The sequence below is a fragment of the Corvus kubaryi genome, unplaced genomic scaffold (assembly GCF_017639235.1).
Source record: "Corvus kubaryi isolate FWS band 111438036 unplaced genomic scaffold, C.kubaryi_AGA036_p1.0 37394, whole genome shotgun sequence".
In the NCBI taxonomy this organism is placed as follows: domain Eukaryota; kingdom Metazoa; phylum Chordata; class Aves; order Passeriformes; family Corvidae; genus Corvus; species Corvus kubaryi.
In genome coordinates this window covers 4,556,709-4,843,695 of record NW_024581133.1, presented here as the reverse complement: position 1 = coordinate 4,843,695, position 286,987 = coordinate 4,556,709, and the positions used below count along the sequence as shown (strand labels likewise).

Genomic DNA, 286,987 nt, shown 5'->3' with positions numbered 1-286,987 from the left:
CTGGGCTCCATGTGGTAGAATAAAATCTCCTGCATTACTCAACTGCAAGGAAGAATTTGTGAACTTAATATCCCAAAAGACCCTTCTGGAGCATTCTTCAGCCCTAACTGCATTTCTCATTTTCCTGATTTGCACCATTGCAGCAGACACTTGGCTGTTGGCACTGTGCAGTATTTTCAAACGATTATGTGTAAATTGCTGCAAATTATAGCAAGAAATTAGCTGTAACTCCCATGGCATATTTTTATCCTTGTGTTTATTACGATTTTCTAATCCTCCAAAAAGCATGCTGAGATGGCATTTCTGTGCTCCTAGGAGAAGGCTGTGAGCAGAAATAGCAAACTAATCTGTCTCCCCAGGTATTTATACCACATTCATCGCTGTGCTGTCTGAGCATGTAACACTGTCCCCTTGATCTTTTTAAGTGAAATGATGTCCTGCTAAATAAGTGTGAAGGAAGCTGATGCTACCGTGACTAGTTATCCAAACCTGCTGCCATTCTCTAACCAAAGCAGAATAAAAAGTGATTTGCTTTTGAGCTCATCTTTTAATGACGGATCTTTACAGTGCTCTGTGCTTTGAATTGCATTTGTCCATCTTCATTGCCATGGCTGTGTACAGAGCCTGGGGTCATCAAAGGAATTAAGCCTGTAAGCATCTTAGCAGTGATACTGATCCCAGGGCCTGCTCAGGCCCTAAAATGCTCTGTCTTTAAGAAAGCTGAATTCTTTTAGACCCTTCCAAATAACCTCAACTTTTGCCAGCTGTTACAGGCAATAAAGCAACACCGAAATGCCCCAGCCAGGAGTGGGGGTTGTTCTGTGCTGGGAGTTTACCTGCCCAAGCCAGGAGGAGTGTCCTGCCCCAGCTCACTGAGCGTGGGGAGAGGCACTGAGCCAACACAAACCCCACTGGTCTCACGTAACAGCAGGAGTGGGACTATGATGATCTTTCATTAGGCAACAGTGAGGCTGATTGCCTTTAATCTGGGAGGCATTTTAATGGCCATCGGTAGCAAGAGCAAGCAAACTCCATACCAGCAGCTCAGTGCATGTAATTCTGAGTTTTCACAATAAAACCCCAGAATACCCACTCATCCTCAGCAGACTTTACCTTTGTATCAATCTGGGACTAGATTCTTGGCATGCCAGGGAATTATGCATCATAATGACTTAATCAAGGGCTTTCACAGTGTATTCTGGAGCTGAGAAACCTTTTTAAACCCAAATGCAGATGGAAGCTTGGACCCAGCAGCGAGTGCTTTGCTCATGAAGTCAGAGGAGCTCTGCACAGACTGACCCCCCGTGCCTCTGCAAAGCTCTATTGATTTTGGTAACTTCATCTGTGCAGGGATGTGAATCTATTTACAGGGAGCTAAATGAAGCCTAAAGTTATCGATTTTCAAGAGCAAAGAACTTTAGTTAAAAATCTCTTATGTTTTCTTAATTATTCCTGATTTTGAAAACATGGCATCACAGCAGAGTAATGATATTAAAAAGCAACAGTAAATAAATCAGCCAGTTGCACGTGATTTAATGCAGTAAGGGCAGAGAGAATGGGACTGACTGGATTAGACAAGGTTTTTATTTGCTCTTTGTGCTGGATAACTGTTAATCACTCAATGAGAAACGCATTTCCAATGGCCAGTGCTCAAGCAACATAAATAATAGCAACATCCTTGTTTCTCCTTTGCCCTCAATCTCCTTTTGGAGGCTTGACAATAAACAGCCATTCCCAATCTATTCCGTAACTCAGAATCCAGACCCAAAAAGCCCCCATGAAATGTAATTAGTTTACTTTACTTGTCTCTCCTTTATATTCCTGAGCTAATAAATGGCCACTGCAGTTCCAGAGGGAGTCAATTTTCTGGCTGCCTACAGGGGGTTGAGAGTTGTTGTCTCACTTGAGCACAACTCAGTTCTTTGAGGGATGTATCGGCAAGGGCCCGTGTTTGCTACAAAAGGTGGCAAGACACGAAATCTGGAATCATTATATCCAGGGTAAAACTTGGTGTTCCTATGGTGTGGCAGACCTCTTAACCTGCTGAGTTTTGGTTCCTTCGTCTATTGGATGGGCTTCTCCAAAAGATTTGCTGACTCTGGCAATGCAATTTAACTTTCTAGTTATGCCTGCATGTCCTTGAGAAAACCACTGGTCTCTCTATGACCCAGTTCCCCACTTCTAAAACAGAGGAAATTTGAGAGTTACATTCAGGTCTGTGCCTGTTGCCTGTATTTAGCAGCCTTCCCAAGGAGGTCTGTTGGGACAGGGGGGTTCTGTATGTGGTGCCTCAGCTGGGCTGGACCGAGCTCAGGCTATTGATGATGTTAACTGTGCAGCCACAAGCTCAGTGGAGCTGAAGCAGGTAAGAGCTGACTCACAGGTGCATCACTCCAGTCATTTGCCATCTGTGTGTGAGTCAGAGCCCTAATATTTGTTTTCCATCCTTTGTTGGAAGTCACTGGAGCTGTTTATTTATGCAGCAGTTGGCACGCTGGGACCTTAATCCCAGCCAGGCCTAGGTGCTGGTTTAATACATAGCCTAATGTAGCATGTTGTGGAGTGAGAGGCTGGCTTTGGCATTTATGTGTATGTGTGTGTATATGTCTTGAATCCCATTTTTCTCCCACATGACATTGTAGATAGCAGCTAGATCTGCCTTAGAGATGCCAAAGATGTAGAACTCATAATTCTTTGGACGCGTTTTGGTTAAGTCACCTAAGATTGAGTGCTAGTGAGGCAACCTGAAAGGCAGTTTTATCAAGTTCATCTTTTCAAATCACTTTTATTTCACAATATGGCTTGCTAGCTGTAAAATTATTCCATTAAACTTACCACACTCTGAAGCAATTTTTTTTTCTTGTGCATTGATCTTTGATCCAAGGTACTTGCTCCTGAAAACATTCTTCCTTTTTAACCACTTAGATAGAAGTTAATTTTGCATAAATTGGAAATTGGTGTAGAACAGCATTTCTTTTGTATTCTGTCCTTTGTTATTTGCTAATCACTTTTTCTGGATAGTCACTTTGTGAGTGGATTTCTATTCAGTCATGGTCAGATTCTTTATAGTGTGCTAAACTAATTTGTTGTCTAGCTCTCCAAAATGGTTTAGAATTATAGATTTCATAAAAGGGTAAAAAATCTCATTTTAAAATAAAGAAATGGTTTTGCTAGTATGTAATATTTGGCAAATTGGAAACAATTGTAATAACAATAAACTACATTTATTGTTAATTAACTTGTAATCTAATGGAAACTAATCTCCCCTGGAAGGTAAAAACAGAATACACTTGCATGATGTAGTCAGGTTTTCTGCTTATGGTGTCCAGCTGGATACCCAACAAAGAAAATGTCTGGGGGTTTATTGCAGCAATTCCTTGCCAAACAATGCTCTCTCCATTAGCCATGGCTTCATGTGAAATCAGGAGGCGTTTTAGATGCATTGTGGACCTCTAGCTATTGTTTCTCTTTGAGACATTGTTTTCATCCTAAAACATCCGTGCTGTCCTGTCCTCTTTCTTCCTTTCTGCGGATTTACAGCCCTGTCCTGCAGCCTCACGTGCACGTGTGAAGGTTTCCTGCATGGAGGGAGGTAGAATGCAGCTGCAGGATCCAACCTGGACAGCTTCTAGCTCAATTCTAAAGAGTTCTGAACACTTCTGAGGAAGAGGGGCTGGGTAACAAAGTGTGGCCCAGAAGCTCACAGTCCTGGATAGGGTTCAGCAAACATGCTCCCTAATTCCTGGTGATGTTAGCAAGACAAGAATGCCGAGACAAACATTTACAACCCCAGTAATACACTGAAAATTGTGTTCTGATGTGCAAATTGACTCGGTAAAAATGCTACTTCCAAGCTGCAGGAAGCTGCTCTCACTGAGTCCTGACCAAATGTAAGCAGTTTACAAGCAAAAGTACAATATTTATTTCTTAGCTGCCAGCCATATAAAGGGGCAATGCTCTGGGTTGGTTGCCCTGTAGCCCATGTAGTCGTTTCCCCAGGTAGGTGTTGTAGTCTTGACTTGGTAATGCTTTGCTTCTGCTTTGTATTTGCAACAGGGTGGTTGCAACTGGATGTGAAAAAGGTCAGAATAGGTTCCTTCCTTCTGATAAATGTACACCTGCTGGAATTGGAGCATGCAGCCTGCCCTCTTTGATAACACAAAGCAGAGATTTTCAGTTATTGCCTTCTGTGTGTAGCTCATGAATGAGCTAAGACAGGCTCTGCTAGCTAGATGAACCCTCACAGTTTTATAATTTCATTCCTTTTAATGGTTTTGCAGAAATGTAACACTCCAGAGCGTTCGATTCACGCATGCCTCGCAACAACTGCTGTGGTTCCTTCTCCCAGAGCATTCCCCCTTGGCTCTTGCACTGGCCCTGGAGCTACCTGAGTGTTGGTGCAGTAGGGTTGTAAACCTCCTTTCTACCCTGAGGCACCTGTTTGATGTTCAGCCAAAGTTTGTTCTGTACCACTGGTAAGTTTTACAGAGGGTTCAATGGTTGAACAACTGAAATGGTAGATAAGAATTTCACCATCAAAGCTAAATACCTTCACTGGGGGTGTCTTTGTGACTGTGTTTCTATATGTCCCTGTACTTATTTGAGTTAGGGTATGGTGACAAAACCTTCTGTCATCATTAACACTATGTGAACATTAACACTACTGATTTCTCCAGCCTCCATCTCCCCCTTTATTAAAGTTTGGTTATTTTGATACCTTCTGACATAAATAGATGAAGAAGAATGCTGAGTCAGCCACAGCCTTTTTACTATGAATAAGTGACTGCATCAGTTTTGACTCCTAAGGAATTTGTAGAAATTTATTTCTAGAGACCAGTTGAGCTATCATCCTCCAGAAAAGTAAATTATAGCAATTGGTTTCAATAATTACAGTGCTTTTAATTTGGCACATTGTCCTTTTGTCATCACAGGGTTTCTTCTTGCGTGAGGAGCCTGAAGAAAGGGAATATTGACATTTGAGTGATTAAAATCTGGGAAAGTTTACCTTCAGTATGTCTGTAGCATCTCTGCATAGACAAAACAATATACTGAAGTTAAAAAGATTATTAAGGCAATACTGTGCAGGGAAATTTTAGTGCCAAGAGTTTAGCCATGTATGTCTGACCATATTAATGGGAATCCTACTGCTAAATCCCTGTGCACCCTGGTACATAACTTACCTAATGATTTCAGTTAAGCACAAAAAACAAGCACCATCTGAAACTGTTTGACTTACAGTGCTTGATGCACGGGAGCCAGAGAGAAAGCAGCACTGGCAGTGTGAGTATCTCAGTTCCCAGTACTGGGACTGAGGGGAGAAGATGAGCTTTAGGATAAGCATATTCTGGGACATCAGTGCACACTGCAATGGATTCATGGTACAGGCTTTGGATTCAGCTTTTATCCTGCTGTGGGGGATGGACCTTTCTTACCCTCGGTCTCAAGAGTCCAGTTGGGCAACACCTGTTTGATTTAAGCTCCTGGCTTCAAAAATGGCACTCAACTGTAAACTCCAGGAAATGTTTAATGTGCAAAGAATTTGCCGTTAGATCCAATTTGGACATACACCACTACTTTTACGGTGAATTTTTCCTGTATCTTCCCTGTATGTGGGATTTCATGTTTGGTGTATGCTGGTTTGGTGTTTCCCATCTGCCTTTGGCAATAGTTTTTCAAGGGAAGGTCTGATTAGTTGTCCTCCCTTGTGGTACAGTTCCTCTCATGTAATGATAGGTTATACAGGCAGCATGATATGGATGGTCTGTTAGGAATTATCTGCTATTTCAGGTAATAACTAAGTCCTCGCATAACTACATATAGCAACACAGTGAATTTTTAAAAGTGACATAATGGAAGAATTTCTCACCTTCCCTATTTTCAGCCCTGATCTTCTAATCCTTCAAGTATACGTGGCAGAGCCAGCCACAAAACAGAAGTTAGAGCAGACTGTGGGAATGCACTAATGATGCCACATCTCTCTAAGTCCAGTAAAATGCTTCATATCCTCCTACTACCCTTGGAAATGATTTGCTGTCTGTTAAATAAAGTGGTATTATCTGCATTACAAATCAGACATCAGCAAAGCACCTACACGTCCCTGGCTGAAGGCTGCCTGTCATCCACCTTCCCACACGTATCATGTGTTTGGGCTGTAGTGAGTAAAGCTGTGTGTGCTCAGGTCCTGAGCCAAAGGGAACTGGGCTTCACAAGTCACTGGACTGCTTAGGAAATATTTTAGAGAAATTCATGCACTGCTAGAAATGAACCTTCCAAGTCACAGCCTTGTCCCTGAGCTCAGTTGGAAATATTGTGCCGAGCATGGTCACAGGGAATCTAATGCTTGTGGAAGTGCCATCATCACTCACAAGTGATGAAACGACCACAAAATACTTTGGAGCATATTTTTACAAGCAGCAGCATATCAGCTCTTATGTCCTCATCAAATTCCAAATCAAGCAATTACCTTGCAATTCCAAATGGCAATATTATTGTTTGCTTCATTACCTGCTGCGCTTGCTAATGCTGTTTGTGCAGGATGGTCACTATTTCTCCAGCTTAGCAGCAGTCACGTTTTAGCAATGAGCAAAAAGACCCATTATCAGCCTTGCACAGCACCTTGGATCTCTTCAGGATGAATAGTGCAATATAAATGTAGAGGATTATTTAAAAACCCATTGCAAACACTTCTAGCATATTAGCCATAATAATAGTCTGACTGTTTTATTTGGCAATAATCCTATTCCTTCATCAAGATACAGTACCTGGTGCATGTACTCGCAGACCAACCGACTGGCTCATAAAATAGCAGGGTGGCAAAATTATCAGGAAAAACAGTGATGTGTTTTTATATTGCTGTAAGTTATGGGTGTGTAATAAAAGGGGAACATGAAGTTCTTGAGCCAGTAAGCGTAGAGGTGAGGGGTTTACAGCAGCTGTAAGTCCTGAAGTGTGCATTTAATACTGCACAGTTTTTAGCTGTTCAGCCTGATTTTTGTGTACTGGACTAATAACAATAAAGGTGAAGCAGATAATGTAAGAGCTGGAAGCTGTAGCAAGGCAATGTTTTCTTTGAGAAAAGAGCAAAGGGAGATGTGAAACACTTCAAATAAAAAATAAAAATGTACAGGCCTCCGTAAGAGCACAAATGAGGCATTGGCCTAAATTCACTACACATGTGGTTTATTGAAATCTGAGGAGCAATCCAGAGAAAAGTTCACTTTGATATTTAAGCAACATAGCCATAATAATACAATTACAACTGATGTAGTTTCTATGACACTTAATTTCTAATCTAGTGCTTATTAACAAATCTGCAGCCACTCTACAAAGGGGGAATGAGTCATGGCAGGGTGCCAGCATTGACAAAAGCAGATATATCATATTCATTGACACCTCTGAATTTTATATATATATATAAGTGTTGATAATACTCATCACTATTCACCAAACAATCCCTGAACAAATGATGCCTGGGGATCTGTGCAACTGGCTGCTTGTTAAAACTTTATTTTTCAGCCAAACATTGGTTTAACATGAGAAAAACCTCCCTGGAAGGGTTTCCTGAGTTGTGCTCTTGTGCTGACTGGTAAAAAGTTTGGGTGTTTGTGTGCTGTGTGCACTCAAGGCTGGCAGAAGCTCTACAAAGGAGACTTGTACTGGGCTCCAAACTCAGCTCAGTCCTGGAGCAGAGCATTTTAGGCTTAAGTACAATGATTTTTAGAAGCATCTCCATAAATATATTGTGATCTTTAGCCTTTCTGTTGCTGATTCAGTGAAGCATGGAAGAGAGGCGAGGTGATCCTTCATCACCTTGCCAGCTACTCAGCTGAGTGGGTGGGCTTGCCAACTGAGCAAACCTCAGCTCACAGATCTTCCTTAGCTCCTGATTGTTTGTTCCTAAAGAGAAGCCTGGAGAGGAGCAGATCCTGGTATCTACATATGGCTCAACTAATTAAGAGATGCTTTAGGCATAGAGCTAATCAAGCCTTAGAGCAGCTCTGTGCTGCAGATGCTTCTTTTCTGTAACTACAATGGGGCTCCGTCATTCACCTCCTGTGAACGATGGGGTTTCTCCCATCACAACTATTGTCACCAGGGAAGAAAGTGTTACTCAACACAAGTAAATGTGACAGCAGCTGGGTCTATAGTTAAGTCTAATCTGCTCTGAAGTGAGAACTGACATAGGCCTAACCCTGCTGGATGAGTCAGTGGCAGAATCAGGGCAAGAAGAAGAATCCCTTATTACCAGCTCTGCGATATAAACACACGCCTTCCCTCTGCCTTCCCAACCCTTCATTAGAACAGCGGTAGCAGTTAGATTTAGTTTATTTTTTTTCTCAAGATGAACTTTCACCTATTTTTTGAGTTGGGCAGGAATCCTTCTTCTCCTTGCCTTGCTCTTCCTCATCTTTCTCTCTTCCTATAAAGCGCTAGACTGTCAGGCTCCTCACGTTTGCCAACATGGAACAAAAATTGCTAAGAAATACAAATGCTTCATGTTTGCTTGGATGCCCCATACCTGTCACTTGGGTACAGCTCTTGTAGCTGCATTTCATTCTTTGTGGGGCACTGCAGCCCCACATGAACATTTAAAAGCTGTGAGTCAGGCCTCCAAGAAAAGTCATGCATGACTTAAAATCACAAGGTTGATCAAAAACAATAAAATGCATATTTTCAATTTGCCTTTGGGTTTTCTAAGGTTTATGAGGCACACCCATTTCATGTCTTCAAGCCCTTCTTTGCAATCATTAAGGCTAGAAATTCATTTGTCATGAGCTACACATAATTCTTGTTTTCAGAAAAACAGGAAATATTATGAGACCTAATGGCCAGAATTGGAAGCACTGGTGCTGACACTGAATGTACTTACTGAAACTAAATGTGTGATTTTTTTCCTTTCCATCTAGAATGAGGGTTTTGCTTTTCACTTCAGCACACTGTCTCAGTGTTCAGATATGTCAAACTACTTGAGAAAGTGTAGATTGCTTTTGCTGAGGCTTTTTAAAAATTGTATCAATGGGTTGGTTTGGATGAAAGTGACAATGGGGTGGACTGACCCCCGATTCTGCACTTTCAGCCTATGGCTGACTGCGCCACTGCTTTGGTTTGGGTTTGGCGTATTGATTTCACCTCTTCACCTTCACACAGCTCTATACCCTTGGACTGAATACCGTTCTGAATTTACAACGAGAGAAAGAAGGGGGAAAAAAAGGAGAGAGGACCAATTTTCTTTTTGTCATTGTAAATTTTGGACATTACAGCAAGATCCTCACACCCCATCATCCAGACCTTCAGATTAAACACCTCGCTGGCAGCCGCGTCCCTCAGGTAAATAGGATTCTGCAAAATGACAATGCAGCTTGTCTGGGCAGGGGACAGGCCACATCCCAAAGTCAATAATGAGCTCCCTCAGGGGCTCATGGCCATCACAAACATCACCACCTTCTGCTTCCTGTGCGAGGTGCAATTCCTAGAGCTTGTGTTCTTGGACGCAAAGAGAGCACTAACAATACCTGCCAAGACATGCAGGCCTTCCCTTGAAAAAAAAGATGAGAAAACAAAATACATATGATAGATGTTAGTCATGTTGCTTATTGCACTGTTGGCACACTCTCCACCCGGGGCTCCTATACTCACATCCAGGATCTGGGGATGAGTCACACGTACTGCATATGCACTTATGGGCACTCTGAGAACATACACAGAACATAATGGCAATTTCATGATGTCCCAACTTGCTTTTGCTTCCCTTTGTGCAACAAGATGTCTGCAAATCCTAGACAGAGCCCTTTTTCTCTGAGATGAGGTTGCTGAATGGAAAAACATAGCATGCCCACAGGGAGCTGCATGTGTGGAACACCAGGTTTTTTGCTAGAAAAATAGACTAATGTTGCATGCTACTGCTGGCCATGTGGCCCTGCTGATGATTTTCTGAAATCTCCAGATTCTGGAATCATGGTAGCACTCAAGAATCTCTATTAAACAAAAAGTTTTCAGCCTCCACGTTTGTAAAATAAAGCTGGTTTCATGTGATTTCCCAGCATATCAAAAAGTGAAGTCAAAAAAGAACACACTGAACCTGTATTTTGAAGACTGAAAGTCTGCAAACCAATCACATGGCTTTGGGAGACCTGAAATTATTTCTGAACAGCTTGTGTCGACAACTTTCTAATTTTCCTATAATAACTGTGTCTGTGCTTGCGTGGTTTGGCTTCCTACACCTTCTCTAATAAAGCTATCAATGTTATTTTGTGTATGTTAAACTTGTTTTATTTTTTCTTCTGGTTCCTCAGTCACTAACAGGACAGATACTGTTATATGCGGGGCAATTATTCAGGCATTACAGGATGAAAATGTGGATGGTATTTCCTTGGGAAATAAAGATTTCAGACAGTCTTTTCCACATAAGGAAAAGGAATGAACGCTTCAACACTGCCTGTTCTGGTTCCCTGCTTCCAGCAATAGAAATGTTGGGTTGCTTTTTTCCTTGCTTGAAAACAGAAAGATTGTTAAAAACAAGGATTCAAAATGGAAGGACAAAAAAGGCACAGAGCTAACATACCATGTTGAAGGGAGAAAGTTTGTTAGCCTTCAGTGGTAGTGTCTCACTTCCATGAGGTTGTTTTACCACAGGCAAAACACAACAACACAGCAATGAATAAAATATTAAATGCTGCTGAGATTTTTAGAAGGACATTTTTATAGTTCTACCAGGTGCAGTGGCATTCTTTTAATTACCTGGGCATGACAAGGAATGCTGCAAAGCTGAAGTGTTAATTCTCTGCTATACGTAAGGCAATAAAGGTAACAGACAGGGATGGGAACAGAGTTGCAGGTAGAAGATTGTGGTCTGTGCACAGAAATGGTCAATGCTGTTTGTTCTGATCTGCCCATAGTTATTACACTGCTAACAGGTGGAAATCATTTTGAAGGGTGTAAAACCCAGTCATAAAAAATATCACTTGATTTATCCATCAGATGAATTTCAAGTACGGGTGTCTTCCCAAATGTCACTCTACAGTGTTTCCTATTGTGTCTTACTCAATTTAATATATGTAACACTGTAAGGAGCAACATGCCCTGTCACCTGCTAACACTCACCCTTGTCTTCTTCTAGGCATTTACTCAGACATTTCTCAAGACCTTACCAGGAGCTCATTCTTCCGTGGAAGAATCGGTCCTGACTCTACTGAAATATTTTCTACAAGTGTTGTCAAAGAGAAATCAAACAACATTTTTTGGCAAGTAATCAAGTTGTCCACTGAGCATTGTGAGTGTAAATACTTGCACCTATGCTAGACCTGCTCCCTGGATGCTGGTAGAGAAATGTTTCCTCAGCAAGAGACTGAGCCTGAGAGTGCCTGAGCATCTGCCATGTCCTCAGCTCCTGATGTCTTCAAGGACAATGGAATTCATCCCATTTTTATCTGCCTTTTTCAGGTCCTCTCCCTTCTTTAGGACCTGATATAATCCTACATAATGAGCACTCTTTGACACTCAGCAACTCACAACATGAGGGATTATAAAGTAGGGAAGTATTATCTAACATCACGGCAGAGAGAAAATATGCACTTTATGCAAGATCATACAGAAGATCTGTTGCAGCACTCAGAAGAACATCCCAGAGAAGTAACTTTTTGTTAGATATGGACTAATACATATGTCTTTAATATCTATTATTTCCCCTGGTTTACTTATTGCTCTGCTTTCTCTGATTTACTCAAGACTTAATATTGATTTTGAACTACCTTGGGATATTTTGTTAGTAGAAAGCTTTCTGGTTTATGGTTTGTGTTTCTCCTAATTCCTCTCTTCTGGTAGTATGGGCTCTGGCAGCCCAGCTCCAGCACCGTTAGCAGTAGTTTTGTATATGGTCAGTGCTTCTCACGGTATTTTCTGCAGACACTATTGTAGCATAAAATAGCACAAAGGGTTGTGTGTCTGTACCACAGTTCATAATCCAGCATTTTAGCACCAATGCATCTCCATCACTGCGTTAAGCTGTGAGCTGGGCCAGCTGAATTATAAACTAGGCCACCATCCCCTTCTCCAATCCCTACCAGATAGGTGAAAACACCTCACGGAGAGGAAAGATGCAGGCAGAGGGTGGTGAGGAACCAAATCCTTCTGTGGCCAGGCCCACCAGTGCTCCTCTGGAGAGCTGTGACCCGGGGGTGTGATCACTGCTGTGTAGCTACACACTGGACAAGGTCTTTATGAGCTGGCTTGATTACCAGTAGCATCTAGGTTGTTAAAGCCAGAGTTTGGCATGGGCTAGTGACTCAATAAATATTATTCTGCTTTGTTTTGCAGCCCACGTGGCTCAGCGACGGCTGCTGGTAGCAGTGCCTGAGCTTTGCTTTAAGGTGGGTTGAGCACACCTGTGTTACATAACAGCCACATCAATGCCTGCCATGCAGACATAACTTAATGTTGACATTTTCAACTGTATAATTAGGTATGCCAGCAAATTAACAGCAGCAGTATACTAAGCACTATTCTTTGCGAGAGCTACTGAGCTTGGTGTGGGGTGTGTAAATATTTTGCCTCAGTTAAGGAAAAGAAATTAGGGAAAATAAATATTCCCAAGCACATTCTAGAGAATGCTACATAAAAGAACAAAGACAGTATAAAGCAGATTTTACAAGGCACTATTTATGAAGACCTTACATTACTTAACAAACCCCAGTGTTTTCATGGCAGAACTGCACAGAAACCCACTATATCTTCCCATGCATGACACTGTGCTAGGAGGTGTGACTCTCAGAAATACCAGAGTTTTGCTAAGCAAAAAGGTAAAAACCAAAAAACTGCAGCACTCTACTGTGGTATGCTGCTCTTTCTGCAGGACTTGTTCTTTATTGTGGCAACTCTGATAATTAGCAATTTCACACAGGAGGGAAGATTTTGCAAGCCTGTAAGATGTCCCCTTTTGTTTAGAAGAGCAGAAATAGAAAAGTAAGGAGGAAGCAGAGAGAAGCAAGCTGGGAGAGAGGTGTGATTTATTGCTTTTCAACTGTAGACCTGTCAATGATCCAAATCCTCAGTCTTGTTCTGTGTGTACTTTTGCTCAGAAGTCCACTGGGCATTTCCTGTGTGTAACTCAGGTAAGTTGCTAGTATAGCTTTTTAATATGTCCTGGGCAGTGCACAAGACATTAAAAGACAGTATAGGGAATCAGGCATCAGAGTTTCTTCATATTAAATTAAATTAAACAGTATATCAGCTGGACCGGATCTGCTTTTATAAAATGTATCAGGAATAGGGTAGGAATGAGGATGGACAGGCCTCTGCTCTGATTTCTCTGTCACTGTGGTCCTCACATAGGCTACAGCTGTGCAGGAGCTGCCCAAATGTGATACTACCCAAGGGATTTCCATCTGTTACAGGAGAACAGGAACACGATACCTCTCCCTCTCTGGACCTTGCTTCTCCCTATGTGGAGTGCAGGGAGCATGGTCTGTAATCTGTGTTCACAAGCAATTCCCTGGGAAACTGCCAGCACAGAGGTGAGAGATGGATAGACTCTGTCCCTTCTGATGTGATACAATGAGCAAAGTACACTGCAGAAAAGCAGGAAGGCTGTGCCAAATTTCTGGCTAGGAGGACTTGGGGATTTCTGTGATTGCTTTAGGATCCTTGAATGAAAGGTACTACCCAAAGGCAGCCCCAGCTATCAATCTTCCAAAAGGCTCCTTTTCTGAGGGAGAATACCAGGACAGCAGTCATTCCATCTCAGCTTGATGGCCCATGCCAAAGTTTACGAGAGAGCTCAAAGCTGATCATGACACAATACTTGGATATTGTGGGACAAAAATATGTGCTGTAGGTATATTAAAAGTCTCAGCTTCAAATTTCCTAAAGAAAGCAAACAAAATTTCATACACATTTTGAGGATCTGTGAAGCTATAGAAATGTCCTGTTTTATAACTTTCTCCAGTAGAACATTTTATTTCTTTTAAATCCATCAAAATCTAATGACATTTTGACAGACAATAATAATTATTTCATTTAAAGAAACATTGATCAGATCTGCTTTGCTGTAAAACTTTTTATCAGCTGCAAATTTCTAGCCGTTCAAGTATCCAAGAGTGCTTTAGAAAAAGACTTCAGGCACTAGAATTTTACAATAAGTGAGTAACTGCTTGGAGAGTTTTGCAAAACAAATGGTTTGCTTCTAAGCAATCAAAGAGATGTTTTAGCTTCCCTAATGAGGTTCCCTCAAGGAGCTGGAGAATACTGACACCAGATACTCCCTCTGTTGCAGCAGATTTCCCTGGCATTGACAAATAGCCTATCTGAGCTAGCAAGGTCAGATGGACAGGAACAGAACAAACAAGAGTGCCAAACCTGTAGAAGTCTGGTGCTCCTGGCATTCCTAAGCAGGTGGGGAGAGGGATGAACAAATATTTTTGTCATTTGGAACGTTTGTATCTGGATCCTTGACAGGCACTTCGGGCATATTGTTTGCTTTCTAGAGACCAGGATGTGTCCAGGCACTGAGTTTATTCACACAGAGCAACCCTCTAAATCCAAGAATCCAGTGACACAATATGAGCTAAGAGCTCTCCTACATGCAGTGGAGACAACAAAAAGTTGCAAAAGAAAAATTGGCTCAGAGTACCTTCAGGGATGCACTAAATTCTGCTGGATTTAAAGGTGTCTGAGGCAGTGCTGCTATTAAAGGATCACCAAGCACTTCTGCCCTCACAATGGGATCTTTGCTCCCCTTAAATTTCAAGGACTAGAGCAGAAACAGGTAGGGCCAGCTTTCTTGAGTACATGGAGACTTTCCAGTGGCCAAAGGCATCCTGTTAGAGCATCTCTGGTGTCGTCACAATTAAGCACTTGGTCGCCAGAGCAGTTGGTAGCCTCTGGGCTTTCTGTACAGTGACCTATTTGTGGAAGGGTTTATGCATATGATATATGGCTACTTTAATGTTACAGGATTTTGGAGTCCAGGTTTTAGTTTTAAATAGTAATTAATAGTAATTAATACTAAAAGCCTGTAGCATATAGAAAGCATAGGCAGAAGCCGATGTGTTCAGAGGGCTGTGTTATGGGCAGGAGACTGGGGAGCGCAGAGAGGCTCCCAGTGAGGCTGGAGTTGCCGTGCTGATGACTAGACACGCACAGCTCGAGCCACTCCTGCCCTGAAAGACTTTACTATCTACCCAGACAAAGCAGATGCGGGAGAAGGAAAAGCACAGAGGTACAGAATAACTTCTTTGGCTAAAGTTACTCATCAGCCGACAATGGCACACTGTTCTCCTGAATACCAGGCCGCGCTCAATGAAATATTTAATATGGATATTAAAAGCTTAAGTAGGGAGTCATTAGGGCTTTAAAAGGCCCCAGCCCAGATTTCTAAACAAGGCTATCTAGAAGGAAGCTCCCAGATTTGTAACCACGTGGCAACACAATCTGCCTCATTTTGAAAGATGCTGAGCTGCCCAGTGGCTCCGACTCGAACCAGAGCAGCGCTGCCCTGGGGAATCCCTCTCCCCTTCGCTGCCCCCTGCTCGGGAAAGACAGCGAGCAGCCAGTTTGGTCTCAGCTTGTGCAGCTCCAAGGGCACCCCCAAGCTGCTGGCCCTGAAGCGGTGCCATCCATCCCTCTGGGCAGGGCAGCACTGACCTGGCTCCACTGCCCGCTTTCGGTGGGCATTGTCCGACGTGCTCCGCCTGGCATCTCACTTGCCTGTTTTCACAGGTTTCATCCATTAATTCTCAAACTCTGCCTGTGTTTTTACCTGTCATTCTTGGTGGTACCCGTCATTCTCAGTGGTACCTGTCATTCTCAGTTTTCCCCAGATGATCTCTTCTCCCATCCTCTGAGAGGCAGAAAAACATTTCGTTATTTTTAGGGGTGGACTCATGTCTCTGATTGGGAAACCAGCATACAGAAAATAAAAGCAGTGTATTAAAGTTTTGTACAATACGAGGCTTTTTTATTCCAACCATTTTCACAACAGACTTGATGAGCAAGGCTCCAGAATGCCATACATAAATGCCAAGAAATCAGATTTTCATTTCTGCTTTTTTTTTGATGAGAAATAGTCCCTGGGTTGTTTTGGAAAATGAATGCTGAAAGCTGGAAATCCTGATGGTAATTGATGTTTTTTCATTTCCATATGTGCATCTTTCTTGCAAACTATGTAGCATCAGCACAGTAAATATCCTTTATGTAATTTAAAAGTAAAATGCATCACAGAGCATGCTAATAGAGCCTGATGGTAATACCATATAAACAGAAGCATGAGGGAGTCTGAAAAAATCCTGGGCCAATTTCTGCTCTTGGCTAAAATCCTACAACCCCCTTGAAGTCAGTGGCATTCTGGGCTTGCAAATATAAGCAGAATTTGGACTCTAATTCTGCAAATCTCTTTCCATTGCAATGGAAAGCTGGCATTGCTGCTCATGAAGGCCACTGCCAAATAACTGCTGGGCCCAATTTCCAGTAGGCCTGGGCAGCTGAAACTCCAGCTCATCCTGTTAGGATAAGGCGTAGAACAGAGGTCAGAGTACCTGTAGATAAAAAAAAAAAAACCAAAACAGTGAGACTCAGAATCAAATAAAATTTAAGATGCATTTGTTCAAGAGAACCTTGTACTTTTTTCTTCTGTATGTTTATAGGCTGTCTCTCAGGAAGCAGGGGCTGATTCTGCTCACGATAAAGTCTATGGTAAAAATCTCATCAGTGTCAGGAGCTGCACACTGGGCCCCAAACAACAAGATTAGAACTGAAATGATGTTAGCACTAAACATCAGATCCAAAGCCCACTGAGGTGAAGAAGAGACTTCCCATTTACCAGCTCTGGAGATGAATTTACCTCAAAATGAATACATTACTAAGATTCCTCTAGTGATTTCCAAAGCTTTAGCAAAAGAAATAACAAGCCACTATAGCAGAAGCAAACATAAAAGGAGCCAAAGGAAAAGGTCCTCTGTGTTAGCAGATGGATTAAATGGATTTGGGAGAAGGGAGTAAACATCAGAAGAAACATCTTTCAGAAAAATTATGCCCATATTTTCCACAGAGGTATATGAATAGATAGTCCTTAAAACCATGAAAATAAGTTGTGCTGGGGAATGAAGGTAATGGGAGCATTAATATATGAAAGCAGATCTGAGTAATGCAGGTCAAGGAGAATAAACACTATTCCAGTTCTGACGTTATAGAAGAGGAAGTAATGTTCACTGATTACCACTCACCATTTTGCCATACATCATCAAATCACTGGCACAGCTGGGAAACCTTTCACTATTTCTTCAATATTATGCTTTCCATTCACAGTGCAACAATATGTACATTTAATTTTTAAATGCATCCTTTATTCTACCCCAAGAATAAGCCGGGACATCTTGTTTGGGAATTTTCTTCCTCAGAGGCCAGTGGCTTTTTTTAATACAAATGGCATGAAACTTTGTGTTCTCTATTTTCCTAGAGGTTGTTTGCCTCTTCTGAACTGTGGCAGCTTCTGACTGTACCGAACATAGTGACTCTGAATGCTCCAAGAAACCCACTTACTCCAGCATTATTGTAACTGAGTTTTCTCATTTTGGTCACATGAGAACTGATGAGCATCATCCGCAACTTAAGTAAGATCACATTTGAACATTCTGCTGCTCCCCCTTGACATCCGATGCCACAACTTAACATTTGTTGCACCATGTGTTGCTGGTCAGTAACTCCTGGCAGGAGGTGTCCGCCTTGTTCTCTGTTTGCATTTCCCTTGTATTTACGCTGCTGTTCTGCCAGCTGTTGTGCTGGTCGCTCACAACTGCAGAACAATCAATTGGCCTTTTCCTAAACACTGAGGATGTTGTGCCCTGCTATTCTGCATTTATATTTCCAATGATGAGATGAAACTTGACACAAAGAAAGCAGTCTGAGAACAAGCAGAGGGAATTTGAGGTTTAAAAAAATCAAATTAACAAAAGGTGATCATGGAGAGGCTGGGAGGAATGTGATCATCACTCCTCACAGCTCCGTATGATTACTGCCAAGACCATGAAAGTGCTCCAAATAATGTTGTGGTGAATGCTGTGATACCCACATGCAATGCAGGTCATCTTCTGCTCATGCAGCCTGGCATTTGGAAAACCTATTGCATCAGCAAAGACAGCCAAGACTGAATAATCTCTACCAAAATAGCTGTAAAACTATGCTAGCACCTCCATGCTGGTTGCACCAGCATTTTCTAGTGTTGATCCAAGCTCAGATATTCAAAACAAACAAACAAACAAACAAACTAGGTGTTTTCTTCCCATTAAGTGTTTTTTCCAGGTTTGTGGATCTACCTACTCAGCTCTCAATGTGGATGATAGCAAACTCCTGGCAAGTCTCTGCTTGGACTTTATCTTTGCTGAAATCTTTATGTGTCTGCTTGCAAGACCCCAAATTTTAAATCTCTTCACAGTACCCCTAGGAAATCAATGATCCTGATGGGTCCATTCCAGCTCAGTATATTCTGTGATTGTATGAAATGGAAACTTGTTTTACCCAGCCTCAGCTTCTCAGGCTTCACAACTGCACACTTTTCCTTCCTTCCTCTAAAACTCTCTGCAAACTCCACTCACCTCCTGGCAGTTCCTCCAGTCTTGGCCTGCTCCTCTCCCCTATCCACAGACAAAATTCTGCTTTTATTTGGTTTCTTTCATCTCCCTGGAATCCTGTACTCCCTTCCTATCTGCTCCAAGCCATCAAGTCACTCATCATCCTTAAAGCTCACCTTTAAAACCTCCCTGCATGGTATGGGCTACAACTGGCTGTGACGAGTGGGGAGAGTGTATATATATATATAAAAAAAAAAGTATATGTATACATATATATCGGGTGTGAGGTGGAAATGCTGTGCATGTGAAGAAGCTGTAGTGGATTGCCTCAGAGCCCCACACAAAGCGAAGAAAACAGAAACAAGCAGGTGACATTACAGATAACAAGAGACTCTAAGCCCATCGCTGCCTTCCCACAGGGCACAGAAGGCGAGGGGGCTGTGAGGCACTGACCTCACACAGCGCCCTGAGCCCCCCAGGCGACCCCGCTCGGAGACACCCTCTCCTTCACGGTCAGCATTTACAGCAAAATGAATTTATTTGTGGGGCAGGAGGGCGGACACCACCGTCCCCAGCAGCTGCCGCCCGCTCGCCCTCCCGCCGCCGCGTTCGCCTCACGTCACCCCTGCGGGTGGGGGGGCGCATGGGGCGGGCCGCTGTCCCTTTAAATAGCATTCGGTGGTTCACGTCGCCGCCGTCGCCGTGTAATAATTACTCGCGGGCCGTAGCGCCGCCTCCCGCTCCCTGCGGCCTCCCTTCCCGGGCTCCGCCAATCAGCGCCCGCCCGCGTCACTCTGAGGGCAACGAAACACGGAGAAAGGGGTAAAAAAAGTTTGGTGAGGAGCGAGCGGGGCCGGCGGGCGCGGCGGGCCTGGCGCAGGTGAGGGAGCGCGGTGGGGCCGGGGCGGCCGGGCCGGGGCTGCGGCAGCGACTCCGCACCGCGGCGGGGCGGGGGGACGGCGGTCGCCCGCCCACCGGCCCCCGGGAGCGGTGGAGGGGCTGTGGGGAAGGTCCCCCCTTCGTACCCCTGACCCCCGCACCCTGCGGGCGAGGGGCTGCGGGGCGACGCGGGCGCGGGGCCCGCGGCTCTTTCTCTGCCTTTTTTGGTGGTTCCGTCTTTCTCTCCCCACCCCCGGCGGGCGGCTGCGTGCGCAGGAGCCATCCCGGGGCAGAGGTGTTTGTACTCGTGTCCTTGGGTGGAAGGGAGAGGCAGAGCCGGCCCGCCGCCAGCGCTGCGCCGGCCGGCCCCGCGTCCTCCGCGCGGACCGCGGGGGTTTTGGGAGCGGCTGGACCCGGCGGCGGTGCCCTGTGGGCCCGAGGGTTCCCCCGCTGCGGGCCGGGCCCCGCTGCCCCCCGGGTGAGCCCAGTGCGGCGGGTTTGGCTGGTGTGGGGACAGGGGTGCTCGGGAATCAGCATGCAGTCTGTGTTGTGCCATTCTTCTGGTTAAACCAAGGGTTAACGCTAACGCCGTTTGTCGTACTTTCGCGTTTTGCTTTCTGAAAGTTATTGTTGTTGTTTTGGTGTTGGCCCAGGAACCCTGTGAGATTTAACCGATCTTACCTCCTAGGCTTTGCCAAAAGCCTGGAGTGATAGATAAGGGGTGTGAACATCCACTCGTGTTTCCACAGGATGTTAGGATTGGGTAACCTTAGAAAATAAAAAGGGCAGTTATCTTAGTGCTAATAACAACAGCAGCAACAACGAAATACAGAAGCTTCCACCATATGTGCTGATGTAATGTGGAGGCATTCAGCAAAGCCGTGGTAGTTACTTCACCCCCTGCATGGATTGACTTCAAGTGCACCGTTGTGTTCTGAAGTCCATTCCCGGAGTGTTTGTCCAGGCTTGTCCTATAATAGGTGTCATTGCATAAGAGCTACAGGGAGCAAAGAGCGTGCCGAGTTTCTTTCACTCTTCTAAGGTTCTGTGCTCACATCTTAACTGTGCCAAACTCTACCCTGAAAAGAGAAGGGTACAGCTTGGTAAGCTGCCCTGTGAACTTCAAGGGGAAAAAAAAAAGAAGAAATTATTCTCTTCTTCCTCCTACTTACAAGCAAATGGTTTTGTTTGTCTTGTGTCAAGTAATTTTTTGTACAGAGTGCTAATCCTCTTCTGAGCTGTGGATGATGGTAAGTCAACAATTGAGGAAGTAAATATGTCAATTCCTTCCTTTGTCTCTTTCTCGTCTGTCCTCTAACTTTTACAGCTTTACTCTTTGAATTTTATCTGATTTGTTTTTGTAGTGCTGAGGTACCTACGCCTGTTCTTTATTATCACCTAACTTAGAACAAGGGGACTGGCTCTTTTCTGATCTGTCTTGTGTTTGTTCAGGTCAAAATAAATGTATATTGGGAAGACTTTTATTCCTTATGATACTGAATAACAAAGTCTCTGACATGTTAGTGGCGTAATTGGGTTTATTACTTTGCAGATAGGGGAGAAGATACTCTTCACTACTGGAGAAACTGTCTCCTGTATGTATTTCATAGAATACTTCTTAAAATGCTTGTCTTAAAAACCTGTGAATCATGTTAAATTTATTTTAATCTGTTACTGTTTTACTTCTTGACTAATCATGAATTTATGGCAAAAATTAACAACATTGTATATGACATAGTATACTTACAGGAGTGTGATTGAAGAATGTAATATTTCAACTTCTTGATACTTCGTGGTCTCAGATGGCACATTCAAAACCTTACACAGATAGCTTGAAAGAGATAGTGGCAAGTTATCAAGAGGGAGAGTAGCATTAACACAAACTACTGAAAAGTTGCTATGGTTACAGATAAAGGTAATCCCTGTTTCTGTGAAAGTGTGTCGTTTTGTAACAGCTATATTAATCAGTGTGATTTCTGAGAGAATTGGAAGTGTACAAACTTCTGGCTCCATTTTCTTGGCAGTTAATTGCTATGCAGCCTTTTTTTTTAATACTGAATGAGCTATGACTTGCATTCAAGATATGTGATTTGACCTACAAAGATTATTATAGATTACAAATAAATGCACTTGGACTATACTACAGTTTCCTTTGAATTCAGTGTACTTATTTTTGCTCCACCCAAGAGATACCTGATATCAAGGAAGTGTCTTTTAAAATGTCTAGATCCTTTTTCAAGGACTTTGGCTGAAGCAAGTGATGTGGCCCTTTGTCACCAGAGACCTTGGTTGTGCAGCTGTACAAGATGCAATTCCATGTTCTGATTTAAAAAAAAACAACCAAAAAACACCCAACCAAATCACACACCCCCAGAAAACCCCAACCACCCCAAAGCAAACCAATGTGGCAGCTGCTGAGAGACTGAGACCTCTTAGGGATGTCCAGCCTTATGGGGCAGGGACAGATGCTTCTGTTAAGGGTTTATTCCCTATATAGAAAGAGTTGGGATTCAACATTCTGGAACTTTAATAATATATCAGACCAGCTAAGCTTTGGGTGGTTTGAAGATAACTGCTAAAACATCCAGGGAAATGTGTGTGTCTGGTGTATCTGTGCTGCTGTCCAGACAGCGCAGCAGACCTCTCTGTATTTACCATGTGCACCTCTTTGTTATTTCCAGATCTGATTATTGCAGTGCAGTAGTACATCTGGGATTGAAAACAGCAAGAGGAATCTCAGAAGTTCGAGACTACTGAAAACTCATCAGTCTGGTATGTTCTCTTCAAACTCCTGGAATAGCAAGTTGAATTCTTTGTGTGTAGGGGCCTCCTTAGTTACAGCTAAGGATAAATTTCCTGCTAGGTTTCTAGGATCTTGGCTTTTCATCAGCAATTTCGTTCTTGGGAAGTAATGTGCTACTAAGAGCTATGAACTGTGCATTGTTGGGTTTGTGTAGAAGATTGTTTTAGGTAGTGTTTGAAACAGGACAATGAACCCATGCTCTGGGGACCTTCAGTCAACATACACTCTGAACTTGTTTTCATCTTGCTTATCCAGCCTGGAAATTCCAGGTACTCTTGCACACTTTCAAAACTATAGTCAGGCTGGAAAGGAGCTATTGCTAGCAGACTTTGCAGAGACTGCACACCGATGTATTGAAGAATGCATAATATGAAAAGGAATGTTTGTTTCTTCACATAGGGAATTTTTTTTCCACTGCCTTTATGTAGTCATGGCCCTCATTAAGTTAATGGTTCTTTTAGGTTTGATAAAAAATTTAATAATGTTGTCTCAGAGTCATTTCTCAGATGCCGAAGTTCTGAAATTCCTATGCTATGTGCTTTTAAAATTGATACATTTTCAAAAGTACACAGCAAGTTTGAGAACTACTGTTTATAAACAGGATTACAGCATCTGAGGGTGCCGGGAAGCTAAACACTGCTTTGAAAGCTGTCTCTAGTAATAAGAAAAGCTAAAATTCAGAACTATAATAATAATAAATAAACAATTCAGCACATGCTGTAGTGCAGACATAATTGACAACCAGATGGTGAAGTCCTTTTCTCCAGTGCCTGTTCAGTGTGTGTATGCAGCAGATCAGTTTCTTTGCTACTTATTAACATGTACAGAATCCAGGAGGTATAATGGATTCAGGACTGAAAACCACGTGCAAAATAGTGAAGAAAGCTCTTGTGGTTCACACTGATCTGTTGGGATCTGGACGTTGAGTAACCATCTCTTCATCTAATCCCTGAACAGCCATCACATGTAGCTTTTGATCACTGCTATTCTTGTCTCTGTTGAACGGGCGACTTAAAGATGAAAGGCTCTGTTCCTTGATCTCTTGAGCTGTGAAGTCTTCCAAACTTGCTGTCTTCTGCATGTGTAAGATTACAGGACAAATGGCCTTTTAGCTGTCCCATGATTACCGTAGTCAAATGAGAGTTAGGTGCTCTCTTACTGTCCAAATGAAAAGTTGGGTGGCAGCAAAGTGATTTTTTTTTTTTTTTTTTTTAGCACTGCTGTGAAAGCTTCTCTGCTTAGGGGTCTTGTAGCTGCAATCTTCTATTTTCATTTTTTCTGCATTGCTACAGATATTGAAGAGTAGCAAAGGCTTAACTTGAGCCTGAACCTTAAAATGTGCCTGTGCCATTTTTCCAGTGTATGTGTGTTTAGAGGGAAAATAGATGGCTTTTTGCAGAAACTGAGGCTAAAAATAAGGCTTTCTAATGTCTACTTTCATTACATTTCCTTCAGCATGGGATAATGAATAGCAATTTTTTAATGCATGGATTCCCAACATTTAGATACAGATGTGTTTTACCCATGATTTCTAGTTCAGTGACCTAGTGTCAACCATGAATCCACTTCACAATGATGTGGGGATCTTCACTTTTATGAGGATAACGAAGTACTCCTGGGGCTTTCTTAATACAACAGTTTTGTTGTGTGTGTTTGTTTTGGTTTTAAATGAGGTAAGCAAATCTGGGAGGCCTGTGCTGAGCAGAGGAGAGTTTGCTTTGCCATCTCCCTTCTGCTCTGGGTAAGCCATACTCTTGCTTATCAGAGGCCGGCCAAACTTCTGCCAGCTCAGACACTCAAGGCAGGTGGAAGGGGCTGATGAGCACCAGAGCTGGGTTTCAGGAGTTGGCCAGACTGCAGGGCTTGTGGGGGAAGAGGTGGGGAGGAAAAGGGATGAAACTTGTAGTGATAAGAGCTGCTAGTTGCCTGTGTGACAGAAGCATGATCTAAAGTGTGGGATGTTTGATGATAAAAATTATTTTTCATTGCTGTTACAAGGAGGTGGGACTGCTGTGGCAGCAAAGAGCTGGAGACTTTTGGAGTAGTATGTTTGGTTTGGGTTTTTTTCCTCTCTTTTTTAAAGTACCCTAACAACAATGCTGACTTCAGGGTTGTCGTGTCTTCTAGCGCTTGGCAGTTTGGTTGATATGATTTGTGACTTGTGCTGCTGTTTTTATGGGCCTAAAGTTAATGTGCTCTAAATTGAAGCGTTCCAAGATTGGTTACTGAGATACTTGAGGGACACTTTACTGGTCTGTTTTGTTTGTGTGAACTGTGTTCTTGGTTTTGATTGCTTAGATAAAGGTTGGTCAAAAAAAGTGTCATGCGAGTATGAGTTATCCTCGGGGGACCCCAAATCAGCTTCCAGCAGTGCTGGCTCTCTCAGGGCACTGAATTCAGATGCAAGGATTAAGGTTCTTTCAGCTTATATAGGTATTTTGGGGGAAGTTATGTGAACATTGTTAATTCTGTTCTTGTAGTGTTTCATACATATCCATTTACAACCGATTGCTGCTTTTCAGTCCTACTTGGGTTTGTGGCACGATAGGTTGCTCTAAAATAGGTAACACAAAATGTGCTCCTTCATCATTTTAGCAGAAGTAAATGTCCTTCCTGAAGGTGTTTTTTATGCTCTTTTTGGTGTATCACAGCTCAAGGGAGTACTTAGCTGTAAATATTTTCCGGCATTGCATGGTATTTGCAGTAAAACAGTGTGCTGGACTGCCTTGGACTTTATTAATCTGTATTAGGGAAGTTAAAATATCCCCATTTTGTGGTGTTGGTGGTGGGTGAAGTAAGGGAAGGCAGGCAGCTCCAGCATTGGGAGAGGAAAGGTGGCAAGAACCAGAAACAAGATTTTCCTCTCTGCCTTCGCACGCAACAAAAACAACCCAAATGTGCTTGTGCTGGCAAGTGCTTTATCTTCCTCTAGCTTAATATTTTTAGTGATTTTACACTAAACACATGAAAATATTTTATGTAAGGCAACCATGCTACCCAGATAAGTCTTGTGTAACTATGATGATACTTGTGGGTGCAGGAGGGAGCACTGACTGTGTTCTGGATCTTCCCTGTGTTGCTTGATAGGAATGGGGCAAGGTTCGTCTTGAACCAGGTGTCATATCTACACTTGTGAAATACGTATTAAGCCTTGTTTTGTTTTTACTCATCCTGTCACTGGATAGATGGGTAGGGAACCACATCTATGTTTGCACAAAGGAAAAAGAAGCACTTTTAATCTAAAGGGACAGGATTTTGTGTAGTGCTGAGAGGAAGCTGTGCCGTGAGAAACGCTGTTGTCATAACGTGACCAGGATCTTGCAAATTTGTTCAGTCAAGTGAAGCCTGAATAAGCACAAAAAGTTTCTAGCAGAAACCGTGGTACCTTGTGGGATGGAGACAGTCACTTCCTGCGGAGTTCCTGCTGACTCATGCTTTAAATGGGTGGAAGTCTTTGGAACCGGCGACCCGATGTATTTTTAGCCGGGGTTACTAATTTGTATAGTGTGCTCGGCCTCCCAGGGTAACTCCAGTCACCCTTAAAGCGCGGATGGGCTCCAAACCCACAGCTAATTTTATCCCGTAAGTGGAGCAAGCGGCAGTTGTGTAATTGCCGCGGGAGAAGCGTTCCCAGCCTGCTCGGGTGTTATCCTCTCTTCCACCCCCGACCGGGAGCGAGGTGCCGGGAGCGGTGGGCGCCCCGCGGGGACCGGGGTCCGTCCCGGGCATCAGTCCCGGGGTGCGCCCGCCCGCGGCTCGGGTTTGTCACGGCGGGAGCGGGGCACGGTCCCTTTAAGAGCGCGCGCCCGGGGTGCCCGAGCCCGCCCAGCCTAACCTGCTAGCAAGGAAAAGTTCTTTACGTGACGGACAGGCCGCTCCGCCAATCAGCGAGCGCGGCCCGGCCGGCGGGGCCGGCCTCCGCCGCCTCGGCCAATAGGAGCGGGAGGGCGGGCCCCGTGCCCAGGGTAGGTTGCGCCGAAGTGCAGCTCCAAGTGAAGTTAATCTGGGGTGAAGCGAACAGAAAATTGTGGAGATCGTGTTGGTAGGAATTTTGCCGTTCTAATCGCGTCGTGTGGCGTCGTTCCGCCCTCCGGGGCAGTGGAGTTCATGTGCGTGGGGCTTTCCTTCGTCGTTTCGCTCTCTAATGATGGCAGGATATTAACATTTATGCAGGGAAGCAGAACAAAAGGGCTCTTTAGACAGGAAATAAGGTGCTGAGAGGCTCAAACTTGACCGAGTTTCTTTTGTCATCTCTCGGCTTTCACCGGGTGTTCTGATGTGGAAGAATCGAGCGGTTCCACATTGTCTTATGGAGAAATGTTAATTCTGAAATAGCGAGGATAATGCTGCTGTTTTGGAGTTACACAATGTTACAGGAAGAGAGCTCGATTTTAACTCTAACTTCCCTGATTCTGATGAGATTGGAGGTAACTAATTATGACAGCTGCTGTGGGATTATTCAGTGATAGCATTTGCTCCAAGTCATTTGTCTTAAATTGTCCTTTGTTGTATCACTGAAGGCTGCTGTGCTGTTGTCTGTGTGTTTGTTCTTGATGAGAAGAATGTCTCGCAGGTCTTTAGCATTTAGAACAAAGATATGTAAAAACTATGTAAAACATGGCAATTTTTCTCAATTTTAATCAGTTTCGTAGGGTGTCTGGGTCTGTCAGAGCTCTGATTACAAACACGGGCAGGAAAAATTAAGTATTACTGCTCTCTGTTGCAGCTATTACCCTTCCAGCCAAGGGAAATAAAAGGGGGGGGGGATTTTTTTTTGCTTTGGAATTGGTCTGAGTCTCTTTGGAAACCTGTATTGCCTAATGATAGCAGGTGTTTTATTTGAGGAAAGATTATTTTCAGTTTCTGTACCAGTTATATCATATATAGTATTTTTAGTGACACTTTGTGCATCTGAAAGGGTTTCAGGAACAGGAAAAGTATGAATTGCCATGGGTGGCATGGGATAGGGTGAGAGGGAGGAGAGCAGGAAGTGGTGAGGCAGGAAACAGAGGGGTTCTAATGAGAATGAAGACTTTCTTTTAATTTTCACCCTTTCTATATTAGATGAGGCCACATATAGAACAAGGCTTTCAGATTGGGAAATCTATTTTCTTACTTCCCTAAATATTTCCTGTTTTTTATAAAATCACTTGGGTTGATACACAGCTGCTCCTGGGAATTGGAAAGAAATACTCATGTCCCTGATACTTGTTGAGTCTAAGAAGCTGGATGGGTTTTGTATGATTAGTCATGGTGATAGAAGAATGGATGTGAAAAATTGAGCAACAGTCTTTCAAATGACCGTGGAAAGCAATGGCTTAGACCTTTACCAAATGTAAACAAGTGTTATTTTGAAAGTATAGCTCACTCTTTCAGTTTTACATTGAGCCACGCTGTTTTCTCCCAAAATGCTGGGTATAGATTGCATTCATATATCTGTCTATCTATCTATTGACACACTGGTGTCTTGCCATGGGCCAGTGGCTTATAGGTCTGAATTACTAATTGTTCTTGTTGTCTTTATCTGCTCATGGCATGTTTTAGATGTCCTGCATTGTACTTAAATCCTGGAAATACTTTTTTATAATGGGCAGTGACTGTATATGGTCTTTTAGCTGACAGTTGAGATAGGTTTCCTGTACTGGGTTTAAGACCAGGATATGTAAGTGTTTAAATACCTGGATATTAATTTCTTAACTTCCATGTGTTGCTAGGCCTAAGACTAAGTGACTAGATCAGGTGTATGAGGTGAGGGCAAGAAGAATAGTAGAGTTAGCTGGAATTCCTCTAAACTTGGGAGTATGTGTATTAGAGTTGCTGAAACTAAAGGCAGCCAACTGAAGTATTTGTGTGCTATTAAATATTACATTTAGCCAAAAGCTGGTTTTGCTTTGAACAAGATAAAAGCTGAATACATGAGGCAACTTGGTTCGTACAGCTTGATCACTGAGCAGCCGTGTTTCTTGGGCCCCCTCTGCCCCCCAACTTAGTTAGGAAAGATGTATTATCTGGGACCAATTTTCCTGATTTATTCAACACAGGAGTGAAATGCTCAACTCTCTTGCCACATGTATACAGTTCTAATGCAGGCTGTTTGTAGAAAGCAAATCTGCCCTAAAGGATAAACATACCACTTTGCTGGCACAGCTGTACAACTTCTGTATTCAGGCTACAGCAAATGTTTCTTGCCTGCATTCAAAGCCGTTGCTGGCAGGACCCGTGTTGTCCTTGCATGACGATTGGTTGTTCCAGCATTTCTTGTTCATAAAACCTTCTCCTGCACATGCTCCATCTGCAGATCTTAAACACTGTGAATGTGTTGTTTGCTGTGGGATTTATGTGTCTGCTTCTTGTGCCAGAATGGAATATACATCTCTGATGCGAATAAGAGATTCTTCAAATCCACAGTAACCGTGTGTACAAAATGCAGGACCAAATTTTATCTCCCCTCTTTGAGACAAAGGACATCTGTGCCCTACAGTCTGCTGGTGGCACTGCCCAGTGTTGTGAGGTGGGCGGCCAAGCATGAGCTGGGATGGTGACCCTGCACTCTGGTTCTGTTTAGGCTACTTGTGCCTGCCATGGGCTGATCTCTGTAAAATACCGCTGCGCCTTAGTTAGGGCAGAAGTTCACCCTGAAAACAGGGCCTGGGGCTTTGGATCCCCCCCCCCCCCCGCTGCTTGTTGGGCCCTCCCTGCCACACGCAGGGCCTCCTGCCTGCTCCCTGCAGAGTGGGTTCTGTGAGCACTGCAGGCAAAGTCAACTAGGCTGGCTCAAACTGTTCTGAACTGGTGGCTGGAGCCAACCCAACTGGCTCTTTTCCTCTTCTCTTTCCCCCCCTGTTTCCCAAGTGGTTTAGTGATCATTTCTGCTAATTGCCCTGTGCCCAAGGCAGAAGGGAGGCGGGAGAAGAATAATGTCATCCTAGAACATGTCAGTGATACCCAAAAACGAACACCTGCCCATGGTTTTAGCTGTGAGGTTTGGCCTCTAACTGGTTTTCTTGCAGTTTCTAGGAAAGGGGTGAGCTGAGGAGGTGTGATCAGCACTAGGGTGCTGTTGCAGGGCAGATTGGTGCTGAGGACCAGCCCTCTCCTGCAGATACAAGGGCTCCTCAGGAGATAGTTGTGTATCCTCCTGTGGTGTGGAGCTCGCTCTGGGTGGGGTGGATCATCTGCCCAGTGGTGTTTACACTGTAATAAGGTTTTGTGAAAATAAGCAGTTAATTACACATGACCTACAAAGGAATAAAAATAGTTGGGATCTGTTCTTGGTTTAAAATCCATTTAACAGAGGCATGAAACATGTTTGGGATTTTTAAACCTGCTTTGTTTTTTTTTTTTTACCTTTAGAAGTATCAGGAACATTGTCTTCCCTGTTCTTGTTGGATCTCTCAGATGTGTCATAAGCTTCAGCCCTTAATTGGAGGGGTGGGGTGATATATTTTTAACAGATCCCTCCTTCCAAGTGTGTTTATAGGGCTTTTGAGCTAAACAGAGATTAGCTAAAACAAAGCTTTGACAGTGCAAAAACTGTTTCTTCTCAATCATGTTGGGTTTTTTTGCTCTTTCTCCAGTTTTTGAAAGAAACTGAGGCTTTTTTTCATTTGAAAAGTAACTTTTTTGGCTATTAAATTATGCATTAAGAGAGAAACTGAGTTAAATCCTAACCTGATCCATCTTCTGCTCCATTTAGATCAACTTAAGACAGTATTTTGAGTATTACTTAGACAAATGAACACACTCGTTTGAGTATTTCCTAAAAAAAGCTGATTTTTAAGCAGCAGTTTTATAAACTCACAGTTCTTCCTTTAACTTAATGCTTCAGCAATCTTGCAGGAGCTCAGACTGTGCTGAAGACCACCCTGGCTCAGCTGTTCTGCCCTGCCAGGATGTATTTGTGTCACAGGAGTCTAACCTTCAGGATATGGTATTTGTCAGTCTGAAATGTAATAATCCTGTATCTGGAGAACTAAACTATAAACAGTGTGGCTGGCTTGGCAGGCCCTGGCAGCCACCCCAGCAGTTTAACTAGCCCAGGGTTTAAGACAGCAGTGCACCAGTGTGTCCTGTAATTCATGATGCTAATGCATCTTTACCTATCTGAAGGATTAGGGAGACAAATATAAACTTAATAATCAAATTGGAATGGGAGCTTGAGAGGTATTTGTGAGATGGAAGTGAGGTGTTTGGGCTCGTTGAAACATTTTGCATTGGATGGGGTTTTTTATTAAGGCCTGAAGTTTTCACCATCAGGCTGAAAAAAGATAGGAGGCTGGACAACTTTCGTGTGTGTGCCGTGGAATGTAATTACACTGATGAAAGCAGAATATTGCATGAGGAAGGCAGGTATTTTCTATGTAAAGTTTTAAGTGATGTTTGGGGCAAGAGAACCACTGATTCTTCAGGCAAAAATGGAGCATTTTGTACCTAAATTGGACACATTAATGCATTTTATGCAGAAGACTATCTCTAATTTAGATTGTCAGAAGAAAACATTCAATGAGTTGTTGATCATGCTGGTTTCAAGGATGAGGTGGCAGGGGAGATATGGGACTGCAAAGAAGGACAAGATTGTTTCTCTACTATCCCTTGTATGAATTTAACATGTTACTCTAAAATCATTTATAATAAGGCCGTAATGCAATGTTGTCATGTATCAGAATGTTTTCTGTGCAACAGGATGACCTTGGGTTGGGATCTGCATCATTATCAAGGTGGGGCAAAAGCAGTGATTGTGACTGTTAAACTGAAAGTTTTGGAGGTTGCTCTCCTTGCCCAGTTCCTTCAGAATCAGGTAAGATGCTTATGGGGTAGCTTTAGTTGCTGATACAGGAGAGTTTTCTAAGTGAATTTCACCAGACTTCTCGTGTTGGGATTATGCTATCCAAATACTATACTAGTATGATATGCTGTTGGATATTGGTGTCAAGTCCTTAAGTAAAGTGATTTTGTAGGTATTAATTAGAATTAGTTAACAAACAAATGTTGTTCTCCAGGTGAAAAGTGACAAGAAAAGTATTTATTTTAGTGTTCTACAGTACCAAAGCACTTGATTACTAACTTGCAAAGAAAGGGGAAAAAATTGTGACAGCGTGGAAGGACTTACCTGAAATGCTTTTCAGGGAAGAGACTTTAGAATTGCTCAGTAGAATTGTTTTGAGTATCAGCATATTTTCATGGGGTTTGTTTAAAGTATCCTGGGAGAGGAGGAATGCAGCGTTAGTAACAATAGGTCAAGGTAAGTGTATTATTATTAGTTACATAACAAACAAATTGTCAGCTGTGTGTGACAAACCATGCAAGGGCTAAGGCTAGTCCCGAGATAAAGGAGTGTTTGATTTGTTGGAGAATGGTCTGGCAGCTGGGCATGACTTTGCTGCCTTCTTAATAAGTCCACTCAAATTTGGTGCTTTGAGTGCATTTAAAAGTGATTTAAAACTTCTGTGCATAGCAATGGATTAATTTGCTTTAATTTTTTTCTTCAGTATAACAACAAAAAAAATCTAATTTCACACTCTGGTCACTTGGTTGATTTTGTTGCCTTTCTGCATTTGCTTTTTTCTTACTTGGTATCTGTAAAGTTCTGGCTGTTGCCTTGTCTCTTCCTGCAGGAATTAGCTTGTTATTCTGCAAAGTCATAATGTGACTGTGACCCATGGTCTTAAGTTTATACCTAGTCATTCTGTATATAAATAAATCCCTGATTAGTTGCTACCTACTTATCCTTCTGTCTTCATCCTCAGATCCCACACTACACAATCAGAATGGTTGGAACATCAGTCTGCTCTGAATAATACCTGTGTCCTTCCTGCAGCTCTGACACTTTAATTTCTCAGACTGTCAAGGCCTGAAATGAAGAATTTATTGAAATGTTTCTGTGTGGCCTGAAAGCTCAGCCTGGTGACCTTACACAGGGTGGCATATGCAGTGTAAAATGTGCATTGCAGTGTTACTGGGTTTTCTTGAGCAGCATCAGGTTAGTTTTAAAATGGGACAGTTGGTTTTTAAAACCCAGGGTTATGGGTTAAAATTAGTGATTTTTTTTTTTTTTTTTTTTTTTAAATGTAAGGGATACAAATATTCTTCAACAGTTGTGTGTGGAGTTTTGCCTTCACAAAAGCAGTCTGAGACAGAAGGGATTTCTGGGAGACAGTGTAAGGGCACTGGGCTTTTTTCCAAGCCATAGTGAGGACGCTGTACTTGTGGAATCAGCGTAACTTAAGCTGCTGTGCTTGTGCCTGCATCCTTAGGCCAAGCTAAAGGGCCTTGTTCTTGTTGATGGCCCTCTTGTTTCTGACCTGGTACCATAATAAAAAGGAAAATACTTTGTTCTTTTTTCCGTTGTTTCCTGATAGAAGCCCTTTAGGCCATAGTTTGTGAATGGAAGGGAATGAGCATCATGATAGAAAGCCACACATTGTTGACAGTTGAAGCTCAATATCCTGTGAGCAGGGTTTTTTCCCCCTCCTTTTTATCCCTTCTGAAGTGTGGTACTGGCTTTAATATGGCAAGCAAAATAATTGGAGATCTGGCCTGCATTTTTCTGTTTGTGTACTTTTCCTTTATGTCATGAACTTTTCTTTCTCTAGAAAGTGCTGTTACTTTGTCATGTGTCAATCTGTTCTCTGGCAGAATACAATCGCTATGGCAAGGGAATAAAAATAGAAATTTGATCTACTTCAGGAGTTATTGTTCAAAATGCTTCTAAAAATGTAAATTTCTGTTTATGTGGCTTGAGGAAAAAGGGGAAATCCCATGGCCCTACTTAACAGCTTGGTCTTTTTGGTTACAAGTCTCTCTTGTAAAGCCATTTATGGCTTTATTTTTCCATGTAGAATTGTAGACAAAAACTCTGTACAAAGGTAGCATAGTAATAAGTGGGGAGACAGTGGCATCCAGCCATGCTATTTTTAGGTGATTGTGTTCTTAACTTGCTGATCTAACTGTTCTGGACAGTGTGTGGGGGAGACATTGTACTACAAATGTGTGCTCGCATAGGGGAATCTTGTTTGGAAACAGAATGAATAACAGACTTGGTTATCAGGAGGGCAGTTCACAGAGTTGTAACTGGAGTATTTGTAGGTAAAAAGGATGCCCTAGTGATTAAAGCACAATGTTTGCAATGCAGACTCTTACTTGAAAGCTGTCAGCTCTGGCTTTCTCCTCAGATGAGAAACTGAAATATGTACAGTCTGTTCTGTATGGGCTTAGGGAAGAAGTGTAAAAAACTATTTTTTGTTCCATGATGGCAGTGGGGGAAGAAATGCCAGTTGTCCTCAATCAAGTTACTTCCAGTATTTTTTTAAGCTTTTCTTAAGCAGTGACCTCTCCATCTGAGTAGGTGGTGTACTTTTGGAAACCTTCAGAAGGGAGAGTGTCTCATTGCAAATTTCTGATAATTTCCTCGCCCCTTATCTATTAACTTAGTGCTTGGATAGTTAAGGCAACTCTTACTAATTCTCACTTGGACCTCCTGGTGATGTGTGCATTTTTCCTTGGCTTAAGCTCTAAGTGAGGCTATGCCTTAAATTTCAGTTCTGTTACTGACCTGGTAGGTTCACCTTCCTCCTGCAGTGTGCTGTTACCTTTGACTCTTCTGGCACAGAGCTGCACCATAAACCAGATATGAGAGCCAGTCCAAGCTTTTGAAGAATGAAGTCTTCGGGGGGTAGATCAGTTCTGTCCCAGCAATGCTGTGACCAAGGTATCTAAAGCCCAAATTACCTGTATCACGAAACCATTGCATTAGTTGCATGTAAATAGATACTGAATGGACATGTATAGGTTGAAGTTGGATGTTTACACGCTCCATTGTTTCAGGCAGTGTAAAGGGATAGCTGAGAGGAAGCTAAGGAAAGATGCAAAACTTCAGAGTGGGACCAGTTGGTCTGTTCATATCTTCAGTGAAACTTGACAGTATAGTAAAGTGATGGATAAATAGCAGTTGTCCCAACATGGCAGCTGCTGATCACCTGTGTAATATTTTCCTATGCTTTGTGCAGGGTGGTGAGTTTTAGAATGTAGACATCTACATACTACATGTAATTTGTTTGGGATCATGTAAGCTGGCTTCCCCAGTGATTGAAATAATAATTAAGGGATAAAAAAAGCAGCAAAAAAACCCCCTAGAATAGCATTGGGGTTAAAACAAAGTAATACCTTTGAGTCCCTTGACTAAATTTAAGTGTATTGCAAGAGATGAGGAATGCAGCTTTGCCAAAGGGAACGTTGTACTTAACCTCTTCTGCTCAAAACTTGTCCTTACATACCCTCTTTCTTTGGTCAGGCTCTAGCTTTAGGTTGAGTTCCCCATCAAACCACAGTAAGGGTATTGTATAATTTTGCACACTTAAATTAGACATAGTGCTTAATTCTAAATAGAACTACACATCATGCATGATAATCACAGTGTTTTTGGAAGTTAAGCTGAATTGAAGATGCCCTAGCCAGAAGTGATGATAGTTTTATTTATTAACGCATAGGAGCCCCGATATTAGGGAAGGAGCTCCCTTAGCATTAGGCCCACATAGAACTGTGGCATTATAAGCTAATTAAAATTCTACATAGTGCTGTTTATAAAAACAAATTATAATATGTTTTGTGCTTACTGTCAGTTCTCAGCAACAGGTGTTTTGTTAACAAGAAGCTGTCTATTTTGGGAACTCGTGTTAAAGCGGCTTTTATCTCTTCTGGGTTTGATATGCTTAAAATAAGTGAAACTTATGCTGTATTGAGAGAAGATTACTTATTCACTGAAGCTCAAAAGAAGCGATTACTGAATCTGTATCTATTCTTTTAATAATTATGAGAGTAATCTTGTAAGTGTTTGAATCCTTCTTACAGATTATTTCTCATCAGTGTGTAAAGTCAAACCTGTTTTAAAATACAGCACCAAAGATAGTTTATAGAGTTGCTCTCCTGCATCCCTTTTGGCTTGGTATTTTAAAGGAATTTAGAGAATTCTAGAATATCCTGATTCTGATTTTATACAGCCTCTGATTTCTGAAATGGCCAGCTTCAACATCCGATGCCAGAGAAAGCAGAATGCAGCCCTGTCTGGTCTGTTTCAGAGGAGCTTTCTTACCTTTTTTAGAGCGTTTTGAAAGAAGGCATTTCTGTAATCTGACAGATTTCAAGTAAACCTTACATTTATGGAGTTGTGTAGAAATAGGAAGGGCAACTCAAGGATTCCTGCAGGACCTGAATGCCAAAATACAGGTATGAGATGGGACAAACTCCAGAGGAAAGAAAAGGGCTCCTCAAGCAATATCTGTGACTTGTGCGGCTTGACACCAGTTCAGCCACACATGATGGAAACCACGTGAGCTGACATAGCCAGCTGCTGATGAGCAATTACTGACATGGTTTGATTTTTTATTCCTCTTGAGCAGAGATGCCAGAGCAAGCATTCCCTAAAAGGGTGCTCTTTTAAAAGTAGCTGCACATTCTGTCACAAGTGTAACTTCATGCAAGGTTTCTGTGGCAGTCTTGTCTCAGAGACAGCCATCTTCCAAAAATGGCCTGCTCAGCCTGTCTGCCTTAAATCTTGGGTGATCTGGGGAGGCTAAACTGCATAAGTACATCTTCATATTTGTGGGGGAGAACACTCTTCTCTGGCTTGTGTATGGACATGGAGTGCTTTGGGTAGGACAGTGTCACAAGTGGGGTGGCTGGCCAGTGTCCTCTCTGTGTTTCTCAGATAGGCCTCTTGAACTTCTCTCACCATGCCTCTCCCAGGGATACCAGATCAAAACCAGCCTCCCGAAACACATGAGATACCCTTTTCTTGTGTTCACTTTTCTTTGTCTATAACTCATTAGACATTGTCTTTACTTTGTACAGAACAACTATAGTTATGTGTTGTTCTCAGTGCTTTTAATGTTTAACTAGTTATCTTTATTGAAGGTCCCTGTAGTGGCTTGCTGTAAACAAGCGTGTCCAGCTCCAAGGGTTATTTGCTGGTTTTTATTCTTGAAGCCAAGAAGTGACTTTCGTGGTGTGGATGGGTTTTGTTTTGTTGTTTTCACTTGCCTTCAGGTTGACTTCTCCAAAAAGGCAGCTTTGTCAGCTTAGATTTTCTGATAGTCATCACTGAAGAGACAGAAACTTAGAACATTCTGGTGCTGCTCTTTCTGAAAGCATTTCTGTGCTGCTCTGGACTGGAGTTTGCTGAATGAACTGGATTGCCTACAAATGTATTATGCTATTGGGAAATAAGAGGTATTTAAGTTTTCTAAGTCAGAGGAAAAAATTATGTTTCTTTGAATCTCAGGAAGTTTGGATACTGTCATATGTAGGGGTCTAATTCTAGTGGTGCTGCAGTGTTAGCCTAGAACTAGGAAGTCCCAATGTCCAGGCTTAAATGTATAAACAGCTACAACTTTTGCCATCTTGACTTGTATTTTGCTGGTTTAGACTCAAATTGAAATGCATGATAAATAGGTGTGTTGAAGGCTTTATACAGTCTTTTACACAGGCTGCACTTAATCTTTTAGGTGTCTCAGCAGTTAGCAGATGCTCCAGCATAAAGCAGTGGTCATTCTTGTAAAAAAACCCATCATCAGACTAGTGGCTCTATGTGGCAGCTTTCTGGAATTCCAACACTTCCATGAAAATCCTGTTACCTGTACTCTGCCTCTTTGAAATCCAAAATAAATAAAATACTATTCCTCTTGTTAGGTAATAAAATGTAACATTGCTTGTTAATTATTGGGATTTTTTTTGAATTAATTTTCAGTAAAACAGTGAACTTTGTGGAATTGGCCCTTTGTTTGGTGTGTTGAGTATACTAGAAAGTTTGGAAATTCAATATGAAAAATGTTTATACTTCTTGGTTTTGTTTGTAGACTTTAAGTGGTCTCTGCAAGCAATTAGATGCATTTGCATGAGGTGAATGAGAGTCTGTAGTACCACCTCTTTTACAGAAGTTAATCTTTGGCTCTAGTAATCAGTGCTTTGCAAAGGTTAAGTGTGGTCACAAGTAGTAATTACAGTTTCAAAGTAACATCTATTAATAGTGTATGTAGACAAGCATGGAAAGCTGAGTCCTTATTATCAGTGATCTCCTTGATACCAGTGTAGAATCTGTGCATCTTTGTTCTTGCTTAGTAAGAGTGAAGAGGTTGTAGTGAAATGTTCTCTTGTTCCTCGTGTAACCTTGCGTACAAGAGCAGTCAGCTGTACTTAGCAGCATACACACTTTAACACTGGAGGCTTTGTCTGTGCCAGGTGTTCCTGGGTTTATGATATTCTGGCTCAGATTAGTTACAAAAGTTGCTAATATTCCTTCCCTTCCTAAGACCTGAACTTTTGTCTTTTTTCTGTCCATCTGCCACTTCTGAGTTGGCACTTTCTCTCATCTGTGTGTCTCTTCCACTAGTCTGATTGTTTCATAGTCTGACAACTAAAATCTGAGATACAGCTTTCTTAAGAGTCCAAATTTTATTTATATTTTGATTTTTGTATGGAAGGATTTAAACTTACTAACTACTAAAAATTTGAAGTGAAGAATAGACTTCCGTAACTCTTTCCATCTTTTTGCAAAGTTTCTGCTAGGAGTGTCTAGTATAAGTACTTGATTTTGGCCTAAAATAAGTCTGTGCAAGAAACAAAAATAAAAAGCTGTTCAACAGGAATAGACAGGAATGTAGTAGATATTGAATGACTTGTCAAGTGAGTTAGGAGAACATCTTATGTGAATCTTTGGTCACTAGTGTTGAGTATTTTGTTTTTGTTATGAAGTCATTGTATAAATTCTACTTCAAATTACAATTTAAAACTTTGTTGTGAGCAGCAAGAAAACCGGAGGCTCGGTGGAATGAGTGGAAAGGTTTAAAATGTATGGATTCTTTTGGTGCTGAGGAAGTTGGAACTCCCATGTTTTGAAAAATGCAGCAGCTGTGTGTTCTGCTGCTACAGGAACAAAGAGGTCGCTGCCCTTACAGATCTGCTTGCCTAGCTGGTCCTTAACCATATTCACTTTTTTTAACTCAAAGCATTCTGATGAAACTGGGTCAGAGTGTAGCTACACATGTAGCTGTGCTGGCAAATGTGAACCAGCTGCAGTGCTTTAGCCAGGGTGAGCTGTAAGATGAAATGACATGTCTGACTGCAACCAGCAAGCTGAGCTGAGCTGTAATGGCTGAGGCCCCCATTCAAATCTGCCAGTTCTTCTTGGCTCCATAGCAAGTTGCTGGGACATGATAATGCCTTAAAGCAGCTACAAATGACTGCTCAGTGAATGTAAATTGGAGCTTTCTGGGACACAGCAATGGAGTAAAAGAAAACAGGACTGTTCTGTAACTTGCTATTAATTTGTGAGTCTAGTGCTTTATACCCTGAGTAGTGTCCTGCTTCCAGCAGGACATCTGAGCAGCAAATTCCACTGTGAAGCGGTATCCTCGATCACAGCCAGTGCTTTGGGAGCTTCTGCAGCAAGATGGAGCAGAACTCTGCTCTTGAGCCTTTATTCACCCTTTGTTTTGATAAGACTGTAGGGAAATGCATTTCCTATTTATTGCTTTTTGTACCAGCATGCCTTTTCATATGGTGGTACAGGTGGTATTGGGTATCTGTGCCAGTATGCGCTCTAAAGTGAAGTGTATTTTTGTGTGCCCAACTTTGTGTCTTGCTTTATTTGTGCCTGGAATGAAGCTTTGTATGTTTAAGCAGCACACATTACCACTTCTGCAGTTTCTTCCTCGCTTCATTAGCGCAAAGAGAAAATGACCATTAGTATTGGTGCTACTTCACTCAGTGCTGAACTGCTTCCTTATAAAGGTGATTATGACAGAGGAGGGAATATTTTAATCACTTGTTAAAATTGTATTTATCATTTGAGGTGAGTGTCAGGTAAAACTTTCAGTGTGCTGATTTTGACAGTGAAGAGTAGCTCACACTCAGTGCTCTGCTTTCTCTTTGAGCAGCGGTTTCAAAGCTGGCATCAGAATGGTTCAAACAGCGTCTGCTGTGGTGCTGAGGCACAGTGCTGTTTGGGTGGTCTCAGCATTAGCTTTCGGGAGGGATCCTTCCCATACCAGTCACAGATTTTAGAATTGTTTGCAGAACTCAAGACTGTACTGCAGGATGTAAGGATCTGTTCGTTTTCCTTGCCACAACTTGAAGTATGATGATAACTGGTATGCAGGAGACCTTTTTCTTTGGGGAAGACAGATGAAGAGAGAGCTGGCTTCTGTGCTGGATTTTTTTTTTTCTTGTCGAGAATGGGGGGGTGAAAGAGATTATTGCTAAACCTTGTGTGTTTAATCCTGCTAAATGCTGCTCTCTGTGATCTTACTGATTAACATTTGAAGCCTATAAAGTTAGGGTATTGGTTATTTGAAACTAGTGGCATGTACACATTTTAAGTAAAAGGAAATGAAGAAAGCTGGGTGGGGAGGAAGACAGTGCCCGCTCTGTGGGGAAGGGATGTCCACAAGTATTTTGTTACTTGCTTTACAGAGTACTGGAAGACGTGTCTCTTTCTCCAGAGAACTTGATGTCCAAAAGATTTGCACTGCTCTTGTGTTTCTACAGCTTCACCTCTGTACATTTTGTAGGAATGTCCTTTGCATATTTTTTTCCTTGGTACAGAGAGGAATACTCTGAGGATGTGCTATGGTGAGGGAGGAAAGGTAGGACCTGTAGCAGCAGTAAGAGGGCACGATTAGATGCATGAAGTTAGATATTGCAGGAGTAACAGGAACACGTAGATTTTAAGCACCTTATTTGTAGGAAAAGGAGGACTTAGCTTGCAGAGCTGTGTGCTGCCATGCTTCTGGTGGCAATAAATATATTTTAGAAAACAGTTAGAGGTAATTTCAGCTGAAATTTAGCAATTTTTAGCTAATACAAAAAGAAGCTGTTTATTCCATAATCTTCAACGAAGTGGATGTTTTGGGGTTGCACTGAGAGGAGTTGTTTAAGGCTCTTGCACTTCCCTCAAGTCTGTTCCTTCTCATTAGTGCTCGTACAACTGGTTATACAACTATACTGTAAAGCAAAGCAGGGAATGTGCTTAAAATACTGTAAAGAGCTCTGTTGTTTAGGGGTTTTTTCTTTAAGGTAAATCAAATCTGCATTCAGAATAACCTTCAGAATTCATAGCGTTACCCTGTGAATGCTGTGCAAGCACAGCTCTGGGGGAACAGGCAGAGCCCAGAGGCATAGCCAGGAGCTTGACAAGGTCCACGTTTTTTTTTGTGACACCTCAAACTGAGAGGGACATACATGTAGTCATGCTGATCCCAAGACCTTGTTGTCACTTCATCTATGAAGCTGCTTCAAGTGTCATACTGAAGCCAAGCTTAGGAGACCATTTTTGAAATGTGCATAGTGTATGCACTTGGGATTTTTGAAATGTGCATAGTGTATGCACTTGGGATTTTTGAAATGTGCATAGTGTATGCACTTGGGATTTATTTTACAGTAGGCTTGATGCTCAGCAAGGGCTTGCTGCCCCTAAAAAGTTGTCCTATTTTTAGCCATGTCACTTCCTGTGCAGTGTATGTCATTTCTCTGGAGCTGATCTTCTATCAGATCAGCAAGCTCTCCAGTGCACTAGAACAAATATTTGTGTTGTTTCCATCAGGTGGCTGAGCTGATGTGGCTGGAGGCAGGAGCAGGAGGGCAGCAGTGGCTGGAGCTGTGGGAGCAGGCTCGCCCCTCTCACAGCACTGTTCCAGCAGTGACTGCCCGCCTTTAATGCTTTATTGGATGTTTGGGCTCGGTGATACTGCGGGTCTTCCTGGGTGAAGAATTACAGACAGTTTTGAAACAAAAATCATCTGAAGCTGAGCCAAGAACTGGGCTGATGGGAGGTCCTTCCCTCCCCCAAAAACATGTGTTCCATGATCTCTCTCTGTTGATGTTTGCTGCGATGGGGCAGAGTCCGGCTGCTCTGCTCGCGCTGTTTGCCCGCTGCCCCGGCGGGAGGAGGAGCAGTCCCTGCGGCAGTGCTGTCACCCGGCCCTGGCCCTCCTGCGGGAGTGCATGTGTGCAGGAGAGCTATGGCTCAAGTGCAGTGGCACTGGCAGGAACTGCCAGTACTTGGGTCTCTTTCGTTCTGTTTTCAATGCCTGTTTTTGGCTAGTGGTTCTCTTAGTTTTTCAAGCCTGCTCTTCTGCTGAAACAGGCATTTCCACGCTTGTCTTTAGCTAGACCCTGTCTCCTGCCCAAACAGCACACCCGTGACAAATGAGCTCAGAAACCAACCTGTGTTGAAACTAATTGGCACAAGGTAAAGTGGTTGATTTTTTTTTTTTAAAGTTTGATCACTTCCTTGTTTCATTTTGGTGCATGTGAGCACTGAAAGGGAGGGCTAAGGATGGGAGAGCTTATTATACTGGTTTGGCATTTTGTGGCTTTAGGGTTCAAATAGATGAGTTCAGCCATTCCAGCAGCTTACAGGTGGCTAAAACATGTGTTGTCCCTCCTGGTCACATGTCCTCCCTCACATCAGTTCCAGAGGCTCTCCTTTGTGTTGGACTTTCTACTTGGGTTTTTGCATGTGAACTGATTGAGCTCACTGAACTGTCAGAAAACTTTGTGTTGGTGATGGTCCTTTTTTCCTGGTGGGTTTTTTTGGTAGCTCACAGCACTAATAGTGTGGGTGAGGGGGATTATAGCCAACTGCCCTCTTCGAACTTGTTGTCTGGGTGCACGTTCTCATTTGACTTCATAACATTGCATCAGTTTGATCCTATCTCTTATTCACTGTATTTCTCAAATATTAGAAACCAATGAAAGATCTTCCACTTCCTGTGGCCCTTATTAAAACTCTTCAGAAGAATCCCTGGCACTTCCCCTTGGAGATTGAAGTGTTCTGGAGCCTCATGCCAGTGGCTTGTGCTTTGACTGGTGACAGGATCCACTGGTTAATGAGCTTGGGAACTGGCTTAGCTGGAACTGAGGCCAGCTTTTCTTGTTTTTCGTCTGGGCATCTTTGGGCACCTTTCACAGTTTATTTATTGAATTGGACCCAAACGTCTTTTTTTACATCCATGTTAGAGATTGTTATTCTGTGTTTGCATTAGCACCTGGTCCCTTCAGCAACGTTCTGTAGGGGAATATTAGCAGTGGCTGGTGCTGTTAACCGAGTTCCTGTGTGCTGCTTGAAGCTAATATTGAACAGAAGGGCAATCATGGTGCCTTCTGAAAGTTAGCATAGGGTTCTTTAATATGCTGCTGCCTAAAATTAAAAGGATTAATACTTGTATTTTGACATTGAATCTCTATTAGCTCTTGAAATACTCAGTCAAAAGTGTTTTTCATGAGTCTTTCAATCTTAAACATTCTATCCCAAGAGTGACATGCATAAGGTTTCAGCTTTAAATTGGTTCTGGTTACCAAAGCACAGAAAACTTGTGTTCATTTGCTCTCCCCTGAAATGGCTTCTCTGAATGTTGGGCCCAACATAAGAATTAAATTCCACATGCACTACTTGCAGTTTCATTCTGAAAGACTGTCTGGAGAAAGGCAGGAATGAAAGTGTTCTTTCAACTACAAGTACAGTACTTCAGCAAAAATCAAATTTAGCTGTCATGTGAGGTCAATGGGGGCTTTGTATGTCAAAAGCAAGTGCTTCTCTGTCGGGATGGGGGAGTGCAGTCAACAGCTGAAATAAGCTTAATTGCAGGTTGAAGCTGAAAAAGATGCTATCAGATTTTGGTTGTCTTCCTGCCTGTACATCTTCCTTGTCTTAAATCTTGAATACTTCCTCATCCACAGAGTACCTTATTGCTGTGAGCAGAAGACGTGACTTGTTTCTGTGTTGCTGTTGGCTTTGCAACCCAGAGGTTTGCTCTTGATATCAATTTCATATGTTTTGGGGAAATAAAAACAAAATGGGGTGGATGTGGGTGTGAGAGGAGATGAGATTTCTCTGGAAACAAAATAATGGGAAAGTTGTTTGTGTTTGGCTTCAAATACCTCTTATGTAAAAGGAAGTCTTTTTTACTGTGGTACTTCTTACTGTGGTTTAATGTAGTTTTATAACGTGGCACTTGGTGAAGTATTCAACTATCTTGAAAGCCTTTTCCCTCTGGTTTTTTTTCTGTTTGAAATGTATACTGATGTTACTTGCAAGATTTTTTTTTTTTTTTTTTTTTTTTTTTCCTTTTCAGTAATACTGGTTATCTTTGGCTTGACTTGCAAGAATTAAAATTACCTATGCTTCAGCTTACTTTTTAATCAGGAAATGGTAGACCTAAGTTGATCTTGAGTTAAATAATTGATACCTTGATATACCTAGTTTCTTAACGAGAAGCTGTTTTTTCTTTCAAAATTGGTAAAAAAAGGGCAGTTGTATATTTATGGATGTGGGAAAAATGGAAACTGATTTTATCTCGTGCAGTGGCGTGACAGAAATGATTTGCAAGTTAGACCACTTGATAATAGTTAGGAACCTCAGAACACTGATGGAAATGGTAATTTGTTGTAATCTTCTTGTAATATCTTGCAAATATCTGTAAACTTACTTTAATACAAGCCACGGGAAAAAAATAAATTATGCAGTTTTAATGAAAACCAAATTTAAGGATGTTAAATAATGAGGCGACTCATGTATCTTCTACTTCTCATTTTTGTTATATTTTCACACATAATTTATAAATAAATGGTTATCTGTACCTGGTCTAATATTTTTGACTGAAAGGGTGATTTTCTCAGTGTGTGAAAAATCATAATACAGGGTTTGTGGTGAGCAGTTATGTTGTCTTTCACTAATGACACAGTGACATGTGAATTCATGTGACTGTTGTTAATTATAATTACTATGCAGCAAGTAAGTCTGTATTACTATGCTTGTCTTTTATTTTACAGTTCTCATGCACAGTGTCAGGTGTTCAGGTTTCAGCATAAGTGTCCCTCTCCCCTCTTCCCCTTACCTGACTGCTAGAAGCAGTAATAGTTCCAATATTTGCTAAAATTACTTTTCTTTGCGGGGTGTATATCAAAAATAAGTTGGTGGGGCTGAGGGTGGGTAATGCAAAGCCTACATATGACTGTACTTGCGTTATTGGGCAGACTTTTTAGACTTTTTGGGAAAGGGCACCAAGTTACCCACAAGGCATTTTTTCTGGAAGGTCTTTTTGCTGAGCTATAGGAAATTCCAGATTTTCAAATGTCAGCTGTAAAAGAAGGGTTTTCTCAGGCCTCTAAATACTGGGTTGTCTGTATCAATTTCAGGTTTATAGAAGAAGGGAAAATGGCTCAAGAAACTAACCGTAGCCAAGTGCCTATGCTTTGTTCCACTGGCTGCGGATTTTACGGGAATCCTCGCACAAATGGCATGTGTTCAGTGTGCTACAAAGAGCACCTTCAAAGGCAGAACAGTAATGGTAGAATTAGCCCTCCTGGTAAGTAACACCGTCTGTACACGTGTGTGAACAGCTCAACCTGACACACAGCAGGCAGCAGCTTCATGGCCATGTCCAAATACTGATTGTTGGAGCATTAGTGCAAACCTTTTCATTCCAGCATCTTACCGTGCAGAATGAGCTTGGATGGAATGCTCATAATGTAACTGTGCTGCCACTAATCTGCTCAGAAGTAGACTCTCACTAATACCTTTTGTATTCGAGTGTTTCTGATTTGAAGATGGAAAAATGCAGAAAAACACTATGCCAACATATTTTTCCTGGAATTACTGAGTGTAGAGATAGGATTGATCTTGGGGAATGTTTGTGAAAAGCATTTAAAAGTACAGGTATTTTGTTTCTGCAGCCTCATGCTGAAGGATTAACCTGTAAACACTTGATAGTTTCTCCTTAACTTCATATACTTTCTGTTCTTTTTGGCCCAGTGCCCTGTGTACTGTCGCCTTTCCTACAACCTGACCTTTTAAACTGAAGCAATAGCTTCTATTGAAATCTGAGGATCTGGGTTCTACACCTTCAAAATGCATCTGGAGTTGGCATTAGGATGTTATACTGGTGTTCTCACAGATCCATCTTGGTTTTTTAAACAAAACACCAACTTCTCATGTCAGAATACTGCAGTTTATGCTGAGAAAGCTGCTTGCAGATGCTTTAATTAGCAAAAATAATAACTATTTTAAAACTCCAGCTTCAAAATTTTCTGCAGTGTAAGTTCTGGGGGCCTGGGGCTGGAATGAGATCAAAATATGGCCAAACATAATGGTGGTTTTTTTTTTTTTAATTACATTTCATTATGGTGTAGGCAGAGATCCAATTACTTTCTTGACTGGTGTCGCAGGGGTTGAAGAGTGATTTCGGTGTGTAACTGTTGTAGTCCCAGGAAGTAGCATAACACATTTTCCATGGGTGTGTGTCTTGCAGCAGCCTCTGTCAGTAGTATCACCGAGTCCTTACCGGTCCAGTGCACAGAGGGCAGTGCCCAGGAAACTCAGTCCACTTTAGATTCTACATCGACTCCATCTATGCAGCCAAGGTAAGACACTTCGGTGTGCTCTGTGTCTTTACAGAAAAATCTGTGTCAAAATGATTAAATGAAGTGTACTGATCCTGCATAATTAAATGCTGGAACCAGGATTAGGAAAAGGTGTAAGATTTCAGTGCTGACTTTAAAGCATGGGATGTCAGGGCTTCATCTGGCATTCAAATGGAAATTTGTCTTTAGAATTTAGCCTCAAATAGAAGTTGCCAGCTTCTGTTCTACAGAGATTTATCTGGCTGCTCTTCTGATTCCACAACTTGTAGTTGTACATTTACCAAAGGAGAACTCTTTTCATCTTAGAAATTTGAGGATTTTGTAAAATGGCAGAGAGCTGTTTACTAGAGCTCTCATAAATAAATGTATGATAATGTGTTAACAAGCCAGTTGCTTCACAAAGAGTGGAGAGTACTAGAACAGCGGAAAGATACAAGTCTTGGTACAAGTTGTGCTACTGAACTGATCTCTTATTAAGCAAGTAATTTCCATCAGGATTATTCAAGGATACATAATGTCCTCTTGTAAATCACTCAGACTTACTAAGTGTTCTCCATTTGTAAAAGCTAAATATTTGTTTATATTTAGTGCTTCATTTCAGTTTAGAATGACACAACCAACAGCAACTTAAGTGCTTTGGAAATTTTTTGAGTGAAAAGTGTTAGTGTGTTACATACCATGGAAGCTAACTTGTAGTAATACTCATTTCAACTTTTCTTTAGAAAAATGAATGTAGCAAAACACAGGCTGAGGGCGATTTCATCAGTTACTGCTGACTGATTCTGCTCAGACTGTTTTCTGCTCTCTATCTTTTTATGGGAGGTGTTATCTCATGCTTGGATCCTGCATATGAACTGAGAGCTAGGTGCCATGCTTGATGCTATATTTAGTCTTTCCATTCTGAGGTTTCTAGTTGGGCTAGAAAATACATATCTTACCCTGAAACAACTCTTCTGGTATGTGTAAAAAAAAAAGTTCATCCAGGTCAATGCACAGATGTGAACCAATTACAGTGCCTTGCCTTTGTTCTCTTACAACTTCAATAAAGTCATGAAAGAGCAGAAGTACCTCACTGATCACTGGCTTGATTACTGGCTGCAAGAGAAGTGAGTCCTCTTGGACTTGCACTTCAGAAAAATCAGTGTCACTTGCTTGGGGTTTTTTTCCAAAATAAAAAAGCAGGAATTCAACTTCAGTCTCTGGAAATACCTCAGAATTACGATGCTCTAAGGACAGATCTATTAAATTGACAGTGTCCTTTTGCAGGTGGCCAGACAGGCAGCTCGAGACCTGCATGCAGTTCTTGACAATTAAAATTGTGACTCCAGTGCTCTGGTTGTGCCATGGAGTGCTGGTTCATGGGCTGCTGGGCTTTGCCTTCAGAGTGAATTCCCTTAGTGAAAAGGAAGAAAAAAAATAATGCAAATGAGATAGTGCTACCTCTTGCTTGGGGCTTGAGCTCTGTCTTGTTCCATAGGAGAGCTGCTGGATGAGCAGCTTGTCTGGGAGTGACTGCTAGTGTTGAATTGCTCTCTCTCAGCTGCTCGGGGTGTTCATTGGTGAGTGTTCAGCCATGCTGTGATTTAGCAGTATGGCCAAAGGATTGGGAAGTTTTGCCTGCACCACTTTACACTGTGAAAATCCAAGGGGTTCTGTGTGCAGCTGCTGCAGCTTTTTATTACTGGAAACATTGACATGCTGCAATTTTCTTGTTCATATCACCAGAACACTGAAAGTAGCTCCTCTACAATTATCTTGCTGACTTATGTTATAAAGATCCTTGCATATTGAATGTTGCATTGTTGCTTCTGTGTGGAATGATGGTATGCCAAACCACCCAAAATGTTCTTCCTTTTTTGTAGTAGAACTGTCTTATTGCATTCAATATGAATTTAAAAAAATGTTTACCTTTTGTGTCAGTTCAGATTGTGGCAGTTCTAAGTGGCTACAGAAACAGCTTCAGAGTGAAAAGTTCTGGGATACTTCATCAGGAGGTGCCCTAATGTATCTCTTACAGGAAAAGAACGTGGAAATGCATCATAAAAATTGTAACTTTCTTCTTTTGCCCCCCAGCCCTGTGTCAAGTCAGTCACTTTTAACAGAATCCGTAGCATCATCCCAACCGGATAGTACGGCCGTGGACAAAACAGTACCTGAGACAGAAGAGTTGCAAGGTTGGTGCCTAGTTTTCAGAGGCAGAATTTATGAATAATGTTTTTTAAACTTTGACTGTTCTTAATACACTCCCGTTTGAGATGGCTGATTCTCAAACCCAAATATTGTGTGAAGTCAGAAGGCAAAATAAGGATAAAGTTTCTTTTCTTGAATGGCAAGTCAAGCTGAAACCTTATGTTTATGTTTAATTGGTGATTGGTCAGTGTCTGCCATAAACAAGTGTGTTAGTTGGTGTTGGAAATGCACATTGTAAATGGACATCCTGTTGTATGCCATGGCTATTACATGTAAGTAGAGTTTTGAGTATCTGTTACTTCTCAGAGTAACCATTTACAGCACATACCAGAAGCTTATGAGCATATTTGTGATAGAGGGTGTTTGACACAGCCATTGCAAGACAGGGTGAGTATTTTTTATGAACAGGAAATACCTATAAAAGAACCTTTTACTTAGGAACTGTAGTGGTGTAATATTTTGAACTACTGAAATTCACTTTATCAAGTATAAAATTAACAAACCACAGGTTATGTTTACTTGAAGGAAAATGGCTGAGTAGGTTATTTTAACTATATTGGCCTAAAATTCTTCTTGCTGGTACAAATAAAGTTTCTTTTTCCCTTTTTCTTTCTAAATGCAGACTTTAAGAGCTTAAGACTAAAAAAAAAAATTAGTAATATTTCTTAGGAAATGCAGAAATGCCAGATAGTGTACAAAATGTGCTCAGACTGGTAACCTGTAGACATTATGAAAGGTATTTAAAGGTAAGACAGTAAATATTCTGCCTTCTACTGAGACAGTTTAGGCTTTAGTGGGGAGGATTATTTTTTTGTGGACTAGTCTAAACACAGAAGTTTAGGTTTTTCACAGATACAACATGTAATTCCACTTAAACATTCTAAATATTAGTTCTTCTACTGTACCTCTGGTATCAAAGTTACACTTCTCAGATACTTTTCTAAACCTGACCCATCCCTTTTTGTAGGGTGGAATATAAGAGTCATTATTCAGCTACTGTGCCAAGTAAGGCCATCTCCTTAGTCACATAAACTTGTGAGAAGATTTTAATTCTATTTTTTTTACCATTTTTACTAACCTTTGAGGTGTTAATTATTAGAAACATGTTTACTCTTGAAAATATATGTTCTAGAGATACGCTCTAATGCCTGTTAGGAAGTTTGTGTTCTGGAGCTGAGAGCTCTTGTCTCAGTTTTGACAGTGCCTCTACGGGCTTTTCGCTGGGAGGCAGAGGGAATACTTTACTTTATTGACCCTTACACTGTGAAGTGACTTGGGCCTGTGAGAAGACTTTTTCCAGCAGGTTTTCAGAGGCATGTCTTTCTCCTTAACCATTTGGGTAAATCTGTGCTCCTTCTGATTCTCTACCTCTCAAGCTCATTCTCCTTATGAGAAGAAAAAAGGTTTCTCAACCAGAAGCTTTGAATTTAGGGACGTATCTGCATTTTACAGTATGTTTTTCAAGGATCAACCTATATCAGGTGTTTAGATTACTCAGCTGTGTCCTCTGTCCTTTTCTTTGTACCCTCGTTTCTAAACTAAGAACATCACCAGCATATAGTTGCAGTTCTAAATTACCATCCCTATTTATAACTCTCTGGCAGGGTCAGCCTTATTTCCTTAAGAGTTCCTTCTGTGTTGCCCTGTAACTGAAAATCATAGGAAATGTAGTGTTTCCAGTTTTAAAGCATTTTGATTTGAAAATATAAGTTTGGAAGGAAAGCAGCTTAGAATGGATGCTGAGAGAATTTAATTGAATTGCTCTAACAGTTGTGCATCCTAAAGTTTCTCCTTTTTTTGGAATTTGAATTTTAGGTTGCTGACAAGAATGTAATACAAACATGTGAATCCAAGTGGTTTTTTTTAGTACTGCCTAAGTTTCTAACATTTAGAAAAAGATAGTCCTAGCAATGTGCTAGTTGATCCCAGAGTGAAGTGTGTCTCATAGTATTTCTGATGATGTAGGGGAACAAAAGGAGAAGTAATGTCAGTATTTATTTAGATAAAATCTTGCCTTGTTGGGAATGTCTGTTCTGAGGAGAATTGTTCTATGCTGCTGGTGTAACTTAATGTATTGTGTTCAGCTGAGGTCTCCTTAACTTGCCATGTAACAGAAATTACCAGGCTGCAACAGCATTGAACGAAAGACTGGGTGAACAATTAATCTTTCTTAGATTACTGTTATTACTTTTCTAAAGCAGACAGATAAATGGGACTTGAGCTGTGTGCAACAGTCCTTGCTGTTTGCAGTCAAGCTAAAACTACAAAGGGATAAAGTTCCCAAAGAGCAGTTCAGAGTTGTCTTTGTTGGACTTACGCATTGCAGAAGATATAGAGGAAAACTCTAGAATATGTTATTAAGTCTAGACTTCAGAGCTAGTGTTTGTATGATGGTGCTTGTGGAACACTGCAAAAAGCCCAGATGCCCTAAGATAGGGACTAATAGAATTTTTTTTAACTTTAGTGTTCTTAAATACCATGAACATACCATTAAAGATGACGTAAAATGAAACTCATGGTTGGGATATTTGTGATTATCATAGAGGATTTTGGTTCAAATTTCTGGCTTCTATTCAAAAGCAAATTGAGACCTAAAATTTATGGTTACTACAGTAGATACAGAGTGACTTGTGGTGCAGTAGAAGAATCTTCCCACTCGGTTCTACACTGAGCAGCAGCGCTTAAGTATTTTTAAACTTTTTTTAATGTGAGAGCCATACGCACAAAGAAAATGTAAGTAAGGGTGTTTGAGAGCCTTGTTATGCAGGGAAGAGTGCCAGTTTTTCCTAAATTTAGCTAATAGTTACAGAGGCTCTCAGTGAAACTTACATTGAGGTAACTGGATTTTGCTACAACAGGAAATGCAGACTGGAGAATGTTAGCTCATGGCATGACGATGTCTTAATGAATTAAGACTGCAATGTCTGTTTTGTATAAAACTGCAGAAGTTCATTTGAGTAAGTCTTACCCCTTCTGGTATTTGTCTCACCTCTTTTAGTCCTTGCTGATTATGGTTCTTATCTTGGAATCCTTCTGATGCTATCCCCAGTCAGAAATGTGCCCTGTAACAGCCATTTAAAGCCATTGAACCTCCTTTTTTTTTTTTTTTTTTTTTTTTTGCAAACTATGAATTTTTATACATTTCAGGACAAAGAGAAGCTCTGCTTGTAACATAGGTGGTGACTTAGAAGGACTTAATAGACTGTGTATAATAGTATCTTTGCTAGATTAACCTGTGGAATATACTGTCCCCTCGGGCAAAGTCTTTGCTGGTTATCAGGTATCTTGCTATCCATTGATGTTGCTTAGTACAATGTTTTGATACATAGCAAAAGTGGTGAGTGCCCTTTCCTTTAAAAAAAAAAAAAGATCAGAATAGCAGCGCATGAAAAACCCCACTGGATTTGTCATGCAGAAGAGCTGTCAACTGGCGTAGAACTAGCACAGAACTGCATCTGACAGTCTCTGACAAACAAAAGTCCAGCTGCACAGAGATGCCTGCAGCTTTTTCCCTGACAAATGTCTGAGCTTGCTGTTGTATTCCCTTCCTTACAGCACTGGTTCTAGCTCTGCTTCCATCCACACTCCTCCCAGCTGGAGCTTGCTTTTGTTCTTTGCTGCAGATACTCCCAGCTTCTGTGTATCTTACTCCCTGGAGACTTGTCCTGCTGTGGTGTAGCTATGTCTGGTAGGCAGAGGTTGGCTCTTTGCCCTTCTTGAAATGAAGTTGGGGTTTTTTTGTTTCTATTTCTGTTTTGTAATGTAAGGAATGTGGAAATACTTGAGGAAACCAGCCAACTTCTATTTTTACCTGAGTCAGGCAAATACTACCATTACTTGTTTGTACTCTCCCACACAACCTGTAACCTGTTTCTTTTAGATGTGAGAGAACACTGAAGTAGGTTGAAAGTTGCCTTAGGAGAAATGTCTTTAAAATTAGGTCTTTACCTGCTTCCTTCTGGGCTCCAGGACAATGTAGTTCCAACCTGTAAGTCTAGGTCTCTTGAGCTGATGTTTCTCACCCCAGGTAGTGACTGTGTTCTGTGTAGGCTTTTTCCAGGTGTGCAAGAGCAACAGTGTCACAATAGCTGAGATTGTTCTGAAATACTGTGTTTTGTGTGGCCTCCGTGTTGCAGCCTTCAGCAAAAATAATGTTGATTCAGGATCTGAAAGAGGGTGTTTGGCTCAGCTGATGCTGTTACACAGAGTGCTTCTTACAAGCTGATTTTGGGAACTTGGCGAGTAACACTGTGGGGAAGCACTTGGCTGCTGGATTTTCTTCCCGAATCTGACAGTGCTGAATCTTACTGTTAAACCTAATGTTTATTACTCTGGTTTTTTTATGGTATTTTGAAGCATTTGGTGAGTTCTTTCCTTAAATTACATTGAAGGTGTAGAAGGAGAGAGTTCAGTCACTGCAGAGACACCAGTACACTTCAGACATGGAAGCTGCAGCAAAATGGCCAAATGTACAACATGGGCTTTAGATTGTTGTAGGACTTAAAAGGGAAGAGACAGACTTTTTTTTTCTCCACTGTTCTTACTAACTTTTTTAATGTCAGCTTCAGTGTCAGAGAATGCAGAGCCCGCACCTGAAGAACAGGACAAGTCGCTTGACAAACCAAAACAGAAAAAGAATCGTTGTTTCATGTGCAGGAAGAAGGTTGGACTTACTGGTAAGAAATACTGATTTCAGTTTCCTTATGCTTGTTTAGGCTTTGGACCTTTGAAATGTTATCTTAAAGGGAAAATGGGGCATGGTCATTTGATGTTGATTTGAAGTAATAGTCAAAGGTGCTTTCAGCTGAATCTTACTAGATTAGTCATTCGTGTATCATTTTGTTTTTCAGCCTCCTGTCTTAAAGTGAAGTTCATAATTCCAAATACTTCCTTTTGGAAGTCTGCTTAGCTGAGGAATTGGTTGATAGTTTGCTGCCATTCACTAGCCACCTTTGCAGTGGTCCAATGAAAGGGCCTGAGTTCTTCAGGGCTCATAAACACTAGCAAAAGAGCAGGAGTTTTCTAGGAATGTTCTGTGCTAGAGTGTCATGCAAAAAGAGGGATGGTCAAGTCAAATCTTGCTGTAATCACTTAAAAATGTATTTGTGATTCTTATGCTTTCTGCAGCAGAGGCTCTTTGGCTGATTGATTGACACTGGTGACTGAGATTTACTGCTAGTGAGTGAACACATTCAGGATTTAAAGCAAACCAATGTAAATAAGAATGTTGAAATATCTGAGCTGCTGTTTCTGTCCACAGGGTTCGAATGTCGGTGTGGGAACGTTTACTGTGGAATGCACCGTTACTCAGATGTACACAGTTGCTCTTACAATTACAAAGCTGATGCTGCTGAGAAAATCAGAAAAGAGAATCCTGTAGTTGTTGGGGAAAAGATCCAGAAGATCTGAACTGCTGCTTCTGCTGGAATACAAAAATCTTCTGACCATCTGCAGATTAAATTGACTTGAGCTTTTTTCCTTAGTCATCAGGAACGTAGAGCAGTGTATCTTGCCTAGACCTTTTAATCATGCATGTCATCAGATGAATAGATTTTTTTGGTTTTGGTTTTTTTTTTTTTTGTTTTGAAAATGACTCTGAACATTATTTTCATTGCAGTTTTCTGTGGCTGAAGACTTAAGTAAACTTTACAAGTATTATCCTTTAAGATCATTTTAATTTTAGTTGAGTGCAGAGGGCTTTTATAACAAACGTGGAGAAAATATTGGAGGGCTGTGCTTTTCCAGGATAAAACATGCATGCATTAACTTTGCAGTTTATTTTCTTGTTGTATATAGCTTTTCTCTGCAGCACAATTTCCTTTTTTTTTTTTTTTTTTTTATAATGCCTTGTATGGCACAACTAGTTATCAGTAACTGAATGTATTTTAATCATTATGGCTGCTTCTGGTTTTTTTTCCCATTAACGAGAGGTTATACATGTTCGCATATTAGCTTGTTTGCACCCTCTACCTATTTATGTATGAATCATTTGTAATGAGAGTGTGTGCTGAGATTGTGTGGGTTTTTTTGTTGTTTTTTTTTTTTTTAATAGGGTTTGTTTTTGTGTGTGTGGGGGGAAGGCTGTATGCACTTCATTGACTGCAGTTTTCATTGGGATTACATCCATCAGTTTGTCTGTACACAAATATGAAGAATGATCTGAAATACCTGTGCTGTATTTATGTTTATCCACGTCTTAACTTTGATTAAATAAAACTTAAAAAAATCCGAGCCCCTGTGGCTGTCACTGGAATATGTAAGTTGGATTTCTCTTGCTTTATTTTAATGGGGACCTTCCCTTGGTGGTTCCTTTACTTAAAGTGTATTTATTCACAGTGACCATGTGTATCCCAATGCCAGCTAAATTCTGGTGTTTTTTTAAAGCCTCTTCACCTGTAACTACCAGAGACACTGCAGTTTCCACACCTTGTCTGTTGATTCTGCCCAGGGAGCTCTCCGTGCTTCCTGTGCAGGAGTTTGGGGCATTTGTGACATTGTGACAATGTACTTCAGTTGGGCCAGACCTAAAGGTAAAACAGATGTGGCCGTGAGTAGGCTGTGAAGCCATGTGTGTGATTCTAGGAAATGGTGCTGTGGGTTCGGGATCTACTGTCTGACAGACAGCAGTGTTGGAGGAATTGTTCTTGTCTTGTGAGGGTGCTCAGTAAGTTTCTTTCTTCAAGGCTGCCTGGCCTGAGATCGAAGTCTGTGCCTCAACCCTGGTCATCTCCATCACTCAAAGGTGGTTTATGTAGTGCCATGGAAACTTCAGCCAGTGCTGCTTGTCACCAGATCTAACTGTACACTAATAAAGTAGCACCAGCTCCTCTCCAGGTGGTCCTGATGTGCAGTTGAAGTCTCACTGGGTGACTTGCTGCTGCATTTGTGAAACAAACGTGATTGCACAGCTTTATTTGAAACATTAAATTTTTAATCAAAGCTGGCTCCATTCTTTAAAATTTGGAATGCTCTTTAAAAGCTACGGCTGGCAATTAGTAGATAAAGCACTACATTTAGGATATAAACTGTGCAGCAGAAGGAGCTTTCTGTGGTAGTTACAGAAAGTAATCTGCAAGACTCAATAATAAATGAAGTAGCTTGTGCTTGAAAAAATGGCCTAACCACAATCTACGAAGCACATGGAGTTTATAGTAAAGGAAGGAAGGAATAAATAACTCTTAACTGCCTTATCATGGCTCAGAGATCCTGTATTTCCTCAGAGTATTTGCTAAACTTCCTCTTGCCCAGCTCAGAGTGTGGAAGAGCAGCAGCGTCACCTTCGGTGAGTGTTTGTTTCCTCTTTGCTGCTACTTCCATATTCTCTAGTCCTTCTCACTTTGATTCTTCCCTCTTTCTGGTTTCTCTTTTCCTAAACATGTCCTTTTCTCTTTCCTCTTTGCCCTCCTGACCAATGTGCCTTTCACCTGATGGTGATGTTTCTGGGCCAGGCGGAGTGGAGACACTATAGATTTCCCAAGGAGGGTGGGGAAAACCTGTTATGTTTGTCTTTTCTGGTATCTGAAAAAAGAAAAGGTACAGGAAAAGTATTCACATACTCCGTTTACCACCACGAGTTATAAAGCAACTGCTCCTCTGGCTCTTGATGACACAGTGGGATCCTCACCTGGCAGTGCCCACAGTGCGGCAGAACCGCACTGCTTCCACACCTGTCCTTCTCCAAGCAGTCTCATAAACCTTCTTTGGCCTGGCGTGTGCAGGGGCTCAGAGTTAATATTGAAGGAGTTTATGGTCCTGTTGTCTAAGCTTACATTTAGACTGGATATCCACCTTTCCGTGACACCTGAGAATTACGTGTCATGTTTATTTGCTTTGGCAGTGGCTCTGCGTTTATCCTGGTGGTTGATCTGCACTTCAATCTGTATTTTGTGTCATCAGTTTGAGGTTAGCAGATTAACCTTTTAATTAACACTAGCACATTCACAGCACTACAAAACGCTTGAGTAAATCTGTCTCCTCACGTTGGACACTGTATTGGAACAGACTTTCAATGTGGTTTTGTTTCAGTTTTGGAATAAGCAGGTTCTATAACCCAGATCCTATAATCTGGCCACAAAACATCTTCACTGTGTTTAAAGCATTTCCAACAGTCGGGGGAAATTTTACAGGAAATCCTCCACAAGTTCATGCTAGGGGCATTGTGTTGTTTAAATAAGACCCCTTTTTAAACAGCACCTTGTGAGCTTGTGTCTCAGCAAGTGAGCAGCTGTCACAGATGATGCTGTTAGGTTATCTTGCACTGAATCCCTGGCTGTACAATTTGCTGCATTTTTTTCTAAGGCCTCTTCTGCCAAAAAAAAAAAAGGTTGAGCAGCAAACCAATTCTTTTGCTTGGCATTCACAAGTATCTTCCTCTTTTTATTGGAGAGAGGTGGTCTTTGCTATTTAGTTCTAATTTCAAGGATGTTTCCTCATTGGTTTCTACTTTGGAAAATGAGTGAATTTTCTCCTGCAGGTAGGAGAAAGCTGGGACTGGGAGCAGAAGTACCAGCCTCCCTGCTCTTTATGGGTGGCTGCACATGTGTCTTTGGTTTTAACATGGAGAAAATGGAAGGACTCAGTGCGGTGCAGCAGCATTGCAAAACTGAAAACCACACACAGTGCAGTTTCACGTGTGAATTGTGCAACTTCAAGGGCCCCTGAGCTCGTGGTGGGAGAATCAGTGTGATGGAATCATTTCACCAGGGCGCTGGCATGTAAGTGACCCCTCTGAAGGTGAATGAGGGCAGTTGCCTCTGTCTTAGAGCTGTTGGATCCTTCACCCGCAGCGAGGTTCCCCTGTCATGGGAAGGCCTGGGTTTCATGTGAGGGTTTGTAAAATCATGGAAGTGTTAAGGTTGGAAAAGGCCTCCAAGAACATCAAGCCCTAACCCAGTGCTGCCAAGTCCACCCCTAAATTAAGTGCCACGTCTACCCATCTTCTAAATACCTCCAGGAGAGGTAACTGTGAGCAGGAAGACCCCATTTCACCAGGGTCACTGCCTGGCTGGGAACAATTAACAGCTGCTGACTCAGGCAAATCTCTGGCACTGATTAACCACTGCCAGGGGCCAGGCAGAGGGGTGGGATGGTGACAGAGCAGCGATTGGTTTGTGTCTGAGGACAGAGGGGTGGGATTTGATGCTCCTCTGCTCTGGGTTATGCCACCTGGAGAGGATCTTCTTCCTCAGAGGCACTTAGCACCTGGGAGGTGGGAGCTGTGTGTAAGCACGGACTGCTTGGGGTTCAGCATGTCTTTCATCCAGGTAGACAAGGACTCAGATTTTCCTCTCCAAAATCTCCCCTATGGGGTTTTCTCCACGAAGGAGGAGGTGAGTAACAGCAAACTTTGTTCTTGAGGTGGTGTAATTGTTAGGGCTATGAGGGAGCAGAATCTGCCAGCAATGTGGGATAAAGGAAGACTTCCCAGCCTGACACACAGGCTTCCTGACTTGATGGCAAAACTGTGGCTGCCACACTGTCTGTTTCCTTAGGGTGGTTATTTTGATGTCAGCTTCTTTGAAACTGCATAAGAGAAATCAGAAGTGTTGCTACTGCTGAGAAGTACTTTGGTTAATAAGTACAGTATTTGTTGTTGTGTGTTTTTGACCATTTTTGTGACATCATTAGATCTGTGTTTGACCCTTTCACTCCCTACGTGGAGGCATGGTGCATTTCACACTCAATTTTTTTGGTTTTTAACTCAGTCCATTTTCTTTGTGACTGTAATCACACCATGACCCTAAAGAAGCCCCATTAACTACTGCTCTTGGGGAGTTTGTTGGTGGCTGCAAAAGCATTAAAGCAGGACACCAAATGCGTGTTTTACCTGTTTTTGCAGCTGACCTGTTGTTTTATTGCTGCCTATGTTTATGCAATGCTGCATTAAACGTGTACAAATGTGTCCTGTTTAAAGCTGGGCCCAAAGCCTGCAGGTTGAGCCAGCTCCAGGCCTTCTATTTTATGAGCACATAAGAAAACGTGGCTCAACCTTTCTGCCAAGGAGGTAGCTCCCAATTCCCAATTTTCATGAGAACTGAGCCCAGCTGGGCTGAACCTCACACCTCCGAGTGCCTGATGGGATGGAGCTCCAGAGGTGTGTCCTGGAGAAAGGGGAACAAGCCAAGAGCTGCTTCTCAGAAGGAAAAAGTGGAGAATTTATTTGTCATTGCTTATGGAAACTTCATGATTATCTCCTGGTTTCTACTGCTTATCTGTGTAGATTTAAAAAAAAATTTAAACCACAAGATTGTGTTTTCTGATGTGGTATTTTCCAAAGATAAAGCTGAGATGGTGTTTAATCTATTCCTAGATGTGCGTGCTGTTATCTGGCAAGTTTGGATTATTTTTCTGCCTTCCTCAGTTACTGTTCTCTGAAAAAAAATCTTCACTCATACTCTATGAAATGACAGGCAAGACTTAGAGAAATTATTTAGGAGAACAATGTTCTGATAGTAGCTGAATGTTTTAATGATTTCAGGCTCAAACAATTGGTGTCATTCCTGACGATCCCAGTTACAGATTAACCTGATGTAACCTTTAGGTTTTTTTCTGCAGGAATGTTTGCTGAATAAATACTTACTACCACTTTTGGAATCTTGTTTGGAAATTAAAGGTTAAAAAATAGGTTTAATAGCATGGATCTTTGAAAATGGTTACCTTGGTGAGCTGCTTTTCAGAGTGGCTGCAATAGTTTGTCTCTATTTGTGTCCTAGAGACAAATAAATGGGGGCTGTGGTGTGTTCTTGCCCTGTGCAGCTGCCGTGGGTCTGTCGGTGCTGCTGCCCCGCCGTCGCCGCCGGCTCCGCACGCGCCCGGGACATGAACAGGAGCTTTGTGTCCTGGGCTGCATCTGTCAGGGGCTGCAGCCACATTCCCCTGTGTGTGTGGGATGCTGATCCTGCAGCCAGGATCCAGTGGGGATCCAGCCTGGGCTTGGCATGCGAGTCCTGGGCTCCTGGCATGGTGTGAGGATGGGTGATGTAGGGCAGCCTCGTCCGATGTGGCACAGGAATCCTGTGCCCGAGCATGATGTGCTGCCTTCCTGGTGTCACCAGAGGAGTCCAGAGCATCCTCAGTCTTTTGTAGAGGAGCTGAGGGTGCAGAAATGCCTGTTTCTCCAATGGCATGCCCAGAGGGATGGGATCCATCCTGCCCGTAGCCCCTCCCTGCTTGCAGAAGGAGCAGGAGCATTTTCCTACTTCACAGCTTGTTCCAGACTTATGAGCTTGCTCTGCAATGCTTGTCACAAATACTTCTAGGGGAAAGAGGGCAGGGAAAGAAACCTCTGCTTGTTGTGCTGTCCTTTCCCCAAAAGGTGGGGATGAGCTCTTTTCCACCCCTCAAGGTCTGCCAGTGCTGCTTTGCCCATGGGTCTGAGCATTTTTCAGCAGCCAGACTCAGACTGGCTCTTGGTGGTCTATTGCTGTGGTACCAGACCTTTGTCCTGGATGGGTTAAACCCTCTGTGGTCACTGTCTTCCTCTATGCCCTCTTTGGGGCATTTTTGGGTACAAGCATAAACTTTTCTTCTCTTCCCCCCCCATGTCTCGATGCTTTGCAGCCTCGGCACAGGCTTGGGGTAGCAATTGGAGACCAGATTTTGGATCTCAGCGTCATTAAACATCTTTTCAATGGACCAGCTCTTGCCAAACACCAGCACGTCTTTGACCAGGTATTTATCAGAGCCTGTTCTAATTTCCACACGCATTTTAGAAATATTCCATAAGGGGCTTTAGCAACTTGTGGTGAGATAATGAACATGAACTGGAGATATGTTGTCAGGCGGGTTCTGGTAGAGCAAAAAACCATCACAGGTGTCATAGCAAGGAGAGCAGGGGTGTTAGGAGTCCAAAGGTCATTTCCCAGGAAAGTGTCATCAGCCTTTGGCAATGCAGGGGTCTGACATGAAGCCCTAAATGTTAATTCACTCCTCTTTGTGCCTTCAACACTCCACGGATGGGATATTAATGACAGGGAGGTTATGTTAAGGATAAAGGCAAATACAAATGACCTCTGGCTGCAGCTGGTTGAGATACCAAAGCCACCAGGGCCTGCAGTGGTGTGTTAGGATGGGGTGATGCAAACATCTGGCAGGTCCTGCTGCAGAGGGCTTGTGGTGTGTGGATGGGGGTGCAGGCAGCTGCATAACCCTGGCCAGGGGCTTCCAACACCAGGGTGAAAGTGTGGGACATCTTCCTGCATGTGAAGAATAAGCAAAATGTGGTCTTTTCTCTCCCCCCACCTCTGTGTGGCTGTCAGCCCACCCTGAACGCCTTCATGGGGCTGGGCCGGCCGGCGTGGAGTGAAGCCAGGGCTTTCCTGCAGAGGCTGCTGTCAGCTGGAGAGCCCACCCTGAGGGACAACGTGGAGCTGAGGAGAAGGTGAGGGAACAGAGAGTGGCTGCAGGCACAGTGAGATGTCACCTGAGTGACAGGGCACCAAAACCAACTGACGTGGCCACCTGCCTCCTACACGGGAATTAACTGGTGTTTGTGCACATTGAGTGCTTCCTTCTCTTAATTACGTAAAGATTAATCTCTGATTAATCCTGTGACTGCCCGCAGATCCAGGGTGTCACCCTCCAGCTGGAAACAGCGAGCTCTGCCCTGGGGTGTGTCCGGACCTGCTGCCTCTGTGGAGGCTGAGTGGGGCTGCCCAGGCGTGGGCTGGGCTGGTCCTCTGACCACGGCCCCTTCACCATGGCCTTCCATGGAGACACAGCTTCAAGGGTCCCCACCTCTCCCACCTCCCCCTGTGCCTCCCTCCCTGCCTGTCACACCTGGAGCAGCCATGGGGAGACCCCCCCCAGTTTGTCCTCAGCAACCACTCGACTTTGCTAAAACTGAGTATGTGGTCACGAGTCAGCTTCAGATTTGGGGCAGTGCAGTGGTGTAGGGGCAGGAGAGGAGGACTGTGCTCTGTGCTGTGCTGGTGGAAAGCGTGTGTGTCCATTAATCCCACACCTCTCGTTTGTCCAGAGTGATGCTTTTAACACCCCAAGTGCCTGCCCTGGCAGTGAGCAGGAGCTGTTCCTCCCTGTCCTGCCAGGGAGATTGGGAGGATTTAGGCTCCCCTGTGCAGGAGAGGGGTTGAACTGCTGCTTGCCACATGGATCTTCCCTGAGCGGGGCCAGCAGTTCACATCAGACACCCCAAGAGCCACATGCCATGAACTCATCCTTCCCATGCAGCAGAGGTGGTGGTGTCCTGGGCATGGGCACTGAGGGGTTCTCTGCACCCCTTGGGAATCCAGCCAGCCCCAGGGATGCCCCCTCCTCACACGCCCTTACAGCTGCTCCTTTTGGTGTAACCATCCCAGTAACAGCAGCCTGGGCAGTCACCAGCTTTTCTGCAAGGTCTTTTTGCTGCAAGGCTTTGCAAACTAAGTTAAGGAAGGAGCTGGGAGAGCGAGCCAGCCTCTTCCACACTTCTTACGGGTGGGAGCTGCAAGTTTTCCGAGATCTGAAGGCATCACTTTTCATTTCAGAGCATTTGTACCTCAAGCTTCTGCGACGATGCACCTGCCCGCCCACATCGGTGAGTCCCTTGCAGCCAGGGGCTCCTCAGCACTGCCCTTTGCTCCCACATGGAGCAGCTGCTTTATTTCCAGCCTGCTCAGACAGATCATAGCTGTGACAGGGAATGTGGTTTGCAGCAGTCAGAAGTAGATTATTGTACATAATGAAAGGTAGGTGCTGTCCGTGGCACAAGAATAAAAGCCTGGGGAAGCTCAATAGCAGCCAGAACACTCCTGGATGCAATTTCCTCTAAATCAGGGCTGTCTGGTGGTACATAACTCCTGTCATCAGGTTGGCATCACTGAAGGCCTTTGTGACTAGAGCCAGGCAAGAAACACTTGTTCAGTTTCCAAAAATTTCCCCTTTTGCCATCAGAAAATAATTCAGGGATTGCAAAGTTTCCAAGGCAGATACTCCAGCACAGCCTTATAAACAAGCATGAGTTTCCACTCCCAGACCATTACTCTGCATCCCAGATCTTGCCTCCACTCCCATGAGGCCATGGACTGCTTTGGGATTAATATATTCATATAGATACATAAGCATTTTCTGTTTTCAACAGGAGTTTGTTTTTGGACCCAAACCAACTTGATCAAAGTCACTTGAGGGCAGAACCTTCACAGGGGCAGGGATGTGAACTCGCCCATTTTCCATCCAAACTCTGTTCTGATCTGGCTTTTGCCTTCCACGGGGGACAGCCCTGCTTTGGGACAAAGTCTAGCCTGTCCCAGAGGAACCATGAGGAGTTCCCATAGGTGTGATACCTTCCTGAAAATAGTTCCAGGTTGAACATGTCAGAAAATTGCTGGCTCCCGGCTCCCACGAGTGCTGGGAACGGAGCCCTGCCGTCGTGTGACGGAGCTGTATCACACAGACACAATGCATTCAGGATTCCACAGCACTCAGGAGCAGCTCTGTCCTGTGTGTGGTTCCTGCTTCTCCTGAGTGGCTGGATCCTCCTCTGCGAGGCTGGGAATCCAGGGGATACCTTTCTGCTGGATCCTCCTGGCGCTGCTGGATAACTCACTGAGCTCACCAACGAGCAAAATGCAAACGCACCTTCCCAGTTTGAGCTTTCCCCCTCCTTGCCTGGGTTTTCCCGTGGATGCGGAGGGTGGGAGCTGTTTGCAGGGATGGCAGCAGAGGGCAGCAGATGCCCTGAGTATCTGCCGAGTCCCTGCGCCGGGTACCGCCGGCAAGAGGAAAAGCAGCGGGAATTGCCTTGTCTCTGGAAAGGGGGCTGCTGCTTTATGTCCTGCGTTTTCCCTCCTCTTCTCTACCGGAGACTTAAGGAAAAAAAAGACATTTTTTGCCTGCATAATTTATAGGTGAGCTGTTAATCACCCCTTTATGCTATTAATGACATCCCCCGAGCGCTCTCACTGTCTCCTCTCCTGCTCTTTTCTTTGCCAGGAGTGTATGATGTGCTTTAGCCCCCGCAGATGAGGGACTTTCCTGCCACTGATCCCTATTTTATGGCTTTTTTCCTCCTGCAGGAGATTACACTGACTTCTATTCTTCACGCCAGCATGCCACAAACGTTGGGATCATGTTCAGGGGGAAGGAGAACGCTCTGATGCCAAACTGGTGGGTGGCTTGGATTATTCTCTAGTGCAGAGATATTTTGCAGGCTTATCTGTACATATATGTGATGTTTTAAAGGTCTGAGTATTTTTTCAGGATCACACTGGTTTCAGTTCACAGCAGCTGAGAATCAGTGTTGTCCAGAGTTCAATACCAGAACCCAACCCCACATGTCCCCAGCCTCAGCTGAATCTGCACTGCCCTTCATTACCCCCCACAGCAGTTACTGTGCAGCCCCCCAGTTCAAAGACAAATACACCTAAAAAAAAAAGGTTTTGCTGAGTGACAAGAAAGCAGAGTTTAAGATCCAAGGAATTAATCGGAGAAGTGGCACAGAAGTGCATTAAGACTGCAACACAGCTCTGGATTACATTTCACTTCCATCCTTGTATCAGTGAGGTGCTTAGGTCTGTGCCCATCTATACAGAGCTCCCTCTCCTTGTACCTCACACTCCCTTGGTGCTTCCAGCCCAAAAAGCTGCTCTGGCACACAGCTAACCCAGGCACTGTGGTGCTCTTTCTCAAGGCTGCACCTACCTGTGGGTTATCACGGCCGGGCATCGTCTGTTGTGGTGTCTGGGACGCCCATCCGGAGACCTGTGGGGCAAACGAAACCTGACAATGGTGAGTCTGTGGGAGGATTTTAATGTGGATTGTTACTTACTTTGGTTTTTAATTTTACTCCGCATCATAAATTAGTGAAGTGGAAGGGTCTGGGATTCCTTGCCTAAAGCCCAGCCTGGGGTCAGGGCAAGAGAAAGCCCTGGTTTAAGCCCATTTTCTGTTCCATGCCAAGCAGCACCACTGCTGTTTCTGCTGGACATCTATTTTCCTACCTGTGCCCCTGATGTAAAATATTCTTTCTTCTACCCCCAGATAAACCTCCAGTGTTTGGTGCTTGTAAACGTCTGGATATCGAGTTAGAAATGGTGAGTGGGTCTTTTTTTTTTTCTCCTTATGACTTGAAAAACATTAAAATAGAAACGGGGAAGAAAGGGTGGGTTTAGCTTCTTCTAAACAGAATGTCCCATAGGGTCCATTCCTGTGTTCCTCTCTGAGCTGTCAGTGCTACAGGCAGTGAAGACTTCTGTGGTGCAAACCTTCCCTTTGGATGAGGAGCGGGGTGCCTTAGCTCATTGGGAGGTTTGCTCATGCAGCTCTCAGGCTGGAAAAAGCTCACCTGGCCAAAGCTGAGCACCCGTGGTGCAGTCAGGCAGCAGAATTCTTTCCATCAGCCACCACAGCCTGTTTCCTGGCTAGCAGTTACCTCTGCACTGCAGCCAGGATCTTTCAGTGGACAGCTGGGGGTTTGGAAGTACAGGCTGTCTGCACCTTGAGCTAGAGCAGAGGAAGCCCTGAGTTCTTGGGAGTGGGATTCAAATCCTCATTCTCCTGCCTGGAAAGCTGAAACCTGTGCTGTGGGTGTTGTAAAAAAACATGTTGGGAAGGCACATCATGCCGTGGCTTAGTGTGATCCAGAAGGGGGAGTTTCATAGGATTGTTCATTAAGATTTATATCATTTTAATGGCTTATATAATTTTTTAATGATTTATTCCCAATCTTTCCCCTTTAAAAAAAAAGAAGTGGAAGAAGTGTATTATTGATGAAAATGGTTATAAAAATGAAGTGAAAGTCTTTAATGCTCTGTGCTTTGCCAATCAGTGCTATAAGGGGGGGATGAAGTCCCATAAAGTGGGGTTCCTGTGGTGCTGCCATAGCTCTGCTTCATAGCTCTGCTTCCCAGCCTGAGTTCTACTGCTGCCTGCTGTGAAAGAAAAAGGAAAAACTTCCACATTGTAGACAGAAAGAGACAGCTGAGATTCCTTGTGGAATCCTCTGCATGTGCAGTTTGTAGATTCTTAACGGAGCCGGTGCAGGCACCCAGTTCATGGCCTGCTTTACTTGGTTGGGCACATTTCTCCACCTGCCTGTTCTTCCCCACTGTCTCACCAGGCTCCAGCCACATTCAGTATCCCCTTGGATGACTTTAAACTCCTTCCCGGTCACTGCCTGCAGCAATCAGTCCCTTCAGTGGGCAAACCTGTCCTGAATCCAGACTGTAATTAGGAGGGAACATTTCTCCTCCTGCATTTTGACAACATCGTGTCCTTGTTTAATGTCTGTCTCTTAGCAACACAGAGCTCTTAAGTAATTCAAGCCTGCCAGCTTCATGGAGGGGAAGAAAAGGGGAGTAGGCCATGGGTTTTGTCCAAATGTGTGTGGGAAATGGTGCAAAACCCATCCTGCCCAGCCTCTGTTGCTGCTGTCTGTAACTCTCTGAGCAGTAAAGATTTTTAAGTTCAAAAACATAATCAACATGTTGCTTTTTGATTTCAGGCATTCTTTGTAGGCCCTGGAAACAAGTATGGGGAGCCCATTCCCATCAGCAGAGCCCAGGAGCACATCTTTGGGATGGTCCTGATGAACGACTGGAGCGGTAACCGGTGCTGTGGGGATCTGCCTGGAGAGGGGGTTACAGCACCATGGGAAGCCCTGGAGAGGGATAAATTCCATATTTTAGTAGTAGAACGCTGATCCCTGAAACCACTGGGTACAATTGAAAGGGATGAAAATAAAGTGTTGCCTGTATTTTTCAGTGCCTGTATCAATCTGGCTTCGATCAATTAGCAGAACCAGGAATTTCTGCCTAATGAAGATTTATTTACTTATGGAAGAGCTAATATCAGTCTAGTTTCTTCTGGGCAGGGATGGAGGAGTCCTAAGAATGGTGATACCAAGGATGGTGATTGGTTTCAGTGTCAGGAAAAGGATTTGGCAATCACAAATCCCTCAGTCTCTGCAAGGACTTAACTTGTTGAAATTCTCCCTATGAGTGGCAAAGACAAGTATCTGGGTATAAAAGCATTAATTAAACTGGAGGTAAAAATACTGGTTAAATAGGGCCTGGTTTGTTTTACTTATTGCTGGTTTGCCTTCCTAATCTATCTGATGTAAGAAAATTGGGTTGAAGCTTCGAAATGGATGGATTTAAATTAGGATTTGGGCACAACAGCTGGAAAAGGGCGGGGATAACATTTTCAATTCATGTTACTGCTTCATGGGTCTGATGGATGTGCAATTCCTAGGATATATTTACCTGCATTGCTTTGGATGTTCTCTTCCCAGCCCGTGACATCCAGAAGTGGGAATATGTTCCTCTGGGTCCTTTCCTGAGCAAGAGCCTTGGCACAACCATCTCTCCGTGGGTTGTCACCATGGAAGCTCTCATGCCATTTGTGTTGCCAAACCCTGTCCAGGTCAGCAAGGGAAAGGGCTGAAATAAAGGAAAAGCAGTGCTGGGAAAATGTCAGCAGAGCTGGAAGATCCTATCAGTAGAAATCACTGAGCTGTATCCATGCCAAGGATTGTCTCCATGGAATTTACAGTTGTGATTCTGCTTCTGAGCAGATGAAGGCCTCTGAGTTCAAATGCTCATTGGTGTCACTGGCCCTGGCACATGGTGTGCTGTCATCCTGCTTGAGCAGGACAGAAAAATCATCTCTAAAACACCTGGAAAATAAACTAATCAGAGCTTCTTCTGGGTCTCTAGTAGCACTTAGCAGCCAGCAAGTGGTGGAGGGAGGGTGGAGTCAAGCCAGAACACTTTGTTCAAGCATATCCAGTTGTCTACATTATGTAGGTGGTTAAAACTGGAAAAGATAACAGAGTCTTGCAGAGACCTCACCATCTTTTCTGTGTAGGCACAGAGCAAAGGTGTGCTGGCACTCCCTTTGTGCTGGATTAACATCCATGCTGAAATGATGGACATGGCTTTTGCAAACCTTGTGCAGAAAAAGGAATTGGATTATATGGGTATCATATCTGTTCAGGAAGAACTTTAAAAGTGTGTGCATGAGACCAAACACAGTGATAATCTGAGCAGTAGGAAGGGTGAAGTGAATGGGTTGTGCAGCACAGGCTGGGTACACAAATACTCACTGGAATGGCTTGTGGATTTTTTTCCTTTCTTTTTGTTCAGACTATGATGTGTTTTATATGCTCTTAGGATCCTAAGCCGCTGCCCTACCTTCAGGATAAAGAGCCCTACACTTTCGACATCAAGCTCTTTGTTGCTATTAAAGGTAGGGCAAAGCTGAGTGGGTTGCAAAGCTGAAATTGCCAATTAAATATTGTGGCACCACCACACCTTTCAGGCGCTTTGCTCTGGGCTCTGCACTCCTTCTTTTCCCTCTTTGCCCAGATTGCCTCTGTCACAGAAAGAGGCAGAGCTCCTCCTGCTCCCTGCTGTGCCCAGCAGGGAATGCCCCCCAGGTGGTCAGCTCCCCTTGAGGAGGGTCCCTGAGGGGTCTCCTCGCATCAGCAGGGGTCATCAGGGTGTGGAATAAGCAGGTTTGTGTGGGATCCAGATGTTAACCCAGCTCAGCCCCCACCTTATGGCCCTGCTGACCACTAGGTCCAGGTGGTTTTCCTATAGGAGAGCAGAGAGTAGGAAATGGGCAGCTTGATGCTACTGCAGTGCAATCCCCACACTTGTTCCCTATGAAATCCTGGTCTTCATAGCAATAAAAAATGTTATTACTGGTTTCTCACTAGGGATTACAATGATAAAAGAAGTTTCCATCCATCTGTAAAATAAAAAGACTCCAACATCATTCATCCAACACAAACAAATTGCTTCTTTCTTTCTTATTCTTTATTTTCTGCAGGAGAAGGAATGAGCACACCAACTACTGTATGCAGATCCAATTTCAAGGTAAGACTCCAGTATCTTTTGTTTATTTGCAATCTTGCTGATGCCATCAGCTCCAGCCCTAGGCAATTTCAAACACTGCTCTTTGCATTAGAGTCATAGAACAGAATCACTGAACCACTAAGGTTGGAAAAGATCTCCAAGATCATCGAGTCCGAATGTTAACCCAGCACCGCCAAGCCCACGACTAAACCATGTCCCTCACATCCCCACAGCTTTTGAACACTTCCAGGGATGGTGAATCCACCACTTCCATGGGTAGCCTGTTCCAGTGCAGCTGAAGATCAGATCTGAGTCTGCATAGGAGACAGAGGGGGAAAAAATTGGAAGATGGTGATAGTTCCCCCCTGTGAGATGGAAACACCTGAATGCTCGATGGGGGGGCACCTCTTCCTGCTGCTGGGTTTGGGGTGCTCAGAGCATCCTTAGCTCTGTGCCCATTTGGTGGGGAGCTGTGAGGACAGAGTTCTACAGGAAGAGGGAAATGCCTCTTGCAGTACAGCTCTGCAGCCACAGCTCTAATTTAGATGCCACTCACTGCTGCCAGCCTGGGTCTGCCCCATCCCCTCTGTGGGCAGCGTGGTGGCTCTGCCTCCACCCCCTGATTGAAGCCAGGAGATTTATGTGCCAGCTGCAGCAATTCTCAATCAATTTCATATTCACATTTGGCTCTTTGCATGGTAATTACCTTAATCAGTAAATCAGTAGTCAGCAAATCAGTAATAAGTAGATTTTCCTATAAGGCTGTTAAAATACTGGGTGTAATCAGGGAGCCTGGGTCAGCAGTACTGGCCTTAGAGAGGAAGAAGAGGGAAAATGACATCCAGCTGAAATAAGAAAAATTTAAAGGGATTTTTAAATTGCATGTTAAAATGTGGGTTTTATGAATGCCATAGGCCAGGCCACATGACTCCATTCTGCACAGCCTAATGGCCCACCCGAGAGGTTCATCCTTTGTTGCCTCCTTGCTTTAGCCTCCTCTTCCTCCTTCCTCCAGCACATGTACTGGACCATGAAACAGCAGCTGGCTCATCATTCCATCAATGGCTGCAACCTCAGACCTGGAGACCTCCTGGCCTCTGGCACCATCAGTGGACCTGTAAGTGTTGAAACAATGACAGCCACTGGTCAGCAACTTGAAACCAACTGAGCACGGCTTGGGTCTAAGCCCTGCCTGACCTGAGCACCACGAAACCATTTGCAGTTCTTTCCCTGGCACGCTGGGCTGCTGCTTTGGTAGCCCCAAAATCACCCTGAGAAGTGGTTTGGTTTGGGTAGGGTTTTTGTTTGGCTGGTTTTTCATGTGGTTGAGTTTTGGGGTTTTGATCTCTCCTACTTCTTTCCCTAAGAACTATTTTCCAACAAATGCAGATTAACTTCTGTGTGGAAGCATCCTCCCAATCTATTTACCCTCTGTGAAGTGCAGCTTTTTATTTCTGAAAAGAATGTGAAAGGTGCCTGGGTGCAACTTTTAGTTTCTGCAATGAAGTTGGAGCCAGCTTCACAAGCTGTTACTCCCCTTGAGCTGCCATATGGACAGTGGCTGCAATATATGGCCAGCTCTCACTTTCTGGAACACCAAATACAAATCCTGTACACGCCGTTGCAAAGACAGCCTCAGGTAAGCTGTTTGCAAGCTGGGCTGCCTGTACTTCTCTTTTGAGCATTTCTGAGGTGCTTTTTGAATCTTCAAATTATTGTACTGCAGAATGACATTAAAGACTCACAAACACTCACCAGCTTTTTGTTCTTTTGAAGAACAAAATGTAATTAAAAATCTTAAACGTGACAACATAAAAGCACTGGATTTGTAGAAGTTTCCTCCACTTGCTTCCATTCTTGCTGTGGCAGACCCAAACTGCTTTAACAGGTTGAACACTGTGTTAAGTACACCAGGTAACAGCTGTAAGCACCACTGCTAATAGCCAACCAGCAATTAAAATGCAAAGTCAGGAAAAGGACCCAATGTATCAATGAATTAAATCAACAGCAAAACTCTGTTCTGTAGAGGTAACATACTTGTTTGTCTGCTCCCAGCAGCAAGAAGCTGAACAGCAGGAAAGATACTAAAAAATTGTTTATTTGTTTATGAACTCTTGCTGCAGGAGCCAGAGAGCTTTGGCTCCATGCTGGAGCTGTCCTGGAATGGAACAAAAGAAATCCCCCTTGGCAGTGGACAGTCTCGTAAATTCCTGCAGGATGGAGACGAAGTAATTCTGACAGGTAATGGCTGGATAACTGCTCTTACACTGCAGCAAGGACACATTTCCATAGGTTGATCCCAGCAGGACAGGCACCTGGTGTGGAGCTGGGCTACTCTATACATACCTGCTATGCAAGCACAGTTGTTTCCATCCTACCTGTCAGGAGGCTCAAGAAGGTGGATGGAAATTTCCCTGCCATAAATGCTTTCTAGATGAGATTATTTGCTTTGCTAAGTCCTTAATGCTCTTGTTATGCCACTGTGTGAGCACCAAGGAGATGATGGAGGTAGGTTTGCCTTTATGGGCAAAAATACCCTGGGACTAGGAGCAGTTGATGTATTGCTTCCACCCCAGTCCAAGTTCGCATGTGGAGCAGAGCTTGGCAAATGCTGAAAAAAGTTATTTTTCAAATAATATTTCATTTGTAACCTAGGCATATTCAATGGAGTGTGTTGCAAATGAAGTATGTGGGAAACAGCATGAAGCCTGCTGGAACAGCTGCCCAGCTCCCCTCTGAAAAGGGCTCTGCTTGAGAGCTGTTTCATGCTGAGACACGTTTTAGCTTTCATCTTGATAATCTAAGGATTTTATGAATTAAAATCTACCACAGTGTTTTGTGATCTAAATCCCACTCCTGCTTCTTCTTAACCCAAAGCCTAGTGCAAAACAAATCTATTTTTTCCTTTCCTCTCATCTTTGTGGCAGCAAATATTTGGCAAGAACAGCCATGAGAAACTTTTGGTTCAAGCCTGCAATGTCTTTGCTATGTCATCTACTGAGATTTTAGGGAATGTCCTGTGGGATGTTGTGCGTCACCAGCTGAGGCCCAGCCAGTGCCACACCTGGCTCTGAGCAGCTCCATCCTGCTGATGTGATCAGAGATACCTGCACAGGAACAAATGGCTCAAGCGATGGGAAAACACTTCACAGGCGTGGCTGAGGGCAGAGAAAATGCGAGTGACGAACACCCGGGCAGCTGCCTCACGGTGTGATGCTCATATGTGCCTGTGTACCTGCTCAATCCAGCCAGGACTCTCAGGATTTTTGACAAAACAGTTTCAAATTATGATCTCTTTTTTTTTTTTCTGAAAAAAATTTAACAAAAGCCAAGAATTTTCTGTGGCAAAAAAAAAAAGGAAGTAATGTATGTATTCCAGTCCCTTGACAGTGACTCCTTAGTGGTTTTGGTGGTGCTGCAGCCAGAGGCCCCGTGGCTCCTGCCTGGCAGCCCATCCAATAGCCCTGAAAATCGTGTTCCTGTGAGGTGCTGCTAGTTTGACAGAGGAAGATGCTGATACAACTGGAGATTGAGAGGTACTGGAGAGAGCCATAAGTGATGAACCCGAGGATTCCCAAATGCCTCTGACATCCTTCAGCCTCCCAGCAGCCCAGTGACTGCTCATGCTGCAACGTGGAGACATCTGACAGTGCTCTCTACAGGCTCCCCATATACCCAGGGACACTCCCCCGGCAATTCAAAGTGCCACACTGCCCTCCAGAGTCGCCAATCTCCCTCCAGTAACTACGCCAGGAGCCCTAAATTAGGGTACAGTGATGAAGATCCCTGTGGAGTTGCGCCCTGATATCCCTATTGGCAAGGAGCACCTCACAATTTGGGGGCTGCTGGCATGGGGAGCCAGCTCAAGAAAAAATGGGACCAGTGCCTGAGCCATATTGTTCTTCACACGCAGGACAAGCTATGTTAATTAATTAAATACTTTGAATCCTGAATGTCTTTAACCTTTAAAGATGGCATGGTGGCATTGCTGCAGAGCTGGGTGAAGGCAGTGAGACAGTCCCATGTTCATTGATCTGCTGGGCTGTTTTACACCAGCACAGTTTGTGGCTGTGCACGCCAGGGCATTGCAAGGAGCCCGGTGCTGCTGGGGCACTTTGGGAGCTGCTCCTATTTAGTGATGTACAGCAGGCCCAGTGCCTTAAGGCACCCTTGGGGCAGGGCTGGTGCTATTCCATCCTCTCCCAAGGCGCTGCCATAAGCTCCTGCCAAGTGCTCAACACATCATTTCTAGTTTCCTGTTTCAGCTTTGTATTCTTACGCCCCGTGTGGGACCTATTTCAGAGACCTAATGCATAAAATGAGAGAAATATATTTCTCCCAAGGAGTGTCTCAGGGAAGGGAGCATTTCAGGGGAAGAGCTGCTCCTGGTGTTGGCAGTTGCCTGCAAAGCCCTCTCAGTAACTCCTTGGCACACACAGAGCTCAGGCCAGGGCTGCTGGCAGCACAGGGCTCGCTTTGTTCAGTGTGCTGCTCCTTGGTGCTGCTCTAAATTGTGCCTGACAGCAGGGATAACCAAACTGGACTGAAATAATCAGCTGCTGCTCAAAGGAAAGCTGGCAGTGAAGCCTAATGAGTCAAATGGAAGCTGAGCTGAGCCTTACAGTGCCTTACTTATGGATGAGGATTACCTGGCAGACACCAGGACGGTGTCTGTGGCACCACTGTCCTTGGAAAACTTCATTTCAGCCTGGCTGTGAGAGCTGCACTGTGGGTTAGAGCTGGCAGGGTCTCTCTTTGTGCTGCAGTAACTTTGGCTGCCCTGCAGCCCGAGCCCACCCTTTCTCTTCCTCAGAGAAGGTTTCCACTGATCTGTGCTAAGGGTGGGAATTAGGGTCTGTTCTCTTGAGCTACTTCTTAGCTTCTTGAAGGCAGCTGCTTTTTATCACATGCAGGTGATTTTTCATCAGGAAAATCCATCTCTAGCTATGAAACCAGTCCTTAAAATGCAGCATTTGCCACTTGTCCTTCCTTTGATCAGCTGCTGTAGCAGAAGGCTACAGTAGGTCTCCTCAGCTGTTTCTTCCCAGAATAGACTTCCCGGACAGGCCAGAAGGCCCTGGCTGTGTCCCTCCCCTGCTCTGCCTGCAGCTTTGCTGGTGGCTGCTGTTTGTGGAGCAGCTTGGCTGGCCCATGGCAGCACGAGGAGCTGCAGCATCCCTGTCCCAGCGTCATCTCCTCCATCACACAGGAGCAGGGAGAGATGGAGTTGTCCTGTAGTCAGAGATGCTGTCACAGCCCCGTGAGCTCTGCAGCAGCAGCCAGCAGACCTTCCACACCCTCTTATATAACAGAGGATTAATGAGAACTTGGAGTCAGATGCAGAATTTCTCATGGAACTAAACCACTTGACTTTAGCAAGCAAAACAGCTTCTGCAAGGGTAGGTCCTGCTGTCTGAGGGGTTTAATGACTGCCTCTCTGGCTGTCAGCATCCGGATATCCCAAGAGCAGCCCTGATGCTGCAGAAAGAGAATCCAGATTTACTTGATTAATTGCAGGGCTGGGCCAGGCAGTGAATCAGTTTGCCAGGTAAGATTGATGGTGCTGCAGGTTAGGTTTGAAAACAGAAATATTGCAGGCACATCTTGTTTGTTCTCTGATCAGTTCACTGAACTTGCATACTGCTGTGTCTAACAGCTTGTGCTTCTTTTTTTCTCATATTCCTGGGCTACTTGAACTCTTCCAGGTGTTCTCTTTTTTTTACCCCTCATTGCATTTCTTAAATGTTTTCACTTGGTTTTGGTCTCTTTATGCCTTTATTCACTTTTATTCCTGGTAAAATCCTTACAGAACAAGCTGTGTGTTGTTTTCTGTCCCTAGGTTACTGCCAGGGCAACGGCTTCCGCGTGGGATTTGGCCAGTGCTCGGGAAAAATCCTTCCAGCCCTGTCGAATCCATGAGGACTGGAATAATCTAACATCCAAGGAGGAACCCTCCTCCCAGCTCTACCAGTCATTGTGCTTTATTCAGGTTTATTATTTTTATATGAGTGATTGGAATCTTACTATTTTTAATTATCAATAAATATCTGAAAGGTGAATGTGGCTCTCTGGTGTGATAAGAAAAGGATTTTTCAACGCTAGCTTAAAATTCTCAGAATATGAATAAGATGATTGAAATGGAAAGTGAGATTCTTAACTCTTCTACCATATTAATGTTTTTTTCATAATTATAAAAAGAGGCTTTCAAGTAAGCTTAAATATTCAGAGTACTAGGCTGATGATAAGAGCTGAGATTCCATGCTGACTTCCTTTTTCCACAGTGTTAATATGCTGGAGGTGAAATCCTGAAGGCGAGTTGCATATGGATATTAAAACTTGTAGACCTTCCTGAGTAAGAACTACATTACTGTGCCCTAAAATAATTTGCAACAAAGCAATTTGGGAATGTGATAATCGACACAACTGAAGGCAACAGGCAGGAGGTCCCTGCTCCTCCTGCCCTTACATAACCAGAAGCAACTCTCCTGCCCCAAAAGAGATTTATTCCAGTCCAAAGATGGGAGCCTGTGTTGGGGCACCCCTCAAAAGGTCGTGGAGATCCCTCCTGCCTCCTGCCCTGGTTTAGAGAAGGGAATTCCCTATTTCTCTCTCACCCTGTGCACCAGCATCCCAGGGGTCAGGGTGGGGGGTGGAATTTCATCACTGGAGTGATCCCCAGGCACTCACTGGTGGCAGTCACACCTTGCCACCCAACAGGGGCTGTGGATAGAGGACACCAAGGAGGCCAACCCCCTTCCTCCACCCCTAAAAGGCATCTCGTGCCACGGCATCCCCTTGCAGCAGCCAGTAAACAAAGCCACATGCCACTTTCCTCAAGTGTAAAGGGCATCTGCTGTCTCCTGCTGGCCTACAAATCAATTTAACTCCATGGCCAAGTGCCAAATCACATCAATTAGAGGATATTACTGACTGAAGGAGCTCGGGAGACCGGATAATGAACTCTGGTATAGTGCAAGGGGAACTTGTTAAATATTTGCTTGGTCCTCAAAGTGAAGAACCTGATGAGGCTGCTGGCTCCACGTGGTGACAGCAGGATGAGCCCAGGCTGCTGCTTTTCCAGGCTGGCCCATCGCTGCTCCCAAGGCCTACCAGGTAGTTTTGCTGATGTGGGTCATGAGGGTGTGTGATCTCATCCTGAGGAGCACCTGGGGCTGACCAGGAATCTGAACCTTATGGCCATGCAGAAGAGGAAAATGAATTTGAAATGAAAATTAAAGTGCCAGTGCAGATAAATCACTGCTGATGGGGCATGTGCACTGAAATGGGCTCTCTTCTAGTGTGCAACAATAATGGTTCTTTAAAGAATGATACTGGGAGGTTCATCCCCAAATCAAGGATGACCTGGCCAGGAAAACATTGGCTCATTGTTGTTTATCAAGGAAAAGCTATTTTGCCTTCAGGCTCTTGGAGCTGAACTAATAGGCAGATATTTATTTAATGTACTCTGACTGGGTCATCAATTTATAGATGCTTTGTGCTCTCTTTTGACCTCAAAGGACAATTGTGAGTTGACACCTTCCCTCTTGGATTTAGAAATAACCCATCCTGTTCCTCTGAGCACAGCCCAGCTTTGCTGCTGGCAGCAGCAGGACACACAAAGCGTTTATCCAGGAGAGAAATTTGTCTGCAGAAGCAACATCCACGGTGCAGCTTGGCATATCTGATGTTCTGGAAATGAAATGTCTGAGGGGAGGGGTGCACCTATACAGAGAGCCAGGAGCTGATGTCAGGGCAGTATGTCATCAGCCATCAGCTGTGACCTTGCTGTAAGACACTTCACAGCCAAGAAGGACCGTGGTGTCAAGGCTTTCTGGGTGCAGGAATCCTTAGGGGAACTGTAAATCCATAGTGCTCTTCCAGAACTTTGGGCAAGGTAAAGGCGAGTCCTGTACACAGTCAATGAGTTCCCCTCCCAAAGAGCCAACTGGATGCTGCAATTCCTGCCAGCAAGTGGAAACTGGGCTCGTTGCCTGGTCAGGCAGAAGGTCAGTGGTGCTGAGACCCCAAACCTGGCCAGGATGGAGGCACCCAGCCACAGACCCTTCCAAACTGGCTCCTGCCCCAGAGCCAACCTGCCATGCCGCAGCCCTGAGGGAGGAGGGTGGCTTTGCAGTGGCCACTCTGCACATCCCTGGGCCAAGCACCCCTGCACTATGCTGGGGATGGGTGGGAGGTGGAAGGGCCCCAAGGTGGCTGAGCTGAGCTTCTCTAGCCCAGGGACATCTGGAGAAGTCCCAGATTCCCAGAAGGTGGGTAATTTCTGGAAAGGACCTCAGACACAGCATGTTTCAGAGGTGAGCTGGCCAAAGTCCAAAACCTCTCTCAGGACAGAGCTCAGAGTCATCTACCGCCTGCTGCATGGATGGGGGCCAAAATGCCAGGAGACGATAAAAAACGAGACAAACTTTCCTGTGTGCCCACAGAAGGCCACTTTCTTTTCACCCTCAAAGAAGGCAGCTGGCTTCTGTTTGGGTGGGCACTGTGGAGAAGGGGGGCCCATGGCCACGCTGCCCTCGCCCAACGCAGCGAGCCCGGGGCCACCAGCACTGCTGCTTCTCCTCCCTGCCGGGGTGCCCTGTGTCAAGGGGAGAGTGAAGGGCACATCTGTGCTGCAATGCCCAGTGCTGCCCACAAAATAGCTTTGGCCTGGGACCAGCAGCACCCACTGCCTGGGTGGGAAGCAGCCTCTGACCCAGAGTTTGGGAAACACACAGGTGTTCTGGGCACCTCCCGCTTGCTCCGCCTCCCCTGGGGCAGCTGGGACCACTTTGCACCCTTGTCCTTTAAACTGAAGGTCATGGAGCTTTCTTCTGGTTTTGGGGGAAGCTGAATAGGGGTGAAAAGAGTAGGCTCTTGGAACAAGAGGGTGCTCTTGGGTCAACAGGCTGACTGGCTGCTTGGAAAAAGTTTATTTTTGAGGTGCCAGTTTCAATTGGGTTGATTCCCTCTACAAGAGCTTCTCGTGCACTTTGGGAAGCTTTTGTTGCAGTTAGAGTTGAGCATGGCTGTCTCTGCTTCTAGAGGTTATTAATTTTCATTTGATTTAGATCTGTTTTTCTTAGTTTGCTTACAAGCTGGCTTCCAACAAGAGTGGAAAAAACCCACAAACAAACCCAAAGCGCCTTTTCCATCAGCCTGTCATAGCACCAGGTTTGTGGGTTTGTAACCCATGTGTAGAACAAGAAAATCCTTCCTGGATCTTCAGAAGCCTGGAGGAAAAAAATAAAACCTTTCTGCTGTGTCAGCCACCTGCGAGGCCTCATTCATGCAATGCTGTGTGGGGAGACAGACCCTGCATTCCTGATCAGAGGGAATGGAAATGTGTGTCTAAGTGGAAACCACAGCTCTTGTGCAGGCCTGGAGCATCCTTCTCCCGCCTGGTGTTTCCCTCTCAGCAGAGCTCAGCAGTTCCCAGCAGCAATCCGTGCTGGAGCACAGAGATCCCGGGGGTGAGTAGTGCTGGGGTGTTGGGTGAGAGGTCTTGGAGCTGCTTCTGGGTTGTGCTGCTTTATCACAGGGTGGGCATAGAGGCGATAAATCATCCTGCCTGAGAACATGCCACCTGATTTTCTTATTTTGCCGGCAGCAAAACTGAGGGCAGTTTGGTACTTTGAGATGCATTTTTTTACAGATCAAAGCGTCATCTGGTTGGTGCGTAGCGAAAAAGCTGGGTGTAATTTATAACGGAGCTGTTGGTATAATTAAGTGTCAGAAAAAAAAAAAAAGCATGGAATAAACCCCTAAAATGTATTTCAGAATTTAAAGGAACCACTGGCTTTTTGCTGTGAAATGCAGGCACTCTTCACCTGAAGTCATTTTCTGCAGAGATTCTGAGTAGAAATGGATGCTGTATCTTGGAAAAAAAAATTCTTTTTGATGTGTTTGGGTCAGCAATATTCATAATTCTTCCATTACCCAGGCAGAAACGAGTCAAACACTCTCTCAGTAGCTGTTCAGGGTCAAGGTAGTGGCTTTGTGAAGAGGGACAGAGCTGGTAGGTGATATTCACATGGCTTTTGGTGTTAAGCAGTGAGGCAGGAGACCATTTCTCAGGTTTGATTGCTGCTTCTGTTCAGAATGCCTACACAGGTGCTGCTTAGTGAGAAAGGAGGAGATCATTTCTGGGATTTTAAAATTGATTGAGGGCTTTGGAAGTACGTGAGGGACATGCTGAGGTACTGGCACCATGCTGCTCCATACAAATCTGCTGTGAGCTGCTTCTCCTTCTCATCTTCCCTCATTCCTGAGAACTTCCTCACCTCAACTCTTTCTCTGTTTGGTTTTCCATGAAGTTTTAATGACAGACCTGTGCTTTCTGATTTTTACTCTGCTTTCTTGATATTGTTTGCTCCATGAGCAGCTGAAACAGAGAAGTTGTTAACACCGTTAATGAACATCCAAGGGAAATGCTGCAGGAGCAGAAGTCCCTGGTGGCAGCTGGGCATCCCTTGGGTCAGCCTGGAGGATCAACACCTTGGTCCATGAATACTGAGGGACTGGCTGGAAGCTGCAAGCACAGGGAGGGTTTCCTGTCCTCTCTGTGTGCTGGATCCAGGACAGGTGTGCTCAGGGCTCAGCACTTCCAGCTGGCACCGCCACTGCCCTGCAGAGCATTGGATGCCCTGGAGCTGTCGTGTCCTGGGACCCTGTTTGGGGGGGCTCTGGGATCTGCTGCAGGGGCTGAAGTGTGCCCAGCTCTGCTGCCTGCTCACCCCTGCCAGGTAGTCCCTTTGATCTGCAGAGGCAAGACGGCTGCTGCTGGAGAAATCCAATTCATCTTAAATATAAATAAGTTTTGAAAAACTTTGCATTCCTTATGGCTTTGGCACACTTAATGCAATTTTAATACATTTTTGGTTTCTGATTTCCTTGTGTGGGCTTCCTGGCCAGGTTCCAGTATGAAACATGGAACTTTGTAACTAAGAACTGTCATTCAATAATTCTTAACACCGTAGTGGATTGAATTATATACGATGACCTGAGAATACCAGGAATTTCAAATTGTTTGTTGCTTTAAAAATGTGTGTGTGAGCAGAGTTCTCCTGGTTAGCAAGGTATTGACCATTTTTAATGAAAATGGTTTTAAAAAAAACAGAAGGTGCAAAGGAGATGGCTGAAGTCTGAGCACAGCATTTCCCCATCTGAGTCATGTGTTGGCATCTGGGCTGAAGCTGCCTGCTGAGACTGTAATGACCCAGCAAGCTGGGGACCCTTTGGCCAGAACAGGCTGCAGCAGCATCGCTCATGTGAGTCCCTGGCTTGCCATCAGTCCCTGTCTCTTTCAGAAAAAACGTTTCCAGGGTGTCTGCTCAAATTCAGCTGCTGCTGGCCTCAGTTCAGGTCTGCTCTTACCTTAGCCAGAGTAGCTGTACTGAAAACAGAGTGAAGACTCCAGCCTCTGCTTCTGACTAGGAGAGAGGTCATGATTTATCAGTGGGGTTTAGTCTTTGTGGCAAACTGGGTTCTAGGCACAAAGATCCTTCTGCCAGAGGACTTGCTGCAGGGACAAGCAGATCTATAAAGCACCCAGCTTTCAGGCAACAGAGCCTTTTTTCAAGATGAAAGAATTAGCAATTCATCTCTTCATGTTTTCTAAGAGGAGGAGTTCCCTGGGTGCTTTTTACCCTGCATATCCCACACTCTGTGGCTTCTTCAAAGAGACCCCCACGGAGGCTCCATGCTCTTCATTTTCAGTTGCTAGCAGGAGGGATTCTGGTCTCAGTGGCCCTGTTTCTTTTGGTATGCAATTTGTTACTGATAATGAATTGCTGAAATACAGATGCTGCAGTCCCCCACTGAGCTGAAGCTCAGCTGAGTGCTCTTCCTGACCAAGGGAGTAACCTGAAATAGCCCCTTTGGAAAAGCTGATTTTCTGCAGAGCCACAGGAACACCTGGGGCTCCATCAGCTCTTTCCTGAGATCCCAGGAATCCGTAGTGGTGCAGCTACACAGGGAGTTTTCTCTGCTCTCACTCTCCAAGGAGAGCTGTCACGAATGTACACCCTTCTTGTAAGTCGTGTTGTGTTGTGTTTTTGCAGATGTCCTGGCAACTGGAAGAAAACCACAACAGAGACAGCAAGGAGCTTTTCCATGTTGAAGCTGTTTATTATGTTAGATAAATACACTTGCAACAAGTTTGAGTTCTATCCTCTGAGCGCAGTTGCTGGTAGTATGGCACAATGATTAAAAAAGAACCAAAACTAGCAGAGGCACTTGTTGCATGCAGCTGAAATTACTACCGAGCCTGGTGATGCAGCTCCTGCTGAAAGAGACATTCCCTGGCTGTGAGCACGGATTTGCCGGCGGGGTCGGCACCAGCCGGAGCTGCAGCGATGCACCTTGGGTGGGAGAGCCCTGGCTCCCAGGGGAAGGAGCATAAAATGTCTGGCTTAGGCATGATGCTCAGTATTGCTTTTGGTTAAAGAGTAGTGAGGTTGTGTGATTGTAACCAGTGGGAAAAGGCAGAAATTAGAAGGAATCATAGAATATGCTGAGTTGGAAGGGACCCATCAGGATCAAGGAGTTCAACTCCTGGCTCGGCACAGGACACCCCAAGAATGCCACCATGTGCCTGAGAGTGTTGTCCAAAAGCTCCTTGAACTCAGACAGGCTTGAGTCCTGTCAATGGTCACAAGAGTGAAGAGATCAATAGATTGACATTATCCCTAAAAAACCAATCTCGTTGACTTTCATGAGGTCATGTAAGTGAATATTCAAAGTTTTATGAAGACCTTTCTTGTCAACAGAAGGATGGACTTGACAGGCTATGCCAGGAGGACAAGTGCCTTTTTATTAGAAAACAAAGCTACCCAGAGGGGCCTTCTCATCAGGATTTTCAGGAAAATCCATAAAATGGTTTGTTCATTCAATGGCCAAAGAGAGAAAAAGTGGCAAACATTCTTGCAAAGCAAATTTATCAATTTGCTTCCTTAGCATTTGTAACCCTTCATTCTCACACAGGCTCTGCTCCTGCAAGGACTGTGTGTTGCTGTCCCTGCCCTGCCAGGGACATGGCACGGGACTGACCCTGGTCTCTGTAGTCAGGCAGCCTGCTCAGAGGCTTAAACTTAAGCACCTGAATAAGTCCTTAGCTGAACTGGGGCTTATCAGTGACATGTGACAGTGCCAAAGAGTCCTGCATGCAGATAAACGCCAAGTGAAGTATTGGCACTGGGAGGTGTGAGGACAAGCTCTGTCCTTGCTCTGCATCAGCTGTGAACGCAGCCAGGTGACCTGAAAACTGAAAGTGTCTCTAGCCTGGACATTATTTTGTTATTTTGCTGAATTTGTAAGTAGCCCCACAAGTGGGATACGAGATTTAACGACAAAAACCAGGTTCCAAACTTTAGCCCAGGGAACAGAAGTGTCATTCTTTGAGCTAGGACACCCATTCCTGTGGTACAGGTAGCCTCAGCCACGAATACAAGAACAGTGGGTTTGCTCCAAGGATGATGAATATTTAACATTCAAGCCTGAAAAAGTGTGCTGTTACTGGTGATTACCTGGCTAGCAGAAGCTGAGGCTAAATAACAGCCTGAGGAGCACTCTGCAGTGGGTAATGGAAGCAGTGGAGGATATCAGGGTGAAAGCTACTCTTCGAAGTTCCTGCCTCATGAATGGGATCTCCTACAACAGAGATCAGCAAAAATTGTGTAGTTCAAAAGACCCATGCAAAAGTTTCCATATGCCTCATAGCCTGCTATTTTGGGATCTCTGTATTCGCAATGTTGAGCACCTTGCATCCTCAGAAATCAGTGAGCTGTGTAAAAAAGCCAGGTGCCGTTTGGCTTGGCTCAAAATGCTGCAATGAGAGAGTAAACGGGGGTCTGGACAAGTCCTCTGCCTGGGGAGAACTTCCCCTGCAGTATAACGAGCTCCAGAACTTCCCTCTTGGTTTCAGCAGGAAGGGTTGTAAGTAAGAACCTCATTTCTGTGTCCCTATCTAAGGCTCTCCAGGTGCTTTCTGGTATTATTAGATAGACAAAAGGAGGTGTGACAAGATCATGTTGTTGCACCCATTTCTCTGATGAGTAGACTGAGGCACGTAAAGAATTGACTTGTGAGATTATCAAACAAATGTGTCGGAGCTAGAACAGTGCTTCACAAAGTCTGTGTCCCAATTCCTTGTCACAGCCTTTGCTTCCACCTTTCTCACCCACTGTGCGTTGTCTTATGGCAAGAACCTGGGGGTCAGGTAGGATGGTGAGGAGGAGAAATGCAGAAATGCCCTTCTTGAAGTTTTGTGCTTTCAAGTCTTGTCGGTTCATGGTGCTTGCTGTCGTTGCAGTACCTGCTCTGAATTGCTTCCTTTCAGTCCCGTAAGCTGAACATGTAGCCATGAAGAAAAGGCAGCCATGAGCAAACCTTAGAATTTGAGGAGTAGAGGACTTTGGAATCCTGCAGTCCCCATTCTTCAAAAGTAAATAATAAATTTCCAGAGCTCCCATGTTCTCTTATGCCTTCTTGCATAATGGCTGTCTTAATGAATTGAGAGAAGGAAATGTACCTTACAAGTCTGTGGGGAAAAAAATCTTCCTTTGAAGGAGCTGAATTTCTCTGAGGTAGAATGCTTATTATTGTGTGTTACTGTAAATGTTATGCTGAGGAGTCTGAGTGACAAAGCTGGGACAAAAGTCTCTCTGCTTACTGTCCTTGTCATTCTAGTCCTGTCTCATCCCACTGAAGTACACCTGAAGCAAAAGATGGGTGAAATTGCATGTGGAATCACTCTTTGAAAATCACAGCAGGTTCTACGTAGTTGACACCAGCAGTGTCCAGGCTCTGCTCCAGGGACTTTTGGTGCCTACCAAACTCATAGCCAGTGGCCTGACTAATCCAAGGGTCCATGGCAGAGGATATGCAGGGGTTTCGCATGAGTAGGGTAGAGCAAGGTGGTGCTATGGGGTCAACAGCAGTCCAGGACCCCCTTAGTCTGAGTGCTCCTGTGTCCTGGTCACTGGAAATATGGCTGCAGTGGCCAGGGAGTGCATGCGCAGAACCAAGTGAGCCAAGAATAAATCTGCTCGTGTAATTCTACTTAACCAGAGGTACTTCAGCACTACTTAGTGATGCTCTGGTATATAAAATCTGGGCCTTTCCTAAAGTGCAACTATAATGACTGAGAAAGCAATTGATATCTGAGGGAATCTGTTTCCAGGAAAGGCAGAATACCCTTGTTGCTTTTTCATGGTATTGATGGTTACCCTGGGTTTGTGGGTGACATTGAGGGTGGGACAAACTGTGCTAGATCAAGAGTTATGTTAGGAAAAGTCTGGAGAATCTTGTGCTACTTGAGTTACAATGACAACTGTAAAATAAGAGTTGCTGCATAGTAGTAAACTCTGCTGCCACGATGGCTTGCTGATATCTTGACCTGTTGAGCAAAAATAATTTACCCTATGTGCTCTTGGAGATAGTGCCTTTGCCCTGCATATCTAGAAATGGCTGTTCATGTGCCAGCCTTCCCTGTGGGTAAAGGCCTCCAGGACCTCAGCATTCTATGGCTCTGTCTGGGGAATCCCTGTCAGTCGTCGAGATGCTGCTCCTCCCACGTGGATGTCGGGATGGCGCTGTAAGGGTCCATGATGACTTTTGCACAGCGAATGATCATCACAATCAGGAAGAGGCAGAGGAAGACAAAACATGCTAATGTCAGTCCCTTGTCCACGTCAACGTACACGGGCTCTGGGGTTGGTCCCTCCATTGCTTAGGCCGCTCTTCATCTGGGTTTGCATTTACTCCTAACATCATCAACCACCTGCAAAACAAACACGGTGTCAGGCACAGGTGATTGCAGCTCCTGCACATGGGGAAAATCAAGGGTTGTACTGGACACAGATACTTGTTGTAGCCCTGATAAATTCTTGCAGGGGAATAAACCCAATGAAAATGTTGTAGCTCAGGTAACTGAGAGCTGTGAGAAGAAGAATCCTCATCTCTGCTTTAATTTAGCCCACAAATGCTTCTAGCTAAAATATTAGACACTAAAAAGAGATGTTAACAAGGAAAAGAGAAGCAGTGGTGAATGAGCACTATCCACTTGAATTATCATCTCTTAAAAGAGGCACAGACACTGTTCTTGTCTCAGCATTTCCTAATCAGAAAAATATTTCCATTCCTCTGCTAGTGTGAAAGATCAGACACATGGCAGAGCAGACTGTTTCTATCCCAATTTTCCTCTCTGTCCAAACATTCTCTGTCTTTCACTGGTGCAAAGCAAAGTGGAAATTATGCATACTTATTTTCCATAATCTTTTAATCTCCGGTACTCAAGGTTCTCCAGGCAGTAGATTTTTTTAGGAGCAATATCATTTTTAAGTGGATGTTTTATCATCCAGAGAGGTACAGGTGATTATGTGATCAGAACAAGGATTATCTTATTCATTGCAGATGTCTGCACAGCTGAAGGTCTCCTCTGGCCTTCCTGAATCCATAACCAAAATGGCTTCAGCAGTGATTGAATCCCTCTGCAAGTTTGATTCTGGAGAGTTCATCAGCTGATAACACAAACTGCTTTGCACAGTTGTGCTGAAGGAGAGGAACTGACCTTACACAGAATTGAGTCACTGCCCAGGGATGGGGGTGCTTCTCCTGACATGTTTGGCCAAGGTGGAGGGAGAAGTGTTGAAGATCACAGTGCTGAAAATCAGGAATACAGAATGCCTCTTTACAGCAAGCAAAACAACGGAGTCGTTCACATTAAATGCAATAATCCATCTGAGAGCCAGTCCCTGCTTTTACTGGAGAGGAGAGATGGGAATAAGGAGCTGTTGAGCCATAGGGAGGATTGGGTGAAACTGGGGTATCAAACAGCTCAGCTGCTCTCTATTTCTACATCAATACAGAGAGGAACTCCCAGGTTTTGTTACACAGACAAGTTTTCCTGGTTATGTTTCCAGTGAGCTGATGCTGCTGGCAGGGCTGTTGCAGTGGTGGTTCACATCCGGCTGGAGCATCGTGGTCCTGCAGCATTGTGCTGTGCCAGCTGCCAGTGATGTCCCAGAGACTCCTGAACTCCTGTGCCCTGTGAATCTTCCTCAGGGTGAACCAAAGACCTTTTATTTTAAAAGTGCACAGTTTCTTCCCTGTCTCATAATTTTTTCCTTTTCAAGTGGCTTTCTAGCCTCACAACCTCCTAGATCCCACAAGGCAAGTACAAATCAGCTGGGCTCTTGAGTTTATTTTAAGCACAAGGATGTCAGTTGTTTTTTTTTTTAATTTCCTGAAAGCATAGAAATTACTGCGACAGCCGGTCCTGCAGCAGGGGAATGAAAGAGGCTGATGACACAGAGCGAATGAAACCAAGCAGACATCTCATGATCTCATGTATTTACCAGTCACATCTTTAGGAGCTCATGAAGAAATCTCTGAGGAGTGAGGTCAGGCTTGTAATGCTCACCTTGCCTGGCCAGAGGTCTAATATTCCCAAGAGACTGCTACCCCTCTATTTCACCAGCCAAGAGATCTTACATTGCAGTTTATAACTTCATTTGATGAAAAAAGGGTTTGTCAGCAAAGCTGAGTATTAAGTATGAATACTTTATGAATACGAAAGAAAAAAGTGTTATCAAAACTGCTAATGTATCCCAATCTTTTCCTGCAGTGCTCTTGTGAATGTCCTACAAGGATGGGTGTGATTTTTAATTTTTTTTTTTTGCCTTCCTGATGTTCTGGCTGTTGTATCATGTGGGGTTATTTTACCCTAAGTTACCTCCTGCAGAATATCAGAACTACCTGGTAATTTCCATCAGTACTGATCTTGGAGGGAAAACTGCATTTCCACTCAAATGTACTTTCTTTGGAAAGATGAATCATTTACTCAGAAAATGATCAGAAGTTTCAAGTAGAGATCTGTCCCTTGGGGATTTTTCTCTTCAAAATGGCATCACCCAATTTCATGGGAGTTTGGTTTAAGTGCTGCATCCCTCTGCTTCCTTCTGCCCCCAGCACTGTGCCTGGAGGGTGCTTCTCTCCTGCTGGAAGGGAAAAGCACATTATGGAAAGGATAGGCCAGGCAGAAGGTTTTACCCAGAGAAAAAGGCTGAAAGGCTGCGGCATCTGAGCTGTAGTTTGCACAGTAATTTACGGTGACAGCTTGAACCTGATGGTTCCATGTTTATATTGATCTGTTTTGACAAAAAGTAGGCATTTTCAGGGGGACTAGAAATATTTTTTTCCAAAAAGCTGTGTTTTTGATGTTGTATAAACCACATGTTTTCCCTCCTTCTGGTCTCCCCACGAACTTGTTAATGTTTTGATGCTTGGCACTATTCTGCATTAAGTCACTGCTGATGGCCAATGTGTTTCTAGGGGCTGGCCAGAAGGATCTGCCTTTCCAGGAGGCTGTCCTCACTCTCAGCTTGGCTGCTGACCCACATCCCTCAGCGCACCAGCACTGTCAGAGTGGAAACCTCTGCAGCTCTGGCCTGTCAAAGTGCTCACGGGACGGTTGGGTGCCAGGAGGCATTTGGTGGTGTTCCATGCTGTTAGTCACTGCAACTGCATTCCAGCAGGCTTGGCAGTGCAGGGAGTCCTCAGTGCTGAACAGAGCTGGGTGCTGGAATGGGGTTGTGCCTGAGGCAGCTGTCTCCAGATTAATTTATTGTGCCTGGAACGCATCGCTGTTCTAGATCAGGCATCTGGGGACCGGCAAGGGACAGTCCCCAAATGCAAAAGGAGTTATTTACATGTGTTCACCAGGGCTGTTTCCTCTTGGGAAAGTCCAGCTCCCAGGTATTACCATGGACATGCTGTGTCCTGCTCTCTGCCAGGTGCTTGTGGCTCTCCATCTCTGTAACAGCTGCACAACTTGTCCTGCTTAACTTCTATTTCCTTGGCCAGCACCTCCACTCCCCTTTCTCACTTCCTTGGTGCCCAGCAGTACAGCCAGCCTTGGAGTGGGCTGTGGAAGTGTCTCACAGGTTGAGGCAGATTGGGTCCATACTGGATGCTCTACCTGCATGTCCTGCCCTGTATCCCAGCCCCAGGGGATGTGCTGTGCAGGTGAGCAGAAGGGTTTTGCAGTCGGTTTTTCTCAGTCTGGCTTGTGAAATCCATCAGTGCTGTTGAAGTTAGCTCTCTCTCCAGCTCCAGACTGGTTGGCTGAATGTTTGCTGTTGTTTACCAGCAGGGTTGATGTTGACAGCATTGTATGTGTGGGGAAAAAAAAAAAAGATCTGTAGAAACAATTATAAAGTTTCACACTTGAATGATCAAGTTTTCGCTGAATAGCTGAATTGTAGAAAATTACTTTTTTTCCTAGCTTGACAGCAATGGGCCGTAGAATTGTATTTTTAAAAGTTTTTTCAGATTTGTTGAAAACGTGATTTGGTCTAAACAAAGCCAAAAGATGAAGAAGGACAATCCCTGGTTCAAACTAGGCAGTTTAGCAGTCCTGAGTGTATGTCTTGCTGCACACCCCGAGGTGTTTCAGTGCTGTCTCTCCCCCTCTAACTCCTCTGAGAGTAGGTGGGTGCCGCAGGCAGGCTCACCCAGGGGTGGAGCTGTGCTGGCTGAGTAGCACCAAAAGTGGCTCTGTGCACTTGGCTCCTTGAGGGTTGCAGAAGGCCAGGACCAGGCAGCAGCTGTGTCTCTTCAGAAGGGTTGGAATCCTTGAGTTTTGATGCCCTGCTCCCCTGACTTGTTTTTGTGCCTCTGTTCTGGCAGTCAGGAGACCCTGGAGCTGGGTCAGGTGCATGGCCCAAGGACCAAGAACCCTGGTACCTCACTGAAGACTCCATCCTGAGCATTTGCTCTTGGCTGGCTGTTTTGTGTCCCAGTGCCCTTTTCAGGAGGGATTGCCACAGAAAAGAGACTGTATTCAGTGTTTATGACCTTATGCATGACATTGGCACCCTCATTAGTGTACCAGCTCTGTTAACAGGCTCTCTGTAACACTTGTGCTCACCAGTGTGTCTGCATTTTGCAATCAGCCCCACCTGATTCCAGCTCCAAGATACTTTAGAAGATATGTTTTTTTTTTTTTTTTTCCTGACCTGACAATCTTGGCACTGTCACTTTAAATATAAACTAATAAGGTACCACATACATTGCAGAGAGCTGGTTCCCGTGCTGGTTAATCATGTTTCAACTCAGCTCAAAGGATTTATTTCAAAACATTCTCTGTTTCTGGTTTCTTGGTTGGTTTTTTTTCCCCTTCTATACTCATTTCCCAAAACAACAGCTGTACAGGGAAGGAAGGGAAATGATGAGATTTCACGTATGCAAACAGATCCATACCTTCCAGACCTGGGTAGGAAGCCTGTCACATCCCAGCATAGCAGCATTGTGGAGATAAAATCCTCCCTGCAGTCATATTTTAAAAGTTTTGTCAGTCAGTGGGGCTTTAACGGCGTCTGGGCTCCGCTCAGGCTCACCTCTACCCAGACCTGGAAGCAGTTCTCACCGAGGTGCTCTGAAAAAAAATAATAATTGACAATTGCTCCTCACGCAGGATGTGGGCGTGACGGACTCGTTAAGCAGTTGGGAACCGCTCCAGCGACAGCCTGAGGCAATCGGATCCGCTCATGCACAAGATGGATTCATTTGTCAGGCATTCCCTAGAAGAACATTTATGATAGGAAGAGCAATGTTCAAGCCTGAAGTCATATCAATATTTCTTCTTAAACGAGCAAAAAGTCCTGTTTTTAAAACATAGTGAAAGATCAGCCAGGTTTGAATTGATCCTGCTCAGGAGTCTGCATATTTAGTTGGGGCCTGGATTATTTGTTTAAACAAAACTACTTGATTTGTCTGAACTGACACACCAGCACCGAAAAACTAATAATTATTTGCACTTTTTTTTCAGTCTGGTTTGGGATAATATTCTATTTTTCATGCACACAAAATAATTTCAACCAGAAAAACTTTTAAAACTTGATGGATGACAAACCTGGTTTTTTACACATTGCTGTGGAAAGGAGTTCTAAGGTGTAGGATGGGAAGGCTGAGAAGAACAAGGCAAACGATGAGCCCCAATCCCTCGTGAGGGAACTCAGCAGGACAGGCTGCTGCTCAGGCAAGGGGCTAGAGGTGACTGGTCAGGCAGGAAGGTGAAATGCTGCTCCAGATAGGTATTATGTGTGTTTGTCAAACAAAGTCACCTTCAATTTGAAGTTCAAATCTATAAAGGAATAGCCTGGACACTTGATCATACTCTAATATTCTTAACAATCTAGTTTTGATTAAAAACTCACTGCCTCTGAGCACAGGAGTGAAATGCTGTAGATAGATACAGACAGATGAGCTTCCTGCTACACCCTGAGAGCAATAATAGGACCTTTAGCTTAGTCTAAAAATTAATTGTCCTTTTATACTTACAATTCTTTCAGCAGAAAATCGATACTTCATTTCAGTAACTCTGCCTTCCTATAAGCATGATTTCTCCTGCGTTCCTGAAGGCAGGTTTAATCTTTGTTTTTAACTCACTGTTTGGCATTTTGTTTTGGTTGTTGGACTATTTTATTTCTTGCTTTACATAATGACTTTAAATCTTTATGCTCAGCTTAGCTTATGCAAACTCCTCTATTCGATCTAGCCCTCGGTTACAGTCAAGAGACAAATAGTCTTCCCTCCACACACTTGCTTTTAGCCAGTTGTAAATCACTGGATGCCAGCATTCCATCAGAAGACTAAAGACATCATTTGCAAGTGCCCAAAAGTTGAAAACAAATAAACACATAAATCAATCTGGGGAAGGTTTTAAAAATTGCTGTTGCACAAATGTTTCCTTCCTACACAGCCCATGGCAAGAATAACATTGATCTTCATTGAGAAAAAAGATGCAGCACACACTTAAAATAACTGTGGGCTGCTTATAATTTGAGAGCATCCTGAATCAAATAACCATTTCTCCCTCACTTCAAGGAGCACGTGGAATTATTCATTAACAAAAGATTAAAAAATAGAAGGTTGTGGTTGGGAGCAAGTCTCTGTTCAGAACTATTGAGTGAACTGCTGGACAAGTGGATCTGGAGTAAAAAGTGCTTCCAGCTCCCCAGAGCTCAGCTTGTGTGGAAAATCCTTGATTAAACTTTGCCGAGGTGAGAACATCTGGGAATCTTTCTCAGAGGCTGGAAGTGGTGGTTCAGAGGCAAAAAAGAGGGGTAGGATCAGTGATGGACTTTATGGGTTGCTGGCTGGACACGAGGGTGGGAAGTGATAGGACTCAAGTAACACAAACAAGGGCGAGTTATCCAGGATGGGGTTGTCTTTGTATCAGCTGCTTTACAATCCAAAGGGGAGCAGGAGGAGGAAGGAAATCCAGGGCTCTCTCAGACCCCAGCTCAGGGATTTTGCTACCCCTCCCTGGCACTGTCCTGGGCTGGCCAGGCTCATCCCTGGGGAAGGGAGCTCTGTGTCTCCTGTGAAGGCTGCAGGGACATTCCTTTGGTTCCCTGCTTGTGTTTCTGCTGCGATGTGAGAGCTGCAGGGATTTTGCAAAGTGGTCCAACCCATCCTCCTTGCAGTACTGGCTTCCACCCTGGGGCTGTTGGGGACACTGATTCATCCTTTAGCAGATAATGCCTGGAAAATGCAGAGCAATACCTGTGATACGAAAAGTTTAGATGAGAAGGAACATCTGTCTGCAGCAGGACCATCCTTCACTCAACGTGTATTTTGATAAGGGGGCTGAAGCTGCTTTCCTTATCACTGCTGAGATGCAGTGTGTGCATCCCCTTTCATCAAGGCAAGTGGCAAATGCAAAGGAGCCTTAGAGAAACAAATGGATTTAGGCTTTAAAGCCAAGGCTTGTAAGGTCTGAATAGATATGATATAAACTCATTTTAATGGAGTATCTGCTTTTTAAACTCTCTGCTATTTAAATCCTCTGAAAGGAGACAAACATGCCTGTTGGTCCTGGCAGTTATTTTATAAATTAAGCAGTGACTGTTATCCAGGAGAATTATAAGCAAAGCTATGGAGAAATTTTTCACTGCAGCAAAGCTGACAAGGAGGAAAAAAGACCCATATTTTTCTGTACTGCTCTGAATTTGTTTATTGTTAGTTTTACAAAAACAAAAGACTCACTTCAAGGTAGAACAGCAACCCCTTGTGACATAAATATTAACTTGTGGTGGTGATGTCCAGTATTCTCTAACTTGCAGGATACCTCTGAGAGACATCTTTTGCCCTTTCTTCTTGAAAAGCTACATACAGATCAGATTGAGGCTGTATCAATGTTTTTCCAATTGAGGAAAAGTATTGTGGATGAATTCTCACCAAAATAGCTGAGTTATAGCTGTAGAACTGACACAAATATAGGCAGAAAGAAATCATATAGCCCTGCTTCATCTCTGAATCACTTATTTCAAATGAAAAGTTAAATTCTTGCTAATGAAGGTAACTCCTAGTCAAGAAAGTTTTAAATTAATAAGTCAGTGGCAAAACATCCAAAATAGTTACTGGTTGCTTTGCCATTGTAATAACTGCAGGTACACATTAATCCATACTGATAACTAATTCATACACTTTTTAAAATACAGTCTTTTCTGAGGTACTTCAGAAATTTGTGAGGAGAGGGCTTTGATCAATTAAACATAAGCAAAAATAAAGCTCAAAGTCCAGAGCGTGTTTTGGCTCAAAACAAGACAAACTGACCCAGGCTCCACACAGAGCTCCCATCAGAGGCACTGCTCCTCTCTGTTCCTTTTCTGAACTGCTTTGGTCTGCAGGGGATGGTGAAGGATGGATGTTTGTAGCTTGTGCTCATGCACAAAACCTGCTGTGCTATTGCTCTGATTCTTCGTGGTGATGTACCCAGGGCTGTGATGCCAGCTGAACCACACCCGATCTTAAACTGGAGAAAAAAAAAAAGGCTGGCAAAGGAGTCTTAAAGACTGAACGAATAAGCCTGAGATGTAGCAGAAATAAGGACTTGACTGCAAAGCAGGACATGAGGTTAAACACTGTCAGCATCTGTTTCTAGGTCACTGGGCAAAAATGGACCCCCAGGAGGAGCAGCCCCAGAGCCCAGAGTTGTTATTGGGTAAGGATGAGAAACCCTTAGAAAACAATGGCAAAACCAGCCCTGCTTAAACAGATTTCTCTCTGCTCACTGGTACGAGGAATAGGAGGAAAGAATAACTGAAGGTCTGAAATGAAAAGTTAGGGGCCCCAGGTGATCCAAATGAGTTTGGGTTAGGGCCGTTTCAGGGTGCAGAGCCTTGTGCTACGTGGGACACCCACAGCAGCTTGCTGCTTCTCTCTCTCCAGCTGGAAAGCCAGAATTGTTGCAGCATGTTATCTAATTTCAGCTATAATTTGCCAACAGGAGAAGCAGAAACATCGTTACTAGTTTTTCCCTGTTTTCTTTTCTCAAGAGAACAGTTTTTCCCTTGCTACTATAAGAACTGGGAGAATGAAAGTTGGCCTGTTTTCAGAGGCACTGAGTGCCTCCAGCACCATCTGGAACCAGTGTGAGCAGCCAAACAGCTCAACAGCACAGAAAACCTTCCTGTTTTCAGACCCCCCTTTCTGTACAGCTCTGCACGTGAACACTGCACAAAGATTCTTTCTGATGAGGATCCAGTTGGCACCCACATAAACTATATTTTCCACTGTCTCCCAGCAGGGATGGATTGCATCTTCCTTCAGAGAGAGGCCAGATGATTTTTATTACAAATGAACCAAAACCTTGAGTCAGGACATGCATTACATTTTCCATGACAGCCCTGGCTGGAGTGAAGGATCCTGATAAGAATTTAAGGATAATTGAGCTCTAGTCTATAGCTCTGTAGGTAGGTAACAAATATAGCAGCCTCCAAATTTGGCATGTCACCAGGTGAGGCTGGGTGAAAGGATAAATGGCCCATTGCTGAGATGAGTGAGGATCAGTCAGGACCCTGAGTCTGAGCCCCAGCTGCTCATGCTCTCTGCCTCTTGTCCTTCCCTAGGACATGTGGGCAACATCTATTGCAGTAAATCAAATGTGCCCAAGGCTGGTTTTTGGCATCAAGGCTGGCTGGTAAAGAGCTGCTTGTGCAAATGGGGACCAGCTTTTTAGCTGTGGTGTTACGGTAAGGGGTAATGGTTTTAAACTAAAACAGGGTCTTTTTAGATTAGATATAAGGAAGAAAATCTTTACAATGAGGGTGGTAAAACACTGGTACAAGTTACCCAGAGAGGGTAATGGATGCCCCATCTCTGGAAATATTCAAGGTAAGGTTGAACAGGGCTCTGAGCAACTTGATCTGATTAAAGATGTCCCAACTCATTGCAGGGTGCTTGGAACTTGATGACCTATAAAAGTCCCTTCCAAACCAAACCATTCTGTGATTCTATGAAATCCTGTTAAATTAGGCCTCTGTGGCAGGTTGTTATAATGTGATTATACAGAGGGATGACAAATTAAACCTGTAAACTTAAAGTATCTTTTAGCTATAGAACGTATTTATGAGAAGTGCCAGATGGATGGGTGTAAAATGCAGTTTATGTTTAATCAAAGACAGAGAACAGATAAAAATGATCTCTGAGAATGGTGAAAAAATGGGCCTCTTTATGACTGGGCTTTGGCAGCAGGAGGTGGGCAGAGCACCAATTTAGTGATCACCAGCACAGCCTGACACTGAAGACTGTCCAAGTAGTGAAAAGCTACCCAATGATTATTACCCTGGTTGTCATTTCTGGGGCATGTTCCCTGGATCACCTTTAGGTGAATCCTCAGGCACCCATGCCCTGGGGGTGCTCCAGGCCAGGCTCCAATGCAGCATCCCTGCAGCAGCTCTGATCCATGCTGGTGATGGCTTTGGCCAGAGCTTTGTTTGTGCTTGGGGTTTTGGGGGTGACTGATGCCGTTTCATTCTCTCCTTCCCTCTCATCCCAATCTGTATTGATGATATTCCCAAGTATAACCCACAGCCTGAGTGCTACCTGTGTTTCTACACAGATTTTTTTTCTGATTGTGTACTCATGTACACACTCTAAGTATACGTGCAGCTTTTTCACCACATCAAGAAAGGTCCTTTCCTCAGCTGGAAGCTCGTTGACTTTTCTGTAAAACTTGTAGTCAGAAACACTCTTTAATTAAGACTGTACTGAAAGGAGCTTTGATTCCAGACGTGTGTTACAGCCTGATGTTGTTTTCTCTGTCACTGCAGCAGATTACTGTAAGTGTAGTCCTTGATTAAAAAGATTGTGGGCAATTACATTCCATCTCCACAGCTTCAGCTAGATCAGTAGCTTGTCAGTGGGTCACTGGGAATCAGACTGCCAGAACCTTTGTACAGGTTCAATTTATAAAAGACTGGTTTTGGCACAGCACCCAACAGTCCCAGACAGCCAATACCTTATTAATGCACCATTAGCCACAAGGAACATTTTTAAGTGAACCTAATGTACAGGGAGCCACGAGGGCTTGCCTGGACTGACTCAGCAGTTTGGAAGGTCTTTTCTCCCTTGAAGGGATCACACTGACTTCTGAATGTGCTCAGATGTCTCAAACCTAAGTGCTCTTTTCCCCCTTGTAGGTGCCTTTATTATTTTGGTTTTTATGGACTGGGATCACTGTGGTTTGAGGAATAGATACCTGCCATAGGGGAGTTTTCTTCAGGATAACTAAAATGGTCAAAGGGGCGATCAGTTACTTTATAAGTGTCTGAAGAAGATGGGAAAAAAGTGGCTGAGGAATCATGTTTGAACCACACAAAAATCATAGACCAGGTGAGTGGGAAAATTGTTTCCTCACAATTAAAAAAAAACAAAACCTACCAGTTTTTAAAAACAGGTAAACAGTGGGGGGCATTCAATGAACTAATAGACAACCAGCTTGTAATTGAAAACAGGACTTCTTTATTCAGCAGGTAGTAACTTCCCAAACTTGCTACCATAGGGGTCTGTGGAGAGTGCCAGCAGGCTTTTTGAGCTGGAGGAATTACAGAAAACAGGTCCAGAAACAGACCCTGAAACCATGAACCAGAGGTCTTCCCTATGACTTCCTAATAGAGCAATTGTGGGTGTTGGAGGATGGGCTGCAAAACGTGGCCAGGCTAACACAGGGTCCCCAATGAGCATCTCCCCTCAGACCACTGGGCTGCCCCAGCAACAGGTTTTCATGTTCTTATTTCTTGGATTGATAATGCTTTTGGGCTGCCTCTGAAAAGTCCCCCTAAGAAATGAGAAGATATTTAAGATCTGATCCAATTTCAGCTTCAACCTCTATTTGTATCTGTAAATAATATAGATCTAATACTTTTAAAACCAGGCACTGATTTTTGCTTCTAGTTTAACTCTGTCTCTTTATATTTACTGAATATATTTATATTCAGTGCAATAAGGAGATTCCTCAAAAGCTTTTCATGCATGAAAAGAAACTAAACTCAAACAGCTCAATCCTATGAATAATAAGGTGAGATGTGTCCCAGTGGGTCTCTGCCTGTCCATGGCTGCTATTTCTTTATTGTCACAGGCTCATTTTATGCCCACACTCTTGGAAGTTTAATTAATTGCAAATTCAGGTGATGGAGAGGTGCTTTGCAGCACAGTAGACTTTGGGCCAGAAGCAAATATACATCTAACATGTAGGAATTCCATCCCCATGTCTGTGTGGGCTGAGAGAGAGACAATTACCCTTGAGCACCATCTCGCCAGGCACGCAGCTCGGTACAGAGCATCCAGCCAGTGATCTTTAAAACTGTGCAGGGAGCACGACATGATGACACCATTAGGATTAACTGTATTTTCCTACCTCATTTGGTGTACTTCTGTGTGAAGATTTATGTTGGGACAGGAACTAACAGGACTGCAGTCATGACTCAATACAGAACTAGCTTTTTCTAAGGCAAATTTTTATATATGTGCAAATGCAGAGCTGGAACTGATTTTTTTTTTAGCTGTGTTCTTTCTTTCCCCTTGGACTGTTTTCCCTGCAAGGTCTTCTAGATGATCCTACTGCTGAGCCTCATGGTACAGGATGACTCCAGATCTCCCACAGGTTCAGTGTGCTGCAGCTGAGACTGGAGCATCTGGAAGGACAGGACACAGCTCAAAAGCAGCCCTTACTTTTCAGTTGCTCAGCTGCAGTTCTGCCTGGTGCTGTTCCATCAGGGCTGTGCTCAGAAGATGTTAGTGCTCACGTTCCAGCAACAGTCAGACTTCTTAAAACAGGGGTTTGATTGAGGAGGGGGGGAGCGAAGTGGCAGAAGGAGATTTATAACTCCATCATGCTTCAGCATCGGCCTTCTCTTAGAAGGCAAACAAGGGTAACTGGTTTTGCCCAGTTCTGCAGTGTTTCTGATTCACAGAAATAACAGAACCTCAGGATCTTCTCCCATGTCACTGCAGGTTAGCACAAAGAATTACCTGGATGCAGTGGCTGGGAAAAAATGGTTCCCTCTATTCTGAAGAACCCTGACACTCTCTTTAGGGTGGAAGCCTCTGTGTAGGTACAGGCTGGCACACAGAGGTGTGTGAGATGCTCGGGGTTTGTGGAGGGGCAGCGAACACAGTCCCAGGGATTATCTATGGCAGGACAAGGCAAGGAGCCAGGTTTGGTTTCAAGTTGTCTGTTTAGAGCAGGATTGTTCAAGTTGCCTGTAACAAGAAAGCACAGACCTCAATTCTAGCTGAGTCTAGGAGTTAACACTTCCAAAGGAAGGCAAATAAAATCCTATGACTTTTTCAGTTTTTCTGAATTACTGAAACTAATTATTAACTGAGAATAATATGTTAAGCAAAGATACAAGGGAACTCTTCTAACAGCAGAAATCTCCAACACTGCCCCACAGTCTGTAAGTCTGGGCTCTGCCTCCTCTTGGTCTGCTCTGCAAACTGAACTTTGCAAATGGAGATTTCCTCCAGCATCGCTGTCCGTGTACATCACTGTCCCACCTGCCCCCACAGCTCTGAGGTGGGCCAGCAATGGAAAGCAGCCCGAGATTGCTATAAAATTGAGTTCTTGTAAGAATGCCAAGACTCAAGTAGGAAAGTCATGTACAGGCTGGTGGCTAAAGCAGATGGAGAGCAGGAAGGAGGTGGAGAGCCTGCTCACACACAGCCTGATGCATGTGGTGTTAACAAGGTCAGCAACCCTGGAGTGATACGTGGAGTAAATAATGGGGCCCGTGTGGCAGAGCTGCCTCAGGCACATTTCCTGGGCTGAAGGAACACTGCAACTGCAAACCATTTGAAAGCAGTGAGATATACAGCACTCAGCTAGAAAAAAGCTCTTTATGGGCATGCTAAAATATGGCCTGTGCATGGCTGGGTACCTCTCTTTGAATGACTTTCCCCTAGCAGAGAAAAATGTCTGGCTTCTATCTACATGACTGCGAGCACCCTTGAACTAAATTAGTTTTGTAAATGCTGGACTGGCAGTGGGAGGGTTGATTTCTAGAGAAATTATTTTAATAATAAAATGCCTCATAAAAACTGCATTGACTTCAACCAGGCAGATTGTGGGCAGCTAGAAAGTTCTGACTGCTTCACTTTAACCCAGTACTTTGGGGCTAACCAACACACTAATGTCATCCTGGTTGTGGTAAATGTCTCTCATGAGCACAAAAATCAAGGGCAGCATTTACTTGGACATCTGGTGGGTCAGGGCTGAGGAGGGTGTGATACTCAGTGGGTAAACTTTGTGCTTCCAAGACACCTCTGTGAAATCAGTGGGATGTATGGGCTGGCAGCCTACACTTGGCATTTCCCACATTTTGCACTGGTATGACAAACACAAACTTCAGATCTCTTCCCCCTCAACCTTTTTTATTCCGTGCCCTGACTCACTACTGACTATGCAGTGAGAAAGACAGTGGGGTTTGTGCAGTGCTGGGTCTGTATGTCTGAAGGTACCATCTCAACATCTTCCAAGCCTTCCAGAAAATCAGGTCTGAGAGTTAAACAGCCTTGGGAAACCCTGCTGAATTTTGTCTCTGAGGAAAGCCTTACTGCCAGAAAGGGTGCTCTGATGGGAACACTGCATTCCCAAGACAAATTGCCCTTGGAATCACTTCCCCTTCTCTGCCAGCTAATAAAACCCTAATTTTCTCAAAGGGAACTTCAAGCAGAGTTTTGACTTTGAAAAATAAGTGCCAGCAATTATCTGCCATTTGATAGAGCCAGTTCTATTGATATGCAATATTTAATAGGAAGTGTTTAAATATTATAGTAGCAGCATAAAAACCTACACTTGACCACAAAGAATGATGTCCAAATGATTCCTTTGGCATCTACTGAAGGTATAGTTTAAAGTAAGTCTTCCAGAAGTCTGATAGGTTGTCTTGTCACAACTTCTCCTATGAAGTAGTTTCCTGAATGCTTCCCTGGGGTGGGTTTGTTTGATTTTTCTTTTTTTTTTCCCTTGGTGACCTGCTGCAGTGCACACCAATTAAAGCATTTGGCAGGTTTCTTATAAATATAACCTTGAAACTGTGGAGCAGACTACTGGTGAAATGTGGCCAGCCTATGCTTATCTGTCCATCAAATGACACTGTAAATGCCAGGGTTAGGAAGGAAAGCAGATCTGCTTTTAAGAAATTGGGGGTATCCTCACTACACACCAGCCTGGTACAGGGCCCTGTCAGCTTCTGCTGCAGGGACTCCTCTCCACCCCCTTCTATTTCAGGTTTCTGACAAAGCTAATTATGGCAGCAAGTGACTTGCATCAATGACATTCAGGGAACACAAGCATTTGTGGGCTTGGGAGCTCTTGAGCATTGCCCTGTCTGCAAATTTTTCTTCTTCCAGTGAAAGTGTAATGGTTTGCTATTTATTTATGTTTAGAAAAACTCCTTCACTAGACATTCACCTTTTCTACTTTACCACCAGTCTTGGATAATTAACAGCCTCAGAGACCGGCTCTGTTATAGGCAGGGACTCTAAAAACTATCTTCCCTTCTGTTATTTTTTTTTTTAAGCTTGAGAAGCAACATCACTTTTCTGACCCTAAAAACATAGCCTGGGAACTGGATCTAGGTTCTTTTCCACCTCACAAATCACCACCCAGGGAATGATTCCTCACTGGAACTTGGAACAGCCTAATAGTTCAGGAGCCAGGAGACATCCTAGCTCCCCCACACACCCTGACCTTACATATGGTGTTGCTGCATTGCTACTGGATATAAAAAGCCTACAGGATCTGCTTCAGTCAGGAAGCAGCTGGGACTGTGAATGCAGATGAGAAGCAGACTTAATTCACTCAAGGAAAACGAGGCCAGTAGAAAACGAACATTATTTTCCTGTCTATAATTGCATTTTAAGTGCATAATAAGTAGACGATGGTAAGCATGTGCTAAAGGGTCCAACTGTTCTTAATTGATTAAAATAGCTTCTGAAGGCGGTTCTGTTGTGGATCTAACACAACGTGATGTTATACCATAGCACCAGGATGAGCTTGTGGTCAACTACGTGTCTCTTCTCTGGGTCAGAGAGTTTTCCACAGTTCAGAGCGTATCACTTGGTACTGACAGTCACCTGCCTCTGTCCCACTGACCTCAGCAGAGGGGCAACTGCAATATATCAGCACCAAAAGCCTGCTGTCTCCCATGCAAGCTGGAAGAGTCTTTTCCAGTGGTTAATGTAAAGTTCAGCTTCTAGAAAGCAGAGATTGGTGGCCAGACGTGCCAAGCTGGGGGCATTGTGCCCAGCTGCTCTCTTCTTTATTTCTTTCCCTCTATCCCAATGGCAAGCCTCTGATACAAAACTGGGTGGGGTTTCACCTGAGTTTGAAAGTGTTAATATTAACTTCCCCCTCAATAACCCAGAGCAAGTCTGGGAGTGAGCACAGGATCAGCCACCCTGGCAAACTGCAGGGAGGGGAGAGTGATGAATGGTTTGGGATGGACAGGTGGAAAAAAACCAAAACATTTATCCCAGGTCAGCAGGGTGAGGGGGGACCACGCCTGGCTCTGTCCTGGTAAATATTGCATTGAGTTAAAGAAGCATGGTGAGACAGGAATTGAGTTTCTGCTCTGTGGGAACTTCAGACCTGGGACTGCATCTTCGCTGAGTCTTATATTTCATATCTCAGAGATGGTGGAAAAAAGGTGAGTATTTTCCCTGTAAGATAAGGTAGGAAAATCAAGAGTCTCTTCTCTCTGTGCAAGGAAGATACTAGGAAAAGGAGTTTTCTGTAGGGTCCTAGAATGAAAACATTATCCTACCAAGGCTTTTGCTCTCCAGCCAGAGAATGTGGAGTGCACTTCTGAAGTGTCTTGAAGCTGGCTGCAGTACAGGTTGCCCAATATTAATTAAAAAAGAAATAACAACAGCATAATCATTATGGCCAGCCCAGTGTTTTATCCCACCTACTTTAAATAGACTAAATAAATCACCGACTTAATAAATAATTTTCCATGAAGTAGCATGGCAACTGCTCCAGCTCACTGGCAGGCACGCAGACACCAGAGTCCTGGCAGAACTTGAACACCCACATTTGAAAGGCAGCATCTCTGGGCCTTGTCTTCTAATTGCAGAGCCTTAAATCACACGACCCATCTTGCTCCAGGCTCCATGTCTCATCTGTGTCGTATGTTAACCTGTTGTCAAAATAAATTTGATTTGCAAATAGACAAGAGCTGGGCTGATGCTTTAATTTTAGATCACTTATCTGAATGCAATTTTCACACAAGGATTGAAGCACATGCCTGGCTTTAAATAGGTACTAAGGGCAGTCCTGAGAATAAAGCAGTGAGGACAAGATACATAACTGCATTTAGGTTCCTAACTTCTTGTAAACTTGTTTAACACTTCACAGATTGACAGAATGTTCTGAGGTGGAAGGGACCCATGAGGATTATTGAGTCCAGCTCTTGAGTAAATGGTCCATATGGGGATGGAACCCACAAGCTTGGTGCTGGCAGCACCCTGCTCAAACCAACTAAGACTTGAATGAGAACAGGGGTTTCTAGGAAGGATTCAAGAACCAATTTACTCCTATGCCTTTGACTTTTAACCTAAGTCCAGCTAATACTGTCAGGTTTAAAGTATGTGCTTGGTTTGCTGGATGGCACCAGGAATTGCCGGTACATTGCAGTCTCTGTACTGGACATGGCACTTCTCCACCTTTGTCATTGAATGTTGAGGCAGAAAATTGAAGCATTGCTAATTAAAGTAGGAAGGAACTTCTCAACTTTAAAAATTAATGCATTTAACTGAAATCCTCCCTGGAATTCAGTTGGTTTCCTCATATCTCAAGAGACAGTAACCGTCTCTTTCCTGTAGGTTAAGGGGTATGAATTAATTTCAATCCATGTGATAAGTGATACGAGATTAAGCTGGAAAAAACAAATCATGAATCTGTGCTGACCATGCATGTTATTTAAAAAAAGGCTCAAAATAACTTGCTTAGTAAATGGATACAAAGTCTTTGACATCATAGGTGCTTCAGATTAACATCCACACAGCTGCTAAAGTGGAAGTTTGTCATCCCAAGTATTAAAGGGAAGGAAGGTCAGAGAAATTAATTAAGCAAATATATAGCAAGCCTGACCTAGCAGTCATTAGAAACTCAAATCAATGGGAATTTATCTTGCAGGACAAAACCACTACTGCTTACAGAAACATTAAAGAACCATGGGCTTGGACCAAGTAGATAGAAATCTATTGTGGAAGGCTTTTCTTCCTAGCACGGGACGTTTTCAAGAGCATTTAACTGCGCTTTTCCATTTTGGAACTGAATGGTGAATCCTGTCCCACACTGACTGAGACCACAGCCTCACACAACCCCTTCAGCAGCATTTGCCCTCAACAACAGCAAATTTGTCAATGCCTGACTTTATTAGTATGAAAGCAAGAGTTCTTGTAGCAAAAAGAGAACTCCCTGTGATAAGTCTTTGGCCAGGGTGGTAACAAGCTCCATTTGAAGTTTCAGACTGCAGCGATGTTCGCAAATGACAAAACCAGCCCTGGCTCCTGGGATGTGCTGAAGTTCATGAATGGCAGTTCTGTCACTGTCAGAACTCGGAAGACAGCACAGGCCAGACCTCTGGGAAACATCCTCTGGATACCTGGAGTTCCCTATTCTTATTTGGGAGACGTAGTAAATAACACCAATACCAACGGACTTACATATTCATTTTTAGCCTTATTTCCCATCTTGGTAGAGGTTCCTGCCAGTTTCAGTCATGCAGAATCATGTCTCCAGTGTCTCTGAACCCTTTTCAAGAGTGGCAGCAGTCATCTGCAGGCTGCTGAAAGAGCTGAATATCTCATTTATATTGCTCATTGTATCACAGGCTGCTCTAAGGTCTCTGAATGATTTCTCTCTTTGTATTTCACAGGACACAACATTGGTAACTGCTGTTAGATGTTTCAAGTGCTAATCTTTTAAGAAGAAAAACTATTTAGCTTTCAGATTCATTTGCTTATGCCCTACATGTTGCCAGACTCTAACTGTAGATAAAGTTCACCAAATGCTGGACTTGGTGACAATAATATATTCTGGAAGTGTTTCACTGGAAGCTCTGAGCAGTGACTGGGAATAAAACTTCTCCCTGGTTGATGTGGTTCAGCTGTAGATAAATAAGCACTATGTGCTTTGGTACATTCCCTGTGCATTCTGCTTCGGTGCTTCACTTCCCCTTATTTTGATTATTTTTTTTTTCTGGCATAAACTTAACATAAGACAGAGCTGTGCAAACTTGATAACCTTAAGGAATTATTTGGGACTCAGTGATCTAGGCATAATTCTCTCCTCATTTATCCCCATAAACAATGAAGTCCATAAATCACCTTCCATCTGCTTTGGCATGCAGTGGCACTCAGGCAATGCTATGCAGAGCTCTCCATCATGCAAATATAGGCTGGGACCCTGTGGCCAGTGAAGTCAGCAATGTGAAGGCTTGCTTCCTAACAGCAAGCAAAGAAAACCACCAGACTGAATCTTGATTCCTCGATCCTTTCCTGTTTTCTTTTTCTGGGCATATAAAAGAAAAAAAAATCAAACCAAATCACACAACAAAATGCATGCACACAGCACAGCACCTATCTATTGATCTGCCTTTACCTTAAAAACATCCTTTTCCTCATTTGCCACCCTCTGAGCTTGGTGAATTTTATGAATCCTGTTTTAAAATATGGGACAACTGAGTTGTGTATAATGCCAGCTTTTTTTTTTTGAGGGGGGATGGGTGGGTGGGGTGTGATTTTTAAGAGAAAATCTTCTTTTTAAGGGTTTGACTCCAGATACCTAAAGTGATTCTCCACTCTGTCTGAAAATGTTCACTCAGAAACTTTAAACTACAAACTGTAATATTCGGTTGTTAAGGCAGCAAATTATGTGAGCAGGGTGTTGTACTGCTGTGATTTGAACACCTTGGAAATGCTGAGGCATATTAAAATATTTTGAAGGCATTTAATGAATAATAAATGTATTTGTTATTGCTATGCCACTCAAGCAGAGAAAACAACTTCAGCTTGCATGAAAATACATCGACAACTGCTCTGCAGCAAACAGAACTTGATTATATACAAATCTTTCCTGTGGCTGGGGTAGAAGTATTTTCTTGAATGCCTTTACTCATCATCCCTTCCTTTTTGCAAAGGAGTACTGTGGTTTTCCCTCTTTGCATGCTTCGCACTTCCTCGCCTTTTTTAGTTCCAGCAACTGGAAACTATTTCTTCCCTCTCCTTCTTTGTAACCTGGTGAAAAAGTGCTTTTATTCCTTCACAAATTCCTTTTCTAAACAGCAGCCAGCAAGGACTTTACGGGGCAGTGATTTTCACAGCACCCTTTCAGCGTCCCCAGAGTTGTTCTGCTGTACAAGCAAATGCAGCGTATTTTTGAGAAGGACTGAAAGTAAATTACTCCAGATTTTCTGCTCTGTAGTCCCACCAGTGTTTTAAGCACAGCTTCTCAGAAAGTTACCGAGATCTAAAAATAGATATGAAAGAAAGAGGAATATAGAATCACCTTTGCTATTTTGATGTGGTTATTATTCATTCAAACACATTCTCACCCGCTAAATGTATTTTTACAAGACCTTTAGTAGTTATTCAACACCCTGCATGTCAATTTGCTTATGGGTTCAATGAGCAACATGTTAATGCCAGTTCATATTAGCAAGAACTGTGCAGGAAAAGAAAGTGCTAATACAATGAAAAGAAACTATAAGAACAGAAATCAGAAAAATTTGCTGAGCAAATCTGTTTAGAAATAGAATTCATGCTTTGTATTCCGTTCTTCAAAAAAGGGGGAGGAAACTCCTTAAGATAACCTTACAAAGAGATCAAGTCGGGGAAAAAAGCGCAGTAGTTAGCCCATGTTATGTGATAAAAGTCAAAAAATTGTAGAAACTTGATTGTTCCTCTCCTTTTTACTCTGACATAAATTGCAGTTAGAGCACTTACTGATTTTTATTTCATGGTAACACAAATACAGGAAAGAATATAGTAAGTACTGGACCAGATCCCACTTTCCTCATCTCTACATGCTTAGTGTTCTAATTTCATTCCTTATTTTAAAATTCTCTTTGATTTGGCTTTCAAGGTGAGGAATATTCTTGACAGCGGCAGTGACATGGCACAGCAGAAGGACTGGCACAGCCATCTGAAGCTTTTTTGGAGCTGCTCCTGCTTTCTCTTCTCTCTTACAGTAGCATTTTGCAAAAATCCATTCTTTTAGAGAGTGATGCTCTAATAATGGAGGAAAAACAGAAGTTTAGATTAGATTGTTGTTTGCTGCTATGAAGTAAGGTGGGAGATTAAATAATAGATCATGTACAGAAAAGGTTGGAAATTAGGCTAATCGCTCAAAAATTCTGAAGGAACAGCTCTTCTTATTTTCCCCTGCTGGTTACTACTCTGTTTTATGGTTTAAACTGCTTTAAAAAAATGCTGACTTTCTCTATGCCATTGAACTTCCAAATATTTCAGAGAAGTGCTATTGGGCAGCTGTGTAATAAAATTACTGTCTGCTTGCAATCATATATTCTGCTGCTGACCAAAGATCATCTTCTCTCAGGTCACTCACAGAATTTAATAGAGCTGGGGGAGAAATTTTTCTTTTCCTGATCAAACTTATCACATTTTCCACTCAATGGGTGAGACACTGTTGGATTGCGTGAGGAAGAGGGGGAAAAGCAAGGAAAATGTCCTAGCTAGGGAGCTGGGGTTCTAGTTTGAGGATTTAGTATTATTCCTTCCCCAAGCCCCTTCCTCCCTGAAGAACAGAGCACCTTGGTGGTATGGCTCTCGCTCCAAGGGAGGCAATCCTGGTTTTCTTGCAGCAAGCAGGTTTGAAGTACAGTATCAGCTGTGTTGGTTACAGACCACGATCTTTTCCCAGAGAAACAGCGATGGCAATGTTCTTTGAGAGGTTCCCTGACCTCTTCTGCCTCTTCTCCACTTCTAAGAAGGGATGGCCTGGAATTACCTGCTGTGTGATTTTGGAGTTAGGCTTTTGTAACACCACACACCTTGCACTTGGAGAAGATGCTTTCAGCCAATGCTGAGCCATTTTGAGGAGCTCTATGTGCCCCCAGAAAAGGTCACTTGGGCCATCTCAAATCTTGCCGCTTCACTCCCCTGGGCGTGCTCAGACTCTCACTGACCTCCAGACATGCAGTTCCCATGCTTGCCACTGATTGATATCCATTTATTATCTCCCTAGAACAGATCTAACCATGGTACAAACTATTTTGTACATCATGAACTTTGTGTGAGCAGATGTAACTTGCAAATGGAGGAAGAAAGGTGTTGCAGGACACATTTTTTTTTATTTTAAAAACTGAATAGAAAGTAGGTGAGGCAGCACAGATTCCTGTTGTTCACTCTTTTTCTCTCTTTGTGGGGTGACTTGTTCCATTGCCTTCTGTTGTGTTTACTAATGTGTAGCTTAAATTGTCAGTTAAGCTACCTCTCAATTTAGCCTAAGGTTTTAATGTAGGAACATAAGGAGATTACAGGAACAAATTGTCAGGAGAAAAGAAAGCTAAAGACAACGGTTCTGATCCCTATACAAATAAGGAAGCAAGACTTTCTTTACACAGAGTATCCCGTTCTTACCAATTCCAACAGATAAAATTCTGCTAGACTGCCAGTGTTATTTCCTTCTCTGCTATTAATTTTAAAAATTCTGCAGGCATGAATGTTTTGCAGATACTTGCTTTAAGATACAAATAATTGTCCAAATGCAAATAGGAAAATACAATATTTTTTTTTCCTGGAAGATGGAAAATCACTTGGAAAATTCTTCTGCACTGTGTCCAAAATATCAGCAAAGCATTTGTGCACTTCAGTGTCCCAAGGCAATGTTCTGAGAATGATGCCAACCATCATTGATTTCCATTTCGGAATGATTCCTTTACAAAAGTGTTTCGGTTTGAACAACCAAAAGCAGCCATAAATTATTTCCTTTCTCAACATTCCCATGCTCATTCTCTGACAACTATTCACATAAAAGCTTTGTCCTTGGTGGGTGGGTAGTAGGGAATGCAGAAAATCACGGGTTAGTACAAAAAGGGTGGGGTGTTTATTTGGCATGTGTGTGTTTTCTGACAGTCTCTAACACTCCCCTTCCCACACAGGCTGTCACTTCAGCATCACTTCAGCCCTCCACCTGAGAAGGGTGGGCTTCAAGACCACGACAAGTTCATCTGGCTCAGACTTAGACCTGGGATTACCCCTTTGTGACATTAAAATGTCAATAATGTATGCACCAACCTTGCCAAATCTCTCTCTGTCCTCTGCTTGGAAAGCGTTGACTCCACAAAATCTCCTTTTAGATGCCAAATTCATTTCTTTCAATTCCTGTGCTGGAGTCAGCTTCCAAGCAGACTCCACAGCAGTTTGCTACAGCTCCTGCTTCCAGTTGGCCAAGCTTCGAAGTGCACTAGAAAGGCTCATATGTTCCTGGAGATGAAAAGTTTCTCTTTACTTCATTCACCTGAAAAAATGGCTTTCAAAGCTGTGCTAGAGCTATTTCCAGCAAAGTTCATGTCGATGTGTTTCAGTTATTACTGTGGCATAGCACATAACGTGGCCATAACTGCAGATGGGCTAGGGAACTTTAATAAAAAGTATTACTTCCAGTGTGCTAGGGTTATTACTATGTTTCCAAGACAGCAAGAAACCAAGGTCATGTATCTTTAGAAGTTACCTCTTGTCAGCCAAAACAGAGTAATAGACTGCCTATGAGCTCTAGACCATCTCAGGAAACCAAATAAGTTTAAATCATGAAATCAGAGTTTATAAAAAACCTCTGCCTAAGTTGGTTGCTCCTGTGGTTCCCTTACACAGCCAGTCTGTCCCTTTCAGTGTTAAACTATAACTCCTGTGAATTTTAACTCAGAGTTCAATGTGGTCCTCTGCTGCCAAACTGCCCAGTGAAGTCACTGGAGCACACAGAAATGGTTTTGAGGGCAGCAGGTTTACATCCACTCTTTAATTTCAAATATATGGGGCCAAGTTGCTCTGACAGCAATGGTAACTGCAGTGCAGATAAAGGGTGAGACTGATCCTTTGTATTTGCAACGTGCAGGCTGATAAGTTTCACCTACCACACATGCAGCACGTCCAGGCATTTGAAACCCAGGCAGGTATCACAGAAGAGTTTGTTCCATGCTCATTACAGGCATACTTCAGTGTTAAACAGAACAAAAAGAAAAGCAGTCAGCTGAGGTGTTTTCTTATGGATGGCAACTGATTAAATATCACCTGAAAACATAACATTGCTTTTAAAGCAGGATCCCAGGGGTGGGGGAAGCAGAAGGCTCTTCTGTGGAGTCAGACAGCGCGTTTAGCTCGATCTCTGCTGTGTTTAATCCATGCCTCCCTTGCCCATGGGCAGGGCTAAGGAGCAGTACTCATAAGGTGCTATTCCTTCAGGTCTACAGGCTCAAGGAAGGAAACTAGGAGTGTTTAAAAGAAAGAGGAGTAGAAGAGCTCTGAGCTTCCTTTGTTCATGAGAAACTCAGTATATTGTCTTCATAACGTAGACAAATGCTACACAAATTTTGTGGTGTTTGTGGACTCCAGTTGCTCTCAAGTCCTTCTTAGCAGCCCTTTTTAGTGGGCAGCTGGTGGATACCCCAAAGATGAACCCCGAGGTTTGCATCTGTGTGTATGTACTCGTACACAATTATAAATTAAATGCCCTCTCTGTATTTTACCACTATTCAGCCTCTTGCTTTCATGGACAGTGATGTTTCCTGCACAGATTGTGCTTCCTAACAGCTAGATAGTGTCCTTTTAAGTCAATCACAGTGTCACGGGGTAGTTTTGGAGACAAGTACTGATGTCAGCCATTCCCTGACAAGTTGCTGTACAAGTCTGTCCAGTGAGCTTGGAATGAAGCAGCACATGAACATACCCCTTCCTTGGCTGCTTGCTGAAACGTTCAGCTGCTTTGTCAAGACAGACAGGTGTATCCAGCTGGGACCCACTGCTTTTGCTCTTAGCTTAGAGGCAGAAAATGCCCCAGCACTAAATATTGCTTCAGGAAACTTACTGTGGAATATATGCTGCTTGCATTTTCTTGCCAGATCTTGATTTGATGGGGTTTTTTGGGGTTTTGCTTCTTTCAGAGAATCTACTTCGTTTGTATGCACTTATTATTTCTCACCAAAATCTCAGTTTTACAAGGATTATATGAAGGAAATGCTTTAAATCTATATAAAAAAGTCTGTTGCTGGTTTTCTCTACATTTTGAGATCTAAGGATGTCCAAAAGGCTTTTTAAATCAAATCCCAAGCTATGAAGTATTATACAAAACACCCTCCCTAGGTGCAGTATTTCTGCATAAGAAAAGTTACTCCATCTACTTTAATTCTATCTGTAACCAAATTTTATTTGTGCCTGTATTATGCTTTCATTCCTCTCCTAAAATATTATTTCCTTTGTTCCACACATAATTTAAATCAAGACAATATTAGAAAACAAGAGGATGGCACAAAACTTAATTGTCTATAACAGTCCAGCTATGAATGTTTAATGTGTGTGGGACTTAGGCAAATAAAGGCCCTGATGGGAGCTGGGTGTTTGCCCAGGAGGGGCTGCTCACCATGGCCAGGGTTTGCAAGGTCACAATCTCCTGCACTTCTTTTTTTCTGCATCATAAACATCACCAAAAATGCTCCCAATATACCTTCCACAGAAGTCTCTTGGGCTCTGATGCAAAGTCAGTGGGAGTCTCCTCACTGCCTTCCATGGATATGGGATGAAGACCCAAAGCAGAAGGCAGCTGGGGAAAAACTCCTTCACAGATGCAATTCTGAGTTTGTTCTGGTTTTTTGTTTGTTTTTTGCTTGCTATTAGCAACCTGTTCCCATTCTCCAGGCAATTCTTAAAAGAGCTCATTACTAAGATGTGGCAGAAGGAAAATGATATGAAGAGAAAGCAGGTGTTTCCAAACTGGAGAATCTGCTTCTTTCCAGAAAATACCCACAGTGAACATGGAGATGAGAACTGTCAATGCTGTAATGGTGTGACAGAGCCTGAATGGGGCAGGATATAATGCGAGTCATCTTCAGTGTGCTGACCAAATATAGCACATGAAAAGAGTAAGGAGAGAGATTTCTGAATACTTCTGCAGCTGAACAAGAATTGGATCAGCTTTACTTGGGTATTTCCTTTCTGGCTGCCTTTTGCTTGAGACTTGCAAAACTGCAGTGATGATACAGTGAACTCACAGGCAGAATATAATCCAGAAAACACCATTTTCTGGTGGTTTGCTGATGCAGATGGCAGAAAATCTCTCAGTTTTTCTTCCTGGGAAACTTTTCTGCTGGCTGTAAGACACAAAGATGGTCATGTAAGGTTGTAAAAAAAAACCAAACCAAAAGCAAGCAATGTTTTGTAAAATTGTGATTCTAAATATAGGGATTATCTAAATTTTAACCTTGTGTGATTTTCATATGCGGTGATGCTTTTGAAGCTCTGCTAAGGTTACTGTGCAAGGATATAAAATACTGTATTCAAAAATGCTCTCATGTGCTTGAAGATGAAAGCTTTGAAGCATAAATCCTAAAGAATATTTCAAAATGGAAGACAAGATGAATGCAATGTTTATTTTTTCAGAGTTCAGTAATTTTTGTTTGGTTACTTTGAGTTTCTTGACTTTGAGTAATTATGACTTATCATTATTTGGACTTCTAATAATGGGAGACACCTTCCTGACAAGATCTTACAAAAATTGGCTCCCTCTGTGTTGAAAGCTGAGGTTTCCTCTTGTTTTCATTCCCACTATTTTTCATAGTCCCTGATGTGGCTTTTGGCTCATGGGTCTCACCAGGCTTTTTAAAAATCACTTCTCTGGGAGTGTTCTAGGAGAGGCTGGATGGAGCTCTGAGCATCCTGGTTTAGTGAAGGTTCCTTGCCCATGGCAGGGAGTTGGAATGAGATGAGCTTTAGGGCCCCTTCCAACCAAATCCATTCTGTGATTCTATAATTGATCTCCTCCCAGCTGAATTATGCTCAGACTGAGGGCTGAATTCTAAACTAAACTGATGAAAATCCAAAACAATTCTGCAGCATATGGTGTGATGTGGTTATTTGGTAAGAAGGCATAGATATATTGGTGATGCTGACAGAGGGAGTGGGAGCTTGAATTTGAATATGGAGACAAAATTTGATGGGTGACATTGGCTGCCTTGGACTGGTTTATAAGACAAACTAAATGCGTGAAGCAGCAAATTCTCCAGTAGTCATGAAATCAATCAGATGGGGCAGAGAGAAAAATGGAAGGCTTTTCCACCAGGTAGTTTAGATTTGCTTGGGCACGTGATACTTCACAGCCATCAGTGCTGATTGAAAGTCTAAAGCAAAGCCTTGAAGGAAAACCTGTGATTTATGATAAAAAGAAATAAATCATTCCCTGTTTCTAGCAGAAGAAATGTGAGCATCTGTGTTTTCAGCAACCTTCTGTCTCATTTCCTCATCTTCCCCTCTGAACAAAGTCCTGGCTGACACTGGGGGATACAATGTTCTTCCTTCTAGGAATCCCTCTGGCTGACTACTATGAATTCTGAGTACCCATGGATAGGATCCCCAGAGGCTTAATCTCCCCAGGGCTGGATGAAATAGATTTGAAACTCAAATGCTAAAACAATGCTGAGAAGAGGTGTGTGCCTCTGCAGCCATTGTGCAAGAAAACCCTTGTTTAGTTCCCGTATTTCCTTTCTATTTGTGTCCAAAAGGAATGAAAAGATCATTAAAGGTTCCACGAACTCATGAAGATTCAAAGCTGAGCACACAGCATTTGGAGTTTCTTCCAGATGTTTCACTGAAAATCAGATACTGATTTGCAGTTTGTTGCTCTTGACTATCTGTTAGAATACATACTTCCACAGCCTTCGTTTAAAGCTCAATGTCTTGAATCATCTTCCAAAAAGCCAGATGCCAGAATTCTTGCCTAAAGCTTTAAGGAATGGATGCAGAAGGTGATGGGATCCTGGACCAGCTCTTCTGCACCTTCTGAAAGTCGACCTGCCTTAGCAGGTGCACTTTGAAGATACTTTGCCAAACACAGTGTGTGATCTTTCTACTTCTTTGTGGGTTTTGTGTGCATATCTACACCTTTTGAGTAACACTTGGGAAAGGCAGGCACATCATTTTTGCTCCTGTTTTAAATGACAGCTCAGGCAGCAGGCTTTAGGAAATACTCAATCTTAGTCCTTTAATCCTCCTTGAATGCTACTGCACTGCTGCTTTACTCACAGTAAGTTCTGGGGTTTGTGTGGGTGCAGAAAGTGAGGAGAGTCACTGTGGCAAATGAAGTATCCTGAATTGCAGCTATTACACAGTATTAAGTAATTGCCCTTGGTAAGAAGTGATAGTAGAAAATAATAGCATATTCATTTTGTTGTTGAAAATGGACTGTCTAAGCATGTATCCCAATTAAATTCAATCGATGCTCACAACAGATAAGTACAATGAAGATTCTATGAGATTTTCTTTCATACCTACGAATAAAATAATTACTATGCAGCATATCTAAGTAGTTGATGCCACCAGAAAGTCTACCCTTGAAAAACAAGAAAGGAAGAAAATGTCCTTTCTTTTGTAGTTAGAAAAAAAGTATTGACTATGCATGTGGCACATTTTGGATGTCACTAGCTGTAAGATATATTTCTCTATAAACATGACAGTTCTACTAAGCATGGTACAAAAATGCCCTGCTCTTGTAGGAACACAGCTAAACTTATCTCTTTGAGAATGTGCTGAATGTTGTGTCTTTTAATGTGACATCATCTGCGCCGTTGGTTCCTGGTGCAACTACGACACACACTTTCACTGGGCTTTGAAATTATGCAGCATGTTTATCCACCCACTGTATATTCTTTTATACAGTTTTGGACTGGAAGTTTTGTCTCTGGTACTTGAATGACAGTCGTATTTCTTACTGGCAGGGAACGCTGTCCGTGCTTCTACACGTCAAAAGCTGGTGGAAATACAGTGATGCAAATTAAAGTAGTTCAGGTGACTACAGATGTTGAGCAGCTACTCTTCATTAATTAAATTGACTTGCAGCTCATTACTGGCGATGTAGGACAAAATTAGTAAACTTCCCTTTGCGTGTTTCTCTCTCAGGTTGCAATGCAATAAAGTGAACTTGACTTCTGAGGCAAGGCTCCTGCCAGGGTTACTTACAGACAAGATGAGGTGAAAATGTTTCTTTACTAATATGCTTATTCTAGACTGAGAAATTAGATTTTATACCTAATGTTCTCCATTTTACCTTTGACATGAACAATAATACCTGGCAAATAATTCTGAGGTTCCAGTTCAGGAAACACATTTTGATTAGAGACTCAGAATTGCATGAAAGCATAACACCAGACATAATCTTTCTTTTTGTCTTGTGATTCTCATTATGAATCCAGTGACTTTCCAACATCTAAACCTTTATTTGCATTTCTTTCCCTCCCCCATTTTGTTCCTCAGAGAAAATAATTTGAAAACAGCAGCTTGTTAAATTACCAGAGTTAGTTTACCTGAAAATATCTGATGATAATGTCATCAAAATTGTGCATTGTGAGCACCTTCTAGTTACAGCTAAAACGCCTGCTCTCTCCTCATGACAGATATACCAACACTGGCTTTATAATGCTCAGTCAGAGATATATCTTATCATAAATCCTCATATGTTCCAAGTTTGCTACTGGCTTTGCTGGAAATCTAGATGGAGAAAACAGGGAGAGATGAGACACACACGGATTGTGAGCCTGTGACTGGAAAAATTGCACTGATCTTAGGTTCAGGTCCTTAAATGAGAGCAACTGTAGCACCTATCAAGTGCTCATAAACAGAAGGGGAGAAGTTGGGATTGGAGAGAAAGGGATGGGGGGAGCAGATCAGATTCAGATGTGATCCACCCTCATTGTAGATTTGTCCATCTTCAAAGTTGTACGGCTAATGAAGAATAATTATCACTTATTAATGTTGCATTATCTTGGAAATTGCAGCTCAAGAGCACCATATGTCACAAGGCTTCTCTTAGATGAAAAAGAGAAAATCCTCTTGACTGCAGTGTAAGAGGAAACAGCTCTTTTCAGCATCTGAGCATTAATCTCAAGGAGAAAACTCTCCAAGACACGCATGTTGCACAGGAATTAAAAGGTGCCATAACTTCTATGGTATTTCTTGGTGTTATCAGCTGTGCCTGGGACTAAACATTACACAGATCTTCAGCAGCATCTCTGCAAAAAACTCTTTCAGAAAAAACTGAACTTCATTTGTCTAATTTTTGAGAATTATCCCTTCAAATATAGTGACGGCTACAAATTTTGCTCAAACCTAAAATGACAGATAAAGCAGAGGAATTTTTCTTTCTTCAGTATGTGAAGACTTCCAATATGTTTCCCAGTATTTTACAATAACTAAATAAAACCCCCAACTTTTAAACAAAAATTGAGTGGGAGAACCAAGGAATTCTTTCGTTAGTGCTCCTTTACAAGAGACCAATGGCTATTTATTATTGACATTTGACCGAGCAGCAAAACCAGAATCCCTAACTTTTGGCAGTCGCATGTACTGCTGTCTTTAAAAAAATCACCATACATTGCCTTAAAGAGTAAAACATGCCTGAAGCCCAAAATGGCAGTGCCAGAGCCTAAAGCTGGAGCTCGTAAGTCACTGAGGAAGCTGTACCAAAAAACCAGAGGAATGAAGCTTGGTAGTAGTTCGTAAGTAAGAGAACAAAAATTTGCTTTAAATGCTGCACAGATCTTTCCAAAGGCCTGCAATTACTGCCCAAATGCTAATTTTGCAAACACTTTCAAACTATGTAAAAATCCCTCTTCATACAAAGCAAACTTTAACTCATGCTTTCCCTCTCCTACTCAGTACAAACAGAAAGCTGCTACTGCAGAGTACAGAAACAGAGCATCTGAATCTGAAGAAAGCCACAGCTATCCTATGATAAAGTGCTGCTTACAAACATTTATCTACCAAAAAAGCATCTGCAGTTTCAGACCACAGTGAGGAATTTACCACAAACTAGAAATCAGCCATATCTGCTGAAGTGAAATAAAAGTATCACCCACCATCAGGGCGCTCATTCACATAGTTTCCATCTACAATTCATCATTACCCAAAGGCACAGCCCCTGTAAAGCCAGCATCAGAGTACCTAGTACTAGTACAGAAAATAGTTTGCACCCAGGCACAGGAAACATGCTGCATGATTAAGGAGAACACAAATGCCCGCTGACATTAAGTTATTAAGCCCCATCTCTGTTCAAACACTGTCAAACATGACTACAGAAAACCCCCCCAAAGCGAGCAGTCCTAGTTCAGCACAGGACACACAGCAAGCACACCCCTGCAACACCCACACAGCCACACAAAGCAAACCACACAGTCCCTGGCACTGCAAATCCACTCCATCCCCTCACTTCCTTTAGAAAGAGCAACAAAAATCATGCAGCCCTGACACTGCTCCCGGACTGGAGGTTGTGTCTCTCCCAGCAGAAGCGGCAAAAGGCTTCAGCTCCTAATTAGCCCGGGGAAGCGGTGCCTGCTGCAATATCCCAGCACTTACTGCATTGCTTTTCAGCGGAGCGAAAGGGGCTGCTCCTCCCGGGCACACATGGCTCGCTCAGCCGGAGGGTTCTCTATTCAGCACAATTCAGCTCCAAAGTCTCTGCATGTGGAGGGGAATTGCCTGTGCTCGGTACTGGGGGTTTCTGGCTGCAGTGGCTGCTCACCCTACCCATTGCCTCTGGTGTATGCTAAGTAAGCAATCCCCTGGGTCTTCATAAGGAAAGGATGAAGAGTCACAGCTTTCGAGAGCAGATAAGGTGTTCTGCCGAGAGCCTCTGTGCTTCCATGGCATTTTAAAGGCAAAGGGGCTGGGGATGCTTCATCTTGCTTCACAGTTCTGTGTCGTGCAAGTTGTTGTATTCTGCAAATTACAGTGGAATTCTCAGCCAAAGGCTAATTTATACGTTTCAGAGAGACCTCAAGTTAAGAATACAAATTCAAGCCAATGCATTTTGAAATGTTGAGGAACGCGCTCTGGCAATTGAACTAAATTTTCTGTTTTTCAGAAGTACAAGTGAATGGGAGGGGTTTCCTAGCTCTGAAACGTACTGTACCAGCCCTGCTGGATACAGTCAAAAAGTAGTAGCCTAAAACTTCATGGATTAACATCTCACATTTAACAGGCTCCAAGCACTGCTCTAGTCTTGGAGGAGGGACTGTCACCCTTGTCCTTTGTCTGCAGTGCCTGTCATTTACGGGGGCTCCTGCAGCAGATGGGGCAGAATTGACGAGCAGTAATAATGAAAAGGCAGAATGACCAAGAGCCACAGTGCCACTCAGTTCCTGTTAGGGGCCCTAATTTTTCCACTGTACTGAGATGTTTGACTCTGTGCCTTTGGGAAGCTGTGGGGAATTGCCATAAGCAGCTGGGGTATGGGAGGGTGGATTTGTGAAGCCGAACCACCGCCCTCCCCAACCCTGACCTTCAAAGGGACTCTCAGGAGAAAAGCCCCATTCTGGGGCTGTGCTTACCTGTTACTTGTTACCTCCTGCAATTGCTAATTGTGCCTAACCATGTGTGGCAAATCCGTGAAAACAAATACATTGCAGTGCTGTGGGCAAAAATGGGGATATTTTTTCCACATAGGCACCCCCAGTAGATAACACAGGCATCCTTAATAAACATTTCTTAAGACCAGGTACTGTGTAAAGTGTTGATTCACTCATCCCCCAGGGCTCTTGGGCAGGGGAGATTTTGTCTGCCACTGATGGGGGCATTAAGATATCATGAGAAGAGCAGCAGGTTTTGGTTGGTGAGGGAAGGTTTTGACCCCCTTAGCAAAGGTTTTTGAGCATCCCCAGGGGCTGATTATCCTTTCAGATAGCACAGGGAAATCCCAGCCACCAAAACAGTGTGGCTAATAAATTTTTCAGGATTATTAATTGGATTCTTTAGAAAAAGGGCAGTCAAGGACAGGCATCTAGAAAGAGCCCATTTCCTCTTTGAAATGTGTTTTATTAGCTGGACTTCAGTTTCTTCTGGAATTTCTATATAAACGCAGCTTTCTGTGATACCTGTCAGCATCATTGGTCCTGTACCTATTGTTTTCTGTGCTATAATTTCTGCCTGTGAAAATGCCAAAAATACTCCGTCTTCCTGGCTGACAGATGTTGCTGGAAAGGTGCTGCTTTGCACTTTCACAAAAATAACACCTCGGAGGAGATGGGAAACCAGCACATATCAGTGTCAGCACCAGTGGGTTCCTATGAAATGAGAAGACATTTCTACAGTAGCAAAACTGACCTTTTTTTCTCACTCTTGTGCTCACAACTGTGTTTAGCACCTCAAGGTAACAAATTTGTTGAGTCATAGAAAGCAAAAACCAACAAAGCTGCCTTGAATTTTAAGTTTGTTTTGTATAGTAATTATGCGTTATGCGTGAGTCTTTACTTTTAAAATGCAGACAAGGCACGGTCCTTGTCCCAAGGAGCATCCAGTCAGGCCAGACAAAATGATGCAGACTTGTAACAACCAGGATTTCCAGGTGACAGCCTTGTTGCAAGCAAAGCAGGAAAACCTGGATAGGTCTGGGAGCTGCAGTATTGGTAGCAGAAACAATGAACTCACCCTGAAGGTTCTCAGCTTTTACAGGACCCTGCAGAAAGGCACTCCAATTTTCCTCTTTGTGCCTCACCCTTTTGGAATGTATTGATCCTTAGAGTAAGTCCATTTACTTTCCTTGGTTGGAGATAAGATGTAATGGATTTATTTAAAGTATGAGTTGGACAAAAATAATCAAGTCGGGACCGTAATTAGGTATGGACCTTTTCAACATTCCAGGAAACAGCAGCCCTGGCCACGGGCAGATAAGTAATTATTCTAACAAGCATAATAATCTCATGTTCTGGAGCTGTGGTTAGGGAAGGATTATAGATTTCAGTGGATCATTTTCCTTTGGTTTTCTGGGCTCCTTGCCTCAGTTCAATAACACAGGAACTCTGCTATGCTAACACATCACTTCACTTTCTGCTGGTAACAGTATTTTAAACCCTGAAAACAAAGAACTAGGCGACTGATTTACTGGGGAGAGGCACAAAGGATGACAGCATGGACTCAAAGCCTCTAGGAGACATGGAAAGCCTAAAAGCACAGTTGTTCCTTAACCAAAAACCCCACAAAACAAAAAGAAACCCAAAACTGTCTTTGCAGTCACTTCAATAAAAAAACAAATATGTTGTAAAATAACTCTCCCACTTGAGGACAGACCAATAAATAGCCTGGAAGTGTGGGGCTGTCAGGTTGTTGTTGTGTAGGGAGGTACCAGTGACTAAGAAGCAGTTTTGCACAAGATGATTTAACTGAGGAGATTTTCCACGCCAGCTGGAGAGTGTATTGTATTTGCAAACTGCAATAAAGGAGAATTGAATTTTAACCTTCCTGCTAGAGAAATATAAAGGGTTTATAATTGACTCTGGATGTGTACTATTGAAGAGAGCCATATAGTGCAGAGTGCTTCTCTGTGAGAAAAGTAAACCAGTTCAGGTACGAATTTACACTTGTTGTAAATTTATTTATTTATTTGTCATAAATATATAAATATTTATATAGTAACAGCATAGCTGTGTCAACAACAGGCTCCAACGCTTAAAAAAATTTGGGAGCAGCCTGAATTAGTGTTACAGGTTAATTGTGGCTGCCTTCAGTAGCCCATGGAACATCCTGGCATAACTTGTGGTAGTTACTGTGCAGCAGGGTGAAGAGCTTGGCCTGCACAGTGGGAAGCTGAGCTGCAGGCCAATGTCTGCAGGAAGAGCACCTTGTCACTCCTCTTTCAGCTGGGCAAGACAAAAATGGGGAGAAAGACACTGAGCAAAGGTTGCTCAAGTCACTTGAGGCTTCGGAGGACTCAGAGAGCACAGCTTCAGGTTACAAAAAGCCAAGGGTGTTCTGTGCCCCCTTCCAAAGTTAGGCAAAAGATCATCCTTTTTCCTTAGATATTTAAATAAACTGTGTCATTCAAATTTGAATTATTCTGTTGCTTCGTCATCTTTCAGCTGGCTCCATGATCAGCTGCTCACTGCAACCTATAGAAATCAAGGACTGGGAAAAGGACTTCCTTACTACACATCATCTCATGATGGTAATTGGAGGAAAATCTGCCTGATATTGTGTCCTAGAAGAAAAGTAGTTATAAAAAATAGACATTTGCACATTAGGAGTTAGGACAATCTTAGTCTCTTTTATGTGTAAGATCAGACGTGCATCCACACTGAATTAAGTTGTCACAGTTAAATTGTGTTTAATGTGTGAGAGGGACACTGTTCCCTACCTTTAGTGCTGATGATATGTATGTTGTTATTCCAGAATAATTTAACCTAAGATGAATGACAAACACCCTAATTTTCAACATAAGCATTTAGCTACAAATTAATCATTTAGGAATCTACTTATTTCAGATGAATTTTCCTGAATACGTCTACATAGTCAGACCCTGTAAAAGTGGATGCATGGGAATTATGTTTGTCTTCTCTAGCAGGACATTCCCAAATCTTTCTTAAACTGATTTCATTGTATTCTTTTTGAGATATTACAGTTCTTGAAGATGAGGAGAAAAAGGAACTGAGTATTTAGCCAGCAAAGCATCTCATTTGAATTAGAGACGTGCTTTCTAATTTAATGGGACACTTAACTGTGGGGATCAATATCTTAATTAGCTTATATTTTTCTCTTAAATTAACAGATTCCACACTCTTCTATAATCTGTTTCAGCTTTTCTTCTTTAGCTTCTCTGGATGCTCTTACTCCTACTGTACAAATAAAATGCATTATTTAATTAACAACTTTTCATCCATAATGTTTTCCAGATAAACCCATGAGTTCAACTTTCCTTACCCTTTCTACACAGTTGTTCTCTCTCAGGTCAAGAATGAGGAGAAATTCTCCTGTCACATGGGAAAATCCAGTCCTCAGTAAAACTGAAAGTGGGATCATGGAATTTGAACTTCATCTAATAGAATATTTAAGATCAATTTACATAAATTGTAGTCTCTGTGCCCAAAAATGCATTAGAACCTTCACAGTTGACGGGAAGCCCAGCCCTAAAAAGTCCTTCAGTTTGGTGAAGGTATGTGCTCTGAGAGGAAGTGCTCTGGAGCCGTGGGAAGCTGTGGTTTTGAATTTCAGGATGAGAGGAAAAAGAGCAGAATGTTACCAAGGAAAGCAGATGATGTGAACAGAGAGGTATGCAGAGAGCCCTGATTGTCCATGAGATCAGAGAGTGTCTTTTCTCCAAACACATTTTGCACTTGGATCTTGCCACTGGAGTTTTTGGGGAACTGACCCTGAAGGCTCATGTGTTCATTTTGGAGGTGGTTTCGACTTGAAATGAGACAGTCACAGGCTGAAGAGTAGGTTACGTGGTGCAGGTTTGATTTTGCCAGCTTGGGGAGGAGAACTTGAGGTGGTTGTGGCAAGAGACTGGAGCTACTGAAAGCCCTGAACAGCAGCTGAGGAGAGGGCTGGGGATGTGGGAGAGAGTGGCTTAGCTGCCCCTTCAATACGCTGAAATAAAAAAGAAAGCGAGACCTGGAGTCTGTGAACAAACCCCAGCTATCCCAGCCTGTGCCAGGACAGAGGCTGGGAATTCACAGCCCTGATACAGGCCATGGGATGAAGCTGGGACAGGCCACTGGTCTCTTACTGTTCTTCTGTGATAGTTATTCATTGTACAGCAGTGAGAGAAAATGAAGTTCCTTTCCCATTTGAACAATATTAATTCCACCTATCAAACTTCCTTTGGTATTGAAAATTCAAAGGAATAAAACAAATTATTTTATGTATCCAGTTCCCAAAAGTCTCCAAGAGAATAAAAATTGAATGGGATCTTCTGAGAAATATTTTTTTCTCTTTCTCCTGTGCCTTTGGGGAACTGTATGATCTGATGACCTCCTTATCTGTGCATCTTTATTCTTATTCTCCTCAGAGATGAAGTCAAACACTCAAAAGGCTGGGTCAAAAGAATTGCAGTAGCAGAGAAAGCAATCTGGCTGAAAATGAAAGCATTAGCAAAATGGGTCTTTTATGCAGCCATCTTCTGCAAAGAGAGAGGCAAGTGCAGTGCCTGTGCTGTCCCGTTAATGTTCTTCTGACTTAATTTAGTCAGGAGCTGGGATGAGAGAGGAGTTTGGGTCTGAGGGTCCATGATGCTCTCTCAAGCTGTCTGACATGGCTGATGGTGGTCTCGTGCCAGTAATGCTTTGAAGAATCTACTAAGAAATATTTAGAAGCAACACCTGTGAGTTACATTCACAGCCCAGCGTTGATCCAGGGCAGAACGGGACTGCTCCTGTCTTTACAGTCTGGGTGTGGTGGGGCTGTGGGCGCTGAGCAGAGAGTTAATGAGCCCTCATGAAAGCTGAGAGCTCCTGCTGCTTTGCAGAACCTGTGCTCAGTCTCTCAGTGGAACAGTCAAAATGAGTGTGGGTCCTACTCTGGGAGGTTGGTGACCTGGGACTTGATGTTACAGTGATGGGAAGGACTCATCTGTCATCTCAGATGGTGTCTGTTGGCAGACACTGACTACTAGAATTTGTTTCAACACATGAATTTTAGCTTATTAGCTAATGTCTGAATACATCAAGCAGTTAATAGTTGGGTGTGAATCTGTTTTTAATGCTTTGTATTAAGCAACAACTTAAAACTTGTGAATTAAGATGTCAAGGGAACAAAACTAAATCAAAATATAATTACAGCAAGTTAGACCTTCTTAAGAGATGGGAAGAATCTCAAACCAAAAATGGGTTATTAAAGGATGGATCATAAGAATGTGGGTAATAGGGTCATACATTATGCCAGGCTCCCTTCAAGTGTTTGCCATTGTCCATGGCATGTATTCCTTGGAACAGCATGCAGGTAAAAAATGAATCATATCTGGAATGTGTAAGTCATAGATGAGGAATAACAGCTACGAATGATCTCATCCAGCTGGGCATAATTTTCAGATTATGTTGTTGTTACTCAGCATCACAAGACATTTATGACCAGGAGAACCAAAATGAAAATATGGACTTGGAACACAAAACGGTTCATCATGCCAAGTGAAAGTTGTTTGGTTTTTGATTTTTTTTCTCGAGAGCAAATCATGCATTCCTGCCATGGATGCTTTGGGGGTTCTGTGCAGGAAGCAGGCATCTTGATACAGGTCGGAGAACTGCAGGGAAAATATCTTCAAACAGAAACCTTCCAGTATGCCCTATTGCCAAAGGGAATATGTAAAAACCTAGGATCCGAATGGAGAAAACCCCAAACTGACTGGTCGTTTTGGAATGCCCTTCAGTGGAGCTGATGCTCCTCTGGAAGTGGAATGAAGCCAGGAACTGGCCTTGAGTTAGTGAGCTGAGAGGTGATGGGCTTTGGGTGGGACATGTCTGTGTTTTGCTGTCATGGTCCTGTTTCTTCTGCAGAGCATTTTTTGGTTCTATAAAAGGCATCACTTAATGCTCCCAGCTTTGTTGATTAGACAAAATAATTTTCCAGGCTCATCCTCTGTGATTTCCAAGGGGTGCAGTAAAACAGTATGCCAAGCCCAATTTAGATAAGAACTATTATCGCTGAGGTTTTCCTGCTGATGTGCTTGGTAAGATACTTAAATTGCACCTGTGGGCTTATTATCCAGCCACACCACAAACCTCACTGTGGGCCTGAGACGAAGCTGCAGGAATAGGATTTTCATTTCACTCTTGTACCCATTATGCATTAGTCTGTTCCATAAGTCAGTGCTCGATTTGGCACAAATGATCAGCTCTGATTAGAGCTGCAGACATAGAAGGAAGAGCAAAGTTACCTCTGCATCTTGATTTACCTACTACCTGTGTCTCCTTATAAAACAGGACAGCCTTAAAAATGACCAGGCAGTGTAGGGAAAAGCTGCATCAAGACAATGAGGAGTTTTCTGAGAAATGCAGCTCATTCATTAGGACTTCATTCATTGCACTGTCATAGCAAAAGATGCACAAAAAACTTTCAGTTACTAGTTCAAATAAAATCAGCTCAGCTTGGGGACAAAATAAATCAACCTCAGGCCTCAGGCATATGACGAGCAACGATTCCAGTTGAGACCTCCATTTCTTTCTGATCAGACTGTCAAACATTATTAAAAAATCATGAACACAATTTTTTTTCTGTAAACAAAGAACGCTTCATTATAATATCTGCCAGCTGATCTTCTATGCCAGCATATATCAGCCATGAAAATTAAATGCCTTTCCTTGAAAAATAAAACAGAAAATAAAATTAACTGAATGTAGGGGGGGTTTTCATACTTAGAAGGTCCTGGTTATATTGCCTGTATATTTATTCTGCTGCAAACATCTTTTTTAATCAAAATAAATCTCTATCTCTCAGCTGTTTTAGAAAAAAGCTCTACTCCAGTAAAACTGAGCTCAATTATAACAGTTCATTACAGCAAACAAAAAACTCAGTTCCCCAGAGAAAAATAACATTAAGAATGACGAGTTGTTTGCTGTTTTATGACCAAGTGTCTGTGAATGGCTCAGTACTGAACAAATTTCTTTTATTTTTTGCTCATATTGGAATTATCTGTCCTTTTCTAAAACAGCTTTTAGATCTCTGCCAAAAGACCTCAGCCTTGTTATTGTAATACAATGTCTTTTAGGCTTTTGAGCTTTTAGTTTTTTTAGTGACCTGAAATCTTTTTGAAAATATAAGTGATGTTTGTGATTTATTTAGTGCTGCTAAATATTTCAGTATAGTGAAAATACAGAGTCCAGAAAATCTGAGTCCTTTCTCAGTTGAGTTTGCACCAGAGTAGCCATCCTAGTGTGAGTGATGGAAATATTAATGGGAATCCCTTCACAGACTTTCTCATTCACTATTCAGCTAAAAAGGGAATCAGATCTTGTTCTGACCTTTCCTGAGGAGCCTTTCCCATTGATAATACCAACTTTTATTTCTTTCTGCTACTCATCCCACACTGATGGACTTTTTTCATCATCTGCCAGGGAAAAGAGAATGAATTCTTCTCAATGAGTCCCTTTGTCTAGGATAATCTGGAGACGTAGGATAGACTTAAGGGCATTCCAAAATCTGTTTCCACATCCTATCCCAAACGTTTCTCAAATGAAAGCCTTCAAAGGCTGGAAGAGGACTTTCCCCTGCCATAGCATCAGTGCACAGAAATGGTCCTGAAACTCCCTAAGTGCTGCAGTTCTCATCCATCTCTTTTGTATCAAGATAGAACAGTTCATCAAATGCTTGAGGCTTCCAACTGTACCAGTGCCAGGGGTTCAGCTGCTGGACCTCATGGGGGCTAGGGGATGAGCAAGCCCTGGCAGCTGGCTGTGTGAAGAGCTAAATTTCACTCCTTCTCCAACAGGAGAGTCAGGCTTCATCCCTCCGAATGCCACTGTGCTCACATGTTCCCACCGTGTCTCACACTCACCCACTCCCTCCTCAGTGGATTAACACTGACATTCCTCTTGGAAACAATGCATCCTCCAGAAGCTCATGACTGTGATGTGTGGCTGTTTACAAATACCAGCATGCTGAATGCTTTTCCTGCATTGCAAAGGAACATTTCCTAATTCTGCAATGGGATACTACATTTTATCTAGCAGTTGGATGTTTTGTCTGGGTGGATTTTGCAGTGGCTCCAAAAGTTTCTCACAGAGTACCACAAAACTCCTGCTGTTGCAATTCCAGCTCAGTGCTAAAATTGGAGAAAAGTGTTACCCTTGCCCCAAGTATGAAGAGAGCCCCAGGCATTAGTAGAAGTTGACTGCAGATGGATCCAGGCTACTTAAGGAAGACTTTCTCTCAGTGCCACCCTGTTAGCAGAGACTGGGGACACAGGCATATTCAAGGCTTCAAAAGACACAGGAGATTTTAATACTGTGTGGCCTGGACCTGGACAGGATGGAATCAATGACGATTGGTGCAGCTCTATCTCCTCTTTCATTCCCATTGCAGCTTTCTGTGGCATCATGTCAGAGGTGTTCACCATATGAGCTGGCTCTGGGTACACGACAGCTGATAAATATGACACACACACTGGTTGAAGCTAAATCTTTCCAGAAAACTGGAAATACATTTGGAAGTTATTTTTCTTCTTCCAGGCATTGATGCTCATTTCCTGAGGTTTTAAGTGCATGCCATCTTAATTGTAACTAGCAGAAGTGGGGAATTAGGCAAACAAGTAGGATGCAGTGTTTTCTGTTTTCAGTGCATCGCTCTACCCACAAACAGTATATTTTAGGAAGCCTTGAAAAATATTTTCTGTTTTCTCCTAGGAGTTCCCACCACTTTTTAAAAGGAATACAAACAAATTAAGAAACCTCAGGCTATATTGCAAAAACATTCTTCATATAAAATGGTTTATAAAAAGAAGGGGTATGAAAATATGAGTTGGAGGGGAGGAGAAAAGAAAGGTAAGGAAACAGAAGTTTTGGAAAACTAGAAAATATTAAAGAAAGGAACAATTTTAGCAAGTGAATGTACAAAGCATGACAGATCTGGTTGCTAGGAATTTTTTGGAAGGAAGATACTTGCTCATAAAATACCTCAGGTAGCAACTCACCTACCCCCTCACCTCCCTATTTATGTGAATAGCTGAGAAAAGCTACAAAGGAAAGCAAATTCAGGAGTTGGAGACTGCAGCACAGGAGCCTTTTCCACCGCTGACCTAAGCTATAAATCTGGGAATTGTTAGTATAACGTTCTAGATAGCTAATCCTAACTCCTATGGTTTGGAGAACCAGGGGAATTAATTGTACTGCTTTCATGAAGAGTTTATGTGCTTCAGCCTGTGCATGTGAAGATTATTTATAGAGTTAAGTCCAAGAAAGCTGTTTAGTCTGGGAGAAGATGGAAACCAACAAAGCAGTGATCGAGACATGATACCTGGGATAAACAACTTCAAGGGAGTTAAAACAGCAATAATTCAATAATCAGTTGGGAAAATGCTGTTTTCCAGGCCCCAGGCAGTTACACAGCTGGCTTGCCAAGTCTGAGAGCCTGGAGATCAAAAAGAAAATGAATCTTAAAAGGACTGTGTTGGAACAAGAAAGGGAGGAGTGAGCTGTGAGCAGCTGCCTGGGCATGAGAGGAAGGGTCTGAAAAAGGAAGGGGATGCAGCTGAGCCCAAAGATGGAAGTAACTGAACAGACTGGGCAAATGTGGGCTGAAACCTCACTCCTGCAGAGAACTTATCTCAGCAGCAGGTGGAAGTAAGTCCTAGTGCACCTGGGCACACAGTAACCAGAAACACCTGATTACCACAGGAACTTGCACTGATAACCAGGGGTTTGGTGGAGTTTGGTTTTCAGTGGAGGAAGGCAAACTAAAACTGGACTTTGGAGCTGGAATTCCCTTGTAGTTTGGAATTCACCCTTCTTGTGCTAATATTTCTCTGAATTAGCAAGACTGTTCTTTCTACACAGTGGAGAAACTTCTTGTCAGCTCTACTGAAAAGGATCTGTAGAGTGTTAATATCTTTGTTCATCAAGTAATGCTCATCAACCACCACGTGTTGGCTGAGCTGGTGTTTCTGTCCATTATTGGAAAAAAAAGTCTTCAAGATATGCTTAAATTAAAGTAAGTAAAATAATGTATTTCGTTGAAACTGTCTAGGAAGTGAGTGCCTTTAAGTTGAACATCTCTGGATAACACATTTTGTTTGCCCATGATTGTGACATACTTTGTTTTCCCCTCCCTTTCTCCTCTTTCTCCTTCTTTCCTTCCTCTAACACTGCTCCTATGCCACAGGACAGCCACACTCAGCCCTTTGGTAACTTGTGATCATCCACATGCAGCACTTCCCTGCAGTCAATGCCACATCTCCAAATTCATCTCCTGGCAGTTATATTCAGAAACAGTAAGGTTTTCTACTGAAAACAAAACCTTGCTGAGACAATAGCGTGTAAGTGCAAGCACTGTCTGTGTGGGATGAGAGTTTATGTTTGGAATGACTCTTTTATCTTTGAAGCCTTGAAAACCTTAATAAATATTTTGGAAGCTGTTTCCCCGACTGGGGTTTGTTTGGGAATTTTTTTGAAATCTCGTCGTGCCTGCCTCCCACCCCATCCCATCCCACAGATTTGTGTTGTCTGTCTGCTATGGCTTGCCAGCCAAGCTTCAGGCTCCATGGATTGTCATTATCTTCATGTTTCAGTGAGCTGGCCACTACATGCTACAAAGATATTTGCTATAAAATAGTAATAACAGCTCATCCAAGTGGTATTCACTTAAGTATTGAGTTATTGCTTTTGAATTTGGCATTTCTTATTCAGATCTTCAGGAAAATATTACGTTTTCTGAGAGGAAATTCCTCTGCAGTAAACATCCATAGCCCACAGCAGAACGGGACTACTAGATGGTGACTTCCACGTTGTGCTGTTGGAAAATAAAACTGTAAATATACTCCTAAACTGTGTCAAATGATCAGCATTTTATATTGAATATTTGCTGACCATTGGAATAAATATTGGTTTTTTATGGGTGCTTAAGGTTCTGCTAGTGGACCCTACCAATAACCCAGTTTGCTGTGCAGTTGCTTACAGGCCCTTATGGTGTAGCCGAGTCCATTCCCTCTCTCCTCAGGGAAATGGATGTTGTGTCAGAGCCAGTTTGTGCCAGTGTGGTCTCCATGTCCAGGTCCACCCAGGGATTAATGTTAGCGTGGAATACTGAGCAGTGCAGGGGCTTGGGTTTTTCCACCTCTGTAGAGAAGTAGCCTAAAGCTTCCACTGATGATAAAACCACGCAGCTCATGCAGCAGGGGATTATAAAGTCTATCAGAAATCGTGTGCCACTGAGTTTTCTGAGCGATGCATTATCCTTGCTCATCTGCCTCCCCAAAATTAACATCCACCTGAGCAACTCTCTGCATCTTGGCTAAGGGCCAAGCATGTTCTCAACCCAAGGCAGGGAAAAGGAAGGCTCAGACTGCTCCCAAGAAACTGCCATCCCAGTGGAGGCATTGACAGCCTCCTGAAACCCAGGGGAAGGCCAGGTCTTAAATCATCACAGATTTACAGCTTTGATTTGTTACTCAACAGGATCCTCGCTGGAAGAAACATGGGCTAGGAAAAAGTGAGCCTTGAAGTGTGACTGAAAAAAAGAGATGGTTGTGGCTCTGCAGAGTACCCAGAGAGAGCCTTCTCTGGCACCTGCCCAGGGCATCCAGTGAGGGGGGTAGGGCTGGGGAGTCACCTGTGACTTTGGTACCTCAATACTCAAATGCCCTGAAGCAGCTGTGAGGCTCAGGCACCTTTGCCCACGAAGACAGACATTTGTGCAGGGGCTGCAAACATGGGATTCTCCTCTGCAGCACCAGAGGATGTCAGTTCAGGGGTGTGGGAACTGGGAGCAGCACATCTGGTTTCAGGGCAGTTCGTTGTGTTCTCTCAACAGTGATTTTCAGGATTTCTGCTGCAATTTTGTTTTGTCTCCAGCTCTTGACCCTTTCCCATGAATTCTCTTGTTTTTTTTCTACTCTTCTTCTGCATAACAGGAATTGTGTTTTGTTTTAAAATGTAATTAATTGTTCAAACTCACCACTTTCTTCCTTGGGGAAAAAAGGGATTACAAATAAATAATGAAACACTCTTAATCATCAAAAATGCTCAGCATCTCTCACTGATGTCACTTGGAGTCTTCTCATTGACACTGGTGTCATTTATAGCTGGACAATGGACAGGAAGTTATGCACAATGGTTAAATATACATTTTTTTTAAATCTGTGCCTTGTTGAGAAGTGACATAGAACATGGGAGGCAGAGATAAAGGTTAAATAATTATCTGAATAGATAAAATAATGGTAATATGCTTAAATAGGTAAGAGGAGTTATCAGGAACTTCAAAACAGCTTGCTGAAGATATTTAAGACTAATAATCCACTCAAAAATTTAATTTCAGATTTTGACAGGAAGAACAATATATTGTCCAGGAGACAGCACATGATCAGGAGGGTCTACTTTTATGTTCCTTTACCTCACTAAACACAGCACCTTAATATGTATGAAACAAAAATTTCTTCATTTTGATCTCTACTTTTACTGCAGGACAGAAGGAAGGCTGTCCTATGGAAGGCTGCTCCAATGAAATTCTAAAATATCTTTTCACACAGTTATCTAATACTACTCACACTTACTGAATATCAAGGTAAAAGCGTATTTGTTCTGTCTCCTGACAGTCATTCTCAAAGAAGGTACTCACAGAAAGCAACTGCTTTCATCCACTTACCCTATTTTGACAATCTGGCTCCCTGTTTTATCCCCAGATTGTTCTAACATGATCCACAGGATAGAAACATGGTGTCTCTGTATCTGTCCTTGCCTTTTCTTCTCCCAGCACATATTTCAGTAATCTTGTGTGATAAGTAAATAAATCCAACAACATATATTACTAGTTCTTGCTGTTTTGGGTCTGCTATCCAACATTACTTCATAACCCACTGAGCTTATTAGGGGATTTTTAGAAGGCATTTCTGGAAATGCTGGTCAGATGTAATTCCACTGGACTGTAAAAAATGTTTTTTGACTTTGTGCAGTTCTGTGTCAAAGCCAAATTCATGTCTGGGGAGACATTATTTCCTTCTTTTCCCAGATAAAACAGTGATACAGCAATGCCACTGTCTCTGCATTCCTCATATTTAGGGATCACTGGTTCAGCAAGCTCTTACAACTAACAGGCTGCTATTTGTCTCCAAGAAGCATATGAGAGGTGACATAACCAATGCCAGACTTTACTTTTGTGGATCCAAAACTCCTTTTTCATTACAAATATGAATTAGTGATCAGTCAGAAATCCTTGCACTGGGACTGTATTTACCTTTGCATCTTAGTTCTTTTATTTGCCTTGTCTTCATCCTTTGTACCAAGGGTACAAAAATTGATGTAATATTATCTTTGGGTAATTTGGTTTTCTCAGAACTCCTGGAGGTCCAAAGGAATTGATCCTGAAGATCTACTTGTTCCCATCACTGAGGGACTTGGAGTCTGTCCAGTGCTTCTATGAACTCCATTTCCATCCTGCTGCTTCCATCCACAGGTGAGTGTGGGAGAGCCACACCCCAGCCTGTCACGGTACAGTTTGGCATTTCATCCTTACATTTTCTTTTTAATGAAAGCATTTCACGGCATGGGATTCTGCAAGAACTTGTGCTAACCTGCTTTAAAACTGGTCTGTGAATTCTTCTTAGTTAGCCCTTTAAAATGACAAATCTAAGCAATTTTCTGGGACCTGATTCTTCTACTTAAGCATTTACACCTTGTGTTCAGAGTAATACCTCGATTCCAGTGCTCAGCTGATGGACTAATAAACAGTCCACCCTGCACAATGAAAGCAGTATCTGGGCATTCATTTACATCTGTATGACACTTGTGTAATTTAAATAACCTCCCATGACCCTTGTGTGAATGCTAGTGTTCATGTAATTACCAACAAAAATTATCTTGCCCATAACTGGGTGAACTGTGTATAAATCCTTGATGTCAGGGATAGGATTCTGAAATGTAAGTTATATATAGAAGGAATATAACATGCAGAAGAAATTACTCTTGCCAGAAAAAAAAGATTGATTCACTGAGTTCTATTTAGCTTTTAATTTATAACAAACTTGCCTAATCTCAGTTTCTTTAGCTTCTGTTAAAATATTAATAGCATCATATCAAATACATCCCCTGTGACATTAAAGGGAACAGAAAGCTGAGGCACGCATTAATTGCATTCCAAAATGTGGCATAGACCCAAATAAACCTAATTTAAAGAACCTGAGAACAATGACATTTATGCTTTAATTAGAGCAAATGAAAGCTGTGCTGCCCACTTTTACACAAACAATTTTTCTTGTGGGACTCAGCCTTTCTGGCAAGGAGCACGTTTCCCTGCAGTGTGCCACGTGCCAGGCTTCTTCCAGAGGCAAAACTTGCTTCCTGGAGATGGACAGTGCCAAACCAAAACACAGCAACAATAAGCATTATGAGAACCAAGCAGACAGTCCAGGCAGCCTTGAAGCAAGGCTTTTGCAAAACCACGTTGGACTATCCCAGGAAAACGAAGTAATTTGTTTCTCTTTAAGGAGAACCCATTAAAATGGCCAGATATGTACCAAACCCAACAATAACAGTTTGAGATGATAAATGTTATTTTAATGATCCATATCACTCTGGTATTCTAATCACAGCACACACGTTCAAAATGGAAAACATCCAAATCTGCAAAGAAACATTTGACATGAGATTAAAAAAAACATCCAAAATCAGATAGATTAATAGATCTAATTCACTTCAGAGGTATTCACAAACTGTTATAAAAACCAGATTGGTCATAAGACTCTAAGTTGTTACCATATGCATCTCACAGGTTCTGTGTTATGTTCCTTATGCTGGCAAACTGACTAATGAGTTCAAGACTGCTCCCCAGACAAGAACATGACAATTTGTGTGCTGTGCATTAGAGCACCTCATGCTCTGCAGCGGGATGAAACATAAATTTTGCGGAAGAATTTAGACGTTCTTTCACAATCTGGTCTGGTAAAAAGGAAATTGTGCAGCAGTTTAATACATGTATTTAAAACTGAGAATCTCACCGAATGCAGATGAATGATGTAATGTGTATACTGCGCTTGTATGTACTTCCATTTTCCTTTTTAAATATTTTACAGCTATAGCCACCATCTCAGCATTTCATTATCGTGCAGGTTTTCATATTGGTAATTTCTGTAGACCCTTTGGCTGTTGTCTCAGGTATGTCTGTTGTTTTTCTGCAATAGACAGAGTTTGGAGGCACCTGGGACCATTGGACAAGCAGAGCAGCCAGGTAAACCTGTTGAAAGTAACAGCAATTTAATTGTTTACTCTGAAACCTAATGGCACTAATTAAAAATGTCAATATTGTCAACAATTCAATAACACCACCAATTCCAAATCTAGGCATTTGGAAAGATAGCCAAAATATTATTTTCAAAAAGCTGATCATAAAATAAATTTGCAGTTCCTTAGGGTATTATAGCATCTCTAGGACTTTCCTTGGTATGTGTTTAAAACCCCTAACTTTTAGGTGAGGGGCTGGTGTGGCAGCAATGCATTCAAGTCCAGAAAGCTGTCATGACTTGCTTCATTTAACAGGACAGAAGTATTCGATGCTGACTTTTGAAATTAATGATTTTGAGATGACTGAAATAAAATTTGTAAGTAAAAAAGGCTTCCACCTTTTTGCAAAAACCTTTTTTTGGGTAGGGAAAAAAAAAAAAAAAGGCACCATGTTCCAAAGGAACACTTTGATCAAACTGCAGATTCTGGAAAAAGCTGTTGCACTGAAGAAATGTCATCAACCTCTATCTTGGGGCTCATTCCGGCAATTTAATGAATACAAAAGCTAACACTTGTAATCAAGAAGGACTGGTGATACATTTTTTAAAGGGAAATTAATTTTGGAAAACACTAGAACTCTAACACTGTAGGATGTCTGTGGCATCATGCCAAGTACTTGATATTAGCTGTTAATTGGCACTCAAATTCTCATTCTTTATGTGGGCATGTATGCCTGAAAAGTGATGAACCCAGGGAAGCTCTATGCAGGACTGGATGCTAAAGGAGCCCCTTAAAACCATTCCTACAAATGGTCGCACCTCACTAGCAAGAGGCAGATGTCTAACACCCAAATCCTGGTAGAACAGAAGCTCAGAGTTCATTAATCTTAGGCTGTAACAGCCCCAAGCATTAGCAGAAAGCCCAGGTGGGTAGAGAACATGTTCCTGTGCTCCTCTGGATGAAAATGATGATGAGCTATGCAATGGATGTCAGGCGATTTGGGAGTGAAGCTCCAGCCCCAAGTGATCCCGTGGTGAGGGAAAGACAGGAATTTTCTGAGTGTTATTTCTGCTGCCTGGCAGTGAAGACAGGAATAAATGAGCAGTTACTGATGAGTTCTCCTCTATTTAAATCCTGTGACATGACCCACAGCACCACACTTAAGAATTTAAAAACACTGAATCATGCCATTTAATTGTGGGTACTTGAACCTTCATTTGTCGGCGGCAGAGTTTTGTTTCTGAAAACACAATACAGAAAAGCAGAAAGATGAAAGTTAATTTGTAGATAAAAATGTGGGGTACATATAGTGTGAGTGCCAGAAAAATCATTGGTATTTTAAGAAATTCTTTTTCTTCCCTATTACCTCCATGCTGTTGTAGCACAGAGTCAGCTTTGCATGTGCAGCTTTGTGCTCCAAGTGATGCTTAGATGATTAGTAATAAAACATGACCTTGAATTCCATCACCCACAGACTGGTAATCACACAGCTTATTTCTATTTTGCTATTGCTTTGGGCAGGAGAAAATAGAAGGATTTGCCTTCCTTGTGAATACCTTAACAGCAGGGCTAATCTGATTCCATATGGTAGTAATAGAAGTTCATTTCTTTTTGTTAAAGTATTTGAAAAATGTCTGAAAACAGCACTTGATATTAGTCATGGTCATATGAAAACGTCGTGTCAATATTTTTTCCATGGAAAATACTGCAAGAAAAGATGCATTTTGCAGATTCTGGTCTTCAGGACACATTCCTACTATTCAATCACCTGTGCTCAGGGGTAAGGCAGCGAGAGGTACAACAAATACCCCAAACACATACCGAAGATTGTGTTCATTGGGAATGAGACACAGAGTATTCCATCCTATTTTTAATTACTACCTTTCATTTCAGGAGGAGAATCCCAAAGACCTGATTTGCTGAGGCCTCTTGAAGATTGCAAATTCAGTAAGGTGGCTGAGGGTAAACAGGGGGTTGCGGAACTTAGCCAATCCACATTTTGGCACTGGAAAATGTCTAAACCGTGTACATGTTTCTCATTCCCAGACCTTGGCCATTCCAGAGGTGACTCTACCCACGTGCCTCTGGAACATTCAGCAGCTCTCAGGCAGTCAGATAATGACTGGGAAGTCTTACTGTTCTCCCTGGAAATAATCTGTTTCAGGCAACAGGAGCAGCAGAAGGAAACATTACCCTGATGCTGAGAATGATTAAAGGCAAATTTAGACAAGGACCAGCTGTGTCCAGCACCGTTCCAGGAAGCACTGGGGGAAGTCCCTTCCTGTGATCCCATATTATTGCTTATACCCTGACTAATCCCATTTCACACCGCTCCCACCTGCACTTGCTCAGTGCTCTGCTCTGCCTCCATCGTGCACCCTGCCCATGTAATTGTAACATGGGGGGAAACGTGGGGCCCTGTCCAGACAGAGCTGCAGAACCTTAACATCCTAATTCCCTCCCGGGGCTTGGGAATTAGCATAATCTCTGTGGTCCTCTGTGGCTCTGATGCAGCAAGGGCATTTCTGGAAAATCCTGTTCTCTGATTTTGCCTTCCATCACCGCTCAATATTCTAATTGATAGATGGTAACTTTGAGGTGAAGCACAACGTGCTTAGAATGGGAAATCCCTGACAAAACCTGTAAACATCACATTACAAAAGGGTAGCTCAGGCTCTGAGGAATCAGTCCATAACCCACCATTCTTCTGGTCTTTTTGGCTTTGTCTTTCTGCCTCACACCAATGGGCAGAATAAAATACATCATGAAAGAGGCAGTATGTAAAAAAACTGTGCCCTGCTTACCCTCTACCAACAAAGCTTTAAAGCTATGTCCTTTCCAACTTAGCTGTGAGCATGCAGCCCTGGAGTGAAATCCATGTGTAATCAGGGAAAAATGTTCCTCTGGAGTGGCAGTAAGTGGCTCTTCCAAAAGTGTGAATTGTCCCACGAGCCAAACAGGAGAAGCCCAACATAACATCCCATTCCATTTTGCAATATGGTGACAACTGTGAAACAGCTAACTACTTTTTATTCTTGTTTTCTTAGACCAGGATGAGTGGGAAAGGAAGACACTGATTTTCCAGCTTCCAAATACCCCAAAATTCATTTACCTAATACTGTCTGGAAGCCTTATCCTCAAAACTCTGTGGATGTGAATACTCTGATGTTGTGAATTCAGATGAGATGAACACAGTAAAAATGCATTTCAACCTCTGGATGCCCAGGACATTTAGTGAGAAATTTCCTCACTATTTTGTCCAGTTCAAAGCACACACCTCAGGCATTGCTATTTGCTTGTCTTTTCTTTACAAGCATTCATCTCAGTTGCCTTGCAGTGCTATCTGCACTGTACCATTACTTCCTACCTCAAAAGATGCAGCTACCAAACAGGAATCTGTGTGCCAACTCTATCACTGCACTGCTTAAAATCCTGACAGCCTCCTGTTTGAGGGGAATCAGTACAGGATCCGGCTCGGATAGATAGAAATTAATCAATGTGACATTTTACAATAAATTCAGAGCACTGGGCTAATGCTCAGAGTGGGTTTATTTTGCAAATGAAACCTCCTACTGCATGAATTCTTGTAGTTGCAGTTTGCTGGAAGCTGCAAGAGTACAGCAGAGGGAAGTATAGCTCAGTATTTGCCTTGTCTCTGCCTTCTTTCCTCAATTGTTGCAGAGTTAGTGGACATTGACAGAAACAAAATGCTCAGCCAGGTGGATCTTTGGTCTGATTAGCTGTTACATGTTGGCAACTGTTTTTAATATAAGTACACACTAACACAATCTTATTTTTATATGTTAGCAGATATGGTAAAAGAATTGTGTCATATTCAAGGTGGTCTGGAAGAAGAGATAAGAAAGAAGAATTATCTACGGCTATATATCCAGCTATTCAAGATGGTTGTTCCTTCTTTTTAATGCAAATGCCAGAACCATACAGCATATGGCAAGGGATGCTCCATCACTTCTAAAGCATGCTTTAGCTAATGTAGAAATGACTTATGCTGCATTCCATCATTCAGGGATTAGATTTTTGAACATAATTAAGCATGCACTGCCTGGTCTTTGAGACACAGTTACATGCGTTCAGCTTGTTTTCAGAAATAAAATCAAGTAGCAAGCTACCAAAAATATTTCGTGCAAGCTCTTTGAATAGAAGGGTCTGCTGAAAATTTGCATAATATCTTACTTGTGAAGTGTAAAAACTGTCATAAATCATAATTCAATTTATAAGACAATTAAATGCATGTGTTTCTCTTCTATGGTTCTTGGAAATCATTATCTTGCATAGCTGGAGAAAGTAGGCTAAAGAAAGCAGAGAAGAATTAGAAGAATTAGCATTAGAACAGAGGGCAAATATCAGACAGTCACTTCCTTCACATATTTGTTTTTTCTAGCTGTCCTGAGCTCAACTGAAATAGCACAGCATGCTCCACATTCCTCAGAATTTCTTATTTTGCTTTCTATGTCTCATGGGACTCAGATGGTTTTGCTGCAATTAACTGTGAGAGGTTTTCTGCTATTTTAGTCTCTTTGCAGTTTATGATACTCAGTAAATCTCTCTGATCAGGTAAAGAAAACCCTGTAAAGACGATAGAATATAGTTTATAAAACTTACCAAAACACTCTTCATAAATTCTCATTTCAAACAAGGCAAAGGCATCCCTTAAGTTAGCAGCAGTATTTTTCTAATGTACCATGTTCTTAAAGTATGCTTTTTAAACTGCATTGCCATAAATGTAAACGTGTCCTGGTCCTACCACTGGCTTTATTGTATGTCACAACTTATCAATGTTTTGTTGGTTACAAACAGGTCAAGTCTAGAAATATTGTAAAACTAGAAATCACAAACCAAGGAATGAAACACTTTTTTCAAGATGTGTAGTGTGGACGCTGCATTACTTGAGTCTTTATATTTTACTACACTCATAGACTGTGCAGTAGAGCAGATGGGGCAGCAGGAAGCTGGGAAAATGGCAGTTTGGTGCCACACTGAGCAGTGGGAGAAAAAGGCCCTTTTCCCTGCAAAAGACCAGCTCTGGTTTTACTGCTCATTTTTACTAAACTGGCTGATCTTTTACTCCAGCTAGTACTATAGCACTAGTGAGTAGGGTGATGTCACACAGCGGAAAAATTGTTGAAGAAAAAGCCTTCACCTTATTGCAGCTACGACTGAGGTGCATGTTTGTTTCTGCAGAATTTAGTTTCTTATTTCTGAAGGTCAAAAGAGATAAAGATATTCAGGACTCTCCACTGATGTGGAACTCCATTTCTGTCTCTCCAATCCAACAGGTCTCACTCACGTCGTGCTTTAAATCATTATATCCGAATTAAAATATACCAGCCACACATCCCTTCAGAAGAAAAAGCTTTTACTTCAAAGTGAGATATATGGCATTTGGGAGAAAAAAGCTTGACTTGCATAGTTCTGATCTCAGTTGCTGATTCAGTGCTGTTTCTGGGATGTATCTTTTTGCTCATGTCTTGGGTTTATGTAAGTAGACCGGTATTGTTTATAATATTTTAGTTTTTTACCCATTTGCTTTAGAGAATGGTTTCAGGGATATAATTAGGTATGCACTGTGGAAAGTGTATTCCCAGATGCTTCGTGGTCAGTTCTGCCTGAGGTAACCACCAACAGCCTCTATCAGCTTAATGATGTCTACTGTTGGCAGTGGTTCTGCCAGAGAGTGAGGTTAATGGCAGGAAATAAAATAAAATCTGCTTAGTAAACACTGTAAAGAAAACAGGTTAGGTGTTAATGTGCTTGCACCAGCTATTCCTCTCTGAGGCTTTATTTTCAAGTTTCGTTGTTTAAATTTTGGCTGTTCACATGGGGTTAAATTTATACAAAATTTGAAGAAGCTTGAAATGATAGAGCTGAATTTAAGAGATAAAAGATGTCTGTCAGGTGTTGGGCTCCTAGTCCATGCTTCCACTAGCATAGGAACACTTGTCTGATCTCAGTTACATTTCCTAGGTAAGAGACACCTGCCACACACATTTCACCTTTAGAAGGGTTTCCTCTAATACTCAATGTCATTTTCCCTCAAGGAAAGCCACTGCAGAATTTAACAGCAATAGCTGTAGAGAACATCATAGAAATTACATTTCTATACCTGCAGGACTGAAGAGAGATTAATATAACTTGCACATTCCTATCGAGGTGTTTTATTGCATTTTATAGGAAGAATACAATTTTCTCTTAAATTATATGGGATAGTTTAAAGAACAAGGTTGTAATTTCCTTAACAAATGCTTTTAAGACCTTCCTATGATAGTTCATGTTTTAAATTTCATCATTTTTTCTATAGCTTATTTAGGCAAGTGTGGTCACCCATATGTGACGAAACAAATTAAAAAGGGCACATAATGTTCCAGTTTCAAGTACTTGGATGGATGGGGTTGCTTAATATACATATATCATGCTCTTCCAAACTATCAAAGACCTTTGGATGAATTGGGTACAATATATTAACTCAATTACAATGGAAACACAGATCAAAGAATGTAGCTGGGAGGTCTTATTAAAGTATGAGACTTCATTAAAATGTCACTGGTTTTGATTACACTGGATTAAAGTGTCTGAAATTTCACTTAACTTCTTCATGTTCCCAGAAAAGAAAATTCTACTGGGTAACTGTAAGTTCAAGGTTTCAGATCTTGTTTTTCAGTGTTGTTATTAAAGTGGACTTTTCATAAATTGGTAAAAAACACTAAAGATTTTTTTGAATCCATTTTTGACACTGAATATATAATCTCATTTGCTTCAATTTATTTCCTTTTTTTTTTTTAATGATTTTTGTTTCTGGCTTTTACTCATTCACATCCATCTTGGAAAGACTTCAGTTTTTCAAAGGAAATAATAATTTAAAACCCCCTACTTTTCCTCTATTTAAAAGAAATAAAAACGTTTAGAAATTACTAGTTTAAAGCATGGGATGAACACATAGAAAGGTACAAAGTCCAGTTTTTTGCAACTGGAAGAGCAGTGATGAGCTTTCCAGGGAAAGGCATTAATGGGGAGCAGTTTCAGTGTGCTGATCTATTTCTGCCTCTCCAGCCAAGAAACAGAATACACATGTGTGCTGAGCACTGCTATCAGTGGTAATAGCCCTCTAAATTGGAAGCAATCATTGAAAAGACACCTAACAGACATTCTCTAGTACATAATAACAAGATTGAGATAAAAATCACTTCTCTTAATTCGTTTACTTTCCCGTTGCTACACATGATGTCAACACTTGTTTGTAATTTTATTAAAAAGGTGACGTGCCCGCCTGTTGTGACGCAGGAACAGTGAAACGTTTGCATATTGCTATCTTGCATATCCATCATATTTTGTGCTTGGTATTGATACAGCCCTCTTTAATCTCTCTGCAAGTACCAGGGTAGAGTCTAGCGCTGTCCCTGCTTTTGTTGTGAGGAGCCCCATTCCACAGGAATTAGGCTTTCAAGGTACGTAGCTCAGCAAGAACTTAACAAAACATGAATTCATTCAGTAACTAAATTGATTTCCTGCTTTACTGTGTACGTGTTTCTTAAATTACAGTGCAAGTAAAACACGGAGCGTGCACTTTCTCCATAGCTAGAAAACAATTTTAAGAGCAGCGATGGTTTCTCTCTCCAGTTGCCAGTGTTATGGATCTCCCCACAGATCTGGAAAGGCTCAGGACAAGATAGCAAGGAAGTAGTGTATTTCAGATAAACAGAGAATAATTCCATTAATTTATGGATTGTTTCAGGGGTTCTGAAAGAATCTGCTAATACTGGCTTTTAAGATAGAGAAGATGGGGAGGAGAGAAAATCAATTCATTTCTCAATCTATTTAAGCGAACAAAGAATTGCGTGTGAAACCGAACAGAGCGAGTCAACGAAGCTGACACCAAACAAAAAAAGGAAAGCAGCTTTATTTTGCATAATTGTGTCTGAATCACAGAAGGTTTGACAGAACCTGTTCTATTCTAAGCCCCAAGGTCTTATTTAGGCAGAACACAGTATGAAATACATTGTAATGTGCTTTTTCTGGGCTAATCTAACATCTCACGGGATACCACACAAGGGGACAGCACAGGCACTTGAGTGGTTTTGTTGGTTTATATTCAGTCTTTGCAGGACTCATTCCATCCGTTGAAAGCTATGATAGTGCACCGTCGTATCTCTCAGGGTTTTTGGGGTGGCTTCCTTATCTCTAAAATAGGAACGAAATAAGAAATATTAGTGCTTTTCTGGTAAGGGAGAGATAAAGTTTAACCTCTGAACACTTGTAAAGGTCTTCGGAGGACACTTCAGAAGTGCCTAATGCTATAAATTCTGGTTTTAGAAGGTATTTCTACTATCATTATAGTATCAGGAGCTTGATCTTTTACCCTTTATGCATATATCTCACCTACATAATGGAAGCTCATGGAAAAGCTTTCATGACCAGCATTACCTGGGCAATCTGAACACCAGACTTTGCAGAAACTTAAAGGAATTGAGCTATGACTCTGCAGCAGGGTCAGTCCAAATGTTGCCTTCCTCATAAAATGTGAGGGTCTAGAAAAACTGTGACCAAGATTCCCTCAAATTACGATGTTTTATCTGAACAGAAACAAGTTGCATTTACAAAACTGCTGATATTAACAGTCTAATATTAGCAGGGTAAATGCCTTGAGATAAGAATTAAGATTGCCTGCTGAGCATCCAAAACTCGACAGCATCAGCAGGCACTAAAGCAGTAAGATGCTTAGAAAAACAGCTCCACATCTGATAGGGAAAAGCACAATAAATCAAAGATAAAGTAAACTTTCTAGATAACCAGGGGCGTTTAGTGCCGTTCTGATTAACTCCTCTACAGGAAATGAGTAAACACAGCCTCCATGCTTTCCCCGTCTTTCTGCCAATTTACATCTTAATGGATAAACTGGTTCAGGTTACTCATTTGGCAAAGCAAGGGATTGATTTGCAACTTTTCATTTTGACTGCTCCCATCAACTTCTGCAGGGCTGTTCAGGGCAACTGAGCACAGCCATGGGCAGGCATTTAAAGATTAACAGGACTTTGCAGCATTCCAGGGGGATGACAAAGCCATCAAAATTCATTATTTTTTTTCCAGTATTTCACACACATTACACGTGACTTGCTGCAGTTATCACACCAGTGGCTTTTCAGAAATCTTACAGTTTAATTCTTGGAGTTTTTTTCCCCTCGAAGACCTGAGTTATGAGATTATGAGAAAAATCTCCCATTTCATTGAAAGCGTATTTTTTGTCCTTGTGTTTGTGATCCAAAGCCTTGAAATGTGAGCTGAGTTACAAAGGATCAACTGTTTGATTGTAATTGATAGTGTGAGCCAAACTAAGGTTTTCAGAGGAATATGATACCATTCATATACTCCACCTGGAAGGGCACAGAATGTCTGAATTCCTGGATACTTCTGTACACTTGGTAAGTGTGAACTCATGGGGCTCCATCCCCCCCTTCCACCTCCCAAAATACATTATCACCTCAGGGGAGAAGGGATGTCATTGTCTGGGAACACCACGGATGGCGGTAACATTGTTCTACAGCTCCCTTCGGCATCCCCTCAGCTCTGGGTGGTGGTGACCTGCCCCACAATCTCCCCCCTCGGTTTAGGGGGCAGCTGGCAGCACCCCAACCTTTCCCCTCAATTTAGGGGCTGAGTGACAGCATCCCAACCTTTCCCCTCAGTGCCGGAGGTCACCGACAGCACCCCAATCCTCTCCCTCAACCTAAGGGTGATACACAGCATCCCAACCTTCCCCCTCAGTGCCGGAGGTCACGGACAACACCCCAATCTTCTCCCTCAATCTAAGGTCCCCCTCAGTGCCGGAGGTCACGGACAGCACCCCAATCTTCTCCCTCAATCTAAGGGTGATACACAGCATCCCAACCTTCCCCCTCAGTGCCGGAGGTCACGGACAGCACCCATTCCCCCGCTGCTTTCGGGAGCATCGGGCCGCACCCACCCAGGGCGCCGCGCCCCCACCGCCCGCGGGCCGCGCCGGCTGCCCCTGCCTCAGGGAAGTTCGCGCCCCGGGGCCGCGGGTTCGAGCCCCGACGGGGGCGGCCGCTCCGGGGCCGTGTCGGGAGCCGCTCCCGCCGGTTCTTGCGGGGGGTCCCGGGCGGGCAGCGGCGGCCGCGGGCCCAGCGCACATGTGCGGCCGCCCGGCACATGCTCACTGAGCGCGGCGCATGAGCAGAGGCGGCGCGGGGCCATCGGACATCTTGGGCACGGAGCGGGCAGCGCCGCCGGTCCCGGGGCGGGAGCAGCCGCCGCCCCCGCGCCGCCCGGCCCGCCCGCCCTGGCGCCAGCTGCCTGCCCCCTCCCGCGCCTCCCCCGGGCTGCTCTGAGCATCCCTCCGCCCCTCTTGCATTTGTCTTAATCCTTCTCAGAGACAAGATGGCAACGCCGGCGGCGGTAAACCCTCCCGGTGAGTAGCTGCCGTCTCGCCCCAAGTGGCCCCGCCGCACAACACGCCCCCGCCGCCGCTCCCCCCGCCCGGCCCGGCCCGGCGCAGTCCCCGCAGCGGTCCCGCCGCTCCTCCCGCCGCCCCCGCGGGGCCACGGGCCGGGCAGAGCCGGGCCAGCATAGCCGGGAGCCCGTGGGGCTTCCTCGGGACACGCCGCCCTTGTCGCCCCGGCTGCCGGCGCTGGGTGCAGCCCTGCAGAAATGAAGAGTTGTGCATAAGCATTCGCGGGCATAGGGCAGGAGAGCAGCGGGGACGGGCAGTGCGGAGCCGTGCCTGCCCTGGGCATGAGTAGGAACATTGGCTTTCCCTGCCTCTGCGTTTGTCAGCGTTATTGTCGGCTCGTGAAGCCAGGACAGGGTGTTGAAACTGACCAAGGGCACCTCGGCATGTGCCCTGTGTTTGTTTGCTTTCCAAAGGATGCAGTAAATATTTGCTGTTAGTACTAGAGTACTTGACAAAAGAAACTTACAAACATTTTCCCATTGAAATTTTCTTGAGGGAATGCGTTCACCGACGTTGTGTTACGTGTCTGTGAGATGCAGCATCTGTTTTCATTAGTGCGTGATGGAATAAAGTGAGTTTGGATGAAAGGACAGAGTGATATTTTGGAGAGGTATTGGGTCAACTTGTTGTGGATCAACAAGTATCTGACACTAAAAATAAGTGGAACAACAGATCTTACACTGGGCTCGATGCTAAGGAAGTATATTGCTATTAAAGGTCAATTCCAGTTTTACTTGTTTTAATATGTGCTTGCATTGTGTCATTTTTTTATTGTGGAGTCAGATTGAGTTCTGACAATTAAAGGCTTATTTGAGTAAATGCCAATTAATGTTTAAAGCTTGTTCATTAGATTAAATCCTGCTGTAGTTGGTAGTGTAGTTGTCATGCTGAAAGTAAATATTATGATATAAACAATGAATTTGGTTCAGTAGGCGCCAATACAGTGAGCAGAAACTGATATTTGTCAGTCAGATTAAGTTTTAATATCAGAATTCTACATATTAAATGAAAATAAATATTTAATGGAAGGTTATTAAATTAATACTATTTAGCTTTCAGGGTGCCATGTTGTGCACCGTAGCAGAGAGTTTCACTGTGTGCACTCACAGCTACAATCAGTTTTGCAGACAGAGGAGGATACAAACAACATTTTTGACTTGGGTTTGGTTTGCCGTTCTCCCATCTGCTCTCCAAGTTACACACTGAAGGAACGGCCCTGTCCGCTTAGACATCAGTGCTGAAACTGCTGAGTTACAGCAGAGCCCAGTGCCCCTTTTGCACCAACCTTTTCCACTTTCTGTACCCACCTGCCTGCAGCTGAAGCCACAAAAAGATGTGGTTGCAGGAGGTACGGCATGCACGGACTGCTCCTGCCTCTGAGTAGGACTTCACCACTGTTCTCCTGTGACTGCTTCGTGAATTGAGGGAGTGTAATGGGGTCACTGAGGAAACATAAAAAAAGGGAAAGAAGAGCCAAGCGTGTTGTCTGTGTGCATCTCTGTGCATGTGACACGGTGAAAGTTGACTTGCAGTGTGGTCCTCAAACTCTCTGAAGCACAGATTGCCGGTCCGTGGGAAGGATGAGGAGACGTGTTGGTTTCCTGAAGTGAACCAAGATCACCTTCTGCAAGGCTGAGGTTACAGAGCATCATTCTGCTCCCTGTCTGGGCGGTTGGAGCGGCTCTGAGCTGAATGACAAACTCGCTGCCTGTTAATGATCCTCCCACGTTTTCCATGCGTGAGCGTTGTTGTCAGACACCAGGGGCGAAGTCGAAGTGGGGAGCTGTGAGGAAAGGGGACCCTCGATCTGTAGCATAATGCTGCCTCTGCTCTACCACGGACAGCAGAAGATAGAGCTGTGTGAAATACCTTGACTTGTACTGTGGCTTTTTAAAATCATAATTTGTTGCTGTTCTTATTTTTTTTTTTTTAAGTAGCTGCAAAGCAATGCAGAGAAACCAGTCAAAATCTGTAGTGCAATGATTTTAATCCTGTTGTTTTCTCTTGGGGACAGATCCTCAGCTGGAGTAACATGAAAGTAGCCCTATTAGTAGTGGTGAAGCTGTGCCACCTTGCACCAGTTGACTTTCTGATCTGCAATGTTAGGGGAGCACAATAGAGAGATTAACTTATTAAGCATCTTTAATGATGATTAGAAATTACAATATGATTAAATTTTTATTAAGCAATTGTCTGGGGTTCTAATAACAGTTGGTAATTTAGGCAGGACATTAACTTCCATCTACCACAATACAAATACATGTGGTTTTATTCATATTCTAGATAGTGGAATGGGGATTAGCAGAGAGAGAGAAAAGCTGGGTGTTCTCTAACCATGTGAAGGTCTTTCAGTGTGGGATCTCCTGCTACAGAACCATGCACTGCTCCATGGCAGCATCTTCTCTCTTGTGTTAGATGCAGATTTATCTGTTTTCCCGCTGATCTCTTTTTAACGGAGAGTTTGGGTTAGGGAAGTTCATAGAAGTGGGGGCAGTTTGCATCCGTACCCGTCTGAAGCTCACAGGAACTGCGGTGTCAGGGACCAAATCTGTGGTGTGGGTAAGGCCACCTCTGTGGGTTTCCTGCGCTGTGTTAGATCTACGCTGATGGTTCTTTTTGGTGAAGGTGTTTGTGCATAGCTGCAGCTGGACATCACCCTGACACAGTGAGGGGCTGTGTGGGCTAAGCTGCTTCCTCTTCCTGCATGCTCAGCCTTGGGAGCGGGTCTGGTTAGGAGCACTTTGTTGGCTTCTCGTACTCTGGATGACGAACTGGAGCGCGAAACACAATACAGGTGTGTGGGAAGCTCATCTGCATTGGCACAAAGCATCACAGTTAATTTATTTCCTCCTGCAATAAGATTGGCATATTAAATGGGATTTAAGAACAAAAAAAGTGTGGAGGTGTAGCAAGCATTTCGTAAATTACTGCTTGCAGCAGAGTAACTTAGTGCCACGTCTGTTTTAAATGTATTATTTTTGGAATGCAAACTTTGTCCGTAACTGTTGCTACTCTGGGTTCAGTTTTTACTTAACCTGAGTGTGATCCATGGAGTGGTGATTCTTGTATTAGCCAAGGTGGGATGAAAACATAAAGCTCTTAATGAGTTTAGGAATTTTTTTTTCCTGAGACATTACCTGGTTTTGGGTGAGGAGTTCCAGTCTGACCCAACTTTCTGTTGTGGTCAGGTGATGCGAAATGAACTGTTGGCATCCTTTCAGTTCTTCCCAGTGAGATACCCCTAGATGGAAAGTAGTACACACAGCTGTATTGCCAAAATGGCATGAACTCATAAGTCAAGTATCATGAGATTTTGGAGTTTATCTGGAGTTCCTTTAGAGACAAGATCCCATCGGATGCATTTTTGGCTATGTTTTAAGATTTTATGAATCCTTAGGGTTGTATTTTTATATTTAATTGAAAAAAAAAAGAAAAGGTAACTGACTTGTTCATGTAATCTCTGAAGCTCCTTTTAGAGATTTCTGTTTAAGCAGAGAGCCCAAAATACAAAGGTATGGGGAGCAACATGTCCTCAAAAGGGCATCTGCTAGAAATGTGTAGAGAGAGGTGGTGTGACACGAGAGAAAGGAGTTGTTGGGGCTTAGGACGTTACTACTGCAACCACAGCAGCTCATGAGGGATACTTTCAGCCTGTGGCTAATCCAAGATAAAAAAAGCCTGGTGTTTTAACTTGAAGAAAGGTTATGAAATAAGTTCTCTTTACTTTCACTTTGTAATGAGTTAACAGCAAATTTTCCATCCTATTTGTGAAGACTTGCAACTCAGCCCTGCATCTGGGCTCTTGGTTTAGGCAAGTGCAGTGGGTTCTGGGAGGTGGTTTTGGTTTTTATGTGTTTGTTTGGCTTGGGAGTTAAGTGGAGATAAATCATTCTCCTACTTGAACTAGATATTCTGAGAACCAAATAATTTGTTACCCATTCTTACATTTGGGCTGAAGTTACTAAGGTATTAAGTGCTGTGGAAGAATTTTTTTGATGCTGCTCAGTCCATATTCCCGAAAGGAATTGGCTTTCTGACAATCTGGCCATTCTTTTCTTTAGATTTAATGAAGCTTTGAAATTGGTGATTTTAAAAAAAGAATCTACTTCAATGTTTCAGATTTCAGAATTGTTCAACTCAAAGCCCAAAAGTTGTGTTTTATTGCTGCTGCTCTGCCCTTCATTACAATACAGGCTATCCAGTAAACTAAAAAATCAATTTAACAGCATCCTGGGGAGTAAATGGAGTGTTGTAGTGATGGAGGTTATAATGAGCTCTGATGTTTCTGGTATGCAAAAAAGTAGTCATCATTCTAAGATAAAGTTAAAAAAAAAAAAAGGTTTGAAAATTAGAACACTCATTAGCTAATGGGAGGTGTACATTGCAGATCTTTTTCTTCTTGTGTTTTCATAGCTCTTGTACTGCAGAATTGGTCCTTAATTCAGTCAAACTGTGGTATGAGATGCCAATGCCTCTTGAATTGTTCTGTGATTATGTTTTGTCCTTCAGGACTGTGTACTGAGCAGTAATTGGCATTGAAAAAGTGTCATTTTTGTATTTCTAATATATAGGTATAGGGCATACAAAAGATTTTGTCTCTTCTATCACAAAATAGTTGTTTAAAATTTGCATATGTAGCTTGTGGTTAGTTCCAAGTATTTTTTTTCAATAGAATGATGTTTCCCCATGCCTCTAATAAAAACGCAAAACAAAAGAGATATTGCTGATTTCTGTAATACCATATGGTGTTGCTGATATTTCTTAGCAGTAAGGAAAATTGCAATAGAGATTAGGTAGAAAAGAAAAAAAATAGCCTTTTCAAAATAGTCAAGGCAAAATAACCCTGTTGATGTAGTGATTATTGTTATTAAGAGGACAGAAATGGGGCTGTCATTATGAAGATGTATTCACAGATTATGCTTAAATGGTTGTGAAGATCAGATATGTGTGTCGTTCAGAGTAATTTTGGGGGGCTTACTGCTTCATAACTGACAAGCAGGAATGGAAAATATGTTAATTCAGTGCTACCTGCAGAAATTACAATGTTATTAAAATTTGCAGTAGAAAAGAGAAAGAGGGGTCTTGAGTTTAAGAGATGGGAATTTAGATCGCGGCTCTTGTAGATCTCTGGCAGATTTTCCAGTCTATCTATAGCAAAGTGTCTTTGGCTGGCCAGCAGTACTTAGAGATGGATGAATCAGCTCAGGATGAGCTGTTCTGTCTCGCCAGCTCTGGGGAGAGCAGAGATGCTGCCCTGGGTGCAGATAGCAGATAGCAACCCAAGCTACTTCTCTGACTCTAGGGGTGTGCTCAATAAAGGTTGTGTGAGAAAGAAATCTGCGGAGTCAGAGGTGCTCCTTCACCATTCTGTAACTTATTTCATGCAAAACATCACATTTTCTGGACGGCACGGGCTAAAAATGTGACATTCCAGAAATCGTGGGTGGATGCTTGCTCTACAAACCATTGGTACAGTTTACTTCTTGCTAACAGTGTTTTCTTTGTTCAGCTCTAAAGCATTTCCTGTCACCCCATCTGCATCAATCATTCTGTCAAGTGAGGAAAGGAAAAATTCTATGAGGCTGCATTTGTACATTTTATTTACCTTCTGATTATAACCCAAGTGAGATAGATGCACATTGTTATTAAAGAAAAAACTTTAAAAAAAAATCATTCATCGTCTTCCATTGTTTCAAATAAAAATCCCCATGAAAATTAATAGATTGAGTAAACCCCCATGGACCATGCACTTTTTGTCTGTTCCAGGAAGACTACTTTGTCACAAAACGTTACAGGATTTTGGCAAGATCTGCCCTTTAATGTGCAGAAATTACATGGTTTGAAAATGCAGGATGAAATGGGGAATGACAATTTTTTAGCAAGGGCTGATTCAGAGTTTATTTTGGATAGTCAGAATTTCAAATGGATCTCAGTTTTATTGTTTACATGGATTAGTGGCCATAGTCATGCGATGTGTAATGAATTAGAAGCTGTTTTCAAGATAGATGTAATTTCCTTTTTTTTGTACCCAAAGCACGCTGGTTTTCCTTGAGCAAAGCCATCTGCACAGGGAGAAAGAGAAATCCTTTGTTTTGGATACTCTACATACTGATGAATGTTTCTAAACTTTCTGCTTCCTCTCTCTTTTTTGTCAGCGTTTGTTTCCATTGTGCCTATCTTTAGTATTTCTATCCCATGGTTTCAATCCTGCTTTTCACACCTAGGTGCCTCTACCTTTCTCACAACTCCTGTAACCACTGTTTTTTCTCTGTGGAGCTGTGCTGAGCTTTGTGTTGACTTCTCAGTTAGCGTTGTTGAAATGTAAATGAATCCTGGCATTGTGCTGGTGCTACTCCCAAGTCTTTCAACAGCTTATAAATTCAGATTCCTTTCTGTAGGGAGCATCTGAAGTCCCCGTTAGAGGAAAGTGGTACTTTCTCTGTTAGGAGTAGCAACTGTGCTGCCTTCCCTGCAGCCCAGCAGGTACTGTAAGGTGTAATCAGCTGGGTCAATTTAGGAGCCTCTGTTAGCTTGCATCTGCCCTGGATGTGTATGTGTTGCTGTTTTGTTCAAGTACAGCTCATAGTATTCATTTCAAATGCCTGGATCTGGGCTGCTGCAGGTTTTTCTCATCTGAATGTCAACTGCATGTGACAAGCAGAATAATATAAAATAATTGTAATTTTTTCTCTAATCAAGCAAAAGGGGTGTTGAATTGTTTAATTACTGGCTTTGCCAGCATGCAGATGGAAAGGCTTTTCAGGTAAGTTGCTCATACAAAATGCCTAAAATGGATAGTAATTAACAACTGGCTCTTCATTGGTATGTTAATTATGCTGCCATTTGTCCTGGTGCCTGTCGTTCTTTAAATGTTCAGTTACACTGAACTGAAGCGTTCACTTCCTGGCAAATGCAGAATGTATCAGAACAGTTTGACTCTCAGATATATGCAAATATTTTATGGGAAGAGGCATGCCAGTAAATCACTGAGCTGCAAAGAACAAAAACACTGCATATTTGTATTCCTCAGAGGTAAAAGCAAAACCTGTTTCTGAGGAACCTGCAGGCCTGATTTTGAAAAATGGTCTTTAATACTTTCCCAGTACTAATCCAGAACACAATTCTATCCAAGTAGGTAATTTTAGGAACTTGTTACTGCTGGCTCTTTCTATTAGTGAAGGTAGCTGGACATCTGGGTGCTGTTAAATGCCCTTGAAATGCATATATTTTAAAATTGTATTGCCTGTAATATCTGTAATATTGGATGGAAAATTCATACTGAGCTGGAAATGCTTTTAAAACTTGGGATAGAACCGGTTATTTTGAATGCAAGAAGAGTTAAAAGTAACTTCTTATGAATAGATCACAGCAGTAGTCTCAGATCTTATTCAGTTTACTGTCTAATTCTTTTGAGAACATTGTCTCCTGTTTCCTGGACTGTGCTTTGCAGAGTGCATCCCCAATCTCCACATAACTACTGCAGTAAGTAAAAACAGGCTGCACCTGGTGTGCCTGCAAGTCACTCAGTAACATCCTGAAGAAGGACAGGCTGCTAAAGTTATGTGGCAAGTTTGCTGTGACCAGCGTGTGAGAATGAAGCTGGTATTTCAATTTGCTGAGCTTGTGCCACATGGAGGGTGGTTAATCAGCCCAACACACAGTGACCCCTCAACACGTAGCAGAAGTCAGCTCCTGAAATGAGGTGCTGATTGTTAACAGTAGCTGTGGGAAGTGGATTATAGCTGTAAAATTAGCTATTAAAATGCACTAGCTGCTGTGTGTCACTGCCCTCTGCATCATGTTTCATCCTTTCGTGGACAAAAACTTGTATTGCTGTTCGTACTGCAGGGCCATGGATGAGCTGGGTTTCCGTTGTGTTGTGTCCAGTGAAGTTACTAGCCAAGTTCCTAGCTCAATTTTGAGCCCAGCTTTAAATACTGAAAGTAGTGATAGCTAGAAAAGCTGAGTTTGAAATGCTGAGTTCTTGTGTTCCCAGTCACTGAGAGGTGGCTCATTTAGCATCAGTCTGTGGAGGTTGCCCTTTGAGAAGGTTTGGGAAAAATGTGATTGGTCTGTTGTCTACTCCTGTGAGTCATGTTCATGTCATAGTATATGGGGACACCAATGTTTTCCTTGGTTTTAAATTTTTCTTTTTTTGAAAGCATCTATAAGAGATACCCTGGGAATGTTTTGCTCTTTCTCTAATAAGTAGTGGTTTGACCAGTAGAAAGTAAGGCTGCACAATAAAAACTTTTCTTTATTTTAATGAGAGTTTCAGTGTAAGAATATAATGGCAAATTATTGAAGCTATGTAAAGATTTCAGTGTTTCAGAGATAAGAGCTCCTCTGCTAATTTTTGTTATGTTTTCATCTAAAATAGGCAATATTTCTGGTTTATGGAAAAAAGAGAAAGAAAGTAACTTTATTTTGCTGTGCAATCAGGTTTGTTGGAGCAGTCATTGCAGTATGTTTTTGCTTACCAGTGAAGGTTTGAAATATGCATTTTTATTGTTGAAATTAAAGTAAATGAGCCATCACTAAGAAAAGCACAGGAGGGTTTCCAGACTCTCTTATGAGGACTGGAAAATAAGAGTACTTTCTAACTGCATCACCAGCAAAGGGGACAGTGGACTGCTGGAATTAAGAATGTCTTAAATGAACATAACAAGCTTCCCCAAATGCCGCGTGTGGAGGCGTGCAGAATCCAAATTTCCCAGTTTTCCAAACCAAGTCCTTAAAAATGTGTAATGCCTCTGTATATTCCCTGACATCTATGGGTTAGGGTCGGTCCAAGTGAAACTATTTCTCTGGAACTGGATGCTCACTAAGAACAAAATGTTCTAGATCAGACTACATGGAACCCCTATCAAAAATAGCCCATTACAGACTTAAACATTACATATGTTTAAGTATAACATTTTTAATGTTATATGTTATTTTAATGTTAATAATATTACTTAAACATTACAAATGTTTAAGTATAACATTTCCATTGTGGATACTTACAGAATAAGACAGCAGTGGGGAATTTTCTTCCTTCTTTGTTGTTGATGATCACTGTGAGGTACTTGGGTGTATATGTGTCTTTGGGCTCCTTACAGTTTATGCATACTTGAGGCTTGGTTCTTGAATGATCACAGATGTTGGGTTGTTTTTCTTCTAAATAAAACCCGAGTGTTCCTGGACTTTCTGTACTCTCTGATCTCTTCCTGATACACTCAGTGAACATGTGCCTTTCTGAGATGTATTAGTCTTTTGCTTAAATATATCTTGATACTCTTTCACTCTTCAGACAAGCTAATATTATATGTTTCCAAACCATTTCCTGACTCAATACTTAATCATACTTTGTTTTAGTGGTGTCCTCCTTCTGCTTCAGAACTCTTTGGTTCTGAGCTGTAAATGGGACTGAGGCTTATAATGGTCTTTAATGTTTTAATGAAAGCTACCAGTCTCAATATCTTTGCTCTCCAAAGTGTTCTCTTTTGTCACTTGTGTTTCTCCCTCCAGGTTCCATGCATGTTTTAAAAAAAGGAGGCACGTAAATAATGTAAATAATGTTTGAGGTTAGGCAGCTATAGGATGGCACTGTAAAATGAAATCCTAGTGCTGGTGTACAATAGCTGAATTAAAAGGTGTGTGGTTTTACTTGTTGGCATTGTGGTTGAGTAGTATCAGCTGGAGATGTGTGAGTGGGTGGAAAGAACAGTAACGTGAAGTTCATGCTGAATTATGTTTTGCTGGAGGAAAGCTATTCATTAGTCTCATAGCTGGCACATGCCTCTTTATTCCTTCTCTAAAGTAGTATCTGACGACTTTGATGAAAAGGTTGATATGACATTAAGGAATTGGTTCTGCCTCATCTACTGATGTGCAAAAGCCTTTCTGCCCTTGGCAGAACTGAGACACAGGCAGCATGCCAATCCTCACTTTGCTCTAGGAAGGGCATGCATGTGGTAAATGGTTCAGGGTTGGAGGAGCCTTGGCTCCATCTCTGAGTGTTACGTGTGGAGGTTAATGATGTTGTATCCGAGTTTGGCTCCGGAGTTCGTTGTGTCTCCACCTACGCCCCTCTCTTGGTTTTTCAAGATGGTCCTAAGGACAAAATACTCTTTCGTCATTGCTGAATTTAAAATGAACGTGGTAATTATGAATAAGAATTTCAGAGACCAGTAAATTGTCGCTGTGCAGGAAAATTCCTGGCTGTTGCATGCTGGCTGCATATTTCTCGTGTATCCCTGGCTGTCTCATGTCTGAGAATTGACCAGGGCAGGAAGGCAGCCTCGTGGTACAGGCATTGGACAGGGTTCACGTTTACTACAGGCTTTCTACTGAATCTCTGACAAATAACATTCACATGCCATAATTAAGTCGTCTGAATTTTGTTTTTATTTATCTTAGCACCAGTTTGCAAATCCTGTTTATAAGCCTGCTTAATTTGAGATACTTTTCTCATACGTGTCTTTTGTAAAAATGGCATATTTGTAAGAGAGTGTAAAATGCCTATGCTGGAACAAGAAGAGAATGTGTTTCATTGTGATGTACTAATTGATAATATTTTATTAATAGACTTTTATTGCAACCATGTTGATGTTGGATTAGCAAAAAATTTTTCTCCCTTTGGGAAGAAACAGAGACAAAAGGAAAATATACAGCTCCTTTCTCTCTGGAAACAGCAGTTATTATTTATTCTGAGCACATGAATAACCATTAATTTCTTTTTTCTTTACAGAGTAGGTAGGATACTTGGATAATGTGCTTTTTAAGTGTCTTGGCAGAATATACACGATAGATAGTTATTTCAGTGCTGAACTAGCAACAATCCACCTGGCTTTAAAGTATTAGTATGGGTTTTACAACTTATGTCTTGCTGTCTTACGGTTGCTTTTGGTGCTTAAATTTGCCTTTAAAAATGTGTTAGTTCATTCTCATCCAGTTACAGTTTCTATTAAGATTGAGAACAAAATGTACATTGCTTCATGCAGCAAAGAGATGATCAGACTATATGAAAAACACAGTTACACTAAGTGAAAATTATGAGGTACTTTTCAAGTGTTCATTGTGCATTTGCAAGTTAAATTTAAAAAGCAGGAAAATGTATCATATGTGGGTATTTGATTAGTGGGTTATCTCAAACTGCTCTTTAAATCAAATCAATGAGCTGTCCCTGGAAGTAAATACATTCTCAGCAACCAAATCGTGATTCTTTCTAATGTTGAAGTATAATGATAAAATATTTGTAATGATTTCTTGGTAAATGCATGTGGCTGCCACTGGTTGTTTGCTTTGTTGCGTAGAGTCCCTGTAGTAGCTGGAACCTGATTGCCAAGTTTGGAATTCAGACTAATCTTGTGTGTCCTGTGTACTTGCCTGTGCTGCTCTTCAGTCAGCAAATAGCAAAGCTAAAACCTTAGTTTGGTCAATATTTACAGACAAACAATCAGCTTGTTTTTTGACAAACATCCAGTTTGTTTACAGTGAGGTTTTTTTCAGTATCATTCTTCACTTCTGCCTTTGATATATCCACAGAACTGTCTGTATGCTTTTGGGAACAAGTGGCTTGTAATGGCTGTCAAATCATGTTTAATATGAATATGGGGACATAGAAGAATAATGCTTTGTTGTTGTTGTATGCTTTTTTGTTGTCGTTGTTTGATAGTTCACTGGTAGAACATCCAGCAAATCTTGTATTCTGTAATTCTGAAAAAGCAAGTAAGAGCATCGCCATTACAGCTGATCATGTCAGAAAATCTAGCACAGCCTACCTGGAAACAGCATTTTCTCTCTTTAAAAACTGGTAATTTTTAAAAGCAAAGCATGAGATTCAGTTTTATGAGATATGTTCAGGAAGTAGCTCTGGGAAGAAGTTAAGCAGAAAAAAAAGTGTTCCAAAAATTCGTGACAAATTCTTGGGAGTGTAGTAAACCTAAAGTAACACTAAGGAATATTCTTCAGTAGAGCTTAGTAGTATTCTGTATTTTCTACATGCCCATGAAGGTTTCCCTTATGCCATAACATTGGGGTGTGCCATTTGGAACATTTGTGGGAACAAAAAATTCTAGAAAGTAACAACAACAGCAGCAAATAACAGTTACCTTTGAGCGCCCAAAAGCTTGTGAACTTCTAGTATTTATTTTTTAATTTGCAGACATGAAAGATATAATCTTTGAAATGACCTAAAAGGCAGAATGTTCTAAAAATATTTAGTGAAGTGAAGGGGCAGTGAAAAGTAGAAAAATCACTGAGACCTTTATTTGAAATGTTGGGGCTTTTTTGCTTGCAGAAAAAATCCAGGGTTTGAGAAACTCATCTGCAAAGAAGAGGGTAACTGCTGATGTGGGTTGGTATATCAGATTAGTTAAGACATGGGAAGATGTTCTGAATGTTGTCCTTGTTGGGAGGTTAAACTGAACACATCCACATTGGTGACAGGTGGGAAGACTGGTGCACTCTTTTCAGGTGGCTTTTCAAGGTGCAGTTCAATTTGAATCTGGAATTTTCTTATCCACAGCCCTCTTCCATGGTCTGAAGGCTGGACTACAGTATTTCATCCACCAGGTGTGGAGTTTGGAGCAGGAATGGCTGGGTTGCACGAGCAGTCTGTTCACTTCTACAGTCCATTTCAGTCATATTTTTTGATCCTTCTTGCTACTATGGGAAAGTGAGGTTGGCTGTTTTCTTCAATCTTCAGAGGAGAAAAAACAAAAGAAGTTTCAATCAGAAAATCTCCTTAGACTTATTGGAATTTCAGACAGGCATAAAATGAACTGAATATTTACAATGCTCAGGCTCAACCTGGGTCTTTGAAATGGAGTTAAGTGTGGTTTTTTCCCCCTGCAGTTTTTAGGCAGAGAATGTTGTATTAGAAATCATGAGAAAAGGAAAAAGTATTAAACCACTTTTTAGAATGTATTTTTGATGAATGCTGATATTATTTTTAAGGTGTTTCACATTAAAATTCTTATTCTTAGTAATGAATTGGGGTGTGAAAACACCTGAAAGGCCAATTAATTATCATAACAGCAAATAAGCATCATTTGCTTGTTGATCAAGCAGAACTGAAGTCATTAGTGCTATCAGTAGAATGCTGTTTAATGAAAACAATAGCATTCTGATTACCCAACAGTGCCCAAGGACACTGTAAATTTACTGATAATTAAGTATTTGGTAATGCAAGTTGCTGTTCTGAATGAAATTTAGAATTAACATACCCTTCTGAGGCACACTTAAAAATCTTTGTAATAAATAATAAAGGCATTTGAAGGACACAAGTCAGTAATTTTCAATGAATAATTTGAATCAGAGTGGTCCACGTTTTACATCTTTGTACTTGGACTGTGTTGTTCCCGAGCTTTCTGCAGCTGATGGGGAGTAAATGTCTTGGGCTGTGTGGGAACACCACAAAGACCTCAGGTCTGTGACCCCAGCGTGGTCAGTGGCTTGCAGGGCAGCTCGTGGGCCACTGCCAGAGCAGTGCTGGGTTTGGTGTGATGGAGTTTGACAGTGGCCACTTCCTTGGAAAAAGGATGTACAAATCCTTCATGGTCTTCCTTGCCAGCCCCTTGGTGACTTGGCTCAATAAAGTGACTGTAGAGAAGATTCCTCCTGGTGATTGCCCTGGGCTCTGTTGTAGTGGGCAGGTCAGGGGCAGGATAACACTTCTGCTTTGGTCTGGCTCCGTGGATTTTCAAATTTCTGCATTTGGGATAAACTACTTGTATAACTACTTGCACCTGTGAACCTAGACAGTGCTTTGTCAATGAAAGTGTGGTATAAGAATGTTTTTATGAAACGATTATATGAGGGGACCAAGAATTTATTAATTCGCGTGAATATTTCTGCTCATTATTTAAGAAGTATCTTGTCAAATTTCTTCGGATGTGAACCAGAAGTTATAGTCATAAATACTGCCTCGCATGCTCATGAAATCTGATAGTTGATTTCTCCTGTAATTAACAGAAAATATGGACAAGCGATGTTGGCAATGACTTTCTGTGCATTTCTGGGTAGAGGAAAAAATGAAATAATTGAGAGAAGACATTGGGTTTGTGAGAAAGCTAGGCTTCCCCTGATCTGCATTTAGTTAAAATCCATTTTGGTGAATGTTCTAGACAGATTTATTACCAATTAGCTTTATTTGTTTGCCTTTATACAGCTATTGACTATGTTTTATGTAGTTGATAGGAGTTTAGAGTGCTGTCATCTTGTTATGGTGTAAACTCTGGAGTATTGATCTCAGTGGAATTTTTTTCTTATGTATACCATTGCAAGTATTTTAATAGCAGCTTCAAAATAATTTCCACAAATTGGCAGTTGAACTTGTACATGAACGAAATAGATTTGTGATCAAGCACTGAAACTGCTTGAAATCTCAACCAGCTTCTATTGCTGGAAAATAAGTGCTAGATAGGTAGTAAGAAGCCAGACTACTTGCTAGAAGATTGCAGAAATGTTATTTTAAAAGAAATAGTTTGAAGATGGATGAACAAAAATGAAACCTCAAATGGTGATACAGTGCAGATAAACTATTGAGCAGTTACTGTCACTGTTATTTCTTTATCGTAAAACAGTTACATAGGAATTTCTAAAAGGAAATTTGCTTGCAAATATATTTTGATGATTATAGAAGAGGGAAAGGAAACAAGATGAATTTAGGAAAGAACAAGTAGCAGTGATGGTATAAAACTATAATTGGTGATCTAGAGCAAGGGCATACAATGGAAAATGCTTGATTTCATTGTTAATGAAATAAAGTAAGAGCGGTAATTGGCTAATTTCCTTTCTTTCTTACCTTTATAGAAGAAACACCCTTAAGAAATGCCATGTCTGCTGCTCCTGATGTAAAAACATGCTGTCTTGTCCTGAAAGTAAAATTTTTTGAGCCCAGCATATCTTTTTTAGCACTGACCAAAAGCAAGTGCTTGAAGGAGTATAAAAATCAGAATAAGCATGTGTGGTGCTTCCCCTGGCTACTGTCCCACCCTCCAGCCATGTGTGACTCAGAGGTTTCCTGAGCCAGGCATGATGTTTGATTTATAGAGCTCAGTGAATTTCTTTTCCACAGTTTTGGATGGGCTCTGCATAGAACCCATATAGTTTTTTGGCATCCACAGTTGCCCATTGCAGGGAGTTTGAGGCATCCAGAGATAGTTGTGATTGGTCTGGAAAGCTTGGCAAAAGCACTAAAGGTGTGGGAAGGTAAGAAAGATGAGAAGGGGGAAGTGGTGGGATAGTGTGACAGTGGCTGAAGCAGTTTGACATTGCCTTTGAGGAGTGGACTGGCTTGGGGTGACTCCCAAGAGGGGACAAGCAATGCAGTGGGAGGAGGAATCCAGGCTTAACTCTTCTGGTTTTTATATATATATATGTCTATATAGTCATGAGGGTGGCCAGCAAGAGACTTGATGGTCTGCAAGGCAGGAAATGCGAAGTGTTTGGATGAGAGGGCTTTTCTTTCTGTGTAGACAGAAGTCCTGATCTCAATAAATCTTAAGAATGTAGAGGCAGATATGACAAAACTCATCCATAACTGATGGCAAAGCTGATCGTATGGCCATGAGGGTTATTTTTTTTTAACTTGCAGTTGCCATCTGGGTAACTCTCAGTTTGTTCTCTTTGCTTATTTACTGAGAAACAAATTTTACCAGGCCCTTTTAACAATTAGTAGTAATCCTGTGGAGAGGGCCATGTGCAGGCGTTTTCCCTAATTCAGGATTATTGTGCCTGGCTTTAGTGTAGCTTTAGCTGGTCTTGGAGCTTTCACTTTACCTCCTAATGTTTTACTGGATGAAATACAGCAAGTGTTGTGTTTTAAAAAGGGAAAAAATTGTCCTGTACATAAATTTCTAATTGAATGCCTACCAAAACAAGCTAAATGGAGCAGACTTGTTAAATGAAGAATTAATGGACTGAGCATGATCTGTGTCTGAGAAACTTAAAAGAAAGTCATTGGAGTTTATTATTTTTTCCTGGTGCTTGTTTGCCCAGGCTGGGCGTGTGCTTGCACAGTTTTTGTGAGTTCATCAATGGGTCAGCTGTGGGCAGTTGTACGTAACAGAACAGCCATATATGCTATTTGCTGGGTCTGATGCTAAGTAAAAAGTATGGAAAATAACATTGAATGTTACCTTCTGTTTCTTGCACATAACTTGTAATTATGCAGTTACTTTTGGCAAATATGAAATGTCAGAGAAGGAGGGAGAATCACCATTCTTTTCAAATGGAAATGATGCACAGTTTGGGGAGCCTTGTTTTTTTGGTGATTTGCTTAGTGCTTTTGCCACATGTCAGTAATGTCAGCCAAAATGATGTCAATAAAACCAGGGCAAATTAATGCAGAGACAATTATGTGTGGAATTACATTGTATGAGTGCATTATCATGTATATAATGGCCAAAGACCAGGTAGGGTCACATTCAGACACCTTAAATGGTCCTGCTGCTGTTGTCTGCTGTTTTACTGTGACCCTTCACGTAAGCTAAGCACCCGTCTCTCTTCTTTTAATAATGTTTACATCAATCCTGAAACAGCCTTTCAAAGTCAGATTTTCATCCTCTCTGTAAACTGGCCTTTTACAGTAGCTGCCCTACTTCCCTGCCCGATTTGCATGTGCACTTTCCCACTTGTGACTATTTATACCTGAGACATTTGCCAAGTGTTGGAGGCTCAGGTTGTGTTTTCAGCGTGAGTCTACCCCAGGTCCTTGGATTTGCTTCTGGCTCACTCCTTCATGCACTTCCAGACTTCGCATGTGAGAAGTACTTTTCTTCTAATGTGTCAATCCATCATAATCATGGTGGAGACCTGGGTACTCTTCTGCTTGAGCTAAAGCCCCCACATCTGCAGTGGGAAAGATTATCAAATTTTAGGGGTAGGCTTAGGTTCAGGTCAGTTTTCACATTCATTCTTCAGTGCAGATACAAGCCTTGTTTTAATTCTGAGAGGGTTTGTTGTTTTCCAAGACTAGAGACATGCTTTCAGAACAGGAGCTGTTAAGGCTTCTTTTTTAACCTTTGCTCTCTGTTTTGAATTTCAGCAACCTCTTTTGAGGGAAATGGTCATAGTTTGGCAGGACTTGTCAGCTGTTGGATGTATTGGCTTATTGAAGAGTACAAGAAATAGTTCACCTCAGTCAGAGGCTGAATAGGTCAAGAAGAGATAATAAGGAATTAGGAATAAGAAGTGGAAAAATAGCCAGGGAAAAATGCAGAGGCATAGTTTCCATGCCATTTGTCAGGAAGATGGGAGGAATGAAGAAGCAGCTACCCTTTCCCTTCTTCCCAGCCTAACTTTAAGTAGCAAAGTGCATTTTTTGTCTGTGCTCCAGGTTTAATTTTTAGTCTATAACATTCTGTGCAGTCGGTGCAGAGATGTGACTCCAGGTCTTCTTCTGGATTGTGCTGAAGAGCATTCTGAGTTTATTCAGTTGTATATGAGCTGTGTTGGTCATTTTGGCAGTGAATATCCACATCCTTCCCTTACTCCATGATGTCTCTGGAAATTTTTGTACCTTGACCACAGGGTAGGTATGGATAAATGGAATTACCGATATGACTGGAATGAATAAGGTGATTAACATGAAAATTGGAAATAAACATAAGAAGTACTGTCAAAAAACCATTCAAAATCATGTAGTAATGTATGAAATAATTTTTCGTTTTACAAATCATAAGACTGATGTTTCCACAGTGGGGTTTTTGGGTACTGTGATTTCTGCACGGCATGTCTAATTTTGGATGCTTCAGAGGATTGGATCCTGGTTTTCAGCACTGACTTCTCATCCTGCAGTGATTGGTCTCACCTTGTCCCTCAAGCTGAGCACTTGCAGCAAGAATTCCCCTAAAGTAGACCAAAACTCTCTTTTGTCACAGTTTACTTCCAATTCAGTGTCTGCATCCCACCTTCTTTTGCACATCCAGGTGGTGGTGTTGAACTGTGGGGCACGCAGAAAGGTCTGGATTGCGGTGAGATCCCAGGGCATCCCACATGCATGGCCTGTGTGAACACAACATTCAAGTGTGGAGGCACCATAGAGGATTTCACTTCTTTGACTTCGAAACCTGCTCTTCAGTTTCCTGATGGGGCATGTGATAGATAGCACTGACTCTGGCATCTCCTCCAGAGTCACAGCAGAGAAGGCAGGGAGCAAGGTAACTGGATTTGGCCTCTGGAACACCAGTTAGGCCACTCTCTTAAATGCTTGGTCTCCATCCCTGCTGAACAGACCGTGCCCCCTCAACTGAGCAGCTCAATCACATCATCTCCACCCCCCCTTCAAGTGTGCTTAACATTCACCTGTGATGCAGACAGAGGGTAAAGCTCTGATTCTCATTTTAAAAAAGAGAACGTTTCTCTAGTAACTGCTCACCATATGCCCTAATTTATCTTCAGGATTACGGGTGGAGACACCCCAAAGCACAGGGCATTGTGGTGGAGGGGAAAGTTTTTAGTTAATTAGGATTTTTATATTATTCCTGTCTTAGTAGCTCTTTCCAGAACCTAAATGGTTAAAGTAGAAAATGTTAGTAATTTTGCTGCAAATAAATTGATCAGTATGCAAGACGGTTGTCACCGGCTGAATCATGGTCCACAGTTAAGGTAAACAGATCTGTGATGACATTTTCTGAGCAGAATACCAATGCTGCTACATTTCTTCCCAGAGGTTTCTGACTCTTCTTATATGCGGATAAAATTTCTCTCCAAGAAGGTTTTGTTTGCAGGAAAGAAATAGCATCTTTGTAAGAGTCTTCCTTAAAGGTGGGATTTCTTATATTTTGTGGTTTCTTTGTAATCGTAATTCTGTCGAGAGCATGGAAAGGAATGTTTTTGCTTTTCTGCATATCCTGTCTGTACAGTAGATGTTTTTGATGTGGAGTCTATTTAAAGTGTCTGGCAAAGGAATGCAAGTAAAACAGTATTAACAGAGTTACCAGGAACAATGAAAATGTGGGGTTTTTATATTGAGAGTGAGCTCTGTTTTATCATCTCCGTAGTTAACACGTAAAAGCAATGACTAAATATACAGCTAGATTTTTAGCATTAGTGTTTCTGTGAAATATTTTTGACTACATGATGGCTTTGTATTTTTGTTGGCATATCTAAAGTAAGAGCTATGATATATTCTTAAATGTCTCTGCACTAGGCAGAAAATCCCCCTTGCAACTGACTGCAATCAAAACCATTTAACTGAGATGCATCTAACTCCCGTATGACTTCAGGGTGATGAAAAATACAGTTTCTAAAGAAGCTTTTGAAATCTGCTTTCTTAGAATATTTAAAAGAACATTTTGAAATCACTGTGTACGATGCTGTTGATGGGATTGGGCATGTTCATAATTCTGTGTTTAGCCTTAGATTCACATTTACTTGGAAGTGATTGACATCTCAATCGTTCTATGGATTAGTAGCTGGAAATCTGTCACATTTGTATTGATAAAAGTAGAATTTCCTCTCGTTTAGTCAAATGCTGGTATCTGACTTTAATCCTGTTTATTACAGTAGATGCTGAAGGATAAAAGAGCCCTGTGGAGAGCATGCTCAGTGGTACCTGACATGGAATAGCAAACCTGGAATTGATCCTTACAGTTAATGTCAGGGATTCAAAGTCTCTGGGAGTTGGCAAAAACATTTCTCCGGTAGACTTTGGGTTTTTAACCTGACCCTGTCTGTGTCTGCTGTATTTAGGTGAGGGGAATATAGCTCGAGTGGCTGAAAATAGTGTAGTTAACAGGACTTTTTGTCAGAAAGTCTTGTCATGCACAGCATCTGGTTGTATTTCAAAGCTTCCCAGCAGGATGCATGGATGTGGTTTGTGGAGAAGAGCAGAGCAGGGGCCACCATCTCCAGAGCTGTGTGATGCTCCCTGTGAGGATACCTGGCCCAAGAGCTGCCCTTCTCTGGGGGGTACCTCAGCAAGTCCCAAATTTGTGTCAGAAACAAGATAGAGCTGCATTTCAGGCAGCGGATCTGGGGTGGGGCTTGGGATTTAAAGTTTGGGCTTAAGAGCTGTGGTTTAATAATTCCCTGCCATAAAAGAGAAGTCCAGGTTCATCCTGGCATGCTGCACTTTTTAGTAATTCTGCCATGATCTGGGTTCTCATGCAGTTTCATGGTATCCTTGTGCAGCATTTAGCTTGCTCTTTGTGCTTTGCTTTGTGAAGCAGCTATATCTTTTGCAGATCTATGTAACAGCTTGAGATGAACGTCGATTTTTGGGGCATAAATCCCTCTATTTTATCCCAGTATTGTCAATGTACGTTTGCAGATTGTCTTTTATTTCAGAAACATCAGTGAATATTTTGGGGTTGACCTACATGTGGCACTGAAGTAAAGTGTAATGCCCAAACTTGGAACGTTCAGCAATGAAATTAAGTCTGGGCAGAAATGGAGGGACTAATTCTGCTTTTACATTGAGCACTAACATGGTTCTGGGTTAGTGTAGCTCCTCAGGGATCCCCAAGATGAACATAAATGTTAGTGGCAGGATCTGGCCTGCTTGCAGACATGACAGTGATAAGACAGGAGCTGTTAAGTGTTGTCCAGCTGGACGAATGTTCACTAAAGATTGTAAGTCTTGTGCTGGGTTTTGTTCTAATAACATTTCTGTGTTCTTTGGCAGATCTCTAGGAACTTTGTAACCTCCAGATGAAATACTGCATGCATTTTTTTCAGCAAAAAAAAAAAGAATTTCTATTTGACACTGAGGAGCACCTTTTAAAGATTTTAAAGAAATTTGTTCAGAACGTTGCCTTGATGGTTACAGATGATTTTCATGAATGTTCAGCCTGACCTTGTTTTATTTCCTGAGAATTATACCCTTATGTTGGTGTTTTAATTTTGGGTAAAGTAAGCAACACTAGTTTTATTTTCATTGGCAGAAGGGAAGTCCTCTCTTTGAACATTCAATCTCAGAAAGGGCACAGCTTGTTTCGCAACACTTGTTGCTGCTAAAACACTTCTGTGAACATCAGTGTTACCATGTATCTTGGATGTGGGTTTAGTTCTACATTTTTCATGCCTGAAAACATGATCTTTATGATTGTTGACCCAGCATGTCTTTTTTCTTTTTTTTTTTTTTTAAATATATCTGTAACCAATTTGACGCTGCAGGTCTGTGCTTCCATATGATTTTATGCTCCAACGGAGTAACTGGGACTGCCCTAAATTTATGTAACTATACAGAATTGTGGGCTGCTCTCAAGTCTTTTCATGTTATTTTTTTTCTTTTGGTCTGTATCTGATGTATGCTGCTTTTTGTTTTGTTTATGCTAATAGGCTCCCTAGAATGCCTCTCTAGCACAGTATTTCTATCTGAGACTCCAGTTTATGAGTGTTGTTTTTCTTCTTTCTCTTGTTTTCTTTCCAGAGCACACACAGACAGGTAACTTCACAGATGCTTAGTCAGAGAAGCAGCTGATTGTTCCATCAGATTTTGCTTTTGGCTTCTCACCAGGCATATTTTATAGATGTAAAAATATCATCAAGATCTGCTTCTTTTTTGGATATTCTCATGAATGAGTAGAGAGGAACATAATTTGGGAAGCAGTTCAGTTCCATTCCTTTGTCTTTCCAGATGTTCTTGCGGCCTTCAGCTCGTGTGAGTCTTTACAGCCACAATCTATTGCTTACATTTCTGCACAGCCATACAACTTGGATAGGGCTCCTGACACCCAGCTGGCTGCAGCTGAGCACTGAGGTCACTTTGTCATCTCTGAAGTCCTCCTGTAGTGCTCTGGTGTCACTGTTGGCCCACCAGGATAGTGTGTGAGGAGCTCTGCTGCTGCCCTGGCTGGGGTGGGTCAGCTTCAGGGTGTTCGTGCTCCATGGTGCTGTTGCCCTTGGAGTTGTTTCCTTTGCTGTGTGGCCTCAAAGAGACCAAGGCCTCTTGGTTTCTCCATCTGCAGATCTCGTATTTCTGTAGTGTGAGGAGAGAGAGCCTGGAAAGCTGATTGCTTTTCTCAGCAGTGTTTGTCCACCCTTGAGCACCTCACGAGAGCTGCAATAGCTCACAGAATGGTGGTGTCCCTGGCATGGGAAGCTCTGAAATGGAAGGGTAAACTGGGTGTCTTACACACTGATCTGAGTGCAGGTCTGTCACAACTTCACCACACTGCTGCATAATGGAAAGTCTTGTGATTGGAAGGGCCTGAACCTTTCCTCCCTCTTAGATGAGCTTTCATGTGGATGAGTGTCGGTGCATCCCCTGATTAAATTTTGTTTTCTTCTTGTGCTCATAGCTTGGAAATGGAAATTTTTGAAGACCGCCTTTTAGAGCAGTCAGCACAATGAGCTTGATTTCATTCTCCCAGGACTGTGAAGACGTATCTGAAGGCTGATTTGTCTAAGAAGTCCCTTTCTGTATTGCACTGTTTTGGATGTGCCATTCTATAGAATCCAGATATCTACACAGTAATTCTTCAGCTTATACCCTGTTAGACAGATGATTTGTTTGTTGTAAAATGCCTCTGGTTTGGCCATTCCTTTAACCCTTTTTTTTTCCCCCTTCTAAAAAATACACAGTTCTGTTTGTCCTTCCTGCTTGAATCTTGCCTAGCTGCCCTTGCTTCTTATATCTGCATACAAGGAAGGCTGAATGTAAGTGCAGAAAAACAACTCCTTCTGCCTGTCCACAACCACCTAAATTGGACAATGATCAAAGCTATCTGTCTGGGTCTCCCTGACTTGTCAGTGGTGAGAGCAAGGGCCCTACAGAAAGAGGTTTGCTCAATCTGTTTTGGATGTACCTCTAAGCATGGAATGCATAAAGGAGGGCAAGGGGGCTTTGTTTCCTTTTTTTGGTAAAGTTACCTTAAATAATTAGCTTTGGCTCTTGGACTTGTAAGAGTAGATGAATCCATCCCTTGGCCTTCATCATCTTTGGTTTAGATTGAGGAAAATGAGGTTACAAGAGTTTCTCGTCACAGTATCAAATATGGTGTTGTTCTTACTCTTAAAATACAGTTTTGTATTACAGTAACTACTTTAAAAAATCTGATCTCCTTGATGATCTATACTGAAGTGTGTTTCTGAGTGACAGGGACACTTTGCAGATAGATTTATTATGGTTTTTACCATCTGCTTTAATAAATGAGTGAGCAGAGCATTTCAAAATGACCTTCGGTTCTACCCATGAGAGATGAGTTTGAATGTTCTGAGTGAATTATGGGCATTAGACAGCTAAGGGTACTTATTCTGGAAATAGTGATTTACCAGTTGTTTGCATGCTGATGCTTTTATTTGTCTGGAGATATGCTAATGTGCATTAATGCTGTGTTTCCACACACAGCTGCAGCTTTAGCCACTGTGGAACTTTCTGTGGTGTGGGGGCATAGGCAGAGGTCTCATTTTTTGGCCTTGCAGACTTGTGCTCTGCTGCTTTTTAGTTGAAAAAGAGTTAATAAAACTAAATGTGCTAGAAGAAATTCATGAAATCAGTGAACAGATAAAATGTTATTATTTGAAATACATAATGTTGCATAATGGATGTATGTAAAGTGTGGCAGAAATGGAAGTGCTCTCCAGACATAGTGAAAGAGCATGGATTCCTGTTTCCATAATTGAAGTTATTTCATACTTATCTGTTGGGGAAAAAATAGCAAGATTTTTAAAACAGATTTGCTTTCCATTAGTAATTATATTTAGCTGTAGCTCCAGACACCTTGCCAATATTTTTTTAAAAAGAAGTTGGAAGGAAGATGCATTTTCTTTCAAGATAATTAAGTGTTTTGACTGTAGATTTTGCCTCCGGAGTGAATAAAGTATATGTGCATTAGAAAAAAGTTTTAATTGCTCATATAGTTTGTGAGAGTTACACAGAGGAAAAATATTCTTAGTTCCATGTTTAATAATGGGATAGAAGAAAAGGGTATAAATATGTTATATTCCACTTTTCTTTTTTGAAGTGTAATGAACTGTTATTAACAGACTTCAGAAGTACTTGCCATTAGCAGTCTGAAAACTGTTTCATAAGGTGAGCTTTTGCAGTCCTCACATCAGAGTTTTGAGGTTTGAGGATCTCATTAACCTGTGTCTATACCTCGAGCCCTGGCAAAGGGATGAATATCAGCCTGGATTTTGGGCTCAGTTCTGTTCTGCAAGACACCACACAGAAATGCAGGAAGCCTTTGAGCTCTTCTAAGTTCAGTCTGGCCCTCTGAATGCCTCCAGAATATAAATAGTAAAAACCAGTATCACCTGATCATTCATCTCTGCTCTCAACTCTTGGCCTCTCTGGCAAACTGAGTTCTTGAACTTTTCTTTTTCTTGGTGCCCTGGTACCATGATCCGCAGCTTCATTTGCCTTGGGAATTCAGCTCTGCGTTTCTGTATAGGGCACTTTAACTTGTGGAAAGTTGTTTGCCTTCATCTGACAAGCCCCTTTGAGACCTAAAATGAGAACCATTAGGTCAGTGGAATTACAGAGGTACCTACCTGCAATTCTCTCTGTCTCCCAGGCACTGTAATGGCTGTTGACCCAACTCGGCTTCTTGTAAAGGATCTGTGAATCTGCGGGGCTTTACTTTTCCTTAGAAATAAAAAGGAAAGCTTTCTCTGTTTGTTTTGGGAAGGGCCTGTCTCTAATGTTATCAGCAGAGGTTTCTCCTTGAAGGTAGTGGATTAAAGGATTTCTCCCACCTCTTCCCCTGCCTCTGCCCTACAGAAATGGCATCAGATATTCCTGGCTCGGTGGCCTTGCCAGTGGCTCCAATGGCGAGTGGACAAGTGAGGATGGCAGGATCCATGCCCTCCAGGGGAGGAAAGCGTCGCTCTGGGTAAGCTGTCTCTCTCTTTCTTTTTTTTTTTTTTTTTTCTTTTTCTTCTTTTCAGGTCCAAAACTGGAAATTACTTGTGTTGTAAAACTCCAAATGTACCTGTATATATGTGTATGTTTATTATGTAATGTTTTATTTATGTAAACTGCATTATGATATTAGTCACTGATGTATTGTTTTTCTCTTCAATGCATCTGTTCTTTCTGCAAGATGAAACTTGCTGATCAGTGTATGGCTTGTTGTTTTGCTTGTTTCAGAAGACTTTCAGGTTTGGCAAAGCATCCAGAAAGGAGTTTGGATCCTGTCGCTGTTGTAGATACAATGAATGCACATTGCCTACATCTGTTTAACCTCACACTGATTTATCATGTGAATAAGGTAGCAAGACTGCACATGCAGACTTGATCAACTTCCTCTGAGGGTTACACTTGGAATCTCTTAAAGATAGGCCTGTTAGTTAAAGATGTTTTCTTAATAGTTCCAGGTACAGAAATAACATGGGCGCTCACTCTTCAGAGCTTGTGGACTACGATATTCTAGGTCTCACTGGAAGTGCGGCACGATGTTCTTCTGGGAGAAGGGCCTGAATCAAAATCAGCCCTTACACAAGCCTGAGGGCTCTGCTAAAGAAGAAAATTTGTTTTACCTAGCTTCAGAGGTTGATGTGGTGTAGGGGTCGTTTCCCACACCAGATTGCTCTGTGGCAACTTGTAGTAGTTCTCTGTGTTAGAAGAACAGTGTAGCAAGAGCTTGGGAAGAGCAGAAAACTACTCTCTAGTGTTGACAACCACCCTGTTTTTATCAAAGGTTGATCACAAATAATAATGGTTTTTGGGTGATGCTTTCTCAGAGATACCTGATCTGAGAGTGTCTTCGAAAGAGATTGATTAGTCTTATATTTAGCCCTAAATAAAACAGTGGTAGGGCTTAACAGGATCGACAGTGTGAGTAAAACCTTCACTGGCGAACACCTAAGGAGGATATTATTCCTTGCAAGAGCTGCTCTGGGAGTTGTTCAGCAAGGTACGTTGCCAGTTCTCGGTGTCTGCTCCAGTGTCAGTGCTGGAGTCTCAATGTCGGAGTGAATTAACAAGGGAGAAGGCTGACCTTGGAACGTGGAGCTAAGTTGGTGTGACTGAACACTCCGGGTGGTTGTGTGAGGGGTGTTCCTTTGGACAGAACAGTTTGAATATCTCCCCCCACTAAGTGCCCTTCTTATGCTGAGCTAACTGTATGAAATTGGTTTGAGAAACTCCTAAAATCTGTCTTTGACAGGCATCACATTTTTATTTTCAAGCTGCTCAGTGGGAAAACCTTTTTAAACTTGAGCTCAAAAGAAAAGACAAAGCATTAACATCTTTTCATTGCTACCTAACACAGATAAGGTTTTGTACTTGAGTTGCAGGATATTTGATCTCTTTTTTGATCATAAACCATGTCAGCTCTGAATATCAGTTCGCAATTTACTGTTGCCAAGGGTTGATGCTGCTGACTGTGAAATATTCTGATTATATTAAATACTGACTTGATATTAATTGAAATGCTTTAACTGTTGCATTTAAAATATTGTCATCTATTTGTGAGAAGGTGAGGGGAGGGTGGGAGGAACATAAAATCAAATTATTTTAAATGTACTTAAGATGTAAATTCAGTGAGTAAATTAGTACAGATTCCATTTTATACCCAGACCATGGTATTTCATCTGTGCAGCATAGCTCTGAACTAATAGCCCTTCTCCAAGCCTGAGCTGAGAGTGCTTCTTTTTTTTTTTTTATGTTCAGTGTGTGTGTATTCAGACCTTGAGGGAAAGAATGCCTGCTGTGTCTAATTCCTCTGAGCTTCTCTTTGAACAAAGTTGCAGCTAACACTCGATCCTTTCATTGCTGGTGATACATCTTCGTACACCTCAATCCTTGGGCATTTTAGAAGTGAATGTTTTGTGTCAAACATAAAGGAGCGGAGCTTGCGTACACAGCCAGCTTTCCCAGTTTTGGTTATCTCTGAAAATTGTTTCTTTTCTCATAATTGCTGAGGCAAGCTGGCAGAATAATTGCTGTGTGGACTTGAATGTAGATCAGTTTAAACTCATTGGCTATCCAGAAGGTGTTTCTGCCGTGTCGGCACTTGGCTTCATTGACAGCTTGGAAAAATATTTTTCCTTTCTATAAATTATACCAACTACTTCAAAGAAAAAAGTGACAGCATAAGATAATGCACTGCAGTGGTCAATGACTAGCTTAGATTAATGCACTCTCACTTCTTTATTTAATGTGTTTTTAATTTAGGCTTTGCTGTATTAGAGGATAAGGGGCTCTTTCACCTTCCTGGGCTGTCTGTACTTGGGCAGGGAGGGTTGGGGGTTTTTTGATGAGTTGGTTTCAGTTGCATTGGTTTTGTTTTGGTTCACTGTGTAGTCTTGCCTTTTCTCTGAACCAGAGAAAAGATGTGGGGAAAAGAGACCTCATCCCATCATTCTACCCCCCAATATTGTGCTGAATAAAAGGCTGTAATACGGATCCCCATCTGCTTCTCAGCTGCATTTGCTCCTGACCATTCCTGCCTGCCCCCTTCCTACACTGTGTAATCACGGCAAGCATCTTTTGACATTTCTTGGGAATTTTACATACTAATTTTGTTGCAGTGTTGAAATCCTCTTGCATGTCAATCTTTTTAACCTTTGCAGGTCCGTCTTGTTGGAGGAGTTCTGGTTTTGGTTTGTTGAGGTTTTTTATGGAAATGTGTGTAATTGAGAATAATTAAATTTTAAAAAATACTTTTATCGCTGTATTTATGGTAGCCCCACATCTTCTAAGGAAAATATATTTTAATAAGTACCTCATGCATCAGGCCTTTTTGCGATTGATGTGAACAGTATGAAAGAGGAAAACAAGATTTATGCTGTCTCTTCAAAACAAAAGAGCATAGTGCAGCTCTTTTTTAAAGCCTCTTTTTAATGGGAATTTTAAATGAAGATAAAAGATAGTCTTTCTGAATCTTCTGAAATGATGTCATTTGTCTTCTTGGAGGCTGCTTCTACTGTTTTGCTAATGTGCAGTATATTCTATCTAAACAGAAGATCTTATCTGTCAGGGTATGAGGAGGTTGATGGAATATTATTTTTATGTGTTCTGCTGTGTTCTGCTAAAGGTTACAACTGATTCACTGTCTTTGCCTCGCTGTAAAGCAGACACGGTGGATCAGACAGGACATTGGAATCAATGACTTTATACCTGAGGGGTTTTTTTTAAATGTTTCAAAGGGTTTTCTCATTTTGCACAGTGAAATTAGGAAATGTGTTTATTAACAAAGATGGGACAGAGATGCATTTGCTGTTGCATTTTTAAAAAGTATTGATATTTTTAATGGAATTTATGTTCAATTTTCATGTGGAATAAAAGGGGTTTGGGTAGTTTGACACAGCAAAGCTGTTATTTAAAGACTTAGTCTGGTGCAGACTGATGTTATACCGTATGCATTCAGGTTCTGCTCTGATGAGCCCACAGTTAATGTGGGAGGTGTTACCTGTGGATATTAACCCATCAAGGATCTCCTAAAGTGAGAAGCTGATATCCAACCATCTAAATAGATAGGTGTGTTAGTCCCCCTTACTCCTTCAGAGGTGGGGATACAGTGCAGGCAGCAGGATCAAGCCTTAAACGGTTACCATCTTCTCTAATTCTCTGCATTGTATTGCAGTAATAATGAACTAGATGAAATGCAGTACAGCTAATACTTGATTTTGGGGAAAATCCATCCCTTAGCACTCAGCTGGAGTATTTGGCTGGAAGCAAAGTAAATCATAGAACCATATCCACCAAGGCATGAGATCTCAGTGTACTGGAGAAGGAAAGGAGTTACAAAATTAATCTGTCCCAGATTAAACCAGTGTCTCATAAAATCCCTGAAGAAAAGGCTTTCCCCCACAGGTGTATAATTTTTTCTGCAGCCCTTTCCCCCCAGTTTGAAACTGGGTTTCTCTCAGTTGTGTTTCAGTTGCCAGTGAAACCAAGTAAGGATGTGATGCTTTTGTGAGTGCCCTCCACTTGTAAACCAACGGCTCTCCTGTAACACTGACTTTCACATTTTCAGTGCAGGTAGAAACTTTGCAGTTAAAATAACTGGGAGGTTTGTTCTGGAATGTCACCTGCAGGCACATTATTACATGTGAGGAGGAAGCAGGTAGGTGAGAGGAGACCCTGGGCTGGACCATGGTGTGTAAATGTTAAATTCCTGGGAGTGCTGCATGTGCTGCAGGTCAGGGGGGATCCAGGCTGCTGGTGCCAGCACTGAAGGCTGCATTTGGGGTGCCAGCAGCAGCAGGGTCCTGTCTTAGCTGCAGCCCTGTGGCAGAGGTGGGGGCACTGGCCACTGGGGGCCAGTGGTGTTCTGCACAAGGCAGCTGAGGGGTCACGGACCTTGGAACCGGATTTGGTGGTAATGAGGTGAGCAAAGACGTAATTGGTAGTGAAAATGGTGATTGCATCAAAGTTAAGCAAGTTAAATACACAGCTTTTCTTAGAGCTCTTTTGGGAAAATGGTCTTCTCTTTGCTTCCTCCAGAAATGAATAATCACTGTTGCCATCTGGAAAATATTATTGTAACTTTTCTAGTGCCATGTCCAGTTCCTGTGCTGACTTGCTGCCCTCATCCCAATTGTACAGAGGCTGCTGTGACTCAGACACATCCTTTATGGGCCAGTCTGTCTTGGTTGTCAGAATTTAGGAAGGAAGGCCATGCCTGACTGGCACTCGTACTTCTCTGTGCTGTTGTAGTTTCAGAGAGTGTTTTGGCATCTTTGTTCCTGTGCTCTGGACATACAAATCTCAATTTGTAATTGGCAGGACTTCTTTTAATACTGAGATAAATGTTATTGTCACTTTGAAGGGGTTTTGCCTTTAACAGGACTTACACCTGTTAATATGAACAGTGCTGGAGACATGGAATCTGCAGTTGTAGGAAGTTTTATTACACTGAAAGGTTAGAAAGCTTAGAGTGTTGAAAAAATCTGAGAAAGTGTTTGCAAAACAAAACTATGATTTCCTGTCTACACAAATTAAAAGTGATTGATCAAGGTCTGTATATCATACTAATGTATTTTTTTATTAAAATAAATACACTAACACAATAACTGTATATGATAGTTTTATATCAGCCTGATTGTCTACTTAAATGGCAGAGTTACAGCCTTGTAATTTGGGATATGTATATTTATCCACCTCTTTTTAGAGGTATAAAAATGTCTAAAATGCTTTGTAAATTATCCTGTCGTATAACTTTGTAGTGATAATATCTATGAGAATGAGACAATAACACTGCCTAATATAGGAATCTAATTTAGATGTCTAAATTAAGAAGATAATCTTCCTAGTCTGTCTGTGTAAGGCGTGAAGAAAGAGGTTCCTGCTTTTTGTGGCTCCCTGGAGGAGCCAAACTGGCAGGCTGGGATTTGGCCCAAGGAAGGACTCCTCTCTTCCACTGCCTAGAGAAGGTCTGGGACATAAATCAGCTAATGAGCTGCTCCTTGGACTGGAGAGTGTGAGCAAGACTGGATTCCTCAGTCGTTAACACCTCTAGTCAAAGCACAAATCCAGCAATATTGAGAACAGCTGGCTTGAATGTTCATGCCACCATTGCCAAGGACTTGATTGCTGATTTGGAAATCTTGCTTTTACAGAATGGACTTTGATGATGAAGATGGGGAGGGGCCCAGCAAATTTTCAAGGTGAGCATGTACAAAGAGTTGGCCAAATCACTGACTTCTTTCAGTGGGGAAAGACAGCTGTCTCATTACTGATGTTTTAAAAGCAATATAAATACGAGTGAAGAACTTGCCAACATCTTGACCCAAATACTAGTTACTCTTTTTATCAGCTTCCTCTGAAAATTAGGCATTCTGGCAGAAATGTGCCTGATGTAGTTATTGGCTTATAAAGCTGACAGTGTGTGTGTGTCACAGTTTCACTCTGCAGCTATATCAAATGAGAAAATTTGTGATTTTTAGCTTATTATTTCAACTGCTGTAGATGAACTTGGTTATTTGACGTTGCTGAAGTTGTCTTTCGGCCACTGAAAATGAAATTTCATTTTAAGTTTTTTCAGATGTTAATTGCTTGTTAAGACAATTTGACAGATCCTAGAGGTGGATTGTTTTTTTAAAGTTAATGAGCTTTACATTATGTACCGTTAAGTGTAACCGAATAGTAAAAATTGACAAAAAAATGTTAATTCACACGGAATATTCAAAGCTAGAAATAAACAGTAAAGCCTCATTGCCATTTTTTCACTTTTCCTTTTTTTTTTTTCTGGTCACACTGTTTGCATTTTTTCATTAGAAACCAAGCAGCTGCAGTGAGGGGTGTAGGTACTTTGAAGCCTGTGGGTAACTGCTGATTATCCAAGTTGTAATTGCAGCTCTGTAGCAGCAGCCCTGTTGAAACACAGCTGTCACTGTAGGGTTTATTAACAAGGTTATCCCAGTCAGTCCGAAGGAGAAGTGTGCTGAAGATACACTGTGACACCATATCATAATTTACTGGACAATACCAACAGTACTCCTGTTTGGTTGATGTCATTTACAGAAAGGCTATTCCAGTCCCTGGTGTTAAAACTGGTGATTTGAGGGCTTAGTCCTAGTATTTGCTAGAAGACACATGTTATGGGAACAAGATTTGTGAGGAATGGGACCTGATTTGTGCCTGCACAAGCAGCAGGGTTTCTGGGCACATGGGGACACGTGTATTGGTCCTTCCCCATTCTGGTTTTGGCCTTTCAAACTTTGGTGGTGTGTTGAGCCAATAATTCCATTGCTTTTAATGGAGAGGTATGCTGTGCTGTGCTTAGATACAGCTGATTTTAGGTGTCAGATCAAAATCTGGTATTTACGTTGTAAATGTTGTATAGACCCGAGATTGTTCTGTTTTTCGAGAGTACAGAAAACCCATGCAGAGACACCCAGAGCTATGTTCAGACATCCTCTTCGAGTTATTCCCTTCTCCACATTGCTCCCATGACTTATTCCTAGCTTGTTTCGGTCAAAATTATTTGATTAATAATAATAATTCGGTCAAATTTATCAAAGAACTGCTGTTTAAATATTGAAGCTAACCCAGCTGGCTTTGACTGGAGTGCCTGAAGGAGCATGTGTGCAGAGCTCAGCTGGGAGACTGGAAGGGAAAAACCAGTAGTTGCAGGCAATAACATCTTCAGCCCAGTCAAGCAGAGATGGATGAGGAGAGAAGCTCCAGGCTCATGGGAGTGCAGGAGCAGTGGTGTTAGCTCAGTACTCCACAGGAGGTAACACACTCTGCTTCCCAGGGCTTCCAGCTCAGCTCAGGTATCCCTGCATGGCACCTCATCCTCACACGGAGCCTGTGCATGTGCTTCCCCTGTAATGTGCCCATTCCTTATTGAATTGGTCTTTTTGCTGAAAATTACTCGGATTCAGCCTGTTCTCTGGGCAGAGTTAAGGGGAGTAAAGTGGTGTTGTCACTTGAATGTTTTGAGGGTGCTGGTGTTAAAACACAACTTAAAGAAACACGGCTCAAGACTCGTTCAAGCTTTGTCTTCAGTGTTTGAGTGAGGAACTTGCATAGGTGGATTACTTGAGATTAGTTTTAATTTGTTTCAGACAGAAATAAAGAAAAAGTTCACTATTGATTTGTTAGAAGAGGAAAAACATGCTTGTTTAGGCTGTACTACTTTTTTAGCTAATACCTGGGACCTTCATAGGCTGTCTGTTGCAATCAATTACATCATTTTGGAAAGGTGTGAGTCTAATACAACATCTCATTTAACTGTTCTTGAGCACTTACACTCTTCACTTCTAGAAAAGCCATTACCTTATTTTTGTGTTTTCCAAAACGTACATTTTGTGTTTTGGAACTAGCAGTTTGATTTCAAACAAATGAGTCGTCCTCAAAATCTAACTTCAAATGATTAGTGTGTTTTTTAGGAAAGAGAAAGAGGAGCAGCATGTAATTTTTTACTGAAATGTCACATTGCTGCCTGTCTTTGGGACAATGCTTCAGAAACAGTGAAGCTTTAGTCCCACAGGACAAAAATGCCATTGGTTTGGATTTCTTCCATGAAGGTGCTGCTCAAACACCACACATACCTGGCTGGGCATCCAGCTTCTGTTGAGTTGTGTAGGAATGAGGTACCTGTTTACTTCTAGGGAATTAAGCCAGTTTAAATTTCACTTCTATTTACCCAGCATTTTCACCTGCCTGCCTGCCTTTTGCCAGCCTCCACAGCAGTCAGTACAGTGTCTGTACCTACAGAACTTTTTCCTGAAGGCTCCCTTACATAAGGCATCACCCTTCAGCCGTGTCTCTGCCCTCCTGTGTTATCTGTAGACCATCAGTGCCCTCTGCTGAATGGAGGGAGCTGTGGTTGCAAGCTGGAACAGATACAGCCTGTTCACTTCCAGCACAGCAATGAATATTTCATGGGCTGCTGTGGATTAAAGCTCACTGGTGTTTTCTGTACTGGTGCTGCTTGTTAAGTTTCCCAAGAAATCAGTGTATGTCAAAGTGTTTGCTTAAATCCACTGAAATGCGTCTTCTATTTTTTTAAATATACAAATGAAGCTTCTGAATTGGCATGGCTTGGAAGTATCATCAGACTCTGTGTTTTCTTTGCTGTATCATTCTCATTCCCTCGTTTTTCTTGCTGCTCTTTGTAACTGTTTGCAGTTGTGAATTTTTTTGCTTTCTGCTGTGTGTTGGCTATCATGCAATGCATAACCCTTGTTGATTGATGTACTATCTTTTGTTTCTAGGTATGATGGTGATCAAATCACTGGTGATAAGGAAAAGTTTGCAAGGTAGGCGTGTCCTATAGAGCTCTGCTGCTGAGAGAAAAGAGGGGGATGTTCGTGTCCAAAAAATCTCAGTACGTGTGCCTTAGCTTAGAGAGATGGTTATTTTGCTGTAGGTGGGATGATCAAAGTGTTGCTAACACAGAAGGGACAGGTAGGAAAAAGGGAAGTCAAACATAGTTTGCCCCCATTTTTCTTTTATATGATGCTGTTCATACTAATCTTTTGGCTGTTCCAAAACTGCTTGAAATCAGAATTACAAACCCTGAGTGGTTTTGGATCAGCTCACCAGTATCCCAAAATTTTATGTCCCTCTGTAATTTCCATATAAATTAATTTCCGTATATAAAAAAAAAAATTTAGAAATGACAGAGTTAGGACATTGTTCTGTTCAAGTTTATGAATGCCAGGATTCCTAGGACACACACTTTGGAAGAGGAGCACAGCCCCTCTTTTTCTTTTAAGGATTTAAATTTGAACTAGTTTCAGGAAACTTTTGGGGTGTTGTCTGCTTGAACATTTTCACAGCCAGTAGATTAACATGCTATTACTTCCTAGCTTTTAAAATCATAAATGAAATGGACTGTTGGGCTACTCTTTTTCTCTCAGGAAGTTTTACAGTCTGTTTACTCTCTATAGTGGTTGTTTTCAACGTCCAGAAGTACAAAAATACTTGAGTGGTAGACAATGTAATATGTACTTATAAGTGTAAAATGTATGTTGAATATGTCTGTTCTTTGTCTCTCTCTCTTTTTTTCTTAATCACCGCTTCTGTGAGAATGCTGAACTTAGAGCAAGCTTTCATCATGTAAAAACACTTTTTTCTTCCCCATGTCCATCTTTATCTGCGTGTCCCAGCTGACTTGTGCACACGTGTGCTCTGTGTACACGTGCACTGTCACACCAGCTGCTCTGTGTGGTGTGTGTATGATCCAACGCCCACAGGCCCTGTTCCCTCCTACATCTGTGCAGACCCCCACACAAGGGCTGTTCCTCAGCCAGGTGAAATGAAAGGTTCACTATTACAGAGCCATAGACAGTGACCTCAGGCAAGGCTTGGCTGTAATTTACTGAGCAGCCATGGGCTGTCACAGCTGGATGTTCTGCTTGCCACACAGTAATAACAACTCTGCATGTAGCCCTAACAAGTGGTATTTCTGCAGACAGTGCCTCATGCATGTAACACCTGTATGTGCAGGGGCAGGATACCCAAAGCAGGGCAAGCCATGCATTCCTTCGTTTCAGGAAGCAGCATACAATTCTTTCCTGCGTTTTAAGAAAAGGCTTCATTCCTAAAAGTGTCCCAAAAGTGTGCCAAGCCCTGCTTCTGCTTTCATGGTCAGTCTTCATAGCAGTCAGCTCCAAAGAATGTTGCAGTTTCTTTTAATGTTGTGTTATCACATCAGTCAATGCTGGTGGACTCTCCAAGTGATCACCTCTCACATCTTGTTGGATCAGCCAGCGATCCCACAAGACAATGCCATGCACAGCTCATTGAAATCAGTGGAAGATGCTGCTTTGACAACTGAAGCATCATCTACCTGTCGTGTACTTGTATTTAGCTGCCACCTGACAGGTACAGTATGAGAAGAATAAGTGCTGGGCACTGAAGCATTCTAGGTCCATTTGGGCCATTTCAAATGTATATATTGGTGTGATTCCTTAATGCCAGTCAAGCAATGGTGATGTCCAGAATGGGAAAACTGAACTCTGAGATCTTTGTTTCTGAAAGGTTTTGGTGGGTGTCCATTTTGGGATTTCTCAAATTTGACTCACCACCTCAGCTATATGATTCCTCTAAAGGATGACAACATTGCAGCCCAGCCCAACTTGGGGCAGCATCAAGTACTGTCATTGTTGCTTCCCTGCTGTGCTAAATTGTCCCTGAACATAAATTCCAGTCTATGTCTGATGAGCCAGATGTTTACTTGCTGTCTTTTGTACTCATTTTATTTACTTATTGGGATTTTTTTTTTTTTTTGGTATGTACTGTTATCCCATATATGGTCCCAGTGCTGCATCCTGATCCTGCAGGCATGTAGTGACTCCCTGCAGGGATATGGGATGTTCCAAACAGCATTGTTGGGGATCTGTGTTGTCGTTGAGTGGGGGTTTTTTTCATAAGTCAGTGCTGATGCTTCCTGCTGACCTGATCCAGTTGTTAGTGAGAGGTTTCCTCTAAAGCACACCTTTCATAAGCAGCTGAGAGACGCATCACAGCAAATTTGGGAGTTTGACTGGAGTTGGCAGATGTCAGTTCCTCACACATTTCTACTTCATTTTTGTCCTTAAACCAAAGGAGATTAAACTGGTTAAGAGATTAGGGCCACGAGCCAATAAGTAGGAATACGGGTTCTTTTCACAACTATGGGCAAATCATATTTATCTGTCTGTGGCCTGGATTTTCTGTCTGTAAACTGAGAGATAACAGTTGTTGGCTTTGTAAAGCACTTTGCTCTCCTGGGGTGCAAGCAGCGAAACAAATGCGAATCATTATGATTCGCATATACCTCCAATTCAGATATTTACACCACTCATGTCTCTTTTCTGTTGCTTTGGTGTTTCTTTAAATGCTCAGGGAGAATCACAGTGAGATCGAGAGGCGCAGGAGGAATAAGATGACCCAGTACATCACCGAACTGTCGGACATGGTGCCCACGTGCAGCGCCCTGGCTCGTAAGCCTGACAAGCTGACCATTCTTCGGATGGCTGTTTCCCACATGAAATCCATGAGGGGCACTGGAAACAAATCTACTGATGGAGCTTACAAGCCTTCCTTTCTTACAGAGCAGGTAGAATTTACAAAAATGTTGGTTTTCTCTGTTTTTTTGGTCTTAAAAGATGTGAGGAAATGCTGAGAGGAGTAGAGCCTTGATCCATCCTGTAGCGTAGCAGCTGGTACCAGTTACATATCCAAGGTGTGAATACAGAGAGTTTTTTGTGACTGTTTGAACTTGATCTTTGTGACTGTGACAGATCTTTCTTTTAGGAGAATCAAATTGGCATTCTTATCGTGGTCTGTCCACCTGAAGAACAAGTCACTCGCTGCCTCGCAGAAAGGAATTTTCACCTCCAGATCTGGGTTCTTCCCATCCTAACAAAGATTCTCTAAAATAAGTAAAAATGAGTCTGGAAAGACCTGCCTCTCCCTCTGGGGATTAGAGGAAGGTTAAAAACTTTGTTTAGTCTTAATGCTGGCGTTCCCAGCAGCTGAACTGGGCAGAGATGAATCCCATCTGTGCTGGCTGTGCTTGGTTGCATTTTTGATGGAAGAAGGAAGATGCACCCAGTGCTTGAAGGAAACCTGTGTTTACTGAGTGCATTGAAAATTCTTACCACCTCCATTGTTTTTGGAGTCCTATGGGTCTAATGTTCATTTTTGTGGTCTGAAGTGATTTAAGCACTTACACATGGAAGTTATGGCTGGAGGCAATACTTCTTTCTCTTAGATAAACAGCAGCTGCTGCTGACCTCTCTGTGCTCACTGCTGCTTATTCCAGCTCTCCTGAGGTGTGTTTCTGGAGGGACTGTGCCATTCTGCTGGTGGCACACCCTAGTCACTTCTCATTGCAATTTCTTTGGGGTTTTTTTTTAAATTTTTAAATTATTTTTTAAAATTTTTTAAATTCTTGCAGAATTACAGAGTTTTTTCCCCTCTTTTTTAATAATTTGTGCAAAACTGTTTCTATTATCCTCAGTATGGTGTGGCCAGCTGTGCTATGAAGTTTTTGGTTTAGTCAGTGGTTCAGGATCAGTGTGCTTTCTCTATAGCACAGCAGCAGAAGTTGACAATCTGTTGTTTATTGAGATGAGTTATCCATTTCTTAGTAGCTTGCCAGGTTTTTATCCTCACTTTATCAGCTAATACCTACCACTTGCACACTCACCCTGCTGAGCTTTCTCGCCTGGAATGGGACTGGGGTTGTCCAGAGCTCTGTGTTTGAGTTCCAGGTGCAGTATCTTAAGAAGCTCTGGTGGTCACTGGAGCCACCAAAGGCTGTTCACACTTGTTTTCCAGGAGTGGTAGTTGCCATCCTTTGCTGTGAGAGGTTTTCAAGCTCTGTTAAGGAAAGGTAGAACTTCTGGGTGATGCTGAGGCTTTGTACTCACAGGCTGGAAAAAGAAAGCAAAAAGCGATGGAATCTTCTTGTGTAGTGGCTCAGGCCCCCTAATGGAAGAAGAGCCTGGGGATTCTTTCCTTGTTCCCATTAGGTTTTCTGCCTTTTATCCAGTGACTGTTTGATTTACAAACAGAGCTCATCTTGAGCAGGGCCAGGGGGAACCAAACTAGAAAGTCTTACTGGTTTCTTTCCAATTAAATTACTCAGTACCTTTAATTAAGGGATGAGTTTGCCATGAGTTAGAGCTGTTCATTTCCTCTGTACTCTGAAATTTCTTTTTAGTTTTTAATGTTAGATGCCTATCACAGTATATGCAGTGAGTATTAGTTGTTTATTTTCCTAAAGTGCATGGAGATCACCAGATGAAAGGCAGTGAGGGAAAACAAAATGTTGTTTGTTATTGAGATGGGCAATTTATGCCTTGCTGCGAGTTTGGTTGTATTGTTACATCAGTGAAAATTTCTGTCTGGGTTTTGATCAGCTACTAAGATCACAAGAAAACAATATTCTGTAACAGTGACAAATGTTATATTTAATTCCCTTTCCTAGCTGGCATTCTAATCAAATCCTTTCTTTGGAAGGAACTGAAACATCTTATCCTGGAGGCTGCAGATGGGTTCCTGTTTGTAGTTGCAGCTGAGACGGGAAGAGTGATCTACGTATCAGATTCTGTGACTCCTGTGCTAAACCAGCCTCAGTCTGAGTGGTTTGGCAGCACTTTGTATGAACAGGTTCATCCAGACGATGTGGAAAAGCTGCGAGAGCAACTGTGTACATCTGAAAACTCTATGACAGGTCAGATATGTCTGATGTATGGTTCTATGTGTTCAACATCCCTGGAGAGCTTTTCCTGACATTTGGAGTGCCTGGTTTAAAAATCTGCTTAAAGTGAAACTCAGCAAGATTAAACTGTGTTTTCTTGCAGGCAATGCAGTAACATAAATCTTTTGAGTGACTGCATTTTGCTTCCTATTCATCTGACTTCAGTCAAGCCATCTTCATGTTAGCTCTACATTCAAACTCTGGTTTGGAATCTGGATTGTTCTCAGGCTTGGTTTGGAAATCTAAATTGTTTTCATTTCATCCTCAATGAACTTGTGACTTCTTTACAAGTATGTGTTTCTTTAGGGCAGCGTTTAATTTGAAGTCAAAAATCATACTTTAGACTTTTCTGTTTTCATACAAGTTCCTTGTGGTTTGCTAATCAGAGTCTTGAGGGGAAAAAATCCAGTGTTTGGCAACTGAAAATATACTGGATTTTAATCATGAGGCTCCTGTGCAGTAGTGTAAGTTACTTGTAAGTTAATTACCTATCATGTTGCACGTAAAACTAAACCATATTCATATCTCCTCTGCAACTCTGGCTTTTACAGTTCTACATGCTCAAAGCTGCCAATAGGAAACTACCTTGTCTTTAATAGGATATGTGTGTGCTAGAGCTGAGAATTAGCTAAATCCTGTTGTAACTCAACTTTGAAAGGAGGAAACCTAACTTCTCTTTTTATTCTTCATGTATTATGCTTATAGCTGAAGGAAAAAATGTAGGGGATAATATTAAAAAGCCCTGATCCTTACAAAAGTCACATAATTTCTTTTTGCTTTAGTAGTTAAGATTTCTGACCTGGTTTGCTGGAAGTTTTGTTGTGTTTCATAACTCAGAGGACAGTGATCCCGTTTTGAGTGAACCTGCACACTGTTTACAGCTTCCATGTCAAAACAGTGCCAAATTCATGATTTCCTGTGGTTTGAATGTGATGTGGTTTTGGCAGAGCTCTCATGTATTCAAATTGGAAGCTCAAAGCAAAATTCTGTGGTGAAAATCCAGATGGATAGAAACCAAGTTAACAGGGGAACCTGTGCAGGGCAGAACAGCTGAGTTTCATACCACGAGACTTGCTAAAGAGCACAACCTCTGTTTTTATTGTGTAGCCTGGAATACATTTTAACGTACGTACTGTCTTGTCCAAGAAGTGATTACTCCAGAGCCTCAGTGAGCAGTCATGTTTTGACTTCCAGAAGTGCTCAGTTATGGGACTTAACCTGCTCAAACTAGAGCTGGACTAGACAAATGCAGAGCACTTCTGAAAACCCAGCTCTGTATTTTTTCCAGCCTTAGCTATGGGCTTTTCTTCTGCACTGAGTTGATCCATAGCCAGTGGAAAGAGAAGTTCAGTAGTATTTATAGAGCGAAATCTTTTCCCTGCCTGAGTGTTTTGGAGTTGTCAGATTGACACAGAAGGCCTGTAAATCTGGTGTACATGGAGAGCTGAACATTTTCCCAGTGTGAGCAAAGTAGGGTCGCCTGCTCAGCTTTTTGAGTCGTTTTGTTTTAAAGGTGTGGCTGGTGAAGTGCAGTAATTTCGTATACAAGTAGTTCTGTCAGTCTGTGGAGCATACAGATGACCAGAAAGCTCTAGATTTATTATTTTAAACTTGTATTTCCTTGGCTCCATAAGGTACCATTAAATAAGAGAAGCAGTCTTCTATAGGGACTGTCAGTCCAGCCTCAATTTGTTCATAAGCAGCATGCAGCAGGACTTCAGCACCATCACTCCACTCTTGCTCCCCTGAGATACCTTTCTAGGAGAGAGCTGATTCTAGAGTCAATTCAGCCAGTTACACTTCCCTTGCTGTAACACAGGCCACACTGAGAGTAGCAGCTTTGTAACAGGTCCTGAGTGAAATACTGCAGTGACCTGGAATAATGTGTGCCTTAGTGACATTTTAGAAGATGTCAAGGAGGCAGATTCATATCCTCTGATTCGGTGTTTATTAAACCAAGTTTTCATTGGCTTTCCAAAGGCATGTTTCATGCAGAACAAAGAGCAATGTAGAGCTTGAAAGTGATGGAAACCACAAGCCAGTCATCTGCATGTGAAATGGTTTTTGCTCAAAGTGAAGTTCCCTTCAGGCATCAGGAACATCCTCATCTTTTAGTGACCTCTGGCTGTTGAGCACAGGATCTGCCTAGGTTTTCAAGTGAAAGTGTAACACTATGTTATGATTTTTAATTTTACTCTCTTCCTCAATTTCTCAGGGTCCATTTTCTCAATGCCATAACCTCCCCCTTCAGCCCTTGAGCTGGGGAAGCAGTGACAGAAAGGAGAAACTTCACTTGCCTTGCGGCAGATCCGAGCAGTGTCCCTTGGTTGTATTTGTCTTGTTGTGAGGGCTGATCATTAGTGCAGTGATGCTGGGATTTTCCCAGCACCTCTTAGCAGTCCTGCTACACAGAGATGCTGCTCCAGACCCTGAGAACTTGGGAGGCTGCCACTGCCAAAGGGGAGCGACAGGGAACAAGCCAGTGGAGGAAGCAGGCTCCTGCTCACATTTCTGCCCCCAGGAATAAGACTGGGACTGGGGCTGTGCTCACATGAGCATTTCTTTGGCAGTCACACAGCTTATGCAATCCTCACCTCATTTCACCCTCTCCTCCTTTGGCATTTATGTGGTACTACATATGAGTCACATCAAGGGTCTGATCCAGCTGAAAGCTAAACTAAGCTAAAACCTCTTGGTTTTGGTAGAGACAACTCTTTGGCCCACCTTATTCTGGGGTTTCTTGAAGTCTTCTGAGTCCTAACACCAAGGAGAAGCAGGAAGTGGATAGTTAGGAGGAGACAGGACTTCAGGAGTTGTAAAATGTGTGTCAGATTGAAGTGCCTGTTAATCATGGCCTCAACCATGTGGTGTGTTTGGGGAGTTCATTGCTTGCTCTTCTTTGAAGTCTTAGGATATGGGGAAGGATGGATAGTTGCTATTTCATTGTGTGTCCTTGGGGATTTTATTCCCTGGAAATGGAACAATTGTCTGCTTGTTTATGGTGCATTAATTGCTAACACATTGTAGCAACAGGAAAGCTCAACTGTGAAATGTATGAAAGATTTGAAATGATCTAGAAAAGAGCAGCTGAGCCGTGATGATGGCAACAAATAGCACTCCCAAGAAGTCTTTATGTGCGTCATGTGCATGATTAATCGGAACGGGGCAGTTATTCAGAGTGATAATTCATTTTCCTTTTCTTTCTTTTCACTTTTTCTTTGTTCTTGAAAATCTGCAGATGTCAAAATAAATCACTTCAAATACGGATGAAGATCAGATCCCACAGGAGGATCTGTTAACAGAGACCTCTTTGCACTTAGGGTGCACCAGTGGAACTTGGTGGATGTTGGGTTCAGGTGCAGGCTCAGTCCTAGTACAAGTGAGAGCCTCAACATTTGCAGACAGCAAATCTCTAATGGTGCAGGGAACAGACAGAACTTAGATTTAAGTGCAGAGAAAAAACACTTTTGAAGAATTCCCCTGCTACATTAACTTCCAAAAAAACCACTGAGCAAGTATTGTAGACTGTCCATCTATTAAAATACAGTGTTCCAGAGCACTTTGCAAGACTGATTTCTACAAATCTAATTCTCCATAAGTAGTTCATGAAAAAGAAGAGTGATGAATACAGACACCTCTGTATGGTTGCCTGGAAGTATCCCAAATGATTCCATGATGTGTCTTGAGATGTGTCAGGGCTGTAAGATCCCTGTTCCTGCACCCAGCATCTCCAGTGGTGCAAGTGGGAAACACCCAGGTTTGTCACCTTCAATTCTGGGCTGCAGGCAGCATGGCACATAGAAATCCAGCTATAACATCTCCCTTCAGCCTCACCCTCTCTGCTTAGACGAGGCAGGCAGCAGGATATGTAATCCCACCCATGACAAAGGCTCCTCAGGACAGCCAGGTTCCCCAGGAGTCCTTGCAAACCATTTCAGCTGGACATTTAAGGGGTGCTGAAAGTGCAGAGCAGCGGCTGCAAGAAAGTGATGGGAACCAGAACCTCTACAGCTTTCATTTTCAAGTGATTCAAAAATGACTAAGTCACTTCACTTGCTAACTGAAAGAGATTAGTTGAGGTTACTTCTGGGCAGAACTTGTATGCCAAGTTTAGTCTTGGCGTGATCTTTTATTGCCATATTTTATAAGTGCGACAAAGTAGAACTTCGTGATGGAAATGGTGACTGACCACAGCAAACGTTGAGCTGATAGGTATCCCTTGAGAGGAAAAGAGCATTGTGTGACAGTTTTCTGTGGTTCATGTGTAGTATGGAAGCATCATTCCATGTTACACAAGCAGAGATTTGGACTGGGGAGCCTGTCTCACAGAACCTTCTAATAACACGTTGTCTTGCAGTGATGATTTCAGCTTAGGCAGTTTTCTGTCCAGCTGCAAACCCTTGTTACCAAGCAGCCACAAAATCCAGATGTTGTAGATACTCAAATTGTGAAAACGAGAAAATTAGTGTTCAGCTCGAAAGAGGGAAGTGCCAGAGACCAGAGGCTCACCAGTGGAGAAGCAGAGTAAAGCATTCCACAGCACTGAACAGATGATAAATAACCATGTGAAAGTGAAGATTAGGGATGACTTTTCTCCTCAACACGTTCTCTTCCTGAAGATCAGCACAGGATTTTTTGGTCTGTGAGCTGTCTTTCACTGCCATGTCTGTTTCCCAGCTCTGATTTCTGCGTGATCTTTCTTAGAAGAAAGGGGGTGGTTCTCATATTGACAACCAGCCAAGGGAATGCAAATGTGTTTTGAACTCTGACTTTCCATGAATTATTTAGAACTCCAACTGATACAGAGAAGAGCTGGATGAGACTCCTATTTGGCTTCCCATATAAAATTCTCCAAAGAAATTCAAAGACTGAATTGAGGCATGACAAGAAATACAGCCCTGGCAAATACAGTTCTGTCCTGCCTTAAATGTCATCATCAGTAACAGTAAAACTTATGTCTAATGGAGAAGTAAAACATTATCAAAACAATGTATGGGTTGAGTTCTGCACTATACTGGCAAATCACCATATTAGTTTCTCCACATCCACTTACAAATTGTATCAGCCTATTTATTAAAAAAAACAAAAAAGGGCAAGAAAGTCTATTGTAGGTATTTTTGCCAGAAGTTCTATACCAAAAATATATTGTCAGAAGGTCCGTCTTTCCTCTGTCTTTTGTAGACTTGTCAAAGATTGATACTTTTCTACTCAGAGCTCTTAACACTCCTTGAAAAAAAATGAAAAGAAATAAAAAATCCCTTTTTTCGGGGAAGTGTGTTCTTGCTGAGACAATTGACTAAACAAGAAGCTGTCGTAGAGTTCCTTTGGGACTTTGTTCTGTAGCCTTTGGTTCTGAAGAGCACATTTATCAGAGGTTTATGCATCAGAAAGGTACTCTGCGTGTGGAGGGCTGTTTCAACTGACAGCGCTTGATTTCTTTATTTTTTTTTCATTTCTGTCTGTGAGCTCTTTTAAGTACATGAATCCTAAAGAACCATCTGTCTCTGAAACGTGCCCAGCCCAGCAGATCAGGAAGTCAGAGAACAGAGAATTAAAACCAGATCCCAGTATTTTTGATTTTAACATCTTAGTACAGAATGACTGACTAGTAAGACTGTTGCCTCAGGGCAGGTAGGGAATGAGTTGTATAATGTTTTGTTTATAGGGAGTTAATAGCTACTCATGCTTTTTATCCCGGGAAAAAACAGAGGTTCCTCATCAGCCGTTTTCACTGAATGTCCAGGAAGCACCACAACCTGTAGAGTGAAGACAAGCAAGGCACCCAGTAAACAACACACAGCAAAGCTGGTGGGATGGGAAGGAGAGAAAGTTTCCATAGACATGATATGTCCTGAATTCTTTTATGTCTCTGCAGAACTGTCCAAGACTTGACTCAGTATTTTATGGGATTTTCCACCCACGCACACATACCCACACAGCCCCCACTTTATTCCTTGGAGGGGTGGAGGCTGGAGGCAGCTGTGTCAGGATTATTGTACCTGCAAAGGAAGGTAACAGAGAGATTTTTGAAAATAGGTGCTTCAAGACTGTGGTTGCCCTGAATAAGAAGGGACAATTCTTGAAACATACTGCCATGTATAGAATATATATGTGTGATTGATGTGAACAGAATATATCAGGTTCCAGTCTGTTTTTACTGTAGAAAAAGCCCATTTTGGCAAGGCATCTTTTTGTCTTTTTAAGTGTGAAATCTGGAAAGAGACTTGCCTTGTTGTTGACAACTACCAAATCATCATGTGATACCTGTTTTTCAGTTAAAGTTATGTGGTCCCACTGGCATTGCAGAGAGTGAAGAGGATGTTTCAGATGTGAGACTTTCCGTCCACACCAGCCCATTGCTGTGCCGTTGTTCCAGAGAAAAAGACCTGCCCACATTTTTGTGGACTGTTTGTTTTCATAGCAGGAGGGTCACAGTGCCAGCCAGAGATGGCCTTAGAACTTGGGCAGTGCCAAGCATAGGAATTTGTGGATTTTCAACTTCAGTCTGTTCAGCCTGCAGGTTTTTTACTGGAGGAAATGAATGTCCTGCTTCTTCCATCCCCATTCTGTTTGCAAGTAAATGAATGAGTGCAGGAAATGAAGAGCCTGTGACTGTAGGGCATCCTTGGGTGCCATTCCTGCCCTTTGACACACTAGACGGTAACACAGAAATAGGAAAACACATGGTCTGTCCTCAAAAAATATGTACTTCCAAGTGATCATATTTTAAATGTATGGTACATTTAATCTCTCAAACATTCCAAGAGAATTTTGTTTTCCTTTGGTCTCTAGGACTGTTTCTGGGGGGAAAAAAATCCCAAATGCTCGGAGAAGCCAACTATGTATAAAAGAGTTCAAAAGCAACTCCTACACAAACACAGTGGTCCAGTGGTCTCCCTGCTGCTCACACATTCCATTTGGGTGGATAGTACTGGAAGGAAAATCAGTGATAATAAATGGCATTTTTTAAAAATTACTTTGGTAATTATAATGGTGGTTTAAAGAGGTCAGTACATGCTTTTTCCAAAACAGGGAAAGAACTTTAGCCTAGTACTCCTGAGACAAACTTACTACACCTGATTAGCATTAGGGAATGCTTCTAGGGTGAATTTTCAGGTGTTTGGACATGCACGTGTAAGTGGGTTTTGTGGTTACCATTTCTTTTCCGTCTTCACCTTGAGTTTCCCACTCAGAAACTGCTGCATTCTTGGGTCTGTTATCACAGATGTTGGACTGGATCACTTTCTCTTGCTGGATTTCAAGGGTGGTAGGTACTTCTTTAATGGTCAGTATTTGTTCAACCTGCTCTGTTTTGTTAAACATGATGAGATATATGGAGTTAGTGGGGTTTTTTCCCCCCTTTCAAAAATACTGGTGTTTTCAAATACCCAAACAACTTCTTTGGTTAACACATTGGCAATAAAACAGTCCAAGTGTGCCTCTTGGAGGGTTTTGGCACTGGCAAACTTGCAACCCTCTCAGGTGCTTCTGTGCTTTGATGGCAACAAATGCTGGGAGAGCTCAGCCTTAACATCTGCCTTGTGGAACAGGAGCTTTGAATGTTGTGTTGTCTCAGTGAAGTCAATACAAGGCACTAAAATATTTTATTATTTGTGATGAGTTGTAGTAGCAGCCTAGGGAGGCGTGGGGAGGAGGGGTGCCTTGTGTGTGGTAGTATTCCACCCATAATTGATTTATCCTGTGCTGCTGTCATCTCTCCATCCTTAGCTGAGGCTCAGCTCTGTGGCAGCAAAGGCAGCACTTCTAGGTCTTTGATCCTTCCCTGGCCTTCCACAGCTCCCACTTGTTCCTCTCTGATACCCTGCATGGAGCCATGGAGGGAAAAGCCTCCTGTGTGGCAGCTCACAACCAGGGTGGGAACGTGGCCCATGGGCAGTGTTCTTCAGTTTGAGCTGTTTTATTGCAGTCCCTGGGATGTGAACTTACATCATCAAACATTCTTCTTTCTAGTTTTGCAATATGGAGACTTTTGCCTGGAATTTTTAAGTGTCTTGAGTCTTTGAAAAGAGAATTAAATGATGTATATATACGTACATATAATACTATACTATAATGATATATTTTGCCCCTCACACCTTATTTTAATTGAACTAAAGAAGTAGTCTGTAAAAACAACCAGACAGCATCCTTGAGCCTTTTTCTCCTCCCTCTCTTTCCCTTCTCATGTGTTTAAATTTAATTCTGTCCACAGCAAAATATCTTACAAGGTCATCTTGTGGTCATTATTTATTTCCTCTAATGAGCTATTCCATGGTGTGTCACTAGAGCCAGATTTCAGAACCAGACAATACTAGTATTTACTAATAAAGCATAAATCCCAGTTACTTGAGTTTGATAATGAAGTACAAATAATATAGAATGCCAGGAGCTGAGGCTTTTTTGGCAAAAGGGCTTTTCAGTAAAGCTTCTTGCTGAGCATCCAAGTGAAACAAATAGGTTAATTTAGGAGCTACTTACAACCTTTATCTATTGATTTATTATGCAGCTGTGAATGGTAGAAAAATAAATTATGTATTCCAGTGTTATTTTGGATAGCTGTTCTGTCCTGGGAGTGTCTGCTGATGGTGCTTTGGAGTTTCTGGGGTTTCCATCCCTTTTTCTAGTTAGAGAAAGTCCAACTGTCTTTTGAGGGGCTGTTTGTACCTTGGATCACTGGCAGGCCTTACTATGATGGTTTTCTCCAGCTCAGTCTTTCCTTCAGGTGGATCTGATATTTGTGACAGAAGGGCTACCCCAGATGCCCAAATCATGGAACCATGAACTTGGTCATAGGTGCTTGTTTAGGTGCCAAAAACACCTGCAGAGATCACAGATAGATGCTGTGTATTTATGTCTAGGGAGAGCTTACACATCTGTATGGGCTTCTATAAGCTATTTTATTTAGTATTCTGAAAGTGTCCCATGCTTTAAGTAACCATTCTTGGGAGTTCAACATACATTTAGTTAAAGTGTTTTGTGGGTTGATTTTTGAGGGGTTTTTTTTTGTGTTATAAATTAACATTCAACATATGCTTTGAATTATTTGCTCCAGTTTCAAGTCCAGCTTTTCCAGGTCCATCAGCAGAGAGACTTGCATGTGATCTGTAACACTATCCCTTCAGATAGTCCCTTAAAATTAACTGAATAGCAAGGCTCAAAAGCCCACATAGTTTCCTTTTTAATTTAATTAAAATGATGCATATTTGCCCAACACTGTGGAGAATGACATGATGCAGACTGGTTAGTCAAACATGAAGGCAGGCACAGCAGGGACCTTTTGGCCTCGTGAGCTTTTATAATAACAAGTTGTATTAAGCAAACAACTGTGTAACATGAGGGGTTTCTTATTGAAAAACAAGAGGGGGTGAGAAAGCTTTTCAATTTCCCCCTTGTGGGTCAGTGTCTCCAGCTGGTAAGTAGGAAGCAGACAGATATTTAAAAATAGGTGCATTTCAATTGCATTACTTCTTTTTTATTTTTTTAACTTTGCTGTTGATTGGATCAACTCTTCATTCTATTGTGGGAATGTCATAACTTGACTCTAATGCTTATACAACGCCTTTTGCAATTAGATGATGTAAACCTTAACATATTTAGAGAGGTTCAAGTAATCCCCCCGAGAAGCTAAGCTAGTGAGGAGAGTGAGCTTTGATGGTTTATATTTATAATCATGGAATAGTTTTGCTTGGAAAGGACCTTAAAGATCATCTCCACATTCCACTCTCCCCCCCTACCATGGGCAGGGACACCTTCCACTGGACCAGGTTTCTCAGAGCTCCATCCAACCTGGCCTTGAATGCTTCCACGGAAGGGGCATCCACAGCTTCTCTGAACAGCCTGTGCCAGGGCCTCACCACCCTCAGAGTAAGAATTTCTTCCTCATGTCTAATCTAAACCTGCCCTTCCTCAGCTGAAGGCCATTCGTCCTTGTCCTTTCGCTGAATGCCCTCGTAAAAAATCTCTCTCCGTCTGTCCTGGAGGCTCCCTTTGGGTACTGGAAGGGGCTCTAAGGTCACCCTAGAGCCTTCTCTTCTCCAGGCTGAACAATCCAGCTCTCCCAGCCTGTCTGCACTGCAAAGGTGTTCCTGCCCTCTGAGCATCTTTGTGACCTTTGGGCTAATTCATTTCAGGTTTTATGCTGATACATCCAGAGGTTACCACTGCATATAAAGATAAATAAGACACTCAGCCTGTAGTGTTCTCTTGGAAGCATAAATTTAAGCTGATTATGCCCTGTTAAGCATATAGGTGTCATGGGATTTATATGGACTTACTGAGAATCAGTGTGTATTATATTACTGAGTATTTTTATCTACAGCATGTTGAGAACTCATATTAGTCATGTGAGCTTGGACCCTGTTCCTAGCTGCACCTCTGCTGCTGACTGACTGCAGGCAGGAGAAACCATTCCTTTGGGTTCCGTGTCCTCATGTTCAAAATAACAGTAAAGGTGTAGAAGTCCTCTGGAAGTTGCTGTGATGTCTGCTGGCAGCACATGTGCTCCAAGCCAGTTGTCTATTTTGTATGTCAACACATTTATTTCTCAGTGTATTAACAGTGCTTTGCAATGTAGTGGTGTGTGAAGTGGGGTAGGGTTATGGGGCTGCTTCCTGCTGCAGGACAAAACAAGGATGTGAGGGCAGGGAAGCCCCAGCCTGGAAGAGCTGAAGCGGTCTCATAACATTTGGGTGGAAGGCAGTGCCAGCTTTGGAGCAAGAGCAACTGCATTTTATCCCTGCCACCCCACAAGTGTCTTGGTTGGTATGTGTGCAGTATAATCACAGCTGGGAAGTCCTGTGTGGTCCCTGATGTTGTTCCAGGCTGTGTTGAGGCTGGCTGATTTTACAGTTCTACTGTATTCTCAATGGATATTAGTATGCCAATGTCCCCTTGGCTTTGTTCTTGTGGAGGATTTGCCAGGCACAAAATCCTGAATGGCAGAGGAGAGAGGTGTAAATGTGCTGCTGTACAGCAGGTTGGTAGGGTGCAGTCCCATGTGGGCAGATCCCATCCTCTCTGTAGAGTCAGGCCAGCTGGGAAGCAAGAGTGGGCAGTGTGCATGGGGAGACCTTATTTCCACCTGCAGTGGTTCTTTCTCCTTGAAACCTCTGAAAGGATCATGATTTTAATATCATGGAAGATTTAGATTGCATCAACAATCTCCACATGATAGGAACGTGTCCATTTTTGTCTTTGTCCCCCCCACCTTGCCCTCTGCCTGGTCCTCAGTTTCCCACAAGCCAGGGATGGAGGTGGTGATTCTGGTCCATAAAGGCTGTGGTACCAGTAAGGGATGACCTGTGCTACCAGGCACCTGCCAGGCAGAACCAGGGGCTCCTGCACCACAGGGGAGACAGTCTGGAGAACAGACCATTTACTCATTGAGGAATGTGAAAGAGGAATGTTACAGTAAACAGCAGGACAGTGAGTATTGCTTTGGGAGCTGCGCTGTAACCTTGATGTGAGCAAGAGAGGCAGGCTGTAAAAATCAGCACTGGTTCTGGGTGCACTGGGTAACTGATGCCAGTCTTGTGGTTCTGCCCTAACTTTGTAATTTTAAGTTAGGATGGTCTTAAGTTCACTTGTGTTTTGAGTATTGATGCTATTCCTATTGCTCATGTGTTTGCTTTCCTCTCGCTGAGGGGGCAGAGAGATGCACTTTTTGTCAGTACAGTTTTATTAGGATTGCACTGTTTGGTGTGTACTCTGATATGGGTATGTGCATGGTAGGTACATCTTTGCTTTTATGAGCCTTGCCTTTATGTAAATAATAAAACCCCAGAATGCTAAGAAGAAGACTGTCCGTGCTCATTTTCAGATTGTTCTATTTGTATATTGCAAACGTCTTCTGGTTTATGTAAATATGAGTTCCTGGAAGGAGAGCCTTCCAGTACTGTGTTTGCATGGCAGTTGTGATTCCTAATGTGTTCTGTAATTTTTTTTTTTTATATTGGAATCCACAGGGTGGATGTATATTTATTACACTTAATAGAGCATAAAGCTCTTGCTGAGCTGCACTAAACACGAGGTAAAATTGTATCCCTTACATTAGTAAGGCGTACATTGTAAAGTTTTTTTTCTTTTGTTTTACTTGTTGAATTAATGCAGAATAATTGCTCTGGCATAAGCTTATCAAGAGTAATTTAACATAAATTGATCAAATTTAGGCCCTTTAATCTTACTGGAGACATTTTGTTTATGCATTTGTAATGCATCTGTTGTTTTGAAGAGGAACTCTGTCAGCTGAGCACCTCAGCTGTAGTCAGTGCATATGTGTAAACTGATAAATGGCAGTTTCAAGAAGAGTTTCACCTTGTCTTGTTGAACTTGACTGTTTATCCCAAGCAGTGACCTGTATCTTGATTCTCTACAAACTGTAGAACAGTCAAAGATTTTTAAGCTGATCTTTTCTGCTAATTTCTAAAGATTTAATGTACTAATACAGAGCATCGCCACAGAAGTCCTTTGTTCCCTGACCCTTTAGTTTGAGGGTGAGCTCACACTTGGAGCTGTGTTCAGCAGCAACAGTACCTTGACCATCACTTTGTTTTTATTTTTAATTATTTCCTCTTGTTTTCCTCCATCCTTGTCTTGCTTTTTCCGGTTTCATAGTAAGATAAAGATGGTTTTAGTTTTCATAAGGATTTTTGGGTGCAGTATTCCTGTGTTCTGTTTGTCTTCCTTGAGCAGCCTGTGGAGTATTTTTGATGAGCACGAAGTCATCTTTTGTTACCTTGTCCAAACCAAACTTAGTTTATCCTTTATTTTATTTTGCCTGGAAAGAAATACGTGAACAATCGGTGGCTGAGAATAATTATGAAATATCTGACTTTTTAAGACAAGATGTTATCATCTGAAAGGTGAAACTTGCTGGGTTGGTGAAGGTGTTGAGGTCGAGGTGAGAGTCCATATATTAATTCAGACTGTTTCCCTATGAGGCCCATGATTCTGTGCAAGACAAAAGTCCATCTACTGATGAGCTAGAAGGAAATGGAAAATTGTATCATGTACTTTGCCAACAGTATATTTGTGCACATGAGGCCAAAACAAATTTCTTTTGAGATCTGTGAGCTGGGTGTTTCCATGCTGCAAACTGGATGTGAGCACTGTATGGTTGTTTCAGACCCAACCATTCCAACTTGCACTGAAATTTTTGCAGAAGAATGCCCTTATGCAACCACCCTTCTTTATAGCTGCAGACTGCAGCATTCTTAGGAGCTGGAAATCCAGCAGAGAAATCCATTTGTGGTAGAATTAGGTGTTGAAGTTTATGGAGTTTTGAATCCACAAAAAAAAAAAAAAAAAAAGAAACTGAAAAAAGTGAAAAGAGCAGACTGTGTTTGATTACCAAGCTATAAACCTTAGCATGCAGTGCAGAAACGTGGAGGAACAAATCTTCCAACAGGCTGGTACTATTGTGTGAAGGTGGATCTGAGCCAAACGCCCAGATTTGAAACCCCATGAACTTCAGTAGGCCCAGGCCAATCCTTGGCTTAGCTTCATCTCAAAACATTGCAAGCACAGAAAACAAGTTTGAACATTCTCAGTAGCAACTGGAGATCCAAAAGGGGAAGGTTTGTGCATAATCCAGTCAGTGTTTGCACACGCAAGGGGCACATCAGTGCCAACATGAACATTTGCTCCCTTGATCATCATGAGAATGTTTTTAGAGCATCTTTGCAAACACCCTGCAGGGAATGTTTCTGGCATATGTGCTCAGTACTTGAATCTGTTACCAACTTATCTTTTTACTGGTAAGAGCTTTATGTGGCTTCTCTGATTCTGCCCAAATAATGAACTTGCCCATTGTCCTCACCTCCATGTCTCTGTGTGCCAGCCCTTGCCTGTCACAGCAGCTGACATCAGGTTCCTGGATCACACAGTGGTTTTCCTGCTCAGAGAACAACTGGTTTATTACAGGTTGAATCAATACTGCCTTCTGGATGGGGACTGTAGTGGGGAGATTTCAGCAGATTATCAGTTCTACCCGGACCAGCCAGAGAGATTTATGTGCCCATTCTAATCAGCATTGTGCTCATTTGTTTGCTTTCTCCTTTCAGCAGAGCAAACTCTGGTTTCCTCTGAGCTGTGCAGCTGCTGTAAAGGGCAATAAGACAGCAGTGTCAGTCACAGCAGTGCTGCTGCACACAGGGTTGTGTCTGGAGCTGGTGAGGGGAAAAGTTTAACACGAAAATGAGCTACATGCAATTAGCAGTTTATGGGGAAGCTCATAAGGGATCCAGCTGGTGGTGGCACTGGGCTGTAAAACGGCTCTTCTGAAGAAACTAGAAGGAGAAATTAAAAAAAGACACACATGCACTGTTCAGTTAACAGAAGTTGTCAGAGCATCCTATTAATATTTCTTATTAATAAGAATATAATTGCCAAGTTTGACATCAGATGTGCTTTGTGTTTGTCCATGGAGAAACCTAAATGAACATTTATCGCCAAGGATGCTGGAACAAACAGAGATAGGAATATTTTATGGTTCTGTGACAGAGCTATCATTGGGACATTCCACCTCCTTGAACTGAGCTGCCTCTGTGACTCTGAGATGCAATTTATGTCAGTTTCCTTGATTTAGTCTATTAATCTATAATTAATTATAATTCTATATGTCTATAGGTAGCTATGATTAATCTTACAATCTTATAACTCTTCCTCTTTTTAATATAATGTGATCATAAGATTCTAATAACAAATGAGGCACAAACTGCTTGTTCTGTATAAAAATCTGTAGCACATTGTTAGAGCTCTACAAGGTTGACACATGGACTAATAGTTACTGGACTATTGAAACAAGCTGCTGAGAGAGCTTTGTCATAATATCAGGACAGCAAGCATTTCTCTGACTCACATACCCCCTGCAGTGATTTTGTAAGTCAGGGCAAAATTTAGAACTCTATTTGTTATCTGGTACATATTTCAAAGACATTGCCAAACAAAAAGCTAAATTTAAAAACTCTGACACTTGTTGTTGGGGGTTCCAGACATGCCAAAGGAACATGTGTCAGCAGTTTTAGACTTAGTGGCCACGTAATTGTGAAATATCCTTCTTTTTTTTTTTAATAGATGCTCTTGGATGATAAAAACAGAAATTCCTATTAGCTGTTTGAGTTACATTTACTGTCACTGTTTTTTGATTAATATTAGTGTCTCTTCAAGAATTTATATTGGAATGAAAAAAGAATGTGCACAGAAAACAACTTTTCTTTTGTTTGTGTGTGTGACAAAGCTATTGTGCCCTGGGAGAAAATTGCTTTTAATGGTTTGATTTCACTGGCCTGTTCACATGGACAGCTGTTGGGTCCTGCACATATATTCTGTCTTTATGTGCTTTATCATATATTGCCATGGTTTGAGAACAAGTTTGCCTCCTGCCCGATGGTATTTTATTTCTCTCAATTGTCTGATTAGTTGAAGGGATGGGGAAGTAGACTGTGACTTTGGCTATAGAGACAGAGAGAGACTGTCCAGTGCAGGGAAGGGAAGAGCGTTAGAACTTCAGATCCATCCTACGCTGTGGGGTCAGCACAGCTGAGCTGGGAAGTCTGGTGTGATTTCTTCCCAGCTCACACCTGAATCATAGTCCAGGATTAATATATAGACCAGTGCTTTAAACTGAAGCACCCCTAGGAATTGTTCCCCAGTCATGCTGACTTCTTAACCATCTGAGATGCACCTTGGACATGACACCAAGTGAGGTCTGACCTTCTGTTGGCAGGGGTGGCTTTCCTCCGGAAGGAGTTTTCTGGAGTATACCTTAAAACTAAAATGCTGCTGCCTAATTCCTTATGTAAAATGTTAATCTTTAAACTATTATGTAATGATTTCATTCCCATTCATGGATGGAAGTAAATATTTAGAGGTAGAGTAATTCTGAACTTAGTGTTTGGCAGTAGGTTTATTTCAGAACTGAATTTTTGGACAGAGACTTTTAGGTCGGTCTGGTGAGGGAGACTTTGAATGTATTCTGCATGTTGTCTTCAATTCAGTACAGACAGAATAGGCACCTTATATTGCTGGAAACCTGGCTACTTTTACCACAGTGAAGACTCAGGCTTGTATAGTTTCAGTTACTGAAAGATACCCACCTTAAACATGTGGGTTTGCTCATGGCCGTGTGTTGTCAGCACTGGTGGCCGGCTTTTAATTGCCTGGCAGCTGTTCCCACTGCATTTCTCTTGCCCACTGTCACTTTTGTGGCTGCATCCAGCCCTTGAGCATTGTGGATCTGGGCCAGTGATTCATTTCTAGTCTGTGCTGGGTTTTGTAGTCGTCTCTTAGCATTTGAGCTGTAGATGTGAAAGTCCATTTTCTTAGTTCTTTGGTGATAAGCAGAAGGATTCTGGGTGATACCCAGTGTCCTGAAGTCCCTGATCTGAACCTGTCTGTAGTAATCAGTCTTCTGTTTTAAATGAAAAAATTAATCTGTTGCTCCCTTGCTACCTTTGCATTCCCTCTGTCTTGTCCTCTCTTGAGCTGACTGGGTGGCTGTTGTCCCTTTTCCAAGCTGTGCCTGTGGTGTGTGCTTCTGAGGGTTGTAGGGAGCAGGGTCTGGCCCTGGACCTTGCACAGGCTTGTGTTGCTGTGTGGTGAATCAGATCATCTCACTGATCTGTCTGAAAATTAGAAATGCTGTTGACATGTCAGTTCTTTATCAGCTTTGAAAGGCCCCCACCATAAGTGCTGTTGCAACAAATCCTGTATCTCATCATCAAGGAGAAAAGGTTGGTCTTTTGTGCATCTCACCATCCTGACAGCTCCCACTGTGAGGTGGTGCTGTGGTGAGAGTGTTCTAGATAGGCACAAGTACAGGGAAAGAGGAGCAGCTGTCAGGGGATTGATAAATATTGCTTTATCCACAGTTCTGGTAAAGAGTGGAGCAAGCGGATCAAGTCAAAAGCTGTGCCTGCTGTCATTGCCTTGTTTGCCTCCAGGCATTTGACTCTGCCCTGGAAGTTGGTCTTGGGCCAGCCAAGGAAGGAGCCATCACTCTTGTGACTCAGAGTCAGCCTTGCTGAAATCCTTAGTTAAACCAGCACATAACTGATCCTCCCCTGTGAGACCCAGGATCAAGATTTTTTTTGTTGGTATTTTTTCCCCTAACTGGGCTAATGGCATTCAGCTTGTGAACTTTTGTTATCTTAGTTTCTAGTAAATGGAATTAAATTTATGTACTCAACACCAGTTGCTCTCCCTGGCATTTCTAGGACGAATCCTGGACTTGAAGACTGGGACAGTAAAGAAAGAGGGTCAGCAGTCCTCAATGAGAATGTGCATGGGATCCAGGCGCTCTTTCATTTGCAGGATGAGGTATGCATTGACCCTGTATTCCCATAATGGTTCCAGTCCTCAGCTTAGACTTCAGACATTTTGTTGCACTAATTTGACCTTGATTACAAGCTAAAGCTGGAATGACATGCTCCCATGATGTATTTCTAGAATACTACTTCAGCAACTGGAGTGAAACTGAACCTGGTCTTCCTTCACAGTTAAAGGCGAAACAGCACCTCATTTCTGTTGTAGTTAGTATTGTCAGTGTGGGGTGTGGGCTCCTTTTTCCAGGGAACTTCATGACAGCTTCACCCCTGGACTGTTAACCATTGTCCTTTCTAGTAAAGTTACTCAAATTGACAATTTGGAAACAAAGCTTTTGCAAGGGTAACGAATGCCCAGCTCTGTGTATTTGTTCAGCAAACCAAGAATATTAGAAGAATCTTGAAGATAAACAGGAATTCAGTTGCAAACCTGCCAGCTATGTAGGAATTAACCTAAGCCTGGTATGAATTAACCAGATGTCAGCTGGCTGATGCTAGATAAATGAGTAATTGTTAGAGGGTTTTTAATTTGCAGTTTTCCAACTTCTCCTGCATTGTTTGGGCTTTTAAGAGATCTGTCTGCCCAGTGCTTTTTTGGGGGGGCTCATGAGCACTTCTTTTGTTTTAGTGCTAGCAGGCTAAAACCCCTGTTTCTATTGCAATAAATTTTTGTCAGTGGTTAGGAGGGGAAAGTACACAGCTGTACATCAACTACAGACTGATGAAAGTACATCATCTGTAGGCTATGTCCAGTATAAATGGTGAAAACAGCAAATGCAAAATTCATGACAGAATGAAACACACAAAGCAAAATACTTGACATATTAAAGTACAGATACCTGTACTCTGGTTATGTGGTGGATTTTTTCCAGTCCTGTGAGGATGCTGAATGTTTGGCTCCTGGGTGCCTTTCTGAGGTGTTTATATGCTTTATATCTGTAAGATCAGACTTCAGAGCTATAGAACCTTTTCCCCCTCTTAACTGGGATGGAAGAAATACAGCCCAGCAGAGCAGCACTGAGAACACTGCTTTTTCTTCCTCCAAGCTGCACATCATATTAAGAGGACTTGTTTGTGCAAAGAAAACCAGGCTTAGTGTCCTGTTTGCAGTTGTTCCCCAGCTTTCAAAACAATTCAGATTGCAGTTATTTCCTAGCACCCTGATTCTATAAACTCCAGTACATGAGAGTGATTTTACACGTGCCAGTAACCCCACTGTTTTTGTATTTCTAAATCTTATTTTAGTTGTTCATTTCTTCTCCTTGGCAGTGACTGCTAAGCAAAAAAAAATTCAAGGAATAAAAAGAAAACCTTCTGGGAGGAATGAGCCTCAGATAATGTGAACTTTCCTTGTGGTTGCTTCTTTCATTGTTATTATTTTTCCATTAAAAATGAACTGCTTTTACCCTTCAAACTATTTACTCAGCTTCAGATGGATTGTTGAAATTATACAGTTAGGCATACTTACAAATATCACAAAATACACATGAACAAGTCTTCAGCAAAGTTACTTGACAGTGTAAATAGTTTGATCTTGCAAACATTATCCTAATGTCTACAGACATTGTAGCTGGTGGATGGCAGTGGAATTTTTCTGTTCAGGGAAGCTGTAGGAAGACTGAGATTGATCTGTGTGGATATTTGGGATACCTGACATACTTTTCTCTAGTTTTCACACTCATTTTATGGCATTTTGAAGTGTGTCTATTCTTTAGCCACATGTGGGATATCAATTTCAAATAGTCTTTAGGCTGGGGAAGTTTGGAAGGGAATCTTTTCCTAGTCTCTTTTATTTCTCTCAAAGAAAATATTTGTAGCACACCTAAAAAGCTCAGCCTATGGAAGCAGCACGTTCTAAAAAAACATGAACATGCAACTTTTTGCCAGAAATAAGTATCCATAATTGCCTACTTACATATGGTAATAAAGATCTCAAAATTTTCATTGTGTGTATTTATATTAATTTTTTAGCTTTTTAAAGTATTAATTTACTTTTAGGTGTGGAAATGCTCCTCTGGATCATTTACCTCTGAACAGAATAACCACCATGAGAAAAAGATACAGGTACTATTACTTGATTTACCACAAAGCAGCTGTAGTTGCCCTCGGCCCTCTCACTTGCCACTGGGTTAATGCCCACTCCAGGAGTGTTACCTGGTCCTGCACCCACTGGATCTTTTTGCAAACAAAATGTCTTTGCAAGTGTCACTCCAATTCTTTGTCTTACACCAGCTCCATCTCTGAATCAATCTTCAATATCTTTCTCAGAGAAATATTACAAGAAAACAGGTACAGCTTGAATAGCAGCATAACAGAGCTGGCAGTGTACAGGATCCTAGGCTGACGCTTGGGTGGTTCCAACATAACTTGCAAATACTGGTAAATCACTAGTACTCATAGTTTGAAAGCATAAAGCTATTCTTCATATCAATCAACGTGGATGTTTTTGTGTTTCTTGTTCATTCAGGAATGGCCTGGGCCCGGTGAAAGAAGGTGAAGCACAGTATGCTGTTGTCCATTGCACTGGCTATATCAAGGCTTGGCCACCAGCAGGTTTGTATCCCTCGTGGAAGGCGGTGTGCACCAAACTGTCCTTAGGACAGCTGAAAACCTGGCTCAGGTTTGCATGCTGCAAGAAAAACAGGGAGAACTGTAGTGTGGTAACCAATTAAAGCTTACCTTGAGAAGCTTTTGGTAAGAAAAAATCAACTGAGGTTACTCAGTGCCCTTTTTCCACGTGGCACCCTTCTCAATTTCACTGTCACAGAGCAGCTGTAGGAATTGCCAGAAATGCAGGATTCCAGAAACTGGGGCCAAAAGTTTTCAACTTATGTTGATAAACCAACATAGAAATGGTCTGATTTTAAAAAGGTGGATGCAAAGCATGTGTACCTCTAGAAAACACCAGTTAATGCTTTTGTACTTAAGTGCTGAGTTGCAAGCACCTCTCTATGAAAACATGTCATTTCAGTTTAGGCACATGGATGTTCACAGTGATGGTGTTATTCGAGAACGTTCAGTATTTGTGATAAATTCTGGTTTGAGGCTGTTTTTCTGGGAATCAAGTCTTGGCATATTGCTTTGATCTACAGAGAAAAACATTTACCTGCTGGAACTCGGTGTTACATGTGGGAATATTTACCTTTGAAAAATTCCAGGAGGAGACAGTGGAGCTCATCCAGACCTCGTTATGAGCGGGGTTCCTTGACCTTGGCGTTGGCAGGAGTTGAAGAGGTTGTTTGCAATGCGACAGCGCCTGCTGGCGTGAATCTAACCAGGAGCTGTCCTGCCCTTTTGTGGTTGTACACCACGGCCATAAATCACATTGATCCAGGGATTATGAGTTCTGAGAGGTGGTTTGTACCAAATGGGTGCAACCAGCATGCAGATGTGAACTTCTTGTTGGTTTTCTGCTGCAAGGCGGTTTCGGAAGCAGAGGAAAACTTCCCCTCTTGTTGCTAATAGGATTTAATAGGAGTCAAGATGTTTCAATTTTGCTTCTGTCTCAAAAGTGTGAGAGCACAGTGTCTGTAAAGTGCTCTGAAAATGGATGGTTTTTTCTGTTCTGTTTTCTTCTACAAAAAGACTTACTTTTCTATTGGTAATTCCAAACATAATGGAATTTCAACCTTGATATATGGGATGTCTCCTCAGGAAGGTGGAGGTCAAATAAGATTTTGTTTAGCTTGAATGAGAATCTTGCTGCATGTTGTGGGATGTTTAAAGAGATCTGACTCTTCAGGGGTGTGTGTTGCTGGTGCAGAGCTGCAGATGCAAGAGCTCATGTCAGCATTAGGTCCTGACGTTGGCAGTGTGTGCCCTTCAGCCACCGGTTCTGCAGGACAGCAGCATGGGATTAAAAGGATCTTCTGGGTCTTTGAGTGCCCAGGTATCAATCACATTGCAAATCCCAGCTGGTATTGGTGAGGTCTTTTCCCCCTCTCAGCTCTTCCAAAACATCACTGCTTCCCCATGCCTAACAGCTTCTTTAATTTTCAATCCTCATTGCTTTATGGGAAGTTTTTATTTCACTGAAGGTCAGTTACTTTATGGGAATTTTCCTGCCTTGTGCCTCTGTGTCTCTCCAGTGTTCTGGTGCATTTCCAGAAGGAGGTTATACCCTGTCAGCCTGGACTCTGCAAAGACAATCCAGCCCACTTCTACTTTCCATTCTCAAAATTCATTCTCTTTACCCTTGTGACTTTCTCTGCAATTGTTCTTGTTTTCACTCCCCTTCTCAAAATATAGGTCGCTGGCACTATACATTCCTGTTTCAGATGAGATTGTAGAGATGGATTACACAAACAATATTTCCTGTCTTGCCTGGCAGTGTAGGATACAGCATCCTTCTCTTTTGTGTGGTGCATCCTGCAGGCATCCTAAGACATCTGATATAAATATATATATATATCTTCCAGGCTGCCTTCTTCTCACTTCTCAACTGCAAATCTTGCTTTGAATTGTGTGATGTTTCAATTAGTAATACCAAGTTCCATCCTATTTCTGTTGCTTTAGCTTATGAGTGTTACTGTTCCCCAAGTGCATGCTTATGCATTTAGTAATGTTGGATTTCATCCCATTTCTATTACTCCACTCCTCAAAATCACATGGTGCTCCCTTATGATATCCCAGTGCTCCTTCACAATGTTCATGCCTCCAAACTATAGCACAATCCTAGGAGATGTTTTTGATTTTGGCAGCCTTATGTGGAATTTCAGTGGTCTTTTATGTTACCATCGAAATTGTTACTCCTATTAGTCATGTCTGAGTGCCTTTTTCAGGGCACATAGAACTGAATTGAGGCCTTTTTCATGAGTGTTTATTTGCCCTCCCAGTCTTCCCCACTTTGTGTTGGTGATTGTCATGTATCCATTGACTTTCAAAGTTGAATGGGAATATCCATAGGCTGAATTGTTCCCCTATATGTTTGAATAAATAAGTGACAACATCACTGCATTTGTTCTCATTTCCAGTGGTAATTCAACCATAATCTGCAAAGCAAATGAGATAACCACAGCAGTAATGGAATTTGCCAAGGCTTCTCTACCCTGTAATAAAATTACTTTGTTCGAATCAGCAAGCCCTGCATCATCTCTGGATTCTTGGGAATAAATGGGCTTGTGCTAAATCACAGCTGTTTAAAAATTCAGCAGTTGAAAAGATAATTTGCATTTATTTTTCAATTGCCAAGTGGACACTCTAATATAAACTCCAGATCCTTTTCTTTCAAAACATGCAGTGTGGCATGTGCATTATATAGCTAATACACGATACTATTTGTTCATAAGCAAAACAACAAATCTTAGCAAATGCCCTTAATCTGTACTTAGTCTCATTTATTTAGCACTTGGTATTTTCTCTTTCTGGGATGAATTGCATTTTCTGTGGCCACTGTTCAGTTTTTTTAGTCCCGCACTGAATAAAACAATCAGTGCTGATACAGATGTATCCAGAGAAGAACTGTTCTGTGATCATTATTGGTGTGACAGACTGTGTGCTGCTGCAGTGAGGAGTGTGTGCAAATCTGAAGTCATCTGAGTACTTCAAACAGGTGAAAATGAATAAGCTACAGACAGCTGGTGGCATATTTTAAGGACTGGGTTTGTTGTGTTGTGGCTCAGATCTATGTTCAGTGTGAAAACACTTTTGCACATCCAGCCTACCTTTGTGTTTTTTCTCACCTGTGTGGAGCAGCAAGGCTCATGTACTGACAGACTGTCCTCAGCCCCTTCTTCACTGAGAAAAGGGAGAGAAAACACATGAAGCATCATGCCTTGCCCTCTGTTCAGGCTATGTGTTAATGGTCTGTTCCTTTTCCTCCATTGTGGCTAAAAAGACAGGTAAAATTAAGATCAAGTGCAAAACCTGGCATAAGATACCTACACACATATCCCCATGGGTTATATGCTGGCCTCAAGTAATCAAGGTGAACTTGGTGTGGAAGTCAAAGCAAAAAGGAGTCAGATATTTCAGATGGATGTTGCAGCCAGTCATGTTGTGTGTTTGGTTAAATAATGAGTGTGGTGTTGGGTTATTCTAAATGAGGTCAAAGGACCCCTTGTGTGAAACTGGCTGAGCAGCGAGTCCAGCCTTTGTCCCTCAGCTCCCAGCAAAGCAGCACAGGTAGAATTTGTGATCCTCAGCCTAGACAGTGCTTCAAGTTCATAACCAGTCATAAAACAGAAGTGCTGACCTTCTTCTGGGTTTTTCTTCCCATTTACAACTTAAGCAAGATTTGCTTTTCTTCTGTGTTTTTCTCCCCTCTGAAGATCTCATTCCTGGAAGGAAATGAGTCCTCTGTGGTCCATATGATACTTTCCTAATAGGTTTGTTTTGCTTTTTTTTTTTCATGCCATAGGATTTGGTGGAGAGAGAAGATAAAGTCTGTCAGGATGTTGGTAGTTTTCTGTAAATCAAAGCAAGGATCTGCAGAAAGCACATAGTGAAGAAAAGAGATAGATACATGTTTCAAAAACTTCAAATAAAAAGTCACAGAATAATGTTAAATTCAGATAATGTTGAAATCTTTTTTTTTTTTCCTTTAGTTAAAAAAGAAACATTTTAGTCTTCCAAGTCAGACTTACGGTAACATCTTAACCACAGCATGCCAAAGCTGTTAGGTTATTTTAAAGTTTTGGCCAGAATCTGGACATTTGTGCAAAGTACTCCCTCTTCCAATACAAAACAAAATAGTTGCTTGAATATTGCTTGCAATGCTGTCATTTTTAAGGCTTTATTTATTTTTTTTGAACGAGTGATTAATTTAGTTTTTATTGGGATTTTTCATGAGATTTTTATCCTTGGTATGCTATCCACAGCCTTTTTTGTGAAAGACTTTTTCCATTGTTTTCTATGGGAGATAAAGTCAGGCAGTGTAGTTCCTTCCCTGGCAAGTAACTATCAGAAATGGTTCTAATGGAGACAGGCATTATCAGGGGATTGCCAGTGACCACTGGACACTTAAATTCCATCTTTCTAAAGGATTAGAAATAATTTCTTTCTTAGTGTAGTGAAATAAAACTATAAATCAACTAACGCTGTTCTGTGGCTCGCAGAGAATTTGGGGCAGAAGGGTAGAGAAAGAAAGCAGAAAATGAAGCTTTTCTGTTGTTAGAGCCAACTGGAAGCTCATTGGGAAAACTGAAAAGTTCCTTGTGTCCACACCAACACATGCTGTTGCCCTGTGGGAAACTGTTTGCTGGTGTGAAGGACACTTGGAAATTAAATATAGCCTCTGACGGCACAGCGTTTTATTTGTGATGCTCAGTTGTGGCTTAGCTGTGCCAATTGTTGATATGAACTCAGGAAGCACAGTGCTGTATTTATTATTCAAGAGGGGTGCATATTTGGTGTTGAGAAGTAAAGCTTCTTGCAGGGTTACACATAAAGAATGTGAATAACTGGAGTGTGTTTATTTTGTTGGTGCCCCCTAAAGATCAGTTTCGTGGCTGTTTTCCTCCAAGCTCTTACAACTTTTTTTGGAGATAATGATGGTACTTGGTGATGTTAAGGAGCAATATTACATTGTGTTAAGAGCTGGACAAACTGGTATTAAGTGCAGTGCATATCTTTATTTACCTGTCCATACTGGAGTGTGTTCAGTAGGAAATGGGCTAAAGCAAAAGTAAATCTCGTCTGCAAATGTACCCTCCCATATAAAGACACCCAGAGTTGAATCTTTGGAAATATCAGCTGAAGAGTAAAGAAAATAATTTCTCTATATGGAATGCTGCCAGTAATAGCACCTACATTGCAGAGAAGCAGACAATTATTTTGCATATTTTCTCCTCTAGGCACTTTGGGAAGGGGTTAGCAATCCACTGGGTCATGTATTGATTAATTCCAGGCAGATTGGTTTTAATTCATAGAGTCTCTTGTGGCATAACCCAACTAATACATTTTCCAATGTGCTATACAGACCAAATGTAATCCATCTTGGGCAAAAGGGAAAAAAAAAAAGATGAAAATTAGGACAACAGCCTCTCTTTGTCAACAGAGTGACATCAGAAATAATGTTTCTTAGCTAGGTTTAATTTTGGAGGTTGTTCATGTTACTTTGATTTTATTTGAGCAGTAGCAAGCATGGACCAAGTTCCCAAAAAGGAAAGCATTGTTGAAAGCTGAAGAGAAAAAAAGATTATGCAAAGTGGAAGCTGTCCAGCTCTATCTTTGCTGTCCTTTGCAATACTCTGTGCCACTAAGGAAATGACTGGAAAAGCTTTTGAAATGAAGGGAGTATTCCTAAAATTTGTCCTTCTCAAATGGAAAACTCCATTTGAAAGGGATGTTTTGGTTAAGGTTATCCAGGTAAAATGCCAGGAGTTGCGTCCTTAACACAACACTTGTTAGATGGGACAATAATGCTCCTCCTTTGTAAAGCTCTTGAGAACCCTTGATAAAATTCTGGTTGCCAGGAGGGGACTGTAAATAATGTTGTGCCCCCCAGACTGTGAAATTATTGCACAACAACTTTCAATATATTATACAAAAACATGGGGGGGGGGGGGTTTCTTTCAGACTTGTTGTATTTTATTTTATTTTATTGTAGTTCAGTGAGTGATGCCTTTCCCTGGTCTTAAAATCAAGAGGCATACACGGTTAGAAGGGAAAAAGGGATTTTACCTTGGTATTTATTTTAAGGATCCTCAGGTGCACACGTCCAGGTCATATGCACCTCAGTGCACACTGCAATGCACCCCCAAAAGATCTGGTGTAACATTATAGGTGTTACTATTTAGCATATCTATCAAAGATTCCCCAATGAGAGGCTCAAGTGAGCCCCCCTCCCCAAGGAACCTTCCCCTGCATGGTTCTATCTTGGTTTACAGAATGTGTTCTGGAGAGGACCTTGGGGTCTGGGGCACACTGATCCCTAGCTACGAAGCTTCTAAAATGTTTAGTCTCCTAGCTGAACAAACAAGTCCAAGAATGTAGGCAAAAAGCACTGGGAATACAGAAGTTGTAAAAAAGTATGACAGGAGTATAAAAAGGCAAAAAATCTTCATGGCATCAGAGAACCAAAAAATACCTGTAAAGTGCTATTTAGACACTGATTGTCAGATAAGATTCCACTGTTTTGATACAAAATAACATCCTTAGATATGACTTCAGTTCATTCAGCTGCATTTTTAGCTGTTTTTAGAGGTGTCATTTAAGAAAGTGGTGTGCTGTCATCCTCTGCACTGTCCAAAGATTGACTTCTACTGGGGATTATACATTTAGAGAATGAAGTGGCTGTTGTTTCAGAAATGATAGCTGCTTTGCAATTAATTCCATTAATGCTTTTAAGTGCCTTTTAAATGATTCACTGCCTGTTATGACTGAGTTCCTTAAAAACCCTTGTGAAAGAGTTTTATAGATCACTTAAAATAGGTCAGTGGTGTCACTCCTGGAGGATGTTTTTTCAAGTGTTTCATACGAGCTTGGTATCTCAGTACTGGAGTTGGGAAATAGCCTTAACTCAAGGCTTAGCCAACAAGCAAGCAAACAGTGCTAATCTGAATGTTCCTATTTGTGAAATGCTGAGATGGAAAATAGTACACATGTATGTTTTGAAACTGTTCCTGTGTTTATGGTAGTTACTCCTGTTACACAGCTGGAACGAGCAGTGTCAGCAAAGCATCCACATTTTTTCAGTCTTCCAACGTAACGACGCACGTTTGGGCCATTATAGAAAAAAGTAAAACCAGCTGTTAAATATGAGCACAGAATTAATGATTAATTTAGGCTGTGCCTTGTTTTTAAGGCTCATTATAAGATATTATTCACGAAGAAAACTGAACATAGTGTGCATTCACTGACCATATTAAGTGACCCCATGGTTCCTGCTGGTGCAGCAGCACTCGTGGAAGTGTTACTGGCCATCTCAGTGTATGATGGGATTTTAACATCTGCTTTGTCTGCAGCAATCAAAATTGCTGCTATGGGTACTGTGTATATACATGTGAGGTATGTAGGATTGAGCACAACTGAGAAGGATCATCTGATCTGAACCCAGAAATAATGACTGAATCTTAGAGGGGAAAATAAGGTTATTGTGTAAGAGTTAGAACATCTAGAAAAGTACAGAGCCAGGACAGCAGCATCTCTATTTATCACAATTTCCTAATTATAACAGTATTTGTTATCATTTGCTCCAGGAATGACGATACCAGAAGAAGATGCTGATGTGGGACAAGGTAGTAAATACTGCCTCGTGGCAATAGGAAGGCTTCAGGTAATGCCAGTCTTTCCATATACAAACTATTTCTGAAAGCATGATCGTTGTTCTGGTGTAGTTGTAAAAGATCTGCACGCTGTTTTGCTACTAGACTGTAACTTGTAATATACCTCCAGTTTATAAAGTGCCTTGATGTCTGTGCAGTCAGTGACTTGTCTAGAACTTGTCAGCAGAGCAAAATGAAGCTGATTTTGGTGCATATGTGTACTTAATCCAGTAACAACAGCAGAGATGCTCCTGAAGATGAGTGTGTACCGACCTGCCAGTCTTTAGGATGTGTAGGGCTGGGATACTGTGGGTAGTGAGAAACGTGGCAGTACAGGTGCTGCAGATGCTGGGTTAAAGTGGCCCCCAAAGCCAGTGATGCCCTCCCTGCCATTTTTCCATTCATTCTCTCTCCAGCTAATCAACTACTTGAAAAACTGTGATTGCAGGAGTTACTCTGAAAATGGTAAAGATAAGGTAGTCAAGAGGCACTTCAGGAACCATAGCTTTATTCTCAGCCTCTATTGTGTTGTGCATTCAGATCAGATGCGAGCTGAAGGAACTGGGAGAACAGAATTTTCCTTCCTTTTTGTGCAGACAGTTGCAATTGTTGTAGTGCATTTCCTTCCTTTGTGCATTGCTGAGCAGAGTTCAGAGCTCTGAGCTAAAGCAGTCGTGGTGAGTCTCCTTCACCACAGCAGGGAGGACAGTTTTTATCTTCCTGGTCTGGGAATTCTGCCATGGGTGAACATGTTTGAGCCTCTTGCATGATCCCCTGCACTCGCTGCCATCTGCTAGGAGGGGATCACTCCTCCTGACAAGGTGGATTGACCCTTTCACAGGTGCCAAACCTGTCTTACCCAAGGTGAACAGCCTGCAAGCGTTAGCACGTCTGCAGAGTGGCTCTCCATGGCCATGCAAGAGCTACAGAAGTACTCCGGGATGGTTTTTAGATTAATCATGCTTTCATAATCAAGAGTAATATATTCCACTAATGGAAAGAAGGAAGTTGTGGGGGTTTGTGTGTTACAGCTTCCAAAGAAAGATGATTTCCAAGTGATGTCAAAATGTCTGTTACTTTAGAGGAGCCATTGGGGTATGTGAGGGAGGGCAGGAGGAAGCTCTGTGGGTGGCTTAAATCAGAAAGGAGTCAGGGTGCACAAATTAGAAACTCTTGTTCTGTAACAGCAACTTGAAATCTTGTGTACAGTTAACTGGCTAATCAACTCCAAGTTAGCAAAAAAATGAGATTTTGCTCATTTTGCATTGTTAGCAGAGATAGCTCTGGAAGTTGTAAGAAAATCAGTGGTCTCCTTTGTAGCTCCAGTGGGAAAGAATGGGTATGAAGTGGCCTTATGGCACAGATTTCAGGCAGAGAGCTGAAAACACATTGTTCTCTCTGGTGAGATTTGAGAAATATTTAGAGAACTGTGTTTTTCATTATAAGCAGCCACTTGCTGGTCTAGTGTCTCCTACCTCAGCCTCTGGAGGACTTGGCTCATGTTCTGTAGGTGTTTCAGGTGGGGTTCATGTCACCTGAAACATGAGTGTTCAGTCTGAACAGTCCTGTTGGTTATGTTTACAGATAATGGGTTGGCTTCCTATCCTAAAATGAGTGGCCAGTATTGTCCTCTGCAAGTCTTTCATTCTTGGTTGACAAAGATAGGAACCATGATGCCTGATGTGCTGCAAAGTGAGGTGAATCCAGCTGGACTTCTGTCCTCACTGTATCCCCCCTTCTTGGGAACTTGTGGTGTGTTTGTTTTTCTGCTGTGCTGTTAAGCCTTGATAGATGCCATGGGGTGAGATGCTTGCCCTGCAAACTGTCCTAAAGGCTGTTCTGTCATTTATCTGTGCTGTTGTTTTATTTATGACCTCCTTTAGCAGTTAGCAGTCTGCCAGCAGACTCTGTTCTTTAGCTGTGGAGTCCCATTTGGCTGTAGGTGACTGTGGTGTGGACTTGCTTGGCCCTAGGTGACCAGCTCTCCCGTGTGCATGGACCTGAACGGCATGTCGGTCCCCACGGAGTTCCTGTCCAGGCACAACTCTGATGGGGTCATCACCTTCGTGGACCCAAGGTGCATCAGCGTCATTGGCTACCAGCCCCAGGTCTGTGGCCACTGGGAATGTGGAGAGTGGGTTGAGCTAATGGAGAAAATCCCATTTGCAAACATGAATTATTTGTAGCTGGTAGTTCATGCATCATGCACTAAATGCTGTTCGTTTTTCTTTGCTGTCCGTGCCTCTGTGTGGGGTGTCTTTATATACCTTTAGATCTGATTAAAATGCTAACAGCAGAGTGTTCTGAACCTTGCACAGCTTTCCAATGAAGACATTTCTGTGATAGAAAGTTAACAGTGCTTGGAGAGAGTTTTAGTCCTGTAGACCTTTGATTCTGCCAATCTCTTGAACAGTAAGCAAACATAATTTACAGCATCTATTTTCCTTTAGGCTTACATCTGCTCCTCTGAACAGGAGGCTAGTGCAGAACTGAGCAGAATAGTAAATGAACCACAGCTCTCCCTCAGATAACTCCCAACAGTTGCAATTTAGAGGCAAAAGTAATTCCTTGCTCATTTGCTAATTCATATCTTTTTTATTTTAAATTTACAAATGTTTTTACAAAAAATAGTGCCATAAAATGAGCTGTAGTAGTAGATGTCAGTCTTTTCAAGATACCATTTCACAGGTGTTAGAAAATCACTTAAACTTTTTTTGTAAAAACATGGGGTATGATGCCTACAAACCTTGTTTGTGTGGCTCATCCTTGATTAACTGAGTAGCCCCATTAAGGGTGGTAGATCTTGTGTTCGCAAGAATTACTTGCAGGTCTGCATGTGGATTTGTATTGTGGTTTGGGTTTTTTACGTAGCTTTATGTTTTATTCTAGGATCTTCTGGGGAAAGATATTTTAGAGTTCTGCCATCCTGAAGATCAAAGCCATTTGAGAGAGAGTTTCCAACAGGTGCTGTGTCCTGCTCCTTTTGTTCCACACTTTATTATTTTGTTATTATTTTGACCACAGAAGTAGTTTTTATTTTATAGTTCAAGGTACTTTTTTCTGTTATGCAGGAGAAGGAGTGGCAAGATACAAGTCAATTTGTTGGTCAGTTAGCAATCAGTTAAGCTGCATATTAAATGGTAGTTGAAACTGCAGCATGGGTTGACAGTGTTTTCAGAAATAAATCTTCTCGTTATATATTCGGTTTTTTGCTGCACAGGGTGAGCTGTTTTGGAGATGCCTGAATTGATCCCACTATGTTAAGTGGTAACCAAAATGATTTGCCTTCCAAGATGTGCTGTTGTTTTGGAAGTAGTGTTACATCCCTCTGTGACACTGGATTGTTTGTAACTGAGTTTTCTGCTAGCACAGATGATTTGCTTTTTCATGTACTTCCATGGAGTTACGCCACTTTACATCAACGTGTAATTTGGCCCTTTTTCCCAATTAGAAATTGAAATGTGGAGGGAAGTAACAAAAGAAATACAACATACAGGAAGAGCTACTGGTTTGGATTTGTTTTTACCATGGGCCACATTTACATCAGCTGTATCCATGGCATTTGTTCCGTTCAGAGCTCACTGTTCCAGCTTGGGCTGGGACATGCAGGAGCAGTGCTTTCCCTGAGCTGCCTCCTTACTGCTGGGCTTTTCAGTGCCTTTCCTGCTGCACCAGAATGCCCAGCACAGGATGTTTAACCGACTGCTGAGGCTCAGTTGATCTAAGTGGTTCCAGATTTTCTAACAACAGCCAACAGCTCAACCAAGTTGTGTTGATCCACCTTGCGTTGGATGCTGAGATGTATTTTCAGCTGTGAAACGTGAATATGAAGTGACTTCTAAATAATTCGTATAGCCAACTGTTTGTTCAGGCATAGCATGCACAAACACAGCCTCTTGGGGAAAAACAACTAAATGCTGTGTCCCTAGAACAGACTGTGAAACTGAGGTTATGGTCTCTGCAGAAGCATTGGAGACAGTGTAAGATATCAGTGCTCCTGAGCTGTTCCCTTGCACACACTGAGTACAAACAGCAGCCTTTTAAAATTCAAGATGTTGATTTTCACAGGCTGTGAGAGAGTTCAATGCTTTAAACAGGTCACCACACCCAGACATCTCCTCTGCCCCACCTTGGTTGGGGGTGTGATACTGCAGCTGAACCTTCCCAACCTGTCACCTGGAGTCAGGTCCTGCTTCCCCTCTTCTCTCCTGCCTGCCCTCCTCCCCACCCTTCCTGCTGCCTTGGTGCTGGCACAGATGGACTTGCTGGGAAGGCTAAGGCACTAATTCCTTTTGCATGGATCTTTTCAGCTTTCGGCTGGTTCAGCTCCCTGAGCTGGTGCCTGGTGGCGTCAGCGGTGCGGGAGCAGTGAGAACACATATGCTGTTTTTTCACTGGTGCCCAAATGATTGATTCCACTCATCTGTCCAAGAGACAGTGGCAGAGAGCTGCTGGATAATGGCCCATCAAACATCCGCCTACAGTGAATCCATCCTGGGATTGCCTGGGTCTCAGCAGGGCTGACTAATGAACATTGCAGTTAATGACTTGGGCCTCCCTGTATTCACTGGGAGGGAGATCAGGCTGTAGGAGGCTGCCAGAGTGTCCCTGAGCTCGGCTGCTGGGGACTCCACTGTCACCACTCACTGCTAGGCATGTGCATAAGTGATTAGCTGGATCAGGGACCTTCATGATCTGCTTAAGGTCATACAGGAAGACAGCAGGAAAAAGTGCAGTTAGAAGTGAAAGTTCCTGCTCACTCAGTCTATGTCCAGTCTGTGACAATACTGTGCTGTTTCTTCAGCAGGCTATGCCTTTTTTGGTATATTTTTGTTGGGTACAGTAGCAGTGTGATTGGGGCTGTTACTCCCATCATGCAATAAAAGACTGAAATAAACAGTTAAGTTTTGCACCAGGTGGTCTTTATTTCCAAAGAATACAAGAAAGTAGAGTTTAATCACTAGCTTTGAAAATTTTTGTGCTGGTTTGTTTGTGTGCTCTGTCTTAAGGCAGTTCAGGATTTTCCCAGCAGCAATCTCTCTGCTTTATATATTATTACAGAATTACTGTTTGCTTAATCAAGGTTTCAGGGTAATAGATCACTGCCATTTGTTTTATTATTATTAGTTTGGACTTAAAAATCTCTTAATTAAAAAGGTAACTGTGATTGTGAATAAACTCTTCTTTTTTTTATTAAAACCTGAAAACTTGACACTTCTAATTTGCTGACAGCATCAGAACCAGGCTGGTGCATAACAGAGAAGGGAGGGAGGGTTTTGCAATTTTTGGTCAATTGCCAGTATCTATCTCAGGGCTTTACTTCCTTGGTAAGATAAATTCATTCATCAGGGTGGGAAAAATCAGGCCAGAATAAGATAGTCTCAAGGCTAAGGCCAACAAATACAGGTTAATATCAAAGGGTCCAGAATACAACTATTGGATACCCAGTAGGATACTATTCAGATTGCACACTTCTACACCAGCTCTGTGATTTCTACCCTGGGTGTGGTAGTAAAAAATTGCTGAGAAAAGAATGTCACTCAGTAAACTCAGAAAAACCCTATAAAAGCATTAAAAAACTCCCAACAAAACCAACCAAAAGTCATTTACTTCAGGATGATTTTGAACTTTCCTGGGCTTTGCTAAAGCTTTTTGTGTCTCCTATTTGAATTGTCGTTCTATTTGCATTCTTTCCATTTAATCCTATATCCAGTTGATTAATGTGAAGTGCAAACCTCTGAAGAAAACAGGATTGGAACATTTTTCTTAATCCAATTGCTTGTCAGTAAAGACAGAAAGTACATAGTGGGACTTCTACTTTTAGAGAATACGGGCTGCAGATAGCTAATAAAAAGTAAATTCCAGATGTGAAGGATTAAGAACCCACAAGATGTGGCATTTATTTGCAGTAGACCTTCCCTTTCCTTCCTTGAGGCAGCCCTGAGATAGCTTGGTGGAAAAGCTGTAAAATATAAACAGAGATAGGCCAGGTAAGTGCCAGCTGAATGACTTAAACCCATGAAATTTTCCTTCTGGCATAACCCCAGATTGCTGGATGACACGTGAAATGCAGTTGCAGGGCCAGTGTGTGGAGATTGCTCTGAATGTGCTTCAGTTGGCTGCATCTTAATGCTCATTTGGTGCCCAACTGTTGACTTGAACAAAACTTCAGCTACCAAACCCAGACATCTGAATTCTTAGTTACAAACAAATAGGCTGTGCAAGCAAGGAATTCATAGTATTAAAATGGACAGTGGCTTATCAGTGTTCTCTCCATTCAAACACTGGCTCACTCTTTTTTTCTTCTGAAAGCCAGAACCAAGTGTTGCTTGTTAGCAATTTGCTATCCTAGAGAGTCTTTTTATATGTTTGGGGTAGGGGGAACCTGATGGTTTCTAAAAAACCAAAAAATAAACACCATTGTGTTTAAGCATTGTCCTAAAATTTGATGCTGATTTATCACATGTATTAATTGTATAGCTGGGTATCCAAGCAGAAAAGCAGTCAACCTCAAAATGGTGTTTCTTGCAGGCTTTTGTTCAGCTGCAGTGATTGGTTTATGGTTTACATACAAACATTTAAAAGATCCTCAGTTTGGTTTCTGTCAATCTCTCGATGAGTGTTTCACATTTAAACATTCTTAAAAGTTTCTGTGCTGGGATAACAGCACAACCTGATGATTGTCCTGTATTCTTTAAATAAGCAGGCTGGAAATTGGCATTTATATGACAAAGCACGAGGATTTCATTCTGAAGGAAATAGCTGTAAACATGGATAGGATTTTGCGTATTCTCTCCAAATTAAGAGTTCCTCTGCTGTGTCCTTAGCTTTCTGTAATTCAAGTTTAAAACGTACCAGTTGCTGCTGTTGACTGTTCATTTGCACAGCAGGTAGCAATCTCCTGTTATTAACCTTTCCAAATGGCTTTGCAGGTGGTGAAACTGAAAGGTCAAGTCCTGTCTGTGATGTATCGTTTTCGCACCAAGAACCGGGAATGGATGTTGATCAGAACCAGCAGCTTCACGTTTCAGAATCCTTACTCGGATGAGATCGAGTACATCATCTGCACCAACACTAATGTAAAGTATGTGCCTTCCTGGGTGCTCAGCCCTGTGCTTTTGAGGGAATTGTAACCATTCTTTTCCGCTGTGAAGCACATCCCAATTTTTTAACAGGTACCTTTGTTTCTGTAACAGGGCTTTTCTGCATCAGGACATCTCCCAGTGTAGCTGTTCCTCTGTGTTGTTACCCCGTGATGCTTCCAGGACCTGGCTGTGCTGGGGGGAAACGTCCCTTATCTGTTATGTCATTAAACAAGGCCATTGATCTCAATCCAGGCTACCTTGAACTAACACAGAGCTTCCAGCAGCACAGCAGCTGTCCTGATACTGGAGGAAGGTTAGCCTGACTCCTGAGCCAGAAGAAAATTCCATGTCCATGTTCATTGTGACCATACCATTCTGTAGTTCTGGGCTCTTCTGCTTGAGCTGTATCTACTCTTAGGACCTAATGAAGCTGGCAAAATTATTTCTTAGTAGGTTTGAGTGGGAAGGGTTCCTGATAGTTTAGGTCTGATAGAATATCCCCAAGTATGGGGGTGATCCAACTCCTTATCTTAAGAGAGAAATGAAATCATTCTGTCTTGGAATTAGTATTGTCAAAAATCTTTCATTTGGCGTCTTAGGAGGAGGTAACACTCAGAGTGTGGTGGAGGTTCATCTCTGTGGACTGAGCAGAGATGCTTTTGGAGCCTGCTGAGTTCTCAGCCAGTAACTGCAGAAGCTAATCTGGCCTTGATTGCTTTATAGTGTGGGGTTTTTTAATAAACATTTCTTCTTTCCAATATAAACTTAATCTATTCCTAAAATTAAATCTGCTTCTGGTCTGACCAGAGATTTTTTGCGAGGTCTTCAGCTGAGACGAAGTTACTGGGTTTGAGATCTCAGCCTGTTAGACCATATATCAGAAATGATGAACGAGCAGTCTGCTGGTGGAGGTGCCTGCTGAGAGCTCCACTGTAAAAACAAGCCCCTGGGGCTTTGGCACTGGAGTTTGGAAGTGCCTCTGGGCGTTCCTTGTCTTGCTTCTTTGGACATGGCACATACCTGGAGTGGAAGGAAGGGCTGTGCATTCACTTACATGAAACCCAGCATCACAATTGTTTTCCTCACTTTTTTTCTGCATACCCAGAAAGTTGGGCTTAAACCGAATAGTTAAGCTCATTGAAAACAGGCAGTTGTGTCTTGAAATCAGACAGCTTGTCTGCACTGTGCATCAAAATAGCTATTTCCACATTTCTGCTGTCCCATAATATTTTCCCAAATAATTTGTATATGCAAAAACAGGCCTGCAAAATATAAAACATTTTCTGAGGTTTGTCCCAGGCTGGCTTAATTGTGCTTTGTTCCCGAGAAGCCACGGATGAAAAAGTGGGGCTGGAGGCTTATGCTGTGTTGACTCTGGGAATGCTTTTTCCTGAGCCTGCACTGTACAGTTCAGCTTGGCACCACAGCACTCGCTGTGATGAGTAGGACTGTGCCAGCTCCTGGCTCTGCTTCCCTCTCTCTTGCTAGCTTTGAATAACAACCCAGAAATGCTGACCTAATATGGAAGTTGCCTGCTGCTACTTTGACAGAGGATGTTCCCTCTTTCCTGTCATGTTGAAAATGTTCTGAAATGGGCAAGATACAGCCCATTATACTCCTGCTTTTGAATAGTAGAAAGAATGCATCATTCAGACTGGTTTTGTTTTTCCCCTTATTCTCTCCCCCTTCTCAGATTTCCAAAGAGGACTTACTGTAAAGTTCCTGCCTGTTACTGAAGTTCCTGCCTGTTTTTTTTTTTTTTTTCCAAGTTTGGGGTCATGTTTTGACTTCTGATTTCCAGCTGCCCTGAAGAGTTGTACGTCACGGTGTAGCTGGTGATTTCCAGCTCCTCGTTAAGCTGCTGCTGGGACTGGTGGTTTGGCACCAGCCCAGGTGTGTGTGGCCATCCCTGTGTGTTCCTGGAAGGTGTTCTGGGTCCAGTGAGGTGCTTCCCATGGAGACCAGGCAGGGCTGCCTTGCTCTGCCCAGCTGAAGGCACAGAGACAGGTTTGATCTGCCCATCACTGTGGTAACCGAGGCAGCCCCATAAAATACAGGCTTGAGGCAGTTAAAAATTCAGCATGGAATTGTAAAGACAATGTAGCTGAAAAATCTAGGTTTAAATCAGTGTTTAACTTAAGATAGCCTAAAGCCACAGAACATAACACACACAGTGTGTGTCTGTTAATGGAACAGCTCAAGTTGGTCAGTGAACAGCATTTTCCCAAAAGACTGTAGAGGGCAGTGATGATTCCAGTTGTGGAGGGATTAATTGATTTTTGCTGTTACTTGTTGGCTTGGTTTGGTTGTTCTGTTTCTTTTTCTGTTTGTTTCTTTTTCTTTTTTCCTTTTTTTTTAAATAAAGATACTTCTTTGGAGCTTCACACAGTCAAATGTCCAAACTTGCCTTTGGTACAGACGGATGAGGAAACATTAGGTTCAAATGTTCACTTAGTTCTTTGCAAAAAAAAAAAAAAAAAGAAAGAAAGAAAAGAAAACTTCTCTCAGTTTCACTTGGGTGTAGTCATCCAAGAGAAACTTCCTGGAGAAATGAACCATTTAACTTTTTGCATTTGTGCTGTGTTCAGCTGAAGAGTCCCCTGTTTGACCACGTCTTCCTGTGTAGTTGGGACTGTTTGATTTCCAAAGAGAAAAAATAATTGTTATCAGCATTTATTTAATATACAGATAGAACAGTGTTTGAATATGATAATGCTGTGGTGGCAGATTATATAAAGGTCTTTTATATAGATATATATATATATATATTTATTTATTTATATGTATATACATCAAAATAAAGAAGAGACATAGTTTTATGACCTTAGTGGAATATCTGATCTTTCATTTTCGGAAGCCCCAGATCCTGCACTGCACCGTATGAATTTATGAATCCTGTGGTTGTCCTGAGTCTTGAGACTTTCTGTGTCGGAGTGAGCTGGCACAGGTCACTGCTGGAAGCAGCCTGCTGGATGAATCAGCCTCTGGGAGAGATGCTTTCTGGTCTGGATTCTCGTGGGCCAAAATACTAAAGAGATCAACTATCCTGATGAAATTCCAGTTGGTGGTAGTGGTGGTAAAGACTTTCTCATGCTCTCGTGCCATCTGTGGTCTGTCTGATACTGGTGTTAGACAGACCCTTTCACAGGAGTGAGTTGAAGCTCTAGGCTAATAGAGGGAGATACTGAGAATTTCTGAAAGAGGATTTTGCAACCACAGCCCCAAGGCTTTTACTACTCTGCTTTTGTCCAAATCAGCCACAGGAAGCACGTGTGCCTGTATTACATAAAAATAGCTTGGTAGGAATGCAGTAGTGTTGTTTATCTCCCACCAAAGAGCCTGTTAATTTTAAAGTTCAAATTGTTTTTCTTTACTCTGATGCTTGAAAAGGGAACCAGTGACTTCATAGAGAGGGCTTAACATCATCTCGAATGTAAAAAGAACTTGCACAATATCTTCCTTTTTCCTCCATGTGTATTTACTAAAGTAAATTTGAAGTAACTATCAAAGCCTTCTGATTTACTGAACCATTCCTTGTCCAAGCCAGGGGCTTTTCCAGTTTCATATTTACCTGTGGGTGTGTTCCTGCAGAATCCTCTGTCGACCCAGACAGTGCCTCACTTGCTGTGTTGGCTATCCTGTATAGCCAAGAAATTTTTCATTTACTCCTTGAACCCCTGAAACTGAAATTGAAACCAAGGACAATTTTTGGGTTCAAAGTCAGAAGGCACTTTGAGTTTTGCCCCAAACTGGTAATAATCCCTTGTTCTGTTTCATTTTTACTGTCCAGCAGTTGGCTGACTGAAGGGACCTGCCTGTGTTGGCTGTCAGAAGGGCAGGGTCTGAAGCAGCCACAGCAGCAGCACTGAGCTCTCCCTGGTCGGCTGCTCCATGACTTGCTGCACATTTCCTTTCAGGTTTCAAGCACCATTTAAACTATTTATACAGCAGCAGCCAACAACAACAGAAGATGCTATCCTGGCTTTGCATTTCAGTCTTAATTAAGTGCAGCATAGCTTGCACAGAGTTCAGTAAAGATACATGCAACTATGTGGTTTTTATAGGAAGTGGATTTGGGGAGGTTGTTCCCAAAGTTCAGTGCTGTTAACACAATGTGGTGTTTATATTGTACTGCAGCTTAATGAGTATTAGAGATGAAAGATAGAGAAGGGTGAAGGAGCACTAAGTTAGAGAAGTGCCTACAAAACAAATAAGGAGTGAGTGTGCTGTTTGGTTTGGCTCATTTGTATGTATATGGCTGAATCAAGAAAACATTCTTTATAGGGAACAGAGGAGACCTAATGTGCTGTTTATTGACACACGCACCGAGTCAGTGGTAGTAAAAACAAATGAAACAGTGTAATTAGCTTTCACGTTAACAACGGGATTTAATGAGTGTTTATTGTCCACGGGGTGGTATTTAGAAACTTCCCCATAGATTCCCCAGGATTAAATTGCCTCCCGTAGTTCTGTTGGAAAAGTATGCATTTTATGCTTGTGAACAAAGAATGTCTTTGCATTCCAGATGTAATTTTTAGGAATTTTCTGTTAGCTAAAATAATAGGGAAAATCCATGGCTCTCTAATGACCTGGAGGACTGCCTTTTTTTGCATGTTACTGCTAGGACAAAAGAGATTCCTTGTGTTATGTGTTCTCACACTGTAAGGCTTGCAGAAGGCTTTTGGCCACTTACTCCGACCTGCTGTGTGTTGCAGATCACAGATTTGTGCCATGAAGCATAGTAACTGACCAAAGTGTCTTCTGGAATAGATTCAAGGGATGGCAAAATCTATTACTTACTTCCCTAACTTGTTTGAGTGATTCCTCACGTTTCCATCAGTTTGTGTCTAATTCGTCATTTGACTTTGTCTGCAAATTTGTCTCTCAATCCCTTGGCATTTGAATCTATTTCAAAATTTAAAAGAAGATTTGGATTAAAATCTAAAATTTAAGCCTGTGGCTAAAAATATATTGCAATTTTCCAGAGTTTCAAATCCACAATCTTGCTGTTTTGCAAAATCTCATCTATTCCTGGCTGTCCAAGTATCATGTCTCTCTGGGGGAAGATGCACACAGTGTGTCATTCCCATTTTTTGGGGTGATTTGTCCTCCAGAAAGAGGCCAGAAACATACACAAACTGTGAGCAATGTCAAGGATCATTTACAAGTATCAAATCCAAGTATTTTGTCAGTTCAGTCTTATCCTAATCTCTGAGCTCTAGCATGACTGGAGGGGTTTATATGTTCTTTGCTAATTGAGCTGAGTGTTCTACCTGTGCATCTCCAGGCCAGAAGGTTTCTTGCTTGTTGTGACCAAGCAGCAGAAAGCGACTGTTAATGGGAGGTGCAAAACATCTGGATAACCTTCCAGCTGCTGAGGTGTTCTGTCATTAGGCATCTTCCTGGAGAGCAAGCTTACTGTTTCCTTCAGCAGAATCAGAGAGGGGGTCTGGTGTGTTCGACGTTAACACGAGGAAGATGATGAATGAAGAATAGTGAATTTAAAAATCCTTTCTCAGGAGATTGTGTGCCATCCTCCATTACCCACATACATTTCTGTGCTCTCACAGCAAAATTCTTCCTGTGCCCTTTTGCTTTCTGTGGTGCAGGTTTTCTCAGTGAGGAAGCTGTAAAGCCAGATGGATCTCACAGGAAAGGATTTAGTAAATCATCTGAGAGACGTTTCACTGGGATTGTAATATAGGGGACTGTGACTATTCCTTTTTGTATCTTAATTGGTTTTTGTAAGAAAGTCACTTTGTCTCCCTTGCAGACAACTTCAGCAACAGCAAGCAGAACTTGAAGTACATCAAAGAGATGGGCTGTCATCCTATGACTTATCTCAGGTGAAATTTCTCAGATTTTTCTCTTTGTGCCTCTGATCATTTGAAATGTAAAACAATAGCAGATTTCAGCCATACTGAAAGTACATTGTGACTCCCCCTGAATTCCTTTTAGTCAAATACAGTAGAGGGAATTACCTTCCTCTGTGTATCTCAACAGGTGCCCGTTCCAAGTATACCAGCTAATGTTCACGAGGGTGGAAAGTCTGTGGAAAAGCCTGATGCTATCTTCTCCCAAGAGAGAGATCCTAGATTTGCTGAGATGTTTGCTGGAATAACTGCTTGTAAGTGAATGTCCTTGATGTTTAATTTTTAATACTGTGTTAAGCTTGGTTACATGATGTAGAGCACAGCTTCAAGAGAATGAAGAGAAACTGCAACATGGCAGGGAATTTTCTAAGCAGCATCAGTCTTTGGGACATTTCCTAGGATCTGTCATTAGTTGGTGCTTCCCCTAAAGATGATAGCAGCAAATTAAAGGAGAGAAGGATGGCTTTTGTGTCATCAGGGCCACCTGGTTTTGTTTCTCTTTTCGCTTCACAGGGACACCTTACGCACTGCTCTTAGATATTAAATATACTGAGCAGAACTTTCCATTTCTAAGTGTGTATATTTGACTTCTTAAACAGGATATATAAATTTATTTCTCTAAATAGGGATGTATTTCTCTAAATAGGGACAAGAAACTTACCATATAGTCTTAAGATAGGCTGCAGGTTTTTATCAAATCACCAGCTTTTGTATCAGTGCTTTCAGGGGCATATGGTGCCTTGAAGTGTCATAATATACTTGTTGTCTGGTCAGTTGAGGCACCTCCAGTCATGTTACCTGGTTGTGAGGAGTCTCTACTCTTTTTCCCACAACTTTTGAACTTGTTAGCAAGTTCTTCTAAGAGAGATAGGAGTCTCAGGAACAGTATGTTGTTCTATATTCCTTGGAAATTACTGTGAGGACAGAGTCCTCACTAATGCCCTCACCAAAGGATTTCCCAGCCCTGTTCTAAGAAGAAACAGCCAGCTTGACAGCCATTGCCAGTCAGACAGATGGAGCTGTCTCAAAGTAGCCCCAGCCTGTGCTGCCTGTTGCCCTAACAGACAGAAATCACTAAGGTTGGCAGCTGAAGGGATCATCTGAAATATATCTGTAGGAAACCAGGCTTATTAATTCCACTGCTTGTGGAAGAATTCATTGATTGTTTATTGTTCTTAACTGTCCTCACTGAAAAAGAGGAATTTTTACATTTGTTTTAAATAAATCAATGTGCAAGTGTCATGCAGTGCAGGGAGGAAACAACCCACAGGGTTTGACTCCAGGGGTGTTGGAAAGTGACCTCGCTCCATTGGTTTCTTATGTCTGGATTGGCTTTTTCAAATGGAGAGAAGACATTGTAACTGCAATATATACTTGATATTCTGTCCTCCTGTTGCTAGGACTTCTCTGCTGTTCCTGTTCATCCTTGTCTGTTTAACAGTGGAGTCAATAGCTGAGGCCATAAAAGGGGTCCATTAGAAGGTAGCAGGACTCCAACCCTAAACACCAGAATATGTTTTTCCAAGCAAGAACATCTTGCTTTTTGGCTGCCTTATTGGCTCTTTTTCAGGCAGCTCTCAGCTGTTTGTGGGGAGGGGTTAAGGTTAAGGGTGTCACAAGCTGTGAGGTAGCTGGGAGGTTATGTTCCTGGAAATGCCATTTCTCTTTTCATTCTTATCAATTTACAGGCTGTGCTTTTTTTGGGACGTTCTCCCTCTCTGAATTTCTCATGGGAGCTGTGATCAAGGTCTCCTCTGAATGATAAAGGATGGTTCACGGTCAGGGATGAGATACCCTGTCCAAAACCAATATTGACAAGACTGCATGCTGCCTGCCAGACATTTGCATTATGTTGATACCCGATCTCGTTCTGTAAGAACATGGGCTGACACGGGGAGATTGCTGCCATAATTGCATGTAGTGGCCACACATAATTAAAACCCCAAAAGCTGGGAGAGGAAGCCTGGCTTTACTGATTCATGCAAGTGCTTTGAAGCACAGGATGATGCAGTTCTTAGAGAGGGATTCAGTCAAGGGGCAGAAATGTTGGAAATACTGGTCCTGCTGGGAGAAGGGACATCACTGACCAGTACAGTGGTAGAGTTTAAAGAGAAACAAGTAAAACATACCAAAGAAAAAAAAAAATTCAGTGCTGTACCAAAGGTGAGAGCAGAGGATTGTGTGTAAAATGCTGAGTAGGAATACAGCTGGGAGAGATGTGGGCCGGATTCAGAGGTATTCAGGGTAAAGAGCATTCAGGGTAACTCAGGAAGGAGAATTAGCTGCTTGCTATTAGTATAGCTGTTCCCTTTGTCTTGGCCTCATCCTGTGGCACAGACCCTGGTAGCTGCCATGGCAACTCTGCTGCACTTGAGGAATTCCAGTTCATTTGGGGCACTCTCAATTTCTCTGGTGAGTTGTTGTCAAATATCTAAAGCACCCACAGGATTTTGGCTCAGTCTCTTCCAACCCTGAGAGTTTGGTGTCCCTGCAAAGGGTGGCCTTAGAAAATGGGACATCTCATGCAAGAATGACATTACTGCAGAAAAAGGCAGATTCATCTGTCCTTCTCAGAGCTATCCCAACCCATTCTCAGTTCTTCCTACTATACATACAACCTTCTCTAGGTTTGTGCCCATTTCTCCCTGTTGTTTTTTTTTTAATACAAGAGCACAGTTTTGCAGCCCAGCCTTGGTTTCTGTGCTGGCCAGTAGGTAGCCAGGGAGGAATTTCTACAAATTTCTGCATTACAAAGGACAAGCAATGACAGCTTGCATCAGTGGCATCCACAAGCCCTCCCCGAGGCTCCTCTGAGGGAATTTGAGGTGACTTTTTTCTTTTGGGAGGCAGGCTTAGATTCTTGTTAGGAACATAATGTAAGAACAACTTAGGTAACAGAGAAGAGCTGGTGTGTGTTGGAGGCCTTTGGTGAGTCACGCTCAGGAGGTCTCTAAAAGCTAGGGAAAGCTAAAAAAATTTTAAACACCTAAAAAATACTTCTGTTACATATGAGTTGAGTGGGCCTTTTGTCCAAGAGAGCATCTTGTGAAATGAGTGGGAATCTGAAAAGAGCAAAGGGGAAAATGAGGAGGCAGACTTGATTTCTAGGCCTGTCAGGTACATAGCAACACATGGTTGCAAAACCATCAGTGAGTTGCAGGGTGTTTTGCACTTGGAGGGGAGATGGAGAAAGTGAATAAAGGGTGATGTAAATTATTTTAAGAAAACTAATAGTGAGATTTCCCTGGGCTTTGGAATAATCCAGTGCCAGAAAATTAAATTAAGGTGCTGTTCACCCAATCTTGTTTCATTCAATCAGAGATTGATCTCCAGTTGCCACATTAAGGGTAGACTATAAAAGTTAATGCCATTTCTTTGTGCATGTTACTCACTTTGTCTTCCACCCCTCTGGGGTGCTTCCATCCTGTTTCATGGCTCCCCATCCTATTTCATGGCTCCCCCAAGCCACAAAAGGACAGCACATTCCACGAGAGACTTGTGTTTTGCCTTGCCACAGCTCAGGTATGCAGGTCTTGTGACACTCAGAGGCAGAGTGCCTCCAGCCACCTGTGGGGCTGCGATGCAGGTGGGGCTGCAGGTTGTCACCCCGAGATGAGCAGGCAGTGCCACCAGGCTGCCAGGGAGCTGGGTGCTGCTTGGGCTGTCCCGAGGGAAGCAGATCAGCAGCTGGTTAGGAGAGAGCTCTTGGACACCCTTCCTTGGGTTCTCTAACCCAGTGGGGTGTCAGTCTGTGGTAACAGCAGTGGGGCTGGAGGGCTTTTCCTGGTGCCAGAAATGTGCCCTCACCTGAGCCACGGAGGTGCACGTGCATCACACCTTTCTCAGACCAGGCTTGTTTCATGTGCCATCCCTCCATCCCCCTGGGCAGACCCTCACGCCTTTCTTCCAGAAAAGCTTTGTTGCCCTTTCCACTCTGTGGCTGGGGGCCATGCACCACTCACTCCCCACTCTGGCCAGAGTTGTGCTCTGTCCAGTTAGGAGCAGCTTCCAGCAGGTCTGGGCTGTGTGGCCAGAGGGCACAAGCAGCACAGCGTTCCATGCAAACAATGGCATTAACGAGGCACAGCCTGTGAGGAGGGTATAGAGGAGACACAAACCAGCTGTGCCTCTGGTTTCACACTGAATTGTCATACAGCCCTTTTGTGTCATTGCTAATGTGTTCCACAGGGCTTCTTCATGGAGCTTGAAGAAGGAAAGAAAACTTCCTGCTGCATATATACACTGCAATTGTCTTTAAATAATTCTTCCTTCAGTATCTCCTCCCCTAAATAAATTCTTTTTCTGTAATTTGTTTTTCTCTTGTAGCAGATAAAAAAATGATGGCCTCTGCATCCACAGCTGGAAACCAGCAGCTTTACTCACAGGGAAGCCCATTTCAGCCAGGACACTCAGGAAAGACTTTCAGGTATTTAGTCCAGATCCTGAATGTATCAGTTTCTGTCTGAGAGTGGGGGACTGTCCCCCTTCAGTGTGGTGGAAACAAAACCAACCCAAGGTGCAAGAGCTTTCTTTGCATGAATGAATTTTACTCTGTGTACACTTCACTGCTGCAGGTATCTTATCACTTACTCTGGGCTTACAAGCTGAGATGATTTGGGTATCTCTCTTAAAAATATTGTCTGGTAAGTAGGTATTTCTTGCTGTGATAATGTAATTGGAAAAAAGCTAAGAAGCATCAACAAATCCTGAAGGGAAATAACTCTTGAGAGGTGACAGGGTCAGAGATCTGAGGAACATTCAGCCAACCTAGGAAGGTGCAAAGATTTGCTTTGCACTCACAGCTGTCACTGCTCCTGCAGGCTGCCTTGAAGGGCATTGATGTGGGTACCTCATCAAAGGGAACAGAGGGATGCTGCATCCATAGTCCTGGGTGAGGACTGGGACAGAGGCATGAATGCTTTTCTAAGGCAGCTTCCAAATACACATAAGGTGGTGGTCTGGCATGTTCCAAGGCTTTTTTGAATTACTGTAAGTGTGTGTCACTACCTACCAGCTGGCAGTACAGGTTTGCCTAATCTGAAGTTTGTCTTTGTTTCTGGTCGCTTCTGGAGAGTGTGATAACAGCAACTGTACTTACCTTAGTGCCTTGTGATACCACCACTGTCTTACTGGAGTTTCATTCTCCTGTTCAGACCAGCCAAGGCTGTGAAAGTGAGGGAACAGCCATTCAGAGCCTCTCAGTTCCAGGAACTGGAAAACATTGGCAAACACTGACTTTGTTTAAACCAATGTGCTCTTAGAGTTGTAATTGCTAATAATCTCAGTGGGGAGAAGTAAGATCCATGTGAGTGTGTTTTGTCAAATTAGAGCCAAGTATAACTTGGGGAGATGACAGTAAATTAAAATGTCTTTTAATTGGCTGTTGTGTACTACTGGGTGGCTGACTTGCCATCGTGGGGTTTGGTGTGTGTTCTGTTCGTTTCCTGTGTTAATTCCTGATGTTTAACTATAGCTTTTTTCCTAGTGCTATTCTGTTACATCAAGTAATGGCTTGCATTTCTGCCAGCACTTCCACTCTCAATGAACTGGCCCCTTTGAATAATCTCCAGCCTGGCCCGTGCAGTCACTGAGCCTGGGTAGTCTCTAGGCACTATTCTGCAGAATCCTGCTCTCAAAGTTCGTGTTCCACATACAGTCCAAGCTCCTTAGATGATGGGACATGCCAGTCCAGCTGAGAAGATGTTGGCAGTAGGGCCAGCCCTCCCCTGCAGCTGCTGTGTGCTCCAGCCAGATTTAGATGGACTTTCTGGTCTACGTTTCCCTCTTTGGAGACTCTGTGATAGTAAAAAAAATAAAAATAAAATAAATTTTTAAAAAATTAGAAAAACTCTGCAAAGAATTTCTAAACATACACTTTGCTTTTAGGCAGCTTAAGAAATCCAGAATAACAACTCCAATATTCAAATGCCTGCCACGTTTTGCTTACACTCTGGGAGGGATTCTGTCAGCCTTCTCCGAGGATTCAGATTCCTGCTTTCTCTCTGTTCAGCCTTGTTTACTTCCTTTCCCCAATCTGCTCTCTTCTTTCTGTGTAAGATTGTGAAAATAAACAATAGGGAAGGGATTGGAGAAAGGAACAAGCTGTTTCAGTGGATGCACAAAAGTGGTTTTGTGTACTGTCTTCATTTTTATTCATCTATATATGACATGTAAAAAGTATGGTTTTATGTATAAAAGTACAGTCACAATGTGTGGTTTTGTAGATTCTGTTGCTCAAGACTTCCATGAGAATAAAATAGTGATGTGGAGCTGTTCCTTCATAAATTTTTTCTTATAATTAGGAATTTCTGGGTATTTCTCTCTAGTGAAATTCAGTAATTAGGAAACAGTTAACATATAAAAAAGTTCCTTAAAAACATTATTTTTTTATTATTATTAGTGTTTTAAAGTTACTACATGAGTTTAACTTCCTGTCTTGATTATTCTTTTGCCTGGGTATATAACTGCCTGTCCTTCTTTAGCATCAGTTGGTGAAAAAAGGAATTAAAAGCCCTTCTTTTTAATATGTAGCACATACTTCATTTCCCAGGCAGGAAACAAATAAGGAAGTGCTTATAAGTATCATCTTTTGTGCCCATCTTCATTTAAAATGGCATTTAAGCAAATGCTTAAATACTGTTGACTTTAGGCACAAATTTATGATGAAGTACCTGCTCAAATACTCTCTGCAAGCAGGATTTTTAATGCATTAAATGTTAAACTGGTGTGGGGCTAAGTGTGCATGCACTGCGTGTGAGACTTTTTATTCTTAGAAGCCCTTTCGAAGAGATTACTGAAGTCTAAATCAAAGTAATTTTGCCTGCTGTGTCTATTAGAACTGACATTTTAGAATGCCAATATGTTTCGTAGTTTTGTGATGGTTTTCAGTCATTTTTTCATCAGGATAGAGCGAATAATTCGTTTTTATGTATCGTCGCTATTTCTGTATCTGGGGTTTGTGCCTTGAGAATACGCCCTACGAATGAGGCTCTGTCTGTGTTCTGAACCCTTAGTTCCTCTGTGGTGCACGTGCCTGGTGTCAACGACATCCAGTCTTCCTCCTCAACAGGCCAGAACCTGACACAGATATCCCGGCAGCTCAACCAGAGCCAGGTGGCCTGGACAGGAAATCGCCCACCATTTCCAGGACAGGTACTGGTTTCAAGTGCTTTATTTTCATGGTCGTTAAAGATTTGCACTTTCTGTGCTTTTTACAGAAGTGTTCGTAAACCCATTTATAATGTCAGTGTAATTAATTTGTGGTTGGGGTGGAGCTGGTCTCTCGCTTCTGTTCCTTGGCGGGGTGAGCAGCTGCCCCACGTGCAGCCACATTTGGTTTGGGATGGTGTTCACTGAGGTGGCAGCTGCTGCACTGACCCAAACCCCAGTGCAAGGTCTTGTCCTGCATTTGTTTTATGTGTGCACTGGATGAAGGAAAAAAGGACAAATCTTCTGCTTTAGTATTAAGCCTGTGAATTAAATCTTTCTTGGAGCAGCACCTTGCACCCAGCAATGTTACCCACTGTTATCAGGGTGGGCAGAAGGGGCACGTACAAATCCAGGCATGGATTCAGAGCAGAGGCTGCTCAGCCTGTTGCCCCTCTGTTAGCACTGCCCAGTGTAGCTCACACTGTTGTGTGCTGGAGGAAACAGCACGTACCTCCATCAGATGCGCTGTGCTTGTCAGTGTTAGCCCAGAAATCATTTCTTGTTCTGTGTAGCAGTTTAAAAAATGCTCTGAAACGCTATTAAAAGACAAATAATATGAAATAATCAAGCTTGATCTTAATAATGCTGCTCTTAGTCACTCCTGAGTTCCCATTGTTTGGCAGGCCAGAATGGCATATTGGGGTGGTCACTAAATAATGTTTCAGTAACTGAAGTGTTTCCACATTAATCACTGATTATTCCCAGCCCTCAGTGTGTCATGGTTATCTGTCACACCTGGTTAATCAAATCCAGTCATAACATTAACTGGTTTCTTTAAATCATATGGAAGGTGCTGAAAATGACTAAAACAAATTACTCATCCCTCTTACTGCACAAATTCTGTCCAAGTCAACTGAGTTTGTATATGAGTGTAAGGAAATTGGAATTCATTCATCCATCTTAAATAAAGTAAAATAGAGTTAGGCCTTGCAGAAGTGACATGCAGAGCACCCACTGCCATTGTGGAAACCTTCAGAAATGTACAATTTCTTAGCTTGGAACTGAAGATTTAATAGCATCTTCCACGTTATATGCCTATTGGGATCTGTTTTCCTCCCCCAGCTCCCCTGCATTTGCCCAAAAATCGTGGAGTCGTTAAGTTTGGAAAAGACCTTTATGATCACCCAGTCCAACCATTAACCCACTGCTGCCAATTCCACCACTAACCCACGTCCCCACGTGCCACATCTGCACATCCTTTAAACACCTCCAGGGATGGTGACTCAATCTCTTCCCTGGGCAGCCTCTTCCTGTTCTTGACAACCCTTTTGGTGAAGGAATTTTTCCTGCTGAAAAATGATGGGAAGTGGCTCACTGAGCACTTCTGCCAGCTCCCTCAGTGCCCTTGGGTGGACCCTGCCCAACCCCATGCACTTGTGTGTGTCTGAGTGTGTGGATACAAAAATGCTGCTAGCAAGGATTTTCTTGCTATTTTCTAAGTCCATGAGAGACTTTTCTCTCTCACAGAAGAGGTAGCAGAGTTATGTAAACGACCAAACACCTGCAGCCTTGAAAAGTCTTGTTTATGGTACAGTAGAAAAATATTTTGACAATGGATGTTTTAGGATTTTGGCCAATCACCCCCAAGGGGTGGCTGATCCTTTGTCCAATTAGATTATGAAGAAAAAAGTCTATAAAAGAGTTTGTAAAATAATTAAATAAATCAATCTTGCTGCACAGTTCCTGCCTGCTGGATCTTCTCTCCTCCTCCCTACAGCTGTGGGACACGGTGATATACCCTAGGGCCCAGGCCTGTGGTAATAGGAGTGGTGTAGCAGGTCACTGACCTTTTCCCCTTGGATTGTGGGGGCTTCGTTCTATCCCTCTCTTCCAGGGAAAACCAGCTTCATTTGCATGCACTGATTGCCAGTAACAGTGCACATCATTACAGGCATCCAGAGGTGTAATCACTTTTAATTTCTGTTTGTGGGATTGGTTAGTGAGTTTTTCTTGGGACTGCTGGACTTACTCATAATGTGGGAAATGGTTTATAAGCAGATTCTGTCTGTGCATTAGCACATGACTTGGGATGGAACACTTCACTCCCTTTAGTCTCAAGCTGTACATGTCTCAAAGCAGCCTCTGCAGTGTTTCATCATTTGTATAACATTCTGGAAGATCCTGTGACAGAGCCATTATGTAGGTGAAATGACAGCAAGCTGGATTTTAGTACCTTTGAATTAACTCAGCTGCCCAATTAAAGCAATGTTAGACTGTTTCTTCTCTTCTACCAGGACTTGGTGATTCACCCTTCCAGGCCTTTTGCAAAGCAAAATAACTGCTGCCTGTATTTCATAGGCAGGAAGAGAAAGCAGCTCATTAGTTTTGAAACTTCTTTGGCCATTTAGTCCCAAGCACTGGATACTCTGGTCATGTAAGACCTGCATGTGTCCTGCAAGACATTCAGGTAACTGATTTTACTGTGGCACTGCAAAATCAATACACCTGGAAAATAAGGATGAATTCTTCATACCTGTTCTGTTTGAGATTAATCCTCATAACAGTGGTGAAGGAAATCCTGGTGTTCCAAATACCTCTGATAGAGTACATGTGAGCTAATCAGCAGGAGAGCTGTAAATGTTGGTTTATAGTCTGTTGTATTCCTTCTGCAGCAGTAAGCTGCCTTGGACAGAAATGAAATATGGCTGAGAGAGGAAAAACGTGCCTGCTGGCATCCACAGAGTTTATTTAGTCTTTGCTTTATGTTGTAAAAGGTGATTCTGCTGTGCTGTTCCTCAACAATAAAACTTTTTCCTTCTTTTACCCTTTACTCTGCAGCAAATTCCATCTCAGTCTGGCAAGGCTCAGTCGTCTCCCTTTGGCATTGGAACAAGTCACACCTACCCAGCTGATCCATCATCCTACAGCCCCCTGTCCAGCCCAGCCACCTCTTCTCCAAGTGGGAATGCCTACTCCAGCTTAGCAAACCGAAGTGCAGGCTTTGGTAAGTTTTAAATGGTGTGACACAGAAATGCTCATAAAAACGAAACTCTTCAGCATTAACTCCATTAAAAATCCTCCAGCAGGTTCTTTTGGTGGGTCGGGTGGGAAACCCAGGTAGTGAAAGGGTTTTGCTTTCTGCTGCTGAGTAGAGAGGACAGAGCTGACCTGTTCCCTCCACGCTGCATCTCCCCCACATCCAGTACACTTCAGAATATTGTGTCATTTTGTGGTATGAGGGAATTTTTTTATGTTTTCCCAGTAAATGGTGTCCTGAAAGATTCAGAAGTTGCTCGTATCACTAGTAACCATCCTCCCAAATTGTGGTCAGCTTCTTCAATTTCTTTCTACTTCTCAGGATAACACTTAAAAGGCACAAATTTGCATTTTTTTCGGGTTTTGTCTTCTTTTTCATGGTGATGTCCTCTTGCACAGAGATTGCGTGTTGGTGTTTGGCTGGAAACGGGATTTATTTTGTACCCCCACTGCTACTAACCTATTCAGAGTAGGTGCCAGATTTTGAAATGGTTTTCTTTTCCTATTATGTGCTAATTTAGTGGCTTTCAGACCGTGACCCAGTAGGTGACCCCTTGGTAAGTTTTCTGCACTCCACCAGAATAGTAATATTCGAGAGCAAAAAATTTAATGGATTCCATGAAAAATGTCACTGGCTGATAATAATGTGCAATTCCAAAAAGCACAGGTAGCAGTGTGCTAATGTGTGGTGTTTCCTCCTGTCCCTGGGGAGCAGATCTGGCACAAACCTGTTGCAGATGGGCCCTGCTGGTGCCTAGAAAAAGGGCATTGAGATGGAATTCTTCCCACACAGCTTATTCCTGCCTCCATTTCCATTTGCACCAGGCATTGTACATTTGTTTATGAGACAGCCTTGTATTTCAGGCTTTAGCTACTTGGCAAGAACCCTTTCACTTAATGAGAAACATCTCCTGACCTACATCAGTTTGGGTGCTATTAATAACACAGCCCTCACGGAGACGAATGGCTTCGACTGCCGGCTGGCAGGAGCTGTTCTGCTGAAAAGAAGCATCATTTGTTTCCCTCAGTTAATTTCAAAGTGTTTTTCTGAGGGGGAAAAAAATCCAAAACAAACTTGCAGCTTTCTTTTATGGCGTAGCTTAGATGAATTGTATTTTGGCCCTTAAAATGTCTGCAGGGTTTTTGAGTCAGCTGAATTACTGGTTGTGGTAATGTCAGTAAGGGAAGAACTGTAGTCATCTACTTCGGATGTGATAGAAGTGCATCACTGCAGCCTGTTTACTTTCCTGTAAAACCTTCCCTTTATCAGTTTTGCATGGCTTTGCTGGTACCCAGAGGGATGGGGTTGAACACGTGTGGCTGTATTTTCTGAAGTCGGGACTGTGAGTAGTGGCTGATTTGACGTGATTGAGTCTGGCTATCAAAGACTTGTGTGGCACAGCACAGGTGTGGAAGCTCGGCACAGGAAATTTGGCACCCTTGGCAGAGGATGCTGGTGATCAGGAAGGAACCAGAGATACACAGCTTGATCCTCTGCTGTGAGAGGGAAACAGGCAAAAATAGCTGGAGCAGTTATAGAGAAAAAAACATGAAGAAGAAAGAGGAGGAAATGTTTGGAAGAAAAGCATGAGCCTGGTGGCAAGCTTTCTAAAATGCTAATTCTTAGAAGGAGATACTGTAACTAATGAATGGAAAATGGTCCAAAAATACTGTAATTCAGTGGCAGTCTGTAGAAATGCAAGGTAAAATGAGTCCACCTTAAGTGTAATCTGTTACTGTGTACTCATGAAAAATGTATGTGTAATAGGTAACCAAATTAATGTGTGGCAACATGGTTTTTTTCTGGTAGACTACTTAGAAGAAATTAATCTCCTGGAAATCATCACTTTAAGTGTATTTACAATAAAGCCTTGCTATTCTTGTTACTCTGTCAAATGTAAATGGCCTCAGACTTCTAAGAAAGTATCACCATACTGACAAGATAATAATTTGCTATGAAATGCATATTAAATAAATCACTTTGCAGCTGTATCATTGGAGGACAAGACAGTCCAGCCATGCCTGTATTTAATCAGTGAGGCTGTTGTCTGTTGATCATAGTGTTTCTACATCTGCTTAAAAAAATCCTGGATCTGCTTACATGCTTTTTAGATGAGTAGCAAACTATGCACCCACTGCTCTGCAAGAATTCAGTTTTTTGAAGAGAAAGAGCATTCAGATGGTGAAGTTTGGTTTTTAAGTGAAATGAAAAAACACTCCTTATTATTGATTAAAAAACAACAGGGAGATGCTTGAAAATTGTCTTCCAGTGCCTGGCTTACCGTGTCACTGTGTGTTTTGCTCTGGGCAGTTCATGGCTGTGCAGCCATGGCCCTGAGCTTTGCTCTGGGGCTGAAATGCCCTCCAGCTTCCTCCTCATAGGGCTGGTGTCACTCAGGGCCTTTCTCCAAGGCTCCTTTGCAAATCCAGGCACTGATGGATGCCGCACCAAAGCTGGCAGATGTTTCGGAGGAGCTGCTCTCTGACTTCTGCCCTTTCCTTCCCCATGCAGCTGAAGGTGGCCAGAGCAGTGGGCAGTTCCAGGGGAGACCTTCTGAAGTGTGGTCCCAGTGGCAGAGCCAGCACCACAACCAGCAGAGCGGCGACCAGCACTCGCACCCGCAGCCCAGCCAGACCGAGGTGTTCCAGGTGAGGAGCGCTCAGCGAGCCCAGAGTCCCTCTGAGAGCCCTTCAGTTCTGAGAGAAGAGCCGTGGCCCTCAAGGATCAGGGTGCAGCAGGGCCTGGAGCACTTCCCTGCTGCTGTCTGCTGCCATAGGCCTGCACTGCTCTTAGCTGCCCTTAGCTACTGACGTGGCTTGGGTTTCTGCCACACAGCAGCATCTTTGCTGATGTAAAACACTGTTTTCCCTTCTCTTTGCACCCTGTACTTAGGGCTTGCATCTTTTGCAGAGAACCCGTGAAGTATTCCCAAGTGAAGTGTCTTTTTCATTCTGGTGCTGGCCTCTGACTTCTCAGGTTCAATTAGGTATCAATGTCATTCTCTTTGACAGTTCATGCAGGAAAGGAGTCTGATACTGCTTAGCAGATAGTGACCAATAATTTTTTAAGGTTAAACCCAGTCAGATATCAGATAGGTGGTAAACAGTCGTCTTCATCTACCTAATTAGGTATAATTCTGAGCCTTGACTACACATAGTGAAGTCCTATATAGAGTAGGCTTTCAGAAGTTGGCTAATAACATACTTGTCCTTGCCTAACTGGTTTTTAAATTAGATGAAGAAGACAGTTTACAAGAATACAATGCAGATAAATGCAGGAAAGACAGTTCAAGCCCCAAGCAAGGTTTAGAAGTGGGGCATCTCCTTATCTTTCGGAAAGTAAATTCACCTGCAAGATTGGGCTCGTGTGCAGCTGCTCGCAGGAACGCTGCAGAAGAGATGTGAGCATGGGAATACTCCTGTGTGCATGAACCAATGCTTCCACACAAGATCAAACAACAGCACTTCATCTGGAATAACTGCCTGTCTGCGTGCTCTAAGCCATGGCCCAGGCAGGATTGGTGGATTGGTCTGTTGCATCTCTTTGTGTTAGCAAAGTTTAGTTGCTATCCAAGAGGATATGCAGGGTAATTCCAGTGGCGCTGAGGACAGCATGGTTTGATGGCCAGCAGAGACATGGGGCTCCAGGCAGTGTCTTGCTTGTTTCTTAACAAACTTCTCATGGAGTTAGTGGAAAGGAGGACCGTGGGATAAAAGGAGAACTGGGCTCATCTGCAGAGCTCTTGGAGGCGAACGTGCATTTGGAGGGAAGTAGGATAATAGCTGGATGTGATAAGAAACTTGGATGAGTTTAAAGGCCTCCAAGAAGTTGCTTGGATTGTTTGTGCCCAAAGCCAGCCGTGGGTTAGCTGGGCTTAAGGAGAGAGGCAGACTCAAGAGGAGACCTTGCTGAATCTGTGCCTGAGGAGACTTTGCCACAGAGGCCCCAGCAGCAGAAATGCCTTCAGAGATGGAAATGTAGACAGGAGGGAGCAGCTACAGCTTCCCTTTGGCTGTGAGGGAATGTGGGAAAACATGAAATAAATGCAAGTTTTGGTCAGAAAATGAAGGTTGACCCTGGCAGCTCAGACTCTGCCAGTTGTGTTCACCGTCTCTCTCACCACGTTGACAGGGATGCTGTGAAGACTTCAGATGGATTTTGATCAGTCTTTATTTTGGGGGAACTTCACAGTATGCAGCAGCTCTTGGTTGTTCTTTCACAAAGCAGATCCTGTGAGCTTTCTTACTTGTTCTTTTGGTTTTGTTTTATTGTAAGGATAATGAGCCATCCCTGACAAGACTTGGCTTTGTGGTAAGAGCTTATTATTGTAAGGACTGACAGGAAAAGCAAGTGTAAACTCGGGTTTTCTCAGCAAGGGATATCTTTTCCCTGTGGCTTCAGTCTCCAGCTGAGAGGAAAGGTTGAGTGTTTTTTGAAGGCTCCTGCAGAGACCTCACTTGGCTCAAGACCCTTGAGAGCAATTACCACGAAATCCCATTTCTCCTGAGTTCCTGCTATTTCCTCTGCCTCTGTACATTCATGAAGGCTGCTTGGGCACCTTGTTAGCTGGGGTGGATGTCCAGTGTTGGGTGTTCCACAGAGCAGCATTCACCTAGAGAGTGCTGGTGAGGAGATGAGACCTTGCCCAAGGCTATCCTGACACAGCTGGAGCTCCAGTGTGTGAGATGTTGTGTACTCCCCATGCAGTGAAACCAGAGAGTTTGCTTCTCTCCGTACGTAGCTGCCCATTCCAAGGGGAGCTGTTTCATTCTGGGAGGAGTAGGAGGCAGCTCAAATATATTTTATTCAGAGGAGCAATCCAAAACTTCTGTCCTGCTTAAGTCCCACCTCTTGTTCAAAAACACTGCAGCAAAACAGAAGTAGCACATAAACCTTAGCCCAGCCCCCTGCACAGGTCTGGTTTTCACCTTACTTATCTAAACTTGGCCTTTTCTGGTTTTACACTGAAAAGATGAACAGGAAACAGTTTGTGTCTGGATAATGTGTTGGCAAGTGACACTTCACTTTGATTTTTCCTTATCGTGCAGGACATGCTGCCGATGCCGGGGGATCCCACACAGGGTACTGGCAATTACAACATTGAAGATTTTGCTGACCTGGGCATGTTTCCACCATTTTCCGAGTAGCTTGCGAAGCAGAAATGGAAGTTCTTCTTCTCCAAGGCCATTTCAGTGTAATTTTGGCGCTGCTTTTTCTGTGTTGCATTTCTATAGAAGCTACTAAACCAGAAGACACATTTCTCATGTTTCAGATAGTGGTGTAGGGCTTGCTCTCTCCTCCTTGGGGTGCATCAGTGCCGACAGAGGAGCTCCAGCACTTGGTAGTGTTCATTGACAGCTGCATTATTTTTTTTTTATTTTATTGTCATCTACCTCAGAGATAAAAATTTTGCTTGTTTTTAAAAAAAAAAAAATCTCTGAGTCTCAAATATTTGAATGTGAATGATACATAATATTTCCTTTGAATGGTAATTTTTCAATAGATAACGAAGTAACAAAGACTAACAGAGAAAAGGTAAGCTCATGTCTCGTTACAGTGCCTACCGCTCAATTTCGATGCCTTGCTTTAAGCTTAAGTTTCTGAAAGCAGACACAATATTCTGTTTTCTTCGATTCTTGTAGGTTTTAGGTCACTTTAAATGTTGAGATTAAGCAACATAATGTAGGCCTCTCTCACCAGAAGATTCAGCTCTGCCTTTTCTAACTTAAACTTGAATGTGTGTACATTTTGGTACTTTATGTATATCTTGTGCTGTATGAAGTGATTTCCTGTACTGGTTTCTTTTGCCTTTACAAAGGGTCCATTCTGGAGTGTACTGAAAAGGTTGATGATGTATGTGAAGGATTTGAATATCGTGGAAGTCTCCATCACTTCACATAGGTGTTCTTACTTTTAATTCAGGTGGTTCTCTATTCAGAACAAACATTTACTTACATAAGCTATTAGTCTGGTTTTGCACTGAATTGAGGCCTATAACCTTGTACATTTCTCACTGGCTGCTTTAACTATTATTGTTCTTGCTTTCCCAAAAATATTGCCTCTTAAAAAATGACTGTAAACACATCGAGATTGCATTTTCTATAATAGCTGCATTTCCTTTCTGTGAAGTACTTTTTTATACTGTGAAACCTCACATTTTAACAGTGCAGGGTGGTGGCCTGTTACTAGGAAATCATTCAAGCTCATTTGCTGCAAGCAATGAGAAGGTTTTGTAGTGTGTAATTTTTTTAGAGTGAGTTGGTAATAGATATTGATTGGACTGTTGTCCACTGCATACACAGTGATAACTTGAATTTTTGCTTGGATTCCCAAGCAAATGCTTCTGTTAAACCCTGTTAACCCTATTCCGTTAAATATGGGATTTTCAGCTTACCAAGTTTGTTGAGGACTCTTGGCTGCTCTGAATGCCGTATGCTTTTCCAGAGAGGTAAGTTAATCACCTTCCTCTTGGGCAAGTCACCTGCCTTATGTCTTCATCAGAGATGTGGTAGGAATCTTTTTGTTCACTATTTCATATGCATGGTGACTTTACAGAGGCTGGATTGTAAGGATTTTATCTTGATCATGTCTTCTGGGATGGGAGGAGAAAGAATTGCTCACGGTGCCCCGAGTTCCTGCATGCAGGTTGTTCATAACCTTGAGGTTGGGTGGTGGTAGCCAGCCTCTGCAGAGGAGGAGTGGGCAGCTTGCCTCAGCTTTTGGACATTCAGGGGCCATCACGGACCTTGAAAGAGCAGCCCCAGGGCGTAGCCCCCATCCAGAAGATCTCAGTGTGTGCGGCGATTCTTAGGCTTCACAGGATTAAGCTCTGCCTTCTCATAGCCCCTCTCTGGGGTGTCTCTGAGGAGGGGGGACATGGTGCATATCACCACAGTCCATATTTTTGGGATAATGTGCTGGAGAGCAGGCAGGCCCTGCCCCCACAGCCCGTTCTGGCCATGCAGGTTTCAGGCGATCGTGGCCCAGGGACATGGCTGGCACAGGTGGGGCTGTGCCCATCTGACACTGCTGTCCCAGCCTTCTCCCAGATCAGCATGCAGTGTTCAGTAGCCAGGAAGAGTCCTTACTATTTCTCTCACTAAATCTGGGACCAATCTCTTACCCTATGTGCAAGTGGGGCTAGGGAGTCTTTTTTTTTAGGACAGTTTTGTATATTTCTAGATGAAGTACTGGAGAGGCCTCAGATCTCCTGGTCTGCACTTGCCTCACCAAATCACACTGAGAACAACAAAAATCCTCCTATCTCTTCTCCCCCAGAGATCAGGAAAATACCATCTTAGGTGAGCAAGCCATGTGCTTATGCACTCTTCTTTTAAATACATGGATGTTTACTCTCTTGGAGCCATCTCCCTTTCCCCTCACGCTGCTCAAATGAGTGACTGCTCATGGAATTGGATAGGCAAAGCTCTGCTGCTTCAGAGTAAAATTCACTGGTGTCTGTAAGATGTGCCTGGATGCTGCACCAGTGAGTGAGGTGCTCAGTGTCTGTGCAGGGTTTTGAAACGGGCTGATTGTGAGGGAGGGAGCAGTAGGTGAGCAGTTTGTCTCTGCACAGAAGATGGTTGACATGATAAATGTCAGTTCTTCTGAAATTTTTATAAATTTCTCCGTAAAGTGAGTAATGAATTCAGTGAAAAAGTGCTGTTCGTCTGTTTTATTTTATCCAACAAACTGCTCTAAGTATATTTATAGTTTATTTTGCTTCCTGAATTCAATTTAAAAATAAGGTTTTTAAAGTAATTTTCTTTCTCCTGACATCAGCAATGATAACTTCCTCAGCGTGTCGTGGGTTTTATACTACTGGAGAAGGCTTCCCGTGTACAGATTTTGCTTGTGCAGTTAGAAGTGCACTGTTAGAAGAATTTTAAGCACATCTCTCTTCTTCTTGTTGTTTTTTTGAAGTCAGTACGCCTGAGGGATCAGAGCATGGACTCCTTCTCACCTTGTGGACTCCTCCTGCCTTTCTGGTTGGGAAAGGCTATGGCTGCTCTGTTAAGGGCAGTGTGGATAGTGCCAGGTTTGGGTTTTCCCTGTCAGCCCTTACCATCCCCCGTTTCTGTTGTGCCATCCCGAGCCAGCGCTTTATTCTCGCCATTTCCACCCTTCCCCTGCTCCTCTCCCATTCCTGGCCAGCCATCTCTCCCACCCTGGGTGGGAGGCGTTGGGCTGCCATTGCAGAGCCAGCGAGGAGGGAGCAATCAGTGAGTCTGGCAACTTTGTGCTTCTGAGCAAGCAAACGCTGCGGGTGAGGCTTTGCTCGTGCTGCGGGGCGCCGTGCGCTGCCCTGGCCGTGTCCGCGCCTGCTGCTCCCAGACAGCTGCTCCAGGTCCTGTGGCTGACAGAGCTGTGTAGCCTTGGCTGTGCTGTATCTCGTGTTTGGTTACTAAAGCGACTTAACTTATCCTATAGCTGCAGTTATAAGGTGCATTGGGAATGCTGATGTTTTTATTACGTGCTGTCAGTGTAGCTTTGTTGGCACTTTGGCTTCCAATTTCCAGAATTTCATAGGTGGTGGATTTCTGATTTCTTTCGTGGTTTTTTTTTTTTTCTAAGCTGGAAATAAAGCTGTGGTTTCTGATCGAACTGTTGCAAAGACGGTGTTTCTTGAAACTGAGTCTTTTGGGTTTTAAACTAATGGAGCAAGAAACTGCAAATAGTGATGGTCTGGGTGAGTTATTTCAAGGAGCAGACATGTAGACTGAGACAATTTTAGATACTAAAATATTTCTGTTCATTTATTCAGACAAGCAATCCAAGACTCCATCACATTACTTGTACAAGTGCTACTGGCAGTACCTACAGTGATGCTTTAACCAGATAGTTCCATTTGTAGCTTTGTTGCCTTTTCTTTTCTTTTGAAGTACAGTATGAAACTGTAAATACTTCTTGCAGAACTGCCTTTTTAACTCTTAATTACTTCTGGCACAGTGTTAAATAGTGTTGGATTTACCCAATTGCTATGACATATATTTTTATACATAGGTGTACTCTTTTTTCGAGAATAATACAGCCATTTTGTCATTAATGCCTTATTGGTGTCATACTGCTGTTGCTCTTTGTTTGCAAGGTATCGAGTGGACTAATTTCTAGTTCAGATATTTTCACTTTTCCTGGCAGTGCTCAAGTTTGGCTTCAGGTGATCTTTGCCAGAGCCCCATTTTTCACAGTTGTTAACTGTGAGAAGAAGAGAATGTGGGCTTGGGCTTGTTGCTGTTAATGGAGCAAAGAAAAGGTGATGGCATCTAATTGTCTTTAAAAGGTCAGTCTTTTCCTACTCTAAACCAGAGTGCATTTCATGATATTGATGACTGTGGGCACTGATTACTTTGTGTAGATTAATGGTCTTTAAAAAAAAAAAGGGAGAGGGAACAAAAAAAAAAAAAAAAACAACTCCAAAAATGGGCTTCTGTCATTGTTAGGCACTTGGCTACGTATCTGTTTAAACTCTTCATATTGATGTGAAATTGTGCTGTGGATAAAGTGTATTTTGTACTTCTGAATGTTCTATATTTATGACTAACAAGTACAGAATCAGTTGTGTGTATGTATAACTAATAACTGCCTTTTTAAATTTCATTAAAATAAAAATGTCATGAGATGTTGTTAATTCCTGTCTTTCTGTAAATAAGTAAAATATGCTGTTGGGAATTGTCAAGTAAGAAATAACCCTGAATTATAAGATTAATGCCAAAAATCAGAAGATGAGGCATTGATCTTTGTCTTTGAAATCTCCTCCAGTGCTGTGTGGTTGGGGACAGGATGTTCCCTTTCATCCCTTGTAAAGGCTGTCCAGAGGGAGCAGGAGAAGAATGATGGTTTGAGAGCTCAACTTTTAAAAGTGTTCCAGAAAAACATTAATTAACAGCCTGTTCTACTGATGATGCTGAGGTGTGTGAATTGGTGTCTGTATTGTAGAGGGTTTCATTAGAACACAATTGGTTTAGAGTTAATTCATGGTCTGGGGCAGTATTTATTCACTCCCTGGGGTGCTATCACAGTGGTTTCCTTGTCCACCTTTTGGTCTCATTGTTCAAAGTTAGAAATACTTGTATCCTTGCCACAAACATTCTGCTGACCTTTTTAGATTGCCTATGTAAGGCACATTTGCCTTTCACTGTGGATCTGCATTGCATTTATGTTGTTATTTCTTTGTCAACTTGATACTTTGTGAGCGGGATTTACCTTGCTCATCAATCCAGAAAGCTGGTGACTGGGCCATGGCAGGAGCTGAGGGCACTGTGCTCCAGGACCTGCATTCCTGGCACGGGGTAGATGGTGTTTCCACAGCTCATACTCCATTTTCAGGGCTCTGCCTGTGGAGAACAGGCACGGGCTCTGCTGGGACCCGGCCGGGAGCTGGGGCACTGGGATGGGCTGAATCAGATGCAGCCACCAGCCCCCCCTGCTCTGCTGGGCTCTGCTCACTGTGTGCTCATCCCAGAGACACAGGCTGGTCAGTGAAAACGGGCCATTCGTGCTGTTTTGCTGTGAAAATCGGGTTTTCAACGCAGTGATGTTCTTTTGGCATTTGCTCAGGTGCTGGGTGAGCGTCTCTGATGAAGGGGCCATGTGCCAGACCTTGAGCCCCATTTGGAAGTGCAGCCACTTTCATCCTGGAGCTTTTCCGGTGCATTTTAATAGGCTTGTAGCTGCTTTTGAAGAACATTATCCAAACAGAAAGGCACACACAGAATGGGTGTTGCACCCATGCCAAGCAGGGTACAGTGTGGTTGGGCTGTTTTAAGATCCCTCCTGGCACTCCTTTCATACGGGTCATCATTAGCTGTGCTCTCACGTGCTAAATCAAGTGCACTTCTGGGCACCGTGGTGACAGCTGGGTGTGGGAGTGCTGGGAGATACTGATTTTGGTGTGGAATCTGGGTTTGGAGATGCTGGATGTGGAATGCAGCCACGTGTTTGGTGACTGATGGTCGCTGCATCTCAGCAGGACGCCGTGGTAGAAATCCACCCAGACTGGCAGGCAGGGAAAAGTTGCAGCTAAGGCTCACTGTGTCCCTACACCCACCATCTTTGCCTCTATCAGCTGACACTAATGACTCAGAACAACAGGTCAAGTCTTCATTACGATGATAGAAATACATTTTTCTTAATTTTTCCATGGGAGCTATTTCTTAGCCACGTTTCCATCAAAATACCATCATGGTTCAGGAAGCATTACTCATTAAATTTTCCCAGTTTCTCGCCAAGTTGTATATAACAGGGACAGATACAGGATGAATTCTTCCATCCTTTTTTACCAAGTTTCAACATATTCCTGGTTGAAAATACTTGGCAGCATCTTTCTTCAAAGTTCGTGGTCTGTCCCACATAAAATGAAATGGAATCACTTGAGTTGTATTAATGGATTTGGGATCAGATCCAGAGGTTGCTGGGGCATCTTTTCATTAGCTCTGGAAAAAATTATCTTCTAATTATAGACTGGCTCTAAATACTAATATACAAAATGTGCCACTTGGGACCCAGTTGAAAAAAATGTCACTGCTAGGCTCACCCCTGGGCAATGCAGCAGTGCAGAAGTGCATTGCCATGGCTTTTGCAGGCAAAAGTGCTGTACACACACCACTGCAAGAGCCTGGAGTCAGGAGACAGCCCCATCTGGGAGCTTTCCCCAGTGCACACACCCCTTGTTGGAGGAGACTGAATCCCCCAACACTTCGGTGTCCTGCTGCCTGTTAGAAATAGCAAGTACCTCTTTTCAGTGAGGAAGGCGAGGTTTTAAATACTTAAATACATTTCTAAAAACATGAAGCAGTGCAAGGTTGAACTACTGTGGTGCACTCTGTCATCCCAAACACGTTTTGGGTGGCTCTCAGAGCCTCCCCCAGTCACTGCCCATCCCTGGCTGCTGTGGCTAATGGCCCTTCCCTTGGAGCCCAGAGCAGTTCTGTGTGTGGCCCTGATGGGAAGCGGCTTCAGCCTACAAAATAAAATCACAGGATAGTTATTTTCCATTTAGCACTGGAATTACTGGCCTGTTAGACCCATTGCCACTGAGGAGCAAGGATTTTGAAGACCTGAGGTGCTGTTTGCTTTGTTGTCTGAGGCCTCCAATTTGCTAAATGAACACACAAGAGAAGATGCTGCCCTGGCACTGTAAACACGACCCACTGCCTTCACTGCAGTGCGTGTAGCAGGGGGCAAAGGCTGGATAATACTACTTCCCACTCAGTGAAGGAGTTTGTCCTGTGGAACTGTCTCAAAAGCAGCTCTCCTCTCCCTGCCTGTCATTTCAACATGTCCTGGATGTGACGGACCAGGGATACCAAAGCGTGACTCACGGAGGGGATGTAAATGCTGTGGGATTCCGTCCTTCATGTAAATCACACTCAAACAAATGTTGCATTGTTTCTGGTTCATGTAATTCAGAGCAAAAGTCATCAGGAGGCAACACTGTACAGTGCTGCTGCTGCTGAATTAAATTTTATTTCATTTTAAAATGGGACGGTTAGTGGATGTGTCTCATCCTCCTCCTGTTACCTGCTGCTGCTTTCTCCAAGAGAGTGCAGAGTACTCTGAAAATTTAGAGCTGGTTGAGGTAATTCAGGCTGGTCCCCAGATGTGAGGGGCAGATGGAGTCGGCTTGCTCCAGCATGCTCTGCTCTGGGAAATGGGAGTGAGCATGGAGCTCACCTGCATAAGAGGTACCTGGAAACACCAGCTCATGACCTCCCCACAGTGTCCCCTTGGCACCACTTGCAGGGGTGGGATTGCATTCCTGGACCTCCCTGTTCCTCCCAGTGCTCTCCAGTATGTGGCTGCTCAGCCCACCAGAGCTCCTGCACGGCTCCTGTTCCAAAATGGAAAAAATGATGCTACAGTGAAAGAAAGTCTGGAGTTGGACAGTGATTTTATGCAGTGTCAAGGAGTCATGGCCTCTTTAATACCAAGCCCATGTGTCATCATGGTTGTCTTGTGTAGTCAGGAAAAGTTCCTGTCTGATGATTTATTTGGTGACGTAGGAAGGATCTTTGTCATTGTACCCACGAAGCTCAAACACTGAATGTTTACATCCATTCTGATACGGCATGGAAAACTACCAAACCTTTTGATTGAAAAATGACTGGATTTTAATCTACGAAACCCTGAAAGCAGATGGTTGCAGTTTTGTGAAGAATTTGCAAAACTGTGACTTGGGTAACTTGAAGTGCTTCTCTTTGCCTTTGTTTAAAAACTGTATTTGGTGGGGTTGAGAAAAAAGTATGCATTGAAATTTGTGGAATTCCTATGAAAAGTTTAATTACTGAGAAACTATAAAGCATTGTGCACTTCCTTTAAGCCATATTGATGCCCCCACTGCATGGAGATGCTTCATCTAAAGGAGTTCTGAATTGGAGTTTATTTAGATTCTTCACATATTTTTTGTGACCTCCGTGATTTAAGGTCAGAGACCTCAGCAGGGAGTCAATGGAAGTTGTCACTTTAATCATTTTAGTTCTAAAGGTTCATCAAAGTTATGCAAATTGACCTAAATTTTCAGATCCTGCTGAGGGAGTGGGGTTCTGCACTAACCTGCCAAGACTGACCTGGATATATCAGCTGGTAATGAAATACTGGAGCAAACTCACTGAAGAAGGTGTCAATTATATAAATAAGGCTACAAAAAGGCAAAAATCTTAATTCAGTGATAGGTAACATTTAATATTTATAGATCACTACAGATACACGATGCTTCATCACAGGAGTGTCGAGCTCAGGCAACAGATTTCCTTTGACAGGTTTGTAAAATCCCCATTTTGTCCCTTGCCACCACTGTGTCAGCGAAGGGTGGGTGGGTTTTTGTACTGATGTTGATAAGGTGTCAAGGCAGTTTTACAAGACTCTCTTTAACACCAGCCAAGATTCCAGCATTGAAAAAAGAGAACTTTATTAGCAGGGGTGGGAATATTAGATAACAGATTCCTGTTTTCCTCTTGGTTTTGTGCTTGTTCTCCCATCAGGAGCATGTTTCACAGCCATTTAAAACACTGGAGCTGAGCTTCCAGCAACAAGTCCATTAATAGCTCTGACTTCCAGGAGGTTCTAAAATTGGGTTAAAGATACCCTGAAGGCACACATTTCTTTGCTGTTTAAGTCTGCCATCCAGAAGAGAAAATGTTTCTCTCAAAAAAAGAAGAAAAAAGCTTCTGGTTATTTCAGTTGTTTCTCTGAGAGAGTACACACTAACTGCCACGTTTGTCAGATTTGTTGATTCCCTGTCACCTATGAAATTGAGGTAAAAACTGTACTGTTCTCAGCTGTGCCCAGAAATGTCACTGAAATGGTTTCCAGCTTCCTGTGTTCCTCACCAGACTCGGAGCTGGGCAGTGGAGGAGGAGAAGGTCCCAGCAGGGCTTTGCAGCCGCAGCTGTGGCTCAGGAGGTGCAGTTTGGACATCTTCTATCAGAGAGTTTGTGCAGCATGGGAAAAGGCTGCCAGAGGTCCTGCTGTCTCCATCCCTGGCTTGATGGAGCCTTGGTTGACCATATCTCAAGCTGGGGAGAGCCCTGCTTTCCCAGGAGGTCCATGGAAGTGCTGTACCATCAGTGTTCCTGGGATTCGCTGGGGTCAGCTCCAGCCCTCAGCACAGCCACAGTGTCAGAGAGGGCTCAAATACCCTGACGTGGTCACTGACCCTGAGCCTGTTAAAAGGTCCATGTGGCCTCCTCAGCCAGGCACAGCAGCCCCAGGACTGAACATCCATGGCCACAGGACTTGCGGGCTGCGACCACCTCCTCACCCACTGACTCATCCTCTCCCCATATCCAGAAGCCCTGAGAAAGTGCTCTGTACCACACCGCCTGTCAGATGTTCTGCTGCTGAGCTGTTCTCACACCCATCCTCCTTTGAAGAGGAGACCAGTTCTCTAAAATGACTCAAGCTGTTGACAAAAGTTCCCTGAGGTTGCTGACAGAAGCCCAGACACAGAGTCTATCAGCATAGGCAGTCCCTGAATTCTGCAAGCAACTTTTTATTACAGGCCTTGAGACACCAAGAAAGAGAGACCATCTTGATGTAGCACAATAGCTGTTGCCTGATTTGGAATGTTGTTTTGCTGGAGAATCTTCAATATCCCATCAAATGAAGCCCTTATTAACAGCAGAGTGAAACACAAACACAGCAGTTAGCAGACGTGATCAGTGGGAGAAGTAAACAAGGAGGATCTTTAATGGGTAAGATCACAATTCAGCTGCCAGCTGAAATGTTTTCCTATAGGATTATTTCCATCATCATCACCCAGAACTATGGACTGGTGTCCATGCAGTTTGTAGGACAAATGTAACCTCAGTGCTGTGGCAAAAGTATCCTGGATTGAAGTAATCTAAAAAGGAAGGTTCTAAGTGTCAGTGGTGCCACAGTGTAGGCCCTAGTTCAGTATCATTGAACTATCAGTTATATCAATTTAGGTTTTATTTGATTTTTAACCATCTGAGCTAGAACTAGAGCCAGTCATTCCATGGTACTTAAAATCCCATTGTCCTGCAAGCTCCTGTTCAGATGTAATACTGGATATGCTTGTCAGCTTTTTGGAAATTCCTGAGCTGAAAGGTAGCACTGCTGCTTGTTGGCTTTTTCATTTCAACAAGGATCTGCAGAGCTCTGGGGGGTCTCTCCAAGAAGATTGTGCTAATTGCTGGGAAGAGGGACAAGCTGTTGCAAGGTGCTCATGGATGATCTCAGTTCAGATCCGGACAACCTGCACAGGACCATGCCAGATGCATCATTTCTGATTCAGGGACTGCCTAGCACAAACCCACCAGAGGTGAAGATGGAGAAGCATCTCCAATCCATCCCTCCACAGTCTTTGTTTGGGTGTTTCCGACCCTGGGTGCCACATCAGGGCTCTGATCCTCTCCCTAACGTGTGGATGTTCTGTATCACACTGTGATGAGGAGGTGTCGTTTTGCGACACTGTCATACATGGGGGTTAAATGACTCTGTGCACCAAACCAAACCACTGGTGACCCAAAATTACAACGTGGGAGTTCCTGCCTGCTAGGCCCGTGCTCATTCCGCTAGACCACACTGCCTCTTGAGAAAATACATTTTAATGTATCTGGCCAGCTGTGCAAACATGTCAAGAGACAACCATGTAAAACTGAACTGCTCCCATTAGGCAAGTTATAGTCTATTTTATTTGTAAGCACAAATCCTAAATCCCTCCTCTAGGATGATATTTTCACAAACAAAAAGTAAGGAAATTAAAAACAAAAGCATTACAGAAAATGTTGATCTTGGGGCTGTGGGTGACATTGGACAAAGTTCATTTCCCCTGGAACAGTGAGCCTCTTCCTCTCAACCAGACTCTGCTTTCCAGCCTGGTTCCTGATTTGAGAGCTGTTTTTGGGGATAGATGGGCTGGGTGCATATGGCAGGTAGGAAAGGAACCTGTGTTCACCTTACGAGGTTTCCTCAGCTGATGACCACCCACCCCTGCTTAAAAATCCATTGCTGTAAGAATCAAAGCTATCAGTTAACGAGTCTGAGCACCTTCAATGCTCAGTGTTGTCTCATTTTGCCTGTATTATGAGAAGACAACACTGTCTGGTGTAGGACATGGCCAGCCACCCAACAAGTGATCTTTATTCTTTTATTAAAATGCCTCTTTTCTGTCTGTGCATCGCAGGGTACAGAAGAACAAGGGATGTATTTAACACTAATGTGACCCATCCTCCCAAACGCAGTTGTAGCAGCATCTAATACAATGAATTTTTGCTGGGTTTTGTTATAAAAAAACAGAGGGTGGGTTGCCATTTACTACTAGTCTGAGGATAAAAAGCAATGGGTTTGGTAAGTCAAGTGCCCCAGAAGTTGCATGAGCTGATTCCTCTGACAAAATGTTTCGGGTTGTAGTGGGACTCACATCTTAAAAGGAAAACCACTGCTGTACTCACTCCCTTGTTCACTGTTAAGGGCCCTTCCCTTGACTGTGTAGGTGGTACCAGCATCCCAGGACTCAAATCACTTCCCTTTGCTCCAGCGTGTGGGCACAGCTGCACCAAAAAAATAGTGACATTTCTCACTTCAGACAGTTTGGTTCTGGTTCTTGTGTTAATGCAGTTGCTAAGTGACAGCATTTCCCTGATCCCACTGCTCTATAGCACCAGAATGCTTTAGCCCCAGGAGCAGATTCTGGCTCTCAGCTTTGCTCTAACATACGTATCCCGTTGTTTCTGCAGCGTTTATCAGTAGCACTTTCTCTGTTCCTCTCCAGCAGTTACATGCTGGTTCCCCAGGGAACTGGACCCATGCAGGGCTGGAGAGCCAACGCTGTTCCTCTGCTGCTGAGTGCGTGGTGACAACAGGAAAAGAGAAACACTCACCTGCTGTGTCACCTGCAGCAAACTTGTCTGACAATCTTCAAGGTCCACAGAGGTTTTCAGGGGCTGGAGTCCGAATGACAGCAGTAAGTAATGAGCCAAGCACTGCAAAAAGGCACAGCTCAGCTCAGGCTGGGGGTCTGAGCATCGATAAAGAATTATTTTATTCTTTGTTCAAGGAGCTCCTGTTGGAGCCTGCGATCCCCACTCATGCTATCATGTTGGGCAGCGGATAATAGAAATCAAAAGGCACTCTCTGTCACAGTGAAAGAAATCACAGATGATTCAGAAATTCCAGGTGTTCTAATGAAGCAGGAATGCCTGGTACAGGCAGGAAGAAAGTTTGAGTGTTGGATGTTAAAGAAAACGCCCAGGTTGGCAATGCTGACAGCGGATATTTCTCACAGAGCAAATCATGGGTAGGGAGTTCTCAGGAATTTCTTATCTGGGTTTCCTGCTGGGACCACTGCTTCCAGGATTTCCCCCTTCTTCCTTGCCCTTCCTTTTCCCATCCACAGCCCTCTCTGGGCTGGATTTGTCTCCAGGGGGTGACCCCACCCGGTGGGTGAGAAAACGCCTCTGTGGATGTGTTGAGTGTGGTACCTGCCCCACGCACAGAGATCTGGAGCTGACAGCGATAGCAATGAGGTGGGTTAACCAGCAGAGGTGTTCTGCTCCCCGAGTGGGCAGTTCTGGGTCTCTCCCACACTTAAGGAGTGAGGATGAGCTGTGCACGGGAGTGGAGTCCCGCACAGAGCAGGCGGGCTGGGGAGTCCCGCCAGACTCACAAGGAGATGCTTCACCAGCCCTGTCCCTACCAGGCAGCTGTTGGCAGCTGTGTGAGGCTGCAGGTGGGTCCCTCAGACCTGACTTTCTCACATGAGGCTCCTCCACTCTCCCTGATGCTGAGGCTGGAGGAAGAGATGCCTCGTAAGCTGTCCAAGGTGATGGACTGGCTCTGAATTCTGCTGACGAGGACTGTGGTGGAGGGTTTTTGTAGAGGCCTCAGCTCAGGGCAGGATTTTAGCAGGTGTTGAGGTCTCCCTGAGGCCGTTTCCGGCAGGCTGAAAGCAGCTTTTCAGCATTACCGGTGATGACATTGCATGAGAAAACATTTTTCTTTAAACAGTAGTTTCTTCAAAGCAAGATGTGAAAAGCAAAAAGTCCTTCTCAAACTAGAATTTGCTTCCTAGAGTAGAGCACCAAAACTAATGAAAGCCAGGTGCCTTGGCCTGTCCCAGGAACAGGAAAGGGAGGAAAAACCAACCTCAGCAACCTGAAAATCTGCAGTTACAGCAACCTGCTCCAGCAGTAGAAAAGCCCAGGAGGGACATGTGTTTGTGACACCAAAACATGGTACACCAAAACATGTACAGGCAGTGGAGGGGACTGGAGCTGCTGCCACCAAATAAAACAGCTTCCAGGGGCTGTACTGCTTCCAGGATTTGCCAGAAGGGGAGGGAGGGTGCTGAAAGCTGCTTCAGGGCACTCAGGTGCACTAAGCAGAGCCCTGATGAGCCCAGAGCCTGGCCTGAAGGCCAGCTATTGCAAAAGTCATGTAGGTGTTCCGAGTCCTTCCTGGATGTGGACAGCAATTAGGAGCTGAGCTGGGACCAGCTGTGTTACACAACCATCAAGCCTGTTTGGCCACCCGTTGCCCCCCAGTTTCATGTTGTGGTGCCAGTGTGTAAGGCAGCACTGGGCTGGTGACACTCCCATGGTGTGTTCATCCTGTCCTTCTGCGTCATCGTTTTGCAGGAAAAACGTTGGGAGTTGAATGCTTGCTGATGGAATTATGTGAGCATGGCAGAAGTGAGTCTGACACACTTTCTGAAGGACCAAGGTCACTGCAGAAGTGTGTGCACATGCAGGAATATAAATCCAAAGTAGGTGTGTGTGCATGTATAAATGTGTACACATATATCTGTGTGTATGTGGACACTTGAGCAAAACATATAAGGGTGGAAAATACCTGAAAGGGCTACAAATAATTGCTGTGGTGAGCAAGAGAAGAAAGTGCCCCCTTTCCCTGGCCTCCCACAGCCATCCCAGCTCTGCCAAAGACAATGGCAGGAAGCCAAGGGGAAAGAAAGAGATCAGGGGGAGCAGAACCAGGCCGGGCATCCTCTGTTTCACACTGGAAGTATGGAAACTCAGAGGTTTAAGTCCTTTTTCATGAACCTTTCATCTGGACCAAAAGTGCTTGTACAAGCCTTGCTTGCTAGCCATGCCCCTGGGCTTCCTTACAGGACTGTGGATTTTATCCAGTCCTGCTGATTTTTCTGGGTGGAGATGAAACACTGACTTCCTTTCAGGAAAGCTCATCTCTTCCTGGGAATGGTTAAATAGTGCTGACTGCACGTATACCTCCTGGGAAGAATAAGGGAGGAACAAACCCAGCCAGTTCCAGGTTTTGCAAGTGCTGCAGACATTGGAGAATAATCTTTAGTAATGAGGGACTGATAAGCACTTTGTTACAGTTTGTTAATTAAGATGCATGTACTTGACTGATCCCAAGGTCAGGTATTTCTGCCCTGGTGTCCTGGTTCAGTCCACAGAAGGATGCCAGATCCAGGCAGTCCCAGGTCTGTGTGTGTGCAGGATCTGGCTTGCACTGATGCTGCCTGCAGGGATGGATCAGCACAGGCAGTGCTTGTTTTGGGGAGAGCCTCTGCATATCCCTCTGCCTGTCCCAGCCAACTCCTCCCTGCACCGTCCCAGGCTCAGCTGCCAGGTTTTGATTAATGATTGATCCAACACCACGCGGGTCCTCCAGTTCCTGCTGACTCCTGATGGCACAGAGTCCAGCAGACACATGTGTGTTATTAGCGCTGCAAGTCCAGCGGCGCAAACAGCTCTTCATCATATACACGTTCGCCAAGATATTATAGCACAGTTTCCACTTCCTGGCAATTAACTTCATCTTTACCATTCAAGAACAAGAAGCACTCTGTTCCACATAGGCAGGTCTGCACAGTTTGGAAGTTTCTTATTCCAAGTTGAAAACCCCAGAAAATTACTTTGACAAAACAATTTTCCTGTCATTTAAACACAAAGAAGCATGAGAAGTGGTGTTGCTCAGCTGACTGGGCACAGGGTTGAGTTTCAGATGACCTGGCTACAGCCCTTGGCTGTGCTGTGGACCTGCATACTGTGATCTTGAGTTAAAGTCCTTGTCTCTCTCCCCGCCCTGGTGTTGGTCTTACTTTGTTACCTGTGGGAATTACTAAAGGTGGTGGGGTTAAGAGTAAAACCATCCATCAAATGAGGAGCTATTGGGGAGGAAAAGGAGGGCCAAAAGTGGCTGCATTTCCTTCAGCTTTGCTGCTGTCCTTCCAGGTACTCAGTGGCATCCTCCAGTCTGGGGATGTGTACATTGGGCTTGGAATAGGCTGGGCAGGTCCCACAGGTCCCTGGTGGTCCTGGCTATAAAGGAAGAGCCAAGCCCTTAGCTGCAGGCCTGTTGGTAGGGCAGGTCTGATTTACTCACATAGGTGAGCTCAACTGCAAAGTCTTTGCAGCCAGGACTGTTTTCAATCTGGTGGCTGTGCCCAGAATAACAGGAGCAGGATGTCAGTGGGAGCCTTCAGAGCCACTGCAGTACAAATACTGATCAGTCCCTAACAGATAATGTTTCCTGTCTCCAGCTTTTAAGAGAGCCTCGTGGGCCAAGGGACTGGAAATCTTCCTCTCTGTTTCACTGGTTGCGGTCTCCGGTTCAGGCAGGTACAACAGGGAAGCGCCTGTTTACTGCTCTGTCAGCTCTGGATGTTCTCCAGATGCCATTGGGGAGACCTGGTGCCTCCTGAGAAACAAAATATGCTCATGAAGGCTCACTGGAGTGATTACTAGCTGTCCCACACCTTGGGAAGCCAGTGCTATCTGGGGCTCTGCCCTGATGAAACTAGGTACCGTCTGGATCACAGCCAGGCCTGGGCCAAATGGCCGGGCAGAGCATGACAAGGGAGCCAGGAGGAAGGAAATGAAGTCAGCCCTTGATCCACACCAGATGCACACTCACACTTTGCTACAAGCTCATTACCCCAACCATTACCCTGGTGTGCAGCTACAGCTGCTGGGGGAGCTGCCAAACCTGGCACGGACCCAGCCCGTTCCCAGAGGTTTCTTTTGGGCCGGGGCAGCCCCTTCCCCGGGCCCCGTGCGGAGCAGTGGTGGCTACGTGAGTTACACACAGCTATCCCTGCACAGGCAGCCACAGCATGATATGGGAGCATGGTGATCCATAGGGACTGGTGTGATCCTGCCCAGGCTTCTGTGAGGCTGATGGACAGCCAAGGCTGAAAATGTTGGGTGGGTAGTGATCAGAGAAAATATTTGCATTGTTTATAAGGCCATGAAAATCATGGGGTTTAAAGGACATATCCATGGAGTACAACCAGCAAGTAGTTGTTCAAGACAGCCTGCTGCTGGGACAGGCAAATCATGGCCTCAGGACAAACTGGGAAGAAGATCCTGTTCCCAGTAGGTCTGCTGGCAGCAGCCCTGACTCTTACCTGAACTCCTGCAGGACTGAGATGACTGTGGTTCCAATGCTGGGGGCTGTGGCTGAGGAAAGAGCTCGGAGAGGCAGCTCCACAGGAGCTTCTGACACTAGGAGATGAGCTGAAAGAGTAGGAGCTTGGCCTTTTCATGACTCAGTAGCACCGATTTGTTCAAAGAAGTAGCAGTTGGAAGGAGAGGGAGTGGAGCAGATGCAGCTGTGGGGTAGGAGGCCAGAGGAGAAACAGGCAAGATGAGGGAAGACCACTGCTAGAAGACATATTCAGCCAAGCCAGCTGCACATCTCGTGTTTTGGGGTTTCTTAATTGATTTTTACACTAACAGACAAGCTGATTTTTTTTTTGGATGTTTCTCTAGAACTGAGTCATTTCCTGGTGTAGAGGGGGTGGGAAGAAAGTAGCATTTTTCTCAAAGCTTTAAAACAGAGTTTTAGCATTTGGATTGAGGATTCTTTCTTTCTTTGGTTCTTCTCTTTCTTTCACTGAAACAGTTACATTTTAAAAACCATGAAAACAAAACCCAGTGGTGACAACCCCTAAACTTCTGCCAGAGTTTGCTCAGATTGTCCTTACCAGGTAGCCCAAAGCAGTGTACAGGGTGGAGGGTGAGACTGGCCAAAGCGGCCCAGCTCCAGACTGTCTTGTCATCATACTCACCCGCAGAGGCTGATGCTTTTTCCAGCTCCTGCACACATCACTGCTGTTGGTGCCTGTCTGCTCCTCAGCACAGTGACCTTTCTTCTGGTTTACACATCAAAATGGACTGTTTTGGCAGCAGTTTCCAGGTCAGTGTGAGCCACATGCCTTTGCACTATAGTGGATGTAGGGCAAAGCTGCCTAAAGCCGCCAGAGCTTATGTGTTGACCTGGGGAAGCCTAGTGTGAAACAGTGGTGAGTCTGGGTCTTTTTTTGGCCAGAAAGCTGTAAATACAACATGTTACTTAAATCTTTGACTAATAAAAGTGGACATCTGCAATCAAGCTAATTTGCTAGAGATTAGAGCCTAATTAAAATGTAAGAGGCAAAGGGGCTACCAGCCTCAGAGCAGCATGCATTGACAACTAAGGGATGCACTGGCTTTTGAAAATAAACAGGAGTTAACCACCTTGAAGGAGAAGTCACACCATCCAGGAAGCTCCAAGCACCAACTTCACTCTGCCCTGTCTTGCCTGTGGACTGGGGACAGGAAAACCGCTGGCCAAGGCGGAATGAACAGCAAAAACTCCCACTGACATCACTAGGTCCTGGGCTCATCTTACGGCATTTTTTTGTTTGTTTGGTAAGCATGTCCTGTAGTACTTGGTTTCTGGAATGTTTTATGCGTAGTCTCCTGATGGAGAAGGAAGCAAACATACCCTTTCAGAGTTATTGCCTGTACATCACACAGCTGGCTTCAGAGGGACCGTTGCTCCTGGTTGAGCATTGGCGTAATTAAGCTGGAAATCAGAATCACTGCAGTTACCTCAGATCCAGAGAGGTTTCTCTCACTGCACTGTTAAGCTGGTTATCCTCCCTAAATAGTGTGCAATGAAGCCAGAAGTGGGAAAAAAGAAAACTTCTAAAGGTGTGCTCATAGAATACAGCAGGAAACTGCAGAAGGTATGTTGGGACCGTGCACAAACTTGAGCCAACTCTACCCCCAGTTTCTCATGTCTTTCTGTCATGGTGGCGATGCTTGCTAGGACCCTTAGCACCACATGATGTGCAGTAACATCTGGAATTACAGACTAGCCTGGAGCACTGACCCATGGAAGTCAACAGGCACATGGTCAACAGCAGGTGATTGTAAAATACATCCTGGCCCTTGAAAACAGCTTGATTTCTTATCCTCAACAGATTGTATTAACCCATTCTTATCTAAACTGGTGAGGGGCAGTGATTTAGTGTTTTAAAACAAAAGGAAGCTAGAGAATACTGATGACTAACTTCCTCCAAACAACGTCATGTGGGTCATCTTCCTCACACGTTGTTTGTTTTGCTGATTAGCCTTTAGGTAGATATTCATATATCAGCTATTATTTTCCGCTGTGGATTGTGGTTTTCTGCCCAGCACCAAGTCCAGTTTCCAGGGTCATTGGGAAGCCAACTCCTTTCTAACTACGCAAAAGATGAACTGTGTTTCCTGCAACTTTAATGTCTCTAATGTTAGTGGTTGAGTAATAGCCGGACACAACAGTCTCTTCTGTAAGGAAATATGCCAAGAGTTGCTGCTTAGAAGTGAATAAAACTTTTTTTTACTTTTTTTTTTCTTTTTTGAAAAAAAAAGTGTTTTGAATTACTTGAAGCTGCAAAAACAGCCCTTTTCAATCAAAGCTTATCCTTCACAACAACAGGATGCATTGCTCTATTTAAGCAAGTAATAATATTGGTTTTAGTCACTGGACATGCGTCGCTTCCTGTTGGGAGGATTGCACAGAAAACTAATTTATTGTGTATCAGATCACTAATTCATTGTGTATTTGTAGAATTTATATACAGAGTTGTTTTCTAATACCATCTGTGTGTAAGAAAATATATCTTTGCAATAAGCTGGTGTGATCTGTCTACTGGCTGTACAACATAAGGACTGTGTTGCTCTGTTAGCATTGGCAAAACCATGAGTATTTGGGGTCTCGATGCTTCTGATTTACAGTCAGAAAAATTTAGTAATGAACTGCTCATTCTGGTTGTACGAGACCTTTCAGCTAAAAACTCCCAGTTGCTTAAAAAGCAATTACTGGGAGCAATGGCAAAATTTTGCTTAAGGACTTCTTCATTGCCCCCTGCTAATGATCTGCTGGGGTTCTGCATCTCCCAGAACATAAGGATAGCAGAGTAATTCTGATGTCTGTCATTGCTCCCTTACTTATATTAACAGTGTATTTCACAGCTAACTTCCCGTTCTGCAGTTGGTTTCTCTCTGTTAGGCTGTACTAATGAACTGAGAACAGATTCTGAGCTCTCACTCTTCCAGGGGGAAAAAAAGCCCAGACTCGGCTGAAATTAATGGAGTTGGTCTTCTTTGACCCGGGATAAGGAGGATCCTCATCTGCCCTCAGGTAAATGCCCTGGGGCTTTTCTTTCAGCCAGGCAAGGCTGCTGACACTGTCCTGGAAGCAATTAACATTTCAATCATCTTTGGGTTTCAGCAGTGCAGTTCCTGTCAGGGTGCTGAAGCAATGCGACTGACAGGCAATGCCCCTTGCCCCGACCTGAGAGGCTGTAATGAGATCCCAGCATTTCCCTGATGGTGGAGGACAGGCCGGATCTCTGCCCTGCACAATCGGTGGGTTTCTGGGGCAGGAACCACATATCAAAGCTGGTGACAACTTTTGAGTGTACATAGATAAATCAAGGCTGTGCTGTGCTTTTAAAGAATTATTTTTTTAATCTATCTGTATGTCAGTGGAGGATTTTTAATCAGGAAACCATCAACATCTGCAGATCCAGGCTTTCCTACATCATCTGAAGTCAGACTGAACATCTGTCAGCCCAGTCAATTGTTTTACCATTTTCCTGCTGAGCTATCTGCTGCTGGGAAGGGGAAGGGGGTGTTGAGCCCCCATCTAACGCCAAGAGCCCAGTTACCTTGTCAGTGTAAACTGGGATCCTCCTTTCAGTGAAGTGGGGTTAGAAATAAAATCCTGGTCAGAATGGACCATGCTCTCCCCAGTGCCAACAGCCAAGGGGAAACTGGGTCACACTAAAGAGTGCGCAGATGGGAAAAAAAGAAGATCCAGGGAACCTTGTCATTGAACTTCACCTTTATCCTCTGGCCGCGTGAACTGTGGTCCCTGAACACTTCAGCTCAAGCTGTGTTTAGCTCCTTTATCACTTTATCCCTTTTCCATCCTGTTTGTTCCTTTGGCCAGCTTTTTCACTGCAGTTAATTGACCTGATTTCACTGATTTCTGTGAAGACTGGCCAAGCCTTCCAAGCTGGAGAAGTGGGTCACCATCCATCATGTACACTGAGGCTTCAGCGGGAGGTTGCCTCAACCCCCTTTTAAGAGAGGAGCCTTTTTTGCTGACATGTGAAGCTGAATTTTCACCCCAATTTCACCAGAGTTATGTTGGTTTCTGTAGGAGGAACACCTGGGAGGTGCTGTGAGTAAAAGGAGGGTCTGGTGACTTAAAATCTGTGCGAATCATGCGTTTGTTGGTTCAGATAGATTTAACTTGGGACTTACCTCTGTTTGAGAAACTTCAGACAGAAAAAAACCCAACAGATTGTAACTCCCCAATGAGGGGTTTATTGCCAAATGGATGCACTGCATCAAGCGTTACAAGAACCAAATGTATCCAAGAGGGAGAAGCAATCCTTCTGTTAGAAATTACTGCAAACAAAACTGCAAATGTTGCCATCACTGTTGAAATTTGAACCATAAGAGTGGAATTCCATACCTCCAAAAAATCGCATTTTGGCCCAAAGTGGGAGGCAGAAAGCTTTCTCTTAAAAAAAAAAAAATTTACAGAAGCCACAGGATCTACCCTTTAAACCCCCTTTCTTTTTAGATCAGGCTACAGTTATGCTTAGTCTAGTATTTATTAAGGTAACTGTTCAGTTCTAAAAGAACATAGTCCAGAAAAACAGGAAAGTTACTTAGCTGGATGTGGACAATTTTATTCATGTCAATGGAAGTACTGAACTGTTTCAAGTTAAGCAACAGATTAAGTACTTAATCAGTTCAGAGCCAAAATTCTTCCAATTTCTGTAAGAAAACAACCAATCCCATTTCAGTACAACTAAAGCAGTGCATTGTATCAGTTTCCCTTTTGAAAGATAGACAGTAATTGCAATTTGTGAACACAGACACCTCTCAGGCTGAATCACCAAAATGCCTGGAAATGAACAACAGCATTCAGGTAGTGATATTTGCTGTAAAAAGAAGGAACCTGACTTCACTCAAGTACTCCCTTATCCTAGTGTAATGCTACTCCCTGGAGTACAGTTCCAAGTGCTTTTCTTAGTATAGTGTGAATGACTCAGACAAAAGGGTTTTTTCCTCTGTTCTCCCTGAGTGACCAATGTGCAGGAAGAGGAAAATGCTGCATTTCGCAAGGGAAGTTTTCCCGTATCTTACTGAACTTGTCAGACCTTCCTCCTCTGCTTTCCAGCTCTGCAGTTCCTGCCCTGCAAGTTGAGAATGGCCTTGGTCAGACTGAAAAGAGATGGTGCAGTTGGACCAGCAGGTACACAGAGCAATGAAGCAGTCTTGGACCACCTACTGACAGTGCCTTCACTGCAGAAATCACTTCAGAGCTGACACAAGGCTGGTCTAGGATGCAGCTCTGTCATTAGTGCAGTCACTGAAAGCCTTGCTGATGTGAATCAGGCTGAGAGCTGTGGGAAGGAAGGGTCATCTCTTGATAACCAGTGCACAAAGATCTGTCTGCCTGGTCACAGCAGTGGAGGGTTGTGAGGCATCATCTCTTACGGCATTTGTGGAATCCAGTCTTTATTACCTGCTGACAGACATGAGCACCAAACTCCCTTTTAATACTGAACAAAGTGAAAGCAGTGAGATATTCAGATTCCCGTGGTCTTGGGAGAATAAGGAATGTGTGCTTAGCTATAGGATGGTGCTCATCAAATTGTGACTCTCACAGAATTGTTCTAATTACACCATCAATCCATACAGGATTAATACATGAAAGCCCAGGCAGGGAAACATATGCTTTGGGTTTTATCTTCAGCCCAAGCCTCTAATCTTTCCTCAGGAAATTACCATGTATTTTATCAGTACCTTGGTGTTAATTTTTAAAACCTAAAGACTTCAGCCAAAAGGAACTGACCATCTACCATTTTTTCTTTCTTATGAATGCAGTTGTTGTAACCTCATTAACTATTTAGCATCCTGGCAGGTTATTGCAAGGAGCTGAGCTGGGCAGAACTGCCAGGGTTGTAACCCTGAAGGAAAATGTCATAGCTCTCCATATCTGATACATTTTGGTTAACAGAGATTTAAAAGCAGCAGCAACAGAACCATAGTAAGATCTATTTGGCAAATAGATACAAAATAACTATTAAGCTGGTTTACATCTGTTTCCTTTTTCATTCATTTTTCCTTCTCTAATTACATACTTAACATCAATCTGCTATCACAGTAGCTTGGATCATTTGGATCATTGCAGAAGCAGCAGCACATCTCTTTAAATACCCCTGTCAGACAAAAGTATAAAGAATGACAAGGCTTGTTCTGTATTGCCAGCGCTCACATGTGTACAGTCTGATAATCACATATAAAACTCTGTGAGATTTTGGAAGACTGGGGACAAATTTGTGGAGAGCTTTATACACATCAGAATAAACTATATTTTGAGTAAGCACATATGCCCTGAAGTACCCCATATATATCAGCAGATACTGCATCACAGGTTCAGCAAAAAAAAAAGGGAAAATAGTTATATTTTCATCAGGTGGTAAATAGTTTTTATGGTTTTTTATTTTCTGGTACTGTGAGTCAAAACCAAAATAAATGTTTGTTCTCTTGGAGAAATATGAGACTTTGCTCCTGCCTGTCATGTTTCAAATCTCAGGAGCAGAGGGCTGGCTTGTGGGATATGGGTTGGCTGGCACTTTGCCCCACAGCACCTGCCCACCCCTGGCAGCGTAAGGGGCTCCCAGGGAGACCCTCTCAGTCATCCTGGCTGGCCAACAGCCTTGGCAGCATTTGTCCTTTATAGACAAGGGGTCTGATAATAAGAATATCAAGTGCTTCCTAAAAAGGCTGGGCTGGCCTGACAAAGGCTCTGTAGTCAGTGCTGTGTTTGTTTGCAGCTCTGCAGGTGCCAAGTTGGTTGTGTTAGAAGTGGGTACCTGCAACCTGATAAGGACAACTGTAATGGTCTGTGTGCTGGTAGGAATAATCAATTGCAAAGAAATGGAGTAAAGAGCCAACAGAGCAAGCATGAGTTAGCTGAAAAGGTATGGGGGTTAGAGAGAACTGCAGGCTCTATGGGAACCAGCAGTGTCATGCAGATCTTACTTAAAAAAGAAAAAAAAAAAAAAGAAAAAAAGGCAAACATCATACTGGGATAGATCAGTGAAAGTGCAGTCTATAAGCTATGAGCTCATCCTACTATTCTACTTGCCATGAGTAAGGCCACAGTTGAGGTACCATATCCAGCCTGCAGCATTTGAGAAAAGTTGTGGGTCAGCTTGAGAGAGATGAAGAACAAGAATGACTCAGAAACAGAAGAAGGGAAAAATTAGAACGAATTGCAACAATGTGAAGAAATGACAGAATAGGGGTAATAATAAATATGTAAATAACTACAGTAGAGAGGAAAAGAAATTAATCTTAAGGTTGATTGTAGGAAAAGTAGTGGTGGGCTTCTGTGCTTGGATGTAATTGTACTGCTTTTTTAGACATTAGGGACCAAACATAGAAGACTTTTCTAGGAACTTTGCCCTAGACTATGAACTTCAGGGTCTGACCTTTTGGAAACCACAGTGACTAAAAGGCGATGTGGAGGAATTGAGTTTGCCCGCAAAATGACTCTGAGACAGCACAGAGGTCTCTCAACTCACTGTCTCCTCTTCTCAGAATTTGTCTTAAGCTAAAATGAACAGTATTTGGTTTTAAGTAACGGTAACAACTGTAGGCAGTTGGTGAGGACTGAAGCCAGAATGTGTCATTTCTGCTGCCTCCTACCCCTCCTTTCACAGAGAGGAGCATCTCTGCTCATCTCTCTCTTAACCCTGCTTCTTCCACTGGCCACACATGCCCAATCCTCTCAGCCAGTGCTGCATCTGGAGTATACACTGGTTTACTGCAGCAGTTTTGGTAACTTCACCTCTTCCCTCAGATTCGTTATGTCAGGGTGTCTATTCAAGGTTTTCCCTATTTGCTTTCAGAACATCAGGGTGGAGAATTCCAGATGAGTGCCACACAATCGAAGATCATGCTTGGGACAGGCAGTTCTTGATGCCTTGCTGTTGTTGTCATAGGAGACAAAAAGAGTGCCACCAGTATCTAGTGACAGGTAAAATAACCCCCAGCAGCACCACCGAAGAGGGAATATATTCCACAGTTCAGTTCTCTGCTTCCTCCTGCACTGATAAAAGCATGTTAACAGAACAACAGGCTTTATCCAGGCTTTCTAGGGAGAATAGGGGAGATAAGAATTTAAAGAGAAGGAAGGGAGGAGTAGGTAATGCTTGAGAGTTGGGCTATCTGGTTTCCAGTCTCAAATGTTTCAGGTGAAAACATGTGTCCTGCTTTTCAAATTTATGTCTCTCAGGGATGGTCTCAGACTAATGGTGGTTTTGGTTTGCATGATTTCAGAAAACCAAGTTTAAGTGATGTTGAGAAGAAAAAAAAATTGAAGAAAATGAGAAGAAATGAGAAGAAGAAAATTTGATAGATGTCCATAGATTTTAATTAATCACCCTTGGCCCTTCCGTGTTGTGCTTTTTAAAAATGAAATTTAAGCTGATTATCATAGATTTATTCCAGCTGAAGAATATGGTTCAGGCTTTGGATGTGAAGATTGACACACAGCTGGAGGAGTCCACATGCTTCAAGAAAGCATTGCTGATTTCTGACATGCAGTAGCATGCAGAAGCCAAAATATGTCTTTCTATTTTAATTATATGACCACTACTCATGAATGGGAGCCTGAACTCCATCTGCACTGACCTTGAAAATGCCCTGGAGGTTTATGATGAAATGAAGCGTATGTTTTGTGATGATTTCTGGAAAGTGGGGAAACACAAAACCCAGTTGTTCTAGTTTTAATTTTTTTCAGGAAACAGTGTGATACACCATCAGAGCTCCCACATTATTGCAGGAGAATTTGGCAGTTTTCCACTTCAGTTCCTGTAACATACATGGGATTTGGCAGTTGTATGCAAATGCTCACATCAGGATTTCATATATGACAGCCTCATCCCTGAATAACTGGACACGGGTAAGCCATGTGCACCATCATTCTGGCTCTTGCTGATAAATCACATCATCTTAATAGATGAATTACTGTAGTGAATGAAATGTATGTCTATACCTCAGTCACATTAATGACTCTGTAGTGCTGTAGACATACACAAATTGACTTTTAATTGATAGCTTGATTATGGGTCTGGCCAGAGTGACACCGAGCTCTGCTTCTGTCCAGATTTTGTTGAGCAGTAACGCCTCACGCCCAGCTTCAGACCTGAATGAAGGCACTACTTATAGGTACTTAGAGGTCCTAAGGAGTCTTTGGAGTGCACTTGTTACACCCACGCTGAATGCACGGGTGGGAGCGGAGTGTGGATCAGCTGCTCTTTGAAGGTCACCACGACAGCTGGAGCCCACCTGGAAGGGCTGGGTGAGCATTCTGGATGTATCAGCAAACTAAAAATTCTCACTATGACATAGGCTGGAAAAAGGGTGGACAAGGACAAGCATGCAAAGAGAAATACATCTCTGTGAAAGTGCTCAGTGGGAACTAATTTGTCTTTCACCCCAAATATTAGGTGATTGCAAGGTAGGTAGATAAAGTGGGTTTGATATGGTTTCCTACAATTAGTATTCCTTTTTTTCCCCCTGTTCTCAGTTTTCTATTGTCTTTCTCTTTTTTTTTCTCTCTCGTGGACTGTCTTCATATCCATGTCTTACTGTTTTTCACACTTCTTTTTCCTAAGGCTTTCACTATGCAGATTTATAACCCCTTTCAATTCCCAGGATACTGCTTACATACACAGGGTGAAAATCAGCCTTTTCCTGCCAGCTTATGTGGCCACCCTCCCTGCCTCTCCTGAATGACTCCAGACTGCTATTCCCTTGAGGACTAAACTAGGTTGGGATTTATTAAACGCTTAGCCCCCTGTTTGAATGATACATGGCCTCAGGCAGTAGGCACTAAGGTGAGTGCACACTGTTTCTTTGTAAAGGCACAGTAAACCACTACAGAGTGCACTGCCCCAGGCATTCCTAAACTATCTTGTCCTGCGTCAGCAAGATGCCTTAAAGAACTCTCTATAGAGCTTTCATTGCTCCATTCTCCCTCGGCTCCCACCCTGTGCATTTCAATACAGTATGGAAAGGATTTCATCCTTAATTGAAATTCCTTTCATCAGCCCAGATATAGCCTGAACAAAGATACTGACATGAAAAAGCAGTCAAGAACATATCTTTAAAATGTCAATTTGCCAGTGACAGGCATAAAATGCAGTCACTGCAAATCAAGACTCTAAACCCTCATTGTATATTATCACATAACTGCCACTTCACCCTCCTCCTGCTATCCCTCCCATAAGTTTTGATGTTTGTACATCTTTGTTTTCCTTTCCACATTCTTCTCATACTGTATTCACAGCAAATCTGAAGATAGCTGAGTCTTGAATAAAACCCTGCAGACCTAGAAGAAAGCTGTTTTAAACCTTGAAGAGTGTCATTTGTCTTAGACTCATATATATGAAGAAATTGATCATTCAAGCTCCATGAATTTTCTATTTTTCCTTTTTATTTATTCATTCTGGTAAAGTAATTGAAACATTTTTGTCCATATAGACCTATAAGTTTAATGCTATGTGGGTTTATGTGGCAGAAAATTGCTACAGTCTTGCTCAGCTGAAGAAAGAGAAATAAATAATCCAAGTTCTTTCTGCTGGCACAATGTAGGGAAGGATACACCCAGTAGAAAAAACATTAAGTATGGGCCATCTACTGAAGACTGTATTTAGCTTGCTTACCCTGGGTGATTAATTTAGGTGTTATATCTTCAAGTTTTGACTACACAGAGACCAGAGCCTGGAGAAAAGGAGGCTCAGGAGAGACTTTATTGTTCTCTACAACTATCTGACAGGAGGTTGTAGCCAGGTGGGGTTTGGCTTCTTCTCCCAACTAACAAGTGATAAGATAAGAGGAAATGGCCTCAAGTTGTGCCAGGAGAGGTTCAGATTGGGTATTAGAAAAAATTTCTTCACTGGAAGGGTTGTCAAGCACTAGAACACACTGCCCAGGGAAGTGGTTCAGTCACCATCCTTGCAGGTATTTAGAAGATGTGTAGACATGGCATTAAGGGACATGTTTTAGAGATGGACTTGGCAGTCCTGGGTTAATGGTTGAACTCTGATCTTAAAGGCCTTTTCCAACCTAAATGACTCCCTGATTCTATGATCTTCTCACTGGCACCAGAGTGATATGTCTCCAGTAAGTTCTTGATGCCATCCTCTCTTGCCCATGCATTCTTTTCCAGACACACCACTTCCCACTACATTTGGTTCCCTTGTGTTTGGGAGGGTCTTCTTCCATTCCCAAAGCAAATTAATTTTTCTATTTCAAATCCTTCCTTCCAGCATACCTTTGTCCAGAAACTGCAAAGAACTTGTCAGTGACATGGTTGATGAGAACACAGCCAAGAATGCTCATTAATAGTGCTTCATTATTTGGCCTGCACCTGAGTTTGGTAGATTCCAGTGTGATCTCTCACCTTGTGTTTCAGCTGACAGAGGCATTGCCTGTCAGTGCTGCTACTGCTTTAACAGATCCTAGAACAGGCCTGGGATACACAGTTACTAACTTACATGAGCAGTCAGAAATAATACTTGCACTCTTCATGCACTATTTGTCCAGGAAATAAGCAAAAATGCTTTGAGGAACTTCCTAGTCTGAGTCTGGTGTTTGTAACCAGTCCTGAAGCAGATGATAGTTGCAGGTGTGCAGGTATGAGATGTGGACTGTTTATCCAGCTGCAACAGCCACAGTTGGCCAGCGGCAGCAGGAAGTCAGACATGGTTAATGTTTAGGATACATAATCTTCACAGAGCTACTGCCAGGTGTCTTCTTTGGCTTCAGTCTCACTGTCTTCTGGCCTGTTCTTTTGTCTATCCAGTGTTCAGGAAAAGGAAGTGCGGTGTGAAGTGCCCTTCATGGTGAGGCTACAGAACATGGAAATAATCAAGACATAACCAACTACAGTGTGTTCTGTTTATTGTATTTGCCTTTTTGGTAGGTATTTGAAGATCTTCCCTGCTCACCTGAGGCATCTTTCTAGGTCCACCAAAAATTACTTAAAGGCAGGTAGTAAAAATTTCATAGGTAATGAGGTTTGCACAGCCCCATTCGCCCAAGGAGCAAATTCATCACACTTCCCCTTTGATTCAAAGAGGACACTTGCCATTCTTTAATTTCACTACTGCAAACATGACCTAAGGAAGGGCCAGGGTGGTGCATGGGAAATACTGTCCTTTTACCTGTCTATTCTTTGAGTAGCAATCTACTTAGGATATAACAACTTCTGCTGTCTGGCTCTGGGCGAGTCATACAGCCTTTGAAAGGGTTCTGAGAAACGTTAGTTTCAGCTGGTGCTAATGCCCAGATTCCAGCTCTTATCTTGGTTTCAGTGTGTGTGCAGTGAGGGGGACGCGTAGCGGCAGCACTAGACAGGCTCTTCACAGCTCTCCTCAGCCAAATCACTTCTCAGGGTGTATTCAGGGTTTTCTCAGGGTTGTATCAGCCTTCCCACAGATTATCAATAGTGTCTCTTGTAACAGCTGAGGTGGTGCTTGAGGGCGTTTGTCATCCCCAAGGAATTTCACAGGGTCCCTCATTTATGTAGTCTGTGTTGCCTTTATCCAGATTTTCCTATCACAGTCTGTGGAGTAGGAGTCCCTTTCATCATTTCACGACCCATCCACGGCTGTGTTGGCTGTCTCTGCCACCCAAAGGAGCCCAGCATCAATCAAGTAGGTGGGACACGTTTCAATACCCTGTCTGATCTCTCACCCTGTCACTCTCCCAGTGGGACATGCCTGGGACACACATAATTAACTGGGTATTCTCTGTCCTCTAGAGGAACAGTCTGTCCATGCCAGAGGCCACAAGTTCAAGCTGGATGGCGATAATACATTTCTCCCTTTCATTTTCTCCCTTAACAGTTAGCATAGACACAATTATTGCTGGCTGATTTTAGCATTTCTAAAATTCCCATTGGTAGCAAAACTAAAGACTGCTGTGGATGGTGGCTGAGCTCATTTTGGATGTTCCAAAGACAAACCATATCACACATGTCCAGCTTTCTGTACACAGGTTTTTTCTTAGAGTTGGCAAGTGTTACCCAATGAACATGAAAGGGAAGGACATCTCAGGTTTGTAACTTATGAAATGACCCCAGTTCTTGAGTTTTTGGAACTTTGTTCCTCACAGGTAACATGTACAGTAATGGCCAAACAGTAGGAGAGCAACATGAAGGGGTGAACATGCTCACAGTGTCTCAAACCAGGACACTGGTTGGAAGTGCAAGAATTGCAGGGTAAGTGCATTTGCAGAGGCGTAATTTTCCTTGTATTTTCACTTGGGCTGTGTGACCTTTTTTTTCAGCAAGCAAGCAGTGGTGGTTCATTAAGGGGCATAGTTATACCCTGTGTTACCAGCAGAATGTAACACATATGCGTGTCATCAGTTGCCCACAATCTTTGCTCTCTGCTCTCAGGGTCGAAGCATGCGTTCGAGATGCAGTACCACTGATCCATGGGTCTGCCATATGCTCTAAGCAATTTGCTAATTTATTCAATGAATTGTTTGGGATACGGATCATCACCCTGATTTTCTAAAGAATTTAAGCTTCTGCAATTGCATCATTTTAAGTTTTCCCTGGTATCTCTTGAAACTGCCGGCGAGTTTCACCCAAATCCCCAGATGCTGAAGAGCTTCTGAGCCTGGGACGCGCAGCTCGCTCGGCAGCCGGGGAGCGGAGCGCCGGGCACTGCGGAGGAGCATCTCCATTGGCATTGCTGCACAACGCGGGCGGCTCGAGGAGCGGTGCTCAGGGCCACGGGGAGCCCCTCACCCGGCCCGCCGCGGCCCGTTCTGAGGGCTGGCACTGCCTCAGGTGTGAGCGCTCAGGCTGACCCGAGCGCAGATCCCCTCACGGACCCCTCCGAGGGCGCGAAATGGCCCCTGCGCGCGCCCGCCCCTCGCCCCCGGCCCCGCCGCGCACGCGCGAGGGTGGGCGGCCGGCCGAGGGGTTGGGGGGGTCCCTTAAAGGGCCCGGCTGCGGCTCCCGCGTACTGCCCGGCGCTGCGGGACCCGCTCCCGCACCTCCCGGCGCCCCGCCCAGGTGGCGGCGCTGCGGGCACGGCCCGGCACAGCCCCGCACCCGCCCCAGCACCTGCGGCGGCGCCGCTCCGCGCCCGTAACCCGGAAGCGCTGCGGCGGCGCGGAGGGGGAGCCGGGACATGGCCGCTGCCCGCTCCTGCCTGCGCGCCGCAGCCGGCATGGCCCTGCCCGCGGCCGCGCGCGGCTGAGCTTCGACCTTGCCTTCCCCTTCCCCTTGGACCCTCCTCATCCTGCTCCTCGTGCTCCTCTTCCTTCTCATCCTCCTCCTCCCGGGGACTCTGCCGGGGCCGGGCCGGGGGTGGTGGCGCTGCGGGGGCCCCTCGCTGCCTTGCGGGGCGTCCCGGGGGCCGGGGCGGAGCGGGTGGAGCCGCGCGTGGTGCGGTGTGTGCGGGAAGGTGCTCCCCTGGATCCTGCATGTTCCCTGCGGGGGGCCGGCTCCGGTGCTGGAGCGCCGCACTGAGCCGTGGGATCGGGGAATTCATTTTGTAAATGTGTACGTGTGGCTCACGTGCTGTGAGGGGGGTTTAGGGTCGTGTTTTAGAGAGTTGAATTTGCTGTAGCGTTAGTTGTGGGGAGGGGGGGGTTGAGGGCTGGCTGTAGCCCATCTGTATGTCGTGGGGTTGTGTTTTTGGTTTGTATAAGCAGTTTCCAGGCTTTGAAGAGCTGCACTGCTGTTGCTGAGCTGTAGTTCCTCCAAGGTTGCCATTGTTTGCGTTCTGGGAGGGCAGCCGGTGGCCTCGCAGGAAGGCGGCAGGTCGCGTCGGAGGAGGGCTCTGGGTCGGTTCCGTGTGACTTCTTTCCAGGAGAGGTTTAGCTTTTCTCCGGCGTCTCTGATGCCAGAACAAGGCCCCAGAATGAACGGTTTCTCTCTGGGCGAGCTGTGCTGGCTGTTCTGCTGCCCGCCCTGCCCCAGCCGCATCGCTGCCAAGCTGGCCTTCCTGCCCCCGGAGCCCACCTACACCGTGCTGCAGCCCGAGCAGCAGCAGGAGCCCGGGGCGGCGGCCGGGGCGGGCACCCCCACGGGATCGGGCACCTGCAGCCTGCACCTGAGCGAGCGGGCCGACTGGCAGTATTCCCAGCGGGAACTGGATGCCGTGGAAGTGTTCTTCTCCCGCACGGCCCGAGATAACAGGCTGGGCTGCATGTTCGTTCGCTGTGCCCCCACTGGCCGGTACACGCTGCTCTTCTCGCACGGTAATGCTGTGGACCTGGGCCAGATGTGCAGCTTCTACATTGGCCTTGGCTCCCGCATCAACTGCAACGTTTTCTCCTATGACTACTCCGGCTATGGGGTGAGCACCGGCAAGCCCTCTGAGAAAAACCTGTATGCAGACATTGATGCAGCCTGGCAGGCCCTCAGGACAAGGTAAATGGATATTGGGAACTAAGTATTTCTGTATCTCCCTTTAATCCTAGTAAGTCTGCACGGTTAACCTTGCTGAGAGGAAGGGAAGGGTTTGTAGACGGTTTCAGTTACTTTGGTGGCCTCACCAGATGTTCCGTGAACAGCTACAGTGTGATTTACTGGATGGCTTCATTTGCTAAAATGATGGGCAAACCTTCATCCTTTGGCTTTCTCTAGATTTAGAGGATTATTCAGATGTAATTTATGTTAGCCATTGCTTCACCATTGAAAATCTCCATCTTGAGTAGGATATGTTGCACTGGTTACAGTTTGAGCTTGCAGACTGCAAAAAACTGGTTGTTTGAGACCTGCCCGCCGCTGTCTACACTTAGAGGTAACCCAGGTAAGCCAAAGCTCTGACTGAATTTGGCAGTAGCCTTGGCTGGGGCCTACCAGGAAACTGCTGGTGTTGTGTGACACGTTTGGGGTTTCATGCAAGCTCGTGCAACATAGGCGCCTTTCTCTTTGGGCCTCCAAACAACTGTTACCCAATGGATATGGTAGCGGACTGGAACGAAAAAGCATTGACATCTGGAAGTAGAGCTGGGGACTCTGCCAGGAGATGCCAAAGTATGTGGCATCCAAAGGGATGGAGCAAGTGAGAAGGCTTGGCAAGAAGCAGCGTGGTGAGTGGAAGCAGTGAGCCCTTGGCCTCTAGAAAATCCTGAGCAGAGCTGCTGGCTCTGGCTCCTTGCTACAACTGATGGCCGTCCCTGGGCCTCTCACTATTGTCCACAGAAACCATGAGCTCCTTTTGCTGTTGCATAAGTGGTTCTTAAAGTATGACCTCGCACAACATGTCCTGAAAGAGAGAGCTTTAAAAAGCTTAAATTGTAGTAAGCCGAGAAGAAAAAAGTGGTGAACATTTTCAGTTCTTGGCTCTGGCGTTGTGTAGATGAACTGGGCTTGCGTGAAATGCGTATTTAATGTCTATCTTGGGGATACATGCCAGCTTCAGAAATAGTGACAGGAGTTGTTACTAATTTAGATAATTGGCTTTGCAAGAATCCAGGGATTGGTTAGTCGTGGAGTCCAAATGCCTTTTGACATTGCTCTGCCTAAGTCAAGCGAAGAGCAGGGGGAGAAAGGTGTAGGGAGAAGTCATCCTTTCATAGCGTGTGTTCTGTCTGTTTGGTGACAAGACTAGATTCTGGGCTCGTTTTCCAGGACTTCAAAAAATATTTGTGTCCTTGAATTCAAATAATGTGGTCTTATGTAAAGAAGTAATTTTGATATGCTGTATGCGTAATAAATTATTAAGTGCCACTATGACACTTATGGGTGATGTAAATAAGATTCAAGGGAGAAAAAGTGGTAAGTCTAAGCCAAGTCTAGTTAATGTTTGTCCTTCAGTTTTCTGTGTTTTCTCTCTGTTTCACTTGATACTTAGTTGATTATACTGTTTTATTTAAACCTTCTCAAGCTCTGAAAAAGCACTTTCACATCTGCCTGGAGGTGCTTCTTCTGCTGACAGGCATTTAGTACGTGGTTAAGTTCTACGTAGGTCCAGAAACAAGGGGTTCCTTCACTTAAGTCTTTTAAGAAACCTGACCCAGTAGGTGATGCCAACACATGCCCAACTTGCTCTGAGATGATTGGGCTTCTTCAATAGAATTGTGTCTGGACAGGTTTATAGGTTTCCATTAGTGTCCTTTCCTGTGGTTTATACAAGATCTAGGCTCTCCTTTCCACCTTAAATTGAGGGGTTAAAATTTCCCAACTCTTACTTTGCCATGTTTATTAATCCAACCTTTTGGTGTACCTTGAGAGTATACTTGAGCAGTTATCATTGGTTAGGTTTTTAGGAGCCAAAAACCATTGGAATTGGATGCCCAGGGAAGTGGTGGCATCACCACCCTTGGAATAGTTCGAAGGGCCATGTGAGTGTGGCACTTGGGGGTATGGTTTAGTGGTGAACACGGTGGTGCTGGCTTAATGGCTGGACTCGATGCTCTTTTGAAGTCTTTTCCAAAGTTAACGATTTTGTGATTCTATGATTGCAGTATTTTAGGTGTTCAGTAAAGAAGTTGCTCGCTGCAAAATGTAATTTCAGTAGAAAGTTAATCAATTCTATTAACAGATGACCGTTGTGTTTGTAACAGGTATGAGCTGAAACCTTAGTCTTTCTGCTGATGAATTCTCCAGATAGCAGTGTGAACTTCACAAGGCTGATCATTTCCTAGTCCTCAATCCAAGTGGCTCACAATTAAGTGAAATATTCTGCAGTAGACATACAAGTATGCCTCTTGAGGTAAAATGTCATGTTACAGCATTCCTGCTGCAGCAGTTCCTTGGTAGCTCCAGGAGATTGTGTATGCTTTCATTCTTAATGCAAATTCCTGGCGTTTGGCCTCCAGTCATATGGTAGTGAACTGTAATGCAAAATTAAAAGTGAAGTCTTAAAATAGAGGTTCACTGTGCCATCAAAAGCATTTAGTCATCCGTGCTAAGTTCCGTGGGAAGCTGTTGCTCTTCTGAATCCACCAGACATTCCACCTGGCAGCAGAAAGGAATCATTAAATTGTTGGAAGTCTGAGATTCCTTCTTTTTTCCTTTTAAATCGTGCCTCTGAAGTACCACTGGTACTTAGCAGTCATTAATTTGTCGGTGTGTTCTGAAAAGAAGGTGGGAATTAACCTGTGCTTGGAGGAAGCTGTCAAATTTTAGAAATGATGGTGAGCTGGCAGGGGTTGCCATCATGGCTGCAGATTTTTGTATTTTTTCAAGGTCGTGAAACAAGGATCTTGCTATCACATACACATTTAGGAATCAAACCTTACATAACAAATGATTATAAAACTATCTGAGAACAGTGGATGAGAAAAGAAAATCATCAAATTCCTTTGTTCTGTTTCAGTTATCAGCCTGTCTTTGTAAGATCAGTCTCAACTATTCTCCATTCTCTTAGTCTTTGTAAAGGAAACTTATTTCCCTTAATTTAAAGGAATTTAGTATTTCTCCTCATGAATAAAGTATACTCTTAAGTGATAATTTTACTAATTACCAATTTTCAATACTGTCTTTCAGCCCAGTAAAGATGTTGACGTATAATTTTATTCCCATAAAATGAATTTTTATAGATTTTTCTTCAGAGGTTGTAATTGTAGCAATAGAGGTTGTTCTTGTTCTAATATCAAGTATTGATCAGTAATTAATTTGGGCTTTTACATATATTTATTTCCACTTGATTAACAAATTTCCATCTGGCATCTCGATGTTTATCAAAAAGAATTTTCTATCTTATTGCTACAGATCATATTTATTGTGTTTTATTTTAGTCAGGTTGGTCTGGTTTTGTTCTGTTTGTTTCAAATTCAGAACCAGATTGAAGAGATGGTTTATCAGACTGTCTTTTCTCATTGTCCATGTGGTTTTACGTTGCTGCTTTTTGTTCAGATGTGTCTCTTATCCTAATATCTGATTGTCTTAATGCAACATCTGTGCAAAATGACTTGATTGTCCTCCTCTTCCCCCCCTTTCCTGAATTCCACATGGGAAGGTTGAACTTTCTAACACTTTTACATTAAGACAATGTACAGGACTTAAAAACAGGATGCACATGCAGGGCTTGGGTTCAGTGCTCAAGCACAAAACCATGGCTGCTTTGTCGATCACATGCTATTTATATTAAAATCAATTTGTATGTTCCCAAAAAAATTTGGAGAAGGTTGGTGAAATGTTTTAAAATCCCAGTCAAAAGAAAGAAGGCACTGCTGCCCCACTCCGTCTGCTTCTGTAGAAAAGTATCAAGGAGCTGTTAGTCCATCTTCTGCATCCGTAAAGGAGATGAAGAAAATGTAATTGATAAATAGCTTAGAAGATGTGTTCTTGTTGCATTTAACAAAATACAGCTTAATTTGTTTTTATTACTTGTGGTGCTGATTATCAGGAGATTATTGCTGTTTCCTTTGTAGGGGCTGGTGGAGAAGTCTTACATTGAATAAAATCAGGAAACAGCCCTAATTGGATTAGACCAGAGTGATAACTAATCTTCTGAGAGTGTGTCAGTTTAGTTTGTCTCCATTCTGATGTGATGAGGTGGTTACAGCTTTCCAGGTGAATAACAGCTTCAGGGTTTTTTACCTTGCCTAATCAAAATATTCAATTTCTACATCAATTTTCTTTGCAACAGAATCTTCTTTCACCAACACTATATTTCTGTGCCAAATTCTTTAGATTAGATACTTAAAGGTTTTTATTGGAGGTTACCACCTAAACTCCTGACATGACCAAAGGCAGTGCTTGGCAGAGTCACAATTAATAGTCCTGGAGTAATAGGGTTTCCTTTCTTCATGGAGCATCACCTGGTAGATGTTTTCAGTCATACCAGCTTTTCAATAATGTTGTTACAGTGTCTCCAAAGGATTGTTTAAAGGTACTGCCCTCTAAAACTTAACTTATTCTACCTGCCACGGTCAATACTTTGAGAAAGGCTACATATAACTTTGAGCAAAAATAGAAGCATACACAATCCTCTTCTGTTGTTGTCTATGCAATGAGCAGAGATTAATTCAGATTATGAGCGTCCCTGGGACAAATACCAACAACTGTGCAAAACAGGTGCTCTGATGTTCAAAGTTATTCTAAGTGTTTACTGAGCTTTGGTGTTGTATTACGTCTTTTAGTCACTGAAGTAAAAGTAGTTTTGTTAAATATTTCCCTGTTTCTGTCAGGACTGCAAGATCAAAGCTTGTTAAAAAGGAAAAAAAAAAAAGGAAAATTTTCACTGTCAAGAATGTTTTGCAACTGGTGTTATTTGGGAAGAAAAATAAGCTGCCAAAGAGCCTTTGGCCAACAGTACTTGCTCTCCTGAGTGTAGATAGTCCTGAAATTCAACTGCCTGAACTGGAGATGTTGGTTTACCCTGATGTACAAAGGTTGTAGGACTTGGTTCTCAACATCATCAGAGCATTGAACATAAAAGATTTCTAGAGAAACATGTTGTTAAATCCTCCATGCTGAAGTAACTGCTTTTTAGCACTAAATTACATGAAGTGCATGAGAAAGGCAAGCTTTTTCTCCTTCTCTGGATAGAGAAGTGTCACCTTTTGAGGCTGAGCTGATGGTTGTCTGCCATGGCTGTTTGACCTGTGCACGTTGTTGGTAGCTCTTAGATAGCTGTGGGAATGGGTAGGTGGAAACCATTTCAAGGTGTGCAAGTGGTTATCTGCCAGCAGCTGGCTTTGTGGGAAAAGCTGACTTAGTGATTGGATATTTCTGTTTCAATACTGGATGAAGAAAACAGGTTCTTTTTAGTTTTCTGCGGTTTTTTGTTCCTGTGATGTTTCCTCATGTGGAGATAGACTCGTACAAGGGCAGTGCCATGTATTGGTTGTTTGGAGCCTGACTGCTGGAACAAAGGTCTGAATTTCCTATTTCCTTTTAATATGATGTGCCTGGTGGAGAGGCCAATGTGATGATACTAACTTTCCATCCCTGCCCCAAACACACTTTTAAGTTCCACAGTTGTATTCTCTGTTGGCTTTAAGGTCAATAGTCTCAAAATTATGCAGCAGTAGTAAAGAAAATGAGCAAATAACATAGGGGTTTGTTTTTTTCCCCAAGCTGATAATAAATTTAATGAATAACTAAGAATCCATTCTGCCCTCCTTCACAAATGTAAATCAATTGCAAGGCTGCGTTGGAAGCAGTTGAAATGAGTCATAAAATAAGGGGCAGATGTGTTGTGCCTAACATGCATGTGCACATTCAGGCTCGCTTTTGCCAAGTAGCCCCTAAGAAGATCAGAAATCTTTTCCTGTGGATTAGGAGATAGCTTCAGTTGCCACTGAACTTAAATTCAAGGAATTGAAGCTGCTTACCTGTGTACAAGATGAGGAGTTCCTTGTGCGTCCTTGAATCTATGAAAGAAATCTTTCTATAATTTTTAAATGCTGGTGGCTCTTAGGTGTCTGAAATGAAGTGTTTAAGAATAGGTTTTTTGTCTGACTCTTAAAGCTTGGGTTTGTGTGGCTTAAAATACAAACTCAAACCAACTGATAGGCAAACCTCCTGTATCTCCTGTGTCAGTTGGTGGTGGATAATTGAGATTGCTGCCGACGAGCACTGGTGAACTGAACAAGCAGTTGCAGTGACCCATTTGCTACTGCTTCATCTTGACTGCCCTGCTTTCCAGTTTTTAGATGAATGACTTACACTGGTCTTGCGTGCTCAGCCTGACATCTGATGATGAAGCTCAATTTCATTCCTGACTAAAACTGAGTGTTTGTTGGCAATGGGTTTTTTTCCAGTGTGTCAGGTTTTGGGAGCAGTGGGAAATGTGGGATTGTAAACCCAGGAAACGCCGTATGAACACAGGGGAATAAAGATGCTTTTAACAGAAGGCTAAGAATGTAGAATGGGATGGATGAATAGTGCACAGTGTCAGCTTAAGGACAGAGGAACATCTTTGCATTCTTTATTCCAAGGGCTAATTTGAGAAAAATGGGTTACTGTTGTTTGCACATTAAGCTCTGCTGCCTGCAAACAATCACAGAAAGGTGCAAGCATGGGTCAGTTGTGTAATGACAGAGTTATACTGGCATTATCTGTATCCATATCATTATATTTTTTAACCACTGTGTTAGCTTTACAGAACAAAGGTTCTCCTGTTAAATGAAACATTGTGGTTGGATTTGCTGACTATGAGACCAAATAATACAAAGGCACAAAATTGGGCTAAACAGCAGGATCTGGCTCAATGCCCACCTGCCTTCCCACCCTTGGTTTCATGTCTCCTGATAAGCACATGCATGTCTTTGGGAAAATCCCTATAATCATGAAATAAATCTGTAGCCTCTCAACTTTCAAAAAGGGGAATTCCATGTGGGTTAGCAAATGAAGAATGATGTTGATGTGGAAGATGAGGTTTTCAGTTAGTATGCTTGCCTCAAAGTCTAGAGGGAAAAAATTTAAATGAGAGGTAATCTCAAAGTATTGCCTCTGGTTTTTATTTTGTATTGCAAATCTTTTAGAAAAACTTCACATATGCTTTCCTGACAGTAGCATTATTTATTGGTACAGTCTCTTGAAGTTCTTTCTAGGTGTACCTTTCAAGATGAAAATTCTGTTTTCAGCTGCTGATTTGGAATTGATTGTTGGATTAGACAGTTTGGGCTATGCTTTTAGGAAGATCAGTGCCTTTTTAAAAAATCCTGCTTACATGTAGAAATGTTACTTTAAGAACTTTGACTCATGGCAGCCTTATTTATCAGCCAAGGCATGCTGCTAAATGAACTGCATAGCTCAGTGTCTGGCAAGTAACCCTTCTCAAGGCATGCAGTGCCAGCTAGAAGCTTTAAGATACTCTTTTTTATGATTTTTTTTTTTTTTTTACAGAACACTGCCACATTTCTTAAGATCCCAGTATGTTAGACCAGTTAATTTTAACTTAGTGCTATGGTATGGCCATTTCTTTCTGTGTGCAGCAGAGCAACTGTGGAGTAATGGATAATGTGAGCCAACAAGTCTGAAAGTTCTGAGAACAACTTCAAAATATTTCTCAGGAAAGCACCCTTTAAATAGTATGACGTGAAATGTTTCCCCTTTAATAAGGTTGTTTATAATGGGTTTTGTTCAGATTATAGAATCTTCCTAAGTGTTCCTCCTAACTTTTAGTTAGCTTTGCTATGAATGTCCTTACAGAACTGGAAAAATGGTGTTCAGCATCAGCAAAGAAGCAAAACCAGCTGTGTATTTTTCCAGTGTGCAGATAAACTGAGATAAGGTTCAGATTATTTTAGCATTATCCCATGAATCTTGATAGTTCTTTAAAATAAATTAAACAAGACACTTCGTCTTAACTATTACACTATACAATAAATTGCAAGCCTTAATAATATGCAAAATAAAAAAGATGACAATAATAATACGAAGTAATAAGTAGTAATACAAAGTGAACTTCTGTTGAGCGCTTTGCAACCAAAGTGGTGTATGGAACCATCTATACTTTAAAGGAAAGTTTGAGAAGTTAATTTGCTGCCATGAGCATTGGACCAATTTGTGCAGAACTTAATCATTGTCCCAGTTCTGTACAGTCTTCCCCAGCATCTAATGAATTTATTTAAGTGGGATTTTGGCTGTAGGACAGCCTAGGGAAAGTGGGATCTTTCAAGAAAATGGTCTTGGTTTTGGAGCATGTTCTCCAGGGCAAATTTACAAAAGTCTTCTCCAGCATGCTATTTGTTGTTTAGAACTTCATTTCTCACAAAGGCGTTCATACGTTTAAGTGTCATTTTGGGTTATTTTTGAAAGAAGTAGCTAATTTTGTATAATATTTACTTTGGAGGTGTTCCCTGGACAATTCTTACCTTGAGGCAGCTACTCAAGAGTCAGTCAGTTTCTTCCTTCCCCTAAGACTCACGTGTACCTCAACTTGCATATTTAAGTTGTATCACACATTTTGTTTGTAGTATTTTTTGTTGTAGTACCCTACTGCAAAAAGCTTGTCTTTTTCTGGTAAAGCATGAGCTTTAATGTGTGTTAAGGTACAGAAAAAGTTACTGGTTCAGTCTGGATATGAGCATCTCATCAAGTTTAACAAACTGTAAAAGTACCAGAGTTGTGGGAAGAGGCGGGGTAATGTTTCAGCTGCAGTTTTGCTATTTTTATGCATAGGGGTGTATGAACGTGTAACCTTTGCTCACACTGGTTAATAAATACACTGGGAGTTACCATGTGTTGCAGGCAGCACTTTCTGATGCAAGAAGCAGCTCCCTTTCAGGAGTCAGTACAGTAGTTCAAGATATTAAGTAGGGTTTCAACCTTAAGCTTGTCCAGTGTGCCTGAAAGGTTTTGGCTTGCTGTATCTTTGCCAGCTTCCAGCCTTCTGTTTCTCTGATAGCAAAACCCTTTGCCCTCTCCCCTGAACTCTTGCTAATTATTCATGTAATGTGATGTTCCCTTCTAAAGCCTGCTGTGCATAAGTCCAGTACAATTAGTTCTTTATTCTCTCTTTGAAATTTGTACTAAAAATCAATATGATGATGCAGGAATGACTATCTGTAAAGGAATACAGGCACAAAGTTGGCTTTTAGAAAAGAAATTGTTCTGATTTGTATTTGCATTAATAAAAAATGAAGATGACGGAACGTACTTGAATATAATTTGGATCTGAATTTTTGATAGATCTTGAAAGATAATAGTGTCATAAATCCTAAATGTTCATAGAGTTTTATAGAGAGCGAGTGGGTTGTAAAGTCTCCTTGATTTGTTGAGTTCTTTTCTATCCTGAGATTAAGGAATCTGGTGCCAAATATCCCACCTTCCAAACTGGATGTCCTTCTGTCAAAGCTCATCTTAGATCTGTAGATCATTTTGTGTAGAGCATTGAACAGATACTATTGACACAAATAGAATCTGGCACCTTCCCATTATTTCAGGAAATTACTCTTTCCATCCAAAAATCCTCTTAAATGTTCATAATAAAGAACACAAAACCTAAGGATCTTAGATATTTCTTACCTGGATGTAGTTCTGAATTTGTTGCATTTCAGCAGCAGGAGAAATTGCACTAAAGTTTATTATCCTCTTCGGTTGACTTTCATGGCAATTTTCAATTTTTTAGTACATTAATTTGCGTGTTAATTTGAAATAAAGCTGGCAGTGTTAGCTTAAACTTAGCTCATTTAATTACTGAAATTTTGAGGGGGAGAGGAGGATTTAGCAGGCATCGTTTGCTGTCTGTTACTCTGTTTTTCATCCTTCCACTATTCCCAGTTTTTCTGGGCCAAGTGAACTATGTTCTTTCATGTTGTTCCCTGTAGAACTGACCAGACTTCTCCTTGAATATTTTTTTAAATTCTCATTCAGTATTTCTATTTTGCCTCTCTCTTGGAAGCTCTATGGTATTAGCACAAAGGGAAACACTATATCCATTTGTAAAATACAACTGTGCATAAATAGGAAAAATGTGTGTTGGGGGAGGAAAGAGTAGAAGCTTATAAGTGAAAGTGGCCATGTTGTGGAATGGTGAACTGCAGAAAACCTACATGACATTAATACACTTCTGTGCTGTTATCTGTTATTTCAAAAACAGGAACACCAGCAGTACAAGACTTCCTTATGCTGTGCTGGTTTATTGGGAGGCAGTTAAGTGCTGGTGTGGCATGGACTGGAATTGCTAACATTTCTTCCTGCACAACCAGTTGTTCTGTGGTGATACTGCAGTCAAGTAGGGAGCCTGCATGTTTTACGAGGACTGCATCAGAGACAAAGAGGGGGGTGAATAACATCAGGAAGCTGCTTTTCTTCTCATTTTTATTTTTTTTTAATTTCTAAGATGCAGCTGCAGATCAGTTTCTACCTTTAGCATCAGCTGAAATAATGACCTTAAGTGATTGCATTAACAGTTGTCCTTGATCCACTGCAAGGTACTTCTGCTTCTTGTGGCATAGCTGGTGATTGCTTGGTAAGCATCCTTTTTTTGAGAGAAAAAAGCTGACTAGCAAGAAATCTTTCACCGAAAAAACTACAAAAGCAATTGGCCCTGTTAACTAGGTGTGTTGGCAGAAAACAAAGTCTGCAAGTGTGCTCTTTGATCATTGTTAAAAACCTCTTGATTTACACAATCTGGGCAAAATGTCTTTTACTCCATAGACTTGGATGATCCCAGATAAGACAGCTGGATAAGCTGAACAAGTATATATGACCTGGTTCCAGGAATGAATTTTCTCATCTGAATTTAGGAAAGTTAGTACTTTTCTAAATGTACAGAAGTACCCTTCCCATTTTTTAGAATAGCATTTGTTGCTTTAAGACAGGTTAAGTTTACTGATGTGCAATGTTTCTACATATCATTAAATGCAGATGTATGTTTCTGTAATAAATTATGTTTTTTGGTGCTATCTTTTCAGGTCCTTAGTGAGCACAAGACAGGTTTTATGAGCACTTCAACAAAACAGAAGTACACAGCAGAAACTTTGACTCTGTACTAAATTTTATTGTACACAATTCTAAGTAGTATTTACTGGGAGGAGGGAAGAGGGATTTAGCCCCTGGGTTTGTGGTGATAAAGGCTGTGGCTAGGAAATTTGATTTTTAAGCTCTGAACTAGTTATCTGTGGTCTGCTGTTCTAAAACATCTGGTACTGTTAATCCTGGTGATTGCTATATATTTTTTAATCATCTTAGGTTTATATTGACTGTTACTGGGGGTTGAACATTGATTGTGCTAAAAGTTCATTAAAGGAACATGTGCAAGATGAGGATGCTTGGGAAGAAAGGAATAGAAGAGTCTGATTTAAAAGTCAAGAGTGCCAATATAAAAATGCACAGAAAAAGACAGAACACTGAGATTTTCTTCTCTCTGAAAAGATGCTGGATGAATCTTTTCAGGTAATAAATCACTTTCATGAAATGACTGTCATCTTACATTTGCCATTTACCATTCTTGGTATTTGCTAGAATATTTAATGAATCTGCTTGAAAATGGATAATTGAGAGAGACGGGAGAGACTCATCAGAGAGCTGTGTTTCTCTGTAAGGCTGTGAATTTGGCACTTTTTGAAAGCAGATGTTTAAATGTATGCAGATTCACACTGTGACAAAGCTCAGTGTTTTGAGCAAATAAAAAATTGGTACGTGTTTTCTCCACTTACCATGGGGTAGGGAAAAATAGAGGTTACAGTGTCACTTAGCCAAGTAGGATTTCTTCCTATTTATAATTCATGAGACATGTAATTGCAGAGGAAACGCCTATTGTTTTGATTCTTAAATCAAAAGAAAATACTGCCTTTCTTCAAGTCTGTGGAAATGGGTAGAGTAGCTCAAAGAGACATGAAATGTTTCCAGGGAATTGAAGAGGACTATCTGAGTGGGATGTACGGCCTCCTGGATAGCACAGGCCATGAGACTTCTTCACTGGGCTTCTCTATAGAGCTCTTCAGTGTTTATGAGGTATGGCATTTCTTTGAGAGAAGCTCATTCTTACTTAATAACTTACTTCTACAGTGCTTGAGCATATTAATGTAAGTCTATAAAGGAGAGAGAAATCGTACTGCCAGCTGAGTCATCTTCATGCAATGCTGGCTGCTGAAAGACTCATGTTCTGGGGACAGATGCATTCATCTGCTGTTGGTTCTTTTTAGGAACACTGGACCAGTTCACTGTCATGGACCACTTTTGTATCAGGACCTCTCTGCCATTCTTGTTCTCAATCCTGCCTTTCTGCTCCCTCTTCTCTTTTCTGTTGGAGACTCAAATCACTGCCTGAGCTGCACTAATGCTTCTGGATGGAAGAAATGCTGCATCCAGTTTGTCTGCTTGCATTCTTCCAAGGCCTTATCCATTCCAGCTCCCATGTAATCCTCTTGGACTCCAGCTCTGGTGCTCTGTGGGAGAAACAGCATTCAGATTTGCAGGGGTCTTTGAAGAACAGTGTGAAAATGTCGGCTGTAATAGGATTTTGGCTACAAGCACCTGCTGTTTGTGTAGACAGTTGAATTTTTTCTTTGTTCTCCTCTGTTAGCATTATGGAGATAACACTTGAATCTTTTTTTCTACCATCTTGTGTTTTAGATACAGCTACAGTTGTCTGTAAGTGATGTAAGGAAAATGCTGTATCGGTGCTACGTATTTCACATTTAATGGCTTGCCAGCTGTATCAAATAATCATAGCAAAACCAATTCATTTAATGCTGCTAATATTTGAAAATGTGAAGTTCTTAGTAAAACCTGTAGATGAAATAGCTTTTACTTAGAGATTGAAACATAAACAAGATTACAATAAACAGATGAAAGAGAATGCAAACAGAAGGCAAGAATGGAAAGAAACCCAAACAACAAACAAACTGCGAAACAGAAACCCCCCACACAAAAGAAAATAGTTAGTTGCATTCAAACAGTGGTGGGATTCATTACCTGAGCAGTTCAAGGCCCAAGATCTATAGATACCAGTTTCTGAGTGCTCTGCTTTGAATTTTTTCACCTAATCTTCCAAATATTAGTCTCCAACGTATTAATTCCAGCATGAGCAAACCATTTAATGCTGCTACAGCATCCAGGCAACTAACTGCCTTCAGCAGAATTTACATATATGCTTCTTGTTTTGGATCCTTAGGTCAGGAATACCTTTTTTATGAGTTACAGTGTGTGTGACTAACCAGCTGTGCAAACCTTCTGGTGTGACGTTTTTGCGTGAGCTTTGCAGTTTGATCCATTAGATTGGTCTTGTTTCATCCTATGCTTATACAGTGATAACTATTTTCAGCTAATACACTGTGTGGTACACTGAAAGAAAAGGGCATTTCTTTCTGTCTTGACTGTCCTGGTTTGTGCGCTGGAGCAGTTGTTCCCTGCTTTATGAGCAGCTGGGCTGTAGCGGGTGGAAGGGGAGAAATGTCAGAGATGGGTGGAACAGGCAGCAGCTCTGGTCAAAAGCCACTGTGCTCCTCCCATAAATAATCCCAGCTCATGAGTCAGAGGCTTAGGCCTTGCATAGGTGCAGCTCATGGCAATTAGTGCCACAGCAGGGTGGCCTCACCTGGTGGTGCTTCTGGTGTGTAGGGGTAAGGGAAATACATCAGGAAGTTGGAGTTTGATGTGAAGAGTCCTGGCAAGAGCAGTGCTTGAGAGAGGTGCCAGAGGGGCTTCAATGAACAGATGGAAATGCTGGAAAAAGAATAATACAGTGCTTCTGAACAAAAATGCTTTGAGAACTGTGGAAGAGCCACAAGATTGTTTCCTCCAGGCTTGTAAACCCTCAGTTCCCCAGTGCTGAGCCAAGGCTGGTGAGGAGGGTTATGTGATGGGCTTGGGAGGTGAGCCAAAATGCATTGGCTCACTGTGAAATTTCAGCCTCAGGAGTAATGCAAGGCTCTCCAGTTTGGAAGTAGCTGAAATCGAAGAAACAGCTATGAAGGCACAAAACTTGTGGGAATGAATAATCAGTATTAGTACTTGTACTCAGGTTTGCTTAATGTCTCCTAGGGAATCAGTTTCTGTGTTAGTTGACACATACTTGTTTTAACTGAAGTGCATGGATATCATCAAGTGTTTCTTGGTTTTGATAACAGCCCTTATTAGGAGCACAATTTTAGGAAGTAGTTTACATTATTTTTCAGGTTTTGAGTGTAGGATGCCCAGTGTGAAAGTGCAGGCTTTTTGCAACAGTAAAAACATGGTTGAAATTTTAATGTCACATCAAGTGTTGTGAGGAGTATACTCATCTGTCTTCCCTCTGCTGTATTAGAACATAAGATATGTGTGCAGTTGAAGTAAAAATAACCCAGCAGGAGAGAGATGAGATGAGATAGACAGTGAGGGTGAAGATAATGGATTCCTTCAGAAGATACTACAGACTGAGCTTCTCTGTGAAAGTAGCTGAATTTTTTCTGCTCTCTGTTTATTTAAATGTACTTCAGAGAATGACTGTATAGGTTTTGTACACTGCTTGCAGTAAAGAGTACATACTAGAATGTAGCTGACTGAGTTTTTGTGAATTATTGATGCTGTGGTCATAAAGATGGTTCTCAGTGGCCAGCAAAAGTTTCCAGTCTTCTGTATTCCAGGTTTATTTGCTACACAGCATCTTAATGCAAAATACTTCATTAAAGTTAACTCCAGTGCTCTATTTTTAAGATAACTGGAGTAAAAAATTCATTTTGTATGCCATTTACCTGTTGTGTCTTGGGACTAAATGGTGTGAATCAAGATTGCTCTAAGAAAGCACTTTGCAAGAAGCAAGAAACTATTATGAGTAGAGAGCTCCCACATTTGTTCAAAACTATAATCTTGTGCCAGGGCTGACTGCAGAACCCCAGAGGATTTTTAAGGGTGCTAAAGCAAAGAAAGTTGGGGGCAGTGGGAATTGTTTGAATATATCTATGTTTAGATCCTATTTCCCTAGCTTCTTGTATTTCAACTTACAGTGGGTTTGGTTTGTATTTGCCCCTGTGATTAGAGAAATAAAACAACCCCCCAACATTTAGAGGGGATTATTTAGGAATTAATTTAGGAAGGTGCTCACTCCCTCTCATTGCATGAGTGTGCACTGAGTTTGGAGTGTTATTCTCCTTTTGTCATAAAGCAGTGGAATGGTGAAGGTAGGAGTTCAACAGATGGCTCAGCCACATCATTGCTCGTTTGTCTTGGATGTTTTACGAGAGTCCCTTTTGCTTCTCAGTGGCCTTCTTGCTTTCACTCAGTATGAAAGAATTAATGCTTGTAGGGGCTAAGTTATTCTATTACATCAGCATGCCTGTGGCACAAGTTCCAGCTTAAATTTCAGTGCACATTTAATGAAAACTCTGTTTCCTGCTTCCCTGCTATCTAGGGAAATAAAAACCCAAACAACCGAACAAAAAAAAACCCAACAAACTCTCAGGCAGGCAGAAGCAACTGCTCCAAATCTGTTTGTTGTTTATACATAAAACTGCTAGTTCATGTGGTAGACAAATGAGCAATCTATCATCTACCAAAATCAGTATCCTGGGTTATTGTGGTGCTGAAAAGTCATGTTATAAATACAGTTGAAGTTCCTCAGTACAAGAGAAAACAAAGGAGGTTTTACTTCTTAGTTCCTTAAAACAAATACATCTGCAAACACAGACTGCCTATTTTTTGCCTGGGGGAAAAGGAACTTCCTTGTAATGGTGAAGCTGGGGGGAGAAAAAAAAAAAGGAGGGGAGTGGATTTACTGTTCAAGAGCACTTGGTTTGGCTCTGAGTCCTGAGCAGTTTAACTTTAGTTAGAGAAGGTGTTTCCCACTTCAAAACGTGACATCTTCAGGAGCCTATATTTGAGGCAGATGAACAACAGGTAACTTAAGGCTGTATTTGAAAAAGGAGCATTTTTTTAGACAAACTAGCATTATTTGGATTAAAAAAGAAGTCATACACATGTCACCTGAAAGCTACTCAATGCAGATTAGCATAATTCAGTTAATTTAAAATGTAATCTCATTACAGTTTGTAGTGGGGAATGCCATGAAATACCACTTTACCTACCCTGGTTGTTCAGGGCAAACTTGCAGTGGCTTCACCACTCAGCAGTGTGTAGATCCCTGTTTTTGTCATGGATGCTTGAGCTCTCCCATGATATTCAATATCTCCAGTGATACCCAATATTCTTGTCAGGACTTGTCTGTGAGCACAGTTCTCGGTGTTTGATAACAGACTGCTGATTGTCACAGGACAGCAGTCAAGAACCAGTTGCAGGGATTTCATGCTTTGGTATAATTAAGTTACTGCAGGGCAAATGATCACCCTCAGAAGCACCTAGAAGTTGCTTCCACTTGATCCATTTATTATTTATATGAAAAGAGGAGCTGGTACATCACTGGATTAGCATTACAGTCACAGAGTCCAGCAAGCCTGTAGTAGTGTGGTATTTGCTAATAACTTCCAAAATTGCCTTTAGGAGGGCATTTTCAAGAATCATAGGTTCATTCTGTAATTCCACTGTCACTTAGCTTATATTGGTTAGCACTGGGGTTTCCCCATAGCATAACCAAATGACTCTCTGGTGTGGTAGTAAAAGTAATAGTGATATAAAACTGTGGTGGATTCCTTGATTAAGTTTCTCTGTCAGCCATTTAAATTATTTTGAGAGTGAGCACATTTGTGGAATTACTTATCTGCTCCTGTGACAGTGTGCAGGAACATATGCCAGAAAAATTGGTCTCTCTTTTTTGCAGCTTCATAAGCCAGAGTACAACCCGGTTTTGGCTCTTAGCACCATGGAAACGTGAAGTGAGAGTGTGATGTACCTGAACTTGAATTGCATAGTACTTGTAGGCCTGGAGAGGAATAAGGTAGAGAAGGAGGAAATCTCATGATTTAAAGCGTCAGTGTCAGTAAAACAGTGAAGAATTTTAGACCGATGTTTGTGTGGATTCAAAGAAACTGGCACAGGGATACTTGCTGTGTGCCAGGGTTTCCTGGGAGTCTTGAAATCTGATTTTTCTCATTTGACATTTCTCATTTTATGGTTAACTCAAAAAATCCTTAATCTAATGCCTTCCTCTCAATTTAGTGTTGGCATTTAGACTGAAAATCTGCTGTAATTTCTCTGGTGTTTTGGCTGACGTGCTGGAGTGGTACTTGCTGAAGCACAATGCAAAATTCTGTGTTTTGTTCTGATATTGTCAATTTCTTTCAATAATCATTATTGACTGAGTTGCTAGTGTTGATGTATTTTAATGTAAAAGTCACACAACATAAAATTATAGTCAAGATATGCAGTCTGCATGTGTGATTTATTTAATTGTGGATTTTTGTTTTTCTTTCTACCCCCAAAATTAGAATTTTAGATTCATACAGGATTAAATAGCCACTTATTTCTGAAAATGTACATTGGATATCTTATGGAAGTGTATAATGATGCTGGACAATATCTATCAGTGGTTCTTAACAAGTGATGTAACTTTCTCTGGATTATTAAACTTAGAGATAATGCATTTTGAAAAGATGATGAGTTGTATGTTGTGACAAATGGGTTTGTGTAAACAGAAACTTGAATAGCTTATGAAGAGCTGAGCACATGTATATTCTAGTAAAGGTACTCTAGAAGTCATTATTTCCTCCAAATTGTGGCATGATTTGTCTCATTCGTGATATATGCTGGTTTTTCTTCGTGTCTTGAAAATGATTTATTTCATTGGTGTTTGCTGGAGAGGGGAGTGCCCAGTTTCAGCCTCAGTCCCCTTGTGAGAATGCAGGAGCTGATTACCTCATTTTCCTGGCCTTGTAAATTTATGTACTTTATGTGTTGTAAGGAAGAACTCGCCCATCAGTTGCTGCCTTAGTTTAGTAGCAGTTAAACACTAGGTCTCAACAGCATTATGGAATGGGGTTTGTGCCATCAAAATGCTCTGCATAGACAGTTTCTGTGGCCATTCTTGAAAACTAATTTGTTGCTGAATACATGCTGCTCTCTATGCTTTCCAGTTCAGGTAAGGGATAATGGGACAGCAAATACAAAAATTCAAACTGAAAATGCAAGGTGAGGTTAACTTTATGGATTCAGTAAGGCTGAAAAAAGGACTGGCCTCCTTAATGAATATGTATTTGGCACCTTTGAGGACTGGCACAGATGCTGATGCTTTGGCCATGAACGTTGCAGGGCTTCAGCTGTGACATGTCTGGAGTCCCTGCAGCAGCATTCCACTGGCACTCTCCACTGAGCAAGGAGAGAGTAAAAATAGCAATGGTAAACTTTCCAGCTCTATGGCTCAAAGCTGGAGCCTTGTGGGGAGGAGGGATTCAGTATCTTAGGCTCATAATTAAAGATGCTTTGAGATAATACATAGTTTGCACATAGTGCTGTCAGCCAGAAAGTATGAGGTACTTTGCATGGCAGTGGGTGCCATCATCGCTGTTGTATGAGGAAATTGAGGAGGGACATGGCCCAAGCCATGCAGCCCAGCAGGTGAACCAGAAGTAGCTGTCTCATCCTCTGCTGTGCTCTGTGTCAGCAATATTCCCAGTCTTCTGTATCCCACTGATCTGCTGGCGTCACTGAGGTCTCTCATTACGCTGTGAAGGAATAAGTAGAAGAGTCTGGAGTGTGGGTTCTTAATAACCAGCTTCTGTGCATGTAGTTCATGGAGAGACTAGAATTGTCTGTAAACCTCATTTGTATTAACTGAGGCAGTAACATGGGTAAAAAAACTCCAAACTACTGTTACTATAGACTGTGGAGTGTTTTGGGGCCTTAGCTAGACCTGGCCTGAAGCTCTAGGTACAGAGAGCTGTACTGCTTATGAAGGTTGCTGGGGGGTTTTCTGCACAAATAAATGTAATCTGTATGCCACAGAGAGTACTTGTGGGTTATTGAGAGTGGAATAGGCTGGAGAGCTTTGAGCTTTGCCACCTGGAAGTATTTGTGGGTAAAGGGGAGCAGAAATGTTTGCATCATTTATACAGCAGTAGCTGCAGTTGTCAGTAATGGAGTTCCCTCTGGGGAAAAAAGCATGCCTGCCCTTTTTTCTTCTTTTATTTCCCCCTTTGTCAAATCAGGGTTTTGCATATGTCCATGGTAACTGAGATGTTTCCTGCTTTGGCTTTGCTGAAGGCTGGTTTCCATACTGTGGTGTTGCCCTGCTTGTTTAGAACTCTCTCATGGGCTCCACAGGAGGAGTGTCCAAGCATATCCAGAAATTTTACTTGGCTCTCCTGCTCTGTCGGATGGAGCTCTGTTTCCACAGAGACCAAAGCTTGTGTGTTTCAGGGAAGTTATTTT

General features: G+C 42.6%; 5 protein-coding genes and 2 long non-coding RNA genes across 29 annotated transcripts in view; 5 read left to right on the top strand and 2 right to left on the bottom strand.

Moving 5' to 3' along the window:
* Window positions 1-19,338: 19,338 nt before the first annotated feature.
* Window positions 19,339-54,072, top strand: ZFAND6 (zinc finger AN1-type containing 6). Of its 10 annotated transcripts, XM_042039018.1 has the most exons (8): window positions 19,339-19,437; window positions 20,989-21,031; window positions 22,118-22,208; window positions 44,428-44,597; window positions 45,540-45,651; window positions 47,725-47,825; window positions 52,404-52,517; window positions 53,102-54,072. In XM_042039018.1, the coding sequence occupies exons 4-8, from the start codon at window positions 44,447-44,449 to the stop codon at window positions 53,248-53,250; spliced, it is 627 nt and encodes a 208-aa protein (XP_041894952.1). In that variant the 5' UTR covers window positions 19,339-19,437; window positions 20,989-21,031; window positions 22,118-22,208; window positions 44,428-44,446; the 3' UTR covers window positions 53,251-54,072. The 10 variants fall into 10 exon arrangements, with proteins under 10 accessions (XP_041894952.1, XP_041894951.1, XP_041894953.1 ...); XM_042039017.1 differs by lacking the exon at window positions 20,989-21,031 and having other exon boundaries at window positions 19,345-19,437; XM_042039019.1 differs by lacking the exons at window positions 19,339-19,437; window positions 20,989-21,031 and adding an exon at window positions 19,771-19,914.
* A 2,928-nt stretch (window positions 54,073-57,000) lies between these two features.
* FAH (fumarylacetoacetate hydrolase) lies at window positions 57,001-73,693 on the top strand. Its single transcript, XM_042039014.1, has 14 exons — window positions 57,001-57,170; window positions 59,401-59,511; window positions 60,099-60,220; window positions 61,326-61,375; window positions 62,853-62,943; window positions 63,467-63,564; window positions 63,817-63,869; window positions 65,279-65,378; window positions 66,068-66,198; window positions 66,948-67,023; window positions 67,609-67,655; window positions 68,650-68,751; window positions 69,758-69,875; window positions 73,474-73,693. Exons 1-14 carry the CDS (start codon window positions 57,090-57,092, stop codon window positions 73,551-73,553), a joined length of 1,260 nt encoding a protein of 419 aa, XP_041894948.1. The 5' UTR covers window positions 57,001-57,089; the 3' UTR covers window positions 73,554-73,693.
* A 6,042-nt stretch (window positions 73,694-79,735) lies between these two features.
* CTXND1 (cortexin domain containing 1) lies at window positions 79,736-115,075 on the bottom strand. 8 transcript variants are annotated; one of them, XM_042039028.1, is made up of 5 exons: window positions 114,564-115,048; window positions 109,214-109,312; window positions 106,248-107,162; window positions 87,894-88,068; window positions 79,736-83,412 (listed from the first exon to the last, which is right to left on the bottom strand). In XM_042039028.1, the coding sequence occupies exon 5, from the start codon at window positions 83,356-83,358 to the stop codon at window positions 83,179-83,181; it is 180 nt and encodes a 59-aa protein (XP_041894962.1). In that variant the 5' UTR covers window positions 83,359-83,412; window positions 87,894-88,068; window positions 106,248-107,162; window positions 109,214-109,312; window positions 114,564-115,048; the 3' UTR covers window positions 79,736-83,178. The 8 variants fall into 8 exon arrangements, 5 of the variants coding, with proteins under 5 accessions (XP_041894962.1, XP_041894963.1, XP_041894964.1 ...); XM_042039029.1 differs by having other exon boundaries at window positions 106,248-106,436; XM_042039030.1 differs by lacking the exon at window positions 109,214-109,312 and having other exon boundaries at window positions 106,248-106,436.
* Window positions 115,076-128,679: 13,604 nt separating this feature from the next.
* On the top strand, window positions 128,680-135,098 carry LOC121669841. The gene is made up of 5 exons (XR_006017908.1): window positions 128,680-128,744; window positions 128,952-129,071; window positions 130,795-130,841; window positions 132,455-132,614; window positions 132,728-135,098. It is a non-coding gene; the product is annotated as an uncharacterized LOC121669841 (long non-coding RNA).
* Window positions 135,099-138,731: 3,633 nt separating this feature from the next.
* Window positions 138,732-140,824, bottom strand: LOC121669782. Of its 2 annotated transcripts, none has more exons than XR_006017893.1 (2): window positions 140,736-140,824; window positions 138,732-139,030 (listed from the first exon to the last, which is right to left on the bottom strand). It is a non-coding gene; the product is annotated as an uncharacterized LOC121669782 (long non-coding RNA). The 2 variants fall into 2 exon arrangements; XR_006017892.1 differs by having other exon boundaries at window positions 140,600-140,798.
* A 317-nt stretch (window positions 140,825-141,141) lies between these two features.
* On the top strand, window positions 141,142-240,146 carry ARNT2 (aryl hydrocarbon receptor nuclear translocator 2). Of its 6 annotated transcripts, none has more exons than XM_042039230.1 (20): window positions 141,142-141,275; window positions 165,976-166,087; window positions 171,762-171,809; window positions 174,867-174,911; window positions 177,484-177,697; window positions 179,608-179,821; window positions 197,062-197,164; window positions 199,168-199,233; window positions 199,637-199,722; window positions 207,309-207,385; window positions 209,348-209,482; window positions 210,264-210,338; window positions 214,307-214,458; window positions 220,233-220,305; window positions 220,463-220,586; window positions 224,662-224,758; window positions 227,346-227,484; window positions 230,320-230,485; window positions 233,030-233,166; window positions 235,567-240,146. In XM_042039230.1, exons 1-20 carry the CDS (start codon window positions 141,245-141,247, stop codon window positions 235,663-235,665), a joined length of 2,193 nt encoding a protein of 730 aa, XP_041895164.1. In that variant the 5' UTR covers window positions 141,142-141,244; the 3' UTR covers window positions 235,666-240,146. The 6 variants fall into 6 exon arrangements, with proteins under 6 accessions (XP_041895164.1, XP_041895163.1, XP_041895167.1 ...); XM_042039229.1 differs by having other exon boundaries at window positions 141,143-141,275; window positions 224,659-224,758; XM_042039232.1 differs by lacking the exon at window positions 141,142-141,275 and adding an exon at window positions 159,786-159,914 and having other exon boundaries at window positions 224,659-224,758.
* A 26,340-nt stretch (window positions 240,147-266,486) lies between these two features.
* The window catches only part of ABHD17C (abhydrolase domain containing 17C, depalmitoylase), a 28,324-nt gene continuing 7,823 nt past the window's right edge, over window positions 266,487-286,987 (top strand). The window contains exon 1 of the mRNA XM_042039275.1: window positions 266,487-267,769. Coding sequence (XP_041895209.1) covers window positions 267,237-267,769 — 533 coding nt within the window. The 5' untranslated portion in view covers window positions 266,487-267,236. The remainder of the gene's footprint in view (window positions 267,770-286,987) is intronic.

Bases quoted from the DNA above. Each gene is read 5' to 3' on its own strand.
- ARNT2 (XM_042039229.1), top strand. From the start codon at position 141,245: ATGGCAACGCCGGCGGCGGTAAACCCTCCCG. The intron at 197,165-199,167 runs GTATGCATTGAC...ATTTACTTTTAG, and splicing joins TCTTTCATTTGCAGGATGAG to GTGTGGAAATGCTCCTCTGG. The intron at 207,386-209,347 runs GTAATGCCAGTC...GCTTGGCCCTAG, and splicing joins TGGCAATAGGAAGGCTTCAG to GTGACCAGCTCTCCCGTGTG.
- FAH (XM_042039014.1), top strand. From the start codon at position 57,090: ATGTCTTTCATCCAGGTAGACAAGGACTCAGATTTTCCTCTCCAAAAT. The intron at 63,565-63,816 runs GTGAGTCTGTGG...TTCTACCCCCAG, and splicing joins GCAAACGAAACCTGACAATG to ATAAACCTCCAGTGTTTGGT. The intron at 63,870-65,278 runs GTGAGTGGGTCT...TTTTGATTTCAG, and splicing joins TGGATATCGAGTTAGAAATG to GCATTCTTTGTAGGCCCTGG.
- ZFAND6 (XM_042039015.1), top strand. The intron at 44,598-45,539 runs GTAAGTAACACC...TGTGTCTTGCAG, and splicing joins TGGTAGAATTAGCCCTCCTG to CAGCCTCTGTCAGTAGTATC. The intron at 45,652-47,724 runs GTAAGACACTTC...TTTGCCCCCCAG, and splicing joins ACTCCATCTATGCAGCCAAG to CCCTGTGTCAAGTCAGTCAC.
- CTXND1 (XM_042039031.1), bottom strand. From the start codon at position 83,358: ATGGAGGGACCAACCCCAGAGCCCGTGTACGTTGACGTGGACAAGGGA.